This window comes from Anas platyrhynchos, chromosome 6 (genome assembly GCF_047663525.1).
Source record: "Anas platyrhynchos isolate ZD024472 breed Pekin duck chromosome 6, IASCAAS_PekinDuck_T2T, whole genome shotgun sequence".
NCBI lineage: Eukaryota > Metazoa > Chordata > Aves > Anseriformes > Anatidae > Anas > Anas platyrhynchos.
Window position 1 is genome coordinate 3,744,852 of NC_092592.1, and position 237,044 is coordinate 3,981,895.

Consider the following 237,044-nt stretch of genomic DNA (forward strand, 5'->3'; position numbering starts at 1 on the left):
CCCAGCAAAGGACACGCTCCTCACGCCGTAGAGGAAGGCCTCCCACAGCCAGCAGCAGGGCAAGATGGCAGGCCGTGGAGAAGAGCAGCCCAGCACTGGCACTCGCTACCTGCGCTACCACAGCTCTAAAGGGCTGTGGTATAGTCCTGCCTGGTGACAAAGAAGGCACCACGTAAGAAGCGGAGGTTCTGTCCTGGTCTCTTGCCACCAGATACTATTCTGCCCAAGTGAGAGCGTGGCTTGTCTTCCCAAGGAGCACGGGACATCTCCTGACAGTTTTCTAGCCATCGCTCGGGGCTGGAGACCCACACCGGGCCTTAGAGCGCCCCCCGGACCTTTCCAAACCAGCACGGTCGCCTCCATATCTTGCCGGGTGACAGCTTGAACCACGCGGTGCCACTCAGCGGCTGCTGCCTCGGTCCCGTGCTCTGGCACACCGGCCCATCAGAAAAGTTGCCTTTCCAGCCCCTGGCCACGTTAGGACAGCAACCTTCCTCTTCTTGGTCTGTGCTCCACCAGTGACCGAGAGTACGTATGTCAGGGCACGTCTCTGCTGTCCTCCTTTGTCTGCCCTTTCATCAGGGAGCGGGATGGCGTTTCAAGGCGTCACCAAGTGGTCGGGCAAGATGCCAATGGCCGTGACAACCCTGCAAGGAAGGCTATGTTTCTGCAAGTACAAGGACGTGGGGTCGTGACCAGAGTCACTTACACACCGGAAGCCTTGTCCCCAGTATGCCGGATACCAGCGTGTGGATGACTCACACCGAGGTTCACCTGAGGTTTCTTACAATGCCTCAGCACTTTCTGGTGACTCACAGGTAAGCGCAACGCGGTCTGCTGATGCCACCTTGCAATTAAAGGGCACTGCATGTGCCTCGCTGTCCCTTAGCAAGAGAAAACAAGCCAGAGCCTCTGGGTCAGTGACCGGAAAAACAACCCACCAGGGAACGGTGCCAAGATGACTGTGGCTTGGCAAGACAGTGCTGAAGCCAGCAGATTCTCCTGGTTACGGCTCACTTTCGGGCATGACTCAGCAGCCTCCTTCATCACTCTCCAGGGCCCCGTGCAGCTCTGGCCTCTCCTCAGCTGTGGAATCAGTACGGCTAGTCGGGTAAGGCACGTGCTGCGCCCTTCCCCAAGAAAACACTCTGACCTTCCGTGGCTGAAGGCAACAGCTGAACTGCCCTTTGCATGGCACCAAAGTGCATGCGTCACTGAGGCCGGAGGGGAGCAGAGACTTGCCACGGGGAGGCCTGACCCACTGCAGCAACTGGCCTCAGGGTCCCTCGCCCTGCACACACACAAGGGTTTCTATCCAGATTGCAGGGGACCTTGTCTGACCACCGCCTTCCGCCCACCCCAGCGCATCTGAGCCTCCTCCAGGCTCTGTCCTGCAGAGGCAGTCCTCCTGCAGGGCACCTGTCCTGCAGGGCAGTCCTCCTGCAGAGGCTTGCCTGTGCTCTGAGCTCCTCCATAGGCTGCGGGCACCGCTGTTGCTCAGGCTCGGCCTCCGCCTGTCAAATGGAAACGCTCGAGACGTCCCTTCATCAGTGCTCCTAAAAAAAAGTCCTAAGTGGTGGCCATGATCCCCAGCAAGGGGAGGATGTGCGCAACCCCTGCTCGTGGCCTGAGCCTTCTGCACGTCTTCACCAGCACCTGCAATGAGCCCTCAAATGGAGAATTGGTCTGAGGCAGAAACAGATCTGCCGTCAAGCAACTCTCTTCCGCCTTACGTGGCACAACAAGACAGCCCAACATTTCAGGGGAAGGAGGAATGTCTTTCATCTGCCAGCAGAGCTTTGAAAGTCCAAATTACCCTTTCTGCCTGGGCTTCACGATCATGCCATTTCAGCTGCCTCGAGGCGCTGGGCTGCAGTATAAGAAGGTGCCAGCTCCCAGCTGCTCTATCCTCTGCTTGGGCCTTGCTCTCCTCTGTGAAATCGGTAAGTCTCAGTTCAGTTCCCTTTGCCTCTTGTCTCCTCACTGCTCAGAGTGGATTTTGTGGAGAGGGCTGCACTAGTTTTTCCTCCCTCGTCCTCCACAAATGGCCCGGAACTGACAACCACGCCTGACTTCTTTTCTGGGAGGGAACGTGGGAAGGCGTAGCTTCTTTCACCTGAAACGGGGCTTGGGTGGCCTTCTTTGTCAGCCGTAGCTCTTTTCAAGGCTCCGGGGCTATTGCCGACACTCTCTAAACAATGACTGGGCTTCTTCCTCCACCATCCGTGGGGAAGCAGTGCCCTTGTTTCATTTTTAGCATGATGAGGAGTTTCCAAAGTAGACCTAGACCAAACCCCTGCCCCCCCTCGGCACCCCAGACGTATGGCAGTATGGCGGCTAATGTCCTCAGGAGCCCCATTGCCTTTTACTCAGAGCTGTCCCCCGCTGAAAGAAGTGGGAGAGAGGAGTTTACCTGACTAGACCAGGGCGCTTGCGAGGGGGAGGAGACCTATTCGTCAGAGCAAACAAACTGAGGTCCAGATGCTGGAAGAGTAAATTGCCTTCTGCTGGGAACAGCGGCTGATGAGCAAGACCTTCACAGTGGGGTGGCGAGAGGGAGCCTCTTGGTCTGCAGTAGAAAATCTTGCCCTGTCTGAGGCACTAGCAGCGAGGCTAAACTCAACCGATGAGAAACAATTTGCATCCAGGTCCTCCTACCTCCTCGGGAGCTGGTGAACTGAGGACTCGCGTTTTCCTGGCAAATTTTCCAGTGCAGCCTTCGAGGCGGAGCAGAACCCTTGTTGTAGGTCGCGAAGGAAACAGCCTTGCAGGCTGGAGATGTACCCTTGGAAACGGAGCAAGCGGAGGCCAGAGAGGGCCTCCACTGGGCACGTTGGGGAGAGGTGAGACAGGCTGGACAGGAGCTTGAGTTGCACAGGGGGAGCCTCCCCCTCTGTGATCACCCGTAAACTACCAACAGCTACACACCGCATGCCCACCCAAATACCCACAAACACCCCCTCTGGTGCCACGGCAGGGCCTTCAACAACTGGGTCGTGCTACCACAGTGTCTTGTGCTGCACAACTACTGCATTGTGCTGCACTGTGCTGTTCTGCCCAAACACAGTGTGGCGCCATGGCGGACCCTCTTGCCAGACATAGCTTGCCGGAACGAGGCCCCTCGCCTAGGTCCTTCTCTCCGCTGAGCTCCCAGCTCACGAGAGGTGCTAAGCTGGGAGCTGGGGGAGACGGAAAGGCTGCGACAGCTCACACCTTCTGCTCCCTCCGTCTTGCAGGGTCAGCTCCCTCCTCTGCCAGACATGTCGTGCTACAGCCCGTGCCTGCCAGCCGCCTGCGGCCCAGCTCCTCTTGCAAACAGCTGCAACGAACCGTGTGTCCTCCGGTGTGCTGACTCCAGCGTTGCGATTCAGCCCTCGCCAGTCCTGGTGACGCTGCCGGGCCCAATCCTCAGCTCCTTCCCTCAGAGCACAGCCGTGGGATCCACAGCATCGGCTGCCGTGGGGAGCTCGCTCAGCGCTGGCAGCGTGCCCATCGGTGCCGGGGGCTCCCTGGGCCTGGGGGGCTTTGGGTGGTCAGGGCTGGGCCGCGGGCTCTGCGGTCCTCTAGGACGGGGCAATCTCTTCTGCTAAAGCGCGTCCATCACCTGCCTGTGGGCGAGCGCCACAAGCTTCCAAGGGAGCCCTGGAGCCAGCCCTGAGAGCACGGCCGTGGTCTGCAGAGGAGCCAAGCTTCCACCTCCGTGCCTGGAGGCGGGTGCCTGTGCCAGCCTCCTCCTTCTCCTCATCCGCCTGCCCTCTTTCCCACCTTTACTCCCCTTTGCCTTGAAGGGCAATTGAAAAAGAAGCATCCCAGGCGTGGGGGTGTGCCTTCAGATGGGAGCCCTTCTCTGAGCTTTCCACATCGTGGCAAATGCATTTCTTGGTCTTTCAATGGTCTTCTTCTCTGCCTTTTTCCCATTAAAGGACGCTGTAGATTAGAGTTGGTGAACTGTCCACTTGCCTTGTCGTCCCTCCCAGCTGAGCTTCCCGGACAGACAAGGTGGTGCAACAGATAAGGTGGGCACGGGGAGCATCCATGCCCAAAGCCTGCTCCGAGCATTAGGGCCATTCTCTGAGCTTTGCTGAACATCCAAAGTACATTGCTTGAGCTCTCCTCTTTCGCATTTGCCTTTGATTTTCTCATTAAAGACATGGAGCATCGCCCTTGGAGTCTTGTTTCATTCTCCCCTCTTCTCAAATCCCGGGCAGCTGAGTAGGCAAGCGAGTTCGTTCCTTTCCAAAACCCCATGCTTGTCTGCAGTCTGCAGGGTTGGAAAGAGCCTTGTCTTTCATCCCTCGCATAATACATGCGAGGACATAAGGTCATCTGTGGGCTGAGAGCTTGTTTGGACAGAGTATCATTACTCATTGGCATGCCTCAAAAGCTGCAAAGCAAAGTAGGAAGGAAGCCCACGTTTTCTGTTGAATGTCCCTGGGCTGCACTGCCTACAGCAGGGGCTCAACAGATTGCTGGATCAGTGAGGGCTGACACTGGCCCTGGCTACTTTGCAAGGAAACGCCCTGCAAAGAAGCCAGAACGTCAAGCCAAAGTATCTTGCACAGCCTGTAGAAAGTCAGCTTTCCTACGCCTTTTCCACACGGGGCAACGCCAGTCTTGCAACGGGTCCAGAAAGCCAAGGGGCAAGACAGAGGCAACCCTCAGGGCTCCATTGCTGGAGGCAGGAAGAGACTGCGTGCCTTTACCCTCTCCCCACAAACGGGACAGTGTAACAAGGGATGTAGTCAGCACGCCTAATGAAGGAGGTTTTGAAGGGAGCGAGTTCATCCTTGTGGGGGAACCCCAGTAATGTCCTGATCCAGCTCGGACGTACATTTGGTTTGACGAGGAATACACACAGAGCAGCTTATCCTCGCTGTCTCTCTCTCTCTCTTTCCTATCTTCCTAGCTATCAATCAATCTAACTATCTAGCTATCTACTTATATCTATCATGTGCCTTCTTAATCACAGGAGACTTGCTAGTGGTGATTGCTGTTGATCTGTAATAAACACAGGGTTTTAGAAAATAGAGCCTGCGTGTCCTTGTGTCCTTGTCCCGCATCCTTCAAACCCACCATTGCCATCTCTATACACCCATGGGCCGTGTTGTGGACTAAGTGCTGGAGGTGACTTGTTGAGGCCAAACGTTTGTCCACTTCTTAAGAGGAGGTTCAGCGTTGAGGAAACTTCCAACGTGAGATGCGGCGGATATGCGAGGAATCTGTTCCAGGATGGTCCCCTTGCCAACATAGGCTGCAGCCTTAGGTACTGGCAACGCCACGGGAGCTTGGTGTGCTGACTGTAAGAGGTATAGCGCGGAGGCTGGTGCGGAGTGAAGGCTCCGCAGACAGGCTCTATGCTGTCACTGCAGGGAGAGGGAATCGGATGGTACTATGGAACTGACAGATTGCATGGCCAGCCCTGAGTCTAACTGCCAAATCACGTCCTCTGGGTGAACTTTGCTCCTTATAATCTCATCATAATGCCAAAACACACCTCCATCCCAATGGCTACCCGCCTGCCAGGGTGTGACCACCCTTCACTGAGCATGCATTCTGAATTCCTCTCAGCCTATACCTGTAAACAAAAAGCGAGAAAAATTTATGCCAATCACAGCGAAGACACGTATGACTAGAGTCACTCAGGCTCCACCTAGAAGTAAAAAAATAGTCTAAAAATGGCTCAAGAGAAGGAAAATGGAGGGGAAGTCACGGTCACAGACAAGTTGGAAGGGCATCGCTTACTTCTGGGATCCGTCGAGAGGCTGAACCTGTCCCTCCCTCCCCCTCCCCCTCCACCAGGGACGCCTATTGGGTGAGATTCCACCTCTTGGTTATACCGAGTGCTTCCCCGGCAATCCTAACATTCTCTATAGCGTTCTTTCATAAGTCAGCACGTGTGTCGTATTCGGGTTGCGTTTGTCATATTCTTGGCATTTGCACGTGCTTTTGCGGACAGTGTAGATATCACCGGCAATCCAAAAGAACCTGTACTCCTGTTGCTTCAATAAACTACACCAGTCGTTTACTGGGCTGAAAGCGTATTTTGCTATTTGTGCATCCCTGATCGGGGTAATTTCATAGACCGAATGGAACTGGACTTACAGTGCCAAATCGGGCATCACTCGGAATCTAAGCCCAGCCACCCCAAGCCCCTCTGATTTCTGAGTACAAGCTGAAACGCAAGCCGGGTAGGTCCTGCCAAACTTCCTTACACTTTAACGCAACACGCGTAAATTCTCCTGTTGCATCGTGACAGCACCCACGACCTCACCCAGCCGGGCAGACAGAGCCTGGGCTTGCAAAGCCCATCAAAGCAAAGCCTGCTTCACGATTTCCCGATTGCTCAGGCCCCTTTTTTGAATGACCCTGCATTGGCTCAAGTCTTTGCAAGAACACCAGACTCGCAGAGGGCTTGGGAGGGGCCTCTGCAGCTCACCTGCTCCAAACCCCGGCTCAAGCAAGGCTGCCTAGAGACGGGTGGACACACTGGGCACCACCGGAAAGGGCCTGGCTTCGTCTTCTTTGGACCCTCTCTTTGCAGATTTATATATAGCGAGGAGATTCCCCTCCGCCCCCTCCCCCGAGCCCGCTCTTCTCCAGGACGAACAGTCCCAGCTCTCTGTCTCTCCTCGTAGCAGAGATGCTCCAGTCCTGCACCCAGGAGTGGCTCGGCTGCCGCTCACTGGTCTCTCTCCGCTCTGTCCATGCCTCTGCTGCACTGGGGAGCCTCCAACTGGACCCAGTCCTCCAGCTGTGGCCTCACCACAGCTGAGCTGAGGGGAACAATCACAGCAAGCTGCTGGCAGCGCTGCTCCTAATTCGGCCCAGGGAAAAGCCACTGCCAGGGAAAACTGAGGCTAAAACTTGTCGGAGTACCTCAGCCTTCTCCACGTCGATTGTCACTAGTTCTCCTGCCTTGTTCATCAGGACAGTTGCGTTTCGTGGAATCCTCCTCTTCAGAACAACAAGGGCTTCCTCTGCAGAAGCCCTTCCTCTTGCCTAATTCAGCTCCACCTCTGCTTTGGAGACCATTGCTGTTCCAGCCCCTTGTCTGCAGAGCTCCTTTCCAGCTGGGCACTCCCGGCATGGCATGGTGCCTCTGCTTCTTCCTCCCCAGGGGCACGACTTCAAACTTCGCCTTGTTGAACCCCATCAGGTGCCATCAGGCCATTTCTCCTGCCTGTCCACGTTGCTCTGGCAGGCAGCATGACCCTCTGCTGCATCAGACACTCCTCCCAGTTCGGGATCATCAGCAGACTTGCCGAGGGTACACTCTGCCCCAGGGTCTGGGTCGTTCATGAAGACAAAGAGAGGATTAGACCCAGTGTTGACCCCTGGGCTTCACCACCACTTCCTGCCGTAACACTGGGGTAACTCCTCCCCTGGTGATGGACTTTGCCTCTCCTGTTGTCGGACCTCATGTGGTGCCTCTCAGACCAGGTCTCCAGCCTCTCCAGGTCCCTCGCAAAGGCAGCGCAACCGTCTTGTCCCTCCGCTTTTGGTACCAGCTGCACGCTTGATGAATGAGGGTGCACTCCGTCCCAGCAAAGGACACGCTCCTCACGCCGTAGAGGAAGGCCTGCCACACCCCTCCCACAGCCAGCAGCAGGGCAAGATGGCAGGCCGTGGAGAAGAGCAGCCCAGCACTGGCACTCGCTACCTGCGCTACCACAGCTCTAAAGGGCTGTGGTATAGTCCTGCCTGGTGACAAAGAAGGCACCACGTAAGAAGCGGAGGTTCTGTCCTGGTCTCTTGCCACCAGATACTATTCTGCCCAAGTGAGAGCGTGGCTTGTCTTCCCAAGGAGCACGGGACATCTCCTGACAGTTTTCTAGCCATCGCTCGGGGCTGGAGACCCACACCGGGCCTTAGAGCGCCCCCCGGACCTTTCCAAACCAGCACGGTCGCCTCCATATCTTGCCGGGTGACAGCTTGAACCACGCGGTGCCACTCAGCGGCTGCTGCCTCGGTCCCGTGCTCTGGCACACCGGCCCATCAGAAAAGTTGCCTTTCCAGCCCCTGGCCACGTTAGGACAGCAACCTTCCTCTTCTTGGTCTGTGCTCCACCAGTGACCGAGAGTACATATGTCAGGGCACGTCTCTGCTGTCCTCCTTTGTCTGCCCTTTCATCAGGGAGCGGGATGGCGTTTCAAGGCGTCACCAAGTGGTCGGGCAAGATGCCAATGGCCGTGACAACCCTGCAAGGAAGGCTATGTTTCTGCAAGTACAAGGACGTGGGGTCGTGACCAGAGTCACTTACACACCGGAAGCCTTGTCCCCAGTATGCCGGATACCAGCGTGTGGATGACTCACACCGAGGTTCACCTGAGGTTTCTTACAATGCCTCAGCACTTTCTGGTGACTCACAGGTAAGCGCAACGCGGTCTGCTGATGCCACCTTGCAATTAAAGGGCACTGCATGTGCCTCGCTGTCCCTTAGCAAGAGAAAACAAGCCAGAGCCTCTGGGTCAGTGACCGGAAAAACAACCCACCAGGGAACGGTGCCAAGATGACTGTGGCTTGGCAAGACAGTGCTGAAGCCAGCAGATTCTCCTGGTTACGGCTCACTTTCGGGCATGACTCAGCAGCCTCCTTCATCACTCTCCAGGGCCCCGTGCAGCTCTGGCCTCTCCTCAGCTGTGGAATCAGTACGGCTAGTCGGGTAAGGCACGTGCTGCGCCCTTCCCCAAGAAAACACTCTGACCTTCCGTGGCTGAAGGCAACAGCTGAACTGCCCTTTGCATGGCACCAAAGTGCATGCGTCACTGAGGCCGGAGGGGAGCAGAGACTTGCCACGGGGAGGCCTGACCCACTGCAGCAACTGGCCTCAGGGTCCCTCGCCCTGCACACACACAAGGGTTTCTATCCAGATTGCAGGGGACCTTGTCTGACCACCGCCTTCCGCCCACCCCAGCGCATCTGAGCCTCCTCCAGGCTCTGTCCTGCAGAGGCAGTCCTCCTGCAGGGCACCTGTCCTGCAGGGCAGTCCTCCTGCAGAGGCTTGCCTGTGCTCTGAGCTCCTCCATAGGCTGCGGGCACCGCTGTTGCTCAGGCTCGGCCTCCGCCTGTCAAATGGAAACGCTCGAGACGTCCCTTCATCAGTGCTCCTAAAAAAACGTCCTAAGTGGTGGCCATGATCCCCAGCAAGGGGAGGATGTGCGCAACCCCTGCTCGTGGCCTGAGCCTTCTGCACGTCTTCACCAGCACCTGCAATGAGCCCTCAAATGGAGAATTGGTCTGAGGCAGAAACAGATCTGCCGTCAAGCAACTCTCTTCCGCCTTACGTGGCACAACAAGACAGCCCAACATTTCAGGGGAAGGAGGAATGTCTTTCATCTGCCAGCAGAGCTTTGAAAGTCCAAATTACCCTTTCTGCCTGGGCTTCACGATCATGCCATTTCAGCTGCCTCGAGGCGCTGGGCTGCAGTATAAGAAGGTGCCAGCTCCCAGCTGCTCTATCCTCTGCTTGGGCCTTGCTCTCCTCTGTGAAATCGGTAAGTCTCAGTTCAGTTCCCTTTGCCTCTTGTCTCCTCACTGCTCAGAGTGGATTTTGTGGAGAGGGCTGCACTAGTTTTTCCTCCCTCGTCCTCCACAAATGGCCCGGAACTGACAACCACGCCTGACTTCTCTTCTGGGAGGGAACGTGGGAAGGCGTAGCTTCTTTCACCTGAAACGGGGCTTGGGTGGCCTTCTTTGTCAGCCGTAGCTCTTTTCAAGGCTCCGGGGCTATTGCCGACACTCTCTAAACAATGACCGGGCTTCTTCCTCCACCATCCGTGGGGAAGCAGTGCCCTTGTTTCATTTTTAGCATGATGAGGAGTTTCCAAAGTAGACCTAGACCAAACCCCTGCCCCCCCTCGGCACCCCAGACGTATGGCAGTATGGCGGCTAATGTCCTCAGGAGCCCCATTGTCTTTTACTCAGAGCTGTCCCCCGCTGAAAGAAGTGGGAGAGAGGAGTTTACCTGACTAGACCAGGGCGCTTGCGAGGGGGAGGAGACCTATTCGTCAGAGCAAACAAACTGAGGTCCAGATGCTGGAAGAGTAAATTGCCTTCTGCTGGGAACAGCGGCTGATGAGCAAGACCTTCACAGCGGGGTGGCGAGAGGGAGCCTCTTGGTCTGCAGTAGAAAATCTTGCCCTGTCTGAGGCACTAGCAGCGAGGCTAAACTCAACCGATGAGAAACAATTTGCATCCAGGTCCTCCTACCTCCTCGGGAGCTGGTGAACTGAGGACTCGCGTTTTCCTGGCAAATTTTCCAGTGCAGCCTTCGAGGCGGAGCAGAACCCTTGTTGTAGGTCGCGAAGGAAACAGCCTTGCAGGCTGGAGATGTACCCTTGGAAATGGAGCAAGCGGAGGCCAGAGAGGGCCTCCACTGGGCACGTTGGGGAGAGGTGAGACAGGCTGGACAGGAGCTTGAGTTGCACAGGGGGAGCCTCCCCCTCTGTGATCACCCGTAAACTACCAACAGCTACACACCGCATGCCCACCCAAATACCCACAAACACCCCCTCTGGTGCCACGGCAGGGCCTTCAACAACTGGGTCGTGCTACCACAGTGTCTTGTGCTGCACAACTACTGCATTGTGCTGCACTGTGCTGTTCTGCCCAAACACAGCGTGGCGCCATGGCGGACCCTCTTGCCAGACATAGCTTGCCGGAACGAGGCCCCTCGCCTAGGTCCTTCTCTCCGCTGAGCTCCCAGCTCACGAGAGGTGCTAAGCTGGGAGCTGGGGGAGACGGAAAGGCTGCGACAGCTCACGCCTTCTGCTCCCTCCCGCCTCCGTCTTGCAGGGTCAGCTCCCTCCTCTGCCAGACATGTCGTGCTACAGCCCGTGCCTGCCAGCCGCCTGCGGCCCAGCTCCTCTTGCAAACAGCTGCAACGAACCGTGTGTCCTCCGGTGTGCTGACTCCAGCGTTGCGATTCAGCCCTCGCCAGTCCTGGTGACGCTGCCGGGCCCAATCCTCAGCTCCTTCCCTCAGAGCACAGCCGTGGGATCCACAGCATCGGCTGCCGTGGGGAGCTCGCTCAGCGCTGGCAGCGTGCCCATCGGTGCCGGGGGCTCCCTGGGCCTGGGGGGCTTTGGGTGGTCAGGGCTGGGCCGCGGGCTCTGCGGTCCTCTAGGACGGGGCAATCTCTTCTGCTAAAGCGCGTCCATCACCTGCCTGTGGGCGAGCGCCACAAGCTTCCAAGGGAGCCCTGGAGCCAGCCCTGAGAGCACGGCCGTGGTCTGCAGAGGAGCCAAGCTTCCACCTCCGTGCCTGGAGGCGGGTGCCTGTGCCAGCCTCCTCCTTCTCCTCATCCGCCTGCCCTCTTTCCCACCTTTACTCCCCTTTGCCTTGAAGGGCAATTGAAAAAGAAGCATCCCAGGCGTGGGGGTGTGCCTTCAGATGGGAGCCCTTCTCTGAGCTTTCCACATCGTGGCAAATGCATTTCTTGGTCTTTCAATGGTCTTCTTCTCTGCCTTTTTCCCATTAAAGGACGCTGTAGATTAGAGTTGGTGAACTTGCCTTGTCGTCCCTCCCAGCTGAGCTTCCCGGACAGACAAGGTGGTGCAACAGATAAGGTGGGCACGGGGAGCATCCATGCCCAAAGCCTGCTCCGAGCATTAGGGCCATTCTCTGAGCTTTGCTGAACATCCAAAGTACATTGCTTGAGCTCTCCTCTTTCGCATTTGCCTTTGATTTTCTCATTAAAGACATGGAGCATCGCCCTTGGAGTCTTGTTTCATTCTCCCCTCTTCTCAAATCCCGGGCAGCTGAGTAGGCAAGCGAGTTCGTTCCTTTCCAAAACCCCATGCTTGTCTGCAGTCTGCAGGGTTGGAAAGAGCCTTGTCTTTCATCCCTCGCATAATACATGCGAGGACATAAGGTCATCTGTGGGCTGAGAGCTTGTTTGGACAGAGTATCATTACTCATTGGCATGCCTCAAAAGCTGCAAAGCAAAGTAGGAAGGAAGCCCACGTTTTCTGTTGAATGTCCCTGGGCTGCACTGCCTACAGCAGGGGCTCAACAGATTGCTGGATCAGTGAGGGCTGACACTGGCCCTGGCTACTTTGCAAGGAAACGCCCTGCAAAGAAGCCAGAACGTCAAGCCAAAGTATCTTGCACAGCCTGTAGAAAGTCAGCTTTCCTACGCCTTTTCCACACGGGGCAACGCCAGTCTTGCAACGGGTCCAGAAAGCCAAGGGGCAAGACAGAGGCAACCCTCAGGGCTCCATTGCTGGAGGCAGGAAGAGACTGCGTGCCTTTACCCTCTCCCCACAAACGGGACAGTGTAACAAGGGATGTAGTCAGCACGCCTAATGAAGGAGGTTTTGAAGGGAGCGAGTTCATCCTTGTGGGGGAACCCCAGTAATGTCCTGATCCAGCTCGGACGTACATTTGGTTTGACGAGGAATACACACAGAGCAGCTTATCCTCGCTGTCTCTCTCTCTCTCTTTCCTATCTTCCTAGCTATCAATCAATCTAACTATCTAGCTATCTACTTATATCTATCATGTGCCTTCTTAATCACAGGAGACTTGCTAGTGGTGATTGCTGTTGATCTGTAATAAACACAGGGTTTTAGAAAATAGAGCCTGCGTGTCCTTGTGTCCTTGTCCCGCATCCTTCAAACCCACCATTGCCATCTCTATACACCCATGGGCCGTGTTGTGGACTAAGTGCTGGAGGTGACTTGTTGAGGCCAAACGTTTGTCCACTTCTTAAGAGGAGGTTCAGCGTTGAGGAAACTTCCAACGTGAGATGCGGCGGATATGCGAGGAATCTGTTCCAGGATGGTCCCCTTGCCAACATAGGCTGCAGCCTTAGGTACTGGCAACGCCACGGGAGCTTGGTGTGCTGACTGTAAGAGGTATAGCGCGGAGGCTGGTGCGGAGTGAAGGCTCCGCAGACAGGCTCTATGCTGTCACTGCAGGGAGAGGGAATCGGATGGTACTATGGAACTGACAGATTGCATGGCCAGCCCTGAGTCTAACTGCCAAATCACGTCCTCTGGGTGAACTTTGCTCCTTATAATCTCATCATAATGCCAAAACACACCTCCATCCCAATGGCTACCCGCCTGCCAGGGTGTGACCACCCTTCACTGAGCATGCATTCTGAATTCCTCTCAGCCTATACCTGTAAACAAAAAGCGAGAAAAATTTATGCCAATCACAGCGAAGACACGTATGACTAGAGTCACTCAGGCTCCACCTAGAAGTAAAAAAATAGTCTAAAAATGGCTCAAGAGAAGGAAAATGGAGGGGAAGTCACGGTCACAGACAAGTTGGAAGGGCATCGCTTACTTCTGGGATCCGTCGAGAGGCTGAACCTGTCCCTCCCTCCCCCTCCCCCTCCACCAGGGACGCCTATTGGGTGAGATTCCACCTCTTGGTTATACCGAGTGCTTCCCCGGCAATCCTAACATTCTCTATAGCGTTCTTTCATAAGTCAGCACGTGTGTCGTATTCGGGTTGCGTTTGTCATATTCTTGGCATTTGCACGTGCTTTTGCGGACAGTGTAGATATCACCGGCAATCCAAAAGAACCTGTACTCCTGTTGCTTCAATAAACTACACCAGTCGTTTACTGGGCTGAAAGCGTATTTTGCTATTTGTGCATCCCTGATCGGGGTAATTTCATAGACCGAATGGAACTGGACTTACAGTGCCAAATCGGGCATCACTCGAAATCTAAGCCCAGCCACCCCAAGCCCCTCTGATTTCTGAGTACAAGCTGAAACGCAAGCCGGGTAGGTCCTGCCAAACTTCCTTACACTTTAACGCAACACGCGTAAATACTCCTGTTGCATCGTGACAGCACCCACGACCTCACCCAGCCGGGCAGACAGAGCCTGGGCTTGCAAAGCCCATCAAAGCAAAGCCTGCTTCACGATTTCCCGATTGCTCAGGCCCCTTTTTTGAATGACCCTGCATTGGCTCAAGTCTTTGCAAGAACACCAGACTCGCAGAGGGCTTGGGAGGGGCCTCTGCAGCTCACCTGCTCCAAACCCCGGCTCAAGCAAGGCTGCCTAGAGACGGGTGGACACACTGGGCACCACCGGAAAGGGCCTGGCTTCGTCTTCTTTGGACCCTCTCTTTGCAGATTTATATATAGCGAGGAGATTCCCCTCCGCCCCCTCCCCCGAGCCCGCTCTTCTCCAGGACGAACAGTCCCAGCTCTCTGTCTCTCCTCGTAGCAGAGATGCTCCAGTCCTGCACCCAGGAGTGGCTCGGCTGCCGCTCACTGGTCTCTCTCCGCTCTGTCCATGCCTCTGCTGCACTGGGGAGCCTCCAACTGGACCCAGTCCTCCAGCTGTGGCCTCACCACAGCTGAGCTGAGGGGAACAATCACAGCAAGCTGCTGGCAGCGCTGCTCCTAATTCGGCCCAGGGAAAAGCCACTGCCAGGGAAAACTGAGGCTAAAACTTGTCGGAGTACCTCAGCCTTCTCCACGTCGATTGTCACTAGTTCTCCTGCCTTGTCCCAATCAGGACAGTTGCGTTTCGTGGAATCCTCCTCTTCAGAACAACAAGGGCTTCCTCTGCAGAAGCCCTTCCTCTTGCCTAATTCAGCTCCACCTCTGCTTTGGAGACCATTGCTGTTCCAGCCCCTTGTCTGCAGAGCTCCTTTCCAGCTGGGCACTCCCGGCATGGCATGGTGCCTCTGCTTCTTCCTCCCCAGGGGCACGACTTCAAACTTCGCCTTGTTGAACCCCATCAGGTGCCGTCAGGCCATTTCTCCTGCCTGTCCACGTTGCTCTGGCAGGCAGCATGACCCTCTGCTGCATCAGACACTCCTCCCAGTTCGGGATCATCAGCAGACTTGCCGAGGGTACACTCTGCCCCAGGGTCTGGGTCGTTCATGAAGACAAAGAGAGGATTAGACCCAGTGTTGACCCCTGGGCTTCACCACCACTTCCTGGCGTAACACTGGGGTAACTCCTCCCCTGGTGATGGACTTTGCCTCTCCTGTTGTCGGACCTCATGTGGTGCCTCTCAGACCAGGTCTCCAGCCTCTCCAGGTCCCTCGCAAAGGCAGCGCAACCGTCTTGTCCCTCCGCTTTTGGTACCAGCTGCACGCTTGATGAATGAGGGTGCACTCCGTCCCAGCAAAGGACACGCTCCTCACGCCGTAGAGGAAGGCCTGCCACAGCCAGCAGCAGGGCAAGATGGCAGGCCGTGGAGAAGAGCAGCCCAGCACTGGCACTCGCTACCTGCGCTACCACAGCTCTAAAGGGCTGTGGTATAGTCCTGCCTGGTGACAAAGAAGGCACCACGTAAGAAGCGGAGGTTCTGTCCTGGTCTCTTGCCACCAGATACTATTCTGCCCAAGTGAGAGCGTGGCTTGTCTTCCCAAGGAGCACGGGACATCTCCTGACAGTTTTCTAGCCATCGCTCGGGGCTGGAGACCCACACCGGGCCTTAGAGCGCCCCCCGGACCTTTCCAAACCAGCACGGTCGCCTCCATATCTTGCCGGGTGACAGCTTGAACCACGCGGTGCCACTCAGCGGCTGCTGCCTCGGTCCCGTGCTCTGGCACACCGGCCCATCAGAAAAGTTGCCTTTCCAGCCCCTGGCCACGTTAGGACAGCAACCTTCCTCTTCTTGGTCTGTGCTCCACCAGTGACCGAGAGTACGTATGTCAGGGCACGTCTCTGCTGTCCTCCTTTGTCTGCCCTTTCATCAGGGAGCGGGATGGCGTTTCAAGGCGTCACCAAGTGGTCGGGCAAGATGCCAATGGCCGTGACAACCCTGCAAGGAAGGCTATGTTTCTGCAAGTACAAGGACGTGGGGTCGTGACCAGAGTCACTTACACACCGGAAGCCTTGTCCCCAGTATGCCGGATACCAGCGTGTGGATGACTCACACCGAGGTTCACCTGAGGTTTCTTACAATGCCTCAGCACTTTCTGGTGACTCACAGGTAAGCGCAACGCGGTCTGCTGATGCCACCTTGCAATTAAAGGGCACTGCATGTGCCTCGCTGTCCCTTAGCAAGAGAAAACAAGCCAGAGCCTCTGGGTCAGTGACCGGAAAAACAACCCACCAGGGAACGGTGCCAAGATGACTGTGGCTTGGCAAGACAGTGCTGAAGCCAGCAGATTCTCCTGGTTACGGCTCACTTTCGGGCATGACTCAGCAGCCTCCTTCATCACTCTCCAGGGCCCCGTGCAGCTCTGGCCTCTCCTCAGCTGTGGAATCAGTACGGCTAGTCGGGTAAGGCACGTGCTGCGCCCTTCCCCAAGAAAACACTCTGACCTTCCGTGGCTGAAGGCAACAGCTGAACTGCCCTTTGCATGGCACCAAAGTGCATGCGTCACTGAGGCCGGAGGGGAGCAGAGACTTGCCACGGGGAGGCCTGACCCACTGCAGCAACTGGCCTCAGGGTCCCTCGCCCTGCACACACACAAGGGTTTCTATCCAGATTGCAGGGGACCTTGTCTGACCACCGCCTTCCGCCCACCCCAGCGCATCTGAGCCTCCTCCAGGCTCTGTCCTGCAGGGCAGTCCTCCTGCAGAGGCTTGCCTGTGCTCTGAGCTCCTCCATAGGCTGCGGGCACCGCTGTTGCTCAGGCTCGGCCTCCGCCTGTCAAATGGAAACGCTCGAGACGTCCCTTCATCAGTGCTCCTAAAAAAAAGTCCTAAGTGGTGGCCATGATCCCCAGCAAGGGGAGGATGTGCGCAACCCCTGCTCGTGGCCTGAGCCTTCTGCACGTCTTCACCAGCACCTGCAATGAGCCCTCAAATGGAGAATTGGTCTGAGGCAGAAACAGATCTGCCGTCAAGCAACTCTCTTCCGCCTTACGTGGCACAACAAGACAGCCCAACATTTCAGGGGAAGGAGGAATGTCTTTCATCTGCCAGCAGAGCTTTGAAAGTCCAAATTACCCTTTCTGCCTGGGCTTCACGATCATGCCATTTCAGCTGCCTCGAGGCGCTGGGCTGCAGTATAAGAAGGTGCCAGCTCCCAGCTGCTCTATCCTCTGCTTGGGCCTTGCTCTCCTCTGTGAAATCGGTAAGTCTCAGTTCAGTTCCCTTTGCCTCTTGTCTCCTCACTGCTCAGAGTGGATTTTGTGGAGAGGGCTGCACTAGTTTTTCCTCCCTCGTCCTCCACAAATGGCCCGGAACTGACAACCACGCCTGACTTCTCTTCTGGGAGGGAACGTGGGAAGGCGTAGCTTCTTTCACCTGAAACGGGGCTTGGGTGGCCTTCTTTGTCAGCCGTAGCTCTTTTCAAGGCTCCGGGGCTATTGCCGACACTCTCTAAACAATGACCGGGCTTCTTCCTCCACCATCCGTGGGGAAGCAGTGCCCTTGTTTCATTTTTAGCATGATGAGGAGTTTCCAAAGTAGACCTAGACCAAACCCCTGCCCCCCCTCGGCACCCCAGACGTATGGCAGTATGGCGGCTAATGTCCTCAGGAGCCCCATTGTCTTTTACTCAGAGCTGTCCCCCGCTGAAAGAAGTGGGAGAGAGGAGTTTACCTGACTAGACCAGGGCGCTTGCGAGGGGGAGGAGACCTATTCGTCAGAGCAAACAAACTGAGGTCCAGATGCTGGAAGAGTAAATTGCCTTCTGCTGGGAACAGCGGCTGATGAGCAAGACCTTCACAGCGGGGTGGCGAGAGGGAGCCTCTTGGTCTGCAGTAGAAAATCTTGCCCTGTCTGAGGCACTAGCAGCGAGGCTAAACTCAACCGATGAGAAACAATTTGCATCCAGGTCCTCCTACCTCCTCGGGAGCTGGTGAACTGAGGACTCGCGTTTTCCTGGCAAATTTTCCAGTGCAGCCTTCGAGGCGGAGCAGAACCCTTGTTGTAGGTCGCGAAGGAAACAGCCTTGCAGGCTGGAGATGTACCCTTGGAAACGGAGCAAGCAGAGGCCAGAGAGGGCCTCCACTGGGCACGTTGGGGAGAGGTGAGACAGGCTGGACAGGAGCTGGAGTTGCACAGGGGGAGCCTCCCCCTCTGTGATCACCCGTAAACTACCAACAGCTACACACCGCATGCCCACCCAAATACCCACAAACACCCCCTCTGGTGCCACGGCAGGGCCTTCAACAACTGGGTCGTGCTACCACAGTGTCTTGTGCTGCACAACTACTGCATTGTGCTGCACTGTGCTGTTCTGCCCAAACACAGCGTGGCGCCATGGCGGACCCTCTTGCCAGACATAGCTTGCCGGAACGAGGCCCCTCGCCTAGGTCCTTCTCTCCGCTGAGCTCCCAGCTCACGAGAGGTGCTAAGCTGGGAGCTGGGGGAGACGGAAAGGCTGCGACAGCTCACGCCTTCTGCTCCCTCCCGCCTCCGTCTTGCAGGGTCAGCTCCCTCCTCCGCCAGACATGTCGTGCTACAGCCCGTGCCTGCCAGCCGCCTGCGGCCCAGCTCCTCTTGCAAACAGCTGCAACGAACCGTGTGTCCTCCGGTGTGCTGACTCCAGCGTTGCGATTCAGCCCTCGCCAGTCCTGGTGACGCTGCCGGGCCCAATCCTCAGCTCCTTCCCTCAGAGCACAGCCGTGGGATCCACAGCATCGGCTGCTGTGGGGAGCTCGCTCAGCGCTGGCAGCGTGCCCATCGGTGCCGGGGGCTCCCTGGGCCTGGGGGGCTTTGGGTGGTCAGGGCTGGGCCGCGGGCTCTGCGGTCCTCTAGGACGGGGCAATCTCTTCTGCTAAAGCGCGTCCATCACCTGCCTGTGGGCGAGCGCCACAAGCTTCCAAGGGAGCCCTGGAGCCAGCCCTGAGAGCACGGCCGTGGTCTGCAGAGGAGCCAAGCTTCCACCTCCGTGCCTGGAGGCGGGTGCCTGTGCCAGCCTCCTCCTTCTCCTCATCCGCCTGCCCTCTTTCCCACCTTTACTCCCCTTTGCCTTGAAGGGCAATTGAAAAAGAAGCATCCCGGGCGTGGGGGTGTGCCTTCAGATGGGAGCCCTTCTCTGAGCTTTCCACATCGTGGCAAATGCATTTCTTGGTCTTTCAATGGTCTTCTTCTCTGCCTTTTTCCCATTAAAGGACGCTGTAGATTAGAGTTGGTGAACTGTCCACTTGCCTTGTCGTCCCTCCCGGCTGAGCTTCCCGGACAGACAAGGTGGTGCAACAGATAAGGTGGGCACGGGGAGCATCCATGCCCAAAGCCTGCTCCGAGCATTAGGGCCATTCTCTGAGCTTTGCTGAACATCCAAAGTACATTGCTTGAGCTCTCATCTTTTGCATTTGCCTTTGATTTTCTCATTAAAGACATGGAGCATCGCCCTTGGAGTCTTGTTTCATTCTCCCCTCTTCTCAAATCCCGGGCAGCTGAGTAGGCAAGCGAGTTCGTTCCTTTCCAAAACCCCATGCTTGTCTGCAGTCTGCAGGGTTGGAAAGAGCCTTGTCTTTCATCCCTCGCATAATACATGCGAGGACATAAGGTCATCTGTGGGCTGAGAGCTTGTTTGGACAGAGTATCATTACTCATTGGCATGCCTCAAAAGCTGCAAAGCAAAGTAGGAAGGAAGCCCACGTTTTCTGTTGAATGTCCCTGGGCTGCACTGCCTACAGCAGGGGCTCAACAGATTGCTGGATCAGTGAGGGCTGACACTGGCCCTGGCTACTTTGCAAGGAAACGCCCTGCAAAGAAGCCAGAACGTCAAGCCAAAGTATCTTGCACAGCCTGTAGAAAGTCAGCTTTCCTACGCCTTTTCCACACGGGGCAACGCCAGTCTTGCAACGGGTCCAGAAAGCCAAGGGGCAAGACAGAGGCAACCCTCAGGGCTCCATTGCTGGAGGCAGGAAGAGACTGCGTGCCTTTACCCTCTCCCCACAAACGGGACAGTGTAACAAGGGATGTAGTCAGCACGCCTAATGAAGGAGGTTTTGAAGGGAGCGAGTTCATCCTTGTGGGGGAACCCCAGTAATGTCCTGATCCAGCTCGGACGTACATTTGGTTTGACGAGGAATACACACAGAGCAGCTTATCCTCGCTGTCTCTCTCTCTCTCTTTCCTATCTTCCTAGCTATCAATCAATCTAACTATCTAGCTATCTACTTATATCTATCATGTGCCTTCTTAATCACAGGAGACTTGCTAGTGGTGATTGCTGTTGATCTGTAATAAACACAGGGTTTTAGAAAATAGAGCCTGCGTGTCCTTGTGTCCTTGTCCCGCATCCTTCAAACCCACCATTGCCATCTCTATACACCCATGGGCCGTGTTGTGGACTAAGTGCTGGAGGTGACTTGTTGAGGCCAAACGTTTGTCCACTTCTTAAGAGGAGGTTCAGCGTTGAGGAAACTTCCAACGTGAGATGCGGCGGATATGCGAGGAATCTGTTCCAGGATGGTCCCCTTGCCAACATAGGCTGCAGCCTTAGGTACTGGCAACGCCACGGGAGCTTGGTGTGCTGACTGTAAGAGGTATAGCGCGGAGGCTGGTGCGGAGTGAAGGCTCCGCAGACAGGCTCTATGCTGTCACTGCAGGGAGAGGGAATCGGGTGGTACTATGGAACTGACAGATTGCATGGCCAGCCCTGAGTCTAACTGCCAAATCACGTCCTCTGGGTGAACTTTGCTCCTTATAATCTCATCATAATGCCAAAACACACCTCCATCCCAATGGCTACCCGCCTGCCAGGGTGTGACCACCCTTCATTGAGCATGCATTCTGAATTCCTCTCAGCCTATACCTGTAAACAAAAAGCGAGAAAAATTTATGCCAATCACAGCGAAGACACGTATGACTAGAGTCACTCAGGCTCCACCTAGAAGTAAGAAAATAGTCTAAAACTGGCTCAAGAGAAGGAAAATGGAGGGGAAGTCACGGTCACAGACAAGTTGGAAGGGCATCGCTTACTTCTGGGATCCGTCGAGAGGCTGAACCTGTCCCTCCCTCCCCCTCCCCCTCCACCAGGGACGCCTATTGGGTGAGATTCCACCTCTTGGTTATACCGAGTGCTTCCCCGGCAATCCTAACATTCTCTATAGCGTTCTTTCATAAGTCAGCACGTGTGTCGTATTCGGGTTGCGTTTGTCATATTCTTGGCATTTGCACGTGCTTTTGCGGACAGTGTAGATATCACCGGCAATCCAAAAGAACCTGTACTCCTGTTGCTTCAATAAACTACACCAGTCGTTTACTGGGCTGAAAGCGTATTTTGCTATTTGTGCATCCCTGATCGGGGTAATTTCATAGACCGAATGGAACTGGACTTACAGTGCCAAATCGGGCATCACTCGGAATCTAAGCCCAGCCACCCCAAGCCCCTCTGATTTCTGAGTACAAGCTGAAACGCAAGCCGGGTAGGTCCTGCCAAACTTCCTTACACTTTAACGCAACACGCGTAAATACTCCTGTTGCATCGTGACAGCACCCACGACCTCACCCAGCCGGGCAGACAGAGCCTGGGCTTGCAAAGCCCATCAAAGCAAAGCCTGCTTCACGATTTCCCGATTGCTCAGGCCCCTTTTTTGAATGACCCTGCATTGGCTCAAGTCTTTGCAAGAACACCAGACTCGCAGAGGGCTTGGGAGGGGCCTCTGCAGCTCACCTGCTCCAAACCCCGGCTCAAGCAAGGCTGCCTAGAGACGGGTGGACACACTGGGCACCACCGGAAAGGGTCTGGCTTCGTCTTCTTTGGACCCTCTCTTTGCAGATTTATATATAGCGAGGAGATTCCCCTCCGCCCCCTCCCCCGAGCCCGCTCTTCTCCAGGACGAACAGTCCCAGCTCTCTGTCTCTCCTCGTAGCAGAGATGCTCCAGTCCTGCACCCAGGAGTGGCTCGGCTGCCGCTCACTGGTCTCTCTCCGCTCTGTCCATGCCTCTGCTGCACTGGGGAGCCTCCAACTGGACCCAGTCCTCCAGCTGTGGCCTCACCACAGCTGAGCTGAGGGGAACAATCACAGCAAGCTGCTGGCAGCGCTGCTCCTAATTCGGCCCAGGGAAAAGCCACTGCCAGGGAAAACTGAGGCTAAAACTTGTCGGAGTACCTCAGCCTTCTCCACGTCGATTGTCACTAGTTCTCCTGCCTTGTCCCAATCAGGACAGTTGCGTTTCGTGGAATCCTCCTCTTCAGAACAACAAGGGCTTCCTCTGCAGAAGCCCTTCCTCTTGCCTAATTCAGCTCCACCTCTGCTTTGGAGACCATTGCTGTTCCAGCCCCTTGTCTGCAGAGCTCCTTTCCAGCTGGGCACTCCCGGCATGGCATGGTGCCTCTGCTTCTTCCTCCCCAGGGGCACGACTTCAAACTTCGCCTTGTTGAACCCCATCAGGTGCCGTCAGGCCATTTCTCCTGCCTGTCCACGTTGCTCTGGCAGGCAGCATGACCCTCTGCTGCATCAGACACTCCTCCCAGTTCGGGATCATCAGCAGACTTGCCGAGGGTACACTCTGCCCCAGGGTCTGGGTCGTTCATGAAGACAAAGAGAGGATTAGACCCAGTGTTGACCCCTGGGCTTCACCACCACTTCCTGGCGTAACACTGGGGTAACTCCTCCCCTGGTGATGGACTTTGCCTCTCCTGTTGTCGGACCTCATGTGGTGCCTCTCAGACCAGGTCTCCAGCCTCTCCAGGTCCCTCGCAAAGGCAGCGCAACCGTCTTGTCCCTCCGCTTTTGGTACCAGCTGCACGCTTGATGAATGAGGGTGCACTCCGTCCCAGCAAAGGACACGCTCCTCACGCCGTAGAGGAAGGCCTGCCACAGCCAGCAGCAGGGCAAGATGGCAGGCCGTGGAGAAGAGCAGCCCAGCACTGGCACTCGCTACCTGCGCTACCACAGCTCTAAAGGGCTGTGGTATAGTCCTGCCTGGTGACAAAGAAGGCACCACGTAAGAAGCGGAGGTTCTGTCCTGGTCTCTTGCCACCAGATACTATTCTGCCCAAGCGAGAGCGTGGCTTGTCTTCCCAAGGAGCACGGGACATCTCCTGACAGTTTTCTAGCCATCGCTCGGGGCTGGAGACCCACACCGGGCCTTAGAGCGCCCCCCGGACCTTTCCAAACCAGCACGGTCGCCTCCATATCTTGCCGGGTGACAGCTTGAACCACGCGGTGCCACTCAGCGGCTGCTGCCTCGGTCCCGTGCTCTGGCACACCGGCCCATCAGAAAAGTTGCCTTTCCAGCCCCTGGCCACGTTAGGACAGCAACCTTCCTCTTCTTGGTCTGTGCTCCACCAGTGACCGAGAGTACGTATGTCAGGGCACGTCTCTGCTGTCCTCCTTTGTCTGCCCTTTCATCAGGGAGCGGGATGGCGTTTCAAGGCGTCACCAAGTGGTCGGGCAAGATGCCAATGGCCGTGACAACCCTGCAAGGAAGGCTATGTTTCTGCAAGTACAAGGACGTGGGGTCGTGACCAGAGTCACTTACACACCGGAAGCCTTGTCCCCAGTATGCCGGATACCAGCGTGTGGATGACTCACACCGAGGTTCACCTGAGGTTTCTTACAATGCCTCAGCACTTTCTGGTGACTCACAGGTAAGCGCAACGCGGTCTGCTGATGCCACCTTGCAATTAAAGGGCACTGCATGTGCCTCGCTGTCCCTTAGCAAGAGAAAACAAGCCAGAGCCTCTGGGTCAGTGACCGGAAAAACAACCCACCAGGGAACGGTGCCAAGATGACTGTGGCTTGGCAAGACAGTGCTGAAGCCAGCAGATTCTCCTGGTTACGGCTCACTTTCGGGTATGACTCAGCAGCCTCCTTCATCACTCTCCAGGGCCCCGTGCAGCTCTGGCCTCTCCTCAGCTGTGGAATCAGTACGGCTAGTCGGGTAAGGCACGTGCTGCGCCCTTCCCCAAGAAAACACTCTGACCTTCCGTGGCTGAAGGCAACAGCTGAACTGCCCTTTGCATGGCACCAAAGTGCATGCGTCACTGAGGCCGGAGGGGAGCAGAGACTTGCCACGGGGAGGCCTGACCCACTGCAGCAACTGGCCTCAGGGTCCCTCGCCCTGCACACACACAAGGGTTTCTATCCAGATTGCAGGGGACCTTGTCTGACCACCGCCTTCCGCCCACCCCAGCGCATCTGAGCCTCCTCCAGGCTCTGTCCTGCAGGGCAGTCCTCCTGCAGAGGCTTGCCTGTGCTCTGAGCTCCTCCATAGGCTGCGGGCACCGCTGTTGCTCAGGCTCGGCCTCCGCCTGTCAAATGGAAACGCTCGAGACATCCCTTCATCAGTGCTCCTAAAAAAAAGTCCTAAGTGGTGGCCATGATCCCCAGCAAGGGGAGGATGTGCGCAACCCCTGCTCGTGGCCTGAGCCTTCTGCACGTCTTCACCAGCACCTGCAATGAGCCCTCAAATGGAGAATTGGTCTGAGGCAGAAACAGATCTGCCGTCAAGCAACTCTCTTCCGCCTTACGTGGCACAACAAGACAGCCCAACATTTCAGGGGAAGGAGGAATGTCTTTCATCTGCCAGCAGAGCTTTGAAAGTCCAAATTACCCTTTCTGCCTGGGCTTCACGATCATGCCATTTCAGCTGCCTCGAGGCGCTGGGCTGCAGTATAAGAAGGTGCCAGCTCCCAGCTGCTCTATCCTCTGCTTGGGCCTTGCTCTCCTCTGTGAAATCGGTAAGTCTCAGTTCAGTTCCCTTTGCCTCTTGTCTCCTCACTGCTCAGAGTGGATTTTGTGGAGAGGGCTGCACTAGTTTTTCCTCCCTCGTCCTCCACAAATGGCCCGGAACTGACAACCACGCCTGACTTCTCTTCTGGGAGGGAACGTGGGAAGGCGTAGCTTCTTTCACCTGAAACGGGGCTTGGGTGGCCTTCTTTGTCAGCCGTAGCTCTTTTCAAGGCTCCGGGGCTATTGCCGCCACTCTCTAAACAATGACCGGGCTTCTTCCTCCACCATCCGTGGGGAAGCAGTGCCCTTGTTTCATTTTTAGCATGATGAGGAGTTTCCAAAGTAGACCTAGACCAAACCCCTGCCCCCCCTCGGCACCCCAGACGTATGGCAGTATGGCGGCTAATGTCCTCAGGAGCCCCATTGTCTTTTACTCAGAGCTGTCCCCCGCTGAAAGAAGTGGGAGAGAGGAGTTTACCTGACTAGACCAGGGCGCTTGCGAGGGGGAGGAGACCTATTCGTCAGAGCAAACAAACTGAGGTCCAGATGCTGGAAGAGTAAATTGCCTTCTGCTGGGAACAGCGGCTGATGAGCAAGACCTTCACAGCGGGGTGGCGAGAGGGAGCCTCTTGGTCTGCAGTAGAAAATCTTGCCCTGTCTGAGGCACTAGCAGCGAGGCTAAACTCAACCGATGAGAAACAATTTGCATCCAGGTCCTCCTACCTCCTCGGGAGCTGGTGAACTGAGGACTCGCGTTTTCCTGGCAAATTTTCCAGTGCAGCCTTCGAGGCGGAGCAGAACCCTTGTTGTAGGTCGCGAAGGAAACAGCCTTGCAGGCTGGAGATGTACCCTTGGAAACGGAGCAAGCGGAGGCCAGAGAGGGCCTCCACTGGGCACGTTGGGGAGAGGTGAGACAGGCTGGACAGGAGCTGGAGTTGCACAGGGGGAGCCTCCCCCTCTGTGATCACCCGTAAACTACCAACAGCTACACACCGCATGCCCACCCAAATACCCACAAACACCCCCTCTGGTGCCACGGCAGGGCCTTCAACAACTGGGTCGTGCTACCACAGTGTCTTGTGCTGCACAACTACTGCATTGTGCTGCACTGTGCTGTTCTGCCCAAACACAGCGTGGCGCCATGGCGGACCCTCTTGCCAGACATAGCTTGCCGGAACGAGGCCCCTCGCCTAGGTCCTTCTCTCCGCTGAGCTCCCAGCTCACGAGAGGTGCTAAGCTGGGAGCTGGGGGAGACGGAAAGGCTGCGACAGCTCACGCCTTCTGCTCCCTCCCGCCTCCGTCTTGCAGGGTCAGCTCCCTCCTCCGCCAGACATGTCGTGCTACAGCCCGTGCCTGCCAGCCGCCTGCGGCCCAGCTCCTCTTGCAAACAGCTGCAACGAACCGTGTGTCCTCCGGTGTGCTGACTCCAGCGTTGCGATTCAGCCCTCGCCAGTCCTGGTGACGCTGCCGGGCCCAATCCTCAGCTCCTTCCCTCAGAGCACAGCCGTGGGATCCACAGCATCGGCTGCCGTGGGGAGCTCGCTCAGCGCTGGCAGCGTGCCCATCGGTGCCGGGGGCTCCCTGGGCCTGGGGGGCTTTGGGTGGTCAGGGCTGGGCCGCGGGCTCTGCGGTCCTCTAGGACGGGGCAATCTCTTCTGCTAAAGCGCGTCCATCACCTGCCTGTGGGCGAGCGCCACAAGCTTCCAAGGGAGCCCTGGAGCCAGCCCTGAGAGCACGGCCGTGGTCTGCAGAGGAGCCAAGCTTCCACCTCCGTGCCTGGAGGCGGGTGCCTGTGCCAGCCTCCTCCTTCTCCTCATCCGCCTGCCCTCTTTCCCACCTTTACTCCCCTTTGCCTTGAAGGGCAATTGAAAAAGAAGCATCCCGGGCGTGGGGGTGTGCCTTCAGATGGGAGCCCTTCTCTGAGCTTTCCACATCGTGGCAAATGCATTTCTTGGTCTTTCAATGGTCTTCTTCTCTGCCTTTTTCCCATTAAAGGACGCTGTAGATTAGAGTTGGTGAACTGTCCACTTGCCTTGTCGTCCCTCCCGGCTGAGCTTCCCGGACAGACAAGGTGGTGCAACAGATAAGGTGGGCACGGGGAGCATCCATGCCCAAAGCCTGCTCCGAGCATTAGGGCCATTCTCTGAGCTTTGCTGAACATCCAAAGTACATTGCTTGAGCTCTCATCTTTTGCATTTGCCTTTGATTTTCTCATTAAAGACATGGAGCATCGCCCTTGGAGTCTTGTTTCATTCTCCCCTCTTCTCAAATCCCGGGCAGCTGAGTAGGCAAGCGAGTTCGTTCCTTTCCAAAACCCCATGCTTGTCTGCAGTCTGCAGGGTTGGAAAGAGCCTTGTCTTTCATCCCTCGCATAATACATGCGAGGACATAAGGTCATCTGTGGGCTGAGAGCTTGTTTGGACAGAGTATCATTACTCATTGGCATGCCTCAAAAGCTGCAAAGCAAAGTAGGAAGGAAGCCCACGTTTTCTGTTGAATGTCCCTGGGCTGCACTGCCTACAGCAGGGGCTCAACAGATTGCTGGATCAGTGAGGGCTGACACTGGCCCTGGCTACTTTGCAAGGAAACGCCCTGCAAAGAAGCCAGAACGTCAAGCCAAAGTATCTTGCACAGCCTGTAGAAAGTCAGCTTTCCTACGCCTTTTCCACACGGGGCAACGCCAGTCTTGCAACGGGTCCAGAAAGCCAAGGGGCAAGACAGAGGCAACCCTCAGGGCTCCATTGCTGGAGGCAGGAAGAGACTGCGTGCCTTTACCCTCTCCCCACAAACGGGACAGTGTAACAAGGGATGTAGTCAGCACGCCTAATGAAGGAGGTTTTGAAGGGAGCGAGTTCATCCTTGTGGGGGAACCCCAGTAATGTCCTGATCCAGCTCGGACGTACATTTGGTTTGACGAGGAATACACACAGAGCAGCTTATCCTCGCTGTCTCTCTCTCTCTCTTTCCTATCTTCCTAGCTATCAATCAATCTAACTATCTAGCTATCTACTTATATCTATCATGTGCCTTCTTAATCACAGGAGACTTGCTAGTGGTGATTGCTGTTGATCTGTAATAAACACAGGGTTTTAGAAAATAGAGCCTGCGTGTCCTTGTGTCCTTGTCCCGCATCCTTCAAACCCACCATTGCCATCTCTATACACCCATGGGCCGTGTTGTGGACTAAGTGCTGGAGGTGACTTGTTGAGGCCAAACGTTTGTCCACTTCTTAAGAGGAGGTTCAGCGTTGAGGAAACTTCCAACGTGAGATGCGGCGGATATGCGAGGAATCTGTTCCAGGATGGTCCCCTTGCCAACATAGCCTGCAGCCTTAGGTACTGGCAACGCCACGGGAGCTTGGTGTGCTGACTGTAAGAGGTATAGCGCGGAGGCTGGTGCGGAGTGAAGGCTCCGCAGACAGGCTCTATGCTGTCACTGCAGGGAGAGGGAATCGGGTGGTACTATGGAACTGACAGATTGCATGGCCAGCCCTGAGTCTAACTGCCAAATCACGTCCTCTGGGTGAACTTTGCTCCTTATAATCTCATCATAATGCCAAAACACACCTCCATCCCAATGGCTACCCGCCTGCCAGGGTGTGACCACCCTTCATTGAGCATGCATTCTGAATTCCTCTCAGCCTATACCTGTAAACAAAAAGCGAGAAAAATTTATGCCAATCACAGCGAAGACACGTATGACTAGAGTCACTCAGGCTCCACCTAGAAGTAAGAAAATAGTCTAAAACTGGCTCAAGAGAAGGAAAATGGAGGGGAAGTCACGGTCACAGACAAGTTGGAAGGGCATCGCTTACTTCTGGGATCCGTCGAGAGGCTGAACCTGTCCCTCCCTCCCCCTCCCCCTCCACCAGGGACGCCTATTGGGTGAGATTCCACCTCTTGGTTATACCGAGTGCTTCCCCGGCAATCCTAACATTCTCTATAGCGTTCTTTCATAAGTCAGCACGTGTGTCGTATTCGGGTTGCGTTTGTCATATTCTTGGCATTTGCACGTGCTTTTGCGGACAGTGTAGATATCACCGGCAATCCAAAAGAACCTGTACTCCTGTTGCTTCAATAAACTACACCAGTCGTTTACTGGGCTGAAAGCGTATTTTGCTATTTGTGCATCCCTGATCGGGGTAATTTCATAGACCGAATGGAACTGGACTTACAGTGCCAAATCGGGCATCACTCGGAATCTAAGCCCAGCCACCCCAAGCCCCTCTGATTTCTGAGTACAAGCTGAAACGCAAGCCGGGTAGGTCCTGCCAAACTTCCTTACACTTTAACGCAACACGCGTAAATTCTCCTGTTGCATCGTGACAGCACCCACGACCTCACCCAGCCGGGCAGACAGAGCCTGGGCTTGCAAAGCCCATCAAAGCAAAGCCTGCTTCACGATTTCCCGATTGCTCAGGCCCCTTTTTTGAATGACCCTGCATTGGCTCAAGTCTTTGCAAGAACACCAGACTCGCAGAGGGCTTGGGAGGGGCCTCTGCAGCTCACCTGCTCCAAACCCCGGCTCAAGCAAGGCTGCCTAGAGACGGGTGGACACACTGGGCACCACCGGAAAGGGCCTGGCTTCGTCTTCTTTGGACCCTCTCTTTGCAGATTTATATATAGCGAGGAGATTCCCCTCCGCCCCCTCCCCCGAGCCCGCTCTTCTCCAGGACGAACAGTCCCAGCTCTCTGTCTCTCCTCGTAGCAGAGATGCTCCAGTCCTGCACCCAGGAGTGGCTCGGCTGCCGCTCACTGGTCTCTCTCCGCTCTGTCCATGCCTCTGCTGCACTGGGGAGCCTCCAACTGGACCCAGTCCTCCAGCTGTGGCCTCACCACAGCTGAGCTGAGGGGAACAATCACAGCAAGCTGCTGGCAGCGCTGCTCCTAATTCGGCCCAGGGAAAAGCCACTGCCAGGGAAAACTGAGGCTAAAACTTGTCGGAGTACCTCAGCCTTCTCCACGTCGATTGTCACTAGTTCTCCTGCCTTGTCCCAATCAGGACAGTTGCGTTTCGTGGAATCCTCCTCTTCAGAACAACAAGGGCTTCCTCTGCAGAAGCCCTTCCTCTTGCCTAATTCAGCTCCACCTCTGCTTTGGAGACCATTGCTGTTCCAGCCCCTTGTCTGCAGAGCTCCTTTCCAGCTGGGCACTCCCGGCATGGCATGGTGCCTCTGCTTCTTCCTCCCCAGGGGCACGACTTCAAACTTCGCCTTGTTGAACCCCATCAGGTGCCGTCAGGCCATTTCTCCTGCCTGTCCACGTTGCTCTGGCAGGCAGCATGACCCTCTGCTGCATCAGACACTCCTCCCAGTTCGGGATCATCAGCAGACTTGCCGAGGGTACACTCTGCCCCAGGGTCTGGGTCGTTCATGAAGACAAAGAGAGGATTAGACCCAGTGTTGACCCCTGGGCTTCACCACCACTTCCTGGCGTAACACTGGGGTAACTCCTCCCCTGGTGATGGACTTTGCCTCTCCTGTTGTCGGACCTCATGTGGTGCCTCTCAGACCAGGTCTCCAGCCTCTCCAGGTCCCTCGCAAAGGCAGCGCAACCGTCTTGTCCCTCCGCTTTTGGTACCAGCTGCACGCTTGATGAATGAGGGTGCACTCCGTCCCAGCAAAGGACACGCTCCTCACGCCGTAGAGGAAGGCCTGCCACAGCCAGCAGCAGGGCAAGATGGCAGGCCGTGGAGAAGAGCAGCCCAGCACTGGCACTCGCTACCTGCGCTACCACAGCTCTAAAGGGCTGTGGTATAGTCCTGCCTGGTGACAAAGAAGGCACCACGTAAGAAGCGGAGGTTCTGTCCTGGTCTCTTGCCACCAGATACTATTCTGCCCAAGTGAGAGCGTGGCTTGTCTTCCCAAGGAGCACGGGACATCTCCTGACAGTTTTCTAGCCATCGCTCGGGGCTGGAGACCCACACCGGGCCTTAGAGCGCCCCCCGGACCTTTCCAAACCAGCACGGTCGCCTCCATATCTTGCCGGGTGACAGCTTGAACCACGCGGTGCCACTCAGCGGCTGCTGCCTCGGTCCCGTGCTCTGGCACACCGGCCCATCAGAAAAGTTGCCTTTCCAGCCCCTGGCCACGTTAGGACAGCAACCTTCCTCTTCTTGGTCTGTGCTCCACCAGTGACCGAGAGTACGTATGTCAGGGCACGTCTCTGCTGTCCTCCTTTGTCTGCCCTTTCATCAGGGAGCGGGATGGCGTTTCAAGGCGTCACCAAGTGGTCGGGCAAGATGCCAATGGCCGTGACAACCCTGCAAGGAAGGCTATGTTTCTGCAAGTACAAGGACGTGGGGTCGTGACCAGAGTCACTTACACACCGGAAGCCTTGTCCCCAGTATGCCGGATACCAGCGTGTGGATGACTCACACCGAGGTTCACCTGAGGTTTCTTACAATGCCTCAGCACTTTCTGGTGACTCACAGGTAAGCGCAACGCGGTCTGCTGATGCCACCTTGCAATTAAAGGGCACTGCATGTGCCTCGCTGTCCCTTAGCAAGAGAAAACAAGCCAGAGCCTCTGGGTCAGTGACCGGAAAAACAACCCACCAGGGAACGGTGCCAAGATGACTGTGGCTTGGCAAGACAGTGCTGAAGCCAGCAGATTCTCCTGGTTACGGCTCACTTTCGGGCATGACTCAGCAGCCTCCTTCATCACTCTCCAGGGCCCCGTGCAGCTCTGGCCTCTCCTCAGCTGTGGAATCAGTACGGCTAGTCGGGTAAGGCACGTGCTGCGCCCTTCCCCAAGAAAACACTCTGACCTTCCGTGGCTGAAGGCAACAGCTGAACTGCCCTTTGCATGGCACCAAAGTGCATGCGTCACTGAGGCCGGAGGGGAGCAGAGACTTGCCACGGGGAGGCCTGACCCACTGCAGCAACTGGCCTCAGGGTCCCTCGCCCTGCACACACACAAGGGTTTCTATCCAGATTGCAGGGGACCTTGTCTGACCACCGCCTTCCGCCCACCCCAGCGCATCTGAGCCTCCTCCAGGCTCTGTCCTGCAGGGCAGTCCTCCTGCAGAGGCTTGCCTGTGCTCTGAGCTCCTCCATAGGCTGCGGGCACCGCTGTTGCTCAGGCTCGGCCTCCGCCTGTCAAATGGAAACGCTCGAGACATCCCTTCATCAGTGCTCCTAAAAAAAAGTCCTAAGTGGTGGCCATGATCCCCAGCAAGGGGAGGATGTGCGCAACCCCTGCTCGTGGCCTGAGCCTTCTGCACGTCTTCACCAGCACCTGCAATGAGCCCTCAAATGGAGAATTGGTCTGAGGCAGAAACAGATCTGCCGTCAAGCAACTCTCTTCCGCCTTACGTGGCACAACAAGACAGCCCAACATTTCAGGGGAAGGAGGAATGTCTTTCATCTGCCAGCAGAGCTTTGAAAGTCCAAATTACCCTTTCTGCCTGGGCTTCACGATCATGCCATTTCAGCTGCCTCGAGGCGCTGGGCTGCAGTATAAGAAGGTGCCAGCTCCCAGCTGCTCTATCCTCTGCTTGGGCCTTGCTCTCCTCTGTGAAATCGGTAAGTCTCAGTTCAGTTCCCTTTGCCTCTTGTCTCCTCACTGCTCAGAGTGGATTTTGTGGAGAGGGCTGCACTAGTTTTTCCTCCCTCGTCCTCCACAAATGGCCCGGAACTGACAACCACGCCTGACTTCTCTTCTGGGAGGGAACGTGGGAAGGCGTAGCTTCTTTCACCTGAAACGGGGCTTGGGTGGCCTTCTTTGTCAGCCGTAGCTCTTTTCAAGGCTCCGGGGCTATTGCCGCCACTCTCTAAACAATGACCGGGCTTCTTCCTCCACCATCCGTGGGGAAGCAGTGCCCTTGTTTCATTTTTAGCATGATGAGGAGTTTCCAAAGTAGACCTAGACCAAACCCCTGCCCCCCCTCGGCACCCCAGACGTATGGCAGTATGGTGGCTAATGTCCTCAGGAGCCCCATTGTCTTTTACTCAGAGCTGTCCCCCGCTGAAAGAAGTGGGAGAGAGGAGTTTACCTGACTAGACCAGGGCGCTTGCGAGGGGGAGGAGACCTATTCGTCAGAGCAAACAAACTGAGGTCCAGATGCTGGAAGAGTAAATTGCCTTCTGCTGGGAACAGCGGCTGATGAGCAAGACCTTCACAGCGGGGTGGCGAGAGGGAGCCTCTTGGTCTGCAGTAGAAAATCTTGCCCTGTCTGAGGCACTAGCAGCGAGGCTAAACTCAACCGATGAGAAACAATTTGCATCCAGGTCCTCCTACCTCCTCGGGAGCTGGTGAACTGAGGACTCGCGTTTTCCTGGCAAATTTTCCAGTGCAGCCTTCGAGGCGGAGCAGAACCCTTGTTGTAGGTCGCGAAGGAAACAGCCTTGCAGGCTGGAGATGTACCCTTGGAAACGGAGCAAGCGGAGGCCAGAGAGGGCCTCCACTGGGCACGTTGGGGAGAGGTGAGACAGGCTGGACAGGAGCTGGAGTTGCACAGGGGGAGCCTCCCCCTCTGTGATCACCCGTAAACTACCAACAGCTACACACCGCATGCCCACCCAAATACCCACAAACACCCCCTCTGGTGCCACGGCAGGGCCTTCAACAACTGGGTCGTGCTACCACAGTGTCTTGTGCTGCACAACTACTGCATTGTGCTGCACTGTGCTGTTCTGCCCAAACACAGCGTGGCGCCATGGCGGACCCTCTTGCCAGACATAGCTTGCCGGAACGAGGCCCCTCGCCTAGGTCCTTCTCTCCGCTGAGCTCCCAGCTCACGAGAGGTGCTAAGCTGGGAGCTGGGGGAGACGGAAAGGCTGCGACAGCTCACGCCTTCTGCTCCCTCCCGCCTCCGTCTTGCAGGGTCAGCTCCCTCCTCCGCCAGACATGTCGTGCTACAGCCCGTGCCTGCCAGCCGCCTGCGGCCCAGCTCCTCTTGCAAACAGCTGCAACGAACCGTGTGTCCTCCGGTGTGCTGACTCCAGCGTTGCGATTCAGCCCTCGCCAGTCCTGGTGACGCTGCCGGGCCCAATCCTCAGCTCCTTCCCTCAGAGCACAGCCGTGGGATCCACAGCATCGGCTGCCGTGGGGAGCTCGCTCAGCGCTGGCAGCGTGCCCATCGGTGCCGGGGGCTCCCTGGGCCTGGGGGGCTTTGGGTGGTCAGGGCTGGGCCGCGGGCTCTGCGGTCCTCTAGGACGGGGCAATCTCTTCTGCTAAAGCGCGTCCATCACCTGCCTGTGGGCGAGCGCCACAAGCTTCCAAGGGAGCCCTGGAGCCAGCCCTGAGAGCACGGCCGTGGTCTGCAGAGGAGCCAAGCTTCCACCTCCGTGCCTGGAGGCGGGTGCCTGTGCCAGCCTCCTCCTTCTCCTCATCCGCCTGCCCTCTTTCCCACCTTTACTCCCCTTTGCCTTGAAGGGCAATTGAAAAAGAAGCATCCCGGGCGTGGGGGTGTGCCTTCAGATGGGAGCCCTTCTCTGAGCTTTCCACATCGTGGCAAATGCATTTCTTGGTCTTTCAATGGTCTTCTTCTCTGCCTTTTTCCCATTAAAGGACGCTGTAGATTAGAGTTGGTGAACTGTCCACTTGCCTTGTCGTCCCTCCCGGCTGAGCTTCCCGGACAGACAAGGTGGTGCAACAGATAAGGTGGGCACGGGGAGCATCCATGCCCAAAGCCTGCTCCGAGCATTAGGGCCATTCTCTGAGCTTTGCTGAACATCCAAAGTACATTGCTTGAGCTCTCATCTTTTGCATTTGCCTTTGATTTTCTCATTAAAGACATGGAGCATCGCCCTTGGAGTCTTGTTTCATTCTCCCCTCTTCTCAAATCCCGGGCAGCTGAGTAGGCAAGCGAGTTCGTTCCTTTCCAAAACCCCATGCTTGTCTGCAGTCTGCAGGGTTGGAAAGAGCCTTGTCTTTCATCCCTCGCATAATACATGCGAGGACATAAGGTCATCTGTGGGCTGAGAGCTTGTTTGGACAGAGTATCATTACTCATTGGCATGCCTCAAAAGCTGCAAAGCAAAGTAGGAAGGAAGCCCACGTTTTCTGTTGAATGTCCCTGGGCTGCACTGCCTACAGCAGGGGCTCAACAGATTGCTGGATCAGTGAGGGCTGACACTGGCCCTGGCTACTTTGCAAGGAAACGCCCTGCAAAGAAGCCAGAACGTCAAGCCAAAGTATCTTGCACAGCCTGTAGAAAGTCAGCTTTCCTACGCCTTTTCCACACGGGGCAACGCCAGTCTTGCAACGGGTCCAGAAAGCCAAGGGGCAAGACAGAGGCAACCCTCAGGGCTCCATTGCTGGAGGCAGGAAGAGACTGCGTGCCTTTACCCTCTCCCCACAAACGGGACAGTGTAACAAGGGATGTAGTCAGCACGCCTAATGAAGGAGGTTTTGAAGGGAGAGAGTTCATCCTTGTGGGGGAACCCCAGTAATGTCCTGATCCAGCTCGGACGTACATTTGGTTTGACGAGGAATACACACAGAGCAGCTTATCCTCGCTGTCTCTCTCTCTCTCTTTCCTATCTTCCTAGCTATCAATCAATCTAACTATCTAGCTATCTACTTATATCTATCATGTGCCTTCTTAATCACAGGAGACTTGCTAGTGGTGATTGCTGTTGATCTGTAATAAACACAGGGTTTTAGAAAATAGAGCCTGCGTGTCCTTGTGTCCTTGTCCCGCATCCTTCAAACCCACCATTGCCATCTCTATACACCCATGGGCCGTGTTGTGGACTAAGTGCTGGAGGTGACTTGTTGAGGCCAAACGTTTGTCCACTTCTTAAGAGGAGGTTCAGCGTTGAGGAAACTTCCAACGTGAGATGCGGCGGATATGCGAGGAATCTGTTCCAGGATGGTCCCCTTGCCAACATAGGCTGCAGCCTTAGGTACTGGCAACGCCACGGGAGCTTGGTGTGCTGACTGTAAGAGGTATAGCGCGGAGGCTGGTGCGGAGTGAAGGCTCCGCAGACAGGCTCTATGCTGTCACTGCAGGGAGAGGGAATCAGATGGTACTATGGAACTGACAGATTGCATGGCCAGCCCTGAGTCTAACTGCCAAATCACGTCCTCTGGGTGAACTTTGCTCCTTATAATCTCATCATAATGCCAAAACACACCTCCATCCCAATGGCTACCCGCCTGCCAGGGTGTGACCACCCTTCACTGAGCATGCATTCTGAATTCCTCTCAGCCTATACCTGTAAACAAAAAGCGAGAAAAATTTATGCCAATCACAGCGAAGACACGTATGACTAGAGTCACTCAGGCTCCACCTAGAAGTAAGAAAATAGTCTAAAAATGGCTCAAGAGAAGGAAAATGGAGGGGAAGTCACGGTCACAGACAAGTTGGAAGGGCATCGCTTACTTCTGGGATCCGTCGAGAGGCTGAACCTGTCCCTCCCTCCCCCTCCCCCTCCACCAGGGACGCCTATTGGGTGAGATTCCACCTCTTGGTTATACCGAGTGCTTCCCCGGCAATCCTAACATTCTCTATAGCGTTCTTTCATAAGTCAGCACGTGTGTCGTATTCGGGTTGCGTTTGTCATATTCTTGGCATTTGCACGTGCTTTTGCGGACAGTGTAGATATCACCGGCAATCCAAAAGAACCTGTACTCCTGTTGCTTCAATAAACTACACCAGTCGTTTACTGGGCTGAAAGCGTATTTTGCTATTTGTGCATCCCTGATCGGGGTAATTTCATAGACCGAATGGAACTGGACTTACAGTGCCAAATCGGGCATCACTCGGAATCTAAGCCCAGCCACCCCAAGCCCCTCTGATTTCTGAGTACAAGCTGAAACGCAAGCCGGGTAGGTCCTGCCAAACTTCCTTACACTTTAACGCAACACGCGTAAATACTCCTGTTGCATCGTGACAGCACCCACGACCTCACCCAGCCGGGCAGACAGAGCCTGGGCTTGCAAAGCCCATCAAAGCAAAGCCTGCTTCACAATTTCCCGATTGCTCAGGCCCCTTTTTTGAATGACCCTGCATTGGCTCAAGTCTTTGCAAGAACACCAGACTCGCAGAGGGCTTGGGAGGGGCCTCTGCAGCTCACCTGCTCCAAACCCCGGCTCAAGCAAGGCTGCCTAGAGACGGGTGGACACACTGGGCACCACCGGAAAGGGCCTGGCTTCGTCTTCTTTGGACCCTCTCTTTGCAGATTTATATATAGCGAGGAGATTCCCCTCCGCCCCCTCCCCCGAGCCCGCTCTTCTCCAGGACGAACAGTCCCAGCTCTCTGTCTCTCCTCGTAGCAGAGATGCTCCAGTCCTGCACCCAGGAGTGGCTCGGCTGCCGCTCACTGGTCTCTCTCCGCTCTGTCCATGCCTCTGCTGCACTGGGGAGCCTCCAACTGGACCCAGTCCTCCAGCTGTGGCCTCACCACAGCTGAGCTGAGGGGAACAATCACAGCAAGCTGCTGGCAGCGCTGCTCCTAATTCGGCCCAGGGAAAAGCCACTGCCAGGGAAAACTGAGGCTAAAACTTGTCGGAGTACCTCAGCCTTCTCCACGTCGATTGTCACTAGTTCTCCTGCCTTGTTCATCAGGACAGTTGCGTTTCGTGGAATCCTCCTCTTCAGAACAACAAGGGCTTCCTCTGCAGAAGCCCTTCCTCTTGCCTAATTCAGCTCCACCTCTGCTTTGGAGACCATTGCTGTTCCAGCCCCTTGTCTGCAGAGCTCCTTTCCAGCTGGGCACTCCCGGCATGGCATGGTGCCTCTGCTTCTTCCTCCCCAGGGGCACGACTTCAAACTTCGCCTTGTTGAACCCCATCAGGTGCCGTCAGGCCATTTCTCCTGCCTGTCCACGTTGCTCTGGCAGGCAGCATGACCCTCTGCTGCATCAGACACTCCTCCCAGTTCGGGATCATCAGCAGACTTGCCGAGGGTACACTCTGCCCCAGGGTCTGGGTCGTTCATGAAGACAAAGAGAGGATTAGACCCAGTGTTGACCCCTGGGCTTCACCACCACTTCCTGCCGTAACACTGGGGTAACTCCTCCCCTGGTGATGGACTTTGCCTCTCCTGTTGTCGGACCTCATGTGGTGCCTCTCAGACCAGGTCTCCAGCCTCTCCAGGTCCCTCGCAAAGGCAGCGCAACCGTCTTGTCCCTCCGCTTTTGGTACCAGCTGCACGCTTGATGAATGAGGGTGCACTCCGTCCCAGCAAAGGACACGCTCCTCACGCCGTAGAGGAAGGCCTGCCACAGCCAGCAGCAGGGCAAGATGGCAGGCCGTGGAGAAGAGCAGCCCAGCACTGGCACTCGCTACCTGCGCTACCACAGCTCTAAAGGGCTGTGGTATAGTCCTGCCTGGTGACAAAGAAGGCACCACGTAAGAAGCGGAGGTTCTGTCCTGGTCTCTTGCCACCAGATACTATTCTGCCCAAGTGAGAGCGTGGCTTGTCTTCCCAAGGAGCACGGGACATCTCCTGACAGTTTTCTAGCCATCGCTCGGGGCTGGAGACCCACACCGGGCCTTAGAGCGCCCCCCGGACCTTTCCAAACCAGCACGGTCGCCTCCATATCTTGCCGGGTGACAGCTTGAACCACGCGGTGCCACTCAGCGGCTGCTGCCTCGGTCCCGTGCTCTGGCACACCGGCCCATCAGAAAAGTTGCCTTTCCAGCCCCTGGCCACGTTAGGACAGCAACCTTCCTCTTCTTGGTCTGTGCTCCACCAGTGACCGAGAGTACATATGTCAGGGCACGTCTCTGCTGTCCTCCTTTGTCTGCCCTTTCATCAGGGAGCGGGATGGCGTTTCAAGGCGTCACCAAGTGGTCGGGCAAGATGCCAATGGCCGTGACAACCCTGCAAGGAAGGCTATGTTTCTGCAAGTACAAGGACGTGGGGTCGTGACCAGAGTCACTTACACACCGGAAGCCTTGTCCCCAGTATGCCGGATACCAGCGTGTGGATGACTCACACCGAGGTTCACCTGAGGTTTCTTACAATGCCTCAGCACTTTCTGGTGACTCACAGGTAAGCGCAACGCGGTCTGCTGATGCCACCTTGCAATTAAAGGGCACTGCATGTGCCTCGCTGTCCCTTAGCAAGAGAAAACAAGCCAGAGCCTCTGGGTCAGTGACCGGAAAAACAACCCACCAGGGAACGGTGCCAAGATGACTGTGGCTTGGCAAGACAGTGCTGAAGCCAGCAGATTCTCCTGGTTACGGCTCACTTTCGGGCATGACTCAGCAGCCTCCTTCATCACTCTCCAGGGCCCCGTGCAGCTCTGGCCTCTCCTCAGCTGTGGAATCAGTATGGCTAGTCGGGTAAGGCACGTGCTGCGCCCTTCCCCAAGAAAACACTCTGACCTTCCGTGGCTGAAGGCAACAGCTGAACTGCCCTTTGCATGGCACCAAAGTGCATGCGTCACTGAGGCCGGAGGGGAGCAGAGACTTGCCACGGGGAGGCCTGACCCACTGCAGCAACTGGCCTCAGGGTCCCTCGCCCTGCACACACACAAGGGTTTCTATCCAGATTGCAGGGGACCTTGTCTGACCACCGCCTTCCGCCCACCCCAGCGCATCTGAGCCTCCTCCAGGCTCTGTCCTGCAGAGGCAGTCCTCCTGCAGGGCACCTGTCCTGCAGGGCAGTCCTCCTGCAGAGGCTTGCCTGTGCTCTGAGCTCCTCCATAGGCTGCGGGCACCGCTGTTGCTCAGGCTCGGCCTCCGCCTGTCAAATGGAAACGCTCGAGACGTCCCTTCATCAGTGCTCCTAAAAAAAAGTCCTAAGTGGTGGCCATGATCCCCAGCAAGGGGAGGATGTGCGCAACCCCTGCTCGTGGCCTGAGCCTTCTGCACGTCTTCACCAGCACCTGCAATGAGCCCTCAAATGGAGAACTGGTCTGAGGCAGAAACAGATCTGCCGTCAAGCAACTCTCTTCCGCCTTACGTGGCACAACAAGACAGCCCAACATTTCAGGGGAAGGAGGAATGTCTTTCATCTGCCAGCAGAGCTTTGAAAGTCCAAATTACCCTTTCTGCCTGGGCTTCACGATCATGCCATTTCAGCTGCCTCGAGGCGCTGGGCTGCAGTATAAGAAGGTGCCAGCTCCCAGCTGCTCTATCCTCTGCTTGGGCCTTGCTCTCCTCTGTGAAATCAGTAAGTCTCAGTTCAGTTCCCTTTGCCTCTTGTCTCCTCACTGCTCAGAGTGGATTTTGTGGAGAGGGCTGCACTAGTTTTTCCTCCCTCGTCCTCCACAAATGGCCCGGAACTGACAACCACGCCTGACTTCTCTTCTGGGAGGGAACGTGGGAAGGCGTAGCTTCTTTCACCTGAAACGGGGCTTGGGTGGCCTTCTTTGTCAGCCGTAGCTCTTTTCAAGGCTCCGGGGCTATTGCCGACACTCTCTAAACAATGACCGGGCTTCTTCCTCCACCATCCGTGGGGAAGCAGTGCCCTTGTTTCATTTTTAGCATGATGAGGTTTTTCCAAAGTTGATCTAGGTCCCTCGCAAAGGCAGCACAACCATCTTGTCTCTCCGCTTTTGGAATTTTGTATAAACACCGTGCTAAGAAGCCAGAACGTCAAGCCAAAGTATCTTGCACAGCCTGTAGAAAGTCAGCTTTCCTACACTTTTTCCACACGGGGCAACGCCTGTCTTGCAACAGGTACAGAAAGCCAAGGGGCAAGACAGAGGCAACCCTCAGGGCTCCATTGCTGGAGGCAGGAAGAGACTTCATGCATTTACCCTCTAAGAAGGTGCCAGCTCCCAGCTGCTCACTGGACATAAGGTCTTCTGTTGGCTGAGAGAGTGTGTTTGCAAAATGTCTGTCATTAGGCTGTGATATAGAAGATAGCACACATTGTATAGACAGCTTGGGTTTTTAAGGCCGTTGAACTGTATCTGTGCCAAAGTGGGCAGCTTTCTGTTACCATGCCTGCATGATCCAGAGGGCTGGAATCAGTCTGTCTTGATGGTCGCAGTCCTAAGTAAACAGCCCTTCTAGGAGTTGTCTGTCGTAGTGCAAGAGAGCCCCACCCCTTCAGCTTGGTCCACTGGGACATGATGCCTAGCCTCTGCACCATTTTGCCCTTCTTAGTGCCTGGCCTTCAAGGCACAGAGACGTCTCAGCTTAGGGGAGCACTTCAGGAGCAGCAGCAGAAGAAGCAGCAAAAGCTTCTATTGTACCTGCATCACAGTGTTGTGCTAAGGGAAAGGGCTGTTCTCACAGGTGTTTTCATGAATCCCAAGATGAGGCAACCTTGGTCTTGCCAAAGTGTATTGCCACACAAGTAGAAAAGTAACTGTGTTTTGTTTTAATTTCAGCAAGCTCTTGGGCTGCAAGCAGAAGATTATTGACTTGCTTCCAAAGATTGAAGTGGCTTTAAATAACATCAAAGAAGCTGATAACTCTGTGATGCAGATGCAGGGCAAAAGACAAAGGGAGATATGGCATTTGCTCAAAATTGCTTGCGTAAGTAGCTTTTGGATTACTTGTTGGCTCTTCCTTCCATTACAGGAACCAGGGAACATCAAATGAAACTGAAGAGACAAGATCAAAATATATATATATATATATATATCCACACAACCGGTACTTTCCTGTAGAGAAGGGAAGTTTGAGATTCTAATAGTTCACACAGATTTAGAAAGGCATTAGACAAATTAACGGAAAAGAAGTCCAGTAAAAGAGTTGTTGGTTCCAGTGAGTCCTCAGATGGCAAACTGCTGGAGGCTGGAGTACAGTACACATGACATGGCACGACATGAGCCTTGTTCTTATGTTCCCTGAGCATGTAGCACCAGAAGGCATATACTGGGATAGGTGAACTCCAGACTGCTCTTATAAACCTATCATTATGATAGTATTGCTGCAAAAGTGAAATAGGTGCTTTCTTGAATAGTATAAGGTGTTGTAAGGATACATTGCTTTTTATGCATCATTTCTAGTGACTGTAGGGCCAAAACAATCTCCTGATTTCCACATGCTAACATTTAAGGTTAGCATAGGAAACATAACCTTTACACACTCAAAATAGTTGCTGATGTGCATGGCTCACAGTTTAGGACATGGCATATCACAGTGGGTGGGCCTCCATATGCCCACCCAGCTGTGCTCTCACTTCCCTTCCAAAGCAGGACAGGGAGAGAAATAAAATGAAGAAACCTGTGGTTGGAGATGAGGACAGAGATTGCTTACTAATTACCATCAGTCATCACAGACTCAGCTTGGAGAAGATTAATTTAATTTTTTGCCAGTTGATAACAGTAGGACAGTGAGAACTGAAGAAAAAAAAAAAAAATAAACACTTTTGCTCACACTCCCTTTCTTTCCACACTCAACTTCAGTCTCTGTTCTTCTGCCTGTTCCTGCCCTGGGCAGCACAAGTGATGGGGAATGGGAGTTGCAGTCAGTCCATAATGCTTCATCTCTGATGTTCCTTCTTCCTCATGCTCTTCCCCTGCTGCAGTGCAGGGTACCTCCTATGGGATGCATTCCTTCCCAAGCTGCTCCTTTGGATGGGACGGAGTCCTTCAGGAAAGGACTGCTCCAGCATAGGTCCCCCACAGGTCGCATCTGCTTCCACAAACCTGCTCCAGGATGGGTTCTTCTCCACAAGCTGCATCTTCCTTCTAGGCACGTCCACCTGCTCCAGCATGGGTTCTTCCATGGGCTGCAGTGGGACAGACAGCATCACAATGGTTCTGTCCACAGGCTGCAGGGGAACTTCTGTGTGGTACCTGGAGCACCTCCTGCCCTCCTTCACTGATCTTGGTGTCTGCACAGTTACTGCCCTCATATTTTCTTACTCACTTTCTCCAGCTGCTGTGCAGCATTTTTTATCCTTTCTTCAATGTGCCCTTTCAGAGACTCAACCAGCATTGCTCACTGGCTCAACTCTGGCCCACAGCGGGTCTCTTTTGGAGCTGGCTCTTCTCTAACACAGGACAGCTCCTGCCCACCCCTGCACCCCCACCTCACTACCCAAACCTTGTCATGTAAACCCAATAGACACCTCCTCCAAATTCCTCATTGTAAAATACATGCCATGCATAGCACAGGTGACTTATGTGCAGTTGGCACCAGCTATTTGCAGAACCATCGTAGAATCATTAAAGTTGGAAAAGATGTCCAAGATCATCAAAAGATGTCCAAGACCATCCCCCTACCACTGCTATCACCCATTAAACCATGTCCCTAAATACCACATCCAGCCTCTCCTTGGGACCCCCAAGGGACAGTGACTCCACCACCTCCCTGAGAAACCCATTCCAATGCCTAATCCCTCTCTCTAAGAAATGTCTCCTAATTCCCAACCTGAACCTCCCCTGGTGAAACTTGAGGCCATTCCCTCTAGTCCTGTCACTAGTTATCTTTGAGAAGAGGCCAACCCCCAGCTCCCCACACCTCTCTTTCAGGTAGCTGGAGAGAGCAATGAGGTCTCCCCTGAGCCTCCTCTTCTCCAGACCAAACACCCCCAGCGCCCTCAGCCGCTCCTCACAGGACTTGTGGACCAGGCCCTTCACCAGCTTTGTAGCCCTTCTCTGGACACGCTCCAGGGCCTCAATGTCCTTGTAATGAGGGGCCCAAAGCTGAACACAGCACTCGAGGTGCTGCCTCACCAGAACAGAGTACAGGAGGACGATCACCTTCCTGGTCCTGCTGGCTGCACTATTCCTGACACAAGCCAGGATGCTGTTGGCCTTCTTGGCCACCTGGGCACACTGCTGGCACACGTTCAGGCGAGCATCGACCAACACCCTCAGGTCCTTTTCCTCTGCACAGCTTTCCAGCCACCCTGCCCCAAGCCTGTAGTGTTGCATGGGGTTGTTGTGACCAAAGTGCAGGACCCAGCATTTAGCCATGTTGAACATCATCCCCTTGGCCTCTGCCCATTGACCCATCCTGTCCAGGCCCCTCTGCATGGCCTTCCTACCCTCTGGCAGACTGACACGTCCCCACAATTTGGCGTCATCTGCAAACTTACTGAGGGAGCACTCAATTTCCCCATCCAAGTCATCAGTAAACATATTAAAGAGTTAGGGCCCCGACACCGACCACTGGAGAACACCACTGGTGACTGGTCACCAGCTGGATTTAACTCTATTCACCACCATTCTCTGGGCCTGCCCATCCAGCCAGTTTTTAAGCCAGCAAAGAGTGTACTTGTTCAAGCCATGGGCTGCCACCTTCTCCAGAAGACTACTGTGTGAGACCATGTCAAAGGCTTTGCTGAAGTCTAGGTAGACTACGTTAACAGGTTTCCCTCATCCACCAGGCAGGTTACCTGGTCATAGAAGGAGATGAGGTTGGTCAGAAGGAGATGAGGTTCGTCAAATGTGGCTTTGCAGTGGGTCTCTGTGAAGCTGCTGTGTGCTGATTCACATGCTTCCCTGCCGCACCAGGGGAAGTCAGTGGGGTTGGGACTTCATCCAGTAAGGGAAGGTCAAGCTCTTCCCTGCCAGGAACTGCAGAGTTACAGCTTCACAGGTCTTGACTCTTATTCTTCTTATTCTGCTTGGGAAGTGGAGAATGCGTGAGAAAGGAGGACCTTGAGGCTTTGGAGAGTGACAAAAGAGGCTGCTGAGTGCTTCCGTGAAAGTCAGACAGAACCAAATGCATTATATTTTTTAAGTTCCTTCAAGCACAGAGACCCCTTAGTCCAACCTACGCATTCATGCAGCATCAGCTTGAGCTGGTGTTCAATACACAGTCCACAGAGTTTGGAGTTTCTCAGATTTGTATACACAACTTCTCTGAGCAATCTGTTGCAGTGTCTGACCAGTCTCACAGTAAGAAAGTGTTTTCTTGTATCGACATTGAATTTCATGTGTCTAAATCACTTGCCGTGGTGATCAACACTTGTGCCTGAACAATCTGCAGCAGAGTGAAGGTTCACACTGTATGGGATGTTTTCCTCTACCAAGGAAAGCCTAGGGTGACAGAACCGCTAACAGCTGGCAGCTCTCATGAGAGCAGCTGATGGGGCTTGGGCAGTGCCAGGAACAACAGTGACCAACCCCCACACTTATAAAAGGAAGCCCTAGAGAGAGCGACGACCAGGGAGGACAATTTATGATGCAGTGTGTGTGGAAGGGCACAGGGTGGACACCTCTTAGAAAGACGGCTATTGTACTGGCAGAGTGGGACACTCAACACATGTTTAACCCAAGAACTGGGGACTGCTCAGTGGTGATTTGCTTTGCTCAAGGGCACTCCTCCAACCTGAGCCTTAAGGCAGAATGTGCAGGACTCATCCAAGAGTAAAGCTCCAGCTGGGGCTCTGCACCATCTACACCAGTGCTGGCTGATGCCTCCACCCAGATGGAGCTGCTGAAGGGAAAGACTGCAGTGCACACCTCAGAGTGGAGATAATGCCTAGATCTTTCTCCTGTGGCAAGGATAGGCAGTAGACCTGCCTGAAAAAATGTGCCCAGGGGGAGGACCCCCTGGATGGCTCAGCTGCAGGAGGCAGTGAGAAGGCTGTGTAACGTCAGGGAGATTCAGGAAGACTTAGCTGGTTCCAAGCGTAGTCTGTAGTGGACCCACAGCCAAACAAACAGAAACTCCCCTACAAGTACACAGAGAAGGGAGGGAGGCCAATAATGCAGAAGAATGGAAGCCTGCAGTGGCAACTGTAGCAGAGCAGTGCTTACACCAAGCCAAGGGCTTTTCAGCTTCTTGCTCTGTCCTGCCAGCAGGCAGGCTACGGGTGCAGTACGAGCTGGGAGGGGACAGACCCAGGACAGCTGACCCAAACTGGCCAAAGGGGTATTCCATACCATCTGGGGTCATGCTGAACAATATATAGGGGTGGCTAGCCGGGGTGGGGGGACTGGCTGCTCGGGGTTAGGCTGGGCATCAGTCAGCAGGTGGTGAGCGATTGCATTGTGCATCACTTGCTTTGTACATATTATTATTATTATTATTGTTATCCTGTCTCAATAAACTGTCTTTATCTCAACTCACAGGCTTCACTTTCCCGTTTCTGTTCCCCATCCCAGAGAGGGAGGTGGGAGGGTGAGCGAACGGCTGTGTGTTTAGCTGCCAACTGGGTTAAACACCAACAATCCTTTATCTTGTTCCCTGTCTCAGCCCAGGCCCTTTTCACAGAATCACAGAATCACAGAATTTCTAGGTTGGAAGAGACCTCAAGATCATCGAGTCCAACCTCTGACCTAACGCTAACAGTCCCCACTAAACCATATCCCTAAGCTCTACATCTAAACGTCTTTTAAAGACTTCCAGGGATGGTGACTCCACCACTTCCCTGGACAGCCTGTTCTAATGTCTAACAACCCTTTCAGTAAAGAAGTTCTTCCTAACACCCAACCTAAAACTCCCCTGGCGCAACTTAAGCCCATTCCCCCTCGTCCTGTCACCAGGCACATGGGAGAACAGGCCAACCCCCACCTCACTACAGCCTCCTTTAAGGTACCTGTAGAGAGCGATAAGGTCGCCCCTGAGCCTCCTTTTCTCCAGGCTGAACAAGCCCAGCTCCCTCAGCCGCTCCTCGTAGGACTTGTTCTCCAGACCCCTCACCAGCTTCGTCGCCCTTCTCTGGACCCGCTCAAGCACCTCGATGTCCTTCTTGTAGCGAGGGGCCCAAAACTGAACACAGTACTCGAGGTGCGGCCTCACCAGAGCCGAGTACAGGGGGACGATCACCTCCCTAGCCCTGCTGGTCACACTGTTTCTGATACAAGCCAGGATGCCGTTGGCCTTGGCCATCTGAGCACACTGCTGGCTCATATTCAGCCGACTGTCCACCATCACTCCCAGGTCCTTCTCTGCCTGGCAGCTCTCCAACCACTCATCTCCCAGCCTGTTGCTCTGCTTGGGGTTATTGCGCCCCAGGTGCAGGACCCGGCACTTGGCCTTGTTGAACTTCATGCAGTTGACCTCAGCCCATCGGTGCAGCCTATCCAGATCCTCCTGCAGAGCTTTCCTACCCTCGAGCAGATGGACACACGCACCTAACTTGGTGTCATCTGCAAACTTACTGAGGGTGCACTCAATGCCCTCATCCAGATCATTGTTGAAGATATTAAAGAGGACCGGCCCCAGCACCGAGCCCTGGGGGACGCCACTAGTGACTGGCCTCCAACTGGACTTGACTCCATTTACCACGACTCTTTGGGCCCGCCTACCCAGCCAGTTTCTAACCCAACGAAGTGTACACCAGTCCAAGCCAAGAGCAGCCAGTTTCTTGAGGAGAATGCTGTGAGAGACGGTGTCAAGAGCCTTGCTGAAGTCAAGGTAGACCACATCCACAGCCTTTCCCTCGTCCACCCAGCGCGTCACTTTGTCATAGAAGGAGATCAGGTTCGTCAAGCAGGACCTGCCTTCCATAAACCCATGCTGACTGGGCCTGATCGCCTGCTTGCCCTGCAAGTGCCGCATGATGACTCTCAAGAGGATCTGCTCCATGAGCTTCCCTGGTACTGAGGTCAAACTGACAAGCCTGTAGTTTCCCGGGTCTGCCCTCCTGCCCTTCTTGTAGATGGGCGTCACATTTGCTAGCCGCCAGTCAGCTGGGACCTCCCCCGATAGCCAGGACTGCTGATAAATGATGGATAGGGGCTTGGCCAGCTCCTCTGCCAGTTCTCTCAGTGCCCTCGGGTGGATCCCATCCAGCCCCATCGACTTTTCTACCGATCTGCCTTCCGACTAGTCGCCTCCAGCACATCCTAGTGCGTGGGACTCCTCTTCCGCAGGGGCAGAGCTTTGTGTTTCCTTTAACTGAACCCCACGAGTTTTCTTTCAGGCTGGTGAGGTTCCTCTGCCTTCTCAGACGCTCCCACCGATTTTGCGTCACTTACGGCTGTGCTGAGGCTGCAGGCAGCCCCCAAGCTGCAGAAGGACCTTCACCAGGCTGGTGAAGAAGATTTCCCCTTCGTAAATCCACGCAAGCGACTCCTACCGCCTATCAGGCGAGTCCCGGAGGCCGCTGCGGGAGACCAGCACAGCCCCGCGCCGCGGACGAGCCCAGCCGCTACTGCCCGGCTGCCGCTGTTTCTCCCGCTTGGTGGCGACAGCGGGGCGCTGTGGGCGGTGCACCCGGAAGGGCGGCCGGGCCGAGCAGCTCCGAGATGGCGGCGCCGCTGCGCGTGTGAGCGGAGCGGGCTCGGGGCGGGGGAGAAGCGGCGGCCGAGGCGCGGCGGGGTCGTGCCGCGGCAACCGCTGAGGTTCTGTCTCCCGCAGGCTGGCGTGCGGCGACGCGGAGGGGCGGCTGGAGGCGCTCTTCGGGCGGGTCCGGGCCATCCAGGACAAGAGCGGCCGCTTCGACGTAAGGGCTGCGGCGGGGCGGGGGTAGCGGTGCCGGGGTGCGGCGCCGCTCTCGGCTCCCGCAGCGGGCTCGGGGCGGAGGCTGTCCCGGAGGTGGCTGGCCGCCCCTCCCTCCCCCCCGGCCTGTGCCGTGCCCGCGGGCAAGGGGGCTGGCGGCGGGGTCTTTGCAGGCCGTCGGCCTTGCTGGCCTTGTGCCGAGGTGCTGGGGGAGCAGAAGGCTGCAGGCTGGGCGTGCGGGCGAGCAACTCTTCCTTTTTTAGGTTTAAATGCAGTAAAGTCTCCCTTATGCCTTTAATTCGTGACATCAAAGAGCAGAGAGGTGTTTCCTTACCAAATGAAATGGTATTGAAGAGATGCGTGTCATGGTGTGGTGAAACATCTTTGTGAGTGTACCTTGCTGTGGTTCTGTAGCAACTCTCACTTTATGCAATGTTTTTAGATGCTTTTGTGTGTTGGGAATTTCTTTGGCTCTCCTTCAGACCCTGAATGGACAGAGTATCGCACAGGGGCCAAGAAAGGTAAGGAAGAAGTTGTTCTGGATGGCATATGCATTAATGTGCTGGGGATTGTCCTATTTAGCAACCCACTTACCTGCTTCATTGTGACAGGTGTTTGAATTCAGTTGTACAGGTTGTAATGTGAGAGTAGTTAAACTCAGCTAAAGTAGGAAAATGTCATGCAGGAGGGAAAGATGGGTTTATTTTAAAATCAAACCCATTCCACTACCAGTTCTGTGCTCAGAAGCACGAGGATGTTATGTCTCCAAGTGGTCCTTTCATGGCTTGGGCATCAAAGGTAGTTTTCTGCCTGTGGGTATGAAAAATGTTGTGTGGGCTTCTCCTCTGCCTCTTTCCACATGGCTCTTACAAGGGAGATGCTCTCTCATGATACACTTCTATGAGTATTTGTTCCTCTTTCCTTTTCAGCATTGCTCTGGCTCTTAACTCTGGCACAAGGAGAGCCAGAAGGGAGCTAGGGTTCTGGCTTTCCTGTTCATCTCTGCTTCTGCAACGCTCACCAGAATTACACCCTGGCTTGTGTGAGCTGTCTGGACGACAGTTGTCCTGTATGCAACTCATAGATAAGGACTTAACATAGGGAGGCTAATCAGTCTCTCATAGCATTTGGTGGTGGGAGCTGGAACATCAAGCACAAGTCGAGCAAGAGCTGTGACAGAGTTGCTATACTGCTGCAGCTCTGTGCTCCAAAGTGGAAAGCTATTGCTGGATTTCATTCAGGGAAAAGTTTAGTATGGCCTGACCACGTGAGATGTTGACAGGCTTACTGCCATGCTGGTCTGGCAGGAAATCTACAGGAGGTGTCTCTGACAGCAGCCATTGCTTTTTCTAACTTTTAGTAGCTTGAGAAAATTGATTTATCCAAACAGCATAAGTACAGTCTTTACTGATCACTTAGCTGTAGAGAATTTAAAACTGGTACTTCACATTGTTTTTATTTTTAACATATATCGACTAGTTCCTGGCCTTGCAAGGGCCATGGTTTGTGCACATGTTGAGAGGGAATCATAGAATTGTTTATGTTGGAAGGGACCTTAAAGATCATCTAATTCCAATCCCCTGCCATGCACAGGAACACCTTCCACCAGCCCAGGCTGCTCAAAGCCCCATCCAGTCTGGCCTTAAGCACTTCCAGGGATGGGGCATCCTGTTCCAGTGCCTCACCTCCCTCAGAGTAAAGAATTTCTACCTTATATAATGTAACAAGTTATTCTGCCAAGTGAATCAAAACTGTGATGTTCTTGTCCTTTTCCCCTAATAAAAATATCAGTGGTTTGCAGGTTTTCAGTAGCCACAGGAATTTAGATCAGGTTAAAGTGAATCACCAGGTGTCCCTGTGTATTTACTTAACATCACCCTAGGGAAAATGTGTGTTCTTAGAGCTGTGGATCATATAGGAGCAGATGATGCTCCTACACAGAACATCATATGCAGATGGCAGAGCTAGTTGTAGTTAAACCAGAGGTTGTTCTCAGCTGGTGAGATAAGCATTTTTTTTTTGAAGCAGCAGGCTTGGGGGCCTTACTTTGAAGGAAAGTTATATACTTGTTCTGGGCTTATTGCTTTTCAGCCCACTTGAAGGAAGGGGTGTCTGGATGGTGAATTGATGGCTGTGATTCCTAGTACACGTGGAGTGAGCTTCTCTTAATATACTTGATTTACACCAGACCAATTGCCTGACCAATTGTCTTTTCTCCCTCAGCTCCAATTCAAACCTTTGTGCTTGGCGCTAATAACCAAGAGACTGTGCGCTATTTTCCAGACTCCAGTGGCTGTGAATTAGCTGAGAACATCACTTATTTAGGTAATATAGTCGAGTGATAATGCTTTCATGAAGTTTTTCTGATTTTCCTGCTTCAAGCCTTCTGACGCTAAGACTGGAGTTGAACTTCACATTAAAAGGCTGATATCTGCTCTGTAAAATGGGAAAAAGCACAGTTTTTTATTGTTTTCTAACACTCTGAATTTTGCTAACCAAAAGAAAGAGTGGTTTAGAGTCTTGTGTGAGAGCAATTTATTCCTGTCCTGTGTCCATCTCTGTGCGGTGAAGGTTTTCTATGTGAAGCATGATTTTGTTGTGTTATAAGACTGTATTGGAGTAGCAGAGGTAAGTATCATCTTTAAAGGTAATGAAGCTGTAGCAAAATGAAAAGCTGATTTCTTTCTAGAATGCTGCCTGACAAAATAGTAACAAATGAAGGCACTTCCAGTTGGCTTTTTTTATTCAGTCTTTATACCAAGCTTTCGATATCAATTGATTTTTGGGAGGTAAGGTAACAGTGAGGAAAGAAGAACTGGGAGTTGTCTAAATGTCGTCTGTACTGTCATCAGGGTTTGTTGCACTCTTTGTTGCCATTGCACTACAGCATGTTTATGAACATAGAAAATAATCTATCCATAAGTAAAGTTTCAGTCAAAGTAAGGCATGACTGCTAAATTTGGTCCTCTGTTTACGACACAGATCAGATTTAAACACTGCAAGTAATCTCTTAAGTGCTTGCCTTTGTATTCGTGCAGGCCGTCGAGGTGTTTTCAGCAGTACCTCTGGACTGCAGATTGCATACCTGAGTGGCACTGAGTCCCAGGATGAGCCAGCTCCTGCCTACAGCTTTAGCTCAAAGGATGTGACAGAATTAAAAACATCTTTGTTATCAACTCCAAACTTCAAGGGTGTGGATATATTGCTGACGTCTCCATGGCCCAGAGATGTGGGGAATTTTGCCAACAGTCCGGTAAGTCTTATGTTTTCTAGTGGAATGAGTTTCTGGATAAATTTAGCAAATGACTGCATTTCTGCTTGTTCTAGCTGTTAGCAGAAGGACGCGTCTCTTTGCTGGAATTTACATAGGTAAGGGCTTTGGGGGTTAATTGCCTTTAGACATGGAAAGAGTTGCCTTTAGGCTTTCTTTCTGTGGAGATTACTAGCATTTGTGTAGAAAAGTTGAGGTCCAATAAGTAAAGCTTACAGCAAGGTGCTGTGCTCAGACTGTGAGGCTGTACGTCCTCACAGTGCTGCTCCCTTGGAATCATTATTTTCTCAGCAAAGTCTTCCTGAGTCCTACAGACTTGACCCCCTTGAGATCCTGGCATTGCAGTTGGAAGGCTCAAGTGGAAATGTTTGGTTTGCCTTGGTTGTGCAAAGGCAAAGCCCACTGCAGGAAAATGACCCCACAAAAAGCCTAGATTGCAGTTTTCTCCATAGCCTACTGTAAGCCTTCAGGCTGCCAGGGTGCTAATGCTGTTTCATCAGATAAAAAAAATCATCCTAATCCTTAGATGTCTTTACTGCTGTCTCTGGAGTGAGTAATCCTTGCTCATTCTGTAACTGGTCATGCTTTACCTTAAACTTAGGTTTCTGTTAATTTTTTATTTTTTTAATTTTTTTTTAATAAACATCACAGTTGTGATAATCATGGAAAGGCTAAGTTATTTCCTTGAATTCTGTTTGTTGTGTTTTTGTTTTTTTTTTCCTTGTACATATATTATTTTCTTTAATAGTCCCTTCATGGCACTGTTCTGTTCTTGTAGCTCTGCACATATAATCTAGTCAACATGAGTCTCTTGAACCCCAAAGCAGTGTTCCAAAGCAGGACTTATCAGTGGGTTTAAGTAAAAGCTGCTTGCTCTGTTTTTACAGGTTACTTCAATCCAGCGTTGAGGGCTGTCTTAAATGAAGGTGATGGAGGAAACTGCTCTGGTTTAAGAGTCATTTCTTCCCTTCAGTTCTTTAATCGTTAGAGGAAACTTGTATCAGGCTTACTCTGTACTTTCTCTGTCCTGGTGCCTCTCTTGCCAGCTGACCTTGTCAAACACAGGCTGCTGCTTAAAACTTGCCTCAGATATAGAGAATATATCTTAAGGATTTTTCCCTTTGGCACTGCAAAAGTCCAGAGCTGTAGAAATGTTACTTGTGAAGAACCAGATCCAACCTTCGCCTTTTGTGGACGTTGCTATGAGGGCTGCAAGTGTTTTCCCAGTATGTCTTTTTCCCTCTCCACCCAGCATTCTTGATGCTCTTGAACTTCAGCTTTACCAAAGTAGCTGTCAGTTTTGTCATTTACATCAAAGTTGAATCCCACTCATTGGGCCATCTCCAAGGGCTTGCTAAAGTTGAGAGTGAAAAATGGACATTGGATGTTCTGGCTTTTATTCAGCAGTGAAGTTAAGGACAGATGGGGAGGTGGATTTGTGAAATTTCAGTGTGTTTTATCTTTCTGTGATAGAAAAATCAGAGTAAACAGTTTTCATTTACTCACAGGTTTTGCTCTGCATTCAACTGGATGCAGTCATTGTGGGGCCATGCCACATGCCGTTAGTCTCTGTTGAATGCTGTGTTCTAACCACCTCCCTTATTACTTGATATAAAGTCATCTTTCTGCACCCTTCAAAACTTTTCAAGTGTTTGTGTTTATTTCCTTAAGTATCAGTCAGTTGTACTAAATGGTCTGATTCTTCCTCTGTCTGAATTTTGAGGGTGTTTAGTTTGTGTACAACTTACAGTTGTAACGTTTGCTTGGCAGAAATGACTTGCCAGTCATAACTAAGATGATCTGAAACCTCCCTGGTGAGGAATGCTACGTATGACAAAACGACGACTTTTTGCTTCTTCTCAGCATCTTCTGACATGCAAAAGGGGGAGATATGATCCTCCCTGTAAAAGCATAAAAACTGTCTTCCCAGGCCCCTCAAAAAGCAAACATCTACAAAACAATGAAACAAATAAAAAAGCCAACCCCACAAGACTAGGTGGTTGGAGAGAATCAAGATGTAGGGATGTTCTACGTTAAAGAAAAAAAAATGTGCCTAGAAATCCACATGAGGATCCTCTGTAGTAGTTCAGCATATTGTTCTGATCTTGGTTTCCTTCAAAATTAATTTCTGAAAACATACTCACTTGGATTAAGAGATGAATACGTTAATAATGATATTAAAATAGGCATCTTACTGAAATGTGTAGTTCATGACCTGAAGATTTCTGTAATAAGTCTCTGAGATTCCCTTGTTCTCTACTTTACTTCTCAATAATGAATTAACTTTTCAGGCTAATAAGGAACAGACAGGACAAAAATAACCTTCACTGAAGATAACAGTTTGAAGTCTGCTCTTTGTTGGTATTTTGGTTTGCTCTGATGTCTTAGGGACGGGAGTGGGATAACATTTTGCTTCCTCAGGAAACTTCAGCATTTTCTTATTCACTTGATTCATGGACTATAGCTCTGACACTCTGGACATGTGCTTAAAACTCATTTTAATGATTTTGATGTGTGTTGGTGTTTGCCAAAACTCATTATATGCTGCACTGGCTTCACGAGACCAAAAGAAGAAAAAAAGGACAAATTTGAATTGGTGAAATGAGTAGATGCAAACCTTGAGCCCACAGAATGGAATAAATGAGTAGGCTTGGGTTGGAGATAAGAGATGAAGCCATTTTTACTTTCCTGCTACAAGGAATAGCAACAGTTGTAGTCATAACCTCTAAGTATCCAGCAAGCATTTTGTTATAAAACAATTGCTTTTCACTGTAACCTGACAGAGTTTTTAAAATAAAACTTGTTTTATATTTTGTAGGGAAAAATAAATACCAAGAAACATGGTTCCACATTAATATCTGATCTAGCTGCAAGTCTCAAACCAAGGTATCACTTTGCTGCACTGGAGAAGGCCTATTATGAAAGACTTCCTTACAGGTTTGTGAGACCCTCTGAAATCTCATTTATTTTGTAATGAGAGTTCAATTTTTGAAGGAAATCTCTTTAGGAGGAAATCTCTAAGGTAATTTTATGAAGTCACGATACCCCTTTAAACCTCTCACTTCTTTCAACGAGTCAAGATTGTTTCTCAGATATCTCTTATGGCTATAATGCCTGCTGCCTCAAAAATTGTGCTATTGTTGATGATGCTGATCCAAGTATGTCACTGTGAATCTGATGCCAATTTAGTTGCCCTGAGTCCTATTTCAAAATTGTTCAGTCTAATTTAGGGGTATATCTCTAAAGTGTATTGTGGAAGAGCTCTCATATGGTTAAGAGTTTGGTGTCTTCAATTGTAACTTCATATACAAAATGTGACTAGTGACATAAAGAAGGTGTCAGAACAACCTACAAATAAAACTAAGGCTGTTTTTGTGAATGCTGCATAATACTCTTGCCACAGCAAAAACACTTCAAAAATGTAGTTGTTCTCAGTCTAGTGAATTGTCCTCTTGGCTCCATGTTTGGTCTGCAGTGAGATGCCATTTTGGTCTGCACAGCTGTTGGTCATTAGATCCCATGAGTCTTTATGTTCTCAAACCTCCTTGTTCTCAGTGAAGGCTTTCACGTGTTTGATGTGGTATCTGAGTGCCTTCATGGAGGATGTGTGATTTTCTCACTGTCCTTTTACGTATGTGCCAATACAATCACATTTTGTTTCCCTACAGAAATCACACAGTGCTACAGGAGACCCCACAGCATGTGAGCAGGTTTATTGCTCTTGCTGATGTTGGCAATACGAGCAAGAAAAAGGTATTGGCACTCTTGAATCTTCTTTTCTCAAGTACAAATAACAGGGCAGTAACCCCAAATTTGTCTAGTTGGAAGACAGTGTAAATCACTTAAAAGCTCTGCTGAAGTGGAGGTGTCTCACTTCAGTAACGTATCATTTGCCTGTCATGTCAGAACAATACCCCTGTCATGTCAGAACAAAACTGGCTGCAAGATGTGTATGATACTCCTTTGTTTCTCTCTACCTGGTCGAGTGGCATTTAGCTGTGAAGACTGCTGCAGAGGAAAATGGTTAGGAAACTGCCATTCCTTTCCCTTCCTCAGCTTCTTTAATTTTCCCTTCCCGTGGGCTGCTTTAGGAAAAAAGCAAAGTTCTATGAGAACCCTTACAAATTGTTTAAAATATCTTTTGGGGTGGGATGGGTGTTTTGTTTGTGGTTGTTTTTTGTTGTTGGTGTTTTTTTTTAATCCGTTTCTCTTCTCCCCTCAAGAAAGTTACAGAATATTGGTATAGAGGGACATCTTGGTAGTTTAGAACTGACCTCTTCAGAGCTACTGTCGTGGCAAAAGCTTCTTGCATTTGAGCAGTCTGTTTTCTTTCCAGTATCTCTACGCATTCAGCATTGTTCCAATGAGCTTGATGGATCCTGCAGAGCTAGTGAAACAGCCACAAGACGTCACAGAAAATCCATACCGACAGTCACGAAAGGAGGCACAGAAGACCACAAAAGCACTTGTGTGTGCAGAGGTACTGCTGCACTCAGCTGCTCTGGTTTCACTCTGTGCTCAGGTGTTCTGTCTTAAATTACTGCTTACTCAAATGATTTCAGACTCCATGTGAGTTTGCTGTGAGTCTAGCCACAAAGAGATAAAGCCATCATTTTAGCACTGGCTGTGAAGTGAAAAGAGATATGAATCATCTGTAGAATTGACCAATTCTGAATGTTGGACATGAGGCTATGCAGGGAAATGTAGCAGTTTGTGGCAGCTCTCCCATAACTCTTTCCCTGATTGAGGTTATGTATCCAGGCTGGCAAAGGCTATTGCATGAGTGGGAGAGTTGAAGCCGTTCTGATCCAGGATATTGAGGTTTTTCTAGATGGCTACACACTTCTTCAGGAAAACAGCAGATCCTTGTATGCACTGTGACTCTGGGATGCAGATACAATGAATGGGTTTTGATTTTCATTTTCTAAACAGGAAGAACCAGCGTGTCAGTTTTTCTTTGATTTGAACAAACATCAAGGAAAGAAACGTCCCTCAGATGGGAAAGAAAGAGGGAACTCGCAACCTAAGCAAGCCAAAACCCCCTGTAAGTCTGGATGCTTTTTTTTTTTTTTTTCCTCCCCTAAACGCTTCTTTGAAGGTATTGGACCATCTGACTCCTCATTTTTCTCAGGCTGTTGGGTTCTCTATGATATCACCTTGCAAATGTACTAGGTAATGTAGGTATACAGAGGAATGAGCAATCCCTTGTTTCCTAAAAAACTGGCAGTAAACAGATCGAAGAAAAGTCAAAAATATAGTTTAAAAGTTAGTTGAACTGTGAGTCTTGGGCTAATGCCGTTTACGCTGTGAACCAGACCGGCATCTCCACTTCACAGCAGGCAGTTCTGCAGACCAGCTTGTTCTGTGGGACATAGCGTGCTCTTGTGCACATTCATATAACTTCCAAAATCTTCCGGAGTTTCATGTTGTGCGAAGGGAGCCTCAATACACTGTTTTGCTTGGAAATGAACCCTTGTCTTGGACCTTTGGTTTCCTGTGGTTCTTGAGAGGGCCCCATCATGTATTGCATTTGCAAAGCTGGTTGTCTGTTCCTGTGCAAAGCTTGTGGTGGAGGGTGTGAATGCAGTGTTTAACCCTAATGAGAGGCCTAGGTTATCAGTGCCGTTAGTTTATGTTAAAGATCAGATCAAGTATTGCGATTCGTGTGTGAATTCAGATGTTCTGAGTGTGATGAACAGGCCAAAACAAGCACGTGTGTTTAACAGCACCTGTCCTTATATCTATACAGTAATTTTAACTCATTTTGATTTGTGTTTGAATTGAGTGGTGCTTTTTTATTAGTGAGCTGTAATCACAAAATTCTTGGACATAGTGCTCTTCCAGTAAATTAGAGCACTTAATGGGAATTAATGTTCTCTGGCCAGATCCTGTTTCCCAGGGCTGTGACCTTTTGACATCTTCAGCACTGCATCAACTGGTAAAGGTGGCTGGAAAATTCAGCTCTGCCAGACCTTGTTCTGACCAATGAGCTTTTATCTAAAACCTGTTATTTTTCCTTTCCCAATAAAGCACAGCCCACAGGGCCTTGCTGGTTCTGCCTTGCCAGCCCAGAAGTGGAGAAGCACTTGGTCGTTAGCATTGGCACGCATGTAAGTACCCGTAGCAGTTTCCGACATGACAGCAGAATCATGCTAATGCGTGGCAATATAAAATACCTGTCTCTAATTTTAAATGTTAAAAAAGAAGAAAACAATCTGTTTGGAACTGACTCCTATTTTTGTTTTAAGTTACTTTGCACACACCCCCCCCCACGGAAGACATAGGTATATATGCAGAAGTCTTTTCAAGTATGAAATGTGGCCATTTTGCTCCATCAGCAGAGCTGAGTTCTTCCTGTAGCAGTCTTCATGATTTGCTTCAGTTACTAAATTCAGAACTTTTCCACTATGAATTCGGTGTAAATTGAGACCTTGCTGACAAGGGGGTGTACTGTCTGGAATTATGCCAAAAGCCCCTGCATTGATTGGTTCCAATATTGTCACATGTAGATTAAGCAGAAGATGAGACGGCTTTTAAGCCAACATTTCAAAGTACATCTTGGAGATTAATTAAGTCACTGGTATATTTACTTGAGCAACTTGTTGACTCAAGTTGTTGCTACTGTATGGAATAATCCACTTCAAACTCCTAGGACACCTTTGTCCATGTTTTAGTTTAAAAGTAGGTATAAATTTTCAAGTGAATTTTCCTGTCATGATGAGAAATTCTAGCAGCAGTGGTAAAGTTCACTCAGCTGTTTTCCTGCAGACCTTGCATTCTCTGGCATTCAGAAGAGTGTTATTTATTTATAAATTCAGCAGTTCATTTTCCTTTCTCATTCTGCTAGTAATTTATTGATTGCTATTCGACAATCCCTAATAAGTGACATGGGGTAAAAGACTACTGTTCCTGAGGTAAAACAGCTAGGCTGGGGGATACCTAGAGCACAGCCGGAGAGCACAAGTAAATTTGCACAGCACACCAGTAAGTGTTGCTTGCAGTGAGTAACTGTTGTGTATTGTGTCACTCTAGTGTTATCTTGCTCTGGCCAAAGGTGGCTTGCTACCTGATCACGTGTTGATTTTGCCTATTGGGCACTGTCAGTCGGTGGTTGACTTGTCTCCAGAGGTGATGGAAGAAGTGACCAAGTACAAATCTGCCCTGAAGGAATTTTTCAGAAGCAAGGGGAAGAGATATGTTTTATTTGAAAGAAACTATAAGAGTCAGCATCTGCAGTTACAGGTATGGTTTTAGTGTAACCTTAAGAGAGTATAACCTTGCGCTTGAATAAATTGAAAGAGAAAGCTCACTTTCAGCTTTCCCTCTTCATTCTGTGCCTTTTCAGAGTACAGGGAGAAGTCATTCTGCCCACAGATAGAGGCAAAATAAAAATAAAACCAGTGAGATGGTTCTGCCACAGCCCTTAAATTCTTCCTGGTACAGCAGCACAGTGTTGACTGTGTTGAATGAATAAGGAATACTTTTCCCTTGGACCTGATTTTAAAAGCCCACATGATTTCCAGACAAGTTACGAGACCTTGCTCTTCCTCTGATAGGCTCCCATGGATACAGAGTCTCTTGGTGCTCACAGTGTAACTGGAGTAGACTGAAAATCTAAGGATATATGCAGAACTCTGGTCATTGTCATACCAACCCTTTGGTTTTATTTTCCATGTATATCAGTCACTGGCTCCTTGTGGTAGCTTCTGGAGTTGGCAGATCTGTTACTGTATCAGAGCGGCCTTGAACTACCACAGAGATCAGAAAGGAGGGAGGCTGTGCTGAGAACTTCTTCAGACTCCTAGTTTTCAGCTTTTTGCTCACCTCCCACAGAAAATCTCTCATAAGTTTAAGTCTGTACAGGGAGGTGCTCACCATTCCTGTTTGATGATGTTGATCAGAACTGAGGAGCATACCAGCTCCAATGATGGATTGATATGCTTTTTTTGCTTTGAGTTGTTTCACTCATCTCTTTGGAAATGTTGTCTCCCCTCTCCAGGTAATTCCTGTCCCATTGGACTGTACTTCCGAAGACATTAAAGAGTCCTTTATTACACAGGCACGGGAGCAACAGATTGATCTATTAGAAATCCCAGAGCACTCGGATATCACGCAAGTATGAGACAAGGTTTCACTTCCACTTTACTTCACCTCTGCCCTGTTGGGGCTTCTGTTTCCCCATGAGATCACTTTGTGGGGTAAGGTTAAGCTGTTGGAGGCAGACCATGGTAGACTCGATTTGGAGCCCTCATGCCAAATGTGTTCTGCTGCAGGTAAAGTTCCTGTAAACAGTGTAAGATGCATTGTTTATCTGAAAATTAAGTGGTTTGTCTGCCTACAGCATTTGTTGACTACCTATGGAGGGCCTAAAGCATGGGTCTTCTTTCCATTTGACACACGTCTGTGCTTCTAGGTTCTTTTAGCACTTCTGTCACAATGCGGAATGCTAAGATGTCCTCTGGTTTCCTCAGCATGGCTTTTGCTAGAGGCAAAACTCAAAATACAGCTAAGACACAAGGGTGATGTACAAACATGATTCAGAGGGCAGGGATTTAAGAAATAGCCCTTGTCATGTTACTTCAGCTCTGTGTAAGGCTTGCTGAGCTTACTCGTCCTGAGATCAACAACCCCTTTTCCAGTGTCAGTGCACATCAGGTAGTTTTAATTTCCAACAGATAAGAATTTTAAATCTTCCTGTTACGGTGAGAGAAGTGAGTCAGCAGGGACTTAGGGTTCTTCTGTGTGTACCAAGTGGTCACAGGGAGTCCATACCTGCAGCAGGAGCCTGAAACAACATCCACTGTGCATGCTGGTTGCTTTCTTAGTCATTACAATTGCTTATAGCCACCCATGCAAGCTTTGAGGCCAGTTTCTCAGCTGAGAAGTACAAATGTACTCTCTTCATGTAATTTTCCTTTCTTCCTCTACAATATGGCATATTAGCATGGGATGGCTTAGCCAGGGAGTTCTGATCATTTGTACCCAAGCTCTGTTATTTAATGACCCTGTAGTGCTATCTGCAGAATTAAACTGCAACAAATATTATAGTAGTGTTCTGTCCAGTGCCCTGTGTGGCAAGGGTAGACTGTGAACCCAGCAGAAACCAATCATAGAATTGTTTAGGTTGGAAAAGAACAAGTCCAACCGTTAGCCTAGCACTGCCAAGTCTGCCACCAAGCCATGTCCCTAAGCACCACATCTACACATCTTTTAAATACCTCCAGGGATGGGGACTTACCTGGGTAGCCTGTCCAAATACTGCTTCACAACCCTTTCAGTGAAGGAATTCTTCCTGATACCCAACCTAAACCTGCTGTGGCACAACTTGAGGCCATTTCCTCTTACCCTCTTGCTGGTTGCTTGGGAGAAGAGATGGACCCCCACCCCACTGCGGCCTTTTTTGGGGTAGTTGTAGAGAGCAGTGAGGTCTCCCCTGAGCCTCCTTTACTCCAGGCTACGAAACCCTAGTTCCCTCTGCCTCTTTTCATAAGACTTTTCAATCCACCACTTTCTTAGATTTGGAAGTTAACTTTTTGAGATCTCCACCGATGCAGTGTGGAAGGCGTGCTGCAGTCTGGGTTTGCTTGTTTTGTTGGGCTCCCGTGTAAAAGTAATGGAGCTGGAGCCTCTTGTGAGGCAATGTCTGCTCTTTAGAGTAGCTACCAGACACGGATAGGCTCTGCATGTGTTTTCAAACTAAAAGGCTTGAGCTTTTGGGTCTGTATAGTCTCGGAGAAGTGCTTGGGGGACACACGAGTTCCCCTGGCACCTAGGGAGGCAAGCGGTGAGGAGTCGGCAGGGAAACCCATCGCAGGGGGCGTTTGGCGATCAGAGCGCAGGCCTCAGCCTCCCTCTTCCCCTCGCCGCAGGTAGCACGGCCGGGCACGCCATACTTCTACGTGGAGCTGGACACGGGCGAGAAGCTCTTCCACAGCATCCGCCGCAGCTTCCCGCTGCAGTTCGGCAGGTGGGCGCCTCCCTCTTCCCTCTCCCCCTTCCCCCGGCCCCTCCGCCGGCCGCTGCCCGGCGCTGAGGCGGCCCCGTTGTGTTCGCAGGGCGGTGCTGGCCAGCCCGGCGCTGCTGGCGCTGCCGGAGCGCGCTGACTGGCGGCGCTGCGCCGCGGGGCGGGCCGAGGAGGCGGCGCAGGCCCGCGCCTTCCGCCGCGACTTCCAGCCCTTCGACTTGGCCCTGCCGGAGTGACGCCGGGGCGCCGGGCGGGGCGGGGGGACGGGCGGGCGGGCGGCGGCGCTGACGCGGCAATAAAGGCGGAGCTGCCCGGGCGCGGAGTCGGCTGCGGCGCCATGGAGCGGGGCGCGGAGCGGGGCCCCCCTAGCAGCGGCCCGGCGCCGCGCGGGCAGGCGGCGGCCAGCTGCGGGCTCTGGGAGATGCGCGACCGCCTGGGCACCGGCGGCTTCGGCAACGTGTGCCTCTACCAGCACCAGGTGGGGCCGGGCGGCGGCGGGCGGGGGGCCGGGGCCGGGGCCGGGGCCGGGAGCGAGCCCGCTGACGGCGCTGCGTCCCGCAGGACACGGGAGCCAAGGTGGCCGTCAAGTCGTGCCGGCTGGAGCTGAGCGTGAAGAACAAGGACCGCTGGTGTCACGAGATCGACATCATGAAGAAGTGAGTGCGGAGCACGGCCCTTGAGTCGCCTCAGCTGCGATTCCCAGCCCCGGGCCGGGGCTTTCCCCGTGGGTGCCGAGGCCTAGGCCGCCTGACCCCATCCTGGGGACGCGGGGGTCGGTGCATCCTGCCAGCAGCCCTTGTCCCACCCAGCTCTCCTGCCGCGCCTCGCTGGCCTGGTGGCCAAGGAGGCCACTGGCAGGCAGCGCTTCAGAGCGCAGCCTGAGCTGGGACTGGGTGGTTGCCGCTCCCGATAACGTTTTCATAGAAACCCGTTAGTTGCCGAGCACAGACACTCAGACACATGTCTGCAGCTGCTCTTGTGTTGGCTTGTAGGGGGGTTGGGATGCGTACAGAAGAGGAATTTGTCCTCAGGTTCTCCCTGATACATTTGTCAGAATCACAGAATGGTTTTGGTTGGAAGGGATCTTAAAGATCATCTAATTCCGTCATTATTCTGAGCAGTAGTGAATTAGAGGTAGCTGGGGGGACCCCTGCTAGAATTCAGTTGCAGAAATGAATCCTGTCTAGTGTACATGTGTTTCACCCACCTGGTTCCATCTCCCCCCGTATAGTTAGACAATATTCTCAAGAAACCCCTGGACCAGAAAGAGGCTGTACCCGTATGCAGAGACACATACAAAATGACTTTTCAGGGAATGTGCAGGAATTAAGAAACCTGGATCTTTACCATCAAAGTCTTATATCTTGGCTTTGAGATATTTCTGCTTATTGCTGGTTTCTGTATTCATAGAGTCACAGAATCATTGAGTGGTTTAGGTTGGAAGGGGCCTTAAAGATCATCTAGTTCCAACCCCCCTGTAGTGGTCAGGAATGACACAAAGTAGAAATTTTATGCAATTGCATACCAACTGGTAGGTGGCACTTCTTAGCAGGGGTATGTTTGGGGAACAGAAATTACACCTGAAACAAAAAACCTGGTTAGCTGGCAATTCTTATTCCCCTTCTTCCAAAAGAGGAGTTGGAGTTTTCATCAAGATCTCCATGTGCCTAGGTTGAACCATCCCAATGTAGTAAAAGCCTGTGAAGTTCCTGAGGAGATGAACTTTCTTGTTAATGGTGTTCCTCGTCTGTCAATGGAGTATTGTTCAGGGGGTGACCTCCGTAAGGTAATGTTTGCTTTGCTTTGCACTGTGTAGCAAAATGAGTGCGATTAATGCTGTGTCCATAGCTGTGGTCATCTGTGAAACCCTGTACGTTCTGTGGCACTTCTCTTTTTAGTACAAGTGCAGGGAAGTAAATGTACAGTGATCATGAGTGGGAAAGTAAGGTTTGCACTACTGAAGCCAGATGAGAGACAGCAATCCCTATTACCTTATCTTGAAGCAGTGTATCCTTTCACAGAACTGCTTCAGCATTAGTGCAGCTTCCTGCAGCCTAGATCCTAGCACCCACTGTGTCTGGCTTTGTTGCTCTGTGTCTGTATTTGTTTAAAATTAATTTGTGTCTCTCTGGTGTTGCATTGCTTAAGGAAGAATTCTTTCGTACCGGGTTGGGGCCACTAGGATTTCAGAGGCTTTAGCAGATTCTTTCTTGCTGAGCTGGGAACTGCCCCCTGTGCAAAGCAGCAGCACTCAAGAGGAAGGCAGCAGCTGCATGGCCAGAGAGGAGCTCATGCTCCATCTCCATTGTAGATAGTTAAGTTCAGGAAGCAGCTGTTTGTGCATGGATGAAGAAGTAAATTTCTGTTGCTTAACATCTGCTTAGAAGTTAGATTATTTAAGCAATCGGGAAACTTTTTCTGTTAAACTTTGGTTTTATTTCTGGAGCTACGTAGCAGACGAACTAGGAAATGTGAGCAGATGTTGAATGCAGTAACTGCGTATCTGTGGCAGCAGTTAATGTGTAACTTATTTAGTCTCATTTTATTTTTTAGTGTTGTTTGAAACTATTGGGACATTAAGAGGCTGAAAGGTTGGCAGTTAAAGGAAGTGGGTGCACACGAAAGTAGCATATTGCAAAGAAAATTCCAAAGAATGGTGACAGTTGGGTGTTGTATTTATGGAAAAGTTTTGGGGACACTTAAAGGTAAATTGGAGCCCAAGAAATTTGAGGTTATATTAGCTCTACCTTCAGTGCAGTATTTAATTTCTAAAGCATAGATGGTGGTACAATTTAAGAAGTAACATGCTTTATTTCACTTGATCATACGTAATGCTTTGTTCCTTAAAAAAATAGCCATGGTTTCTTAGTTCTGATCCTACTCATCATTGAGTCCTTCTCTTCCGGTGCTTGGCATTGTGTTTTGTACAGCTGTTAATTTCTCATTACACATCCATAATCTTTTATAAAGACAGCTTCTGTATATGGGCTATGCACATATTTTTTGTTTGTGCTTTTTTAGGGCTCTGAGCCTGATTTCTGACTTTGCCCCATCCTCCTTTGTTGTTCAGTAGAGCAACACCCAGAGTTCAGGGAGCAGGATGGTGAAGTTTGGTTTCTCTTCCTGTAGAAGTCTGACTGCTGCTTGCGCCTGCGATGTCAGAGGCAGGCAGAAGTACAAGGGTACATTGGGTGGCCGCAGAGCAGAGGGTACCTCAGTCATTTATAAGAGTCCTCAGTGAAAAAAAAAAACAAAAAACAAAAAAAAAAAAAAAAAAAACAAACAAACAAAAAAACAACAAAAAAAAACAGATCACATGCCGATTGATTCAAGGGCGTGTTCACTGTCTGAGATGGTAATTTAGGAGGGGGTGTCCTGCAGCGCTTCTACCACACCTTTCTCTAGAGGAAAAATACTCAGGGCAAGGGAGAGGAGAGATAAAGGAGCGCTTTAGAGTGGGTGCAGAGCTGAGACTCCAAATTGTGGTCCATGATCTGCTTTTTACTTCAGGGTTAACCATGTGGTTGATCTCGGAGTCAGCATGCCTGAGTGCTGAGCAGCTTCTTGCCATTTTGGGAGAGCAGTCAGGAAGGAGACGGTGCTCCAAAACAGGGCTTGGTTAAGTTGCATGCAGCCCTGCCTGAGTCTCTTGCCTTCAGATGGCTTTTATGCTTCTGTGCTATTATTCTAGCAGCCCAACTCTTTTCAACCCTGACTCAGTGCAGTGAATTTTTGTTTGGTTGAACTTGTTTTCTTTCCTCCCATCCCCTCTTTTATTTCACTCTGTTCAACTAGAGTTACATTTGAACTATGGCTGTTTTCTGTGACATGTGGGCAGGGAATGTAAGATGACATTCTAGACTACTAACTGTTGCATTATGAGTATAAACATCTTTCTCTTTACTGTAGCTGCTAAACAAACCAGAAAACTGCTGTGGACTTAAGGAAAGTCAAATACTGTCTCTGCTTAGCGACATTGGTATGTAGTCTACTGTCTTTCTTGTTTGTTTGTTTTTATGTGTTTATTATGTGTAATGGCATTTTGCTTTTTCAGCTGACCCTGAGAAGGGTACTAACAAGATCAGGGAGCAAAAACAAATTGGGCTTTTGTTCCAGAGGATGGACTTTGTGTCCGTCCCTCCTGACCACAGAGATGAGAAACTTGCACTAATGATGTCTGTGGGAAGGGACTGGAAAAAATGTGCAGTGATCATTTGTTGGTAACCATAGCATTAAGGTGGCAGTTCTACTGTTCTGAACATTCAATTCATGGCTCTGCAGATGCCAATCCCCATGTCAGCTGAAGCAACTTGTGCATGCCTAAAAGCAAGAAGCAATCTGAGAAGCACTAAAATTGCAGTGTGGCTTGTCTATGTGGTGTTTGCTTAGTAGCAGGGAAATTGTGTTTGGTGAAGAAAAAAAAAAGCCATTTCAAGTTGGGGGGTATGACACCACTTGAAAAATCACAGGAAACAGTCCAACTCAGAAGTGTTGGAGGTGCGGATCAGGTGCATGAACTCAAAGGCCTCTCCACATTCACAGCCCGTTTAGTAGCATGCTTCTCTCCTTCCAGTGCTCAGAGGACTTGCAGCTGAATTTCCCGAATTGGATGCAACTCCCATCTTCCTTCATCCCTGTTCCTTTTCCACGTGCAGAGTTTTGCTGCCTTTGTATTAAATTCATGCTATAGCTGCTTTTCTGTGTCTGCAGTGGCTTCCAAGGCATTTGAAAATGCCATGGAGAAGAAATGCACAAGTGAAAAGCTGTTAAGTGTGTAAATGAGTGATAAATCAGTGAAGGCTGGAGGCTGGGCTCTGATGGGATGAAGTGTTGAACTGTGGATAAGCCACACGGGTTGAATTTTTCCCTTATAACAACGCCATAATGAATTTACAGGCATGGCTGGTTAGTACTAGGCTTCTGGATTAACACAATTTGCAGTCTGAATACCTTTCGCATAGCAAAATTTAAAGTACCCTATGATGGAGAGAGGAAAATACCTGTCTTGGGTCTTTCACAGGATCTTTTTTTGTTTAGTTGTTTCCACTTGGACATCTCCAAGACTGAAAAATCCTGACATAAAAAAAAAAAATGGATTTTGAAAGTCTTTTTTTGTCTATGGATTTGTCCTGTGGCAGATACTTAGCAGAAAACCTTTTATTTAGCAGCCTCCATTGTTCTTTGGACGGACTTGATTTTTTCCCCTTCTCTCCGGCAGGATTTGTGCTATGTTTCTTTTTTTGCTAGTGTCTGTACAGTCACCTCAAGGCAACTTGCCGCAGGGCAAAATCCTGCCCTTTGCCTGTTCTTGGGCGAGTGCTCCTGTTCCCTCCAGCCTCACGCATAACAATGTGAGGAGTAGGCTCTGGAAACCAGCCTGGCTAAAACCTGATTTATTTTTTTCCAGCTGGATCAGCTCCGGGATCAAGCTGATCACACAGCCCGATAAATGCTTGTGCTGCCATGGAAGTTGTGTCTGGGAAAGGAGAGCTCAGGAACGTGTGTTCATTCTGGGGACAGACCCCATGTAGATCAGCTTAAAGCAACCATGGAATTAACGTTTTTAAGGGTGGGAGTGACAAAAGCGATGCTGCTTCAAGCACACCGGTTCCCCAGCAGGAGAGGGATTCCCTAAGCCAGTGAGTTCAGTGCTGCTGTTACGGATGGGGCTGCTGCTCCATGCAGCCCTAAGCAGAGGCTACCCAGATGTGAGTCCTTAGCTCCAGCTGTGCTTCTGTTTTGCCACAGCTGGACAGTCTCCTCCCTGAAGCAATGATGTGCACTGCACTTCTTCAGGGCGCAGTGTAAGTTTATGAGACACTTTGTAAGCCACTGTTTGGCAGTACTTCGAGGTCAAAAGAAAGCTGGACTTGTTTCATTTACATAATGAATGTCAGTGCTTTCTTACAACAGTATTTTGCATAACGTCTTAAAAGTATAAATAGGCCTTCTCATTATCTTGTCCTTATTTACCAATGTCTTAGAACAGAGGACATGTAGAGAGGTTTCAGACGGTCTGCACGTTTTAGAGACCTTTTTCTTGTCTGTATGTCATGGTTCATGTTGTAACTGTAAAGTTTGAGAATAATTCATCTCTGTTCTCTCTCTCCTTTAAGGCAAGGGATTTGACCTGTGGTTATACCACAAGATCTAAACCCCACAATGGCCTCCATTTTTGCAGAGCAGAGGAACAGGGCTTGTTTAGTCCTGTATCTGTATGCTTAAAGCTTATAAATCTAAGTCAAGTTCTGAGTGATGCTTTTAAGTGAAAATGTGCTGCTGTCAACTCTAAAATCAGAGACATTAGATTTTTATTAACAATGTCTTTAATCAGTGTGGTTTTTTCTCTCTTAAATCACACGTGTCTTTCAGGGTCTGGTATCCAGTATTTGCATGAAAACAAAATTATACACAGAGATTTGAAGCCTGAAAACATTGTTCTACAGGATGAAGGTGGGAAGGTAGGTCATGTGGCCTCTGTCAGCGGTGTTCCAGCTGTCATTTCTAGAAATTGTCAGCATCTTTGTTTTGCCTGAGAGAAATAAAAGAGAGTGGTTAGTTTCTGGCATTGAACTGGGCTGAAAACTCAACTCTGAATTTGTGAAAAGTTTACATCTTCTTGGAGAATCAAATGCTATTCTGCTTATTCTGAAAACCATGTCAAACAACTTCTGCTTCCATTCAAGAACCTTTAATGCAACAGAATATGAAAGATATGAGATTGTAGCTTATGATAACAGTACGTTTGTGGGGTTGACAGTTGCATATACAATCAAACTAGTTAAAATAGACAACCTAGGGGATTTTTTAATAAAAGGGGTTTTCTTTATTGTTACTGTTTTAATAAATAACTTAAAATGCCAGGATAGAAGGCTAGATACAGCCAAGCTATAACTGGCCAAGCTCTATAAATAGAGTCTAAGCTGAGTTAGGTGAATGAGGCCAGCTTACATGGCAAAACAGCAGGCTTTAACACTGTCATATTTCAGAGTTTCACCGTGGACCTTTTCTGGAATTTCTGTTCTCTTTCCACTTTATTAGGTGCATGCTCTGGATGTCACTGAACAGGTTTTGTTTTGTTTGTTGTTTGATGAACTATTTAATCTGCTTTCAGATTGTTCACAAAATAATAGACCTGGGTTATGCAAAGGACCTGGATCAAGGAAGTTTATGCACTTCATTTGTTGGAACATTACAATATTTGGTAAGGTGAGGGAGGCAGGTGGGTGATGTATATAAATAATTTGTTATTACCACATTTTATAGAATCATGGAAGCATGTGTCAGAACCTGCACAGGTCCCTTGTCAGCCTACAGCTGGCACTGGGGCTGGCACCAGTGCCAGCTGTCAGGGCAGCTGTGGCCTGAAAACGCTGCTTTCAAAATGTCTTTTTATGCTGTTTTCTAGGCTCCTGAACTCTTTGAGAATAAATCCTACTCTGTTACTGTTGATTACTGGAGCTTTGGAACAATGGTGTTTGAGTGCATTGCAGGATTTCGACCTTTCTTACATAATCTACAGCCATTCACCTGGTAAGCCATTATCAAGAGGACACAACACCTGTAGTGTGTAGTGAGGGGGCTGTGTGAACCGGAATGACAGATTTATTGTTGGTTGCATGGTGAGGCTGTTGGTCTGTTCAGCTTTGGAGAAATAGGTGTTTCTTCTATGGCATCACTGGTGATTCAATTGGCTATTTATACATACTGTCATAGGTGCTGATTACCTCATGTGATAGCCTCTGGGTATAGCAGTTCCTTCGAAAGGGAAATTTGAATCAAAAAAAATATAAACCAGTCAGTTAGTTAAATGATGGTGCATTGAGGCAGCAGCAGAGTCAGAAAAATTTCAGGTATGGGGAGGAGTCATACAGTCCTATGTTCGCCTAGGCTGTGAGGTTACTTATGTTTTGGCAAGAAATAACGCACACAAGACAACGTGTTCTGTAGTAAACACATAGGATGTGCTTTTAAATAACTTCACAAAAGTGAGGACTAACAGACTTTAACTTGCATGTGGAAGTTTCTTCTTGCTCTGTGATAGCTACAACAAGGGGCAGAGATGCCTATTTATGTATTTCCACTTCTTGCCTTGCAATATCAGTACTGTATGTAAGCCAGGTATTTAAAAGGGTGATTCTGCAACAGAATAAACATTATTATTTTAGTAATTCAGTATTTGTCCCACTTTTTCCAACATACGGAAAACTTGCCCTGGGGTCAGTGAAGGGTTACCTGTTGATCCTTTTGTTTAATGCTCTCCAGATGTCCTTGCAAGCAGATGTGAAAATGTTTCCAGAGGCAGAGATAATTGCAAGGGTTTGTTTCTTCCTCTTGGAGGTAGTTGTTCTAAGTGGATTGTTTGGAAATGTCTTCTTTGCACTGAAAGAACAGTTTATTTTCTAAAGTTGCTATAATTTGGCACTTCCTGATGATGCCAAATTTAACTTGTCCCTTTACAAAAGTAAAACTGTTAGTATATCCACAAATTCTTTTCTAGGCATGAAAAAATCAAGAAGAAGGATCCAAAGCACATATTTGCTTTTGAAGAGATGAACGGGGAAGTTCGCTTTAGTACTCATTTGCCACAGCCTCATAGTGTCTGTGGGTAAGTGTGATGATGTGATTACAAGTGATATTTTTTGGCTTGCCTTTTTAACAGAAGGGTCCGTCTTTCTTCTAAACACTGTTTGAGCCATCGGGCAAGCTACCATTTGCAGTTAAGTAATACAGTATGAGAAACATAAGCCCCGTATTTAATAAGGGAAATAAGGAAGACTAGGGGAACTACAGGCCAGTCAGTCTTATCTCTGTGCCCAGTAATATCATGGAGAAGATCCTCCTGGAAACTCCACCAAGGCACGTGGAAAATCAGGAGGTGATTAGTGACAGTCTACATGACTTCACTAAGGGCAGATTGTGCCTAACAAATCTGGTGGCCTGCTATGATGGGGTGTCCTGGTTTCGGTTAGGATAGAGTTAACTTTTCTCTTAGTAACTGGTATGGTGTTGTGTTTGGGATTTAGGATTAGAATAATGTTGATATCACACTGATGTTTTAATTGTTGCAGAGCAGTGCTTACACTAAGCCAAGGACTTTTCAGGTTCTCGCTCTGTCCTGCAAGTGGGCAGGCTGGGGGTGCAGCAGGAGCTGGGAGGGGACAGACCCAGGACAGCTGACCCGAACTGGCCAAAGGGGTATTCCGCACCATCTGGGGTCATGCTGAACAATTGATATGGGAGGGCTGGCCTCGGTGGGGGGACCGGCTGCTTTGGGGATAGGCTGGGCAACGATCAGCAGGTGGTGAGCAAATGGCTGTGTGGTGCTTAGTTCCTGGCCGTGTTAAACCACAACAGGGGGTTACAACATGGGTGAATTGGGACGTTAGGAAGAAATTCTTCCCTGTGGGGGTGGTGGGACACTGACACAGGCTGCCCAGAGAAGCTGTGGATGCCCCACCCCAGCAGTGCCCAAGGCCAACTTGGATGGGGCTCTGGGCAGCCTGGGCTGGTGGGAGGTGTTCCTGTGCATGGCAGGACTTGGAAATGGATGGGCTTTAAGTTCCCTTCCAACCCACACCGTTCTGTGATTCTATGAATAGCCTATAGCCACAGTGGCTCTTTTTTTGATAGTTTGGGCTCTCCAATGAGAGTGGTGCTATAAATAATATGGTAGCAGTTCACCTTGCAGTGTGAGCTCTGTCACTGCTTTCCACCCATTATCACACGGCCACTGAGTATTATCTACCTGAAAATTTGATGGTATTAAATACCATAAACCAGGTGTTAAGCACTTCTAATATAACTTAGTCACAGGTACTTGAATTAGCTGCTCTGTGAAAGCAAAGGCTTCTAGTACTTGTGATGGGTAAAAACTGCAGCAAGCCCAGCAAAGGGCACAAAGATGGTCAGAGCCTGCCAAGTGTATTAAAAAAGATGTCCCTGAAGCTGTGCTTGTTCAGACCGACAAAGAAGGCAAAGGGGGATCTAATTTTTGTCTCCCACTGTCTAGGGGGACATTACAGAGACAGTGGATTCAGACTCATAACAGGGGGCAAAATGAAAGGACAGAAGGCCACAGTGCAAGTTTAAAAAAAAGGAAGTGAAATTTGACATAAGAAAAAGTTTCCTCATATGTTAGTAATGCATCCATGGGACAGGCCCAGGCAGTGGGAATTCTTCATGCTTATATCCTTGATACAGCCCTGTGCAGCCTGCTGGATCTGTGGCACTGGCCCTGCTGGGAGCAATGCCCAGACTGAGAAACCTCTGGGAGTGCCTCCAACCCAAATAAGGAAGAATAAAGAATTCTAACCAAGTCAGAAGTCAGACTCAGGGTATTTGTCACTTATCTAAAGACACAAGTGCTAAAGTGCCCAGCAGGTGCAGCACAACTCGTTGACCCAGGCAAACTTCGAGGAAAAGTACTGAAGTTGAGAAAGAAATACAGAGTTACATAGTGCTTTGAGCTTTCTGCACTGTGTACTATTCTTTGAGATGTCCTTGTAACCTTACTGCTTTTGTAAGACTCTGATATCCTAAGTGGGTTTAGCGTGGCAGAATATGTCTTCTCTTTCTCATCACTCTTCTGTTTATAAAGTTATTATTGTTTAGTTTAATTGTAGAACCCATGGAAAACTGGTTGCAACTGATGCTGAATTGGGATCCACAACAGAGGGGTGGAGGTTTTGATCCTGAGACCAGTCGTCCAAAATGTTTCGTAGTAATGGATCACATACTCAATCTGAAGGTGAGCGTAGTTTTATTGGGTTTACTGAAAGCAGAGGACAGAAATTGCATTCAGTGGAGCAAGGCTATAATCCTGGCATCATCAAACTTGTGGATCATGAGGAATGTTTTTGTTGATACTGGGAAGTATATATGCAGCATGTCCAGTACATATTTGAAGGTAAAATATCACCAGTTATATTGATCTCTCTAGAAGAATGGCCCTATATTCCTGCCTGTCATCTTAATAAGGACTCAGCAAGCTCAAGTGATGGTTTAATATTTTCTAATGACTGTTATTTTTGAACACTGTTACTGATACTGTGATTTCCAGGCCCATGTACTACTATGTGTAGTAGAGCAAGGATTGTATTCGCTTGACTGTCCCCCTCCAAGTAATTTGTTGGAGCTTTGCTGCAGTGAGATTAGCTGAGGCGAGTGCGTGCAGAAGCCAGAGGACAGTTCGGTCTGATCTGGAAGGATTCCAGAGGAATTGGAGACAGAAGCAAGAAATGTGCCAATAATTGGGACTTGAAAAAATCTGTATATTGTGGTGGGGTTTGGGTCCTGCAGTCTCCACCCAGATACAGTAAAACTAGAGAAAGCAATGTGAAGATACGCAGAGGTGTGTAAATGCTTTTTTTTATATGGAGGAATTAAGAGATGTGAGACTCCCCTTCTTAGGAGCAATGTTGGCTAACATCAAAAACAACAGGATTGAAGATGGCCTTTTTTCTAGCTTGTTGCTATTCTGTTGATGTAATTAAGCTGCAGAATGGCTTACAAAAGCTGTCACTGGGTTTGATGATAGTTTTCTCTGACATTAAAAGTTAAAGGCCCAGGCTTTGAATTTTTTGTTATGGGGCTTTTACTTGATTATTGTGGCCATCAAAACTCAAATTATGCTCTTAGCCTAATTTCCACTTATTGCTACATATTCCCTCTCACGCTTTTGTGTCCTTTGTCTTTGACAGCCAGTGATTTGTAATTAACTTGTACTCTTTTTACAGATAGTACATATCCTAAATATGACCTCTGCCAAGATTGTTTCATTTCTCTTGCATCCCGAGGAAAGCCTTCATTCCCTTCAGACTCGGATTGAGTATGAAACTGGAATAAGTACTGGTAATCAGGAACTGCTCTTGGAAACGGGAATTTGCCTGGACCCCCGGAAGCCTGCTTCCCAATGTGTTATTGATGGCGTAGTAAGAATGATTCTGTTCATTTAATGCCTTTCACATTCTCAGGAAATGTAAAATCTTAGGAAAGATTAATTGCCTTGTTCTCTTCCCACTGGGGAGTTTACTCCTATGCAGCATTATTTTCTTTATTGGGTAATGTAAATTAGGTTCCTGTGGTTATACTCTAAATCTTTATTTAAAGTAACTTGCTAGCAAATGGTCCTGTGTTTCTGTAGGATCCATCAAAATGTGTTTTTTTAAGGTACCAGATCAGTTTCTGTCAACAATAATTAACTCATGTTGTAACCAGGATTTCTCACGTTCATGTTCTTTTTCCTCACCAGAGAGGCTGGGATAGCTATATGGTCTATTTGTTTGATAAAAGCAAAACTGTCTATGATGGACCCTTTGCTTCTCGGAGTCTGTCCGACTGTGTAAATTACATTGGTAAGTAATGCTGGAGGACCCCTTGGACCTGAAAGCATTGCTTCTCACTTAATATGGAGGTAGATTTGTCTTACAGATCTCTGTGTATATCTTGAAGGGCAGCCTCTAGTTCAAAGAGAACTGTTCAAGAACCTGGAGCAGCCTAACAAAGTTTCATCTACGGTGCTGTATTTCCATGTTTTGTAGATTTAACAGGTCAAAGCATTTATTGCCTGACCTACTATACCTCTACAAAAGAAAAAAACAGTGTCAAAGGACGGGAGACATCTGCAAGGATGCTGCGTGTAAAGGAAATGCCTCGTGACACGTACCAGTTACTGTTAAATAGATTTATTTTCTTTGGCCTGATTCTGCAGGATTTCCCTGTCTCCTTTTACTGACACTCAGGTTGATTCTGTGTGTTTGTTTGTTTTCTATATGTTGGACTATTTTAGTCTGGTGAATCCCTTTGTATTGCCCTGTTCTGCTGAATACATGTATCCTGGGGCTAAGGCTTTTTACAGCATGCTCACTGATATACCAGTGTACTGACAGTTCCTCGTCTCTATAGGGGAATCCATGTGAATCCTACATCTTTTCCTTAGGTATCTGCTTCAGGAATCTGGAGGGAAATGTAAAGAAGATTGGAAGTCAATTTCAGATGAAACACGTGTCAGGACAGTGACCAGTGTCAGTTGGTTAAAGAGAGCAACTAAATTTGTTTTGATAGCTTAAGCAAGTACTTCAGGTAACAGAGTTATTGGATAAAACCAGTCATGGGTCCTGCCTTCTGCCGTGTTTCATGTGGTGTTAGTCCATGACTTGTAGTGCCAAAAACCAAAATGCTCAAAGAAATCTTAGCTGTGAGTTTAAACATGAGCTACTGTCTGGCCAGTACCTGGGAACTGTAACATGAAAAGCTTATACATGTATGTGCTTAAGCATCACCATGTAACAAATAAGCAGCTCTTACATGCCTTGATCTCTTAGTTTAGCCACCTAAATCAGGAATTGGGAATGGTGTAAGCACTAGACTCCTTTTCTACAGTTGTTCTTTCATTTATGTACAGTCATGTTTTTCTTGCATTCAGTACAGGATAGTAAAATCCAACTGCCAATTTCTCAGCTGCGCAAGGTATGGGCAGAAGCAGTTCACTACGTGATTGGCCTAAAAGAAGATTATAGCAGGCTTTTCCAGGGCCAGAGAGCTGCCATGTAAGTTGTTATTCCTAATTCTGGAGATACAGTAAGTATTATGTAAGCATGGAGACTGTTTGAATGGAAATGTACATCTCAGGGGACTTTTGATTACCAAAACTTTTACAGCCCTCTGCTCTTCTGTACTTTTACATTATAAAGAGTTTCTGGGCTTGGAAATAGTTCCACTCCTTGAATTTTACTGCATAGTTCCTGATGTTAATAATAATTAAAGAAAGTTGAACATTGAATATAGTCACAGACTTCTAGAATGGCTGAGTTTGGCAGGGACGTCTGGAGGTTATCTGGTCTAACCTCTGCTCAAGCAGCTTTCCCAGGACCACATCCAGACAACCTGGAAAGATCTCCAAGGAGGGAGACCCCACAACCTCTCTGGGCAACCTGTGTCAGTGCCCCGTCACCCACCCAGTAAAAGCTTGTTTCCTGATGTTCAGATGGAACCTCCTGTGTTTTAATTTTTGGCCCATTGCATCTTATCCTGTAACTGGGCACCACTGAAATGAGCCTGGCTCAGTCTATACCCTCTCTTCAGGTATTTGCACATGCTGATCCTCAGTCAGCCTTTTCTGCTCCAGGCTGAACAGTCCCTGCTCTCTCAGTCCATCCTCATAGGAGGGGGACTCCAGTCCCTTAATCATCTTCGTTGGACTCTCTGCAGTAGTTCCACATCTCTCCTGTACTGGGGAGAGCAAACCTGGACCCAACTCCAGGTGTGATCTCACCACAGTTGAGCAGAAGGGAGGGATCACATCACCTCCCTCAGCCTGCTGGCAGTGCTCCTGCCAGCGCAGCCCAGTACAGTTGTTTTGCAGAATCCATGGAACTGGTGACAGAATCCACGGAACTGTTTGCTACATTTTTAGGTTTCATCCTATGACTGAGTGGCAGAATGGGCACTGTTCTGTATCTCAAATGATAAAAAAAAAAAAGGTGACATAAGAAGTAAGGCTAAAAGTGGGATTGCTACCCTGGACTTTCGGAGAGCCAACTTCGACCTCTTCCAGGCCTGCTTGGGAGTATCTCGTGGGCTAGGTTGCTAGAAGGCAAGGGTGCATGTTGAGAGTTGAGCTACATTTAAACAGCATTTCTTCCAAGCTCAGGATCTGTGCATTCCTAAGAGTAGGAAATTGGGGAAGGTGGGCAGGAAACCTGCATGGATGAGCAAAGAGCTCATCGGTAAGATCAAAAGGAAGAGGAAGGTTTATGGAATGTGGAAAAAGGGCCTGTCCTCTTCAGAGGAGTATAGAAGTGTTATCAGGGCCTGCAGGGACATGACAAGGAAGGCTAAAGCCCACCGAGAGATGAGGCTTGCAAAAGAGATAAAAGATAATAAGAAGGCTTTTTTTTTTTTTTTTTTAAGTATGTAAACAGTAAAAGGAAGACTAGGGATAACGTGGGTCCCTTGCTGAATGAGGGGGGTGTCCTGGTAATGAGAGACGCTGAGAAGGCGGAGATACTGAATGCTTTCTTTGCTTCAGGGACTCCCCCCTGGGGACTCCTCAACTGTGGAGGGAGGAGAAAGATTCTTGAAAGTGGAGATCTCCCCCCTTGTTGACAAAGGAGTGGTTGAGGAGCGTCTGAGTGGGCTCAATGCACACAAATCCATGGGTCGCAATGGGATGCATCCACGTGTGCTAAGGGAGTTGGCAGAGGTGACTGCTGAACTGCTCTCTATCATCTTTGAAAGGTCCTGGAGAACAGGAGAGGTGCCTGAAGATCGGAGGATAGCCAATGTCACTCTGGTCTTCAAGAAAGGCAAGAAGGACAATCCAGGAAACTACAGGCCAGTCAGTCTCATCTCTGTCCCTGGAAAGGTATTAGAACAGCTTGTTTTGGATGCCATCTCCAGGCAATTGTAAGAGAAGAAGAAGGTTACGAGGAGTGGTCAGCATGGATTCACCAAGGGGAAGTTGTTGTGCTCGACCAACCTTGTTGCCTTCTATGATGCCATCACCAGCTGGGTAGATGAGGGGAGAGCAGTGGATGTCATCTACCTTGACTAGCAAGGCTTTCAATACTGTCTCCCATGACATCCTGATAGCAAAGCTGAGAAAGTGTGTGATAGAGGAGCAGACAGTAAGGTGGGTTGAGAACTGGCTGACTGGCCGAGCTCACAGGGTGGTGATGAGCAGCGCAGAATCCAGCTGGAGACCTGTGACTAGCAGTGTTCCCCAGGGGTCGGTGCTGGGTCCAATCTTGTTCAACATCTTCATCGCCGACCTTGATGAGGGAGCAGTGTCCGCCCTCAGCAAGTACGTCGATGGCACAAAGCTGGGAGGAGTGGCTGACATGCCAGAAGGCTGTGCTGCAGTTCAGTGAGACCTGGACCGGCTGGAGAGATGGGCAGGAAAAAACCAAATGAGGTCTAAGGTGCAGAGTCCTGCACCTGGGAAGGAACAACCACACGTATCAGTACAGGCAGGGGGACAACCTGCTGGAGAGGAGCTCTGAGGAGAAGGACCTGGGGGTCCTGGTGGATGACAGGTTGACCATGAGCCAGCAGTGTGCCCTCATGGCCAAGAGGGCTAATGGGATCCTGGCGTGCATTAAAAGGAGCAGGTCAAGGGAGGTGATCCTCACCCTCTACTCTGCCCTGGTCAGGCCTTACCTGGAGTACTGTGACCATGTTCTGGGCTCCCTGGTACAAAAAAAACAGGGATCTCCTGGAAAGAGTCCAGCGGAGGGCCACAAAGATGATACAGGGCCTGGAGCATCTTCCCTGTGAGGAAAGGCTGAGAGACCTGGGTCTGTTCAGCCTGGAGAAAAGACTGAGAGGGGATCTCCTCAATGTGTATAAATACCGGAGGTGTGGAAGACAGAGGGATTTGGCCAACCTCTTTTCAGTGGTTTGCAGGGATAGGACAAGGGGCAATGGCCACAAAATGGAATACAAGAAGTTCCACACCAACATGTGAAAGAATTTCTTCACAGTGAGGGTGATGGAGCGCTGGGACAGGCTGCCCAGGGAGGTTGTGGAGTCTCCTTCTCTGGAGATATTCAAGGCCCATCTGGACACCTACCTGGGCAGCCTGCTCTAAGGAACCTGCTTTGGCAGGGGGGTTGGACCTAATGATCTTTCGAGGTCCCTTCCAACCCCTTCAATTCTGTGACATCATTCACACGGAGCCACATGTGCTACAGGAGTCCATATATGCTAAAAGTAGTCCACACTGCAAAGAGTGTTTAATTGGGGGGGGAGGGAGGGAGGAACTGTGGAAGTACTTTCTCTTTTGCTTGCTGAGCACCTGCAGCTTCTGTGGATGTGAGTCTGTGGCCCCACCAAGACTCCCTGTTCCAAAGATCCTAGGCAATTTTTTGTTGTCTTTCCTTCAGGTGATGTGACAGCTTCTTTGGGCTCTGGCTACATAAGTCCACGTACACTTTTCAACTAACATGTGCTGTTCTTGTTTCACTTGTTAGGCTGAGTCTCCTTCGGTATAATGCCAACCTAATCAAAATGAAAAACAATATGGTATCAGCATCTCAGCAACTGAAAGCAAAGCTGGAATTCTTTCGTCAGAGCATTCGCCTCGACCTGGAGAGATACAGTGACCAGATGGCTTATGGCATATGTACGTATTTGTGTAATACTCACCTGAGTTTCTTTCCTGATCCTGTAAAGGATCAGGTTGACTATGAAGGACTATGGGTAGGAGCTAGCTTAAAAGAAAATGAATGCAGGAGCTGCCATTCTGTTCCTCAGCATCTTTATGTCTTTGCTGGGAGTAAATGCAAGAGAAGAGTTTGGCACAAGCAAAGGCAGGAAGATAATAAGTAAAAGATGTTTGTGTACCTTCAGGCACAGTGAAACAAGTAGTTTGTTCCCCACTAATATTAAGCCAAGAAAATAAAGGAACATTGGGCTGCTGTAGCACATGGCTCCCTGTGAATCACAGAATCACAGAATTTCTAGGTTGGAAGAGACCTCAAGATCATCGAGTCCAACCTCTAACCTAATGATGTCACTTTTTTATAATTTAAGATATTTAACAGTGCCCATTCTGCCACATACTCATGTTGTAAGTGTTTGCTGTTTATTTTTTCAAGGTTTTACTGATTTGGAATGGTCAGTGGGCATAAAGTGAAGGGCAGAGTTGTTGCACTTGATATGCAGTAGGAGGGCTACTAACCATCTGTGGCAAAAGAAACCAAGGTGGTAATTGTAACACCTGTTTTGAACAGTGCTGAAAGAGCAATCTTGTGGTGGCTGGAATCAGGAGGTAGCACAAGTCAGGTTGAGAGATTAGGTAAAAAAAAGACCTAACTGCAGTTTTAATGTTGTAGAAATGTTTGGATCTTACAAATATTATTCAGGGGACAGTAGCAATTTATGCATCGTTTGGACATATGGCTAGAAAGTGAAACTTGAGTCAAAAACTATAACTGGACAGAAGGATGATGATGGAAAATAGCAGTACTCACTGAACTGTTTTTGTACAGTCTGTGTTTAATCAAATGTCGCAGTTGTTGAGCTTAAAGACTCAAAGCCATTTTAGACCAGTGCTTGCAAACAGTGAAATCCTATCAAACAGTTTGCTTCAAGTTAAAGTCAGCTTGGAATTTCTGTTACATTGTGGCTTTGCTGGCTCTCTCTGATCTCCGGATTTATGGCTCCTGCTTGGAGATTTGGCCTTATGCTGTTTGTGTTTAAATTCAACTGATAGATGCAAAGTTCAGGTCATGCTTTATTTTTGTTATCTATAGCTTTTTTTAAATTAACAAATCTCTTCTCTTAAGCTTCAGAAAAGATGCTCAAAGCATGGAAGGAGATGGAAGAGAAGGCTTCACAGTGTGCCCAGGTAGGTGATATTAAAGAGACTTTGTTATCTCTCTGTAAAGGATGTGACAGCAACTTCAACTGTCGTGTGTTGCTTTGTCCCTTTAGTCTATTTGATACACTTTATGCTGTGAGAATGAGAAAATCATGGATACAGGTGGGAGCATTGAAAAGAAACAGTCCTCAGTCACAAGGTTGTTTGGGTGTATTGGTTTGAACAAAACAAATGCAAATTTCACCAGACTCAGTTGTCTGTATAGGATGGTGGACCACAGAAATGTTATTTATTGCAGAGAAGAAATAGCGTTGCTATAGCCAAGAGTCTTTGTTGGTTTTGTTACACACACAAGTTTGCATTGCTGAAGCTGAAAATAGTACCAATCCCTTACTAAACAGTGGTTTCAAAATGGCATTACTTCATTGAGGAGTACAGACATACATTTGTTTGGATTTTGCAAGTAAATATGCAAATTAGGTTTTGGTAAAAGAAATTAAATCATAGAATCATAGAATATCCTGAGTTGGAAGGGACCCCTAAGGATCATCAAGTCCAACTCCTGGCACCGCACGGGTCTACTCAGAATTTTAGACCATGTGACTAAGAGCACAGTCCAAACGCTTCTTAAATTCAGACAGGCTTGGTGCAGTGACTATGTCCCTAGGGAGACTGTTCCAGTGCGCAACCACCCTCTCAGTGAAGAACCTCTTCCTGACGTTTAGCCTAAACCTCCCCTGCCTCAGCTTGACACCATTCCCACGGGTCCTATCACTGGTGATTAAGGACAATATGTTGGTGCCTGCCCCTCCACTCCCTCTTGTGAGGAAGCTGTAGACCATGATGAGGTCTCCCCTCAGCCTTCTCTTTTCCAGGCTGAACAGGCCAAGTGACCTCAGCCGCTCCTCATACGTCTTCCCCTCTAGGCTCTCCTCTGGACGCTCTCCAAGAGTTTTACATCCTTTTTGTACTGTGGTGTCCAGAACTGCACACAGTACTTGAGGTGAGGCCACACCAGCGCAGATGCGTTCTTAAGAAATTCAGAGTGGAGCTAGAGCTAGTTCTTACTCAGAATTGTCCTAATGGATAATGGATGTCTTCGTTTGTAGACAGCTGAGCTGATGTAATGGCTTTCTGTTTCTCAGCTAGTTAGTCCTACAAGAAGGTTTAGTTGAAATTTATCTACTACTTAGAATTCTGATCTCCATTTTTGAGGAATGAGCATTTTAATTCTACTTCCACTGAAAGCAGTGAGGAGTCAGACTAATTCTGCTTACAGTTCTGTCCAGACCTTAATAGGGAAAGAGTAAAATTCTAGCTATGAAAATTAGGTTCAGAAGTAGGATGAGTGTAAAAGTTTATTGTCAAAGGCTGTTGCTTCTTCTTTTCTAATGGAAGCTGCAGCTTCCTTCAGGGCATACCCACCTGTTCCTTTGGGCGCTCTCCACGGGCTGCAGCATGGATGCCTGCTCTGACATGCTCCTCCACAGGCTGCGGGGAAACATCTGCTTTCCTATCTGGAGCACCTCCTTCCCTCCTTCACTGGTTTTGGTGTCTGCAGGGTTGCTTCTCTCATACTTTTCTCACTCCTCTCTCACCGTTGTTGCATAGCATTTTTTGCCATTCCTTAAATAGGTTATGACAGCACCACTGATAGCATCTCTGCTTTGTCCAGCAGCAGGTACCTTTTGAAGCCATCTGGAACTGGCTCCGTCCAGGATGGGGGCAACTCCTGGTCTCTTTGCACAGAGGCCACTCCTACAGCCCTGTGCTACAAAAACCTTGTCATGTAAACCCAATACAGTTCCTTCTAGAAAGCAAGAAAGATAGAATGGAAGCTGCTTCTAGCAGAATAATTGAAAGCTGTTGATGGCTGTTTCCAGAAAACCAAGAGCATCAACATCTGTTTGCTTTTCAGAGTATCAGAATTATGTTCTGTCTTCAAGCTGTGTAGTCCAATAAGTAGTCACACCACATAACGTTTATCAGGAATGGAAAATATTTTACCACTTAGTATACAGTGGTATCTTAGACTATCTAGAGAGCACCTTAACTTCTGTGAGACACAGTCTGTGAGCCATCGTGCTCCAGATAGAGACTCTGACAACAGGGTTAACTTCACATTTTTCTCACAGTCTGAGTCTCTTTTGACCATGCGTGACTTCTCCTCTTCTTGGTTTGTTCTTTACTTTCAAGATGTCCTTTTCTGGTCAAGGGGTCACATCCCACTTACACAGACTCATGCCAAGTACTTCTGCAGCTTCAGCACCAAGTACATTCCAGAAAATACTCCTTCTGCAGATCCTACAGCCCCAAGTCAGAAAGAAAAAGCTGAAATACGGCAAAATACTTTATCAGGAAGGCAGTTTCTTTGCCATCCAGTTATATTGTGTGATCAGTGCCCAGTCCATGGTACAAAGATGTTAGCCTGTGTCTTCTCTACCATGCTACCAGAGACCTCTGGTGCGTGTCAGGCACCACTTGGCTAGTCCTCATGCTTAAGAAGTTTCTTGATGGTTGCCTCATCTAAGTCATGTGGGGAGCTTGGTATGAGGTTGGTACCTTGCTCTGAGGAAGGTATGAAATACTAGAAATATATCAGACCAAAATGCAGATTTATTTTACGCCCCCAGCATATGGAGGTGTGAAATAAATGAGAACATCCTTCATTCATTCTGTAAGAGCAGGGGAAAAATTCTCCGTAGCTGGAACATTTGTAGAGCCAGTGTGTGTTTGAAGTGTGCATCTTAAAGCACTGTGATTTATATAGAAGTTATTTTTTCCCATCCAGTGTGATTGTCAGAGATGTGGATGGAGGTGATACCATCACTGAGAAGGTACTAATAATGACCTCAGTTATTACAGCAGCAGCCATGTTGAAGAGCCTTTGTCTGCTGAAGTCTGCCTGTTCCCCAAGTGTGTATTCTGGTAGTTTCTATCTCCTTCAGTTTGATTTGCAGCTATGTTTCCCCATTAGGCTGAAGATATCGGATATCTAGATGAACAGATTATGGCTCTGCACACAGAGATTGTGGAGCTTCAGAAGAGTCCATACGCAAGACGCCAAGGAGAAGTCATGGAGAGTCTGTAAGTCCTTTGCTTGCTGTTTTTGTTGTACATGAATGGATTTTGTGGACTTTGGTGTTTGAGCAATATTTTTTGTCTTTTTTAATGGCTGTTTTGTCAACACTTTGGAAATGCGGTCCTCGCTTTTTTTTTTTTTATGCAAACCGAGTGTACAGAGTAGCTTTGCAGTCAGTTTAAGATCGTTCTGCTGGTAAGAGGGGAAGTCCCACTTTCTGTGATGTATGCTTTGCCTTCATCTTGAAGATAACTGATCAGTTAGCAACATGGCAAGGCAGATTGACACTGATCTGTCAGAAAGCTAGATGTCCAAGAAAGATTAGTCACAGTAGAAGTCACAGGAGCAAGCTTACCTAGCTTATCTAACTTAATTGCAGCCACACAATAACTAGACTTGGGGAAACCTGGAGAACACAGCTGGAGAAAACAGGATGCTTTTCTGTCATTGACTATGAGACTTCATCTAAGAATAGGATGGGCCCAAAATATGAATATCTTGGTCTCAAAAATGCAGAGGATTTCTTTTGGCACTGGGGAAGAGTGAATTTACAATGTTTCGTGAGAAAATTAGGAGTTCATTGTAAAATCATGTTAAATAACTTTAGTATGATTTCAGAGAAAATGAAAAACTCATGAATACTTTAATATTTTGGAACTTGAGTATTTGTTTTTTAAAAAGCATTGAAACATGAAAGAGTGAACAGATACTACTGATGTTAAGAAGTGCTAGGAAGCAATTATAGTTCAAGCTGTTGTTGAGAGCACAGGTGACAGTTATAAGAGGGGTCAAATAACCACCAAGGTTAAATCTGTTAATTTAACCTGTATTGAATATTCTGAGAGGAAACATGCCTGTTCATGGCATGTTCTCCCCTGTCCCTCTGCAGAGCTCGATCAGCTAAAGTTATTTTTTTTCAGGGGAGGAAGCACTGGAAGGGAGAAGCCACCTCTTGCAGCAGTAGCCCATATTCAGATCAGCTTAAACTAATGAATGTGCCTCCTAAAATGTTGTTTTTAGTATTTGGACCATGGAAGACTCCATCAGCTATTTTCAGGGTGCTTAAAGCATGCCCTAAGTTGTGGATTATACTAGTCTAACACTATGAAGATGAAGTTCTGTGCTGCTGTTCTTAATGAGGAGTGGAGCAATTGGGGTCTCATAATCTTTACTTTTTTTTTAGGCTGTAGCAAAGCATAACACAGAGCATCAACTTAAGATTTGATACATCCACAAGATTCCTATGGATCCTGTGCGATGCATCAAACTGGATGTGCACTGGATGCTAACCTCTTTTTCCCTGTGCAACAGGAGAAAAGAGCACCTCTTCCCTATCTTTGCCTTAAGCACGAGTCTCAAGACAGATAACTGTCCAGTATGCTAGAAATTATGTACATGAGAAGAAACTTGTGTGATGGAACCATATTGGGGTGGTCTAGGGGCAATTAAGGAAAGAGGCCTGGTGAGAGCCTAAAGTGCAGTGTCAAAACTGGCTAAACTGATTGTTTGTGACCAACTTCTGATTTAGAAGCGAAGATTTGTTCAAAGGTAGAAGGTTCAGTGTTCGTCTTTTGAAATATTTGAGAGGAAGAACATAGACTTAATGGGAAGAAGAAAAACACTATTGTTCTATTGTTTTTGATATGGCTATCTTTCTGTTTGCAGAATTTCACTGTGAAATTGCCCAGGCAAAGTAAGCAGAACAGGAACAAGAATTTTTCAGGCAGTTGTGCAGAAGTACCTATAGTTGAAAATTAAGTTTCACAATTAAAGATACCACAGAATGAATACACATCTGAGCCACATGAAAATTTGACACTAAAAATAACCTCCAGTTAGTGTGGTTGTCTGAGAAGAAAACACATAATCACAGGAAAAGAGAGACTGCATTTAAGGAAGTCTTGACTTCCATCACAGGAAGACTGTTAACTGTATCCCAAATACCATACTTGTGCACTTGCAACAGAAGGTGGCCTCTCCAATGTATAAGGTTCAGCAAGGCATAACTTTATTATAATGTTATGTTGTTTGCTTTTTTCTTGAGTCATCTCTTTGTTGATACATGTACGAATAATTTTCTTCTTTTCAAAGGGAACAGAGAGCCATAGACCTGTACAAGCAATTAAAAACAAGACCACCAGGTATGGAAGTAGATTGTTCAAAGACTGTTCTGAATTTGTACCTGACCACTAATTTTTGCAAATTTTTCTGAACTCAAATTCTGCAACCCTGAAAATAATGTTTAGAAGGAAAATGATTGTATTAAAGCTAACCAGACTCAAGAGCATACCTCAAGCTGATTTCTTCTTCTTGCTCAGCCTAGAGCACTCCCAAATTCCTGTAGCACTGTTCCTCAGACATGAGTTTGTCCTACAATTTTCAGACTTGGAGCATCAGCCTTGAAGAAGTCTGTCTGCCTCCAGGCATTTTTTTTCCTGTCCCAGTTACAGGGTAGTCCTTTATTCCCCCCAGATTCAGGAAGAGCTCTGTCATCACTCCAGTCAAAGAGCAGTCTTTTCTTCTCCTGCTCCTACCTCTTAATTATACTGGATGGAGCCCCATGTCTGGGTGTTAGGTGTTCTGAACATAGTAGCTCATGAGCAGGAAGAGTCAGTTACTTACGTGTTTGGCAGCCACATGCAGACCTTATTGAAACCAGTATCTGGGCAGCAAGAGTTGCTGGAATTGTATACATATCTGTGGAGAGAAGAGACATTAAGGAAAAGCTGTGCCTAATGAGAGATTTTAGCTAATTTCAGATTTTTTTAATTGTTTGTTTATGTGACTGCACGTATTCAGTGACTTTCCTTGGTGCTGGGCATCTGTATCCACAGTGGCTCCTCACTGAAGAGTATTATACTTATATGGTGATTGATGTCCCTTCCAGATCATGCCTACAGTGACAGCACGGACATGGTGAAGATTATTGTGCAGACAGTTCAGAGTCAAGACCGAGTTCTCAAGGAACTTTTCGGCCATCTCAGGTATTTATGCAGAAAAACAAACAAATGCAACTTTCAGTATTTGTATCTTCGTAGCAGGAAAGGAGAGGAAAACCATGGAGAACAGAACCCAGATGATGTGTTCACAAATGTGAACTTCTCATAGCAGTATTAATTCTGCTCCTTTGTCAGAGTTGAATTTCCACCTAACGCTTTTAAAATACAGATAATGTATGCTACTAGTAGCAAAAGGGAGGAGAACGTAATGGTTTGTACTGTTAGCATCCAAGAGGCTGCTCTAAAATGTGACAAATTCTGCCAGTGCTTAGGTTGGGATTAATTTTTTTAAAAATAAAGAACATTGTAACAGTTGAGAAGATAACATTGATTTGTTCATTAAATTTTCAAACAGATCAACAAAAGAAATAATATGTATATCTCAGTAATCAACAAAACATGACCTAGTTTTACTTTCAGATGTAGCTTATGCCACAAAAAAAAAGTTGCTAGCTAAAGTATGGTCAGCCCACAGAGACCAGCACAGACCAAAGAAAATTAAAACACCACACCGTGGTTGAATTTCTCTGTTGTTCATCGTCATTAGGACCAATTTTTGTATCTCATATAAGAATAGCTTATATTCTGGGTATTGTTGTGTGTTGTCTGCCCACTTTTTTGAGTCTTAACTGGACTTAGCAAAGTCCAGGGGCCTCTCCAGTCTTGTGGCTATTGTACCTGCATCACAGTGTTGTGCTAAGGGAAAGGGCTGTTCTCACAGGTGTTTTCATGAATCCCAAGATGAGGCAACCTTGGTCTTGTCAAAGTGTATTGCCACACAAGTAGAAAAGTAACTGTGTTTTGTTTTAATTTCAGCAAGCTCTTGGGCTGCAAGCAGAAGATTATTGACTTGCTTCCAAAGATTGAAGTGGCTTTAAATAACATCAAAGAAGCTGATAACTCTGTGATGCAGATGCAGGGCAAAAGACAAAGGGAGATATGGCATTTGCTCAAAATTGCTTGCGTAAGTAGCTTTTGGATTACTTGTTGGCTCTTCCTTCCATTACAGGAACCAGGGAACATCAAATGAAACTGAAGAGACAAGATCAAAATATATATATATATATATATCCACACAACCGGTACTTTCCTGTAGAGAAGGAAAGTTTGAGATTCTAATAGTTCACACAGATTTAGAAAGGCATTAGACAAATTAATGGAAAAGAAGTCCAGTAAAAGAGTTGTTGGTTCCAGTGAGTCCTCAGATGGCAAACTGCTGGAGGCTGGAGTACAGTACACATGACATGGCACGACATGAGCCTTGTTCTTATGTTCCCTGAGCATGTAGCACCAGAAGGCATATACTGGGATAGGTGAACTCCAGACTGCTCTTATAAACCTATCATTATGATAGTATTGCTGCAAAAGTGAAATAGGTGCTTTCTTGAATAGTATAAGGTGTTTTAAGGATACATTGCTTTTTATGCATCATTTCTAGTGACTGTAGGGCCAAAACAATCTCCTGATTTCCACATGCTAACATTTAAGGTTAGCATAGGAAACATAACCTTTACACACTCAAAATAGTTGCTGATGTGCATGGCTCACAGTTTAGGACATGGCATATCACAGTGGGTGGGCCTCCATATGCCCACCCAGCTGTGCTCTCACTTCCCTTCCAAAGCAGGACAGGGAGAGAAATAAAATGAAGAAACCTGTGGTTGGAGATGAGGACAGAGATTGCTTACTAATTACCATCAGTCATCACAGACTCAGCTTGGAGAAGATTAATTTAATTTTTTGCCAGTTGATAACAGTAGGACAGTGAGAACTGAAGAAAAAAAAAAAAAAAAAACACTTTTGCTCACACTCCCTTTCTTTCCACACTCAACTTCAGTCTCTGTTCTTCTGCCTGTTCCTGCCCTGGGCAGCACAAGTGATGGGGAATGGGAGTTGCAGTCAGTCCATAATGCTTCATCTCTGATGTTCCTTCTTCCTCATGCTCTTCCCCTGCTGCAGTGCAGGGTACCTCCTATGGGATGCATTCCTTCCCAAGCTGCTCCTTTGGATGGGATGGAGTCCTTCAGGAAAGGACTGCTCCAGCATAGGTCCCCCACAGGTCGCATCTGCTTCCACAAACCTGCTCCAGGATGGGTTCTTCTCCACAAGCTGCATCTTCCTTCTAGGCACGTCCACCTGCTCCAGCATGGGTTCTTCCATGGGATGCAGTGGGACAGACAGCATCACAATGGTTCTGTCCACAGGCTGCAGGGGAACTTCTGTGTGGTACCTGGAGCACCTCCTGCCCTCCTTCACTGATCTTGGTGTCTGCACAGTTACTGCCCTCATATTTTCTTACTCACTTTCTCCAGCTGCTGTGCAGCATTTTTTATCCTTTCTTCAATGTGCCCTTTCAGAGACTCAACCAGCATTGCTCACTGGCTCAACTCTGGCCCACAGCAGGTCTCTTTTGGAGCTGGCTCTTCTCTAACACAGGACAGCTCCTGCCCACCCCTGCACCCCCACCTCACTACCCAAACCTTGTCATGTAAACCCAATAGACACCTCCTCCAAATTCCTCATTGTAAAATACATGCCATGCATAGCACAGGTGACTTATGTGCAGTTGGCACCAGCTATTTGCAGAACCATCGTAGAATCATTAAAGTTGGAAAAGATGTCCAAGATCATCAAAAGATGTCCAAGACCATCCCCCTACCACTGCTATCACCCATTAAACCATGTCCCTAAATACCACATCCAGCCTTTCCTTGGGACCCCCAAGGGACAGTGACTCCACCACCTCCCTGAGAAACCCATTCCAATGCCTAATCCCTCTCTCTAAGAAATGTCTCCTAATTCCCAACCTGAACCTCCCCTGGTGAAACTTGAGGCCATTCCCTCTAGTCCTGTCACTAGTTATCTTTGAGAAGAGGCCAACCCCCAGCTCCCCACACCTCTCTTTCAGGTACCTGGAGAGAGCAATGAGGTCTCCCCTGAGCCTCCTCTTCTCCAGACCAAACACCCCCAGTGCCCTCAGCCGCTCCTCACAGGACTTGTGGACCAGGCCCTTCACCAGCTTTGTAGCCCTTCTCTGGACATGCTCCAGGGCCTCAATGTCCTTGTAATGAGGGGCCCAAAGCTGAACACAGCACTCGAGGTGCTGCCTCACCAGAGCAGAGTACAGGAGGACGATCACCTTCCTGGTCCTGCTGGCTGCACTATTCCTGACACAAGCCAGGATGCTGTTGGCCTTCTTGGCCACCTGGGCACACTGCTGGCACACGTTCAGGCGAGCATCGACCAACACCCTCAGGTCCTTTTCCTCTGCACAGCTTTCCAGCCACCCTGCCCCAAGCCTGTAGTGTTGCATGGGGTTGTTGTGACCAAAGTGCAGGACCCAGCATTTAGCCATGTTGAACATCATCCCCTTGGCCTTTGCCCGTTGACCCATCCTGTCCAGGTCCCTCTGCAGGGCTTTCCTTCTCTCTGGCAGACTGACTCTTCTCCCCAGTTGGGTGTTGTCTGCAAATTTACTGAGGGTTCTGTCAGCTGAATTGCTAGCTGTAGACTTTGCTCAGATTGTATGTATAACAAATGGATTTCATGGGGCCTAAATCACAAGCCTTGCATACAAAGTAAGCCTGACTAAATTCTTCATTTTGTCTATTACAGCAAATCAATTTTTTTTTTCCTAGACTCAGAGCTCTTCTCGATCACTGGTAAGCTCCAGCCTGGAAGGGGCAGCCTCAACTTCTGCAGCCACCTGGCTCCCCCAGAGCTCCTCGGAACATGTACCTCACCCTCTATCATCTATGGCAACTCCCGAAGATGGGTAAGAACTATGGGGAAAGGATGCTGCTGCAGAGAAAGAGCCAGTGTAACTATTGTTTGTGCGTACACTCTGAAATCCTGTCTTCTGCTACTGAAGTGTTCGGGGGGCCATCCTTTCGACATGTCTTTGCTTCCCATGTGGTGGTTTTTGGATAACAGGCAAGGAGTGTTATGGCATACTGTATGGCCACTGAAGGCAATGTTTTTCAGTTCCTGACTGGTATTTTTAAATAACTTCCTTCCAGCTACACCACAATAGTGGCCCAGAGGACCACAGCAAAATTAGACTTTGGCCGGTTTCTTTTCATATCCAAGTTCTGGTAGAAGTCCTAGATAAATCAGATTATATTTAGTGCTTGTTACAGACAGCTTCAGTAATTTTAAAAAGTCTTAATTGTATGAATGGATGTCTGAAGCTGGGGTTATTAGTAAGCAGTCCATCTGGTTCAATATCTGTTTTTTTAATCCTTCTCAAAAAACTTTCAATACCTAGTAATAGTAAGTTACTAATGCTATAAAAATCAGAAGTTAGGTTAACTTTATTCACAGACTTCCACACTCTGGTCCTGTGCAAGTTCTACAAACTACTCTCAGCTAGAGCTTGGAATCTCCATCAGCTAGCACTGTACAATTAATTTATTTCATGTCAGATTACTTAGTCTTGTGGTTGGGTAACTTTCATTATTAAGGTCTATCAGCTAGTCCTAGCTGAAGTAGGAGAGTTGTCAGGAGCTGAGGGGTTTGGATTATGTCTTTTTTTTTTTTTTCCCGCTCTTCTGAATTCAGTAATAGTTTTACTTCCAGTCAGCCTAACAAAAAGAAGACACTCCTCAAAGACTGCTCAGCACTCGATCTGCAGGCATGATGATTTTGTTGACCAGGGCAGGGGTTATAAACGCAAGCATTTAATTTATCAAACCATTTGGCCATCTCTTTGGTTTTGGGTTGTCAGGGAAATATTTAGGTTCTGAAGGTACACGTTTTCTAAGAAGGCTGTTGCTGGAAGTCAGTTTTTTGAAACTTGAGCAACTTTTGCTACTTTGTCTTTTCTGTCTACTGCTGCAGAGTAAATTCCACCTCCAAGGGATGTGCATTGATCACCCTTTAGTGGGTGATCTCCGGCAAAGCTCCTCTTTGAACTATGGCTTTACTGTGAGGCACTGTACAAAGAGTTGAGAGATTTAATTCCAGTCCCTTTGTACTCAGTTTGCTTCCCAGGTTCTGTTAAGGTTGGATTTCAGTGTGGTTTGTGTACTGCCTCTGAAGAGCAAATCCAGGGTCAGGATCTGCACAATGCCACCTCAAGGCACGTTTTGTGCACTACAAGGCAGCTCCTACAATTGCAGAGAACAATTAGTTCTTGTGTCGTTTTTGTTCGTTTGTTTTTTGTTTTCTTCAGTGCAGGGCCTACTGACATCAGTTTTAATTGTCTTTTAAATCTGTCCTCTTGTGCTTTCCCTACAGGGAAGATTTTATTGATGTGATAGAAGAGAATCTGAATTATCTCGACCGCTTCAGCAGTATTTTGCAGGAGGCAAGACAAGAGCAGAGTAACAGCATGATGGTAAGTCTGTCGGTGTATTTCTGAGGACCTGATTTTTAAAAGCCACAAGATCCTCTTGGGGTGTGGATAACTCCTCCTTAAATAGGGTAATTTATAATTATGCAAATTGCTGTGGCTGCCACATGATGTCTTTCACTCCCCTGGACTCTGCTAACATGCTGGTCCTTATGGAAAGTAGTACTTGGAACAGTGTCAGCTGGCTAGACTGCACAGAGTGAGACTCTCCGGCGGGCAGAGTTTGATCAGAATATTGGTTTCATTTTCAACAAGACTGTTGTGGTTCACATCCCTTCACTGGAGTGGGCAGGGCTTTCCAATTCTGAGAGCCCTTTTCTGATTATCAAATGAAGCTCTCCTTGTGGCAGAAGCAGGGCTTAGAGAGTCCTAGGAAGGCTTTTTGTATTAGTCTGTGCTTGAAATACCAAGACATGAAAAAAGTAGATAAAGATCACCCAGAAGTGTTGATGTGATCTGAAACTGTTCCTGAACTACTGGTGAAGGCTGGTAAGTTACTGCTTAAAAGAGCTCAGTTACTGGGAGGATGAAGAGCACCACAGAACACCAGGTTTCTAGAAAAAGTTCTTACCTGTTTTTGGAGGCTGTATCATAGAAACACCTATATAAACACAATGAGAAAAGAACAATTAGGCATGTATATCAACCTTTTTATCAAGGAGAAGTGTCAATACAGCTTCTGTCAGCGTGAGATTGTCTCACAGATTTATTGCAGTCTTCTAAGGAAGTCACTGATCTGTGGAGAAGTAAGATCTGCTGGCATGCTATACCTTGGGTTTTCAAAAAGCTTCTTATAGTGTCTCCTTAGGGCTAACATCTGTTCTCATGGGATAAAAAGTTAAAGCTGTTTACCACTTGTAACTGCCAAAATAGCAAGGAACAGAGGGTTGGAGAAATGAAGATGTTCGAAATGGAGCTCTTGTAAACATTTTAATTCATAAACAGCAGAACATTAAAATGTCTATGAAACATAGTAAACAGCGAAGTGAGTTTGTTGGAGTTACTTAGTTATTCAGGATGAGTTCAGTGAAATGAAAATTCATCAGCAAGTGAAAACTCATTAGTAGGAGGTGCAGACAACTTCGTAATACCAAGGCATTGAGCAATTATGCATGAGGGATGAAATTAGCCACTGAATAATGGAAAGTAGTTATATTAGCAAGAAAACAGCCTTAATTATACATAGCTATTGGTCGTTGAATACTCTGTTCAGCCCTGACAGGGTTGGTATCAATTCTGTAATACAATCTTTCCTGCTGAGTTTCCTTGCTGTTGCTGGAGAGGAGAAAGCAGACCTGTGAGTGCCTACTTATCTGTTGATCTCTGTCCTCTCCAGCCTCTCATTCCAAGGTGCAGCATCTATCTCTGGTATATTTTAACCCAGAAAGATTGTTTGCTTGTGGTGCCATCATGCTCTGCAGATGAGCATATGGATTGTTTATGCATAGAATCATGGAATCATAGAATATCACGAATTGGAAGGGACCCATAAGGATCATAAAGTCAAACTCCTGGTACTGTACAGGTCTGCCCAAAAGTTTAGACCACGTGACTAAGTGCACAGTCCATTGAAGATTGTTTATGATTGGTTTCTTTCCTGCTTTCCTTGCATCATGAAACAGAAGTTAGGCAACAGAAAAGCAGCAGAGCATGAAATTCGTCCTCTTCAATTCACTTGGAAAAACACAGAGGAAAAAAAGAATAGCTATAAGGTTATTTTCTATATTCTTACAGAAGTACAACTTGGAGCCTTTAGTTGTTTTTTTTTTTTTTCTTTTGTGTTCTTGCAGTATCTGTACAGTCACTAGGACCAGCAGCACTAGGTTCTGTTCAGACACACACTGTAATTTCCAAAATCATGTTTTCACAGACTATAATTTCCAAAGTGACTTCACAGTACAGCCTGTGATGTGCCCGAGTGCTGTAATGAGGACAGGGACTTTTGCCCAGGAGGCAAACCAAGCAGTGAAATTGTGAGGAACCCTTCGGTCACCGCCTTGCCCGCAGGCATGGAGCAGCTGCTTCCTTCACCAGCCCTTTCCTTGCTTCTTCTTGCAGGGGTTTGACTGGAGTTGGCTGAAGTAGCGCTGGGCCCCGCCGTGCTGCTGCCTGCAGAGAGGCTGCCGGGCTACGGAGGGGCACAGCAGCCCCCTCGCCTCGCCTTTTGGAACCGCAGCCGAGCCGGTGCCAACGGCTGCAACGGACACACGGCGGCCGTTACCACACGGAGCTGGGCGGCGCCGCACCGAGGGAGCAGCCGCCGCTGCCGGGCTCCGCGCTGAGGGGACGGGCTGGAGCGGCTCGCGCGGGGGCGCCGCGTGTTTTTAACCCGAGCTGATTGTAAATAAACGCTGCCCCCAGGCTCCCTGCAGCCGTCCTGCCGCTCTGCTCGGGCAACCGGGCAGCGGCCCCGCGCCGTGACGCCATCAGCGGGCGCCTCGTCCGCCGCTGGAAGGGGGGGAAGGGGGAGGCGGAGCCTGCGTGCGGGGCGTGGCGGGAGCCGTTGGGCCGCGGGGGCAGCGGGCGCGGCCCGGCCCGGCCTCGCCTTCAGCCGGGGGCGCGGCGTCCAGCGGGCACGGGGCCGCGCCTGCCTCCAGCAGTACGGGGAGCCGGGGGGCGCTTCCCCCTGGGGCGGCTCTGCCGGGTTCAACGGGTGAGAGCCGGTCCCGGGTCAACCCGCTGGGCGGCGGTGAGGTGTGCGGCTCCCCGGGGCGGGGGGCGTCGAAGGAAGGTCGCGATAATTTGAGGGGGGGGTGGGGGGGAGAGAGAGACCGAGGCGGTAACGGCGCTGGGAACGGGGGAGGCCTCCGGGGTGCTGCGGGGGCGCCTCCCGCATCGCCGGCCTAAGCAGGCCTTGTGCTTCCCGTTGCAAAAGGGGCAGCGGGAGGGGAGGCGGGAGCCCGGCCCCGCCGCCCGCTGAGCTGTGCTGTGTTTGTCCCGCAGGTGCTGCAAGGATGAGCATGGCCCAGGCTGGAGCCGTAGTTGCAGCTGCCACGGGAGTTCTCGTCTTTTTCTTGTACGCCTCCATTCACAAGGTTGAGGAGGGGCACCTGGCTGTGTATTACAGGTACTGTTTCCTTCTAGCGCTCTGAAGGTGTCCGTGGCTTTTCATTGCTTTTTTTTTTCCTATTGCTAGGTTTCTTCCTCGGCCCTTGGACCACGTTTGGAGGTGATTGCTCCCCTCTGATTTTTTCCCAGGGTTTTGCTCAGACATTGGCAGGCTGAGTTGTTTCTGCTCTCTTTCACCAACGTGGGTCTAGAAAGCCCATCCGTGTATAGAGCCATTGTGAACTTTGGTCTTTCTGAATCCTGAGCTACTTTTCGTATTTCTTATGAGATGACTTTTCCAGTCATAACTTGGATCTAAAAGCTTAAAGTCAGTGTTCTTGGTCCACCCAGTCCTTTCCTATTTGTAGACCCTCTTTCTCTCATCCTGAGTGCTGTTACCTCTGTCCCAGGCCATCCAGAATATTGACTCAGGTCCGAGTTTCACAGGGGGCTTGCAGCTGCTGCGGATACTCTTTGCAGAGCAAGAGAGATAGTGGTCGTAGTCACTAAATGCCACCAGTTGACCAGATTTTACTTCAAACTTTTTTCTGCCATATTTCTGTTACATCCTTTCTACGCTTCACATTTGCCATCGTGGGCATCCTTTGTGCTGCTTTTTCCTTTTATTACAAGTGCGTTGAAGTAGGATGCTGCAGGAGACATTAATGCACTGAGTGGATTCATTACTTAAGAGTTTTTCTGTGCCTCCTGTCTTTTAACCAACTGACCACGCAGGAGACTGTAGATTTGTTTTGTGCTTTGGGTAAGGGACTGTACCAAATGCCTTGTGGAAATTCAAACTGACAGTATCACACCAACTGGATTTTTCTATGGTTGCCAGTCAACTATTTAGGGAAGAAAAATCTGTATTCTTGAAGCTCTCTGCAATGTTGCCAGTGATGGAGGATTTTAGCAATATCGGCTATCTCTAGAAGTTAATTGCTCACAGGACTGAAGAAAATGATTGTTAAGTGGCAATAGACAAGCATCTGATGCAGAATCAGCTCTTTCATAGGTGAGTTGTGTAGTCAGGGCAGTTCGCTTTATGCTCACCAGCTTGCTGTTTGGTATTGTAGTCTATAAGGTTACAGGCCTGCAGTGACTTCTTCTGAGACACCTTGTGTTGATGCTGCAACTTTGGAGCAGGTGAGTAATGTAATTTGCCCTACCAAAGCTGTGACTCTTGGTGTTTTGAACATTTTCTCTCAGAACCAGCACATAGTATTTTCTGTTTGCTTGAATCTTTTCTCCATTTGCCTTTTTTTTTCTGCATTTCTCTTTCTCTCTCTCTCTAGGGGTGGTGCATTGTTAAGTAGTCCGAGTGGACCAGGCTACCACATCATGCTCCCATTCATTACCACCTTCAAATCTGTGCAGGTTAGTGCCTCCTCATCTTGGAAGAGGGTGTGTGGGAGCAAACATCAGAAGGGATAGTGCTGCATAGGGGTGACTTAGGTAACTGGTGTTTCCAGAGAGGCTCAGTGAGTTGGCAGTTGGAGCAACAGCTCCTCAGAAACCCTTTGTTCCCACCACCTGGGTGCCTTAGTGCATGTGCCTTGCTTGGACAAGACATGTCTTGCTTCAGGAAGACAGTCTGCATTTGTGGCCTGATTGTTTGCCAGGAGAGTTGCAGGAAGTATGAGTAGGGAAATGAGCACAGCTGCATTCTGTCTCCCAAAATGCAGTCAGAACAAAGTCTGTCTTCAGCTCACACCTACAGAAGTCATGAGGGAGGCAGAGGACATGTTTTTTATTCCAGATGCCTATGTAATGGTTGTAAGGGACTGGATACTGTGCAATCTTCCTCGAGAACATGGTGTTTTTCTGAGCACTGGCTGTCTTTTTATTTCAGACCACGTTGCAGACTGATGAAGTGAAAAACGTGCCTTGTGGGACAAGGTACGTTTTTTCTCTGTATTTCTTCTGGTGATGGGCAGATGTGTTCTATTGCGTAGCTTGCGACTGTATATAGTACTGTGACACAGAGGCTGAAAAGTAAAGGCACCTACCCTAAAATTGGTCCCAAACATGAACACATACATTATACGTGGAAATTAAGCAGAGGTATGGGAGACAATGTTCTTGCTTTCACTGGAATCTATGTTCAGAGATCATTTGCATTTCCAGTGATATTCTCTTAACTTGTTATTGTTTTCTTCCTTCAGTTACTCTGTTAACCCGTTGTCATGCCTTGGACTGCCCTGTGTTTTGCAGTATTTCTAATCTGAGGCTTGTGGCCCATACAAGTGTTGACTCCTGCAGTGGGCAAAAGTAAATAATGAATGGGAGAATAGGAAACCTCCCTCCTGATGGGGAGATGGTTCATGTCAAAAACAGTTCAAGAAAATGAGTTTCTTGGGATAGTTGGGGCATTTTTGGAATAAGCATTTCACCTGACATAAAGGAAGAGGGAGGCTAAAGAGACAGCCTATGCATGGGTGGCCCTTGCCTGCTTCATAATTAAGTTGATCCTTTTATAGTTCCAACAAGTAGAGCAAGAACAGAAGTAGAGAGCAAGTTGAGTTGGGTTGCAGGTTCTGGTCTGTTTGTTCATTCTCAAGTTAAAGGGATCACTGAATCTGTTCCTGCAGGATCAATCAAGACCGGTGATTCTTCCTGTGTTTTAACTGTAATGTACTCTTAATATTTCTGTTGTTGTTGTTTTTTGACTGGTTGGTTGTTTAAAAAAAAAAAAAAAAAAAAACTGCCAGTATGACTTGAATAATGACACATAGCAACCCTGCTGAAATTTAAAAGTTGAACACTAGTGACATCCTAAATAAAGCAAAGTTGATTTTGATCTCTTCTTAGAATTATTCCTATAGCAAGTCATGAGACATTGCTTGGGCTTAAATATTAACATTGAATTCTTATGGATTGCTAACAGGTTTAAATTTTAGATCTTAAACTTCTTACAGGAGTGTTTGTAAACAATGCTACTGTTCAGAGCTGCAGACAGGGCTTTGTTGTTAGGTAAAGAATCTTTGGGTGCAAATGAAAAGTAATTGCTGGAAGAGAAGTAAGACTTGTGATTTTTCCATGTCTTAAATGGCGTGGTTAAAAATAAGTTGTCAGAGCAGAGTTTTAAGAATGTGTTTAACGCTAACTTCTTTGGCTTATAAGTATCAATAATATTTCAACTGCTGGACTTTGTAAAACAGTGTCACACCTCTGGGCCAGAGACATTGTCCTGGAAGCCGTCTCAACAGACCTAACAGATTTCTGCTGAAGCTTAACCACGGTAGACATGTAGTCAAAATTAAACTGTACTGCTCTGTCCCTGCTTGAGCAGAGACAGTTGTTCTGCAGTTCTGTCATTTAACAGCTAAACGTTGTAGTTTAATATACCAAGTTCATTAAGCTCCTGCTAAGTTTCAGAGTTGCAGAATTCAGTTGTGCACTACAAGTCATTGTGAGGTTGCAGGTAATAGGCATGCTCAAATACACCAAACAGCAGCTGAAGTAGTTCTTAGTAATTAAATATACCTCAGACCAAAGGTCCCAGTAGATCTGTCCATTTTTAAGATGTTATTACTAGAATGCGTTTCTGTATTTTCTTTTATGCATTTAAATTTTCTGCGTTTGGAATCAAAGTTTGAAGCCACTCTGTGCCAAAGCTTTGAATCTAAATTTCTGTAATAAAACATTTGTTTATAAGTAATGAAGGGATCAAATCTGAAATTTGATCCCTTCCAGGCTCAGAGTTTGTTAAAAGAGTAGACCCTAAACACTTAAAAGTTCTGTAACTGTATTCTGAACTGTCAGACTTCAAAGGCTGGTTTCTCTTCCACCTTATTCATGTCCCCTGTATCCTCATCTACACTGAGAAGATTTCCAGTGGCTGTGTGGGTGCCCATCTCCAATTTTTGCCTTACTTGTCCCATTTGTACTTTACAGTATTAAATGAATATGTTTAATGGAGGTTTTAAAATGTTTTGGCACCAGATGTATGTTTTCCATAGAACAGCTGTCACCCCAGAGACTAAAACCATTTCATTACAGCAGGTAGGATAATGTAATTTCATTACAGAAGGTAGGATATTTATGTGCTCTAAGCTATGAAGAAAATCAATTATGTGATTGCCTCTAGTGTCTGAGACTTCTGACTTTTCCCTGACAAGAAAATGCCTTCTCACTTCCTTGGGAAGTTCAGCAGTTTCCTCAGGGCACATCTCCAAAATAAAGGAGAAATCAGGAGAGCTCAAAAAAGTAGTTGTAGAAGAGCAAGGTATTCCAAATAATTGACTTGAAGAATACGTCACTAAATGTATTATTACTTGTGCAATATAATAAACAGGTTGAGAGTAGTTTAGTCAAATACTACATGAGAGAATTAGGTAAGTGGCATTTTTCTTACAAACTTAAGTGGAAGGACACATGCTAAATATTGTACAGGTTTTACCATGCCAAGAAACAGTAAATAGCCAAGACACTAAGTAGTATTGTTACCCAGGTAACATTAGATGTTTTATTTGTATTAATATTATAGATGTTTTATTTGTAGTATTAGATGTTTATTTGCAAAGGTGTGAGAGTTGTGTTGTGCTTGTGCTGAAGATCGTAGGCAGGAACGCAGAGTGCTAGAGGAATGCTGCTCTAGGATGGATTCCTGTTAGCTAATTGTGTGGAAAAATGTGTTGTACAGATTGCAAGTGGATGTGTTAGGTTTATCAGGTCTAACCTTTAAGCCTTGTTTTTGTATGCTGTCATTACCTAACCTGGTCTGGTCTTGTCTGTGGTCAGCTCTAGCAGTGAGCATTGAAGGTTTGCTTTTTTTATAGCCTCTTTTATGGCAGCATCCTTAGTTCTTCCCTTGAGTTCTCCTGGCCCGGCACAAGCTAAAATCCTGAAATGTATGAGGCTAAATTCTACTGAAATGCCTGCTAGTCTGTCAGTCTCCTGTAGCATCCCCTGTACGTTTTCACCTGTCCCGTAAAGTTAGGGATGGCATTTTTTTATTTTTTTTTTAGCAGTACCCAGAATAAGAGCATCTTGTTTTGTGGCTAGGGCTGACAGGTACTGCTGAAGGTTTGTAGTAGAGACATTGCTACCATGGGTCTCTTTCTAGCAGCGTTCCCTGCATCTTTTCTTGGTTTCATCTCTTAGATGATACAGCAAACGGCCACATGCTTAAACTCCCAGATGCACGTAGCCAATGTGCTGATTCTCCTTTCAGACTTTGTATGGACTTCTTCTTGTTCTTCTCTCCCTGACTAAAGAGCCTGCTCAGTTCAGGGCTGCTCTGTCTGACCAACCTCATGAGCAGCTCTGACATGAGGACCTTGGGCCCTGTGAGTCACCACTACAGAGGCTGCAAATTCCAGTGCGTGAGAGGCTGCAGAAACTATGATGCAGAGTTGTAAGCACCGGAGGTCCCTGCGGGAGCTGTACTGTAAGAGTCACCCTGCCTTGCATCTGGCAAGGAGCATGCTTCTGTGAATTGGGGTGTTTTTTGAGTGGATGTCAGTTGCTGAAATGGGAAGAGTTTTATCCTAGATGATGTTTAAGCTGTAGGTACCAAAGCAGCTGGATTCTCATCCCAAACCAGTGCATGGTGCTTTGCAAGAACAACTGTCCCCAAACTGCCCAGGATGCTATCTCCTGCAGCCCAGTAGATTACCAGTATCCTCTGTACCAGGCTGTTTGCGAGGAGATCTTGTCTGAGGTGCTCATCTTAAGGTCAGTGTGTTACAGTCCAGTTTGGCTCCTGGATCTACATCAGCAAGGTCCAAAAGACCATCCATGCTGCCCAGTGTTAGATGAGATGCTTCAACAGCTGGCTAAATGTAAAACAGTGTTAACTGTTTTGTAGGCTTGCGACCTCAGTGAGGAAGGAGGTGGCCCGCTTATTCAGCGGGCATACTCGCTTATGCCCCCTCTGTTGACCCACACTGGCGGCTGGGATCCTTGGAAGAGTTATAGATAGTGTTGGTTGGGTTGGGGTCAGCAGGCAGTCCTTTCTGACCTGAGGTGCCTTTCTTGCACATGAGGTGATGAGGAATTGCATATGCATGCTGCATAGGAGACAGATTGTATGAGATGTTATCATTTTGCTTCTAATAGCCCCATAAAATTGAAATGCAAAAAGGACCCCAGTATTAAAATGTGCAGCATTGCTCTACTGGGGGATTGGAGTGGATGAAACCCACGCTCTCTGCTATGGTTCCTCACCAGGATGTTTTGAAGATAAGCCAAGATGGTAACTGGATTTCCCTGTCCTTGTGGAAGCATTAAAAGGTGACTGGAGCAAATCATTAGGATGAAAGCAGGTTCAGAAAATCCTGCAGAATGGTGTTGGAAGTCACTTGAAATGAGAAATAGTAATTTTTTTGAGCACGGAGGGACAGAGTGCAGAATGAATGAGATGGAGAAAAATGCACATACCGTGTTGTTATAACTGCTCATATAGCTTGACACATCTGTGAAGGACTTTGAAGGCCTGTCTTAAATAAAAGTAATAATTCTTAAGAGAGCCAGTAGGAATGACCATGGCCTAGAAAGAAATCTTGAGGAAAAAAAAAAAAAGAGAGAGAAATTCTCCTTAGAGTGTTATCTCACCAGGAAATAAGGCTATCTTCAGCTATGAATGTCTATTCTGCTGGCTTTTACCTCTCAGCAGACAAGTGCAGTTCGTCATCATCTTTTTCAGATAGCAGCTTACCGTGAAGCACACTGGTTTGTAGAACAAGCACAGGCTGTGCCTGGCAGACCTCTCCTAAAAGAGCATAGAAATGATTCTCTGTTTCAATCTGCCCACTTGCAATAAGATTTGGCTTAAAACTGGCAAAGTAATTTTTCTGCAGACTTAACTTTTTAAGTGATGGAGGTTAAAAAGTATAAAATAAGAAACCAAGTTTGTTGTGGGGAATACATCTGAGTTAAAACACTAGAGAGTCTTAGTTTGGAGCTGGATGAGATCCACATCTAGAGAGCAGCTGTCTCTTAATGGTTTCTGCTAAAACTTATTCTTTGTGCCCTGCCTTTCAACAGAGGGTAAAACAGAGAGTATCATATTTTTAAAACGTGCTCTTGAGAGAGTTAAGAGCTGTTACAGGTTTGTTTTTTCTACACTGCAGAGTCTGTGCTTTTTACCTGTGTCATAAACAAGGCCTGAATTTAATGGCATTTAATTTCATAAATTAAAGGTAGGGATGAGCTCTAATAGAGGCTAAGGTAGTGAAAGGGAGTGGAAGTACATTGGATGCCTCTTAATGCCTTGGACTGAGAGGCAAGTCTGGAGACCATTAGGGTCAGGAGGTCCATGTGCTGATGATGGTTTATTCCCATCTAGTGCCACGGATTTAAAATAAATGGCTAGTGAGTCTTCCTGGGGGCTGGCTCAGAGCTTTCTCTTCTATTTTGGATTGTCACTGCTGTTGCTCTGGAGTATGAGCAGTAGCTCCAGTAGTCTGTTATCATTTGGAAGTGCTCGTGGGACCAAGCTCTGCCAGCTTTCTCTGGCCCATCTGACAGTGCCTGGTCTCACCAGGAGGGTCATGGGTTCTTTCCTGTCAGCATCTGGAGGTGTTTTTTGTTGTTGTTGTTTTTTTTTTTTTTTTTTTTTTTTTCTGCAGCTGTGTTACTGTTGCAGAGCAGCTGTGGTGTGGCATGGTGACACACAAATGCAAACTAAAATCTCTTACATGCTTTCTTTCTTTCATTTCTGACAGTGGCCTTGTCCAGTTACTGCTGGAGTTAGTGAACTTAAACAAGCGGATTTTCTGTTTAAATGCATTTGCTGTCTAGAAGAGCTGCAATCTGTCTCCAGTTTGTGTAAAACAGGCTGCCCTGCTGCTTGCAGCAGGTATACCTGCTGTCCTTGCTGCCTTCCCTTCATTGTGTTGGACTCCAACTTTCTGATGGTTGCAGCTACATTCCTGTTTGAGGGTATATTCCTTTTGTTGGTTGAGTAGGAGATAAGGTGAAGTGAAAGCTGCCTTGCAGACTTGTTGAAACAGGCTTTTGATTTATGCAGAGAGAGGGACCAGTCTGTGCAAAGCTGGGGCTTGCTTGCTACCATCTGATTGCAAAATGCTCAAGAGGTCAGAATTGTCCTGGGTAAAAATTAACTGCAAGTTTCCAACGGAGTTTGGTAAAAAAAAAAAAAAAGTGAAAAAAGACAACTTTGCTTTAAATGCAAACCAGTGTTAACAATTTAATTAGTAATCCATTAACTCTTCTTTTTCACTTGTAGTGGCGGTGTTATGATCTACATTGACCGAATAGAAGTTGTGAATAAATTGGCACCATATGCAGGTATTTTCCTGTCCTGTTTCAACAAGCAGCACTGTGACTGTTTTCACTCATCCTCTAGCAGCTCTGTCTTGGTTTGCAGCACTGCTTCCTTTTTTTCTGTCTTAGTACCTTTGTGGTTCCTAGTACTTAGTTTCATGTTTGTGTCTGCAAGCTTTTCAAAGAGCCATAGATTTGCAGAGATGACAATAAGTTCTAAGACTGCTTCTCCCTTGAAGTATCTGGGAATGTTAGGCTGCTTGTGGCAAGTGCTAGAGCAATCCTGTTTCTTGGAGCTGAAGAGAAGGGAGACCTGTGAAACTCAGCATACACAGCCAAGCTCCCAGCTGCTTGCCAGCTCAACTGCTGAGACCATTACAAAGGCAAAGCCCATGCAGGAGCCTCTTACCTTATTTCACCAGCTGCCAAACCCAAAGGCCCAGACAGCTTTTCTTCAGCAGCATAGTTTAAAGCAAAACTCTTGTGTTACTGAGGCGTTTTTCATGTTACAGTTGTAGGAATGATGCTTTGTTTTCATTTTTTTCTAGTGTCCTTTCCTATACATGTGGGTTGTGAACGGGCGTCATTTGTTTATGTTGATCATAAAACAGGATAATGTTTGACAAAATATGTTGCTATATTGACTCATCTCTTTGAAGTCATATAACTCCAGCAGTGCTTGTGGAGAGGACCACTGCGGGTTTCTCCTCTGACCTCCCTCCTGCTTGCTGCAGGCATATCATGAACAGCCGGTCTGGGCAGTTGTGACTGTGTCCGACCAAGTCCTGACACATCCAAGGATGGACGTCCCCTAAGTCTCTGGTGACCTACTGCTGTACTAGTTTCCTGATGTCTTGAGCTGTCATTTTGAGGTTCAGGCATTGCAGAAAGCAGTACATGTCAACAGAGTCACTGGATGCGATCGATGCTGGTGGTGAGCTGAGATAATTCTCTTATTTCCTCAGTGTATGATATTGTGAAAAATTACACTGCGGACTACGATAAGACCTTGATCTTCAATAAAATTCATCATGAGCTGAATCAGTTCTGCAGTGCTCATACTCTTCAGGAAGTATACATCGAGCTGTTTGGTAAGTGGATGGCAGCCGGACACACCTACCAAGGTCTGTGTAGTCTCCCTCTTCTGTTGTGGAATATGTTACAACAGTTTCCTGTGAGCAAACAGCCTCTGTACTGAAGTTGTAGTCTAGAAACCATCTCCTTATATATCTGTATGCTACTTCCTTTGTAGCTTTACTCCTTAATGATTTGGATTTCTTTGTCTTACCCCATCTATATGTGGGATTTGATTTGTCCTCTTCCACTTAGGACTGAATTCTGGATATACTAAGTAGCTTCTCTGCTGCTGTGCATGGAGTCATGCTCATTGTCTTCATTATGATGATGCTTCTGTCTTGTTCACTTATATTTTAAGCCTCCATTCTGTTCCTGAATTAACTTCTTTACTTAAAAAGCTTAATTCTGACTGTTGGCAGGGAAGAGCCAGAAGGGACATGCTTGCAGTTCATTGCACTGCTCTAGTTTTTTCACAAGGGGTATCAGTCATTCAGGAATTATCCCATTTAATGGTCTGCTCCTGGGATCCAATGCCCTGACCTTGGCATATGCCTGTGGCTCCAAAGGCATAACAGCATTATGTTCCTTCTTGAGGGAAGGAGGAAGGGAAAACGGATTTATCACTTTGGAAGGTGAAAGGCTGTCAGACTTCGAATGTTAAGAAACAGTAGATCTTTGAATGCTGTACTCAGACTTGCCAAATATCTGTAGTCAGAGAGGAGTTTTCTGATGGTACGTGCAGTTTAATCCCATTGTAACTGTCCAGTTTAGTGGAAAAATCTTTCTGGAGCTTGGAAGTGACAGAAATACATTTTTTTTCAGTGGCAAGTATTGGATCCTGCATGTCCCTCAAGACCAGAGCTTGCTGCTGGCAATGGGACTGGCATGGCTCTGGATAGGGAGGGATGGGCTTCTGCTGTGGGCTCTGGGTATGTTTCCTTTCTGAGACCCCGAAAGCCACTTACCCTCAGCTCAGGTATCATGAATTCATCAGTAGTTTAACTTTTCCAGAGGCACTAGTGTGTGGTTCTTATGGCTCTACTCTTGGGAGTATTTTCCAGGGAGTATAGAAGAGGAAGCAATGTACTCAAAAAGTCTTTTTATCTTGCACCATAGAGATGCCTCTTCAAAGCCAGCTGACTTGTTGCCACACAGAGAAATGATGATAAACGCTGAAATAGAGATAATGTGATGGAGATAATGGAGATAAATGATGGAGAATGGAGATAAGTGGAGAAATGGTGATAAAAGCTAACTGGTCTCTCTCTTGTCCTCCAAACAGATCAGATAGATGAGAATCTGAAGCTGGCCCTGCAGAAAGATCTCAATGTCATGGCACCAGGTCTTACTATCCAGGTAGGTTCCTTGCCTAACAAAACATATTTTTTTCCACCTCTCATTTGCTCATGTTTTACTGTATTGATGAAGTTTCTTGCTTCTGTTTTCCACCTCGTGAAATAGTTGAGCCTGGAGATGTGAGGTTTGTCAGTTGAAGACTCCATGTGACGGTTACCACTTTGAAATGCTATGAATCCTGGTTGATTTTCTGTTTAATGTTAGAAAATCGTCTTTAGTCTTAGTCAGGCTATGGGACCTGCCAGCTTTTTGTCATGTTGAAGTTCAGGGCAACCAACTGGGAAAACCTTAGGCTTGCAAGGGCTAAAATGGAAGTCTCTGGAAACTTCCACTGTGGGGAAGAAAGAAACTAAATCTGTTTCGCTATTCTTATTGCGACATTTAGCTAAGCTGGCTGTGCAGGGACAGAGAGCCTCCCTTTGACAGCATATGAAGTGCTGCAATAAATATTGCTTTCTGCTTTAAGGCTTATTTTTGCCATAGGCTGCTCTGTTGACAAGAGTCAGCCACAAGCAGTATCTTACCAAAAAAGATGAGATAGCTCTGTTCTTCCAAATATCCAATTGTACATTGCTCACAGCATTCCTATGGAAGATTTTCATAAAACAAAATTACCATCATGATTAAAAGCTCAGATCTTTTCTTATTATTTCTTAATAATTCATAGAATCATAGCATGGTTTGGGTTGGAAGGGACCTGAAAGATCATCTCCTTCCAGGCCCCCTTCCATGGGCCCCCTTCCACCAAACCATGCTGCTCAAAGCCCCATCTGGGCTGGCCTTGAGCACTTCCAGGGATGGGGCATGCACAGCTGCTTGGGACAGTCTGTGCCACTGTCTCACCACCCTCATAAGTAGAGAGTTCTTCCTTACATCTAATCTAAATTTGCCATCTTTTAGTTTAAAGCTGTTACTCCTTGTCCTATCACTACATTTCCTGATAAAGGGTCCCTCCTAATTCATTACTGAAAAGGTGGTGTTAGAGGGATTTAACAGCATTTATTTCAAGGTCCTATTAAAACTATTTAATGTAGATGAAACTTTGACGAATCCTCCAAGTTGCTTGATTAAAAAAAACTTTATTTCCTAGTGGAGTGGAATGTTGACCACAGTCTGAAGAGTTGGAATTGCTAGTCAGTCAAGGGAAGTGCTTGTCCTGCTCTGCTTTGCACTGATGCAGCCTCAAGTACTGTGTGCAGTTCTGGGCACCACAGTGCAAAAAGGACATGAAACTGTTGGAGAGTGTCCAGAGGAGGGCTACAAAGATAGTGAAGGGCCTAGAGGGGAAGACGTATGAGGAGCAGCTGAGATCATTTGGCCTGTTTAGCCTGGAGAAGAGGAGGCTGAGGGGAGACCTCATCGTGGCCTACAGCTTCCTAGCGAAGGGGAGTGGGGGGAAAGGCGGCGATCTGTTCTCTTTAGTCACCAGTGATAGGACCTGTGGGAATGGTGTCAAGCTGAGGCAGGGAAGGTTTAGGCTGGATATCAGGAAGAGGTTCTTCACTGAGAGGGTGGTCACACACTGGAACAGTCTCCCCAAGGAAGTTGTCACTGCACCAAGCCTGTTGGAGTTTAAGAAGTGTTTGGACTGTGCTTTTAATCACATGGTCTGAATTTTTGGGTAGACCTGTGTGGTGCCAAGAGTTGGACTCGGTGATCCTTAGGGGTCACTTCCAACTCAGGATATTCTATGATTCTAAGAGAAGTGGAGGCCAGTGGATAGTAAGAAGGTGTCTAGGGACAGTGTCGTAGGGCAGGCTTTTGCACTTTCCTTCAGATAGCAGTACATTCTTGGGCTTTTCCTGTGTCTGGGAACAAACGGGTGCATCTTGGGAAACAAAAATGTGCAACTGGAAACCTGTGCCTGTTTGCAGTCCCATGGCTTGTTCGGGATAGCTCACAAGAGATGAGATACTGTGTAGGTAAAGACTAGGCAAACACTGGGTATGGTGTGGTCCTTTTCTGCTACAGACTTTCACCCTAGCTGGGTGAAGAATGAAGTAGGTAAAGCTGCATGAGGAAAACCGAAGGAAGCATCATTATCACCAGAACTCATGGAGAGCTTTAACCACTGACATATTTTTTGGAAGGGCAGAAAGGGTTGGCTTCAGGCAACACCATATTTTCTGAAGGGTGTTGAATACATATTTTGGCACTGGTGAGCACTGTAGGAGATGCTCTGCTGGACCTTTTAGAAGCAAGATCTGGTTGAGAGGTGAAGTCAGATAGCAGTGTCATCTGTAGCAGATGCTAAGTTCAAGGTTCTTAGAGAAGCAATATGAATAGGAGAATATATATAGGCCTGGACTTCAGGAGAACAGAGTTCACTTCGTTAAGATCTGTTTGGCAGGCTCCCATGAGTAACTTACCGTGGATGGCCAAGGGGAGCAGGAGTCTGCTTCACTGTCAAGGACATCACAAATTGTGTAAAGTCAGTAGGTAAGATAGGAGGCTGGTATGGATGAACACAGTGCTCCCAACTGAGTTGAAAAGTGAAATGCCTACAAAAGGGGATAGGTGAGCTGGGGCTTGGACTTAATGGTGGATGTGCAGGGCAACATAAAGGGCTTCGGAGGTGCATCCAAGCGAGAGGAAGCCTCAAGAAGCCGTAGGCCTACTGTACTGTGGGGCAGAGGATGTGGTGGCTAAGAACATGGAAAAGGCTCATGTACTTGGCACCTTCTTCGCCCATCACTTCTTTCCAGCATGGCCTGCCCTCAGACTGCCCAGGTCCTTAACCTGCTGCCAGTCTGCAGAGGTAGAGCATTGCCTGCAGTAGAGGATGTTTGAGCATAGAAACCACTTAGGCAGATGGGAATACACAAATGGGTGGAACAAGGCGGGTTGCTGCATCCAAGGGGTCCAAGTTGCTGCCTCCTGACATTGTGAAGCTACTCACTTATCTTTGAAAGGTTACAGCCAGCAAGGGAGGTTCCTAATAACTGTGAAAAGGAATCTTTGACCATGTTTGAAAAGCCACACTTCTGGAAACCAGTCTTTGTTTTGGTGCAGGTGGTATTACAGAGGTAGAAGTAATATACCCCTATGTAGCCTGCTGTGGCTGGAAGCATGAGGGAGTTGCTTTGAGGCGAGCTTTCTGCATGCAGAACCTTTCCAGGAACTTGGAGAGGCTTTGTTCCTGCTGGGAGCTTAAAAAAAAATCCTTTCGCTGAAAGGTGTTCTGGTCTGAAGTCCCATAAATCTGCTTGCTTTGCTTGTTTAGCGAAGCAGCAGTTGTTCCTGAGTGTCTTGTGATGCCAGGCTGGCTGCTTCTCTCCAGGCAGGATGCATGTAACAGGGTTGAAGTACCTGTCATACAAATGTTTCCCTTTCTCTTACCACCTGCAAAGACTTGTTTCAGATGTGTCCATGTGATGTTCCCCTCTGTGGAAGTTCAGATCTGTTCTTTGCAGATTTGCTGGCCCCAGAGAGAAGTGAGCAGCAGGTTCGGTGCTAGATGTGCACTGGAGCTAAAACAAGAGGGTTGTGAAGCCATCGTACTGCCATGGACTGTGTCAATCTGCATCTTGCAAAGCTCCCTAATGAACCAGGCAGCGCATGGGCTGTGTTATAAATGAAGTCTCGACTCAATCTGAATTTAGTAATATTTATAAAAGGCAAGTAAACAGCGTTGGGTGCACGGGAATCTGTGCTCTACCAACACACACACACACAAACATAACATTGCTTTTACATACTAAACCCGAGTACACCTATACGTATGTACAATCAGAAAAGGTAACAAACAATCCTTTAAGTCTATTACTATTAATGTCCATGACTCGGGGAGCATAGTTGGCCTGGCTGAAGTGCTCCCATGTCTTCTGTGACTTATAACAGTCTCCATTTTCCATTTCTTCTCTTGATTACAAACACCAGAGAATTCCAGGACTAGTCATGGGAACAATATGTCTCGCTTTAAGTTGTCAAGCAACTCGGCCCTTGGGCCTTATGTATCTTATTCTTCCCAGATTGAGGGAAAACATACCCATCTCCTTTTTGAGGCCAATAGGGCCTGGGTCAAAAGGCACGTCCAGGTCACCAGGAGGCGTAACAACAAAAGCCTTCGATGGCTGTAGCAGCAGAGGTGCCGATGGCATAGCAGTCAGATCAGTGAACGAGCCTGCAGCTCCCTCACTGTCTGGAAAACCCCACGTTTCTGACTGTGGCCCCACGCGGCTCTTTAAGGCCTCAGAGACTGCTCGCCAGGTGCCGAGCAATCCCACCGCAACCTTGTCGTTTTTACTTGTAGAGTCCCACACCTTGACCTTAATTTGGTCCCATATTTCAGGATCATAAACTGATTGTTACCAGGACAGTCTTTGTTTCTAAGGAAGTATAATTCCCCATAATGCACAACTGCTTACCAGCGAGGGGCAGTTTTGTGCATGGCTCTACTTCTCTCAGCTTGAGCTTCTTCCCAGCTCCGGTGCGCCTATTTCCAGTGACTCTCTGTATGAGCTTCTCTGAGCAGTTTGCTGAGTTTGGCCGAACCTATCTTCATGAGGTGATCAATGTGCCTGTTCCTGTCCTGGTCTCTGTTCTGCTAGCCTGTCATTCCTTTTTATCTTGAGGACAGGTTCCCCTCTTATACCCTTCGCCCCATAGCAGTTCTTTTCCAAACAACTTTTCATTGCTCAAACAACTTTGCCCAGTAACAGCAAACACCCAGCAACTTCCATGCTGTAATGGCTGGAGAACAAGCAACCCCGAGACTGCATGGCATCTCCTGAATCACCCTTCTTTGTTCCCTCTATACTCTCTTAACGCTCCTGATGGCCTCATCATTAAGAGTCTGATGTTATCATCAACCACGGGGCTTGCCGACCCCCATGGTCACACTCCCTTCTTTATTAATATCAACCATCTTCTTGACCCGAATTATTACTCCATATATCACAGCTGGGAGGCATCAGCTCTTGGTCTTACCTCTAGATGTTTCCTTCCTGTTTCAGAGGGAGCCCTCTGCAGAGCAGCTCAGCAACTGGCTCTGCCTCTGGCCATGTGGTATCAGTATTGCCATGCAAATTGCTCTTGGTGATCAGCGGTCACATGCAGCAGCTGTGCCCAGTTGCCACATGCCCTGCTGCTCTCCTGTGTCTTCACTGCAATGTCTGTCATTGCATGGTAGCTTCTGCAAGCTTTTCTCCTAGAAAACTCATTACTGAGCTTGTGGCTCTGCCTCTGTTTGCAATTCTTACTCCTGCAATTTAATTTCATTGGGTTGGTGAGCCCCTTTCTTGAGCACTATTTTGGGAACTGTTGTCTGGTGATGCTTGAGGAGTCTTCCCATCTGTGGGATGGAGAGCTGGGCTTCTAGCAAAGTTGGTGAACCTCTTTAGGAGTCTTCCACATTCATTACTTGATCAATTTGGTTTCATTAAAGGTGCAGAGACAGGAAATAAAATGTAAGGTACTTGTCTGAAAGTGGTTGTACTCAACTGTCTTGTACACAAGGACTGGAATCCTCTATGTGTGGTCTTGGGTTAATTTGAAGATGTCCAGTTTTGCAAAGACATTTCATAGCTATGCAGATCTTGTCAAAATGTTTAATCTAAAATGCACCCACTTTTTTTTTTTTTCTCCATAGGCTGTTCGTGTTACGAAACCCAAAATCCCAGAAGCCATCCGAAGAAATTTTGAGCTCATGTGAGTAGCAACACCTAAAACTGTATGAATTGGTTTGGAAGGCTTATGCCTCGTGTTCAGAAGGTGAGAGGTGGACTCTAGCCATGCAGTTGCTTAGTTAGGTACACCTGTGCAGTCTTTTTTCCATTTCCATATCCCTTCCACTCTGAAGCCTTTTAGCCTTTCATGGTTATTAGATGGTTAGTCTGTAGCAAGGCTACATTACTACTCCCTTATGGAGGGGACACTAATCTATAGAGAACCTGTAGAAGATTGATAAACTGAATTCAGGGTTCTGGAGTCCTTATGCTTTGCTTGCAAGCTCCTGTCTGCAAACTTAAAGAATCATAGAAAGATTTTAGTTTGATACAGACCTGTGGAGATCTCCTGTCCAAACCCCTTCCCAAAGCAGGGCCAACACCACAGTTCCTTGGGGCTATGTCCCAGAGCATCAGGGTTGTCTCCAAGGACAGAAACACCCTGCTTGCATGGGAAGGGCTGTCTCCTTGGGGCTGTGTCTGGTGCTACAACTTGTGCTGGTGCCTCCAGTGCTCTCACTGTACCCGTGGGAGCAGGGTTTGGCCACAGTATCTCCAGGACCCCCTTGGGCCAGAGGAGATGCCCTCGGGACCCTGGTGCCTCCTTGCCTGCAGCTGAGCAAGCCCTGCTTCTGCATCCTGGCCACACGTACCCCCTCCCCCCATATACACGTCTTCCACCCACCATCACTAGAACCTCCCTGGGTTTGCTTCTGTTTGTTGATGTCTCCCTTGCAGTGGGGGTCCTCAAACCATATGCAGTGTCCAGATGTGGCCTTGCCAGTGCCAAATAAAGAGGAGGAATAATCCCTTCCATTGATCTGCTGGCAATTCATGTGCTCGTGCAGCTGAAGATAGAGCTAGCCTTCATTGCTGCAAGGGAATGCTACTGACATCTGGTCAACATCTTCCCACCCAGGCATCTATTGCCCTTGTTTGCAGAACTGCTCCCCTGCTCTGTTTTCTTGCAATGTTGTCTTTTGCTGTACAGGGAAGCTGAGAAGACCAAGCTGCTCATTGCGGCCCAGAAGCAGAAGGTAGTAGAGAAGGAGGCAGAGACAGACCGAAAAAAAGCGCTTATTGGTAAGTGAGTAGTCAGTACCAGCAGACTGGGACTAGACAGAGTTTCCATTCCTGCATCCCCTAGGAAGTCGGTACAGGACCTTGTCCTGATGGAAGGTGTGCCAACAGTCAGAGACAGTAGAAAACAGGAGTGTTTATGTTGCTGTATCTACTTCCCACCTCCCTCCCCACAGCAGCAGAGCAACGAGTGCCTCCATCCTACAGCATGGCTGCTGCTGGAGCAAATCAAGAGTTAACAGCTCTGCCAGCAAAACTGATTGGGCTTTAAAATGTCCCCAAGTCAGGGAACATTGACATATTTGTAAAAGGAGGGGGTCAGCCAGTTCAGTACTAGAAGCGTCAGCACTATTGTCCTTCTATAACTGTTTTTTGAGGCATAAACGCACTGAACCTATACAGGACCATAGGACCCAAGCAGAAAGGGAGGCAGCGGAGGGCAAATCACTTGCGTGGCAGCATGTCCCTTACCTGGTCTGGGGTCAGGGTGCTAATGCTCAGGCCTTGAGGAGTGAATATCTGAGATGAGCCTGTTGTGATTGCAGAGGCAGAGAAAGCTGCTCAGGTGGCCAGGATTCACTATCAACAGAAGATTATGGAGAAGGAAACTGAGAAGCGAATTTCTGAGATTGAAGGTAACCGTAGTGCTGGCATGCTGCTGGGAGCATCTTTCAGCCTAAGGGTGGTTGTGGGTTGAGAAGCCTCAAACTGGGCTCGCAAGCAATACTGCCCTACAAAAATAATAAAGGGTGCAGTAGCATGAGATCACCTCTCCAAGAAGCCAGAAGTGGAGGTGCCTAGCAGCAGAGCTGTCGCAGGTACACCTGGGTTAGTTTGTCCCATGCTGGGCACGCTGTACTTGTTCACTTCCTAATGCTTCTTTTCCTGTCCATCCTCTGTTGCTGTGTTAGATGCTGCATTCTTAGCAAGAGAGAAAGCAAAAGCAGATGCAGAGTATTACACTGCTCGGAAGCTGGCTGATTCCAACAAGGTGAGCACTTGAAAGCTGGTCAGAAGAGGACTTGCTTACTCTTTTTCTCTGCACAGACTAGGTTCAGGTGGGCAGCATCGGGAAAAAAAAAAAAAAAAAAAAAAAAAAAAAAAAAAAAAAAAACACTAGATTTAACAGGCCACATTCCATCTAATGATGCCAACCCTAGAAAGTTGTCTCTTACAGTCTCTGGTTTCTTTTTTGTAGCTGAAACTTACCCCAGAGTATCTGGAACTAATGAAGTATCAGGCGATAGCTACAAACAGCAAGCTGTATTTTGGTGACAGCATCCCCAATGTGTTTCTGGATTCCTGTGCCTTTCAGCAAGCTGAACTGAGGACTGCTCAAGAAACCAGCCTTTCTTCACAGGAAGTCCCAGACACCTCTGCAGAAAGCCACCTCAAACCAAAGGAAAGTACTGGCTGACAGAGGTAGAAAGAGACCTGGTATAGCTTGACAGCTTTCCCAGCTGTGAATGGGGATGTTGCCCTGTACTGGTGGGGCATGTGTGGCATATGTGGACATCTTGCATATAGGTGGCAGTTGGGTTGATTTTCTTCTAGCAGCACATTGCAAGTGCTCTGCCTCTTCCGTTTCTTCCCTATTAAATTGGTGCTTCCAAATGAGGGATAATCCTGTACTAACATACCTATACTGGAATATTAAAAGACGGTCACCAGGAAAGCCTTCTGCAGTAGGTGCAATTATTTAGCAAGCATTACCCTTGAGGTAGGATATGTGGCTTTGAGTGCAACATGGCTGCACACTGGTTGTTCCACAGTGCTCTCGCTGAGGCTAAGCAGAGTTTTCCTTCGTCTTGCCAGGGAAGCTTCACTTTGTGGACTCCAAGGCAGATCTATGCTTACGGGACACAACTCTCCTCAAGAACTCTGTAGTTGGCCAGTAGAGGCTGCCTGTTCTTGCTCAGAGCAAGACTCAGCAAGGAGTGGTTTGGTGTGGAATAGTTTATTTGAATAGGATCTGCATAGCCATAATCTTTTCCTTTCCTGTAGGCAGTGGAAAGTGGATAACTCAGAGCAAGCAGTCTCTGATGGGGTTCTGTAACTCCCCTTCTCCAAGCAAGAGTCTCATGTTGGGTGGCCATGACTGACTGCAGTACACTTAATCTGGGTGGCTGGGTCTCACCTTGCTCCCTAAACCAGAATTCAGAGTGTGTGGAACACCTCAGAGCAGCTGGTTGGGAACAGAGGATCCAGAGCTGAGAAATCTTTGTTCAGATTGCAGCTTCCCTCTAGGTCTTTTCACCACAGAAAGGGTGCTGAATTTACGTGGCTTTGCCTGCTGCAAAGCAAAGGAAAAGACTTGATGAGAGATGCAAGAAATTCTTGGGGTGGAGCGCAGGAATCTTGTCATTATCCTGCTCCTCAGATGGACTTCTGTTACAGACCACTGCCAGGCAGATAACCAGGTGCCTGAGGTCAGCAGGCAGCCTGTCCAGCCCAGTGCTGCTTTGCACTCTCCATCCCACTTGTGCAGTTTACCCTGCTCTGCAGCAGATTGATTCCTCAGCTGCAAAGCTGGCAGGGCATTGCCACTCCCCAGAGCAGCATTCATCACTCCAAGAAGCTGGACTGGCCTTGTACATCCTTGACCAGCTGCAGTGGGGAGTCTGTCTCCAGTCCCACAGGCACTGGCTGGGCTTTGCTGCCTCACAGGTTTTTGACTCAGCGATGCTGGTGGGATGACCTCCTGCCTTGGCATGTGTCATGATGTACCCATTTCCCTGCTCCCTGTGTATCAATTCAGGGTGAGAGAAGAGGCATGCAGCAAAGGTGAATTTCCTTGTGGGGGATGAAATCTGTTTGTATAATCTGCTTTCGTCTTCTTCCATGCTCCCCTTTGCCTATGAGGATGTGCTTGTTTCTAGAACCTGTTTCTTCTTGTGTTCTGTGACAGTCTCAGAAGATGATGTCTGGAGAAGTCACTGGCAAGGACCTGAGCCAGAAGGCCATGCCCCTGCTTGCAGTGCTGTCTGCCTCTTAACCCACTGCATGTTCAGAGACCACCTCTCCTCCATGTGCCTTGGATATCTGTACATTCCTGCTTTTCTGTCCCTAGCACTATCTACAGTCTTCTGGCAAGGGAAGGAACTCAGCTTTTGCCCATAAACGTGTCTGCTAATGATCTCCCCAGGTAGTTGTGTGTGTGTGTGTCAGTTCTTCCAGTGCTATTTTGCTTATACTGTTTAGCTTCGTTGGCTGAAAGGATGGTGGTGTCACCCCCTGAGGAAGTTCAGTAACATAGGGTGCCATACCCTTTCTCAGTTCCTGCCCAGCTGCTTCTCACCCATCTCTGGAGTAGAGCAGGGATGTTTTGACCCTTTCTTTCCTCCATCTGCAGACTCCCAATGCCTAGTTACTATTCTGCTTCAGGATGCATGTGCATGGCACATGGGTTGCATGCCTCTGTGCAACTTACAGATGCAGTGCTTGGGGACTGCCAAGCAGAGCTTTTGGAGGGGGAGCTTGTCTCTTTGCTGACAAAGGCTTGAGCGAGCAGTGTCCTCCTGCGGCAGAGCAGGGATGGAAAGGTGCTGATGGCCAGGGATTGCTGAGGGCCCTGAGGACTCCTCATGGAGGTGGGGAAGCAAGAAGGGTGCTGAAATCCCATGGCTGGTGATGGGAGAGGAACAGGCAGGCACAGGGTTAGCCTTTCTAAACCTGTCAGGGCCTGCCCCTGGGGAAGGGTAAAGGCCAGAGGTGGGATGGCAGCATGCTTTGTGTCTGTGGTGTTTGGAGTGGCTCCTGGAAGTACTCTTGGATTTACAAGACCCCCCTTTTCCCTGTGGGAAGTCCTTTGTGGAGCCAGTGGAGACACATCTCAGTTCTTCAGTGTTGCTGGCTTGCGGCAGTCGCTTTGCAGCAGAAACACAGCCTCTCCTCATCAATTTGGTTGGCTTCTGAGATGAATGCTGACTTTCTATGAACAGAAGCCCTTCTTAGAGAGTTTACAGAATTGCCTGTGGTTAGGCATTGCTTAGTGCTGGCATCAGACCCCAGGGGTCATGCCACAGGTGAGCAGACAAAGGTGGGTTATGCTAGCCTGGAGGTTCTGGGGAGTAAGGGCATCAGGGAACCTTGAGCTGACACCAAGGCAGCTTGCAGATCACTACAGCAAGACACCCACACAGGGAGAAGGGTAGCTAGTGCAGGAAGGGTTGAGCCATCTCCTGCCCCTCCAGCCATCCAGGTGTGTGTGTGGGTTTGCCTCCAGTGGCTGTCACTCTGGCTAAATGTTGTCCCCATCTGGCTAGGTGTGCATCTGCCACCTCCACCCTTTGTCTTATGGATGGGTCATCAATGCTCTTGGGGATTGAGATCCTGCAGCAATATCTGCATGATGCTCAGTGCCTTGCACAAAAGCCTCCAGCCCCACTTGATGGAGGAGCCTGAGTGGATGTGCAAAGGGTGAGGTGCCATGGCTGGCAGCTGAATGAGCACCTTGACACCTGAGATGGGCTTTACTTCTCACTCAGCTGGGAGGGCTGAGTGAGAATGTGGATGTAATGGGGAACATGGCTTTGAACTGGTTTTTCTCTGTTCAAAAGGGCCTGCATGCTGTTGTGACTAGAGGGGCTTGCTCCTTGATCAGCACCTTCTTTATAAAAAGCACTATACATATGTTCAAGTTTACATGCACAGTGTTGTGTTCTTTTTATAAAAACAATAAAACTATTTTGTTAGCATTTCTTTGGTGGCTTTGTGTGTCTTAGAGCTGGTGTCGCTTTTTGCTGCTCACACAGCAGTAATGCTGCCTCTCGTGTGTCTCCTGTTGACTGCAACACTGGAAGCCCCTCAAGCATCCCAAGCTCAAAGAACCACAGGATCGTGGAGCTGTGCAGTGAACATGGTATTTACAGCTTGTTCTGTCTCTGCCCTCCACCCCCAGAGCTCGGGGTGGGAGCTGGGCTCCCACACATGCTGCAGCCATGTGATTCACAAGGATCTAGCATGGGACCTTTCCCAGGGACAGAGTCCTTGGGCAGAGATGTAAGGGACCCATAGGCTTTTCTTGTGACCACTGCGCTGATCTAACTGCCTGCAACTGGGAGAAGGCACTTGGCCCCTGCACCTCTGGCACAGGATGCAATTCAGCTCCAGCACTTTGCCCTTGCCCACCTTCTTGCCAAGCACAATTAGCACCAAGCCCTGCAGCCCAGAGCTGTCCTCACATGGCTCTAGTTCGATGTGGTGCATCATGTCTTCCTCCTCCTGCCCCAAAGCTATGATTTGACACCTTAAGCCACCACTGTCTTCAGTCTTTTATTTGTATAAAAGCCCTCAACTTAAATGATGTAAAAAAAAATGGGGAGGATCAACTTCACAACAAATGGCTGAAAATGATTGTGTAATCAAATTAATGGCCACAGTAAAAACACACATGGGAAATCTCATTTCAAGAGATCAGTAGCTTGAGTGGTAACTTCAGAGCTAAAAACCTGCTGGGGAGGGACACCACAGTGAAGCCAAGCCTGGCTCGGACCTGCCAGAGCCCCTCACAAGATGTGTGGTGCGGCTGGCCCTGGCTGAAGTGTCAGGTCTACACAGCATCCTCATCGTGCCACCCCAGGGTGTTTAGGGCCAGGAGCTCCTTGCTGTGGCCTCAACAGGGATGGGATATGAGGAACAGGACACATTCACTACATGTAGGGAGAAGGCAGCAGCACCCAGAGCACATGGCAGGCTGTAACAACCAAGGCTGGCCTCCAAGTCAGAGCTGTCCCATCAGCGGCACCAAGAGGGGCTTGGGGGAGAAAGCAGGCATTGTTTGCGGGAGGGGAGGGTTCTGGGGGGACAGTAGTGTCAGCATTGTCCCTGCTGCTGGTGTCCCTCTGACACTAAGCCCCCAGCTCATGGCTGTCTGGGCAATTCATAAAGCCACGAAGTCTGTTAAGGCACAATTCAAGTATCTGTAAACATGGATGATATCCAGGGAGGTTCAGCAAGCGATTCAAGTACCAGTGACACAAGATGCAGCAGCCTTCAGCCATCCTGCCAAAGTGCCAGCACCCACACCTCCTCTGCCGCAGTGACAGACATGTCCCAGATCACCTTCTGGCTGCTGTCGGCTTCAGGGCCGCTTTGGGGGGGATGTCCAGCTGCAAAAACGAAGGGGATGTTGGTGGGGTGGGGCGTGAGGTCCCCGTGGGGCCTCTTGCTGCTGGTAGGGGACAGAAGTGACACTGGGTGTTGAGGGGCACTGGGCACAGCTCACCTGGGGCAATACCAGGGATGTGCATGGCTGAGACAAGAGGGTCGGAGGCTTAGTGGGAGGCACTGGTGGTGATGGCGATGCTGCTCCTGCCACCACGCCACAGGGCTGGGCAGAGGGGCAAGAGGCAAAAGTGAAGTGGACTCCCTGTAGGTGAGCCTGCACAGCCTTGCTCTCCAGGCACCAGCCCCAGCTCCATCCCAGCACCAGTGCTGTACTGGGGGCACCTACCTCCTTTCTCTTTAGGGCTGGCAGAGGTTTCCTGGGTGGCTTTGGCCTCTCCTGGGGACAGGAGGGGAGAGACTTGAGTCCTTCTGGGTGCTGGGAAGGGACCTGTGTGAGGGACGGCAGCCAGACTTCAGGGCAGAGGAACAGCTGCCCCAGGGAGCGGGGATGGTGCTGTCCATCAGGCAGGGACATCACACCCAGCAGAGGGATGTGGATGAGCTGGCACTCAGGTTCACTGCAGCTCCCACCCCAGGGCTTCATGCTGCACTCCTACCTGCGGGACCGGGCGGCTGGGCACCAGGGGCTGGGTGCTGCGTGGGGCCATGGTGGTGCTGAGCAGCTTGGGGCTGCTGATGTCACGGTGGGACAGCTGGCTGCTGGGGGGCTGCAGCCGGTTCCCCTCCTGAAAGACCGGGTTGGTGAGGCCAGTGGTGGTTCTGCTGGAGGTCCTGTGAGGCAAAGGACTGACAGGCAACAAGGGCTGCTGCAGCCCCTCAGCCCTGAGCTTGTCCTGTATACTTGTAGCTTAACCCTGCTGCAGGCCTTCTTACCCCTTCTGGAAGTACCTCATCCCTCTGCCTCTGAGCAGAACAACACCTCCACCGAGCAGGATGCTGGAGAGTGCCAGCACGGACAGCACAGCAGCCAGGACCATGCTGCTGCTCCCTAACAGAGACACAGTTGACACTGGGACAGGCACCCTGATGCCAGGAATGCCCCATGGGGACAGAGAGGTGGCCAGCATGGCAACAAGACACTGACCTCGTTCCTCACTCCCACCCTGGCACAAGCACAAAGCTCAGAGAGATGATGCTGGCTACGTGCACAAGGTGCCCTACCTGGTGTGAGCTCCAAAACCTTGTGCTGGCAGTATGGTGGTGCCCACCCTGGCTCACAGTGGCACATCCGCTTGTGATTGCACACCTGAAACCAGGGAGGGCAGAGTCAAGGCAAGGAGGCAAAGTGAACGGCAGGGACTACCAGCCAAGCTGCTTGGAGATGGAGAGCCCTGATAGCTGCAGCCACAGGGAGCATGGAAGCACAACCTACCCCATGGCTGTTACACTTTGCTGAGCAGTTCTTCTTGCCATAGACCAGAAGGTTCTGGCAGCGCCCAGCGTAGCAGACCTGGGGGTGGGTGGGAGGCTCTGAGCACAGCCCCATGGCCGGGAGTCACCTCCCACTGCTCCAGCACATCCCCCAGCCACTCACCATCTCCTCCCCACACTTGGTGCCAGTGGGCACCAGCCTGAGGTTAGCCACCATCTCATTGCCATCGTTGCTGTCTAGGGCTGCTTTGCACTTGAATTGGCCAAAGGAGAGAGTGAAGAAGCCGCTCCCAAGGACAGGACTGGTGGTGTCACTCACGCACAGCAGAGTGCCGCACTTCACATCCCTGTCAGCAGAGCAGCTGTGAGCCCTGAGGAGCTTTGCTTGGTCCCCAGGGTCAGAACTGAAAACAGGCTCCCTGCTGCTTACTTGGGGCTGCAGGGCCTCTTCCCAGACTCAGTCAGGCAGTGGAGTTTGAGGTCTTGCCTGCTGTTCTGCTTAAAGCATTCATCAGGAGCTACTCGGGCTGCTGCAGGAGGCACAGAACAGAAGGATCATGTGGAGCCAGAGCCTGCAGCAAGCCAACAGCAGCTGGCAGCAACATGAGGGCAGCTACCACAGGCCATCCCTGACACCAAGGACTGCCTGCCCCACCACCAGCCCTCTCCCAAGGTGGGGGGAGAGGAAGAATGCTACCTGCACCCCAGAGTACACGGCACTGCTCAGCATGTGTGGGGCAGGCCCCGTTGTAGCAGTAGCCATTGCCACTCTGGCAGGGGATGCCGTTTTCCTGGAAGACATCCTCCGGGCACTCGGAGCTGAGGCCAGTGCAGTGCTCTGGAAGGTCACAGTCATTCTTGCTGGCCCGGCACATTGTGCCGGCAGCCTTCACCTGTGCAGAAAGAAGGCTGTCAGGAGCCACACGGGCACCACATCCCATTGCCCTGATCCAGGCCAGAGCCTGTCAGCACCCAAGTCTGCAAAGCATCTCTTTGCACCCCCAGAAAGGGGAATCCAGACACGGTGGCTTGTGCCACAGACAGATCTCTGCCAAAGATGGTACAAAGGTGTTTGATTTTGACTGAGCTACTGCACAGGAAGGGGACATAACCACGAGACCAGTTGTTCCTGTACTTAAGTACTTCCCCCCATGCAACACCTTGTGTTTTGTTTTTAGGTTGGGCTTGCCCCAGGGTCTTCTTACTGTCCTGTCCCTTCATATCAAGGCATTTCTTACACTGCACAGCAGCAGAGGTCCTCCAGGCCCTTTGGCAGCTGTAGGCATGCATTTCCTCTGCCACAAAGCTCGTCAGGAGTTGGAGTTGGGGGGTGGGGGAGAGCGGGCATCATGCCCTAGCCAAACACTAGGCCTCCACCAGGTCTCCATCCCTGCACAGTACCTTGCAGTCCTGGCAGCAGTCACCTTGTGCGCACTCGGCCCCCTCTCTCAGCTGGCAAGTGGTGGCATTGCAGCAGCGATCAAAGCACTCCTGTGAGACACAGCCAAAAATGGCTTGGTTTTGAGACAGCAGAGTCCAAAGTGGCTGGAGGAGGAGAAGCTGCATGGGGCCTGTGTTGGTGGGACCAAGGACCAAGGCTGCATGGGGCCTCTCATTACCACAGGACTGACAAGTCAAGATTTGCTTTAGCTGCAAGCTCCCAAGAGAAAAACACCATTGCCACAAACCCACACTGCAGAGAGAGCAGCAAAAGCCTTCCAAAACAGGAAGGGGCTGAAACTTTTCCAAATGCCCCCTGAAAGATTCTTTCCTTCTTTTGGGGGGGCAGTGTAACCATCATAGGCATAAAATGGCTCCAGGTTGAACCATGGGGCAAAAGCACAGCAACATCCTGGTCCAAAACTCTGCACTGCCTGACTGGGGCCCTGCACTGTGAGCGTGAACTATTCCTGCAGCATCTTTACCCCCATTACCATCATAAAACCAGAAGACTACAATAGATTTTTCATAAGATATGGAGTTTGGAGGAAAACAGACATGACCTGGGCCCCTGGAAAGGTAGCACCCTTCGCAAATCTCCAAGAATGACACAGAGGATCTCTGCGCTCACTGCATGAAGAAGGCAATGGGTTCCTCCCCACTGGTCCCAGCACAGGAGATGTCCCCTGGCAGTTTGTCACAAAACTTCCCACTGTGTTGCACTGGGATGAGGAAGAGCTAAACACGCTTCTTGCGAGGACAATTTGTTCTGATGTCCCCTTTCTTAGGCCATCTCTCCTGAGGACATGCTGGGGGATGTTTCCCTGGGGATGCCTTTTCTAGGAATGCTCCTGCTAAAACCACAGCCAGCTACATGAGGGGTGGGGGGGCACACATCTAAGTTAACAAATGCCTTCCCCAAGCTATTTTTTGGCATGAACATAAGGAGCACAGGGAAGTCAGGAGGTCTTGCAAAGCCCAAAGGCTGGAAAGAAGCTTGCACAACCCTCTCTGAGTCTGAGTGAGGGGGTTTCAGGTCCCAGCTACCCCATTTCTTCCTGAGCACCCAGGCTGTACCTCTGGCCTGCCGCAGTCGCACTGCTCTCCCCGCTCTACAAACCGGTTCCCACACACTGGCTCCCCATACAGCTCATCCGCCTGGGGGACATTCAGCAGGCAGCTGGTCCTGGGGTCCTTGAGGAACTGCCACATGTCCTGCTCACTGCAGCTGCTGAAGAGCCTGGGATAAGTCAAGCTGAAGGGGCACAAAACCAGGCAGTAGTGAGCACAGTGGAGCACCTGCAGTCCTTCCCACCCAGCAAAGGTCAGTTAACAAAGTGGTGAATGTTCTCCCAGACCTGACAGTCTACCAAGATTCACTCCAGCTCTCATCAGATCTAGAAATATTTGTTGCCCAGGGCTACTCTTCACTCTTTCTTCACATTTTCTCCACTCACCTGATCTTCGCTGCCATAACACATCCTCCTTGATCTTTGATTACAGGACAGTGGCAGCCAGCAATATCTTCATCATGAGACATCCCTAGGTTGTGTCCCATCTCGTGAGCCATGGTGGATGCAGCACCGATAGGATCCATGCTGTGGTCCTATGGAACAAGAACTGAAATGTGGTCACAGAATCACAGAATATTAAGGATTGGAAGGGACCTTGAAAGATCATCTAGTCCTGTCCCCCTGCCACAGCAGGAACACCTAAATCATTTCACACAGGAATCCATCCAGGCAGGTTTTGAAAGTCTCCAGAGAAGGAGATTCCACAACCCTCCTGGGCAGCCTGTTCCAGTGCTGTCACCCTCACTGTAAAAAAGTTTCGTCTCATATTTAAGCGGAACCTCCTATGTTCCAGCTTGCATCCATTGCCCCTTGTCCTATCATTGGGTGTCACCGAGAAGAGCCTGACTCCATCCTCCTGACACTCGCCCTTTACATATTTATAAATATAAATGTTAATAAGGTCACCCCTCGGTCTCGTCTTCTCCAAGCTAAAGAGACCCAGCTCCCTCAGCCTTTCCTCGTAAAGGAGATGCTCCACTCCCTTAATCATCCTCGTGGCTCTGCACTGGACTCTCTCAAACAGTTCCCTGTCCTTCCTGAACTGAGGGGCCCAGAACTGGATGCAGTATTCTAGATGTGGTCTCACCAGGGCAGAGCAGAGGGGGAGGGGAACCTCCCTCGACCTACTAACCACACCCCTTCTGATACACCCCAGGATGCCATCAGCCTTCTTGGCCACAAGGGCACACTGCTGGCTCATGGTCATCCGGCTGTCCACCAGGACCCCCAGGTCCCTCTCCCCTTCACTGCTCTTCAGCAGGGCAGTCCCCAACTTTCACTGGCGTCTGGGGTTTTTCTTGCCCAGATGCAGGACTCTACACTTGCCCTCGTTATATTTCATTTTCTCCCCACCCAATTCATCCAGCAGGACGCTGGATGGCAGCACAGCCTTCCAGTGTGTCAGCCACTCCTCCCAGCTTAGTGTCATCAGCAAACTTGCTGCCAGTGCACTCCATTCCCTCATCCAAGTCATCAATGAATATATTAAACAACACTGGTCCCAGGACTGACCCTTGAGGGACTTCACTAGATACAGGACTCCAAATGGGGATGGAGCATCCACTGTTTCTCTAGACAGCCTGTTCCAGTGCCTCACCACCCTCTGAGTAAAGAATTTCTTCCTAATTCCTAATCTAAATCCACCATCTTTTAGATTAAAACCATTGCCCCTTTTCCTATCACCACACACCCTGAAAAAACGTTCCTCCACAGGTTTCCTCTAGTAGCCCTGTAGGTACTGGAAGGCTGCTATAACATCTCCCTACAGCCTTCTCTTCTGTAGACTGAGGTAACTGAAGAAAAAAGCTGAGCCTGGAGTCACAGCCTCTGAAGAACTCCAGACTGGGCTCTGAGGGGTGTAAGTCAGCATAGATAAAGCAGCTACCCTGAAATGCTGCTTTGTATGTCACACATTTGACTGCTTATGTTCCAGTAAAGGATGTCATCCCTGGGGAGAAATGAATAGACGAGAAGCATAAACAAGATGACGAAAGGCCAACTGAAAGTCAAGTCCCAACCATGTGACAGGTGGTGTGAGAAGCCCCATGTCCATACAGCAACTCTGGGATGATTTTTATTGCTCAGGTACCTCAGAGACCTCTGCTGCAGCCCTTGTGGCATGTGCCTAGGCAGTGGGACCCACCTGATTGACACCGCCTGAGTCCCTGGTGCACATCGCAAGCTTCTTTGCCAGCCCTACGGTTGTGTCATAGAAGTCTACACCACTGTGGGAAGGAAAAGTGACCATGGGCATGGAATCTCTGTGCCAGCTCGGAAGCACCCATCCAGCCTGCTTACGTGATCAGCTGGGCATTGTCGTGCTGCTTCCTCTTCAGCAGCTCCGTCTCCCGCCAGCGGAGGAAGTTCTCCAGTGTCACCTCTGCATTACGACTGACGGTGATTTTGTCCCTGTTGCTCCACACCTCCAAGCCAATCAAGGCCACACGCAGGCCCAGAGGCTGGTAAAGCTGCAAAGGAATACAGTGCTTGTACTTTAGCCGAGTAGCAGCAGAGTAACAGTCTCACCTCCCCTGGGAACTTGTTGCCCAGCCAGGCCCCCCCGCCAGCAATACTATATGAGGTATAGCACCTCAAGTCCCCCTCAAAAAATAGCATCAGCTGGGCTAAACTATGTAGACAGGTCCTTCCTTTTCTTGAGGGCATCTGTAGGACATGGTCCCAGAAGAAATTCCCTGCTGTCCCCTCATGTAAAGTACCTAACAGAGAGCTCAGAGGCAGGCTTCACATGCTCCTGAGGACTCCAGGTAGAGATGAGCCTCAATGCCTACTTTGCACACCCTACTGGCCAGCAGAGTTGGTCACCCACCTATCTAATGGTGTGAGGTTGGCTCCAGCTCTACCACAGATCTCTCCCAGCTTTGACTGGGGTGACCGGGGCCCGTGCTAGCACTGCAGGAGTAAGGAAGGTAAGTTGGCACCCTGGGTCTCACCTTGTCAACATGGTTCACAATTTCCTTCATGCGGTTCTGCACCCTGTGCAAGTCCTTGTATTTTCTGAACTAGGGGAAGGACACAGAGAGATTCCCAAGTTGGCTTCCAGTTCCCAGCAGCCATGTAAGACTGAAAGCATGAACTCACCCTCCCTTACCTCTTCATTGTCTACAACCAGGACAAGCTCCACATATCGGGGCCCCTTGCGTAACTGGGCTGATTTCTGGAAGGGAAGACAAAAGTGAGTGCAGAGAAAAGCACAGCTCTCTGGTTTGCTGAGCCCTGTGGGATTTGTTGGAACCTCAGGCATCTTCCAGTGCAAGACTAGAGGTTCTTCTGACTCTGCTTTCTGATGTTATTTGGCCCAGGTGTTTCAGACATCTTCCAACACACAAGGAAAAGCTCCAGCCTGCTACTGCTTTAAGGCAGGCGAGAGGCTCTGTGAGACCCTGTGTGGAACTGTGCCAGGCAAGGAGCAGGGCAAGGGGAGGGAAGCATCTCCATGCAATGCAGCATGGCCCAGCTCTCTCCTGGGCTTCACAGACCCTAGGCTCTCAAAAACTCAGCTATGACAAGGAGAAGCAATGCGATCCTTAACCCAGTGATAGAGCTTCATGGGTGCAGCAATTTTAGGGTCATGGTCATACTCCAGGTGCATACTCCGGGTGGCACCAGCCTCTTGGCATGCGCCGCGCTTTGTCCTGAGGTGGGCAGCTCTGTACACCGCATGCCAGCCAGCCTTGTCCTCCTCTAGAGGCTTCAGCAGGAAGGTGGTCTCATTCACGTGGAAAAAGCCACTGCCAAGAGAGAGGGCAGGCATCAGGCTGGGGCGGTGTCATGCCAGCAGCCTCACAGACACTGTGCAGGATGGACAGAACACACGCCAGCCCTGTGAGCACCTGTGATACAACACACAGCCATACAGGAAAGCATCCACCACTTAACCCACCCTTCTGTGGCTCCCCTAGGTAGTTGGGATGAGTTACAGACCATTCACAGGCTGTGGCAGTCAGGTTCTCCTGGCCACGTGCAGGACATCACAAACAGCAAAAAGCCCTAAGCAGCTCTTGGGCCATATGTTAATCCCTAGCCACTGTGCACAGGAAAAGCCAGGGACTTTGTGCCTCTTCCCTGCAACTATGTCTCATCTTTCTGCGCCTGTATTATCCCATTCTCTGTGTGTATCGTTATGCTGCTTGTCCTGCCTGTGAACACGTCGTCCTCCTGCTACACGAACATATTACATGTCCCATGTATGCACATGCTGTGCTGAGCCAGGGTCCCTACAAACACAACCACTGCTCGCTACTGGAGAGCGAATTTGGTGTGGTAGAGTGGATGGCTCTGGTCCCATTCACAGACCCGGGGAAAGTGCTGCCTGCCCTGACCTCTTGTCCTGCTCAGCTTTCCACTTTCACTTGGTGCCATGAATCACTCCCCCAGAAGTGACACTGTAAAACTCTGCGGCTCTTTTCCCTGCTAGGCGCTGAGCCACAGAGCCATGCACACCCAGAATGTGGGGAAAGATTGTCTTTTGTTTTCCCTTTTCTTCCGTACTGCCCCCAACCAAACTGTGCCCCGGGGAAACCTCAGGTCCTACCTGAGCCCGCCACAGGTGCTGATGCTTGCTGCAGAGTCTGTGTACCCCACAACATGGCCTTGATAAAAGCAGTGATCCTGAAACACAGAAAAGAGGTGCATAACATTGTGTCTTACCAATCTGGCCTTCTGCAATGGCGTGATTACATCAGTGGGCAAGGGAAGACCAACTGATGATGATGCAACTCCATAGGGTTGCAGTCAATGGCTCAATGTCTAAACAGAGACCAGTAGCAAGTGGTGTCCCTCAAGGGTCCATGCCAGGACCAATACTATTTAATATCTTAATCAGTGACATGGACAGTGGGATTGAGTACATCCTCAGCAAGTCTGTGGATGACACCAAGCTGAGTGGTGTGGTTGATATGCTACTGGGAACTGATGTCACCCAGAAGGAATTGGACAAGGCACAAGGATGATCAAGGGGCTGGAGCACCTCTCCTACGAACACAGGCTGAGGGAGTTGGGGTTGTTCTGCCTAAAGAAGAGAAAATTCCAGGAAGACCTTCTAGCATCCTTCCAGTGCCTAAGGCGGGTTGCAGGAAAGTTGGTGTGGGGGGGTACTTTTTACATGTGCCTGTAGCTCTATGACAAGGTGAAATGGTTTTAAACTAGAAGAGGTTAGATTTAGATCACAGAAGAATACAGAAGAATTTTTTTACAGTGTGTGTGAGACACTGGAACAAGCTGACTGGAGAAGCTTGACTGTTGGAAGTGTTCAAAGTCAGGCTGGATGGGACTTTGGGTGACCTGATCTAGTGAAAGCTGTCCCTGCCCATGGCAGGGGCTTGGAGTGGGTCTCAGCTCAGCCTTGGAGGCATCTCAGCCCTCCAGGAAGCATGATAAAGCCTCCGTGTCATTGGTGGTGACCCAAAAACTCCTCTTCCAGGAGGCTGCTGTTACTCCAGACCCATACCTGGACATCTGGCTTCTCTGTGATCTCTGTGCCATCAGCCAAGTAGTGTGTCTCAGTGTAATGCTGTCCCAGCAGCTCCCTGCAGATCAGAAAAGGGAGCAGCACCATGAGAATCATCAGCTTTGGAGAGAGGATGGCTAGAAAGCAAGGCAGAAGGGTTCCATGTTGCTCCAGACCTCTCAAGCCAAATCTAACCCACCTGACCCACAGCACATTTGACACTCCCAAGAGCTCCCGGCTTGGATTTATTTTCCCAGTGTGGGTCTGGGCTGACGGCTTTGGTGGTCAGAGCTGTGATGTTGGGCCCCAGAGAAGTGACATGCGCAGCAGGGTGGTAAGTGAGCCTGCCCAGGGCCTGCCCACCCACACTCACCTGTTCTTCTCTAGGTGCAGAAGGTAGTCCCTGCCTTCAGCTTGGATGCTGTAGAGGACATGGTCCGGGTAGGTGCTCTGCAGGAAACAAGATGATTTGCACAAGTCAACACAAACTGCAGAAAGGATGGCTCCATTGCCCTGATCTTGCACATCCTTCCTGCTGGAAGGCAACTGTGGGATGGGGAGACTTGCTCCTCACTGGCCACATGCAAGCTCACCCTGAAGGCATCCAGCAAAGACGCAAGAAATCAGACAAAAAGAAAGCATGCGGGCAATAATATGAATCCCCAGCACATCCTGAGATAACAAGCAGGTCGCCAGCAATGAAGCTGAGTCAGCAAAGGCTGGTTTTCCGTGTCTGACACATGGCTGCAGATGGCCACATCAGAAACTGAAGTTTCCTGCTCATCAGTCACAAGAGCTCCTTTTCTGGGACTGAGTTCAGAACTTACTCACAGGCTGAACCACAAAGATCCTTGGTGCCCAACTGCTTTCATCAGCAGAGTCTTCCTTATCTCTGCCTGATCTAACACGGATATGATGAATAGAAAATAACCTTATTTGGATTCTTGTCTGCTACTGACGGTAAAGTTCAGTCTCATTGTGTTGGATTCCTCCCCCATCCCTCCTTCCCCCCCAGTGCTGGTGGAAGGGCCCCAAAAGTGTCTCAAGCACGCCCTTTGGTCTCTAGGACCAGGTCAGTGGGGCCAAGCCCCAGAACCCCCATGGAGATGCTGTATATCCACAGAGAGCAGGGCTGCTCCACCTTTATGAGAAGATTTGTTTTCCACTGGCCAAAGATCCCATGTGATCCCCCTCGCTTGGAGGCTGGGACAGAGACCTCCAGAGATACCAGCTCCCTGGGGCTGGTGGGAGAGACATCAAGGGATGTAGGACCTGAGACCTCCTCAGCCACTGCTGCAGCAAGGAGACAGTACCCCGAGGCGCATCCTCAGCTCTTATGGATCCTGGGGTGGAGACTCAAGCAAACTGGAAAGTGAGGGCTCACATTCCTCCTTGATGAGGTGTCTGGCTTCTGCCTGGGTGGATGGTGATGGTACCTATAGTCATCACAGAGTCTGGTCAGGTAGAGGGGTTTTCCTGCTCTCGGTCACCCTCAGTTCCTGCCGCCTGTCTTTCCAGCTTGCATTGCTGCTGGCAGCAATCGGCTGCTGGCCACAAAACACTCTCACAGGTTCCTGGCAAATTCTTCTCTCATGAACAATGTCTCCCATATGACATGTCTGTCCAGCACCCGCAGACAAAGTGGTGCTGTGTTATTGTTGGCAGTTCTGGAGGCTTTAAGAAATTGCAGAACAGCAATTCAGAGGGCAGAGTAGCGGCCGTCTCTTGGAGACAACCACAGAGTGAGGAGATGAAGAAAAAGAAAAAAAAAAAAAAACATGATAAAGATTCCCCACAATTCACCCAGCCACACATCAGAGGCTTGGCTGGCACCATCCGGGAGGACTTGTCCAGCCCAAGTTCCTCAAAGCCCTTCATGCTCCTCCTCCAGGACCCTTTCTTGTGGGGGAGCAGAGAGATGCAAAGAGAGGGGCAAAGATGCCCAGTGGCACAGATGGTGTCTTTAAATAGCAACATTTGTCTCATGGACAAGTTTAGGTTTCTAGAGCAGAGAAAACAGATGCTTTCGGGGAGTGTTTTTGAAGCTGTTTTATCAGAAAGGGTTTGAATCATGGATGAACATGCTGTATGAAGAGTTTACTAGGAAACAAATGTCCTCAACCCTTCCATCACCACAGGTGCTAAAATTGGTGCTTTTCACTCTTAAAACACAAATCCATGTATTCGGCTGGTCTTCACTTCTTTCAAGGCAATGTGGAAAGCCTCTTTAGTTCAAGGCCTTCATCACATGAATGCCTACCTGAGCACTCAAAACTCCTAAGTCAAACCCCATTCCCTCCCTCAGATTACAAGGTTTCTGGAAAAAAAAAAAAAAAAAAAAGAGAGTTTCTTTCATGTGTGTTTCTGAAACTTTCTGATTCTTATTTCCTGGCCCCAAAGGATTAAAACAAAACAAAACAAAAAAACTTAAGCAAACAACCTGCAAACTCCTATTTAAGTAAAGACCAGATGTCACAAGATCAGTGCAAGACTGGAAGGGGCAGCCACACTATATAACATCTCCAAAGAAAGCACTAAACATTGCCCTTCCTGAGAGTCCTTCCTGCTATCAGCCCCTATTTTGACCTGAAACCATCCAGAAAAGCTGTTGTGATCAAATACCTCCACATGGTGGACAGAACATGCAGTATCATTCAACCAGTGCAGACACCTGGCTAAAGAGGTGCAGCTCTGAGCTCTGACCTCTGCTGACCAAAACCCTGCTGGACACCCTGAGAGGCAGTGAAGGTGGCTGTGCAGAGATGGAATTTGGGAGGCGACACTACTTACAGGTGATGCAGAGAGGTCCCTCTTCCCCCGGGGCTCCAGCACCCTGCGTGGCATCACCATCTCATACTGCTCGACATGGGCCAGCTCCTCCTCTGGTCCACTAGAGACGCCTAGAAAATTCAAAGGGGGAAAATTCAAAATTCATCTGTGCTTTGAGCTTGCTACCTTTGCAACCCTCGTTTTTTGATGTCTGAAAGCAGAGGCTCCTCAGCACAGGAGGGAGCCAGCCAGGCCAGCAGTGGAGCAAAGTGCCTGTCTGCAGTGCCTGGAGCCTCACACATGGTGCCCCAGCAGAGCCAGCAGCCTTTGCTGCCTCCCCCTCGGCTGGCTGAGTCACAGTTTCTCCGCCAGCACATCTCTGGCTGCCGATGACAAATCCCCCTTCCCCCCATTCTCACAGGAGTTTCATCCAGGTGCAATTGCATAATGCTGCACAGCCCACATGCAGGGCTGGCAGCATGGCACAGGACAGAGGTCACCGGGAGCACATCTGTGGTGGGGACCAGTGTCAGACGGGGGGCTTCTCTGGCTGTGGGAGACGAGCCAGGCACTTGGGCTCAGTCCCAGTTTGCCATCCCCTGTCCTCAAGTGAGTGTGAGGTGGCGGATGGCACGTGGAGAGGTGATGGAGAGTGGGGTGGTGATGGCGAGTGAGGAGGTGATGGAGAGTGGGGCAGTGCTGGAGTGTGGGGCGGCAGTGGCAGTGATGGCCGCCAGCCTGGCACTGGAGCTCTGCCCCCCGTCTGAAGCAGTCGAAATCTTCCCGACCGAGCCGTCCTGACGAGCCAGCACCCCTCCGCTCAGCAACCCCCGCTGCTGCCCCGCCCCGCGAGCCTCCCCGCGCACCCACCCGCGAGCTCCCCCAGAGCCCTGGGCACCTCCGCCCGTTCTCACCGTGGCCGAGCAGCAGCAGCAGCAGCAGCCCCAGCAGCCGGAGGACGAGCGTCGGGACCATGGCTCGGCACTGCCCGGCCCCAGCCGCTCCGCGCCGCTCCGCTCCGCGCCGGCAGCCCCCGCCCGCCGTGACTCACCCACGGGCGGCAGGACGGGACGGGACGAGGCGAGACGGGCCGCGGATGGGGCCGCCCCCGGCAGGGGGGGGGGTCCGTGGGGCCGGGGCGGGTAGACCACAAGAGGAACGCAGCAGGGCCCCCCCCCTCGCTTCCCATGGCGGGGATTCGCTCCGGACAGCCGTCAGGCTCGGGGGGAGGGATGGTGACGGGGGCAGCCCCGGCTGCAGGCGCTGTAATTGCCCCGTGGCCGTGGAGGAGAACCGCATCTTGGCCCTGGGGAGGGAAGTGCGGCTGGTGTCGCTTGCTTGTGGTCATGGGCTCCTTCGCAAGGGCTCGCATGACCCAAAGCTGCTGGGTTCTGGAGGCCTGCGTCTCCACTGGCCTCCAACTCCTCGCTACAACCTGGGGATGGGTACTGCTTGGAGAGTCCCCCTCCTCTTCTGGGGTCTCCTGGGCTCGGGGACCACATGCTGGTTGTGGCTCTGCTTCATGTCCTCAGGCCAGTGGCTCTGTCCTGTGTCACCACTGCAATTCACTGGGGTTTACTCAGTCTTTTGCCTCTTGGCCAGGGTGTCCTGGGGAGCCTCAGGGACCTTGGTGGCCTGCAGCCGGGTGTTGTCTACCTACTAGAACCCTTTTCCTGCCTATTTTTTCCTTTCATTACTTTCACCCGAACACTCCTAGCCATGTCTGATCATAACAGTATTATTATTTCTATTACAGTTGTACCCACTGCAATGACTGTGCTTGCAAATTGTGCAGAGCTGAGCAGGCCTTGCAAGAACCACAGACCACTGCAGGCAGCCTGGCTCACAGGAGAGATACAGACTGGTCAAGCAACAACAAGCTTCTCCAGACACTGAGACCTGACCCGTGGAATGTGAGGCTGCTGAATTCAGACAGTTGTTCCTTGCGACTCTCCTGGCACAAGAAGGCTATGCAGCCCTTTGTAGAAGGAAGACACACAGATGCCTCCTGCTCTGTGCTAGCAGGAAGATGTCCAACCTGGCCTGCCCTTGAAGAGGGTGTATCTCTGAATACACCCTCTGAATACCTGGGGGGTATAGCCACTTTTGGGTCACAGTTTTGGGGCAGCTGAAGTTACCTGTCAGTGTGTTCTCATGCTGGGGACACTGGAGGAAGCTTGCACGCTCTCCCCATGGCCAATGGCCAGGACAACACCTTATAAGAATATGAGTGTAAACGGCATATGCATGTGAAGCAGGATGCAGAAAAACCTGGAGGGTGTTCACAAGAGAGATGACCAACAACTGGATTTAACCCAGGGAGCTTCAAAGGGCCTTTTGAAGCAAAGCAGCAATCAGCCTGACAGCCTACAAAACTGTGTAAGAAGGGTGCATATAAACAGCAGGAGCTGAAGGCTGCTGGGACACTTTCGGTTTGCCCCACCAGCATCACCACCTCTGCCTAGGACAGTGAGCCATGTGTGTACATGTGCTGGTGTGACCAGGACATCTTGGGGTTACTCACAGATAGGTGCTTAGAAGTTAGTTGTTAACTTTAAAAGTTAACATTTCATAGCTATTTGTTGTACTGTTTAAACTGATCCTGAATGTAAATATCAATGATTGCCCACTACTGTACCTGCTCCCAAACAGGCTTGTGCAATTCTTATGCCTGCACAACCCCACAGATATCAAGTGCTTCTGTGAAGGACTCAAGACAACATGATTTGAGTATCGCATATTTTCTTACCAGCTACAAATCCCACTTCATCAGTTTGAGCAGCTGATCAGCTCCATTTCAGCAGCCACCCAGCTGGGCTGTCTTCACAAAACAATGCTGCATGCAGCTAAGCCAGACCTCTGTGAACTGACCAGGATTTAGTCATGTAAAGACTAATTTGCAATGTCAGTTATTAACTGAAAAATAATCCTGATTTTTATGGTTTTTTTTATTATTTTTTATTTTACAACACACGAATACATCATTTTACAATGCAGTTTAAAAAAAGGGGGACTTAAAAGCCTCAGAAGGCAAAACCCAACACATACAATCCAGAAGATCATATATTCCCCTGTCTCTCTGCTATAACCCTTGTGGTTTGTTTCCAGCTCACAGTGAGTGTAGAGGGCTGGAAACGATTGAGTGTTCTGTTCTCCGCTGGTGCAGAAGAGACAGCAGCTGCAGTGGGCAGTGGCAGGGCTTCACTGGGCAGCTATGGCTGTGTGGGGAAGCAGGGGAGCTGCCTTCTGGCTCCGCTCAGCAGACATGTGCTCCAGACGCTCTGTGTAGAACCCATTGAAGTCCAACCTGAGAGACAAAAGGCAGATAGTTCATCAGCCTCCTTGTTCACCTGCCCCAAACAGTGGCATGCAGCAAGCTGGATATGCTGCCCATGGCCTCTGTGAGCTTACAAGTGCTGCAGCACATTTGTCAGGGTGCTCACAGGCAGCAAGGGGTCCCCAAAACACATTGACTGTTTTACAGGCCATATGAATTTCAGGACGCAGTTTGCTGAAAGGAGGGGGTCTGAACCAAAGCCATGTATATCAGCATCTGCCCTGTGCCACATGTGTGCCGTGATGCACCAGAGACGTGTGCCCTGCTCTGGGGGAATGAGCCACTAAAGCCAACAGGAACAGCTGCCCAGCCACAGCAGGATTCTGTGTGTGCTGAAGCATGCTGCTGGGGGAAGCCCCTCACTACAGACCGAGGACAGATATGGGCATCAGGCACCTGCAAGGACTGTATGAGGAAGTGCTGCATTTTACTGAGTGGCCAAGGAGCAACCCTACATGTCATCAGAGGAAAGCTGGGCTTTAATTCATCCCCACCATTACCCTGACTGCAAAAGCAGTAGCTATGTCCTGAAAATGGGATTTTTTTAGGACTAAATTTAGGACTTGTTAGTGTTAGGTCAGAGGTTGGACTAGGTGATCTTGGAGGTCTCTTCCAACCTAGATGATTCCGTGATTCTGTGAAAAGACATGCAGTACATTCTCCTTCCCAAATTATCTCCTTAAACATTGAACTCCTGTATGAGGAGCATAGCATGAAATCTACCAAATTATCTACTGTAACTACTATGAAATGCAGTTTCCATTACCACCATCTTTTTGTTAAAACAATTATGTTTTAAACAGATTAATGGTTGAAGCAAACAACTGGCTGAAAGCTGCTGAGGCAAAGTCACAAGTATCACTGATACATTTAAATGTATCTATAAAATAGACAATACCAGCACTACCATAAAACTGCGTCCTTAACAATCCAAGTGTCTCATATGCCACAGAAATACCCAGCTCCACTCCTGCTGTGGCCTTCCTTAGGCTGTTCTCTGCACTATGAAGCCATGTAACACACATGGAGCTCTTCAAAACGTATGCGCTAGGAACACCAAGTGATAAGAGTGTGAATCACACAAAAGTTACTCTCTTCATTTCTCAAATAAGTTGTTCCAATACTCAATGAATGGGCATAATATTTGAGTTTCATGTTGCTTAACAACCTTGCATAAATGGCAACAAAGTGTTCCTTGACATTTTTGGAGACTGTGGAAAGCAGCCTAAACAGATGGAATTTACTGGTTGCTTTCTCCTGGTTGAAAAGCTTACATCTCTTTTGTCCTTTAAATAATATAAAAAGGAAATGCAGCACTGAGGCAGTCATATTTACCAAATTTTGATTCAAATCTAAGGGCTTGTAAGGCCAGGACTCATTTACATCCTTTTCCATTTCAACTCTGTTTTTACAATCAAATTATTTTTGATAACTTTCTTAAGAATTTGCCTGGTGCTTCCTCAAACCCAGCTTATACTTCAGTTTCTTGTTCTTTGGCTGGAACTTTTATTTGCTCTATTTTTCCATCACTTCATATGTTCTACTGGTCTTACTCTAAGCTCAGTCATTGCTGTTGCCTCCAAATTTGTGAAGAAAGGTTATTTGATGAATGCTAGCTGCACTTGATGAGTAAAGTTTTCAGAGTATTTGAAATCAGTCACCCATCTGACAGTTCCCTAGGCTGTAATTCTCCTTCTGACTGCTGCAGAGTGCAAGAGAAACTTTGGGCATTTTCTGCAGTTGGCAGCTCCCTGCCAGCACTGTTGTTGATGAAGCCAAGACACCTGAGCATCTTCAGCATACTGAAAATCTGAATTATGTGTGTGCTTCACTGCTTGAAGAAACACCCCTAGATCTGTGTTCTGTTCTCTGATGCTACATATATGACAGTTGATCCTCAGTTACTCAGTAAAAATGTACAGGTTCTATACACTGAATAAATATTATTCAGGATTAACTCAATAAAAGTATTAGAATTATGAATAAAAGGTATCCATTACCTATTTTACATTTTGACAATCATCTTTAACAAATAGTCAATTAAAAAAAGAAAAGACCAGTATTTCTTACAAACTCCTCTTTCTCTCTCTCAAGTATGGTATTTTAGATAGTAACCACCTCCATTCTGCTTCTTGGGTTCCTGTTGCCAAAGAGTCCAGGACTCAATCCAATAATCTCTACAGACTGAATGAGAGCTAAATGTCAAGTCTGGGCATTCACCGTGGGACTTTCACTTTTTAAAACATTATCTAGCAGCCTGTAGAAATAGAAAGACACTCTCTTGTACGGCCTGCTAACACACAGAATTCCAGTTGAGAAAATAGGGACATCTGCTTTGTAATTCAAGTAAATCTGTGTCCAATGTCTTGGTGAGGGCTCACATGATCCTAGATGGTCCAACCTGGGGGACTTAACAACAGTGAAAGTCCTGACAGCATAAAGACCCAGTACCCAATATTTCCTCTGCAACCCTTGAACAGAAATGAGGCATGGAAGTACCTGAGGGCAAAGGCCTCAGACCCTGTTCAGAACAGCCTGTTGCGGCTTAGCTCACCATCCTCAACGCAAACTGATAAGGAAGAGTTCTGTTTTCCCACATTCTGCTGAATCACCATACTTCTCTTTTCTTCAGAAGCAGGAAGTGCTCTTAAAAACAAGTTCTCATTACTTGAAAGAACTGCCTCCACAGCTTCCATGGCTCAGGAGTTAACCTTCTGACACAGCTAACACTCATGTGTGGTCTGTAAAACACAAATAAATCTGGTAGAGGGTGACTCCTGGCCTGGACACCAGCGGCCCACAGTTGAACAGGATGCACCGGTAATCTCCATGGTACAGCATCACCAGGAGATACAGCTTCCATCACCCTGCTGGAAGCATAAACAGGGAGAGGTACTGACAGGACACGAAAAGCCCACCTGATGAACACATGGCTCAGGGGCTGGTGCAAGCACAGAAATCTTGTTTTTTTTGACCATGGGGCGCTTTACTTGGCACCCAGCCTGATGGCTACAGACGGGTCCCTATCTCTAAGGGGAAAAAGGATACTGGGCCAGGAGCTGGCAGGGCTCATTGAGAGGGCTTTAAACTAGGTAAGATGGGGGATGGGGCTGAAACAAGGCTTGTTGGAGCTGTGCCGGGGGAACAATGGCAAGGCCAGGGGATAAGGCAATGGCCCAGCTGAAGTGCATCTACACCAATGCATGCAGCATGGGTAACAAACAGGAGGAGCTGGAAGCCATCGTGCAGCAGGCAGGCTACGACTTGGTTGCCATCACGGAAACGTGGTGGGACCACTCTCATGACTGGAGTGCTGCAATGCCTGGCTATAAGCTCTTCAGAAGAGACAGGCAGCACAGAAGGGGTGGTGGTGTGGCTCTCTATATTAGAGAATATTTCAATGTTGTGGAACTCGAGGCTGGGAATGATAAGGTTGAGTCCCTTTGGGTTAGGATCTGCTGGGACAACAAGGCAAGCATCCTGGTCGGGGTCTATTATAGACCGCCGAACGAGGATGAGGAGACGGATGAGGAGTTCTACAGGCAGCTGACAGAAGTTGCGAAATCGTCGGCACCTGTTCTCGTGGGGGACTTCAACTTCCCTGACATATCCTGGAAGCACAACACAGCCCAGAGAAAGCAGTCTAGGAGGTTTCTGGAGAGCGTGGAAGATAGCTTCCTGACGCAGCTGGTTAGTGAGCCTACCACGGGTGGTGCCCCACTAGACCTTCTCTTCACAAACAGAGAAGGACTGGTGGGAGATGTGGTGGTTGGAAGCTGTCTTGGGCAGAGTGACCACGAAATGGCGGAGTTCTCTACTCTTGTCGAGGCCAGGAAGGGGACCAGCAAAACTGCTGTATTGGACTTCCGGAGGGCTGACTTTGAGCTGCTCAGGTCACTGGTTGGTAGAGTCCCTTGGGAGGCGGTTCTGAAAGGTAGAGGAGTCCAGGAAGGCTGGGTGCTCTTCAAGAAGGAAATCTTAATGGCACCGGAGCGGTCTGTCCCCACGTGCCCAAAGACGAGCTGGCTCAACAGAGAGTTGCACCTTCAGCTTAGGAGAAAAAAAGGGTTTATAACCTTTGGAAAAAAGAGTGGGCCACTGAAGAGGACTATAAGGATGTTACGAGGCTGTGCAGGGACAAAAGATGAGGAAAAGGCGGAGGTGCTTAATGCCTTCTTTGCCTCAGTCTTTAGCAGCAATACCGGTTGTTCTCTGGATACCCAGTACCCTGAGCTGGCGGAAGGCGATGCGGAGCAGAATGTGGCCCTCACTATCCACAAAGAACTGGTTGGTGACCTGCTACGGCACTTGGATGTGCACAAGTCAATGGGGCCAGATGGGATCCACCCGAGGGTAATGAGAGAACTGGCAGAGGAGCTGGCCAAGCCCCTATCCATCATTTATCAGCAGTCCTGGCTATCAGGGGAGGTCCCAGTTGACTGGCGGCTAGCAAATGTGACGCCCATCTACAAGAAGGGCCGGAGGGCAGACCCAGGGAACTACAGGCCTGTCAGTTTGACCTCAGTGCCAGGGAACCTCATGGAGCAGATTATCTTGAGAGTCATCATGCGGCACTTGCAGGGCAAGCAGGCTATCAGGCCCAGTCAGCATGGGTTTATGGAAGGTTGGTCCTGCTTGACGAACCTGATCTCCTTCTATGACAAAGTGACGCGCTGGGTGGACGAGGGAAAGGCTGTGGATGTGGTCTACCTTGACTTCAGCAAGGCTTTTGACACTGTCTCCCACAGCATTCTCCTCAAGAAACTGGCTGCTCTTGGCTTGGACTGGCGCACGCTTCGTTGGGTTAGAAACTGGCTGGATAGGCCGGCCCAAAGAGTCGTGGTGAATGGAGTCAAGTCCAGTTGGAGGCCAGTCACTAGTGGCATCCCCCAGGGCTCGGTGCTGGGGCCGGTCCTCTTTAATATCTTCATCAATGATCTGGACGAGGGCATTGAGTGCACCCTCAGTAAGTTTGCAGATGACACCAAGTTAGGTGCATGTGTCAATCTGCTCGAGGGTAGGAAAGCTCTGCAGGAGGATCTGGATAGGCTGCACTGATGGGCTGAGGTCAACTGCATGAAGTTCAACAAGGCCAAGTGCCGGGTCCTGCACCTGGGGCGCAATAACCCCAAGCAGAGCTACAGGCTGGGAGATGAGTGGTTGGAGAGCTGCCAGGCAGAGAAGGACCTGGGAGTGATGGTGGACAGTCGGCTGAATATGAGCCAGCAGTGTGCTCAGGTGGCCAAGAAGGCCAACGGCATCCTGGCTTGTATCAGAAACAGTGTGACCAGCAGGGCTAGGGAGGTGATTGTCCCCCTGTACTCGGCTCTGGTGAGGCCGCACCTCGAGTACTGTGTTCAGTTTTGGGCCCCTCGCTACAAGAAGGACATCGAGGTGCTTGAGCAAGTCCAGAGAAGGGCGACGAAGCTGGTGAGGGGTCTGGAGAACAAGTCCTACGAGGAGCGGCTGAGGGAGCTGGGCTTGTTCAGCCTGGAGAAGAGGAGGCTCAGGGGCGACCTTATCGCTCTCTACAGATACCTTAAAGGAGGCTGTAGTGAGGTGGGGGTTGGTCTGTTCTCCCCCGTGCCTGGTGACAGGACGAGGGGGAATGGGCTTAAGTTGCGCCAGGGGAGTTTTAGGTTAGATGTTAGGAAGAACTTCTTTACTGAAAGGGTTGTTAGACACTGGAACAGGCTGCCCAGGGAGGTGGTGGAGTCACCATCCCTGGAAGTCTTTAAAAGACGTTTAGATGTAGAGCTTAGGGATATGGTTTAGTGGGGACTGTTAGCGTTAGGTCAGAGGTTGGACTCGATGATCTTGAGGTCTCTTCCAACCTAGAAATTCTGTGATTCTGTGATTCTTATTCTGTGGTCATGCGCATGCCTCAACTGAGCATTTCCAATCTGCAGGCTGACTGGTTTCATGAGTGTTTAACTCTTGAAAAACACAATCCAGCCATAAACATTAAAAGCTGTTATCAAAATAGGCATTTTTGATTAAGCTCTTGCATGGTTTTCTCATTTTGGAATATTTATGCTGCATTCATGAATTAGCTAACATATTAAGAAAAAAATCTGTCTAATCAATGAGATAATCCCCATGAAAACTAGCGTTTGTATTAGATTTACAATATTAATAGAAAAAAAAATCACGTAATCCAAATGATTATTTTTAAAGGTATGGGTTGAAAAGCAAAGCAATGTTTCTTGTGATTTCAGTGTTATCACTAATGGAGATGCACAATTATAAACATCAATCATTTCTGCTGGGCTGAATCTGAATACCACAGAAGGGAAAGTTACTGAGAGGAAACTACTGGCTCACCTGTAGATGATGTTGAGCATGCTGTGCTCACAGTCATTGGTGCTGTAAACACTCAACTTGTCCAACAGGTCCAGCAGATGCATAGAGAAATTAGTATCAAACTTGTTGATTGTTGCTTCGAAGCCAGATGTCAGGTGGAAGTTGTCAGCGTGCTCTGCTAAAAGCTACCAAAACAAAGGATGAGTAGTCTCACATTTGCTGATTCACACTTGCTAAGGAGATGAAACCATTCCCTCCATTTTTCTAACCTGTTCAAAAATATTGCCATAAAACTTAACAGTCACTCAGGCACTGAAAGAAGATCTCCAAAGCAGTTGCAAGATCCTGGGTAATTAAAAACCTTGTCCTGCCTATCAGGGAGAACATCAGAGTAGATCCCAGTACAGTAAACCTCAAATACATGCTGTTGCTTATTTTCAGGCAGTAGGAAAAGTCAGTAAGAAGAAAGGGGAGTGTTACCTAAGCCAGGCTGCAACCTCTGGAGTGCTCTCATTGCCTTGCAGTGTGATGGACTCTAGTGCCTCTGTGCTAGAGAGGGGCTTTCAGCAGGACAGTAGGCAGTCTGCTAACAGCAGAGCATGCCAAACAAATGGCTTAGTAAGCGTACCTCTAGACATGGAATACAAACAACACAAACAGGAATAACAGACAAGAATACGGACAACACAAACACCCCAGATATGAAAGGCTGTCACACTCACAGCTTTTTGGCTTATCTGTCATGAAATGCAAGTCTGGAAATAGGAAAGTTCTTTAGCTGCAGAAAGCCTGCATGTATCCACTGCACATCTGAAAACACAGCTAAGAACTTAAAAACAAGTGCAGTGAATTCTGTGGGAGACAAGGTCTTCAAAGCAGACTTTGAGAGCACCATCAGTGCTCCATGTGCCCTCAAAAATGCCCACAATTCTGCGAAGATTCTGCTTTTGGGACCAGTGGTGCTCTGGAAACCAAATGGTCTATCTGCAGGAGGCACAAAAGACACCCTGACCAAGCTGCAGCCCCAGGCAGCATTGATAGAGGCTGAGCTATTCCCCCAGCGCCCCACCTTGTTAGTCAGCTTCTTCTTTGTGGACTCTTCAGCACGCTCCTCCTCTGTTGGTGGGCCCAGCATTGTGCCATGTTCTAAGGTGAGCCGGTCCATCTCATCATCCAGCTTCATGCTCTGGGTGAACCTCTTGGAAGGACATAGGTTTGGAGAAACAGTGAGCTCCCATTTTTTCCACTTTGCAAACCATGAGGTTGATTCAATCCTGCTAGCCCTGATGCTAGCTAATCCCAGCGGAAGCTAACTCTCTGAGATTACAAAGTTAATACACAAAACTGACTTAACCCGATGGAAGGTGTTTTTTTTGTTTTGTTTTAAGGCTCCCTGACATGCTGGCTAGAATCTGCCTAAGGAGAACAGTCTTCACAGGTCCTTACAACAGTGTGTTGAAAACTAGAGAGCATCTTAAAAACTGCAGAACTTACACCTCTAATTCTGCTGCAGAAATGGATGAAGAGAGGTAATGAGGTTCATATGAACCTGATCTCAGTACTACAATAGAAGAGCAAAAAGGCAATTTTGCAGAGGGAGAAGCTATAGAAACCACTTGGAGGAAAAGTCTGAGCCATCAAAGCTTATAAAGCCTGTTGGTGGGGGAAAGAGAGGCTCTTCCATATGTACCAATGACAAGAGGGGTAAGAGTTGAAAGAAGGGACTGTCAGGGCTGCCTGGCACCCAAAGCAACTGGTGGTAAAAATGGGGAGGCTGTACATACCTGCATACAGTTTGTGAACATGACACAGACAGACATCAGCTTGGAGAAGATCTTCAGCAGCTCTGGATTGGTTAGCATGCAGTCCTTCAGGCAGTTATCCAGGAAGCTCGTATGATGGCTCAAGACATCATCAATATTAGAAGCCTATTACAGGACAGAACATTAGTGAAACAAACCAGGACAGCTGTGCTGCACTGGACCAAAGCTCTACGCTGGCATCCTGCTTCTGACAATGACCTCTGAGACATGCTCTAGGGCATGTTGAGCTACTTCTCGTGTACCTCAATGAATCAATTGACGATACCTAGACCTGCTTGTGATCTTTGCACCCACCATCCTTCTTCCTTTTCCACAGGTTTCTTTTCTCTGTGTAAAGTGATGTTCAGTAGAACACCACCTTTCCATAGGAGGATGAAGAGTATGAGAGCTGGGAATAGACAGGAGGATGCACGAGAGGAAAGGGATACATGACTAACAAAGCAGAAAGGTTATGCAGAACAGCAGCAGAGTTTGTAGTGTGATAAGAACAACAGTTCATCAAACAAAGCGTCTTCAATAAAATACTGAACAGTGGCCTACAGTAACTGAAATTAAGCAGTTTTTCCCTACATTAAATTTGGTAACTTAAGAATTTTGTTTGTACTTCCCTCAAGCATGCACACTCACCAGTTTCAAGTTCTTCTCAAGAATGTGCCATGTTGGCTCCATCACTTCGAACATCATGTAATACTGGATATTCTGTACAAAATTCAGCATCCGCTGCCGCAGTGTGAAAGCACCAGCGAACCTAGGGAAAAAAAATCACACCCACACAACTTAGAACTAGCAAATGCCATGGAGAGCTATCACTAAGCTTGCACAACCAAGCGAAGCAGAGAGCTAACTATTTCTGTCCTAGCAAATTCACTGCTGCAGTGTGACAGTGATTATAAAGTTAATGGAAAACATCTCTGATTATTTTCCACTTATTTAAACGTCTTTCCCTTAATTTTGAATCTGGACAGTTAATTTGAATATTTGTTCATACTCAGCCATAAATGGACAGTATTAAAGCCATTTTACTGGTGTAGCTATCTAGTGAGGCATGCAGGGTAAAATATAACAAGATAAATGGCTCATGTTTCTTTCTAGCCTATAAATGCTTGCTTGTTAAATGAATACTTAAAAATATTAAATTTAATCAAATCACCTGCCACCAGTGGCATTTAATGCAATTTCACCTTTGCAGGCTATGGCAGAATGGCATGATTATATACAGGTTCTTTCAGTGTTAATTTACACAGACACTGTGATGCCAAACTAAGAACTGACTTCAGTAAAGTGGGACAGGCCACCAGAGAGGTGAGGGATACCCACCCTAGGAGTTTTCAGCCACAATGACCTGTCCACTGCTGGTGACAGTCACGTTGTAAACAGGGCGTTGCACTAGAGACCACCACAGGTCTCTTCCACTAACCTCCTCTACAATTACTGAGGAACCAGAGCTACAGTCATGTTGGCTGAGGTCAGGTCCAAGGCAGCAGAGGTCACCTTGTGACAAGGAAGTGCCACTGGCAAGGCAGAAGGGATTGCCTTGCAGTGCTGGCACCTCTCTCGTGCTCCAAACAGGCATCCCCTGCACTTGGTGTGCAGCTCCAAAGACTAAAATCTACCCTTACAGATGGAACAATGATTTGAATGATTTTCTAGGAAAACACCACACCAATTTTACCTTATTCACTTGGTATGACACCAAAATCCCAAACATTTGCCAAGCTATGTGAAGGTCACGAGTCCTTGCATAGTGGCCTTGCTAGGAGCGAAGAAGAAGCTGCTTTTAAACTAGTGGGGCCTTAACTAATTAACTAAATTTAGCTGATGCTAAAGTAGCGAGCAAGACAATGTCCACAAACGTACTCTGCTGTAAGTGCTTGGTATATAATGAGCCAACCCTAAAGATCATTGGCTTCCTTTCCTAAACTTCTTGTCAACAAAGAGGAACAAGTCAAGCAGCACAAAGATTATTGAGCAGACACTTTCAACTGAAACCTAAAATGTTATATTCTGACCTCTCTTAGCCTGTCAGAAATTTGTAATGATCTGTTTCCTGTCAAAATGATCTGATTCATGTCATGACATACCTGACTAACATGGAAACAAGGAAAACCAAAGCTTCACAACTGACCCAGCAGGAAAAAAGGCCATACCACTTAGCTGAATGTAGGGAGAACTGCTTGGCTGTCTTATTGCTGATCCAAACGTTGCACAATTGTCTTTCTACATGTTTGCAATAGAACATGTGTCTGAAAAGCATCTGGTATCTTGTCAGAGCTTTCCTGGAAAGAAAGGAGAAAAACATTCAGATTAAGCCCTTTTCTGATTGACAGACTAAGTAAGCTAGGAAGGCTGAAGCTGCTCAAAGGAACACAATATGTTCCTTACGCCTTCAGATACACACAGATCTGCACTGAAATAATTCAAATCAAAGTAAAAAATTACATTTGCAATCATCCCAAAGAATTCCTCTCCAAGGAGACCCTCCTCCATACTTCCTGCCACAAGGTACTTCACCAGACTCCTTTTCCAGTTCCATTGAGCCACCTGGAGAAAGGTCACTCATATACCTACTGGTATGGAGGGCTGAAAGACTGTAGTTTTATATCTGGTACGTTAAGACTGCAATAACTGCCAAAACAATTCACCAGGATTCTCCAAAAAGATGATGAAAAACTGTAACCAAGCTACAGGCAGCAATACTGTGCCAGCAATGCACTGCTAGAAACAGATGGGGATGCTTATTTATAGTATCTGGGACTGGATTCAGGTTTGCATTCAGACACTTCTGTGTAGGTGTCTACAGAGGTCCAGTCGACACAGTTTGTGAAACTGCATCATGTAGTATTTTCACTCCATAGTTACCATCGAAGTTAATATGCTTGATTTGAGAGAAAGAGACATAATTTCTAAAGCATCATGTCATTAGGAGAGTCCCGCTGTGTCAACTGATTTTTTTAAAGGAGAAATGAGGGGATAAGCTAATTACTGGCATTTAGCAATCAACATCTGTCACCCTTTTCACATAACACTGCCTGTCCCATTTGCCCTGCCTCACAGTAGCATGTCTGCCAGTGTTCCTCCAGGAGAACACGAGACACATTGCAGAAAAAAATTAACCATTTGGTTCCTCCTAATTCCATTAAATGCAAAATGGCTTATACAGTAATTCTAGCAACAGACTGTATCCTTCTAGTTTGTAACCAGGGCTACCAGAAAGGACTTTTTTTTCTGCCCTTCTACACCTAAGAAATGTTTGACTGGAAACATGGAAACCTTCTAGCGAGAGTTCACTTTCAAATGAAGATCTTCTCAGGGAGATTCTTCAAAAAGCCGTGGACAAATGAACACCGGGAAACTGGTCACAAGATGACCATGGACCAGGCTGAGATTCCATTTAACATGGAACCTTGACTTTCCAAGTATGTCTTTGGCATAGTCTGTTGGGGCTGTACTGTCACACGATATTCCATAGTCTATAAGTGGAGCTCAGAAACCCCACAGCATTTTCTACTGGTTGATTTTTAACATAACTTTAAAGACATTGACTTTGCAGTATTTTGCTGTTTGCAAATGTGTTTTAACCCCATACAGAAATTTCTGCCTTTTTTCCTCCAGTGGATGTATACTTTACCTGTTTATAATAAGGGACAGAGGCCATTTAACGATGTAGTCAAAAGAAAATGCTTCCAGACCGCTGAGAGTGAGCTCTGTGGGATCTGCACTAATAATGGCCTTTTCCTGTTTTGTTTCTATGGCCAACACCCTCAAGAGCTGCGTAATGAGGTCATGGGGCATTAAATCAATCTATAAAGAAGGAACGGGAAAAAAGTGAAGTCAATAGGGTACTCACAACTATTGCGTAGCAAGAGCTATGTGGCAGAACAACTGCATTTTATCCAAGTTGCTCTCAAGTCATCAGATCAACCTAGAATACAATGGTGAATGGTCTGATCTGGACAGTGCTACAGCAGACAGCAGAGTGTCACTGTAGTGTTTGACCATCACCATATAACATGCTACTATGCCAATAGTTCTACCTTGCCCTCAGCCTCTATCAGGTCAATTCAGATTCCACATTCCCCAAGTGCAGCTTCTGTGCCAACTCATATTCTGTAAAATACTACAGCAGAAGCTCTTGACTTTCACCTGAGACGTAGTAATCATTATATGTCAGGACATCTAATTAGATATTTCCTTGGACTGCAGAGCGGGCATCCAAGCTGAAAACAAGCATGAGACATATGCTACTGCTCCCATCTCATCTTGATGCCACCAAAAGCACCTTCTCTGTGTTCGGACATCAGCCAAGAAAATGTGCCCCCTTGCACAGGACAAGTGTTTCCCATTGCTAATGTGGATGAAATAGGAATGAACTCAGAGAAGGTCTGCAGAAATATAGGCATTAATTCCGTTTTCATTGACTGCACTTTCAGCAGCTTCTTACAGGCATGCTGATTTTTCCAATAGCAGGCCTTCTGCTCAGATTCAGTTATCTTCTGCTTACGTACATTCTTACCTTTAAATCATCCTTGAAAGGATCTGTGTTGGCTGTGCTCATTCGCAAGGCTAATTCAAGCAAAGCTTCTAACCTAGTAGTTATGATGTCATCTACAGGCTTCTTAAGCTCCTCTTCTGTGAGATCCATAAAGTGAACAAAAAAGTCCCCTTGATCCATTAGGAAATAGTGTTTTATAGATCTGCTCAGGAAAATGAGGATAACTGATTAAATTTTTAAAAAACAAACTTTTTTACTTGTTTGCAGAATGCACTGATATAAATAACCCATTTGAAAGCTAGTCTTTTATTCACGTTCCCCTCCATCCCATCACCACAGTCAGCATGCTTTTGTGCACTCATATCAGGGTTGCTGCTGTTCTTTTCTTCCTGTAAAAATGCACAGTAAGAAAAAAGGTATGCACTACACTGCTAGGCAGTGTAGGATCATATTGCTGCTCTCCTGAAAAACAACCCAGCCTCCACAGAGTCCAGATCCATCCAAGAGGCAGTTGCTAACTCAGGGTAGAATCCTGAACTCTCCTAAGTATCTGTGCTGACTTTTGAAGTATTCCATGTACTTGTATCGACTTCTGCTACAGTATGATGCATTAACTTCAATTATTACATGGCACAAGGGAGAATCAACTGCAGTGGGCCAGGAGCCCAGAAACACCTCACAGGAGAGCTGGAGGATGATATTAGCATCTGGCCAAAGATCACACATGATCACTGCCATTTTCAGAGTGAAAATGGGACTAGCACAGTCTTAAAATACTGTGGTTACACACAGGGTGTGGGGGTGTGTGTCAGTATTGGGCTAGACAAAGCCAATGCCACCCTGACCTAGTTTTGGTGGTAGCCTTCAAGGTGGAAGTTGGACTAGAGACCCGTAGAAGTCTCTCGCACCCAACATTTCTGTGATTTTACGCCATTTTTTATTATTTGGGGGGAAAAAAAATCTTATTTTTTTTAAGGTCAACATTTCTAACAGGAACAGAGCTAATACAATAGTAATATGTTGGGAATTGGCATACAGGGCCTGGACATGAGTCTGTGGAACAATTGTTCGATCTGAGCTTGCCTTAAGCAACCAGAAGTAGGCCTTAGAAAATCTCATGGCCTGCTGTAGCTGAGCAAACCAAGCTACCAGGGTAACTGTGAGAAGCTCCCACGGCAATGACTCTCACATCGCCCAATTAAGGAACTCAGAAAAATATTGTTACCAGCAGCTGGCCTTAAGGACTAGGTCTACGTGACCGCTAATCACAAGGGGGGTTGTTTTCCTGACTGCTAATCACAAGGGGGGTTCTTTTCTTGCAGGTGGGGTTGTTGTCTTATAGTTGTTTGTCTGAGTGTTTTTGACCAATAATCTTGTGTGAAGCACTGTCCGCCCCTGTAAAGTTCACTATAAAAGTTAGGCTATTCAGGCAATAAAATGGAGCAGCATGATCTGACTCAACTGGTGTCTGTCGTGCTTTCAGCCGTGCTTCCTGCAACAGTAATATTCCAAGAAAAGAGAACTAACTTTAAAACCTTATTTTCATTATCAGAAACAATCTAATTAACATACATTTAAGAAAATAAACCAAACCTCAGGTGAGCCACCAGCTCTTTCTCCTCCATTAGGAAATCCAGAAGAACTTTGCTAGCATAGTTGTATGCTTTTTCTATTTGTTCCACATACGCTCGCTCTTTTAAAGTATAGATGACCTCTTTAGCCACAGGGCAGGTAACATCACGTCCACATTCTCGCACAACATTCAAGTATTTCCCTGGAATAAAACAGAAAGAATTACCGATATTCACAACATTGTATGTGCCTCCAAGACAGAAGCTTCCAAATCACTATCATGAAGCAGAAGATACATTGTGAAATGTTTATATTAAGTTCTACAGAAAGCTGGAAAGGATTTAAATGCCTTTCAAAAGATGATACAGAAATTAAATTAGGCTACTAATACCACATTTAAGGTGATTCAGAAAAGTTTTTAGTTTTCCAAAAAAAAAAAAAAAAAAAAAAAAAAAAAAGGTGTTTTGGTAAAACACCTTTGCAGACAGCCATAAACTGAAAATCTGGTGCTGTACTTCAGATATAGCTTTTGAGGAGTTTGTACTTATGGCAGGGAACAATGGTAACCATTGGGTGGCAGGCTTCCTTCAAGTGCCCAAACTAAGACTGTATGTCCAAACCTCAGCCATGTAGCTAGCTGCTAGAAAACTGTACCCACATAACAGAGGAGTAAGACAGAAAGCTCCTCTTCCTGCTGTACTCCTTCAAACATTTTTTTATTTACATGATTTGGAGTTCCTTTTAATTTCCTCTTTTCCTCTGAGAAGTTGCGCTGGATAACCCCATGAACTGGCAAAATGTGATGACATTTATTTCATCTTTATGTAAAGAATGGCAATGGTCATCTTAGATTTCACTTATATCAGAAACATATCTTTACCGACCTGTGCTTAGTATTTTGTCAGCCATTTTCTGTAAGAACGATGGAATCTGTTGCTGTACAACAGTATATCTTTGATCCCAATACTTGTCATTATAGTCTTCCTGAATCTTCTCCTTCTGCAACTTGTGTTCTTCCACCATGAACTCACTGAACATTTAAAGGAGATGTTTAGAAGCAGGAAGTGGTACAATGAGGATTACTTTTTTTGAGCTGTAAACTGGTAATATAATCTATCAGAAACAAGATCTCATGAAGATAAATTCAAACTGAGAACTGAAATTAGTCTGTATTTGTAGTAAGAGAAGCATTTTGTGGAGTGTTTGCATTAATCTGCAATCAATTATCACAGATAAAGAATTTTACAGGGCTCAGAAACCAAGCCTAAATGTTATTTGGCTGTTAGTGTACAGGTGAGGAAGCTGGCCTTTGCTTTCTCACTATCAGGAAGGCTTTTTTTTTTTTAATCTATTTTAGTTTCTCCCCCATTAGGATTCTGAAAATGTGTGAAGAAATGAAAACACTTCCGTATGCAACAGGAGTGTTGCATTAACTATTAAGAACAGAAAAATGCTTTAAATGATTCTACAAGTCAATAAACTTTAGAGAGTGTCGTTAACTCATATCAGGTGATCATATTAGTGGACTACATTAACACAGATTCAGTGAGCTATCACACTTGCGCTTTATGAGAACAGGGTTCAGCCCTGTCCTGAAGGGGATGCGGATGTGGACGGAGAACAATTTCAGTGGGACAAGCATGGTAAGGTGGAATTTGACTGGATTTTGAACTATCGTGCTATAAAACAAGTGAGCATGCCCCTGATTGCTTAACTATTGAATCAAATAGGAAATGTAGTTAAACACACTCCAGTAGCTCCCCTTCCAGGCAATGTTGCCTTGTGTACCTACTGCTGCTCAGTTTGGGCACTTAGGCTATGCAGACTCTATAGAACAGAGGGACAAGTACACTAGAAAATGTAAAAACCAAAGACCGAAACAGTATTTCTTAACTTTTTGATTTCATTTTCATTCCTTAGCTGTTCTTTACCTGTATGGATCATTAATGATGCCTCGATATATCCACTTTTCCAGAATTTCAAAATAAGGCACACTGGCTGCCTTGGTTAAATACAGACACAGTTCCTGGGCCTGGCTGTCTCCCGTGTAGTTGAAAGTCTTATCATGGAGTAAGCTCAGGGTTGATCCTCCCATACACTCACCTTTATCCACAGAAGTAGCTAAAATTAAAAAATATAGGTGTGTAAGACACAAGGCTCTTTATTTAAATACACAAATTATCTGCACAAGCTATGCTGACAAACTTAATGACTTTATTAGTTGATTAGCTGACATCAACAGTTCTCCTAGTCAGCAGTAGACTCCTCCTGTACATCTGTGAAGATGTAAGGTTATTCCACCATGCAGCCAAAAGCCTATAGCCTGAAACACACTGAAATAAAATCCCAAGTGATCCACCTTACAAACAAGTAATAATGAAAAGCAGCTCTCCAAACAAGGACAACTGAACTCAGGCAGACACAAAGCATCTGATGGCTCAAAGTCCGAAAGGCTTCTGTGCTGAAGCATATACAGAGATCTTTTTTCCAGACACTAATGAAAGAATCCTACACTTCAGTGACTTGCTTGTCAAACCTCTAATCTCAAAAGTACATCCATTCTCCAACATAACACTGAGCTAGTCGCACATGCAGCTTGAAACACCTGATTTTGGGTAAGCTGATGGTAAAATTTATACTTTGCTCAGCAAAAGGGATGTAAGGGACAGAGGAAGTGGAATACAGTACTGTCATGAATTTTGGATTGAAGTAAACCTTAATGTAGATGGCTAACTGTTGTGTTCCAGAAACCTAAAAATTTCAGGAAACATGAATACCAGGAAGGATGATCCAACTTCGGATTCTATGTAAAACAGATTTTTATGTCCAGATAAATCCTCTGGGCTTAGTAGACAGAAATATGAAAGTATTCTCATTCCAGATAGTTTAATTTAATCAAAATTATTGAGGAAACTATACAATGAAGTAAGAAATTGAAGGTATTAAAATGCTATTAATGAAAGTGCTGCAATTCTTTCCTGTAGGAAGGATTATCTGCCTGGCAGTATTCCTGTGAGATGTGCAAGCAATATATGTTCTCAAATCGGTTGCAACTGTGCCTCATCACTCAGCATGTGAGTGTAATTCTGAGGTATCCAGAGAGGGCCTGTTCTGCCTTTCCACCATACATGGTGCAGGAGATGGCCACTGCTGATGCAGCGCCACTGCTGATGCAGCGCCTCTTGACATAATGATACATGCCACCTCTGTATTGTTACTATGTACAGTTCTCAGAAGCCACTGTCATGCATCTGTCAAAACAATTACTGTATTTTTTGAAACTTACCAAGTGAAGCAAGAATCTCTAGAGTCCTCATTGTGGGCTGGATATAAAACCAGAGTTTCTGCAGTGACAGAAGTCCCTGTCTCTGAAGATGTTCCAGCTGTGTAATTAGTATCATGTATTCCTTGATCAGAGTACGCATAGCAGCAGCCAGAGCATGATTTACCTGTCCATACTCAAAGGAAGACTTCTCCTCTATAAACCTGCAAAATGCAAAATGGAAACTCCTGGGTAGACAAGGCAATTTCCATCATTTTCAAGCACTTTAACTTCAGAAGGTTATACAAACATGAACAGACCATGTGTTGCAAAGCATACCAGTCTTCAGATGGAGTTTCATGTTTCACATTTGCTCTGTGTCCCCCTCTTTACTTCTCATCACCAAGTTTCTTAGTACAGAGAGCTATGGGAAAATGTTTCCTCTCAAACTGCAGGGGATCTAGAATTTAGAGTAAAACCACTATAAAAAGTGAGAGCCACCATTTTCAAGGTGATTGCCTTTATATAAGAAACAGATTAGAAGACAGGAAAAGATCTCGAAAGGAAGCAGTATCATGGACCCAGACACTGGGGAAAACATTGTTGCTAGCTTCTGACTCTCCATGCCACAGCAGGGATTCATCTCATCAGACATAGACAGCTTCATATATATTAGTGTGGTGGTTTTACTCAGGTGGGCAGCCAAACTCCACCACAACTGCTCTCTCACCTCCTGTCCTCAAGCAGAAGAGGGAAGAAGAAAGTATACTGGAAAGAAAAAACAAAACAAAACAAAACAAAACTCACAGGCTGAGGTAAAGAAGATTTAATTAAAGGGAAAAGGAAGACGGGAAAAAAAAAAAAAAAGAACAAAAAACAGCAAGCTGCGCAGAAGCACGCAGAGAGAAAAGAAATTACTCACTACTTCCCATCAACGAGCAATGTTCAGCCACGTCCTGAGAAGCAGGACCTCAGTCAGTGTAGCGGTTGTTTGGGAGGACTGATATTTTCATAACGAGAGCACCCCTTCCTCCCTTCCTCTTTCCCACCTTTTTTTGCTGAGTGTGACACCATATGGTATGGAATATCCCTTCAGCTGGTTTAGGTCAGCTGCCCTACTATGTCCTCTCCCCACCTCTTGCCAACCCAGAGCCTGCTGGCTCCTGGGGGGGGGGGGGGGGGTTGGAGGGAGTCCTGATGTGGTGCCAGTATTGCTCAGCAATAGACAAAACGCTGGTGTGATCCCAGTGCTGTTCTACCTACATGTGCCGAGCACAGCACTGTGTGGGCTGCTTCAGAGAATGTTAACTCCATCCCAGCCAGACCCAGCACAGTTAGTGGACAAAGAGAGATGCTTCCAAATACAAGTCACATTGAGGAGTTGGGTAAAAGAGACTAGATAAATCGTTTCCTTAAAACATTTCTTTCTCTTTTCTGATCTTTTAGGGACATCAAATCAAACACAGACATCCACACTACAAACGTCTGCTGTCAGTGAGCTGTACCTTATCCTAAAGCCTTTCAACATTACTTAAGGTAGCTACCAGAAACTAAGCAGCAGTAGGCTGTGTCTCCTGCTCAGCAGCGGACACAAAGGTTGTCTTAGTCCTGGATGCCCAGAGGAGATCAAAAGACAGGAAACAAAGAGAAATCCATAGCAAAGCAGGAAGAGACAAGCCATAATAAAAAAACACAACCCATTTTGCCTTTGTCTGAACGCAACAAGACAGTGTTTGGATACAGCAAAGGTGTGGTAAATGTAAAAGTGAACACACAGCACAGAGGAAAAAGTCAGAAAAAAAGAAATGCAGTCAAAACCATTTCAAATAAGGTGTCGTTCTTATTTCATACCCCCAAAGGTTTCAATTTAGCTTGGAAGTCACAGTCTGCAAAATGACAGACTATATTCTACATCTTGATGCTCAAAGGAGAACATCCTCCTTTGAGAGGAAATGTCAGTTCTGTACCTGGTGACAGCAGAGTAACTTGCTGCTACAGGAAGAATCCTGGTCACCAGCTCTTTGATGGACAAGTCCAAGTTTGGATCAACTGAAAATGTTCGGTTCTGCCTGCCTACAAGAGGCTGTGCTGTGACATATCTTCCATCCACGCCAATCAAAACATATAGCAAGTCCTCCACAATCACAGATTCCTGAGAGGCTAATGGCAAAGTACCTGTTTTCAAAGGGAAGACAAAAAAGCACACAATCAGAACATGCCATTGTACTACTTCATCATTCGTATCATTTTGATTGAAAACCTGAAGCTTAAAAGAAGACATAGTACCATACAAAGAGAACAAAGATCAGCCAAAGCTGAACCAAGATACAAAGAAATACAACAGAATTAGGGTCAGCTCCAAAATCTTCTACCTTGCTTTCTGGGAAAAAAGAGTCCTTTGGCCATTTATACTCAAAGTAAACCAGGCACACAGGGCTATACATCTGACATCTGTGACCACAAAAACATCACTTGCACTGCCGATCCTTTCACTGAAATACGCTCAGTTATACTGGATCTGAGGAGTTCTAGTTGACAGTCATTTGACAGTCACTCACCAGTGGTTACTGGGCACTACACAATTAGTTAATCCCTGGAAAAAAAACATTTAACTGAAGATATGACAGAGTCTCGGTCATGTATGATTCAAAAGACTCAAATAAAAGCATGTAAAATGTATGCATCAGGCACGCTTAAAACTCCCATGCAGCTAAAAGAACCATTTGACAACAGGGAAACACTCAGCCCTGCTATCCAAATCAACATCTCAGAGAAAGAAGATCTGTGTGCAAGCAAAACCATATTGGCCTTTTTCAAACTTTGACAAAATAAATGGTTCTGAGCTTGCTAGGAACATACCCTTAAAGAACGTCCCAAGAGGACACAGCAGAAACACAATGGTAGATTTATTTATGTGTCATTATTTAGGGGCACCTCCAGGAATGAGCCTAATGTTGTCATGTTCCACACAGTCCAAATTCACATCAGAAAGAAACTACAGGTTTCTTACAGGAGTTCTATACACAACTCTGCTTAAAGCTATAACACAATAGGGTAAGATTGGTCCCTTGCAGCTCTGGCTAGAAACGAGAGCAAATCGGGAAGTATTTTATAGTCTTACTGGAGAGGAGATTGAGCTGGATGGATTAATGACGGCTCCTTTGACAGGTACAACTACAAATACAGCTGAGAAGAGAGATATGATTCTCCTACAGTAGTATTTTATGGAAGCTATGACTCGAGAAAAAGGACTGGGAAAACACAAAACAGATTACATTGTGTGGTTTAACAATGGGGATGGAATTCAGCACAGGAGAAGCACTGAAGAAAGTAAGTTTGTTGGTGGTGGTGGTGGTGGTTTTGTTGTTTTTTGTTTGTTTGCTTTTGTTTTGTTCTGTTTTTTTGGAACCCTGGTCTTCATCTGCAGAGTCCAAGGAGCCATGTTTTGCTTTTAGGCCACTTTCATCCAGAGCGTGATGAAATCTGAATTTCATCATGGCACTTCTGAATGGAACATAACATGTTAAGGTAACTTTCCCTGTGTATCACATACCTATAGGTACCGTTGTGTCAGTGCTTAAACTGGTGCCAATTAAGAAGTCGCCAATAAGTGCAGGTCTCTCATATACCCAGGATGGAAATACTGGAACAGGCTGACCTGAATTCTTCTTGTTTTGCTTATCTCGGAGCACTTTTCGTGTAAGCTCAAGAGGCTGTTGGGAAAAGAGAGAGGGAGAAAGAGATCTTCAGAAGTGCAAGAAATTTTGAATTTTAAGCAGAAATTGACTGAAGCTGCTACCTTGAGAACAGAAAATAGAATAACTGATGTTACAGTAGCACAGTGCATGATTTGGTCTGTTAGTACCATCTAGTCTTGGTCTCAGTGCTGCAGAGATGATTTTTTTATACAGTTGGCATTCTTTTTATTGGAGAATACATCAAATAATGCCTTGCTGTATGCCTCCCCACCAGCCTCGGTGCTATGGCACAGATATGGGAGCAGAATGGGGACCTGCACAAGCACCAGGAATCTTATTAGTTTGCAAAGTGCATCACATAAAAGCCAGCGAACTACTTGGAGAAGCTGTAAGCAGTAACATCTTATTCAAGGAGCACTTGCAGACAGGTAAATGAACACTTCTGAACTCAGTTTCTGCAGAGTGCCCAGTGAGCAGCTGTATTAGAAATGCAATCCCAATAATCCACCAGTGGAAAATAATGCTGTTTTTACTCTGAATCAGTCAGTGAAGGAATTGAGCTCTTAAAATGTCAAAAGTTTTCATCCCCAGCTCTGGATATCTGTCAGTAAAATAAATGGAGCAAAAGATTAATTCTCAGCTATAGGGGCCTGCACGACATGTAACCTACATGAACATTCACACCCACAAGTGCACAAATGTGGGGGACATGCTTATAAAAGCTATTTCTTAAGCTCTACAAACACTTATGTGAAATGGGATATGTACAGGGTCATTTTACTTTCTTCTCATAGAAGGTCTCAAAGGTCTCAGAGGAATGTGTGAAGGAAGCAAGCAAACATGAGCTTTGCATCTTAAAGGACAGTGTTTTCATGCATGAATTCATTCACCCTGGGGCTGACCCCAACCATTCCTCACATCCTAAGAGCTGCTCAGTGTGAGGTCTTAAAATCCTCCAAACAAGAATCAGCCACGGTACTGCTCCCAGAGACAACACCAGTTCTGCTGGTGTTTGCTGCAACCTCAGTGCTGGCATAACCCTGGTGCAAGGTCCTCAGACCCAAGAGGCACCAGATTCATGGCCTTGCAGAACACCCTATCTGCCTGGGAGCCTCTCTGTAGTGACAGCTGTGCCTCTGGATTTCTCTGCCGTCTCTACAACAGCTCACAAAGCGCCTCTGAACAGAAGTGATCTTCTCCAGCAAGCTTCAACTCAGAGGTACTGGATTTAGGGGAAAAAAAAAACGCGTTTGATTCCTGGATTGAGCTGGAATTCTGGAACACCAAGAAGAAAGACAGATGAGGTCCAAACATTCCCACAAATATTCTCAGGATAGTAAGATTTGACAGGAGACCTTTTTTCCCCACAGAGGAGCAGCAGCCATAGGCTAGGCCAGCAGGGAGATGCAGGATCTCTCTCCTGGAGGGACAAAACAACAGCCACCCTCAGTGCAGGTGACAGTTCTGTGAGAGTGCGACTGAGATATTTCCGCTACGTGAGTTGATACAGTTACAATGACCCAATGACCCTGAGCATCAGACTTTTTATGAGAGTTTCAGCTCTGTAAGCCTGAAGAAAGCGTAAATGGAGCAGCAGGGAGGCATAAATCCTTTCAACTGGCTTACATTGCCATTTCAATTCCTTTGGTTGTAGAGTCATATCTGTGCCTCAAAGGAAAAGCATGCATGGGAAACCAACTTGTAATTCAACTATACATTCTAGGGAACGCTGCTTACTCTTCTCTCCTCTTATAGCAAGTCCACACATAAATCCTATTAAAAACATACGTTATCTTACTAGAAATTTGTCTTTCCTTCATGATCTAAATCAACCACTTGACTCAAAACATCTGTGGATTTGGATGAGTCAAGCAAACAGTCTGTGGAGACATGCGTTTCACAAATATCTGTGGAACAAGACCAGCTTCATCACTGCCTGACAGAAGATGGGGGGTTTGCACTCCCCATCATCACATGCACTCAAAGCCCTTAAAGCTGAGAAACCCTGTAGGCATCCCTAAACATGGAGAGTTCCCCTACAGAGTGAGCACCTGAGTATTCACACCCCATCAATATGAACAGACAACACACACAATACAGACACGGCAATGCCTCCACAGACCTCAGGCAAAGAGCTGCTGTGGCACAGACTGAAAAGACTCTGGCATGTGTTTTCTGAGTGTTCACAGGCAGGTCTACATCTCAGAAACATTCAGAGCCTAGAGGTTTGTCCCTTGACAGATTTTATTGAATAGTCAGCCAAAAGGCAAAACAGAAACAAAACCAAAACTCTGAGGAGAACAGGAATCACAAAATTTTAAATGGAAGAATTTGCACATATTGTCCAGTTACTCGCTATGGACCTCTGAGCCCCCACTCTTCTCCTTCTCCCCATATATCATCTTTGCTTCTGTCCAAATAACTGTTCATACTGTTGCTCCTGTGCCTTCTGCAGCCAAAATGCCTAAGCATAGCTAGGAAATGGATATTTATATAACTGATTATAGGAAAAATGATATTTGGATTTAAGTAATAATCATCCCTTTGAACTTTCTGGCCTACTGATAATGAAACATTTGCCTATCTGTTTTCTAAGCCTTACAATACTAAAGTTTACTTTTACAGTTGTTTCATTTGTTTGTCTGTTTTTACCCTTTTTCCTCTTTGACTGGGATTATTACAGGAAGACTCATTCAAATAGCTCAGCAGAAAGAATGGCTGTGCCCACTTGTGGAATGATTATGTGAGGCATTGCACCCACATATCTGGGAGAGCAGAATTTTCAGCAAGGATGGGACAAGTCATAAAGGCTGCTGGGCTCCTGAGTAAGCACTACTACAGGCAGAAAAGGAAATGCCTGCACAGGTTAAAGAGGTAGTTTGAAATGGGAAAGTGAAATTATATTGATCCCAGCCACTAAGGACTGCTGTGGCCTAAAATCAACTCACCTTTACTGACTTAAATAGAACAGGCTACTTTTATGAAGAACAGCACAAAGCTTTAATATAATTTGACTAACAAATCTTGAGAGAGAAATTATATTATCTGCATGGATAGGAACATTTTTAATTCCACTAGACAATAAAAGTTAAGAAAGAGCACAGCTACATGCAAACAGTAGGGAAAGATCTTGTGCCGAAGGCTAGGGAAGAGACTACGCTAGTACCTGCTGTACATTGGAGTTGGCTGTGACACTGCCTAGCTGCTTGCGTAGCTCCTCAAGCTCCTGTAGAGATATCTTGGAAGTAGATGAGGAAATGGAAAAATTCGTGCTGCCACTGGCTACTGCATTTGCTGCAAGTTCCGCTCTTTCTTTAGCATTTTGTTGCAAATACTGGAGTGTCTGTACATACACAAAAAAAAAAAAGGAGAGATTTTGTGAATATTGGTCAACATGTAATAAAGCAAAAAACATCTGACCATAAGATGGTTACGCTGCATCAGACCACAGGTCTTCACATCCCAGTATCATGTCTTAAAGTGGCCTATGTCAAGAGGAGCGCAATTCTCAGGAGTGCTTTAATGTAAATGCTAGAACTGGTTATATTTAACAGAAAATGCTAGAACTGGTTGTGTTCTGTTGATTTCAATGCATTTCACCTAACATTATCATCAGAAAGTGTGTGCACTTAAGACCACTGCATTGCTACTACTTCTGAGTACTTATAGCAAACTCAGTTCTAATACAGAAACAAACCTCTTTATCTTCTGTGAGCTTTGACAGCAGATATACTAAAGAATCTAGATGTCTTGTATTTTTAGACTTCAGCTCATCATACTTCTTTAAAAAATCTTCAGGTGTTCGAGAAAATTCTGCTATTTTAACCTGTAAAACACCAAGTTAATATTAAATGTTTAACAGACATTATCATCACAGCATTCAAGGGAGGAGCATTATGCAAGGATGGAGACAAGGTGTAGGCTAGTGCTGGCTCCAAAGTACTTCAGGGAATAGGCTTTGGACTGAATTATACAGCATTGGCTTCCTACTAATAATTACAACAGAGGTGTGGGAGGGTCCTAGAACTACAGGTGATGGCCATGGTACTGCAGGAGTGAAAAGATTATGGAAAGCACAAGATCTGTAGCAGAATTGACTTTGCACATGCACAGTCTGAAGCAATAGTTTCGTATCAGCAGGCACTTGGCACCAATGAAGCCCCATCTGGATACCGGGTCCTCTTTGGGGGCTTCACTAACAACAGAGATATGAACAAAAAGAATTGAACCCAGAGCATGGGCAAAGCATGTTGCCCATTGCTCACAGAGGAGCTGCAGACTTTGCCATGAGAGGAACAGCAAAAGCACAGGAGGCGCTGACACAAACAGCACCAAAGAAAGCCCAAGCTGTCCCTGGGGTCCTTTACTGAGAGAGCAATGCTGCCCTGGGATGGGGCCTAGGGAAACGGAGGAATCTCTTGAAGGTATTCAAAATACAGCTAAGCAATCTGCTGTGGCTGAGATGTTGGCCCTGCTATGAACAAAGGGTTGGACTACGGATCTCCAGCAGTGCTGCTTCCTCCTTTAACCTTCCTACATTTCAGTGAATTATAGCTGTAACATAAATGATGAGTACGTCTGGAGTACAATGGCCATGGAAGTATGCCTGGTCATGAGACTGTCAGGCTTTAAATCCCTGATACCATGGGTGGGTACTCAGAAAGAAAGTCAGATATTGTTCAGACAATCCCATTTCATAGGATTACTATTTTTCATTTGTTTTATTTCTTCAGAGAACAACCCCTCTAATTACAATTTGAAACAACCATCACAGGCACAAAATAAGCTCCATTTAATTTTTCTCCCAGTTTTAACAAACCTCATGTTCTTTCACCAGTTCCTCCAAGATGCAAGGATTTTATTTTTTTTATCTTTTCCTGATGAGATCTTTTCTACTCTAAGTTGAAAATCAAGACTCCAGATGAGGTTATACACAAAGAAAACACACTGAAGAGAGTTTATGCCTAGTTTCTCCGTAGGATGCCTTGTCTTCATGGAGCCAGCAGCTTATAGAATCATAGAATCATTGAGGCTGGAAAAGACCTCCAAAATCATCTGGTCCAACCATCCCCCTACCACCACTATTACCCATTAAACCATGTCCCTGGGCACCATGTACAACCTTTCCTTAAAGGCTGCCAGGGATGGTGACTCCACCACCTCCCTGGGAAACCCATTCCAATGCCTAATCCCTCTCTCTAAGAAATGTCTCCTAATTCCCAACCTGAACCTCCCCTGGTGAAACTTGAGGCCATTCCCTCTAGTCCTATCACTAGTTACCTGTGAGAAGAGGCCGACCCCCAGCTCCCCACACCTCTCTTTCAGGTAGCTGGAGAGAGCAATGAGGTCTCCCCTGAGCCTCCTCTTCTCCAGACCAAACACCCCCAGCGCCCTCAGCCGCTCCTCACAGGACTTGTGGACCAGGCCCTTCACCAGCTTTGTAGCCCTTCTCTGGACATGCTCCAGGGCCTCAATGTCCTTGTAATGAGGGGCCCAAAGCTGAACACAGCACTCGAGGTGCGGCCTCACCACAGCAGAGTACAGGAGGACGATCACCTTCCTGGTCCTGCTGGCTGCACTATTCCTGACACAACCAGGATGCTGTTGGCCTTCTTGGCCACCTGGGCACACTGCTGGCACACGTTCAGGCGAGCATCGACCAACACCCTCAGGTCCTTTTCCTCTGCACAGCTTTCCAGCCACCCTGCCCCAAGCCTGTAGTGTTGCATGGGGTTGTTGTGGCCAAAGTGCAGGAACCAGCACTGAGCCATGTTGAACATCATCCCCTTGGCCTCTGCCCATCGACCCATCCTGTCCAGGCCCCTCTGCAGGGCCTTCCTACCCTCTGGAAGGGCCGACTCTTCTCCACAATTTGGTGTCATCTGCAAACTTACTGAGGGTGCACTCAATTTCCCCATCTAAGTCATCAGTAAACATATTAAAGAGTAAGGGCCCTGACACGGACCACTGGAGAACACTACTGGTGACCGGTCACCAGCTGGACTTCACTCCATTCACCAACACTCTGTGGGCCCAGCCACGTAGCCAGTTTTTAGCCCAGCAAAGAATGTACTTGTCCAAGCTGTGGACTGCCAGCTTCTCCAGCAGAATACTGTGGGAGACCGTGTCGCTTTTGGCAGCAATTGCAAAGGAAGAACAATGCTTCAGTAGGTCTGCCCGTAAGACTTTAAACACATCTCAGCCGTGACTATAGCACAGCATTTACCTTAGCACTGTGTGCAGAGACAGTGGTGGTAACATACGGCGTGCGGTTCTTCTGCAGAAGATCGATGTACACTTCGGCTCCTTCCCCTCCATGGACATGCAGCAGGCTGAGCAGCTCATTAACATCGTGGTGGATGCGGAACTCGCTCATATTTCTGCCCGAGGTTACAAACCGTATGGAGCACAGAAAGAAAGGCAGTGAGGTATTATTTTGCTTCATAAAAATGTAAACCAAGTGAGGTATTATTTTGCTTCATGAAAACGTAAACCAACATTTCCTAACTTTATTATGAGCCCACAGGGTACATTTAATTGGGATAAAAAAAATATGCGTAAGGGGAGAAAGCAAGCAAAACTGCAACTCTGCATCTGGCCTGGTTTACCTCTGCTCACTTCAGGTGAGGGTGAACCAGCAGAGGACTTTTCATCATGGAAGTGCCATGAGCTGCCAAGTTACTGTCTCTTTACGAGAAGAGCTGGCGTGCTGAGCAACACACTGCAGGCACAGCCGAAACTGTCTATGCCCCCATTGCTTCTGGGGTTACTCAACGGCAGCTCTTCCACGCTGAAGGGTCTTTACATTCCGCTGCCCTTTATTAGGAACGGATGAACACAAAATTAACTGTTCGAGTCTGCAGCTAGGAAGGCCACAAGTGAAAGAGCAGGACAGAACCAGCAGTGAGGGGTTCGCCACCGCAAGCCTTAGACGTGCTGAGCAGCGAGCACACGGACGCGCTTTGGGCTTGCCGAAAAATAAAAGAGGGAAAAATGAAAAGAGGAAAAGAAGAAAGGAAAAACAAAAACAAAAAAAAAAAAAAGGAAAAATAAAAAAGGGAAAAAAAAAAATAAAAAAGGGAAAAAAAAAGAAAAATAAAAAAGGAAAAAAAAAAAAGAAAAATAAAAAAGGAAAAAAAAAAAGAAAAATAAAAAAGGAAAAAAAAATAAAAATGAAAAGAGAAAAGGAAAAAGAACCGTTTGGAGCGGCTGCCTGAAGGCCCCTGCGTGAAGCTCCGCCCGGCGAGGAACCAGCGAGCGGTGGATCCCCGCCCCGGGGCCAGCCCCAAGCGGCGGCCCCGCTCCCTCCCGGCCCCGCTCCCTCCCGCCCCGCCGTGCCCCGTCCTCACCCCGCGGCTCCGAGCGGCTCCCGCTCCCGCTCCCCAGCCCGAGCCCGAGCCCGCCGCGGGCCCCCGCCCGGAAGCCTCCGCCGCCTCCCCACGGAAGCGCTGCCGGCGCCTGCGCGCTGCCCGGCCGGCCCCCATGGCGCTGCTCGGCCGCCCGCGGGAGCGGCCCCCGCCGCCCTGCCGGGCTCCGCCGCGGCCGCCCTTCTCCTTCGCCCCGCGCCGCCTGCGCCTGGGCCCGCAGCACCCGCTGCTGGAGGTGAGGCGGAGCGGGGCGGGGGCAGGGGGGAGCGGCGCGGCCGCGGGCAGCCCCCAGCTCGCCTCTCCTCTTGCAGGGCGGCGACGTGCAGAGGCACCTGTACCTGCGGGACGCCCTGACGGACCGGGCCGAGGAGGCAGAGAGACCCAGGTGCGGTGCTGGGGTTGCGGCAGCCGACAGGGGACCCCAGCGAGCGGCGCCGCCACGATCCTAACTCCGTCGCGTCCTTCGGCTGCTTTTCGGATTGTTCGCGAAGAAGTCATCGCGTACCCCGAGCTGGCAGGGGCCCGCAAGGAGCACCGAGCCCAGCTCCTGGCTCCACGCAGCACCACCCAAACCCCAAATCCTGTGTCTGAGAGCTCCTTGACCTCCGGCAGCTCGGTGCTGTGTGCCCAGTCCCCGGGCAGCCTGTCCCAGTGCCCAACCACCTCTGGGTGCAGAACCCTTCCCTAACCCCCAGCCTGACCCTCCCCTGTCCCAGCTCCATGCCGTGCCCTCGGGTCCTGTCGCTGTCCCCAGAGAGCAGAGCTCAGCGCCTGCCCCTCCGCTCCCCGTGAGGGAGCTGCAGGCCACAATTCTTCCTCTCCCCTTCCTTCTTAAAAAGGCCACAGTTAAATAAAATCTTCTAAAGAGATGCACACACCTTATGTTAAGGCACTAATTTATATGTTGAGTATGGCTGTAACATACTGTTGATGTCCTAATTTCCTCATAGGGTGTCTGAATTCTGTTGTCACATCTCTGGGTGCTCCCAGGTCTTTGACACCCTGGAGGGCTACGAGCACCACTACAACACACTGCACAGGAACGTCTGCTCCTTCTGCAAGCGCTCCTTTCCTTCAGGGCATCTCTTGGATATCCACATCTTGGAGTGGCATGACTCACTTTTCCAGATAATGGCTGAGAAACAGAACATGGTGAGTCTTCCATTGGATGAGTCCCGTGGAAGTGGCAGTTGCCCTGTGTGTGGCAGGTTGCTGGCAAGGCAGTGAGACTGAGAAAGCCACATTTTCTTTAACTTCTAGTTTTGCTCCATTCAGACATTATGAAGGAGGAGGGGAACCCACCAAAATGATCCTGCATCCCCCATAGGTTGCCTTTGCCAATGATGTCTTTTTTTCCTGTCTTTCAGTACAAGTGCTTGGTAGAAGGCTGTACAGAGAAATTCAAGAGCAGCAAAGACAGAAAGGATCACTTGGTCACCATTCACCTTTATCCTGCTGACTTCCGATTTGGTAGACCAAAGAAAGTGAAAAGGTAACTGCTGAATTGCAATATCACAACGGGCTTTCCCACATAGAGGTAGTGTTGTGCTTCTCTGCTGGTTTGCTCCCTTTCCAGAGTAAGCAAGTTAGACTCAGAAATTAAGTTTTTTTGCCTTATCTTAACGTTAAAGTGTGTCTTAGTTCTCTCATGCTTTCTTGAGTTTAAATGCAAAGTCCAATGTCTCTCTGTGTCACCTTTTGCATGTTTACCGCCTTATCTGCAACTCTTTGTGATATTCCACTCCCAAGAAGTGTGAGTAGAGCACAAGGAGCCTTTGTAAATATAGTGGATGGTTTTCCCAGCTGGCTTCTCATTTTGAGCGAGCGCTGCACTTACTACAGGGATTAATACAGGGACTGATACTGCTTAAAACCATCATCAGTGACCCGGATGATGGGATGAAGAGAAAATTCCTTTCCTTTCTGCCATGGGGGTGCAGCCATGTGATGGGTGCCCAAAGGGACAGGGAGCCTGGGTCTATGGAGTCTTTCAACACTTGCTTGGGTGATGTGCTCCAGTCATACAGTAGATCCTGTTTGAGGCAGAGGATTGGACTAAAGGCCTTCAGAGGTCCTGTCCAACGTCAGTTGGGAATCAAGCCTGTGAATAAGTTATGCTTTCTGGATAGAAGAATAAAACTTAGGGACTAAGCTGTATGCTATAATGCAGCAGTGCTAAATACTTCTGCTTAGCTCTCAAGCAGCTTTATGGCCTCTGTGGGTGTTTTGTGCAGCCAAATGTCTTTCATGCAATAACTCAAAGAAGTCTGACTTGACCTGCTTTATAACTTCATAGTGAAATACCTTTTGTTTCCTTTGCTCTGGGCTCACATGGCATCTGCTGAGAAAGGATACAAAATGTTGTCTCTGCAGTGGCACCAAGCACATGAGCTGTCCCATGCAGCAGGGTGCAAGTGTGCCAATGGATGTCAGCATGGAGACTTCGGAGCAGTTCCAAGTGGACCCCATGGAAGTAGGGCCCAGTGAGAGAATGGAGATCCCTCAGCCTGCAGCCAGCCCCAGCCCCACAGTGCCAGAGAAACGACTCTATAAATCCAGGTCTGTACCACTTGCCTTCACAGGCAAAAATTTCCAGGGTTGGGACCGTACCATCTTAATTTCATACTGCAACACAGCTCAGGGTGTCTCTGTATCGACGATAAAAGAGGTAATGTTTCTATTTATTTTTAAAAGCCCCTTTTAAAAAAGAGAAAAGCATAAGGAATAAAAAGTGTGTGTATGCTGTGAAAGCCTTGTTAGCAAGTTGTTTCTGTTACTCTGCCAGCTGGTGATTTCTTCCCAGAGTACTGCAGAGTGGCATGGGTCTGAAGGTAATTCTGTTGCAGTCTAAGCCCTAAAGTATTCAAACAAGTTTCTGTCCTGCTTTGTAGCGCTTTCCCATCCTAGCTGACTCTGGGCCAAGCTGGTGTGTTTGGCTGTAGCTTTCTGGGCTCGTGGGACAAGGTATAAATAAAGTAGGTGAACACCCTCCTTACCTTTTCCAAGGCCAGATCAGCATTGCTGTATTTTCTGGTTATTTTAGATAAAAGCATTACAGAAAATTGAATCTGAACAGCCTAATACTGCCTTGACTTTTGAAATCATCTTTATCACTTACTGTAAAATCTACACACAGTGGCAGCATGTGATGTGATCCAAAGGTCACAGAAGCAGCACTGCTCTTCCCAGCACCTGGATTACTGACGTATTAGTGACAGTGTTAATGGTCAGTATAGTTCAAGTATCCTTGAGCTATCTCAGCACCCATAGTTCCAGGTTTTCCTTATACTATTCCAGCTAGTGAAGGGATACCTTGTTCTGAGTTTGCTGCATCTGAGACAGGCTCGCAGTCTGGAAGAAGCGTGGTGTGCCCACAACTGTGCCAGAGTGCCACACAGGGACCTCAGCTCCCTCACGCTTTCATGGGCATTTGCACTTCACTTTGTCTGTAAAATTATGCTGTTTCGCAACTCTAAGTTGTGAAACCATGTCTGAAAGTGCTGACCAATATGCTACGGCCTACTGGGTCTGATTTTGACAGTAGCATGTAATGGTCTATGTGACAGAAAACGGTTGCTTTACATGTACACAGGGGTAAGGTGATGCTAAGTGACTGACAGAGTGACATTTTAAACTGGACTGCTTTTTCAGGAGTAGCAGGTTATAAGCAAGGAAGAAAAGCTATCTTGAATTTGACATGATGCTCCTGGTCATAAGAGACTTTGCTGAAAGGCCTCACTTTTCCTGTTGCTTCTGCTTTTCGCAATCGTACACCTCCACAAAAACAAACACTCTAACTGCCCAGTGGCGTATTACATTTTGTAACAGCTTGTAACTGCTTGTGAAGAGAGAGGAGAGCCCTCCAGCACATGAATGAAATGTGCAGAATAAATGGAAAAGAAGACAGTATTTCCCCTATGTTTTGCTTTGTTGTCTGTGATACCTTGCTCTTCCCATCCTGTGTGCTGGAAATCATGCAAGACAAAAAACATCCCAGTGAGCCTGTGTGGGAGGTGGGGTGTTAAGGGATGGGCATGGGTGCTGGGAAATGGACTGGCTATAAGCATACTGAGAGCTTGTCCAGGCGAATCAGTGTGCAGCCAGACCTTTGCAATAGAAACCTGTGTCCTACAGAGCTCCTGCAGTGCTTACTCTGCTGGCAAAAGCTGAAATAAGTGTCTGTTTCTGCAAGACTTCCTAACACAGGCTGCAACTGAGCCCTGTGCTTCAAGTCTTACTCTGTGCAGCAGTCAGTTCTGCACTGGTATCAAATAAAGATCACTTAACTCATTTAACTCCAGCCTTGCATTCCTGGGCTAAGCCAGCTTCTCATTTTAAAGCATGACTGTTCCTGATAATTGAATGGTCACAGCAGGACCTCTGCTGATACATGAAGAGCGAAGATCTCACAAATGCGTGTTAACAGATGTCTCTCTTTCCAGGGTCCCATCCACAATTTGCTTTGGGCAAGGTGCCACCAGGGGATTCAAAGGCCCAAGGAAGAAAGTCTGAAGCACTAGAGATAATCACAAGATGAAAATGTACCATCTGCCACCACCAGCAAACATTATCGGTGGTGCCGTGGCCATGCAGGAATATTTGCAGTCACATGCAAGGATCCACTCCCTTACAGGAAAGTGGAAAGAAGACAACAGGGGTTGTGCGGTTTGGGATGCATAAGTATCTCGGGAGGTACTTTGCTACGGTCCCTTTGTGTCTGCATACCTCATCCCTTGGAGCAGAGCCATGTTTATATTCATCCTCCATGAGCCACAAAGCTCTCTTCTCTGATACCCCCAAAACCAAGCTACAGATAAATTTGTCTGCCTCTGTGCTGCCGAGTTGTTGTGTCTCGTCATCAGCAGGACTCCTCTGGGTAGTAGCAACTTTCTAGACATACCTTGCCTGATCTTGGTAAATGATTTTCTGAACTCCAGACAGACACAAGAATTGCACAGATTTAATCACTGCCAAAAATGCAGCAGGGGTAACACAGAGAAACATCCACTGTATGCCATCTTCTAGGAAGCCCTTCATCCTCCCAAGCCCATCAGCTGGCCTGCTGGATGAGTATCACACTTCCCTACCAGCCCCTGCAGAACTGTGTTTGTATGGAGCAGTGTCTGAGAAGGGCTGTTGTTGGAGTGGCTTAGGGCTGCGCTGCTCCTGAGTGAAACCATGCATGCAGAAAAAAACATTATATTTGCCATACCTGTATCTTTGCAATCTTGCCTTAAGTGTACTGAGCAGAGTATGTCTGAAAGCCCCTAGATAACAAGGCACAACACTTTCACAGTCTAGCTTACTTTTCGTCTGATGTTTTCTAGCAGCATTATTGAAAGATGATGGTGCAAACAGCCCTTCTGACAGCATATGGACATGGGGTGGGGTGGACTTCAGTTTCTTGTCACCAGTTGTTAGCAAAAAGTTCCAGCCTGCAGCAGTGGTGCAATGTGGAGGTGAGAGTAAAGGTGCTGTCTTGCAATGCAGGTGGAGCCAGAAAGGCAGAAGGAACCTTTGGCCTTTGCCCCAAATAACTCCAAAATCAATTGATGATGGAGATGATTTTTCCATCCATAAAGAAAAAAAATAATCACAGGAGGTTGCTGGTATGGCATTTATCCAAGAAGCTTAGGATCTGTAATTGCTTTTTTCCCTTTCTGCTCTCTAGAAGAAACAAAGGGCAAAAAAAAAGGCTTTGGAAATGCCTTGCAAATAGGAGCAGAGAGCAATTTTTAAAGGGACATAAGTGATTTCCTTGTGAGTTTTAAAATGTTTCATTATGATTAAAACAGCTGGTTTGTCCAGCTTTAATCCTTGCTCCTCAGCTACAGCGGTCCCTGGCCAACAAACCAACCGGAGCTGAGTAAAGTGGAGGGAAATGTGGAAAGGGAGGGCAGGGACAGAGTGAAGGCTGTACAGAGGGAAGCACACGTGCTGGTAGGGACAAGTGGGGTGGAGGATATTACATAAGGAGGGATGTCACCCCACATCTGGTGCCTGCCACCACCCACAACTTCAGCAGTGCAGCAAGCGCCATGCGCTGCCCTGGGACCTCCAGCAGCAGAGGCAGGCCATCAAAAAAAGCACGTCCCAAAGCAGGAAGCCCCTAATGAGATATTTCCATGCTGAGATAACTGAAAATGTTAAGTCTCTGAACCTGCAGGCTCAGGTGCGCTGAGGTATGAAGATCACACGGGAGAAACCAAGTCTGCTGCTCAGTGCTCCCCCTTGTATGTTTAGCTCTGAAGCTTCCACCTGGAAACATCTTCATTTTTCCCAGACTCTAAGCGTCTGAGTGTCCACCCTTGGTCTTAAAAAAGAAGTAAAAATCATAATCACAGACTCTGGGCTCACTGCTGCTTCTTTTTTGGGGAGATCAGCTTTTTGCAGAGTCCATGGGCCAGCCTTTCCTGGGTGGCTGGTGCCATTGAGAAAACTTTATTTCAAGCAAGGAAGTGAAGGGCATGTGGTGTGACCCCCACTTAGCTTTGGCATCCCTGGCATGTCTCTGGTGGCACATAACCCTGTGGCTGGTGGCTCTTGGAGCTTGCTCCTCCCTGGCAGTGCTGCTGCTGGGGATGCCAGGCCTGCAGGGCTGTCTCCAGTCACTGGAGCTATCAGTGGACTTAGGATGTGGGTGGGCACCACCCTGAGGTCTTGCAGCCTTCAATGACGGAGATCTTTCCAGCTCCCCCTACTTTGCCAGCCCGGGAACCCTGTGCTGCAGAAGACAGGACTCTTGAGGCCCCAGCTGCAGTTCAGGAGCAGCCAGCACAGGAAGGATCTGTCAGAGAGGGTCCAGAGGAAGCCACGAGGATGATCAAGAGGCTGGAACACCTCTTCTTGTGAAGACAGGCTGAGGGAGCTGGGATTGTTCAGCCTGGAGTAGAAAAAGCTCCAGAGAGACCTGATAGCAGCTTTCCAGTGCCTAAAGGGGGCTACAGGAAAGCTGGAGAGGGGCTCTTTGTCAGGGGATGTAGTGATAGCACAAGGGGGAATGGCTTTAAACTAAGCATAGGTTTAATAGGAAGAAATTCTTCACTGTGAGGGTGGCAAGACACTGTCCCAGGCTGCCCAGAGAAGCTGTGGATGCTCTATCCCAGCAGTGCCCAAGGCCAGGTTGGATGGGGCTTTGGGCAACCTTGGTCTAATACGAGGTGCCCCTGTCCGTGGCATGGGTTGGAACAGGATAGGCTTTAAGGTCCCTTCCAACCCAAACCATTCTGTGATTTTGTTCTATGAATCTTGGAGGTGCTGTCTCTGGCTCCAGCACTGCAAGAAGAAGAGGTGGTTGAGCAGCTTTGGCTTGCTGCAGAGGTTTTATGCCCCAGAAAAGGAAAACAAAACAAAAACCCAACAAAGGAAAAGGCAGCCAGCTCTAGGCTGTTTCTCCTCACAGTTATTCTGCCTCATTCAGAAGCTGTACCTGAGGGTCAGAGCAGAGGACAAGCCCCAGACTCACCATTTCCACCCAATGCACTGAAATGACAGGATTGCCTGCTGCTCACCTGCTACTTGCCTACTGCTGGCACCCACCAGCACCATCCTGCTGCAACGGGTGGGAGGTGGCACCAAAATCCCATTGGGATTCAGGCACAAGGTGAGCAGAAAGCTTTGTCAGGTGTAGAAGATGCTGCTAAGGAAATCATAGAATCATAGAATATCCTGAGTTGGAAGGGACCCTTAAGGATCATCAAGTCCAACTCTTGGCACCACACAGGTCTACCCAAAAGTTCAGACCATGTGACTAAGTACACAGTCCAATCTCTTCTTAAATTCAGTCAGGCTCAGTGCAGTGACCACTTCCCTGGGGAGCCTGTTCCAGTGTGCAACCACTCTCTCTGTGAAGAAACCCCTCCTGATGTCCAGCCTAAACTTCCCCTGCCTCAGCTTAACCCCGTTCCCACGGGTCCTGTCGCTGCTGTTAATGGAGAAAAGGTCTCCTGCCTCTCGACACCCCCTTACGAGGAAGTTGTAGACTGCGATGAGGTCTCCCCTCAGCCTCCTCTTCTCCAGGCTGAACAGGCCCAGTGCCCTCAGCCGTTCCTCGTACGTCTTCCCCTCCAGGCCTTTCACCATCTTCGTAGCCCTCCTCTGGACACTCTCCAACAGTTTCATGTCCTTTTTAATGCCCACACTCTCACAGCCTCATGCACTGCTCCAGGCCCCAGCAGCTGCTAGCTCAACCATTACAGTGGCAGCAGTCCTGGTAGTGCTATAGCCACTGAAGCCACGCGCAGCACTTGGAATAACACGGTCAAAATGCAGCGTGTCCACCATCACCTCCCTGGGGCTTTGGGTGCGAGCCACATTACACAGGCCCACACGGACGGACCATCTCAGTGTCCTGCTGGCGGCCAATTCCTTTCTTAAAACACCGACGACCCCCTTCTGTACTGCTCACCCACCTGCGTACACAGCCCAGTAGTGCACAGCAGGGTGCAGCTGCAGTTGTGCATGGCAGGGTGGAGGTGCAGCAGTGCAGGGCAGGGTGCACTGGCACTGCTTCCCCACAGAGCAGCAGGCGACACGTGGCTGCACCGCACCTGAGGATAAAGTGCAGGGCAAAGGCCAGGCGTGGGCAGAGGCAGCCATGGCTCTGTGCAGCACGGCCGTCCTGCTGGGCACCGCTCTCCTCCTGCTGGCCCATGGGGGCACCCAGGTGAGCTTGAGCCTCTGTGGCGCAAGGAACCCTGATGCGAGGAGCCACTGCCCTCATGCATGCCCCCCTCTCTCCTGCAGGTTCTCGGTGGCCCCGTTGGGGAGGATGCAGACATGGAGCTGGATGAGGTGAAGGAAATGTAAGAAATATCATGGCACCGCTGTTCAGGGGGGTGGTGGAGGATCTGGCTGGGAAAAGCAGCAAGGCAAAACAACACCCCCAAGCATAAGACACCTCAGGGGGAATGCATTGCTCTTGCTACATGTGATTTACCTGCCCTGCTGTTCTACATGCTGCCTCTGCTCTCCCTTCCAGCCTCCTGGGTCGAAGAGCGGTGGAGCCACCAGAGCAAGGTGAATGGGCCAAGGATGCTGGAGCAAGTAACATGGTCTGCCCTGGCAGCGCCCAGGCCCTCTGCCACCGCCTTGGCCACTTACAACCTCTGTTCCCCCCTGCAGGGTCACCCCAAGTCCAGGTGGGACCGGAGGAGGACCGCGACTACCTCTACCACTCCGCAGTGGAGGCCGAGGCCGAGGAGCCTGCTGACCTCGGGAAACCCCTGGTTCTGTCCATGGAGGTGCAGAATGGCCCTGAGAAGGACCGCGACCACCTCTACCATGGCTGAGTAGAACTGTGGCCCTGCCTGGGCTGCAGATGAGAGGCTCTGCCCTCCCCAGCCCCCCCCCCAGTAAAACCTCTCCGCACTCCTTATCCTGGTTTTCTCCTTGTTTCTGCCAGGAGCACAGTTCTACAGTTCTGTACTATCTGGGGGTGTTTAAGGAAAGGTTGGATGTGGTACTTAGGGACATGTGGCTTTAGTGGGTAATATTGGTGGTAGCGGGACAGCTGGATCAGATGATTGTGGAGGTCTTTTCCAACCGTAATGATCCTCTGATTCTGTACCACAGCGCAGCCCCAAAATTCTCAGCTTTGGGGAACTTCGACAGGCTGGGGGGGGGGGGCTCAGCCCATCACCCCGGTGCAGTGTGGGGATCTCAGCAAACCCCAACACTTCCCAGCTTGGGCGGGCCCCTGCGGGGCTACCAGCAAGGACACCAATGCTGTGGCAGCACCAGGAAAGCCTTTTAATAGTGATGTTGAACTCCCTGACAGGGATCGCCTTGCCCAGCACAGAGGTAATTGGGGTGATGTGGTGCTGGGGGTGGGGTGTACACCCAGCTGAGGCACACAGGTGACAAATGGCAGCCGACACCTGTGCCATCGCAGCTCAGCTGTCAGTGAAGTTTGCTTTGCGCTTTTCCACAAACGCCGTCATCCCTTCCTTGCGGTCATCCTGGTGGAAGAGTAGAGGCTGGAGTGGGGGAGGCCGTGGGCCTGCTCCACCCGCGCAATGCACCCAGGGCTGGCCCTACACTCACGGTGGCAAAGGTGGCATAGAAGAGACGCTTCTCTGTCCTGTTCCCTTCCGCCAGTGTTGTCTCGAAGGCTGGGACAGGGGGAGAAGATGGGGACACTGTGCAGCCAGCACCTCCCACGGTGCTCCCTACCCCTAAAAACCCATACCAGCATTGACAGATTCCTTTGCCATAGCCACCACCAGCTTGGAGTTGCTGGCGATCTTCTCAGCACAGCTGATGGCCGCGTCCAGCAGCTTGTCCACGGGGAAGACCTTGCTGACGAGACCTAGGGGACAAGCAGGGAGCTGGCAGCAGGGTTGGGGGGGGTGTTGCCGTGATGCTGGCCTCGCTCACATCCCTACCTGCTGCCTTGGCCTCCGCTGCTGAGATCCGCTCCCCAGTGAGCACCATCTCCATGGCCAGCGACTTCCCCACCGCTCTGGTTAGCCTCTGCGTCCCACCAGCACCTGGGGAAGGGGTGATGGGCACAGCGGGAGGGGACCGCCAGCTGTCCCTGCCCTGCTGAGGGAGCTGCGCCACCCACACTCACCTGGGATTGTCCCCAGCAGGATTTCAGGCTGCCCGAACTGTGCCGTCTCCCCAGCGTAGATGATGTCGCACATCATGGCCAGCTCACACCCGCCACCCAGCTGGCCACACAGCGGGGTTAGCACGGGCGTGGGGCACGCGGCACAGGGCACGCAGGGACACGGGGACACTCACGGCATAGCCGTTGACAGCAGCGATGGTGGGTTTCCGGACGGTGGCCACCCGGTCCCAGCCAGCCAGGAAGGCGCCGCCGTAGCACTGCTGGAAGCTTTTGCCCTGCATCTCCTTGATGTCCGCGCCGGCTGCAATGGGAGCAGGGGTGCTCGCGGCACGGGGACCCCACGGCAGGCAGGGCGGGGAGGCGGGCGGCCGCGGTGCTACCTGCGAAGGCCTTGTCGCTGCCGGTGATGACGATGGCGCCCACCTGCGCGTCGGCCTCGAAGGCGTCGAGCGCCCGCCGCAGCTCCGCCATCAGCCCCTCGCAGAGGGCGTTCAGCGCCTGCGGCCGCTGCAGCCGGATCAGGCCCACGCTGCCCTTGCTCCCCGCCTTCTGCACCTGCAGGAACTGGAAGGGGGGCCCTGCCCGCGGCCCGGCAGCCGGTCACGCCGCCGCCAGCGGCACCCCCCGCTCCCCCCCGCTCCCCCCGCCGCCATTTCAGGGCGCCCTTCGCCGGGCGCGGCGCCCTCTGCCCCGAGGGGCGCTCCCGCCGCCCGGAGCCCCGCTCACCGGCGCTGCTGCAGCCCCGCGCTGCCAGCAGGACGGGGACGGGGACGCGCAGGCGGCGGCAGGAGGCTGCGGGGCGCAGGAGCGCGCGCACGGCGGCGGCCATGGCTGCGGAGCGCGGGGGCGCGGCCACGCTCCCCGCCCCCGCGGAGCGCCCATTGGCCGGCGCGGCCCCGCCCCGCGCCGCGCCGCGCGTGGGCGCGCACCGGCCCCGCGCGGCCCCGCTCCCTCCCGCGGCACGGACCGGAGGGGAACCGGCGGCGGGCCCTGTCCCGGTGAGCGCGCGGCCGAGGCGCGGGAGGGAAGGAGCGGGGAGCGCGCGAGCGCGGGCGCGATTTGGGCACGGGCACGCGGCCGGCGCGGCGCTGCCCACGGGCTCCTCTCGGTGCTGAGCGCGAACCCGCGGGCGGGCGCGCCGGAGGGGCACGGGAGCACACGAGGCTGTGCCACATGTGTGTGAGCCCGTGCGTGCACGCGCACGCACGTGCAAGGCTCATGCGCGCGCACCCCGCGAGCGTCGCATGAGCGAGGGCAGGCGTGCAGCCCCGGCACGCTCCGCAGGCGCTCGCATGCCCGCCACGCACCCATGCGGCACAGGTCGTGCGGGATGAGGCGGCGCCTGGCGTGGTGCTGGTCGCTGATGCTGCTCACCGCCACCTTCTGCGATGTGGCCGCCGGCAAGGGCGGGCGAGGGGGTGCGCGGGGCTCCGCGCGGGGCAGGGCGAGGGGGGCTGCCCGCAGCCGGCCCAGGGCCCTGCCCCGCTACGGTGGGGCCCTGCGCGTGGCGGCGGCGGCGGCTGCTGGCGGGGCGGCAGCAGGGGCTGCGCTGCAGCAAGGCCGGCTGGGCGGTGGGCCTGATGACGGCATCGAGTATCGCGAGGGCAATGCGACAGCCGGCGCGTGGACCTCGGTGGCCCCCGGCTGGGTGGCCTGGGGTCAGGTTGGCTCCTGGCTCTGCCCGCTCGCTGCCCTCCTGCACCGCTTGGTGGCCTGATCCTGCTCATCCCCCAGCGAGGACCAGACGTGCCCCCCGCTGTGGGCCTGGACCCCACAGAGCCCCGGGCTCATGGCCTGCCTGCGCCAATGTTAAGCCCCACCACCTCAGACGCCCCTGTCTGTACCACACCTTCGCACGTGGGATTCTCGATGGTTTGACAGTGACAACGCAGCAATAAAGCCAGGCAGAAAGTACACGCGACTGGCTGCAGCCCAGGCACCGAATACGGGATGGGTGGCACAAGCTGAGTGCCCTGGGGCAGCTGAAGCCCCTGTTCCAGGGCCGCAGTGGTTTCATCTGGGGCTGGAGGTTGTGACTGCAGTGTTTGGTTTCTGCTCGAGGCACCCACTTCCCCCAGTCCTTGCAGGGTGGCCACAGCCGTCACTGAGGCACCTCATCCCCCATAGCAACGCTACAGGGCAAGGCCCATGGCACAGCCAACCCCCTCGCCCCCCAGACACATGAATTCCAGCAAGGCACAGATCACCAAGAGCCACTTTAATCATCCCCCCATGCTACCAGGGCCTGCTTCCCTGCTGCTGCTGAGATCTTTGCACCCCTTGGTGAGCCCACGCTGACCCCATCCCTCAGTCCAGTGTCACCCTGCCCAGGCGTCCGGCACGGAAGGCACGCAGGAACTCGTAAGCAGCAGCTGAGTAGTTGAGCATCGTCACGTTGACATTCCCTGGAGAAGGAGGCAGCTAATGTGAAAGAAGGTGCCAGAGGCTGGTGCAAGCACTCAGCAGAGTCCACAGCCCTACAACCCCCCAAAACCCAAGGACACACAAGACTCCCGAGACCACAGAATGCCCCACACTCCTCACCTGTTCCTGTGAGCACCTTTACCTTCTGCGTCTTGCCCAGGATGAGCGCCACATGCTTCAGCACATGCCCAATGTCGTCACTGGCCTCAGGCAGCCCATAGTGCTGCACGTACCTGCCAGAAGGACGTGGCTGCCACCTAGCCCAGGTGGTGCCTCCAGCTTCTCCCTGTCTCCACACCATGCTCACCCAAATTGCTGCTGCCTGTTCAGTGTATATAGCAGGTAGTCAGCCATGATGTCCTCCCCGACCAGGTGGTCACGGATAGCTCCTGGAAGAGAGGGCAAGTCCCGGCACCTTCAGCCTGCCTCAGCTCTGCGCTACGGCAGCCCCACTCCCAGCCCTGTCACCTCTCCCTGCACCCATGCATCACCTGTGGACACTAGGCCAGACACAAAGCCCTCAAGTGTTGGCTGCGGACAGTGGCGCTGCTCTGCCCAGTGGCCAGCGCCAGCTCAGGCCCTGAATGCATCTTACCACACAGTGCCAGCTTCATGCCCGTCTCCACGTCCCCCAGCTTCGGGGGCAGCACTCCAGGAGTGTCCACCAGGTACATAAGGGGCGTCTCACAGACCTGCAGTGGGACAGCGGGGCTGTTATACAGGCAGGGACATGTGGTCCAGTAATTAGCAACACAGGCTCAGGCAGGGGTGGTGACACCACTAACAAGCTGAGCTCTTCATTGGAGTCTTGATGCAAAGTAACGGGGTACCTTGACAGGCTTCTGAGGACATGCAAGCTCTCAGGCCCTTCTCCAAGGCCAGCACCCACCCAGCTGGCAGGGAGAAAAGGAACAGTACCTGAATTCTGGTCAGCACTGCCTTGGTGACACCCGGCTCACCACCGACTGCGGTGGCTTTTCCTTTGGGGAAAGGAGAGAGTGAGGGAAACAAGTGACGTGCCTCGGCACGGCTATGCCAGTGGCTCCTTCCTGCGCCAGAGAAATACCCTTTCTGAGGTGCAGCCTCCGCAGTGAGTTGATGAGTGATGACTTGCCCACGTTGGGCACACCGATCACCATGATGTTGTACTCAGCATTCTGGAAGCAAGGGGGATACGTGCAGGAAGAAGCTGGTTACCAGCCAGCTACACCTCAGCAGCCACACAGAAGCAGCCCAGTGTTTGCCAGCACTTCCAGGCATGCAGCACCCTCTCCTCAGCGGGAGAGGGAGGTGCCTGCAGCCCTGGTTCCCTGGTCACCCGCTTGCTGGTGGGGCACAGAGACCGCAGGCCCAGAGTGACACTGCACACATGCTTGCAGTCTCGTCTCTTCTCACCTCGGCCCTGTCGTAGCGGGGACTGCTGCTGATGAGCTTGGCAACCAGGGGGACAATCTGCAGGGAAGCAGGGAGAAGGGCTCTCACTTGGGGCCAAGGAGAGGATGGGGCACCTTGGCCAACTGGAGCCAGCCTTGGAGATGTGGAATACCGTGGCCCAGTGATGCTGGTCACCAGGCATGCTACTACGTGTCACCTCCCCACAGCATGGCACAGCGGGGAGCCACACTGGGATTGCTGTCCCATTACCTTCTTGACATTGCTGTCCCGCTGGCAATCAGCAAAGACAACATGCGGACATCCCTGCTGCTTCAGCTGCTCCAGGACTTTCTGTGGAAGCAGAGGCACTTCTGGCACTGTCCTGAAGTGGCCCCACAGGACCCCGGCCAGCTCCAGCACCCCTCGTGCTCACCGGCTGCTGGCGAGGGTCGGCCAGGTCCATCTTGTTCAGAACCAGGACGTGTGGGCGGATGCCCAGTGCCTCCTGCAGCATGGGGTTACGGCCTGACAGCGGGATGTGCTCGCTGCTAAGGTGAACAACCGTGTGCTGGCAGCGGGGGCAGATACTGGGGAAAACAGAAGGGCTGGGGGGGGGGGGGGGGGGGTCTGGGGGCTAATTTAGGGGTTACAGGGCTTGTACGGGGGGGGGGGGGGGGGTTAAGGGACTTGGGCCAGGGCACCAGGAGGCAATGGGACACGATGCTGGTGTCAACGCGGGGCGAGGTGCCGGGAGGGTGGCGTGGCGGAGGATATGCGAGCGTCGTGCACCTCGACCAGGCAGTCTGCGCGCCTCAGGGAGCCCCGCATCTGCCGCAGCCCTGGAAAGCAGCGCCGGGTGCTGAGCGGCGGGGCGCCCGCCGAGGGGCTCGCCCGCCGCCGGGCCCTCACCTTTGGCCATGTGCCCGGGGAACCAGGAGGCCACGTCGCGACCGCCGAAGTCGAAACGAGCCCGGAAGGTGCCGGGCCCCCAGCCAGGCCCGCCCGCGGCGGCGGCGGCAGCGGCGGCCGCTCGCAGCGCTCCCGCCCGCCCCGTCATGGCGGCGCCGGCGGCAGCGGGCGCGCAAGGGAGGAGCGGGCGGCGGGGGGCGGGATCGCGACCGGGGCTGGGCCTCTCCTCTCCCCGCCCCGCGCCGTTCCCAGAGCCATGGCGACACCGCGCGCTGCAGCGCCTGCGGCGGGGGGCGAAGCCTCGGCGGCGGGGCCGGGAGGGGCCCGAGGGGCGCCCCCCGCGGTCCCCGCCGCCCCCCAGCCGCCCGCCGCCGCCCCCCAGCCTCCCGCCACCGCCCCCCAGCCGCCCGCCCCGCAGCCCGGCCCGGCCCCGGCGACGGCGACGGCCCCGCTGGACGACGTTCGCTTCATGATCGCCAGCACCAACTGGTACTAGCGGCGCTGCGGGCCCCGCGGGCCGCCCTCCCCCCCCCCCGGCGGCGCCGGGTTTAATAAAGGAGGCTCGGATGGCTGCGGCAAGGCGGGTTTATTGCGGCTCGGCGGCTCGCGGGAGCCGGTTGAGGCGCTCGGCCTCCCGCCAGCCCGACAGCAGCGCCCCGTGCGTGGTGGAGTAGAAGGTGCGGTGGGTGGCCTCGCCGGCGAAGAGGAGCTGCAGCGGCTGCGGGGAGGTGGGCGGTGGGAGGTGAGCTCCCGGGGGGGGGGGGGGGGGCTGCGCTGAAACAGCTCCCCCAGGACCCAAAGGCCTCCCGTCCCCGGGGTCCGGCGTGGTGGGGGGGGGCTGTGCGGAGAGCAAGAGGCGGGCACCACGGTGGCAAAGGCCCAGGAGGAATCCTGCGTGGCCTGAGGGTGCTGGGGAGCGGGCGGGGGGGAGCTGCACATCCCCAAAGTGTATGGGAGTGTATGGGAATGGGGTGCCCCCCTCATCCCTGAAGCTTGGCGGGAGGACTCTAGCGTCGTAGACTCCTGAACAGAGCAGAAGGCATCTCCCTGTCCTTCTTGGGGTACCCTGTTCCCACCTGTGGCCACCCATCCCCGCGCATCTGCCCAGTCAGAAGAACAGCACCAGGGCGGCTGTCCCATGGGTCCCATCCACCTGCCATTTCCCAGCATAATTACCCTGGGGTCTGACGCGTCCTCAGGCAGAGGCTGGGCCAGCGCATCAATGTCATCCCCTGAACTGCCAACAGCCACGTAGCTGTAGGAGCCCCGGGTGTAGGGTGCACTGTGCCACTGGGACCGGAGAATGCTCCGGGGAGCAGGCAGGCTTGGGTTCCCTACACACACGGGGACAAAGCTGAGACCTGTCCTCCCATCACCACTCTGGGTGTTGGGAGAGTCCCCCAGCTTTCTGCCTAAGCAGCCTGGGAGCTCTTGCATGGAGATTTAGGGGATCTTCCATCTCTGAAGGCAGTCACCCTTGCCCCACTGGGCAGCAGTGGGTAGGGGAGCAGGTACCTGTCAGCGTGCGGAGAATGCTGGTCATGGTGCGGAGAACCTCTGCATCACTTAGCGTCTCCATGTACTCCGCCTCCTTCCCAGCAATGAAGCCACAGAGGACGTGCCCAAGCCTGGGGGAGGGAGAGGAGGGCACCCGTCAGGATGGAAGGCGATGGGGCTGGTTCCGCGCAGGCAAGAGCCCTCTCTGCCCTGGGAACACCACCATTCCCACTGTGCTGCAGCCAGAGGTGACAGCAGCTCTGTGAAGGCTTGACGCCACAGACAGGACCAAGATGCTCATTCACGTTGTGCTGAAGGTGCCCAAACACAGCACTGCCTGCCAGCACCGCAGAGATGCCACAGCGTGGGGCTGAAGCGCCTAGCCACATACTGCTCTGGTGGCTGGAGGACCACAAAGCCGATGAGCTTCTTGAACCAGCTGGCTTCCAGGTCAGTGCTGGGCTCTGCAAGGGGTGACTCGTCCTCCCACACCACTTCCAAGAGCTGCTGCTCGGGCTCCCAGAAGGGTTGCTCAAACTCCAGGAAGATCTTATTGTTGGTGCCGAAGCCCAGGCGGTGAATGGCCTCGGCTTTCCACGTGGGCAGGGGGGGCTGGAAAAAGTCGTGATGGTGTTCTTTGAGGAAACCTACAGAGAAAAGATCAGGCAGCTCCTTCCACTGCAATCCAGGTGCTCACTGAGCCTGGGGTGGCAGTGGGGCTCAGCAGGGTGATGCAGCATCCAGGGAAGGGGATAGGGCCGCAGTACTTGGGTTTGGGATACTTTATCCTCATGGTCCATGGGAAGGGGAGGCTGGGAAGGGGCTCAGGCCAATCCTGCCCATATTCAGCCTTGCCAGCCAGAAGCAGCGCACAGGAACATCTCCTCCTGGTGTGGGGCAGGGACTGGGTGCCAAGGGATGGGCAGGGCAGGGAATTGGTGGTCTCACCCAGTGGGACGGTGATGATGACGTGGTCAGCAAGAAAGGAGTCACCGTCCTCACACTCCACCCGGACAGGGAACTTCCTCGCCACATCCCCCTTCTCAAAGAAGGACCCCTGCCACTGGATGGTTTTCACTGGCTTGTTGAGCAGGACGGTGCCCTCAGGCAGAGCTGCGAGCATGCGGTCGGGCAGGCTGCTGTAGCCGCTGTGGGAGAGGATGACAGCCGGGATGCCTGCCTGCCCCACTTGGTCACCCTGTGTGGGACCCCAGCAGGAGCTCCCCTCTGCTCCCTGCCCTACACTTACCCTGGGAAGGTGCAGTCAAGGCCGGGTAGCGAGGTGTACTCCCCAAAGGACCCCAGGGCCACCAGGTCCATGCTGTGGGTGCCGCTGATGCAGCACTCCAGCTTGAGACAGGTGCTGAGGATGGCCAGCCGGAGCCTCTTGCTGTCCTCATTCTCATCCCAGGTGGGGGCCAGCCGGGCGAGCTCTGCCCGCAGGTACTGCCCCACGCCGGCAGCAGGCAGCTCCTTGGCGTGGAGGAAGGCCTGGGCCGAGCCCAGCAGCTCAGAGAAGAGGGCGCGGGTGCTGCTCACCAGCTCGGGGCTCAGCACCTTCCCCGAGCTGCCGTAGGTGACACAGGGCAGCAGCGGGTGCCCCCCGGCCTCCACCCGCTGGTTCTCCTCCTCGGCAGCGCCGGGCCCCAGCAGGCCGTAGCAGGAGGCCAGGCGAAAGACGGGGTTCCCCTCCGAGGGCCCGTGGATCCAGTGCGCGCCCAGCTCCGCCAGCCCCGAGGCTGCAGGAGGGGGACGGGCTCACCGCGGGGCTCCCGAGCTCGGAGCCCCCCCCCACCCCTCCACCCCGCTCCCTACCGAAAGGGCGGCTCCAGATGCGGCCCCCGGCGCGGCTCCCCGCCTCCAGCAGCCGCACAGCGCCGGGGCCCTGCAGCCGCTGCGCCGCCCCCAGCGCCGCCAGCCCCGCGCCCACCACCAGCACCCGGCGCCCGCCGCCGGCCTCCATGGGGCCCGCGCCGCTTCCGGGGCCACCCCGGATCTGCGTGGCCGTGGGGAGCTGAGGCAGCGCCACAGCCCCGGCTCGTGTTCGTTTATTTATTGATATTTATTTTGTTCTTCTGTATGTGCGGGTATGGGTTTTGCAGCACGCAGCAGGGTGGGGCCGTGCAGAGCAGGAGCAGGCGGCTTGGCGGTGGCACCGCTGTCAGCTGGCCCCATGTTCCCCGCAGCCACCCCGAGCCCCCTGTGTTGGCTGAGGAAGGCTTGGCTCCATCCATCTCCTCTCTGCCACAGACAGGGGCTGCTCCCGGCCCCCAGCCTCCCCGTGTCCAGATGCAACTGGCCTGCTGAGCCAGGTCCTGCTCTACCGGGACCTCTCCATCAAGGCCAGGATGTGGCTGTAGAGGCGCGCGGGGGCATCCAAACCCCAGATGAAGTCCCAGTGGTTCCAGTCAGCAATGTGCACGTAGGAGACGACGTGGGCAATGCGGGGCAGCAGCAGGTGCACGTCCCTCCAGTCGGCTGCCCAGTCCTCACCTCCTGACCACACTGCAGTGGGCACGGTCATCTTCTCCAGCTGGTAGGAGGGAGGTGTCTCCTGGAGAGACACAGACACGTCTGAGAACCCCCACAAGCTAACCCAGCCCTGCAACACCTGGGACAGACTCGGTGTGAAGCTGGCAGTGGTTTTGGATGGGGACATCCTGGGGGATGAACGCAGGGGGGCTTCCCCGGCCCCCGCCCCTGCCACCTGTCCACCTCCCTCCTCCCGACACCAGCGCTGCAGCCTCCTCCTACCTGGTGGTATATGGCTTGGTTTTCACTACCATAGTCAAAGGCTTTGAAGTCTCCTGAGGTCATCACCTGGGAGGAGAGGACCAAACTGCAGTGAGATGCGCAGTGGGGCCCCTGAGTGCAGCTGCAAAAGTCCTGCATCTCAAAGCCTCCTTGAGGGACTCCTTTGCAAGAGGGTGCTTGGTGTTTCACAGTGGGGTAGCATCCCCACAGAGCCGGACCTTCTTCTTGTACAGGGGTGGTGATTTGACCTCCTGTGTCCAAGTTCACAAAGCAATGGGTTGCACATGATTTGGTGCTACCCTTGCACCTGTGTGACCCTTCTCGCCAGCAGTGTTTTGTGTGCAGGGTGCTGCGAGAGAACTTTGTGTTGGTGACTTTACTTTCACACACTCAGTGTCCTTCTGCTCTCTTTCAGAGAACCTACCTGGGCCCAGTGTATCATGTTTTTGACAGATGTCCTGTCAGGATAGTGGGCTGTGTATACATCCAGCCGGGTCTACAGGGAAAAACATTCAAGATATCATTCCTTGCAAATAGTTAGGAACAAAGACAACAGTTGCCAGACAATGCGTTTTCCAAAACAGCCACTGCTGAGTTGTGCTGCCTATAGACTTGGTTCAGGTTCAGAAATGTAATTTCCATTAAAAATCAATTGCTCTGGCACGGCTGTGGTGCTTCCTTGCACTGCCAGGAGGTGCGGCATGTCTCCTGGGGACAAGCAGTGCAAGTGCAGAAAGCTTGTGGACTTCTCCTTTTGGGGTGGCAGCAAGAGGGGTACAGAGGCACACATACCATGTTGAGGTTCTTCTCATTGTAGCCTCCCAGCAGGAACAACAGGGTGGCACAGGGCTTGTGCAAGACTGGGTGCCTGCACAGATCAGGAAGAAATCTCCAGAGCTTCCTCATTCGCAGTGAGGCATCCGTTTGGCCCACCAAGAGCTGGGGAAACAAAGGGCAAAGATAACTGCTTGCATTTCTCTTTCTGCACCCACCCCTCAGCCTGTCTCCCGCAACCCAGCTGGCCAGAGCCCTGCAGTGTCCCCACGAGCTGTCCTGTGAGGGGATGTGCTGCACAGGGTGCCTGTGAGAGCAAAACCTGCTTCCCCCTACCCTCCACCCTGCTGGGATGTGTGCAGGTCACTGAACATTGTGTTGCCTGTGTGCTGGTGGAAGGCACGCTGGGGAAGTCGATGTTCTTGCCTCTTCTCTTTCACTCCACCTCTCTGGTGGGTTGAAAGCACTGGATTTGTTTCTCACTGTCACTAAAATTGAGCTCAGGGGAGTAGAGTAGGGACCAATCTCATACCTGAAATATCTTGAATTGTCTGTCAAGCAGGAATGACATTTTCATGATTGGACTTTTGGCGTGCGTAATTATCACTGCAGGAGCCAGGGCAAAAAACATTTTGATTTTCTGAGCCAGTTCTGGCATGGATGAAAATGCTATGAATGCTGAGAAAACAGAAAAACACTATGAGACTTGTTGGTCTTTGTTCTCTCTTATGTCCTCTCATACATGTGGTGGCCTAGGTGGTAAAAAAAACAACAACAATGCGTGTTTCATCAGAAAGCACAAACTGTGACCTCCATGCAAAATGCCTCTGTGTTTGGTGTGGAACATTGCAATTCGATTTTCTGGGCTGAAATTTGATTTTCAGGAGCTTACTGAGGTCACCAAGAAATTTTCCTACTGCTCTGGAGCATGCTGGTCCTTGCAGTTCTCTTTTATAGAAAGCACTGCTGCTGAGGGATTCCTCACTGCAAGAGACCTTCTGGACATTGCCTTCGTGTGCCTGCTCAGCTGTCCACAAAGATGGGACCTCTCTAGAATTTCTGCTCACATATAGAAAAATTATTGTTTTCAAGGTGGTACGGGCCATGCCTTCCCTGCTGTGAAGAGAAAGGTGATGTCCAACCCTTTCTAACACACCAATAGTGGCACCCTGAGAGTAGCCCACGTAATATATCTGCTTCTGGCCGGTCTTCCGCAGAACAAAGTTGATCATTGCTGGGAGGTCATACATAGCCATTTCATGGAAACTGCAATACAGGAATAGCATGTCAGTTACAAGGTACATATACAGAAGGCTTTGATATCTGAGGGTAATTTTCCAGTAGAAAATTCTCATGGCCAAGAAGAGCTCTGTGGTGGGTGGAACTACATGAGGTCCAAAGGCATCTCTCCTGCCATGGCCTCATCGTTCCTTGAAGAGGCTTAGTCCTCCCATAACTGTAGTTGGGAAACTGTGCAGACCCCAGCCAGCAGTGCAACACAGCATTTCAGGTGCAACACATGACAGCTCTGCAGACCCACAACTGTCTCTGCAGGTCAGGGTGCCAGCACCTGCTCTGCTTCTCAAGAATTCCTGCCCATGTGTCTTTTAGAGTGATATGGTGAAATGCAGACCTACATTATTAGCTTGTCTACTGCAAGCTGATGTCTCCACAGGGTGGAGACCTACAGAGGCTGCAGCACCCCACTGCCTGGAGATGCTGGCACCATATCACAAGCTGGGTTTGCACAGGTATCTCCAGCCTTCCTGCCTCCAGCTTCCACTGGGAGGTCTGGGGGAGGCCATGTCTGGGACTATATGCTCTGACTTGCCTGCATGGAGGCACCCACCTCTGCCCAGAGGTTAGTGACAGATGGGAAAGTTTGCCAGCTTTTGTAATCCACTCCAGCCTACCTGAAATCCCAGAATTCAACCTGATCAATGGAAAGATGCTGGTGTCTCTGGGACCAGCGTGTTCCCCGACTGTTTCCCAGCCAGACGTCATAGCCAGAGTCCGCTAGTATGAAGCCAAGGCTGTTGTTAGACAGATTTTCAACCCAGTTGCTGCCTTCACCAAGTAGCCCATGCTGAAGAAACACAACTGGTTTGGGGCCTGGATTTGAAAGAGAAACAGCATGTTTCATTGAAACAGAATCCCCCTACTTAACCCAAATTCAGGCTAAGAAAGCCTCCATGTTGCATGGTCAGACAACATGCAATGCATGTTGTTATGACGTCTTGAGAAGACGAAGCCTGGAGTAAGACATCAGATCAGGGACATTAGGAAATCTCTGCTGTAGTTGTCTCGTGGCTATTATCCTGGTTGTCTCAGGCTGGAGAGCTGCTGTTGTCTCTCCCAAGTCCTTCTGGTCCAACATGCCCATCCCCTCAGTGCCGTGGCCACGGGCAGCTCACAGCAACCATGTAAAAGCTCAGGCCTACAGGCCTGTCCCCAGGATAGTACAGATTCCAAAGTCATGGATTTAGGAGGAAAAAGTAAAACTAAATTATCCCAAGATATGTCTGCACCCTCTGAGCCTTGAAGCCAAGTTGCTGCTTGATAAAAAAGGTTTCCATGCTGCACCCATTTGCTGGCTGGCAAAACCTCGGCTGCAAATTGGAGAAGTGCCATGGATTTAGTATTTTAGCTTTAACAGCATATACTCCCTTAGCTGGATAAATTTCATCCCTTCACACAGATCTCAGGTAGCTGATCAGTGGGTTATGCCTTTTTTTTTGCTAGCTTCCTTGCCAAACAGAACCATACCTCCATTTCCAGGCTTTTCTCTCCCATGAGGAATTCTGTTCAGGATGACATAGTAACCATCACGAGTCAGGACTTCATACTCCTCGCTGGGGTACCCTTTGTAGCAGATCATTTGGCTCTGAGAAAACAAAAAACAAGGTGGAAAACCCAATCAAATGTTTGAAAATACCAAATGCTGATGTCTGCAAGGGATGAGGAGGCACGGGCAGTGTCTGAGCAGGAGTGGGGCTGCTCAGGGTCAGGAGGCAGCAGGGCCCAGCTGCAACATGCAGCACGTGTCTTTGGATTCCTCCAAAAGTGAGGGCTGAAAGCAAAAGGGCTTACTGGCTACTGATACTAGCAGCAAAACATGTCATGTCACGCTCTGAGCCAGCTGGCGGGGCAGATAAGATCGTGGGCATATCCATCCTGCAGAGCTGGGCTGACTGGAAGTGCCTCTTGTGGCAACAGGACAAGCTCCGTAGGATTTTTCACAGGACTCATGTGGCTCTGCCAAAGCTTTATCTATGCTGAAAATTCAACAGATTGGGACATTTCAGTCCAGTGAAATCAAGCCTACAGATTGCCACGCTTGCATTTTCACATGGTTGCTGGAAGAGGCTGATTTCAGCAATTTCATTGCCAAACTCCTGAGTCCATCTAAAGGTGCAGCCTCCTGGATCTGCAGTGCTGGCCCAGCTGGGAGTGGGGCCAGCAGGGGTCTGGATGCAAAGCCCTGCCCTGGTGCCTCCAGCCCCAGACTGGTGTGCTGGTGAGCCTGTGCCTGGTGCAGCACCACCGTCACTGGCTCCGTTTTAGGCTCACTTGTGGGGCTTTTAATTCCTGGCTGAGCTCCAGCCTCATTAAGGGGAATGGGAGAATGCCAAGCTGTTTGAACAAGGAGAAGAGGAGTGTGCAAAACTTTCTACCCTCAAGGAAGAAATCTGATCCAATCCACATTGTGATTACTGCCTCCTCTAACTGACCTGCTTATAATTGCACTCAATGCTGGGAGGAAAAAGATTCATTCAGGAAGCAGGGCTTGTTAATGGTGTTTTTGAGGCAGCATAATACTACTCAGCTGTACAAACCCAGCACACACAGCTACACAAGCCCTCTCCACACACACCCTCCATCCCTCTGCAATCCTCTTTCCCCTAGCTACATATCTGCAAACCTTCAGACAGAGAGGAAATTCAGGCTTCTCCTGAACTTACAATATTCATGATTGTCTCAGGATTTGCACCCTTTGTGTGCTCCATGACATCTTCTGAGTTGGCAACTGCTTGTGTCAAAAACAAAGTTGCAATGAACAACCACATCTTGCACCTGTGTAAAATATTATTATTATATTATTGTTATTCATTAATAACTGTATATCTGTAGATCACAAATGACAGGCTGTGCTGGGGAAGAAAAGGGGATTCCCATCTCCATGTTTCATTTAGATTCCCTGCAGGGCTCTCCATGCTTCTCCACACAGGCTGGATCGGGAACTGGGCAAGACCCATTTGAAGTTTTAATCATAAAAAGATGATGTAATGCAAGTACTAGGGTGATGGAAAATACCATTGGGCCAATTGTCACATGGAGGGAATTAATCCTAAATAAGAATTTGAACTACGAAAGAAACACATATCTATACTTTTGCTGTGTCTTTACTGCTTAGCTTTTGCACACGGAAGCCACCAAGGGTCCCATGAACTGAAACTACTAGAGACTTGTGGAAAGACTATTCATTAAATAAGTGTTGCCTGAAAAAAAAAAAAAAAAAAAAAAAAAAAAAAAAAAAGGAAGGTTTTTGATCACCTTAGAATCTCTTGCCCTGAACAAAGATATATTCGTAACACAGTTAATATTATATGTGATTTCTAATGCTTCACCAGTCTATTAAAAGTTTGAGTGTAACTTCTACTTAGTCACATGAGCTGCAAGTCTGTTTTTGCAAATCACCAGCCATCTGTTTTCTCTCTACCTTCCTTCATCCTCCTCCCAGTGGGTCTCCCACACCATGAGACATATCTGCCCTCTGAAATATTCCCAGTGTTCACAATAACTCTCTCTATGTTAATACCTAGAGATAAGTTACTGAGAAAAAAAACAAAACAAAAAACAAAACAAAACAAAACAAAACAAAAAACAAACAAACAAAAAAAAAAAAAAAAAAACAAAAAAAAAATTCAACGCTTTTTCACCCTTAGGATAGCTCCAACACAAATCTGAATTACAGTAAAATACATTACCAGGCAGAGCCCACTGTCGTATCTGATCAGGCTGGTGGTGGGAATGGTGGCAGCTCTATCAACACCAGCATTAAAAGGAGCGTGTTGTGTCAGAGCCCTGCTACGTTGGCACCACGCTGGACCACATCATGTGTCCTCCAATTAAGGGATGTGAGCATGGGTCATATCTTTGATAACTTCCTCCACTTGGTCTTGTGGTCATAACTCTCAGGCTTGCAACGGATTACGTTTTCAGAAGCAGCTGAGGTGACGCAGTAAGGAATTTCAGCTATGGAATTTCATCTTAAGCTGATGATAGCCACAGTAAAAAACATCCAAATATTTCATTTCGAAAAGGTCATTTCCTAACTCCCGTGTGCCCATGGGAATGCCTCTTAGAAGGTATTGTGGAGAAAGGAGAAGACTCAGGCTGCTCTCACTACCTGTGCACACAGACCCCATGAAATGATGTGGACAAACAGCAGCTGTGTCTGTCTCTCTACCAGATTCATGAGGCCACACAAGCACGCTGACCTCTCCATCCTCGCACGTGAGTGTCAGGCCAGACTTCATTGGCTGTGTGGGTGGAAAACACTAGGCCATTACACTATCCTTCATAAGTGTCAGCGGCCCAGGCAGCCTCTACATACCTCTTAGGCCCAAGCAGTATTGTATTTGCAGCTGGCAACTTGCAAAACCTCTGCAATGTTCTCTGGGAAAGCACCAACCTTAGCATCTTGCCAATGGACTGCAGAGAGAAGGAGAGCTTGTGCAATGCCTTTGTTTGGCTGAAGCGATGTGTATTACACAGAGCAAAGATGCTCTTTCTCCACCTGCAGCCCATGATGCTACAACCTGTGCTTTTCTGTAGGTGCTCTGTAGCCACCCAAAAGTCCAAGCCTTTGTCTTGCTACCAGATGCTCTGCTTACATGTATATTTCCTGGATAAGGATTAGGTTGACTTCTAATATTCATACCAGCCATAGCCCAGGAGCAGTCTGTGAGTTGTGAAACACACTCAGCTGACACACTTCTTTAAAACACGCACAGGTTACTCCATCCACAAGACTAATTTTTTATCAGTGCTCAACACTGACTGAAAGGAGCTATGTGGGGGGGTACAACTTTCCCACAACAGGTGTGCGAAAGCCTTTGCTGTTTCATTACCTCACTTCTGTCCATATTTGTGCCTCTTAAGTGTCTTCCCCCTCTTGTGAACACCAAAGTCTCACTATATAAGATAAACTTCACAAGTCGTGTAGAGGACAATTCCAGCATCCATCCTAAGAGTGTTTAAACAATGCCCCGTGGATGGAGAAACCAGCACCCGGCCTGTGTTGCTCTATACTACCCTCTGGTTTCCTTCAACGGCATCAAGACAGACTTCACCTTTTACTTGTACAGTCAGCTGCTTCATCCACTGTCATGTCTGTTGCTTTCTGCCTCCACTAGGTGCTTTCTGCCTCCACTATGTGCTTTCTGCCTCCGCTAGGTACTAGCTATGTGGTGGAGGTACTAGATACTAGCAGTAGTGACTAGTAGAGGTTGAAAAGTTGGCAGGGAATTCTCCAGTGTCCTCTGGCCAAGAGACAAGGCTGCCAGAGTGGTGTATCCATACTGTGGCTGGTGTAGCATTTAGCACTGGTACTTACCATATCTATGGTAGGAAAGAGAGAAGTTGCAAACAAAAAGCAGCTAGCTTTTTACTGAGAAATTCTTGTTTAGCTTAGTCAAAGGAAGAAATGAGGACCTTAGAGGTTTCTGAGGTTAGGGGACCAGAGCTGAACATTTTGACAGGTAGGTGCAAGTTTGGGTAAAAAGAACAACACTGTCATGACACTGCTGTGCATGTACATTTGACAGAACTGTGAATCGTCACTGATATGAACCTACGGTGCCAGGGCCTCATAATACCTGGTAGGGTGCATAAGCAAATATTGGGTAGACTATCATGGGCATCTTAAGATTAAACACATAATCACACTCATGGAATATTTGTACAGTACTGTTGTAGGATCTAACTTAAGAAAACTCAAGAGCATTTAGAAACTGAAAGACATTTTACTTGACTTTCTAAGCAAGTAAACCATACCAATGAACACACACACACACTCTCAGCAGGGCCAAAATGTGTGTGTCCAAGCGGTCTGGCCAAGTTCACCAGAGGGTGACATGGAAGGCAAAGGTTGCCACTGTTGAGTTGTCAGTATGCCTTCTGGGTTCCTCTTGAGCACCCAGGCCAACTCCTTCCAGGACAGGCCTCTAAGATCTTTTAGAAGACAAAAGTTGTGGTGTGATGTTTTGGCTCTGCATCTTATTTACTTAAGGCTTCATAAGTGTTAGGCAATGATGGGCATCTTTCATTTTCTTGTTTGGGATTATAACCTGTCATCCTCTTGGGATAACAGGAAGAGAAACAGCCCATAAGATGTACTGTATCTCCTCTGCTGTTGTTCTGTTGTCAGGCGCGTGTCTTCTGCCAGTGAGTCACCTTCTCTGTGGCACATCAGGGTGCAAGCAACACATTCCTCAGTGCTTACGAGAGTGATTGGTGTTAATCATGTCCTCGGCAATCAATGCACACCAGATCAATGCATACCATTCTTCTAACTGTTGTTTTGTCAATTCTCCTGGTGCTTTCACACATGTAACAGCTTCCAGGTAGTATGTCCAATGTGCTGGTTGTTACCTTCTACCTGCTAATGCTTACCAATCATGAGGGTAGACAAATCACAAGTAGGGAGATGCTTAACTAGCCGTTGTCTGGTCTTGGCATCCTGAGCTGGGAAGGACAGTATCATCCTGATTTTAGGAATGACAGACTCTTCTGTAATCCCAGCCAGATAAATATAATTCCGTCACAATAAACTTAAACAACCTTGCTCGAGTGAAAAATCTGATAAGGAAAGTGCTGCTTATCTAGTTGTACATCTTCTAGTTTAAAGCCCCTCCATGAGGCTGGTATATCACCAGTATCTCTGATTAAACAGTTAATAGGGACTTTACCCATGTTAGAGTTGCACAGTCAAGCTTGATGAAACAATGAATTATTTTCACAACACCTTGCTATAGTTGTTCATGCAATCATTTTATACACAGTAGTGAAATTGAATCAACAAGAGCTTACATGTTTCTTAAGGTTTATTGCAAAATAACTGTAATATGGTGACCAGTGATTTCTCTCACCTCTCTTCCTGTTTCTTTGCTCAGGTGAATCCAGAAGAATCCTGAACTTCTTGTACTTTTCTGATCTCTCTTAACTGTACGCTTGATTTTAAAGCATGTCTAACATTGAAATAGTTTGGTTTGTTTATGAACAGACTTGGGCAACTTCAGAAAACTTAATAAATTAATATTAATAATTCAAAATATTATTAAAATATTAACTTTTCAAATTCGGCATTTTCGTGCTCTTGGGCCTGTTTTTCAATGTATTGCAGAAAGTCTGACTTAGGGTCAAGGCAATCAGAGACCTTCAGGAAGCAGTAACAAGACCCACACAACAGAGTCCAGGGTGAGTTGCGGCAGTCAGGAACAGAGACCTACTCAGGCTAATGAAGAGTACTGGAATTAGTTATATCTCATAATTATTTTGGCTAAACGTAACTTTCCATGGCTTCATCCTGTTCCCATCTGCCTAATGTACCAATGCACAAAAATACAAGTCTCCAGGACCAATAACCCATTCTTTCTTCTAAGCGTTCATCTAGCAATCTTGAAAGAGGTTTCAGAAATAACTTTGTAAATAACACAGAAATTGCTGATAGTTACTAAACCAAGAAATCTACGTGTCCTCAAATGAGAAAAACTCTGAATCTACTCAGCAATGCCAGTGACTGCGGGAGATGTTTTTCAGGCTTGCTGTTAAGGATCAGAGAAACATGAAAAGGCAGTGCACCATATGACACGGCTTGATGAAACCCTGTCCTAGTTTAATCTCCGTACAATTCAGTTTCTAAATAGCACCGTAGGCCAGTAAATTGCTTAAAGCAAATACTAAAACAATCCTAGGATTACTTACAAAAGCACATCTTCATTTTAGGCATGTGCCTCTGCATAATCCTCAAGCAGGAATGACTCCGTAGCAGACGCACTCACCACCTCCCTGATGTGGACACAGCCCTGTGAGCTGACCATATGCTCCACACAAAGGCACATGAGCCTGCTGCTTCTTTTACATTGGCTGTGACGATAATAGAAAATTACAGGTCAGCAAATATGATGTGATTACTGTGTTTTGAATGGGATGTTTTAAGCCCTTCCTGCTTGGCACACTGTGCACAAGCAGATCATGAGTTGCTTTTCCTGAGAAAATCTGGAAGAAAGCTAAGTGGTTAAATGAGCAATACCCTCCAGATATGCAGGTGTATGGCTGAGGTTTTTTTCCTTTGCTCACCCCTGGAGAATAGAAAGGGAGCATTACTGTGCCATGAATACACTTGCTGGGATGGTGAAGACCTCATGCCAGGCTGTGAAGTCTGAGTGAAAGACTGAGCTGGTTTGGACCCTGACCCATGGGCTGCTGTCTGGGGCTAATCTTGCACCTATGTCATCACTGTGGACTTGCCTGATGAGTCTTAGTTGCACTTGGCCACCATCCTGCTCTGCTCCCTTGCTGGATGGAGGTTCTGGGACAGGGGCTGGTTGGGGAAACCTGGCTCTGCTGCCCAAAATATCCCCCTCATCTTTCTGCTGACCAGCTCCCAGGGAGCTGCCAGCCCTCACAATGCCTAGACATCCTTGTTCTGCCAAGAGAAAGCTCAAGCTGTAAAAACAACAGGCTTCAGATGGGCAAGGACTCCAGTCCCTCCAAGATCAGCACAGCTTCCCAGTTAACTCAGTCCATTTATTGATCAAGGCAATCTGAGATGACAGAACATCACAATATTTATGCTTACAAGCACCTTGATTTTTTACTGTTCTCTTTCCTTCCAAAATGCACTAGTTCAACTACTGCTGAAACCTTAACACGTGGTAGTTGACAAGTACCAGTTCCATAGGGAGCAAGGCACTTCTAAAACCTGGTTTGGAAAGAACTTCATCAAAACACTCCATTGTGGGAATGAATTAAATAAATTCAATACAAGCATTGCTTCAGACAATTACAGAAGTGGCAGAAACATTCTAAACTGACTAGAAAGAGAATGCTGCAATTCTTATGAACCTTCAGAGTGAATAAATTAGTACTTTTTAACTAAAAATAATTAAGTTCTTACAAGCTGTTCAGAAGTCTGTTTGGGAAAAGTCTTGCCAAGCTTTGTATGTTTATTTACAAGGATAGAAGAGTCTTGCATTTGCATGGAGATCCACTGCAGTGCTGGAGGAATGCTGCTCTAGGACAGAGCCCTGCAGTAAATAACTACTCACACAGAAAAAGATGTCATTATAAATACAACAAGTGATTAGCTATCACTGGAGCTCCTTCCAGTACCTAAAGGGCACCTACATGAAAGCTGGAGAGGGATACTTTGTCGAGAAGTAATGGTATTAAACTAAATGAGAGTTGATTTAGATTAGATGGTATTAAACTAAAAGAGAGTTGATTTAGATTAGATACAAGGAAGAAATTCATTACTGTGAGGGTGGTGGGCACTGGAAGAAGCTACCCAGAAAAGCTGTGGATGCCCCATCCCTGGAAGTGTTGAAAGCCAGTTTGGATTGGGCTTTGGGCAACCTGGTCTAGTGGGAGGTATGATTACCTTGCCCAGTCCTGTTTTGTTCTAGCCTTAAGGATGGGGAGTGAATGTTTTTACAGTTGGTCTCCTTTGATCATTTCCGTAGACTCAGACAGAGCCTGCTACTGTTGTCCTGCAGGGATGTGCACAAGTGTCAGCAGCCACATCCCACCACCTCTAGACTCTTGGATGGAAGCATGTTGCTAGCACCCACAGCTTACCTTTGGGGAGGGCATTCCCACCCCTCCTCAACTTCCATCCTGCCCTCTGCCACCCACCTCTTCTCTCAGGGTGCGTGGATGCTAGGGGCATCGTGGGCAGCGGGCACCTGCCAGTGTTGCAAGCTACACAAAGTTGTCCCTGAGCAGGGGGAGGACTGGACAAGCTGAAGTCCCTTGCTTGCATACAACAAGAGGTCTGTGCTCCTCCAGAGGTTTAAGGCAGTACAACCACACAGAGCCCAGTGGACCCTTTTTGCTTTATTATTATTTTTCATACATCTTTGTGGGAAAAGTGCCTTATCCTTTGCCCTGCTTGCTTGTAGACATATTTTAAGAATATCATTGCACAAACAGGCAAATTCACCATTCCTCCCCTAATCAATACTGTATTATGAAGGGTAATCCAGAGGCTAAGAACAGAGTTAGACTCCCGACTCTTCTTCTCTCTCACACATAAAGAAAACCAAAACATTTTCTGAGACTCAGCAAAAAGTGACTTTTCCTGCTGGGTTTGTACCTTGGGACTATTACATGAAATGGTGCAAAATGGTCTTTCTCGGTACAGTTTATTGAAAACCCTGTTGTGTATATCAAGTTTGGTGTCACCTGAATCAGCAGTACTAGCTCTTTTTATTACTAGCAGAAAGTTTTTAGCTCCTTCCGACTGTAAAGCAATGAACTGTGTGGTCCCATCTGAGCACTCTTGAAACACCAGCATGCACAACAGAGCCGAGCTGCTATCCTGTTGTTCGCAGCTGGGAACCCAGCCACAGAGAGGCCAGAGCCTACAGCAGCAGCCAAGAGCCAAGCTCCACAGAAATTGCTTGCTGCTGGAAACTCATGTGGGTGAGGCATCTGAGAGACTCAGAGTCGAAAGTCCATGCCTAACTTCTGCGAGGACCTCCATCTACTTAACCTAAATCCCATGTGATTCTCTGATCGTGGGATTGGCCTATTTTCCTCACTTGCCAGAGTAATGATAATCCCACAACAAGTGCAGCAGTTTAATGAACCTTTTCCCCCTCTTTTTTTTCCTTATTTTTTTTTTCTTCAAATAAAAGAAGCCCCCAAAGACAAAGGAAAAATGAACAATTACTGCCACTTTTCCAACTCTAGGCATTCTTTTTCATCAGTTCAAGAATTTCTTTGTATACGTGTTCATATGCTTGCATACCCCAAAGGAAATCAAAGTGGACAAATTCGGGAATATATTTCTTGTACACCATGTTGGTTATACGAGGCAGTGTTATATTTACATCTTCAGGGGCTGAAATCCAGTCCTTGCCACCGTACCATGCAGCAAGTGGTGCTTTCATATTTTCCAGTTCATAGAAAGGAGGTGTGCTCTGGAAGATAAATAATATTACTTGAGAAAGAAAAGCCTGTGAAGTCACAGACAATTTGAAGATACAAAGTGTTCTTGATTGCTGCTTGGAATTTCTTGCCTATCTGGAGAAATGGCCCAGAAAATATCACTGCAGATCTCGACTATGTCTTGGACTCCCACGCATTTCACCAGACAGACGAAAAATCACCAATGAATGACATCACACAACTCTTCTTTATAAGACAGGTAGAATCCCATATGACAAGGTAAATTCCATAAATCCCATAACATTCAGTCTTGGTCACAGCAATATTTTCATTTCACAGCAATATTTTCATTTCACAGCAATATTTTCCTTCCTTCCTTCCTTCCTTCCTTCCTTCCTTCCTTCCTTCCTTCCTTCCTTTCTTTCTTTCTTTCTTTCTTTCTTTCTTTCTTTCTTTCTTTCTTTCTTTCTTTCTTTCTTTCTTTCTTTCTTTCTTTCCTATTGACAAATGAGAATGAATTTCTCTTACCTGGTTATAATGAAGCACATTGTCGCTGCCATAATCATAAGATTTGAATTCCCCTGTTTGATAGAGCTAGAAGAGGAGAGCTATGTTTATTTTCCATGCATTGCATGAGACCATGAGAAAGATAAAAGCAGGTGAGGAAGGGTGGATAGATGATTTAACCCTGCATAGCTTCAAATATCAGTGAGAAGATATTTTTGACGGCATAGTCTATTAATAGCACTAAAGATAGACAAATCAAGCATGCTGATGCCCTAGAAATTGCGTATTTCGTTTCTAAATGGTAATAAACTGATCGAAACTGAACAGAAATGCTTTAGGAAGGTTTTGCATTGAAGCACTGCATGTGCCATCATTTCAAATGTCAGCAGGGAACCAGAGTTCACATTCCTCTGGGATGGAAGCATGAGCTGTGTCCCAGTTTGTATTTTCCTGTCATGCTTCTGCTCTCACACAAGATGCTTTGTTTTCACTTAATTGGTCTGACCAACACTTGATAACAACAGGAATCAACAGTTGCAGAAGGAGGACATTCCACCAGCTCTGTGCAATAAGCCGTCTGCTCCTTGGAGGAGGTTCAGCAGCTGGCAACCAGTGCTGGGGCTTGCTGCCAGCCATCAGAGGGAACAACTGCATGGTTGTGGTTGCCAGGAGACCCCACTGCTCCCTCCTGCCACCAGGGCTCAAGGATGCTGCTGGTTGTGTGTGATATTGTCATTCACAAGGAGAGCTCGACTCCTAGGAAGATTTCAGCATGGCCTGTAAGTTCCCTTGGCATTGCTCATGGTTTTCCTCTCTCCTCTCTTGGGTGACTGGTAAGCTGCAGAGCATAGATGCCTGGAGGCTGAAGCCCCAGAAACACACAGTGCACCTAACACACATCCAAGAGCTATCATCAAAAAAAGGCACATGTCATTAACTCTGGGCAAGTTTCCTTTGTCTGTCATGGTCCATGGCTACAACAGAAGTTGTGCATGTTTTCAATGATTAATTGTTTTGGACACTGGATCTATTGACCCTCATCTATTAGCCTTTACTCTAATATCTCTTGTTATGATTTATTACCAGTTTTTCCTTCCTTCTCCATCTCCTAGCAGCTCTAAAGTCTTCTAGTCATCTTTTGTTGAAAGTTGCGGCCAAAAGAACTGCATCTGCACAACTATTTCATGCCAAATTTCCCCCTTCTCTCATAGAGCTCTGCAGGGAAAGTAATGGAGGATTATACCTAAGTAATGAAAAGAGGTCCTTGGCAGCTTAGAGAGAAGAATATGGTTCCTGGTTGCATGCTACCTTATTCTATAGCAGGAAATATTACCTGGCGCCAATGTAACATGTTTTTTACGGATGTTGAATCAGGGTAGCGAGACAAGTAGACATCTATGCGGCTCTGGAAGAAACCATGGAGATATTTATTCTCTGCACTGGGGGAAATCCCATTAGAAATAAATTTAATCCTGTTCAGTAGCAATACAATGTCTTTGACTCACATGGGCTAGCTGGGGCTCTCATTTGCACAAACTGCTTTATCTTATCTCTTTGAAGTCAAGACTCAGCCCCATGTCATACAAACCAACACTGCAGGCAGACAGCGGCATGAAGGGTGCTGTACAGATCCCTTCGGTAAGCCTGGCAGTTTTCATGGGATGCTGGGTCAGATTACGAGTCTATGCAGTTTTCAAAGTAAAACTGTATCTTGTGCTCAGGACCCTGTTGCAAAGACAATGTGCAACACATCACAGTAGTTCTACACATTATTTCTAAAGCATTCCCTCCTTGGAAAATTAAGGAATAACACCATCAATTTCTTTGAGAAATAGTGGCCTAGCTCTGACTCTATCCATGACCAACCTAGGTACCTCCATTGACCTGTCACTGATTTTACTTGCAGGAGACAATTGTGACAGGATCTGGCTCTGAGGAAATGGCCCTTCCCCACATGAAGCTGTGAGGGGTCTCCATCCTCAGGGACAGCCCCAGCTCACCTGGACACAGCAACAAGCAACCTGGGTTGCTGCAGTGCTGGCCCTGTTGGGCGCAGATTTGTCGGTGAATGAAAGATGCAAAAGGCAGGTGAAGGCAGCTAGCTGACGGTGCTGCTTTACTTGGCTGTGAGGCACTACATGTATCAAGTCTTGGAGTATTTTAGGTGACTTAAGAGTCACAGGGTCCCAGAACATTTCACACAATCTCTGCGCTGGGGGGTCTGCTGTGCAGGTGGCCAGCTCCACTGCCTGCCCCACTTCAGACAGCCAGTGAAAACAGGATACTGTGCTTTCCTTGACATTGTTTGCACAGTCAAATCAGGCTTAAACAGTCAGAAACTGGATTACTTAACAAGTAATCAGTAGCATACATACCACATTTAAGCTGTCGGTAAACCCACCAGGCAAGTAAAGGACCAAAGAGCAAAAGCTTTTAAAGAATGTGTAGCCGCACAGACGGGAAGTCACTTGCTGCAAAATCTCGCCCTTATCGAAGACCAGTATGTGTCCTAAAATGAACTACAAAATGCAGAAGCATCAGTCAGCATGGTTCACAATGCTTCAGCAGCACGCAGAGGAGAGCTCACAAAGCCAGAACAACCCTCAGGAGATGTTGGCTACCAAAGATGGGGACCAGGGCTCTTACATTGTGTGGCTGATGCTGCACTCTGTGTGGCCATGTAGGTCAGGAAAATGGGGAGCAAGGCTCTGTCTACTGGGACATCTACAACCACCTGAACTTGCTGTGCATCTGCCCTGGATTGGCAGCTGCAAGCACGCTGTACCACTAGGATGTGACATGGAGGTGGCTGTCAGCAGTGAATCCCTACACCCCCAAGCCTGCTGTGTGAGCTTGGCAGGAGGTGAGTCAGCAGCTCCATCCCTGCCCTTTGGAAGGGCTCACACTCCTATTTCTTTTCCAGATGTTCCACCAGCAATCTGCTCACCCCTGGAAGTTGCTGTCTGCATTCCCACAACTTTGCTGTGCTTTGTAATTCGACCTTTTCCAAAAAGATCAGGGCCCTGGAAGAGCCAGGATCTTTCCTAGAAGAAGTTTCTTCTAGAAGGAAGGACTCAGAAACAATATCTAGAAATAACTCTTATCTGGTTAGGACTGGACAGCATGATGCTTTACATGGTTTAATGCTCCCCAGGTTCAATACTACAATTACAAATGTACCCTGCTAAACGCAAAAGGCACACAGAGAGCAGGGAAATGAAAGCGACTTTCACCTTCCCCTCTCAATTCATGTGTTTCAGGGCAAACATTCCTTTTGGTAGGACCTTTCTCAAGTGCTAAATCAAGGACTGACCAACAGGAAAACCAGGGGAGTGTGTGGCGAGAACCTACCTTAACCAGACTCTCAGGAAGGTCAAACACTCTGACCAAGGGTGACTTCATGTTTGAGCTCGTGGTGATAGGAGCCAATGCGAAAAACATCTTGATTTTGCGATCCAGCTCAGGAATGGAAGAAAATGCGATGAAACCTGTGGGAGTGAGAAGGAATCAGACCCTGCCCTGCTATTTATGTGTGAGTTTTGGCTCCCTGATGCATGTGTCCATTGGAAGAGTCCCTAGAAAGTGCTCTAACATGCAAGAACAAGTGCATGTTGGTGACCTGACCTGGACCTTTTGCTGCTGATGCATTTCAGCTCCTAGCTTGAATGTAGAGTCCAGCTGCAGCTCCCACAAGCCCTTCTTCAGGCTCTGGCAACAGCAGGACTAATCAAAAACCAATGCTGCAACAGTTTTTGGACCACCACTGCTCAAATATAATATAAACCTATACACAAATATAATATAAACTTATACACGAGGTGCACAGCCAACCTAATCCTGATGCCGTCATAAGTACCTGTGGTGGTGCCTTGAGAGTAAGCCACATAGTATAACTGCTCCTGTCCAGTTTTCCGCAAAATGTAGTTGATTGTTGCTGGAAGGTCATACATGGCCATTTCATGAAAGCTGCAACAGAGATGGGAATGTAACTAAACTATTAGCATGATGAGAGTAATAGGCATGCCATGACAAGTTTTTCCATGTAGTATTCCCACCAGCACATACGCAGGATCTGTGCTGCCACCTCTGAGTGGCAAAGTTTATTTGCTATTTGTCCCCATAAAAGATTACTACATTTGCTCTGGAATGTGCCATCTGCTCCTATCACCTGGAGGAGCCCCAGCTGCGTGAACACTTTTGAGAATTGATTTGTTTGCAGCAAAGGCTAAATTAGGGAAAGACTATTTGGGTAGGGCTATTTTTGCTAGGTCTCTAGCAGATATGGGCACCCCGGTCATGTCTTGGTGGTGAAAGTAAACTTTATGCCCAAGGGCAGCTTATGCAATTGCGCTGGTGGAGCCACTTCTCCAGTCTAAGGAAACTGCAGGGCCAGGGCTAGGAGCCCAACACAGTACCTTACTCTTCTGAAAACACTCCTGGGCAGATCTAATGGCATTTCTGTAGCTTCATTGAAAATACCTGTAAGCTGAGTATTTCTCGTTGTGATATTCAAACTCTTTGTGTTTGCGTGACCAGCTGTTCCCCCTGCTGTTTCCTATCCAGACATCATAGCCAGCATCTGCGAGGATGAAGCCCAGGCTGCTGTTGGGCAGGTTAGTAACCCAGTTACTGCCCTCCAACACCAGGCCATGCTGCAGGAGCACTGCAGGCTTTGGAGCTGAAGAAAGAAGAAAAGGGTCATTTTCTCCAACATAACTTTCTATTCACACTTCCGATACTGCTTTGTCAGCGTCCCACTGCAGAATTGACTACAGTGTAGGGAGAATAATTTGCCTGTGACCTTCAGCCTCTTTGGCGATGTGTTTTTGGTGAACGTGTCAGCTCTTTGGTAATCCCAGGCCAGAGAAAACTGATAAAATGAAGCTGAAAAAAAAAAAGGTGGGACTCCACACTGAATGCAGCATGGTAAATTACACCCCCAGGAAGAAGGAAACCATGCCCCATGTCTGTCTGGACACTGAATGTGCCCATTGTATGGAGACCACCCTCCTGCTTGTGCCTTTTGTTTGGTTCAGTGTAGTCTAGGCTTTGTGTCTATCTCTCACAGCACAGCCCCATCACAAGAGACACAGGTACTTGAGGTGGCCAGAAGCATCTCCTCCACCCATTTCTGCCCACTTCAATCTATATGGGCAAATTCCAGCACCCCAGGAAAAAAATATATATATGTGTTTTTTTGACACAGCACCAAAAAGCCTGAACTGCCATAGGAAGAGAGTAGAAGAGAGCATAGAAAGATTCGATTTGGAAAGGACTGCTCCAATTCCCTGGTCAAAGCAGGTCCAAATTCACAGCCACAATAGGTCATCATAGGGATATATGAATTCAAACAGGAGGTCTACCACAGGCTGCAGCATGAAATGGTTCATATAAAAGTCCTTTCTCCTCTCCTCTCCTCTCCTCTCCTCTCCTCTCCTCTCCTCTCCTCTCCTCTCCTCTCCTCTCCTCTCCTCTCCTCTCCTCTCCTCTCCTCTCCTCTCCTCTCCTCTCCTCTCCTCTCCTCTCCTCTCCTCTCCTCTCCTCTCCTCTCCTCTCCTCTCCTCTCCTCTCCTCTCCTCTCCTCTCCTCTCCTCTCCTCTCCTCTCCTCTCCTCTCCTCTCCTCTCCTCTCCTCTCCTCTCCTCTCCTCTCCTCTCCTCTCCTCTCCTCTCCTCTCTTCTCCTCTCCTCTCCTCTCCTTTTTCTTTGTCTTCTCTTTGTTATGTTATTTTCCAGACCCTCACTGTAAGATGACAAAGTAACCCTACACTCACTTACACTGACTTACACTCATCTGCCATGTTCATATGTCAGTCCTCCCATTTCCCAGGAGATTGACACCCTGCCCAGAGTGGGGCATCATCCTTTCCCTTTGAAACAATAGCTCAAGTCAGGAGCAGAAAGCAGTCAAAATGGAGAGATGGCATTGGAGTGGACACATGGTTTGTTTTTGGTAATAAATGGCTCTACAAAGAATACCTTTACCAGGTTCATGGGTCCATATTCCAGCTTCCCTTGTACTTTAGTTCATGGGTTTGTCTGGCTTTGGACTGGAGTAAAGTCTGGGGACAGATTTCTTTGCCTCATTCATTTTTCTTATCTTTCCCCTCCTCTTTTGGGTAGATCCTCCTGGAACAACAGGGTTGGCACGGTGGGCACCTGCATTTCTTCTGCTCCCAAGACTAATTCGACAGGGAAGGATGCCTATCTGAGGACCCACCCATGTTGAGGCAGACATTCCCATACCTTCCTCCAGCCCAGCAAAGTTTTCGGGGCCCCAGGACCCAGAAGACCTTCTTGTGGCACTTACAGACACAAAACATGCTGGAACCTTGTGTCTCTGCATCATGGGAGGTGCTTGAACTCCCCGAGTTGTCTCTACCATGAGGAATCCTCTGTATGGTGAGGTAATAACCATCATCTGTCACAATTTCATGCTCTTCATAGGGGTACCCGTGGTAGCGAACGATTTCACCCTGCAGGACAGGAGGGATGACATGGGGCAGGGCTGAAGGGAAGTGGGGATTCTCCATACTGGAAAGATGCCACACCAAGCTCCGGCCACCCTGTCCCAGATCTGGTTACTCCTGCTGTCAGCAGGAGGGTGGTATAGGGACCTCCCTAGGTCCCCTCACCAATGCTGTGGAGATACCATGACTTCAGCTAACAGTTTTGGCAGGTATGAGTTTCTCTCACTCAGGTCTAGTAAAGAAAGGCCCAGGGCTGATTTTTATTTTGCAATCAATGGCTATGAAGAGCTAGGCAGCAATGAGAGTTAAGCTCCAAGCCTGAGACAGCTGCCTGGATCAAACCAGTTGACCCAGACCAGACTGCCCATAAATGTCAGCTGTAAATCTGTGTGTATATATACGCAGGTAGACAAAAAGTCTAATAATCCTCTGGCACCAAACTCTGGTAAAAATACACATGCAGAGACCATGGGTCCTATCTAGACTGTGACAGTATATACCTTACATATCCAAGATTTGAGCTGGCACATCAGGAAAAGAGCAGAGAGAAGGCAGGACTTACAACATCCATGAACACCTCGGGGCTTGCATTGCACTTTTCAGTGCTGCAGATCAAACAAGCAATGGTGAAGAACAGCCACATCATGGTTCTCTGCAAAACAGTGTCAATATAATGAGAGTAAGAGACATTGATCTTGCTGGCACAGGAGACAGGAATGGCATTTGACATGTGCTATACTTTTATTAGTAGATTAATCTGACCACCCAACAGGTGAAACAATTTTAAAGTTGAAATCATCCAATTTGTTTTAAGAAATGCTCATTTTGCTTATCTTGTACAATGTCAGGGTCCAAACTCCATCACATTTTAATCACAAGTTCTCCGTCAGAGCCTTGTATTTTGAAAAAGTATTTACATGCACATACACGTATACATCTGTACCCACCTAAGCATTCCTGGTCTTTGAGGAGAGGATTACAGACTATTCATTTTAAATGATGTTTCAGATAGTCAGAATAATAGATTATTTGTTTAAACTAGCCGAACTAGTCAGAAGTAAATCACTCGGTTTTAAATTTTAGGCTAATCAAGGTTTTGTTTATAACACTTTTGGTTGGGCTCTCTTTATGGCTGGAGGTAAGACTGTAGAAACCTTAGGACACTTTGGATTTGTTTGCAAACCAACATGATGTACTGTCCCAGGAGACCTGCTCTTCTCCCTGACAGCACAAATGCTGTACCAAGACTTCACGCATTTTAAGGAGCCCACATGGGGGTCCCACTGCTCCTTCATGTGCGTGCCTTGCACAGCACAGGCATCGAGTCTGCATGGTCAGTGCCGGAAAGGACCTCAGATCATGCTGTGGTCACACTGAGGCCGCATGGAGACCAGCTGACAGCCCAGTCAAAGGCCCACTGCAATCCACCCCACTGCCTCCCTGCAAAATATCTTGCTGGCCAAGGAAAGGAGGAGAGCGAGCAGGTTTCCATCATCTCTAACTGGCTTTCCTTGCTGCAGGAGGTGGTTGCACAGTGGGGAAGAAGGCCACCTACTCCCTTTGCTGTCTCTGGAGCAGATGTGGGCAGGATCACACCAGCACTGCTGCACTGGTGGAGGGGGCATTTGGAGGTCTTTTGCCCATGTCCTACTCACAGCAGGGCTATCACCAGCACTGGGTCCTGGTGGTTGTGGCATGGCCCAGCCAACGGAGACCCCCCACCTCCCCAGGAACCTCCCTGCTCTCGGGGAGAAGGGTTCCCTGCACCTGGGGTTGCCAGGCATCTCATTGCCTGTGGCAGCTGGGGTCAGCCACAGGCAGCTGCAGGGCCTTTCTCACCATGCTCATAAGGAAGGCAGGGCCACCAGGACCAGCAGGCAGAGGAGGGAGGCTCAGCAGGGCAGTGGCTGTGTGTGCTCCTGATGGCTCCACTCCCCAAGATGCCTGGGTCTGTCTTGTTGCTTTGTATTGAAAAGCAAAGCAAGGGGAGACAGAAAGAGGCAGAAAGCATTTTTCACGGTGCAACGTCACGGGAATAGCATGTAATTTCAAGGGAAGAGCCTAGCTCAGGATGGACCTTTCCTTGCAACAGCCAACCAGGAAAAATATCCTCTTTGTGATTGGTAGCTCAGCAGCAGAGAGAAACCTCTTGCACCAGCAGCACGTTCCTGACTTCTGAGCATCCCCACCATCCCTCCCTTGAGCAGAAAACAACTGTTCTGTTGTCCCCCCCATCCGCGGGACCCTTCAGCTCACTGCACCTCTCTCCTGACGCCCACACGGATGCAGTTCAAGCGCAGAAGGAGAAAGGGTTACCCGTCAGCTTGTCTGCCGCAGCAGGGCAGGTGCCTTTCTCCCAGGATCTGCTGAGCAGGAGGGAGCGGAGCGTGCTTTCTGTGCTGCACTCTCCCCACACACACCGGGCTGTTATCCCTCTCCTCCGTGCACCTGGCAGTGACGCAAGTTGCCACTCCCCCTAATCCCTTCTCCCACTAATGTGCAACTTACCCGAGGACTGGAATCGCTCCAAAAGGAGACACCCTTCCTACCCAGGCTCATGTCAGAGTATTACCCAGAAGAGGAGAGAGACATGGCGAATCGGACATTCCCACCTAATGCAGTGCAGTGTGATCTGACATTGTCCATGGCCTCCATGGGGCCAGTGTGCTGCTGCCAGACCGCTCCCTGCCTGTAACGGGGTGGAAGGGGCTGGGGATGAAGCTGCCTTGCACTCCCACGGGAGCAGTTTCATCAGGAGGACATGCCCTTTCTCATATAGCACGCGGGATGCCTGCTGGGAGCACTGCATGAGGTGACTTTCTCTGCTGGGTGTCCGTGCATGGCCACCCCCACCTGCGTGGTTACCTCCATGTGTTGGCGTGCACTTAACGTGGCCCCTGCTAGGTGATGTGAGCCTGCCCACTGTGCCTCCTGTGGGCTGTACTGCTTCGCAGCTGGCAGTGTCCTCAGTCCACTGCTGCCAGGGAGGCTCTGCAGAGCTGGCGAAGGCTGGCATGGGCTGTGGGTGGATTTTTGGCAGCACTGCTTTCCAAACCAACGCTCCACCCCTCGCCAAACTGCCTACGCACTTGCATATTGCAACGACCCAGCTTAAGAGGGAGCAGTGTGATCTGGGGTCTGGCTCCTGTTGTCCTTCCTGACGTTAATACCTGCTAGATTTGGTCAAGCAGAGCTTGTTAAAATACAAACAGGAGCTCTTTGGGAAGCCTAGACAAGCCCACCTCAATCCAAAGCTGTAATGACTGGTTTTCACTAATGACTAGCTTAAGGCAGGGCCAAAAGCTCTCCCAGCTGCACCTCTCACGAGCAGTGACTCAGCACAGAGCCTGATTTTTCCCCTGCAGGGAGCGGAGGAAAGGCAGAAAAGCAGGATCAAGTATGTTGACAACAAACCACTCCTCCTGCCCCCCAGCGTATATTAACACCGAGGAAACTCACCTTTCTTTGGGGGAGAGGCCTTCAGAGAGTTTCCTGATCTAGCCATGGCTACTCCTGGTCCCATGCACCAAGTCTAGGTCTGTGTTACTTCCCATACTACTTTCCGTATTACTTGAGCCTGATGGAAAGAGAGCAGAACAGGAGCTAAACCTTCACCAAGTTGTTCCCAGTGATCTCAGCCCTCAGCGCACTCTTGTGTGGGATGGGGACTTTCCAGAGAGGTCCCAGCACATCTGCTGAGGCTTGCTACCCTACCAGGATGGAGTAGTGTCCCCTGGGTCCCTTCTGCACGAGTCCCAGCCCATATCTCACTACTGCCATCTCTGCAGCCCAATAAATATTCCCTCCCTCTCCTCAAGCACTGATAAAATCAGTCTGGAAGGCCTCCAGAATGACCTCAATCAGCCCTGAATTATTGCATAGGCTATTAAGGTGTGAACAAGCCAGTAAAATCAGCCCCATTCAGATCTCCTGAAGCACTGACACTTGCACCTCCTGAAGCACTGACACAAGCACCTTGACCTGACATGCTTGTAGATATTTGGATTACTGCCCTTTCTCCTGAAAATGTTACTTTATTTTTCCTACTGGCTGCATTTGTTACTGGAGAAATAATACATTTCTCTCATCTGTCCAAAGAAAGTAGAACAGCAATTAAAAAAAAATAAAAAAATCCATCTACAAAATTAAAATAAAAATAAAGAATTCTGAACTGAAAAGCCAGGCTTACCTCATAGGTTTTAAAAATTATTTTATTTTCCTCTTGCAACAACAAAATCCCAGCAAAGGGAAGAGAGAAGAGGATATTACTTGAAAGCAACCACAAATCGAACTGTTGGACTGCTTTATCATTTGTGCTGCTGGTAGGTATCAAATCCCAGCAGGACTAGTGTAAGTTGGCCTGAGTAATGGTAGCAAATTTCCAACACATGCAGGTTTTGTCTGCCCATAGAGCTGGGGAATACGACTTCTGTCTGGCTGAAAACCAGTGAACCAGAGCAAGAGTCACTGAACTAGTAGGAGAAAGTTCCTCTACCTCGTGGGCACTTGGGGTTCAAGGAATCATCTGAAGCTGTTTCTGATTGCAGTGGTAGCCTCAGGAAAACATGGAAGTTTTCAACTTGTTTGGGTTCTAAATTGGAATTTTTCAGAGATTTTAAAATATATGTATTCTGAAATGTCTTAAATTTTCTTGAGATTTTTTTTTTCCAAACTTCTGAATGTTTTTGTTGTTATTTGAAACTGTTCTTTGAACACAGTATTTTGAAACACATATGACCTTTCAGGAAACACCAAAGCCAAATTCTCTTTGTTTAGACAAAAGCCAAGTCACATCTATTCGACAGCAATCCTTACAAAGCCTCCTGCTCCTGAAGGGGCTTTCTGCAAAGAAAGCCACAACGGGAGCTGGTGCCAGGGCAAGAGAGTTAGGGGAGAGAAGGTCACCAAGCACCCTCCCTACTCATGGACTGCCAACACCCACCATGCAAGCTGCCACCCACCAGTTGTGCTGCCAAGAGGTGCTCCCAGAAATACTCTTGGGTGGGTGCACAGCCTTGGTGGCACGGGGACCAAAGCTGCTTTGCCCCAGTGGCTCCACAGGCCCCAGTCTCCTTGGGCAGCGTTGAGAGCAGACCTCCTCCATAACAGGAGGCCTCCTGCCCAAAGCCTCTTTAAACACTCTTTCCTAAACTGCTTCATGCTATTTGCTCTTTAGCTGTCTGCTCTCTGGTCACATACGCACACAAGTCTTGGCCTGTGTGCTCTCCACGGGATAGTGATCTCCTAAGGATAAGAGAAATCCTGAGCAGCAGAGGGTGCTGTGAAAGCATTTGTGAGGGAGGTGATCAACATGGACTATCTGGATCCACGTGGTGTTGCGGAGGCCAGGCCTGGCTCAGAGAGGACATTTGGTGGTTCCCCACAGCCCTGAGGAGACGTGAGGGGTGACTGGGTGCTGCTTGCCCATGGCCACACGGGGCAGAAATTCTGCAGGGATGGAGCCTTCTCTGCCAGGAGGATGGGACAGGCCACTCTTGGTCCAACCCTGCACTTTGGTCACAACCCCATGCAACACTACAGGCTTGGGGCAGGGTGACTGGAAAGCTGTGCAGAGGAAAAGGACCTGAGGGTGTTGGTCGATGCTCGCCTGAACGTGTGCCAGCAGTGTGCCCAGGTGGCCAAGAAGGCCAATGGCATCCTGGTTGTGTCAGGAATAGTGCAGCCAGCAGGACCAGGGAGGTGATTGTCCTCCTGTACTCTGCTCTGGTGAGGCCACACCTTGAGTACTCTGCTCAGTTTTGGGCCCCTCACTACGAGAAGGATGTTGAGGCCCTGGAACGTGTCTGGAGAAGGGCTATGAAGCTGATGAACACAAGTCCTGTGAGGAGTGGCTGAGGGAGCTGGGGGTGTTTGGTCTGGAGAAGAGGAGGCTCAGGGGAGACCTCATTGCTCTCTCCAGCTACCTGAAAGAGAGGTGTGGGGAGCTGGGGGTTGGCCTCTTCTCAAAGATAACTAGTGACAGGGCTAGAGGGAATGGCCTCAAGTTTCACCAGGGGAGGTTCAGGTTGGGAATTAGGAGACATTTCTTAGAGAGAGGGATTAGGCATTGGAACGGGTTTCCCAGAGAGGTGGTGGTCACTGTCCCTGGGGGTGTTTAAGAAAAGGTTGGACCAGATGATCTTGGAGATCATTTTTTTTTAATGATTCTGTGATTCTGTGATTCTCTGATTATTAACCGTAATGCCACCAGCTACATTTGTGCTGCTTCAGCTGGGTGGGTAGTATGCATTCACTGTGCTCATCACAATGTAGTTATGTTCTGCTGTTTTTTCAATAGCACTGAGCAGCAGTGGATGGGGAGGAGCATGGAGGCCTGTGCCCCAGCCTGCAGTCTGATGAGTTTGGGTATCACTTGGAAGCTCAGTAGAGGTGCAGCAGAGGTTTCTGTGGCAAGCAAGATCTTTATCTGCAAGGATATAGAGCCTGCCTAGCAGCCCTTATCTGTGCTAGACTTTCTGTTGCACAAAGATCTGCTGCTGCAAGACACTTTCTATTTTCTAAGATGAAGATGAGGGCTTGAAGCTGGAAAGTGAGATGTACTCTTTCAGTGACAGCAGCACAAAACACCATCACCATGTGCTGGAAGACTCTGCAAAGTCTTCATTTATGCTTCAGGCCCTCAGCAACGTGCTGCAGCTGTGAAGTTGGCCCTGGTGTGAGATGGGGTCAGTCCACAGACCTCTGGAGTCTGCTGCTACCCAGCACTGCCACTATGCCTTGGTTGACTCTGCATTTCTTCTCTTTGCAGCTGTGGAGGAGTGAGAGGGGAAGAAAGAAGCCCCTCTGTAGTTCCCTCCTTGTTTTCTTGCTGGTTATGTAGCTTATTTTTGCTCCTTTTGAAGAACATCAGGAGAGGCTTTTCTGTACTGTTGAGTTTAATTTAACAAAAAGCTCGAGTTCAGGCTTTTTCTGGTTTGTTAGCAGCAGAGTGTGAAGTCCGCTACTGGAAACAAACAAAAAACAACAAACAAACAAACAAACAAAAAACAGAGCACCTCTGTGTCTGGATTGCTGTCCTCCTTTGTCACCAGAGAAATAAGCAAGGTTTTGTGCATTTCCATTGCTATATGGCAAACCCCCATCATCCACTCCCTCTGAAGCTATTTTGTAAAGCATTGCAGAATGGCAGCTGGGCAGAAACATGGCATTAACTTTAAGGACTGACTGATGCTTGGCTGCGGACTGGTGGAGCAACTTCCTGAGTGTCCTTAGGTCCCTCCATATTTTTCAGCACTTTCTTGGTGAGGGAAAGCACACCTTGACTTTGGCTTTGCTTTTGTTGATTAATGGCCATGCACATGCTGTTTGTCTGCTCACCATCCTCTGAGCCAAAAGCTAGTCTTATTCTCCAATGATGTTCATAGTCTGCATCCTTTTATAGCTTGGTTTCACTATAAAACACAGGTCTGTCTTTATGTGAGGGGCAGCTCAAGGAGAAAGGGTTTCTGGACCCAGGCTGCTGGAGAACAAAAGGGTCAATCCTGTTCCTGAGATCTGTGGGGACCACAGTCCCGCAAGCAACACATTGCGGGGCCACAGCAGTGTTGCCCCTGCTTATACAAAACATGTCCTCTCTCTTCGGGGAGCAGCAAGGCCGGGGGAAGCCTCATCCACACCTGGGAGCCACCAAGCCTGTCCATAGGATAAGGCTGGATTAGTATCACACCCTCGAGCCATGGTGGTGGGGAAGGCTGCCGTGGCACATCTGCTGGTGGAGGTTGTCTCCAATGCTGGAGGTGCTGGGGAGATGGTTCTGTGCTGGAACAAGGCTGGGAGCTGGGTTTGACTGAGTGCTTTGGTCTTTGAACAGCAATCAAATGCAAAAGCCGTTTTTAGCCCGTTGGTAAGTAGCAGGCAAGGTAATTCCTAGGTTTGGGCTCTTCTCATTGCTTCTGACATCTGCCTGAGAGGGAGCTGTGCTCCTGCTGATGGTCCTCAGGTGTTGTTCTTCATACCCCAGACACAGTCCTGCATCTCAGAACCATTCCAGTGGTCTAAACCCTATTCGTATGCAGCGGGGATGAGTTTTTGTTTGTTTGTTTGTTTGTTTGTTTGTTTTTGTTTGTTTGTTTGTTTGTTTGTTTTCCAGCAGAAAACAGCATGAAGTGCCATGCACAGCTGCCTTCTCACAATCTGTTGGGTGGCACACAGATTGAAGCACTGTTAATGAACCCTAGGTAAAGGGACTCCAAACACAATTTTGCTACAGGGTTCACAGCCTCCTGGAAGAGCAAGCCATGGATGGATGGCTTGAAAAGGAGACAAAGTGCTTGTTGGTCACGTGCCAACAGCCTCGGGGTCCCCAGGGAGCAAGGGAGGGCTGTGAAGGGCTCTGGAGGCAGGGGGAGAGATCCATGGGCATCACGAGAGGGCTGGTCTCATCATGGTCTTGGCTGTGCCATGGCCATGGTCTGAGCTGCCCAGGGACCAGCAACTGGGGCAGCTTTCTGGGGCCTCAAGTTCCCAGGGTTCCCAGAGGCCCTTCTCAATGACCAAGCTGCCAAGAGCAGCTGGTTTCTGTAGGTGAAAGCTACTGGTTGTTCCTTGCCAGCATCTCACTTGAACGCTTAACTGATGATCCATCTAATATGTCAAGCTACTGTGACCTCCTCTTTCTTGGATGACACTCTTGTTCCTTGAACAAAATCAGGAAGCAGCCTGTGGACCTGGTGCTACAGCATCTTACTGGGATAGATAGGTTGTGATGGTCCCTTGCTGGACCAGTGGGTTGATGAAATGGGCCTCCCTGCCCTGTGCAGGAGACTTCTGGAGACATCTGAAGGTTTGGCTTTGGGCTGAAGTGCAGCCAGTGTCACCTGCTCTAGCTGTAGAAAGGCTGTGTTATAGGAGCAGTGCTGGAGGCAAAAATGCCCAGAGGTCTCTGCATTACTGCTGGGTCTCTGTGTGCTGTGATGAGCTCTTGAAAAGCTTCATCATGCATAATGAAGCATGGTCCATGCACAGAAGACATGAGATTCTGGAATGATGCCTTCAGTGATGTCAAAATTGGGTCTCAGCAGACATAGACACCTGAATGTAGCTGCTGGGCAGATGTGAAGCAGTGAGGTCTTTTGAACTACCTAAAACACCACTGGACGTTGGAGGGTTTGCAGAGCCACATGCAGACACACCCAGCATTACTCATGTTACATGAAGGAAGTCATGCCTGCAATTTATGGAGTAAGGAGATAAAACTTTCTGTTGTCTCAGCACCCAAGTACTTCAAACTTCATGGTTGCAATTGGGGCACTACATGAGGCCTTGTAGCTGCAGAAGAGCTCAGGAGAAGAGGCATATATGACACCCAAGAAGTTCACAGGTAATGCATCCACTTTGACCTCTAAGCCCTTCCCTCCTTTGTGTCACTTCATCAGGCTGCCCAGAGATAAAGCAGCATCCCTGGTTCTGTCCCTCTGGATGATGCCTGGATGGGGAACGGTGAGTCTAGAGGACAGCCAGACATTTCTGCTGAGCAGGAGGAGCTCGGGGAGTTCTGGTGCTCAGATACATGCTTTGCTTCATGTAGGGAGCTGCTGCAGGACTCTGCTTCATGGAGCTGAGTGTCTCAGTGCAGCAGTCCTGGCTGCCCAGTACTGTCCCCACTTTGCAAAGCTCCTGACCCTGTGGGGTTAGTCCCACCAAAGCCTCCGCTCAGGAAGCTTCCTCACCAACAGTCTTCTGTGGTCCAGCTTTGAGTGTGTCGATCATGAGGTGCGACATTTCTCCTGCTTCTCTTTGCTCTTCCTGATACAGACGTGGGTTAAGATAGACAGACCCTAGGAGGTCTCTGGTCTCTACCTAGTCTCAAAGCAGGGCAATTTTCCAGCCAGACCAGGCTGTTCAGTACTTTGTCCTGCCTAGTTCAGAGCATCTCCACAGATGGACATCTCACCAACACTCTGGGCACCTGTTCTATTGCTTAATTACACTTACAAGATTTTTTTTCCTAGACATCTGCTGCATTGCTAGACCTTTCACCATCGAAGCAGCTAGACCTTTCACCAACTGTTGATCTTACTCTGCAGGTCACTGAACAAGAGATGGTTTATTATGTTGGCCTTTCTTGGGACAACACTTTAGGAGTGTTGAGACAGGAAATACCATTCATGTAACACTGTAGGGCCATTAGAAGTCATTAGAATGTCTGCTCCATACATAAGCAGCTTGCCCCAAATGGGAAGCTGTTACGAAAGTTTCCTCTTCTTGACAACCAGTAATATTTTGCGTGTCTTCTGCTCTAGCAATTGCATGCCAGTGGCTTTCCCTGCCACTTCTTAACCTTTTACTTGTATTTATGTTTTCTTGGATACCTGTGGTTAAGGCTGTCAGTGCAAGGTAACATCATATTGCATAAAAGGAGCCTTGGATCATCAAGTTGATAATGAAATACCTACTTAATTCCATTGTACTTCTCAGCATAGTTTTCACTCTTTTCTTGTATGTGTTTGTAGGTGCTTAAGTTCCAGCAAATATTTTATACTTCTTATACTTCTTTGGGTTTCATTGCATTTTCTTCAGTACCCCCAGGTGATTCAAAAACAAAACAAAACAACAAACAAACAAAACAAAGAACAACAAGACAAAATTAAAAAAAAAAAATACACAAAACCCAACTATTTTTGCACTCTATCCTCTCTATGTTCTTCGAAACACTACATCTTCTCTGATACATGCTATATCCACCAAAAGCATTGCAGATACTCTGTTTTCCACAACATGCTCTGGTTTGCACAAGCCACTGTAGAAGAGTTTGCAGGTAAATGAACTCTGCCCTTTGGATTGCTTGGATTGTGCTGTCAGCCCTGGATGTGAGTCCTGACATTTGTGCTCAGTGAAATGCCATGTGAGTGGTTTTAGCTTCCCACTGAGTTACCAAATCAGCCCTCTTCCTCCAGGACCTCAGCTGGGTGTGGGGAAAAGGACCTGTCATTAAACAAATCTCTTACAAAGTGCCACATCCTGCTTTTGCATATGTGTTTCAATTTAGGAAAACAAACAAAAAATAATCCCATTGGTGAAAACCACAATAAACATAGGTACATCCAAAACAAAGGTATTTCATGCTGACAGAGAAAAATATGCTAAGAAAAAGTGTTATCACTGGTGATACCATCCCAAAAAAGTTAGGAGCACTTTGTGCTTTGATCTGTCTTCATCTGTGCTAGATGATCACTACCTGAACTCCTTCAATGCTCAAAGTGTCCTTCCAGACCTGTGGATCAGCTTGGTCCATGAAAAACTTGGGAAGGAGATCTCTGTGGTCTGCAATCATGTCCTCAGAGCAAGCTGGAGCAAGAGCTAAACTTGCTGTTCGGATAGCATTGAACAAACATATCAATCATCAAGGTGAAGATCCTCCCGCTCTATGCAAACGGGTTGCTCAGTTTCCCAGGGAGGATGGGAGGGGGAGGAGGGGGAAGGGGTTGTGCTGGCACCCAGTTTCAACAAGGAATAAGCTTCCATGGAGTGGAAACTCCAGTCAAAACCAAGCTGCCATTGTATGTGTGGTACAGCGACATCTTCAGCCAGGACAGGTTGTGGTGTCTATGCTTGTACTTCAAGGTTTCTCCCATATCTTTGCTACCCAACCAGCTATTAGTGACTTGGAGATCTCTCATCAGCCTTCACTGAGATACCTGTGTCCTGACCAAGCCTTTCCAGCACTCCTGTGTTGAGGACTGAGGACAACATAGTTCCATTGCCTCTGCCCTCCTGGCTCTGCACCTCAGCACCTGCCCTGTGCACAAAAGCTTTTTCCTACCACTTCTAAGACTTGCTCTACACCCTATGAAGAGGGGGAAGCTGTTATGGTCTTTCTGGGGCTGTGCTCTCCAGGATAGTCTCAGCCTTGTGGATTGCCAGGACAGTCCCCTGCCATATCCTTCATCTAAAATCTCTGTTCTTAGCAGCTCCTAGTCTCTCATGTGGCATGCATCAGGGCTTCAAGCTGTGGGGAAGAGCAAGCTGCTCAGGCAAACTTGCAGGCAGTGGTTTGCAATAGATCTATCACTTCTTGTCTGGCCACAGAAGTCCAGTTTGCTTTCCAAAGCAATGGCCTTGAATAACCTCCTGATACAAATTTTGCCATTTAACTCTCATGAGTCAGAATTCAGAGAAAAGCTTGTGTAGGACAGGAAAGATGAAATGGGAAAAGAGCAGGGTAACTGGGACAAATCAAAGCCTTCATAAGCCCAGGACTGTATCTCTGAGCCAGTACACAAAACATGCTCATCTTTTTGCAGTGAACAAAGCAGAATATGAAAGGGACCTTCCCTGGTCAGAAGGGTTTGGCCCTGGAAATAATGCAGCCTGACTTGGGTATCAAATGGCCGTGCTGTGAAATGAGCAGGTTCAAATTTAGTCCCAGATCGAGCTTTCTTCAAACCCAGATGAGACATTGCAACACAAGCTCTAGACTTGAAGCTCACTGTAAAGGACCTGACCTTCTGGTTGTTCTGTGGAGACACAACATTGGCCAAACACAGCTGTTGCTTGTTCAGACCAAGTTGGAGTCCCCAGTCAGGCTGGTGGTTCCTAGAACTTGCACAAGCTGCAGGCAGGAGGAACCCTTCTCACTTAATGTCTTTGCTGCCATTAAAGACACAACAAAAAAAAACAGTTCAAAAAACAGGGCACATCAGTATGTCCAGGGCAGACATGTCTCCAGCAGGGGCTGGCAGTGGCTGGCAGTAAATGCCCAGGCAGGGTAGTGGCACCGAGGGAAGGCTTTCAAACATCACAGAGACTATTTTCAGCTCTTGTTTGACTTCACATAAAATGAAATGAAAATTCAAATCTGACAGTAACTGGATTTTGCCATGCCAAATGGGTGGGTTGTCTACCAGCCTTAGCCAAAGCAGTTCCCAGAAGAAGACCCATGGTGGTCTCTCCATCTCTGATTCAGAAATAAAGCTGCAGAGGCTGGTGGACAAAGCAGAATGCAACCCTGTTCCCAGCTCAGAGAGCAGAAATGTTCATGCTGGGCAGCTGCTTCTACACCAGGGAAAGGTCTAAAGGAGGTCTGTACAGAAGAGGGGGTCCCAACCTCACAGCAAGCTCTTGCAGATCTATTGAATGAAGCAAGGAAAGGAGGCTCTGGGCCATGAACCTCTGGAGCTCCCACTCTGACTGTCCTGCTTTCCCCAGCTGTTGGAAAGTGGAAGATGTCCAGTATATCAATTATGAGAAAGATGGAAGAAATACGCCAAGGTGGGACCCCTGTGCTGCAATCTTAGTGAGCACTGCATGAGAGAAAGACAGTGTAGTCCAGGAACCGTTAATGCACTAATTGCTGGCTCAGGGATGACTATCAGTCTGGTTATGCTTGTTTTCCTCCACCTGTTTTTTGCCTGGATGCTGCTCTGCAGTCACACAGGTCCACCTCAGCCAGAGCCATGGCTTCAGTGACAGTCCTGCTGCAAGTGGGAGGCTAGGCTGTAGACCCCAGAGTTTCTGTCCTGCCACCATTACTCTCCTGGCAGGAGGAGTGGTGGTAAGGTTGGGAGACATGTGGTTGTAGGGGCCTGTGAATGCAGAGCTATCACAGAAGGTTGATGGTTGCACCAGCCCACATGAGATTTGCTTTGCAATCTGGATTTCCAAGAATAAAAGTCAGACTGTCAGTGCTGTGTGAAGCTGGTATTCCTCCTTCCCTTGGTGAGCCTCTGTCTCTTCCCTTTTAACCCAGGCATGGTTGAGTCACCTTCTCTAGGTAATGTGGTTGTCCCTGTGCCTGCTGAGGGCATGCAGAGCTGACATGCATTGCTAGTGGGTACCTGCAACAGGAAAGACAAGTACAAGCAGCTGGTGACCTCTTCCAACCTCAGAGCACATTCATTGCCCTTTGGATTACAGATGAGGTGGCTGGAATATCCATGAGGAGGTATGCCAAAAATGCAATTCGCAATTGCAGGGTGCCACAAGGCCTAGGTGTTCCTGATGATGTGATTGTTGCCCAACAGCTCGTTATCTGCCTTCAAGATGTGGTGCTTTGCTACTGCTCCCTGAGGTTTAGGACACTTGTGTCTGACTCACAGGGCTGGAGAGGAAGAGAGGGTGGTGTATTTGGAACAAGATTGGTCTTTCAGGTGCTTGATGGACAAGTCCCAGCCTCTCTGTTCCTCTTTATAAGCCAAGATGACCAGTTGTCTTGGTGCCGCTGTCCCTCCCGACTGCACAGACGAGCCTGGAGCAGAAGGTCAGGTTGATCTGTAACATCTACTCTCCTTCTAGCCCAGGCTATTGCTGGAAGAAATGTTCCTGACTGAATCATAAGGCTTTGTTTATAGCTCTGGTTGTTCATTTCTGCTTCTAGAGACACACATGGCTTTTTGGTGAGCATAACAGTTAAAGTTTCCTTTGTAGAGTCTGCTTTGCCATTCTGCACCTGAAGTCTTTGGGTTTTGTGAGCATGAGCTTTGGTGCTTCCCAGTGAGCTTAGGAGCAATGCAAGTCCTCATGGACTCATGGTCAGACTATTGGGCTCTTGTCAAGTGTGTTGTTGTGCTCTGGTAGGTACTTTGACTTGGTGATGGGGGGCAAATGCTGACAGGACCCACAGATGAGTTGATGGATTCATAACACCCAGGGTCTGAGCCTGGGGGTGCTATCATGTGATGTGGCAGCTCCAAATGAGATGAAGTCCTCTTGCTAGGACTCTTGTTCTGGGGTAGGAGCAGAGGATGCTCTGCTGCAGGCTGGCTCTGGACTGTGCTGAGTAGCTAGGGAATTTTCCAGAGTCATGGATGCAACTTGGATAACTTGTGCACTCCCAGGGCTTGGGTGCAGGAGGTGGAGACTGTCATTTTGTTTGGTCTGTATGTTATCTTCCCCTATTAATGCTAGCTGAATGTCACAGGTATGTGACTAATCCCTTTCCTTCCTCCTTTGCCACAAAAGCTTTACTCTCTTGAGGTACCAGGACAAGTTGCCTCAATAAATGGCTGAGTGCTAGTGATCTCACAGACGTGTGGGCTTTGTGGCAGAGCCCATTCCAGGTCTGAGCTATTGAGGTATGCCACCGTAATACCTGGATGACATTGGCTTGGGCAGCAGAGCCTTCAGTTATGGTGGTGTCTTCCAAGATATATGGGAAATTTTAGTGCTTCTTACTGCTGCCAGAGCCCACTGCTCAGGAGCTGGGCAAGGGGGTGGTAGGTATTCCTACCAATAGGAATAGTAGGGAGGAAATCCTCATCACAAAATGTTCAGGGTTGTAAGCTGGCCATGAGCCACAGAAACCATAGCCCTGTGGTTTGTCCAGGCCAGCCTTGAAAACCAAGGTGTAGAACCTTCCTCTTCTGCTTCCCTGCGTCTCAGGGCAGCCCCCACCTCTCACTTCCTTGTGTCCAGTCTGAAACTCCCTAGGGGCTGTCTGCTCTTTTTGCTCCTCTTTACATCATCTACCTCTTTTCTGGCCAAACTCAAACCAGTTGGCCAAAAGCAGTACTGTGCTCACAGGTCTTCTGTACCAGAAAGGGACTACTTCTGATGAATAAAGAAAAGCATGTTATCGTGGCACAGCATTTCTGAAGCAGCTTTGTTGGTCTTTGAGAGTTTTTTTTCCATCTCAATGTCAATGACTACAGAGAGAACATCATTGTTTAAAGCTATGACAAGGGATGTCGCAGTACATCAAACTCACCGGACAGGGGATAGGCACTCCTTCTTACTCACTGCCAAACTGGGTCACATTTTATTTTTATATATATACACCACAAAATACTGGAATACAAACAATGCTGCCCACCTCACCTGTTTGCTATGTGGCACGTGCAGCAGGAAAATGCAATTGGTGTGAGAACTCATGGTGAGTTTTGTGACAGGACAATAGCGGTGAGAAGCATATTGTTATGACTGGCTTAGGGAGGATGTCTGGCATCTGCTAATTCCTACGCAGGCCAAGCTCCTCGGTCCCTTGTAATCCATGCTGCTTGTTGAGGTGGTTATTTCAGTAATATGAGTTGTCTCTGATGCCCTCAGGCATGGACTGCAATGTCTTTCCTGACTCAGTGTAGACCTGGGCCAGGTGAGAACAAGGCCACTGTAATCCATCCCTCCATTCTCCTCTCCCTCCCATTCTTCCTTCAGTCCTGTTCTGAAATCGTTTGGGCTGCTGTAGGAGCATCTGGAGATGAGCTATCAACCACAGTGGTGGTTGCTTTTTTTTTTTTTTGCCTTTTTTTTTTTTTTTCCCACTAAAAAGATTGTGAGGCGTTAGATCAGGCTGCCTGTGGAAGTGGTTGAGTTCCCATCCCTGGAAGTCTTCAAAAATGTGTGGGTGTGGTGCTTAGTTACATGGTTTAACAGTGGACTTGGCAGTGCTAGGTTAAAGGTTGTGCTAGATGACCTAAGAGGTCTTTTCCAACATAAATAATTCTATGATATAAGGCAGAGAAAGGACAGAGAAGCTAGGGTCAGCACGAGTTGCTTCGGGAGGGTGGGGGGGGCAGGCTTCTGACTGCAGGGTGGGGTGGGAAGCATTAGGACATGCCGAGAAGCAATGCTGACATAGCAAGACACCACAGGACGGTGTGGGTTAGTGCCTCCAGCTCCTGGCCTGCTCACACCAGCCCTATTATCCCCCAGAGTGGCGAGATGTGGTTGCTGCTGCTGGTGGCCCTGGGCCTGGCCCAGGGGCTGCATGGTGCCGCCCTGCATGGACGAGTGAGCCGCAACAACCCCGAGCAATTCATGAACATCGTAAGTGCTGCAGGGCAGAGTCCTCCCCAGAGAACCTGCCAGCCTCTCCCCATTCCTTGCCCGCTGTCAGCACCCAGGGGACAGTGGTGGGGAGGGCACAGGAACCAAGTTTTCCCCATTTTTCTATTGTTGTCACTCACTTCATGCTCTCAGCCTGAAACTGGCCACTCTGGCCTTCCTCTGGTGTAGACGGGCCTCCAGGTCTTGCATGTGCATGTGAAGGTGACACCAGACAGCATGGTGTCTCTGGGTCAGGCTCAGGGCAGATGCAGCATGTCTGGATGACCTAATGGACACCAGCAGGTCACCTTTCCCATTGGCCTTCTGTCCCTGCAGAGCCAGAAGATCCGTTTCCAGGGGTACCCCAGTGAGGAGTATGATGTGCTGACTGACGATGGCTATTTCCTCAGTGTGAACCGAATTCCACACGGCAAAGGAGATGCTGGGGACTCAGGTGGGCTCAGTTTCATCAAGTGTGGAGTGGAATTATGACCCTGCTCAGAGGCAGGGCAGTGTCCAAGAAGAAATCAGTGCAAGCACCCACACCTTTAGAGATGGTTTTGGCAGCTAAGAGCAAAAAGAAGTTTTTGGTGAGTGCTGGTGGGGACGAAGCAGCTGTGAGCTGTCCCTGGTGACACAAAGGACACATGTTTTGCTTGTGGCAGAGCTGCATTGGATGGGACATGGCCGAATGAGCCCCACCACTAGCAGAAGGAGGGACCTGGTGTCTCCTTCCTTGGAGCAAACCCATGGCCCTGGGTCAAGGTTTCCTTGCAGTTCAGGGACAGGGATTGCAAAATGTTTCAGAGTGAAAAATCACCAGCAAATTATGGGGGAAGGGAATACTTAATATACAGCTTGCAGAAAATAATGCTCACTGAAGTGTGTAAAAACTTTTCCTTTCCATTTGGGAAGGGGTTTTCTTGTGTGAAGTATCCAGTTTCTTCTCCTTCAGGATCCAGGCCACCTGTGCTGATAGTGCATGGGTTCAGTTTAGATGGTGGCGACTGGGTGGACAATCTCCCCAACAGCAGCCTGGGCTTCATCCTAGCAGACGCAGGTTATGATGTATGGATTGGAAACTGCCGGGGGAACAGCTGGTCTCAGCGGCACCTGAACCTCTCTGTCCAGCAGGAGGAGTTTTGGGACTTCAGGTGAGGAGGACCACAAGGACAAAGCCAGGATGTGGGGCTGTCAGCACCACCCACCCTACATCCATGGGAGGCTGCAGACAGCCAGTGGATGGTAAATAGGCATCCCCTCCAGCTTCTCCCCTTGCTTCCCAGTTTCCACGAGATGGCCATGTACGATGTACCAGCCATGGTGTCCTTCATTCTGCAGCACACTGCGCAGGAGAAGCTGTACTACGTTGGCCACGCTCAGGGCAACTCTCTGGGTGAGTGGTGAGGAGGAGCCAGCTACACATGGGAGCTGTGTTGGCCCACGGCATACCCAGGTTGAAGGCAACCTTTGGGTCTATGCTGGGCTCATTGCTGTCCTCGGGGGGAGCTTTAGATCAGGCAGATCAGGTCTTTTCTGCCACTGCACATTCGCACCAGGCTCTGGCTGGTGGGGATGTCCAGGGTTCTGCCACCCCTCAAGACTCTCCATGCCTTCAAAACTAAACTAAAGCTTTAAACTAAAAGAGGGTAGGTTTAAATTAGACATTAGGAAGAAATTATTTACTCTGAGGGTGGTGAGGCACTGACACAGGCTGCCCAAAGAAGCTGTGAATGGCCCAACCCTGGAAATGCTCAAGACCAGGCTGGATGGGGCTTTGGGCAGCCAGGGCAGGTGGGAGGTGTCCCTGTGCATGGCAGGGGGCTGGAACCAGATGATCTGTAAAGCCCCTTCCAACCTAAACCATTCTGCAATTTTATGATTCTATGATTCAAGAGGTTTAACTTCAGCCACAGCTGAGAAGAGCCAAGGTGAACTTACCCAAACCTCTTAGTGAAGGAGAAACACTAATGGCAAGCTACCACCAGCAAAGAACTTTTTACATTTTATGCCTTACCCTTGCTTCAGATATGCTCCTCTTTCCCTTCCCTCAAAGCAGAAGTTCACTTTTCCAGAGGAAGAGATCTTTCCCCACCCAGCCCAGCTCTGAGCTGCTAGTCAAACCAAGGAGCCACCACCTCCTTCTATAAGCTTATTTTCTAGAAAAAAACAAAACAAAACAAAACAAACAAACAAAAACACATTCAGTCACACATCAGAGATTTCCTTAGTCAGACTGGGCATTGGGCCATATGCTACATCAGTGTTGTTGCTGTTGGGGTTATTGTGAACGCTTGCTGTTTTTCAGGTTTCATAGCATTTTCAAGCATGCCACAGCTGGCTCAGAAAATCAAAGTGTTCTTTGCCTTGGCTCCTCTTTACACCTTTCATCATGCTAAAGGTCCTGTGTTAAAGATAGCATTTTTACCAGACATAGTGCTGAAGGTATGCAAATATATATATATATTTTTGTGTGTGTGTTATTACCCTGTCTACTCCCAATGAATTAATGAAATTCAAGAACTTTCAGCAAGGCAAGTCACATTCTCTGTGTTGCAGTGGCTCTCCAGCCATTGTGCACTGCGCCCATGCCTGCACCAGATCTTGAAGAGGTGCGTGAAGAGATCAGAGAGAAGATCCCAGAAAGCAGGGATGTCCCTCTCTTTCCAGTTTAGGATGGCCACATTTCACTCTAAAACATCATTACCTGTCCATCATTACTGTTTTTTAAACAGAGGTGACAGACCAGTTACATGAGTCTGGCTATCCCAGGCAGACCACAGCTAGGCTGAGCTTTTGAAGTTGGTACATCTAAAGCAGTACACCAAGACAATGGGGACAACAGCATGGAGTGGAAAGGACAGTGATGTGTTTATGCTGCTCTGAGACCCAGATGTGACTGTGCGTCAACTGTATTCAGGAGTTACTTGTCAGTGCTGACTGGGGACAGGCAGTTCCTGTGAAGAGGGGTACACGACACACAGTGACCTGTTTCTTTGTGCTCTTGCAGACAATATTTGGAACAAAACAACTGACCCTGGTGGGAAGGGAGGAAAGAGCCATACTTGCCAAGACATGCAGCAACATGCTAACAGCTGAAGTTTGTGAAAATGAGATCTTCCTTATTGGTGGATACAATAAGAAGAACTTGAACACGGTAGGTATATTATCTCTTCCAGGTCACAGTGACCCACACTTATAATTTCCAGTTTCCCTGAGCTTTCCTAGACGTGTGGAAATACCTAATGAGCTACAAAAAAATAAGGCTTCTTCATGCCTGGAGAGTGCTGGCAGGTACTTCTTCCCCAGCCTGCTCTGGGTACAAGTGTTTTACCTGGATGCTGTGGAGTAGATATGCTCTGCATGGGAAAGTGGAGAGATGGTGGCATGGGAAGGTAGTATCAATTACTCACCAATCAAAATGTCTCTCCTTATGTAAGATGAACCTATGTTTGAATGCATGATCTACAGAGTTAGCAATACAAGAATAAGGAATAAGTATAAAACCCCCCAAAATTAAGGTGTAAAACTCACTGTTCAAGGCAGTGGGTATTTGGGGGTTTCTTTCAGTGGCATTCCCTGGGCTGCGATGTTAAACCTAAGAAATGCTGCTGTGGGTAAGAATCAGTAGTAGACTTGTCTGCAAATGCAAGGCAAATGCCTTATTTTCTGCTGACCTATGACTGTGTGACAAGTTTGAAGAAAAAAAACCTACTGTACCAGTTGCATTTCCATTTTAAAGAAATGGTTAAATGGTCTACCTTTAAAAGCTACTCAGCTCTGAATGGAATAAAGCTGCTTTTGCATATAAAAAATTACATTGCAGTTATAAAACAGAATGATTTTTTTTTTTTTTTGCCTAGACAGATTTTCATCATTCTCAAATCACTTAGAAAAAACTTTCTTTCTCCTGCAGAGCCGACTGGATGTATACCTAGCCCATTTTCCAGACTATACATCAGTAAAAACTCTTCTCCACTGGGGACAGGTAGGGACTCTGACTTTATGATGACTACAACCTATGGTTTTTAATCTTTGAATATGATATTTTACAATGACCCTTCATTCACCCTGGAGACAGATAAAGAGGTAGAGTTGGACAAAGCCAATAAAAGATATTTTGAAATTACTACACTGAAGTGTCCCAAAAGTCACAGATGCTAGCTGCTGCTTCAGGCTGGCGAAGGCAGGGCCACACAGATATCTGCTCCAGTAAGCACCCTGTGGATGTTCTCTTTGCTTCAGTGTTTGGGGTGAGCACTAGCAAGTGCAAACCTGGACACCAGAGCTGTGCTGGGCAACCTCACCTGGCCGCTGCAGCTGTCCTTTCTTTCTGGTGGCGCTGATCCAGGGCACCTGTTACTTGCATGGAGTTGACTCTTTGCTCTTGCTTTTTAGACTGCCAAAACCGGGGACTTCAAGCAGTTTGACTACAGGGAAAAGAATCAGGAGAAGTACAACCAGGTCAGTGGCATTTGCAGGAGGAGGAGTTTAGCATGAGGCTGGCTGACTGGGATGAGGGTTGCATCCTCCAGTGGCTGGTGTGTCCAGAGTACACCAGGACCCCATCTAATGGCATTATTAGGGTCAGAGCTGTGAATAACTGGAGTGTTTCCCCCCAGACCACCCCACCCTTCTACAGGATAGAAGACATGACAGTGCCAACCGCTCTGTGGAGTGGTGGTGAGGACTGGGTGAATCCACCTGTAGAGACCCAGCGCTTGCTCCCCCGCATCACCAACATCATTCATCATGAGCATTTTACTGACTGGAACCACTTTGACCACCACTGGGGCCAGGATGCACCACAGCGCATGTACAGGCAGATTGTTGCTCTGATGGAGAAAAATCCATGAACGTTCTACGTGCTGCCCTGGGATGGAGAACCCATTTGTTCCCACAAGCTCAGGGGCATGAGTTTTATGTGAAGTCTACCACTCTCTTCTTCCCTTCTTAAAAATGTCTCCTGTCACCCTATTCCACACAGATTTAATGGACTAAATATAATTGTCTAATTTCTGCCTGTTTTCTGTGACTAGAGACTAAAATAAACTCTCATATCACAGCCTAACTCCAACTTTTTGCCTGGTGGGCATTCCCAGGTTTTGTCCAGAGAAGGGCGACGAAGCTGGTGAGGGGTCTGGAGAACAAGTCTTACGAGGAGCGGCTGAGGGAGCTGAGATTGTTCAGCCTGGAGGAGGCTCAGGGACAACCTTATCGCTCTCTATAGGTACCTTAAAGGAGGCTGTAGCGAGGCGGGGGTTGGTCTATTCTCCCACGTGTCTGGTGACAGGAAGAGGGAGAATGGGCTAAAGATGTGCCAGGGGAGGTTTAGGTTGGATGTTAGGAGAAACTTCTCTACCGTAAGGGTTGCTAGGCATTGGAATGGGCTGCCCAGGGAAGTGGTGGAGTCACCATCCCTGGAAGTCTTTAAAAGACGTTTGGATGTAGAGCTTAGGGATATGGTTTAGTGGAGGACTTGTTAGTGTTAGGTCAGAGTTTGGACTAGGTGATCTTGGCGGTCTCTTCCAGCCTAGATGATTCTGTATTTGTACCCCCCTGCTGGGCTGAGGTGTGCAGAAGACCCTAGTTGCTTTTTTTATTTTCCCTTTTCCTGGCTCAAGACATTGACCTTCTGGGGACATACTGGAATCTGGCTGGCCCCAGACTTCCTGTCAACACATCTTCTCCCTTGGCTGCATTTTCCATACAATGATCTGGAGACCTTGGGGAACACACAACACTGATAAACAACCCTCCTCTTGCCAATGGGGATTGTCTTCAGCCACAAAATCAACAGTCCTTTGACATTTGTAATGCATTGCCATTATACGCAGTTTGATGAAAAGACATTTTGGTTTGAAATTCTACTCCAGGAATTGAGCATGTATTTTGGAGTATGGGCTTATGTGAAAGAAGGGTGGCAAGTGACCTTGTCTATTGCTCTGGACAGACTGATGTGAGTTAGCACTGATTAAAGGAGAGGAATGTTTTTCCTGGAAGGAAGTGGAAGAAAACCAGAGAGGTAGATAGGCACCACAAGCCCTAGGAGGCCGAATTTAATATGGCATGGAGTGTTGTCCAAGAATATCATTATTTGCTTAACATGTATGTTGGAAATCTGTCTCCCTCTTTCTCTCTCCCTCCTTCTCTCTCCCTCTCTCCATCCATCCATCCATCCATCCATCCATCCATCCATCCATCCATCCATCCATCCATCCATCCATCCATCCATCCATCCATCCATCCATTCTATAGATCTATGTATCTATTTATCCATCCTAACCTCCTGTGCTGTGTGATACTCAGCCATGAAGTATATCTAAGATAAAGCTGTGTGGGAGGAGCACTGTGAAATGAAGGCAGGGGTTGGAAAGAGAAATTATTTTCACAGAGGAAGAACCTGTGCATGATAGATTCCCCAGATATTTTATACAACATTGCTCTTGCTGGGCACTGTTTTTGCCCCAGGTTTTGCTGTGGGGCTGTCATGGTTCCACTCGAGTGGGCAGCTGAGCTCCACCACAGCCGCTCTCTCACTCTGCATTCTCAAAGAGAAATGGGGAGAAAATATGTGAAAAGGGCTCAAAGGTTGAGTTAAGGACCAGAAGATCACGCAGTAATTATTGTAACGGGCAAAACAGACTCAGCATAAGGAGATAGTAAGATTTATTGCCTATTACTAACAAGCTAGAGAAGTGAGAAACAAAGGAAAGAAACTAAAAGCACCTTCCCCCCCCCATCCACCCTCTTCCACCTCCTCCCCCCAAGCAGCGCAGGGGAAACGGGGGAATGGGGGTTATGGTCAGTCTACAGCACTTCTTCTCTGCCGCTCCTTGTTGGTCACTCTCGTCCCCTGTGCTGTGGGGTCCCACCCACGGGATGCAGTCCTTGATGAACTGATCCGGCGTGGGCTTCCCACAGGCAGCAGCTCTTCCAGAACTGCTCCAGATATGGGTCTGTACCATGAGGTCCATCCCTCAGGAGCAAACTGCTCCAACCTGGGTCCCCCACGGGCAACAGCTCCTGCCAGGTCACCTGCTCCTGTGTGGTCTCCTCTCCACGGGCTACAGGTCTGGCCCGGAATCTGCTCCGGCAGGGGTCTTCCACAGGCAGCAGCCTCCATCGGTGCAGGGCCACCTGCTCCACCGTGGTCTCCTCCACGGGCTGCAGCGTGGAACCCTGCCCCACCGTGGTACTCCATGGGCTGCAGGGGGACATCCTGCTTCACCATGGGCCTCACCACAGGCCGCAGGGGACTTCTGCTCCGGCGCCTGGAGCACCTCTCCCCCTCCTTCTGCACTGACCTTGGTGCCTGCAAGGCTGTTCCTCCCTCCTCTCACTCTCCCAGCTGCTGTGTGGCACAGCTTTTTTTTCCCTGTCTTAAATATACTCTCACGGAGGCACAAAACAACATCACTTATTGGGTCAGCTCTGGAAAACAATGGGGCCCTTACCAAACATGGGGCAGCTTCTAGATCCTTCTCACAGAAACCACCCTTATGGCCCCCTGCTACCAAAACCTTGCCACGTAAACCCACTACAGGGACCAGGGTCATTCTCCTCTCTGGTTGGCAGCCCCATAGTACTGAGAGGGAAGGACTTGCACTTTCATGGGGTTCAAGGCAAGGGATCACCCAAATCATAGGTGGTTTCTGTACAACATTCTCAGACTGGCTGCCTGTCCTCCTGACACTGCACACTGTGTGCCTGTGTGGAGATGGGAGAAAGTTCCCCTCTGATGCACCCTGGGATCTTGGATCCCCAACCCCCACTTTTTGGTCCCTACAAAGTCTCCTTGCACCCCTCTCTTGCTCCCCCACATTGGGTGGCATTTTCTGTGATTGCTGGCTGTGTCCTTCCTTTAGGCATCCTGAGCTGCGGCAGTTCGGCACCGCTTGGCTCTGAGGACAGCCTGCCTCCCCAGGGATGTGCCCCCCAGTTTTGCAGCTCTCTGCTGTCACGTCCCACCTGTGGGGAGGTGGGGAGAGTGACTCAGATTTGCAAATTAACTCAGTGCAGACTAAGGTGAGATAACATTCAAGGTATGTGCATAGATATTAACTGTAATAGGAACACGGAGAATATTCTGTCAATGTGTCAATGATGGCACTATCACAGTTATATCCACCTGAGCTATGCACCTTTATGGGAAATTGAGGTAGGCCTAGGGTTGCTTGGCAGCTTTGATGGAAGGAGAAAGAGATAAAAAAGGAAAGAACGAGATCCTAGATCCAGTGTTGGACCTCCATATGGTGGTAGTTGGTCTAGAGTGAGTCCCACTACAGATAAGTACATGCCCCTGTTTATTGGCCCCAGCTCTGGCAGTGGTTGGGACAAAGCACTTTTCCACACCTTTGCGGCAAATCAAGGGGAATGACACCAGGCCCTTCCCCATGATGTCTGTCTCTTGGGGTGATGGCCACCTGGGCTCAGAGCACAGCTGCTTCCGGGTCATTGCCTATACCTTCCCATGTCCCCATGGCCAGGGCAGCTCCAACACCATCGTGGCAAGGCTGTTTTTGTTTCTCAGAGGGGGCACATGCTTTGCAGGACTCAGAAAGGGTCATGAGGCTTCAGGCTGACTCAGCCAGGAGTGTGCATGCACCTGGGTGCAGAACTGCATGGTTTGCATGTGAGCCACTGAACCCAGATGAGGAGTGAAGGCACGGCCTGAGCTCATGCTGTAGGTAAATAGCCTAGAAATGCCCTGTGTGTTTCACACTGCAGTCCCTAAACTCACACCACGAGCAGGGACGGGCCAGCAGCGTGTGCATACCAGTGTGCAGCTGGTGTTGCAGGGCATGGGACCTCTACACCAACTCTTGTCAGTCTGCAAGATCACACACCAACCGTGGTGTCCACTAGGCAGAAAGCTCCCTCCAAAGACTGCGGCGACCCAGATGGAGGACCTGCCCAGAGACGTGGCTGTTCAGGCCTCTGGCTGCAGGGATTGCCTGAGCCTGCTGCTGCCAGGGGAGGGCAGAGGGGAGACCACCTGTTCTCAGGGAGAAGGTCTGCTCGCCATGGTGGCTAAGCTCAAGGCAGAGGTGGAGAGACTGAGGAGCATCAGGGCATGTGAGCAGGAGATTGACTGATGGAGTAACTCCCTGGTGTGCCAGAGGGAAGGGCGCTGGGGGGATGCCCCCCAGAGGGTGGTGGATCCCCTGCACTGTCGCTGTCAGGCAGAGGGAAGGGACCAAAAAGATAAGAAAGGTTGGAAGCCAGTCCCACTTTGACATTACAGGCAACTCCCCTCCCTACCTACCTTGCTTCCCCAGGTTCCCCTCAGTAATAGCTTTGAGGCCCTGGATCTTGAAGGAGAGTTAGGTGAGGATGCGGTGGAAGGCCTGCCTATGAGGTCACATCAGAAGAGGCAAATGACACCACACCTCAGGACTGCATCCAAAAAGAAAGAAGGGTAATTGTAGTAGGAGATTCCCTTCTGAGAGGGCCCAGAGTTCACCCTCATTGAAGGGAAGTCTGTAGTCTGTCTAGAGCCTGGATCAGGGGTATCACCAGGACACTCCCCAACCTGGTGCGCTCCACTACTGATCTTCCAGATAGGTGGGGAGGAAGCTGCATCCCATAGTCTGAGGGGAATGAAGAAAGACTTCAAGGCCTTAGGACTGTTGGTGAAAGAGTCTGGAGCACGAGTCATTTTCTCTTCCCTCCTTCCATTCTGGGGTGATGACATGGCACAGAATAGAAGGATCTGGTCTGTAAATGATTTGGCATGTGACTGGTGCACAGGCAGGTCTTTAGGTTCTTTCATAATGTCTGTTTTTTTGACACCAGTCCTGACGGTAGTACGCAAGAAAGTTTTATCTCACAGGGGCAAAAGGGTTCTGGGACAGGAATTAGCATGGCTCAATTGGAAAGCTTTAGACTAGATCCGAAGGGGAATGGGGTTGCAGCCAGGCTTGCACCACTGGGGCAGTGCCCTAGCAGTGATTTAGACTGGGAGACCTCCCACCCCTCTAGGGTGAAATCAGTGTGCTCAGCTTTCTCCCTGAAGTGCCTGTACACCAACACGCGTAGCATGGGGAATCAGCAGGAGGAGTTAGAAATCTGTGTTCGGTCAGGAAACCATGATCTGGTGGCCATTACAGAGACACGATGGGACAGCTCATATGACTGGAATGTGGTTATGGATGGGTATGTCTTGCTCAGGAAAGACAGGCCAGCAAGGCAAGGTGGTGGAGTTGCTCTTTCACGTGAAAGGGCAACTACATTGTATTGAGTACTGTGCAGGGGTGGATGAGGAGTGAATTTAGAGTCTGTGGATGAGAATTAAGAGGCAGGCTGGCATGGGGGATACTGTTGTGTCTGTTACAGGCCACCAGATCAAGATGAGGAAGTTGATGAAGCCTTCTACAGGCAGCTGATAGCAGCCTTGTGAACACAGGCCCTAGTTATTGTGGGGGATTTTAACTACCTTGACATTTGCTGGAAGGCCTACTCAGCCAGCCGTCTGCAGTCCAGGAGGTTCCTTCAGTGTATTGATGATAACTTCCTGATGCAAATGGTGGACATGCCAACTAGGAGAGGAGTGCTGCTGGATCATGAAGTTCATGCATGAAGTTCAACAAGGCCAAGTGCCGGGTCCTGCACCTGGGGCGCAATAACCCCAAGCAGAGCTACAGGCTGGGAGATGAGTGGTTGGAGAGCTGCCAGGCAGAGAAGGACCTGGGAGTGATGGTGGACAGTCGGCTGAATATGAGCCAGCAGTGTGCTCAGGTGGCCAAGAAGGCCAACGGCATCCTGGCTTGTATCAGAAACACTGTGACCAGCAGGGCTAGGGAGGTGATCGTCCCCCTGTACTCGGCTCTGGTGAGGCCGCACCTCGAGTACTGTGTTCAGTTTTGGGCCCCTCGCTACAAGAAGGACATCGAGGTGCTTGAGCGGATCCAGAGAAGGGCGACGAAGCTGGTGAGGGGCCTGGAGAACAAGTCCTACGAGGAGCGGCTGAGGGAGCTGGGCATGTTCAGCATGGAGAAAAGGAGGCTCAGGGGAGACCTTATTGCTCTTTACAGATACCTTAAAGGAGGCTGTAGTGAGGTGGGGGTTGGTCTGTTCTCCCCCGTGCCTGGTGACAGGACGAGGGGGAATAGGCTTAAGTTGCACCAGGGGAGTTTTAGGTTGGATGTTAGGAAGGACTTCTTTACTGAAAGGGTTGTTAGACACTGGAACAGGCTGCCCAGGGAGGTGGTGGAGTCACCATCCCTGGAAGTCTTTAAAAGACGTTTAGATGTAGAGCTTAGGGATATGGTTTAGTGGGGACTGTTAGCGTTAGGATAGAGGTTGGACTCGATGATCTTGAGGTCTCTTCCAACCTAGAAATTCTGTGAATCTGTGAATCTGTGAATCATGGCTTCACCAAAGGGAAGTCGTGCTTGACCAAACTGATAGCCTTTTATGAGGATATAACTGGGTGGATAGATGATGGAAAGTCAGTGGACGTGGTGTATCTTGATTTCAGTAAAGCCTTTGACACCATCTCCCACAGTATCCTTGCAGTTAAACTGAGAAAGCATGGTCTGGATGACAGGGTGGCGAGGGGACTGTAAACTAGCTGGAGGGAAGAAGCCAGAGGGTTGTTGTTAATGGGACGGAGTTGGAGTCCTGTATCTAGTGGAGTCCCTCAAGGGTCAGTCCTGGGACCAGTGTTGTTTAATATATTCATTGATGACTTGGATGAGGGAATGGAGTGCACTGGCAGCAAGTTTGCTGATGACACTAAACTGGGAGGAATGGCTGACACACTGGAAGGCTGTGCTGCCATCCAGCGTCCTGCTGGATGAATTGGGTGGGGAGAAAATGAAATATAACGAGGGCGAGTGTACAGTCCTGCATCTGGGCAAGAAAAACCCCAGACGCCAGTGAAATCTGGGGACTGCCCTGCTGAAGAGCAGTGAAGGGGAGAGGGACCTGGGGGTCCTGGTGGACAGCCGGATGACCATGAGCCAGCAGTGTGCCCTTGTGGCCAAGAAGGCTGATGGCATCCTGGGGTGTATCAGAAGGGGTGTGGTTAATAGGTCGAGGGAGGTTCCCCTCCCCCTCTACTCTGCCCTGGTGAGACCACATCTAGAATACTGCATCCAGTTCTGGGCCCCTCAGTTCAGGAAGGACAGGGAACTGTTTGAGAGAGTCCAGTGCAGAGCCACGAGGATGATTAAGGGAGTGGAGCATCTCCTTTACGAGGAAAGGCTGAGGGAGCTGGGTCTCTTTAGCTTGGAGAAGACGAGACTGAGGGGTGACCTTATTAACATTTATATTTATAAATATGTAAAGGGTAAATGTCAGGAGGATGGAGTCAGGCTCTTCTCGGTGACACTCAATGATAGGACAAGGGGCAATGGATGCAAGCTGGAACATAGGAGGTTCCACTTAAATATGAGACGAAACTTTTTTAGAGTAAGGGTGACAGCACTGGAACAGGCTGCCCAGGAGGGTTGTGGAATCTCCTTCTCTGGAGACTTTCAAAACCTGCCTGGATGGATTCCTGTGTGAGATGATTTAGGTGTTCCTGCTCTGGCAGGGGGACTGGACTAAATGATCTTTCAAGGTCCCTTCCAATCCCTAATATTCTGTGATTCTACAGTATGTAACAGGTTTGATTGGGCAGGTCCAGCTCAGTTGGCAGATCCCCTAGTGCTGACTAACCAAGTGGCCTTTGCCAAATGTCTATCCCAATTTTCCAGTGTCCCAGCACCCATTGCTTTCAGTGTAGTCTTTAACAATCCATTGTATTGCTCAACTTTCCCGGAGGCTGGTGCATGATAGGGGTGTTATACACCCACTCAATACCATGCTTTTTGGCCCAAGTGTCTATAAGGTTGTTTCAGAAATGAGACCCGTTGTCTGACTCAATTCTTTGTGGGGTGCCATGTCGCCATAGGACTTGCTTTTCAAGGCCCAGGATAGTGTTCAAGGAGGTGGTATGGGGCACAGGATATGTTTCCAGCCATCCAGTGGTTGCTTCCACCATTGTAAATACGTGGTGCTTGCCGTTGCAAGTTTGAGGGAGTGTGATGTAATCAATCTGCCAGGCCTCTCCGTATTTATATTTCAGCCATTGTCCTCCATACCAAAGAGGCTTTAACTGCTTGTCTTGCTTGATTGCAACATGTTTCACAGTCATGAATAACCTGTGCAATAGTGTCCATGCTCAGGTCCACGCCTTGATCATGAGCCCATCTGTATGTTGCATCCCTGCCTTGATGGCCTGAGGTGTCAAGGGCCCATCGGGCTATAAATAATTCACCTTCATGTTAAGGTCCACCTGAGCCACTTCAATCTTAGCAGCCTGATCCACCTGCTGGTTGTTCTGGTGTTCTTCAGTAGCCCAATTCTTGGGCACATGAGCATCTACATGGCATACCTTTACAACCAGGTTCTCAACCCAGGCAGCAATATCTTGCCACAATGCAGCAGCCCAGATGGGTTTCCCTCTGCGCTGCCAGTTGTTTTGCTTCCATTGCTGTAACCACCCCCACAGGGCATTTGCTACCATCCATGAATCAGTATAGAGATAGAGAACTGGCCACTTTTCTCATTCAGCAATATCTAAAGCCAGCTGGATGGCTTTAATTTCCCCCTGCCCCCTCCTAGCCCCTCCTGCACCCCCAGCTTGCTCACTTGCAGGACAGAGCAAGAACTTGAAAAGTCCTTGGCTTGGTGTAAGCACTGCTCTGCAACAATTAAAACATCAGTGTGATATCAACATTATTCTCATCCTAAATCCAAAGCACAGCACCATACCAGCTACTAGGAGGAAAAATAACTCTATTCTAGCTGCAACCAGGACAAAGAACATATTGATTTTCTTAGCCAGCTGTGCTATAAAATGCTATAAACCTGGAAACAAATAAACAAAGCAAACAAACAAACCCAAGAGATTGCCCATGTTTTACAATCAACTGCCACATTGGCCTGAGCACATGAATCCATGTTCTGACCCAAATCACCCAGAGAGCTGCCCTGAACATGGCCAAAGTAGTTCAGCTTCTCTTGCCTAGTATGCTGCAGAATGAAGGTCACTGTAGCCTGTGTCCACAAGGACAGAGCCCAGGCTGGTACTGGGGAATACTGGGGAAATGGGAAAACCAATTGCTACTATCTAAAATGAAACCATGCTGGAGCAATGCAGATAACGGTAACATTGGTCCTGAAATGGGGAAAAAAAATGTTTGATGAGAATGCCTGGAATTGGGAAGGGAGCTGTTGTCATGTCCAGCCCATGGGAATATGGTACTTTCATATACCAAATGGAAACTTTTCTGCATGAGAGTAAGTAGATTCCCCTGCAGTTTCTTCTTCTGATGGCACTTTTTCTCCTCTGCTCTGAAACATTTTGCAGTCCCTGTGCCTAAGATGTAAGGAAACCTTGACCCAGGGCCATGTGTTTGCCTGAGGGAAAGAGCCACCAGGGCCCTCCTTCCGCCAGTGCTGGGGCCCATTGTGCCATGTTGTTCCATCCTGGGCAGCTCAGCCTCTGGCAAAGCATGGTGCTGTGTCCCTCATGTCCTAGGGACAGCTCAAGGTGTGAGAAACACACTGTAGCCAATAACTTAGGCTCAGGTGAGGATCTCAGTGAAGTAGTAATTTATTCGCGATTGCAATGGCAAGCGCCCCACAAGCAGGAGCACACCTACCAGTCACACAGCACAGTTTATATACTTTATTTCTTGATGTCTGGGACCCTCCCCTGTTTCCCCATTGACTGGGTAATCCAGGTTCACAACCTATCCAATGCTTCGCAGACAGTGCATGGCCTTCAGTTGCTGGCCTGTTAAATTTCAAACTTTTTTGACTTTTTTTACAGTTTAAAGTGGTAATGTTTCTTCACTTATCTGACTTGACACCATGATTTTCGCCTAATTGTTCTAAGGAGTCTGGTTGTCTGCATTTGACAAGTTCACCTGCTAAGGTTTCTTATCACTGCAAGCATATTTCAATACCATACTCCTTACCTTTAAACAATGTAACTCTGCAAAAACAACATTTTTATTCCCACAAAGGAAAGATAAGTGCCTGTGTGGAACAATTTTCCTCCCATGGGTTTCATGGGGAGTATTCCCACATCCCTCTCTAGCAGCAGCTGTTCCACAAGCCTGGAGCTATTCCACCACAGGAGGTTTCACCTTTGTATCACATGAGCAAACAGGATAGCCAGGAAATGGGTGGTCTTTCTCAAGATAACTAACTCAAAGCAAATCTTTGAAGAGGTCAAAGTAATAGGAGATAGTGCTCACCAGAGCCTGCTCACTGCTCCCAGTAAAGTCCAAAACCAGGTGAACTTCTGCTGAAAAGATGTGCAAGAGGAGCTAGGTGGGGTTAAGCCTTTCATCACCTCATAAATCCACCTTGCTATCATTCTCCAATCAAACTATTTCTTGACAAGCTTTTCTTGCTTATCCTGTTTAGTTTCTCAGCGTCTAAGCAAACAAACAAAAAATCAAGACAAGAATAAATTCCAGCAACTCAATTTACCCAGGAGAGGTTAACTAGCTCATTGCTCTTTCCCCAGCATGAAATTATACCCAACAATTATCATTTTTTTCAAATGTGCAACATTAAAGAGGGAAGAAATTTGTAGCATGGTGAACTGAGGGGTTAGATGACAAAGAGCTTTGGGCATGAGTACACCACAAGGTTCATGAGCAGATGTCGTGGATGACCCTTATGAACTCTGATGATGAACTTTGATCAATTACAAATACTCGTAAGAGCTGCTTAGATGAATGCTCCAAAGCATGGTTCCTTTCTTTATCCCTCCCTAAATGTTTCCAAGGAAAATTCATTACATCTATGTGCAACAAAATGCATAAAGGAAATGCTGCCTTAATTACTATGTGTGTTAAATCGAGGGTGGTGAGGCCCTGGCACAGGCTGCCCAGAGAAGCTGTGGATGCCCCATCCCTGGCAGTGCCCAAGGGCAGGCTGAAGGGGGCTGGAGGCAGCCTGGGCTGGTGGGAGGTGTCCCTGCCCATGGCAGGGGGCTGGAACCAGATGAGCTTTAAGGTCCTTTCCAACCCAAACATTTCTGCGATTCTATGACACATAAACTGGCAACTAGAACTTGCCCAGGACACTTTTTCTGAGACCAGATGATTTGCCTATGCACCCATGTCTCTAAAGTGTTTGATGTTAAAAGAAGTAATATAAAAGCATTGTCCATAAAGTTCAAGATTTCCAGGCCATCCCAAGAAGGTTAATTTTACAGATGAAGAGAAATACATGGGTCTGACGCTGCCCTCTGGTTTATGGCCATTTCTGGGTCCCGCACTGTGCTCCGGGCTATGGGCACGCCTCTGCTCCCCGCGGCTGTCTGCCTGATGCTCCCGCCTTCGCTCCATGTCACCGTTGCTCCTAGGGTAAGGCCCAGGCCCCCTGTTGCTGGCTGTGTGAGGGGCCGGCCTGCTCCCCGCATTGTTGCGGTGCCAATGGTACTGCCTGTGTGTGTCTGTGGGCTGAGCGCCAGAGGTCCCTCGGGCACTGGTGTCTCTTTTGCCGCCAGCGCTCTCCTTCCACCCACAACACATCTCCTTCTGCTCAGGTGCATTCCTTCTTGGTTCTTCACCGCACTGCATGGCTGTCCTCGCACACAAGGCCTGATGCTCGCCTTGCTCTTCTGGTCTCCTTCCTGCCGCCCCAGCTGGCAGTCAGAGGGCCCAGATGCTCAGCGAGTGCTGGGCCAGCTGCAGGGGGCCTGTTTTACAGGGCCCGCAGCAAAGTGGTGGCCACGGTGGCCTCAGCAAGCCTCTGCGATGGAGTGGCCCATGCGTGGCCAAAGGCGGCTGTGCTGGGAGCGGCCTGAAAGATGCCCTCCTGTGGACAAGGAGGAGGGCTGGGGGGCTGAGGGCCCCTTTTCTGGGGCTGGCTCCCTGGGGCCATTTGGCTTGCCAGAGAGAAAGGCTGCCCCTCGGCCACAGGGACTGCCCTGCACCTCCCATCCTGTGCCCTGGGTTTATTTTTAACACTGGTTTTTGGTAATTTCATTCTATTCTTTATGGAAAAGAACAGAAACAAGGTGCATTTTCACCCCCAATTCCTGTGTGTGATTTGTTCTCTGAGTGAAGAATTTCTTCCTCACGTCATATCTAATCTAAATCTCCCCTCCATTTGTTCAAAGCCATTATTCCCGGTTCGATGGCTACACTCCCTGACAGAGTCCCTCTCCAGCTTTCTTCTAGGCCACTTTTATGGATAAGGTTGGGCGGCAAAAATGCAGGACCTAGCAAATTGCAGCCTTATCTACCTGATTCCACATGACATACAATCTGAGTTATGTGGGATATACCAGTCAGAACTTTTAAACTGTTTGCAGAAGCCTGCTTTAGCTTGACTGTTTTCAAATAAAGCCTGCCATTACTTAACCAGACACAGAAAGCTTTAAAACAATTGTCATTATTGATAGGAAATATTGATCCCAATCTTCATACAATTAGAAAATAGTAAAGGAATATATAAAGAAGAATAGCATTTGCTTATTTTGTTCCTTTGGTTACTTTTTGCAACTATTTTTAATGCTAAATATTTGGTACAAATTTCTTTCATTTCCTTGTGTTTCTTCTAAACACAAGGAAACTTCTCCAAACTTTCTGAAGTTGAGAAAATAGCCTACGTGTGCTCAAGCAAACAAACAAGAAACAAAAACATATCAGCACTACTGTGCTCAACAGTAAATTCATGCCTAGCGATAGTTCCAGGCAAGTCAGCCATATCCAAAGGAATGTATTTAATAAAACCTAATTGCTATTAAAAACAAAACAAAACAAAACAAAACAAAACAAAACAAAACATAGTTCAACAGGAGATCATGGAAAATCAAAGCAACACTATAAAGAACCAATTGTATTCCATAATTATCATAGATTCAGAAGATAAAATAATATTTGTAGCCCAAAGGAACTGCACTGTGTAGGTAAAATAACATATTACTATTACTTTTACTCTCAAGTTCTCTCCCTTCACAGTTTAGTAGTAAGTAGCTTTGAAACATTTAAAGGAGGCTGTAGAGAGATGAGCATTGGTCTATTCTCCCACGTGCCCAGTGATAGGATGGGGGGGGAATGGGCTAAAGTTGCTCCAGGGGAGGTTTAGTTTGGATATTAGGAAAAACTTCTTTACTGAAAGGGTTGTTAGTCATTGGAATGGACTGCCCAGGGAAGTGGTTGAGTCACCATCCCTGTAGAGCTTAGTGATATGATTTAGTGGAGGACTTGTTAGTGTTAGGTCAGAGGTTGGACTAGGTGATTTGGAAGTCTCTTCCAACCTAGACAATTCTGTGATTTTGTGAGATACTGTGAAATACTGTTGTGTCCAGTATGATCCCTTTGTCTGGATGGCAATGCCTCCATTTTTCTCCAACATCAGAAAGAAACTGAACATCTCACAACACTCTTGACTTTTTGTCTCCCCTGTCAGTTCTCTGGCTTCCACCTATTTTTCCTTCTGGCTGTTCCATTCCTACTATGATCATTCCAGTGCATAAAAGGAAGAGTCAGCACAAGACCACTTTTTTTCACTTTAATTTCTGTTTAGGATCTTCTATGACAAAAGCCCTCTGGCTAAAATACATGGTTAATGGAAGGAATTTTTAGTTATGAAAGTATGTGCCTCTGTCACCTTTTCCATGAAACTCTTTAATAGGAGTAGGTAGTATAGGGTATAACCTGGCTAGCATTTGAGCAGCATCAGTTTACTCATGTAAGATGCCACACCATGTCCTAACTGTGTGCGCATGTCTCAGGTCAGAGCTGGTCACTCTCAGGAGGCCGAAGGGAAAAGTGAGCAAACAATTGGCATCTTCATGTGCATTATAAAGGATATGGGAAAACTTTTGTGGGGTGGGTAGCTGGAGAGAAAAGAGGGATATTTAAACCACGATCCTCTCCATCCCTTTCCAAGCCAATGACTATTCAGAAGAAAGCAGCTTTTAAGGATGCAGCTTGCAGAAGAAGACCAATGAAAGGCGTCATGGCACTGTGAGGCATCTGCCTTTCCCATCATGGCTGCACCCATATTAGAGAGATGCTGTTGTTGAGCTTCAGGAAGGTTCACTCCTTTGTTTCGTGCTGGTATTTTCCAGCTGGCATGAGGGAGAAGCTACTGCTTCTGCTCCTGGAGGAGATGGGAATCAGTAGATCAGGTTGATTGCCTGAACCATGGTCTTAAAGGTCTTTTCCAACCCAGATGATTCCGTGATTCTAAGAGGACAACCTAGGCAGGGTTTGGGGACGTGACATTGTGTTTAACATGGAATCAGCCCACTACTTTTGCTAAACCTTTGCTGGAGACATTGCAGGGTGAAAGAGGTGATAGTTCTTGTTGGGTAGGCCCAAGGTGGGTGTCTCTGTGGTTGGGTTAATCCCTCTAGGATGACCGATGGAGAAACAAGTGACAAACACTAACAAAGGGACCCAAAGTCACCAGGCAGCTCCAGGCACTGGAAAGCAGCCCCAGGCACCCATCTGCTTGTCCATGGGCCCTGTAAGGGACAGCAGATGAGGCTGGGCAGCCTTTGGGATCTGCAGCCCAGCACCAGGCTGGGGCAGCTGAGGCTCTGTGGCTGAGCCAAACCTGTCCAATGG

General features: G+C 49.1%; 12 protein-coding genes and 1 non-coding gene across 42 annotated transcripts; 6 read left to right on the plus strand and 7 right to left on the minus strand.

Annotated features, from left to right (window-relative positions):
• The first annotated feature begins 47,405 nt into the window (after positions 1-47,405).
• Positions 47,406-61,222, plus strand: CWF19L1 (CWF19 like cell cycle control factor 1). Of its 2 annotated transcripts, XM_038181307.2 has the most exons (14): positions 47,406-47,538; positions 47,631-47,715; positions 48,154-48,232; positions 49,935-50,036; positions 50,750-50,964; positions 53,801-53,919; positions 54,651-54,735; positions 55,319-55,462; positions 55,915-56,026; positions 57,013-57,092; positions 58,015-58,224; positions 58,982-59,098; positions 60,852-60,949; positions 61,038-61,222. In XM_038181307.2, the coding sequence occupies exons 1-14, from the start codon at positions 47,519-47,521 to the stop codon at positions 61,180-61,182; spliced, it is 1,611 nt and encodes a 536-aa protein (XP_038037235.1). In that variant the 5' UTR covers positions 47,406-47,518; the 3' UTR covers positions 61,183-61,222. The 2 variants fall into 2 exon arrangements, with proteins under 2 accessions (XP_038037235.1, XP_038037237.1); XM_038181309.2 differs by lacking the exon at positions 61,038-61,222 and having other exon boundaries at positions 58,982-59,110; positions 60,852-60,883.
• On the plus strand, positions 58,675-58,817 carry LOC119717418 (small nucleolar RNA SNORA12). Its single transcript, XR_005266911.1, has one exon. It is a non-coding gene; the product is annotated as a small nucleolar RNA SNORA12 (small nucleolar RNA).
• On the plus strand, positions 61,221-93,068 carry CHUK (component of inhibitor of nuclear factor kappa B kinase complex). The gene is made up of 21 exons (XM_038181306.2): positions 61,221-61,424; positions 61,508-61,602; positions 62,618-62,732; positions 64,856-64,925; positions 67,319-67,407; positions 68,061-68,150; positions 68,355-68,479; positions 69,447-69,554; positions 71,561-71,696; positions 72,685-72,879; positions 73,200-73,302; positions 74,373-74,496; positions 77,920-78,071; positions 79,237-79,298; positions 82,249-82,358; positions 84,445-84,494; positions 85,241-85,337; positions 86,169-86,316; positions 88,991-89,127; positions 90,591-90,690; positions 92,764-93,068. Exons 1-21 carry the CDS (start codon positions 61,284-61,286, stop codon positions 92,788-92,790), a joined length of 2,274 nt encoding a protein of 757 aa, XP_038037234.1. The 5' UTR covers positions 61,221-61,283; the 3' UTR covers positions 92,791-93,068.
• A 285-nt stretch (positions 93,069-93,353) lies between these two features.
• ERLIN1 (ER lipid raft associated 1) lies at positions 93,354-115,861 on the plus strand. Of its 2 annotated transcripts, none has more exons than XM_072040268.1 (12): positions 93,354-93,399; positions 93,649-93,772; positions 95,049-95,130; positions 95,606-95,652; positions 101,948-102,009; positions 102,951-103,076; positions 104,345-104,418; positions 110,009-110,067; positions 111,076-111,167; positions 111,710-111,799; positions 112,076-112,155; positions 112,363-115,861. In XM_072040268.1, exons 2-12 carry the CDS (start codon positions 93,660-93,662, stop codon positions 112,579-112,581), a joined length of 1,044 nt encoding a protein of 347 aa, XP_071896369.1. In that variant the 5' UTR covers positions 93,354-93,399; positions 93,649-93,659; the 3' UTR covers positions 112,582-115,861. The 2 variants fall into 2 exon arrangements, with proteins under 2 accessions (XP_071896369.1, XP_038037239.1); XM_038181311.2 differs by lacking the exon at positions 93,354-93,399 and adding an exon at positions 94,830-94,899.
• Positions 115,862-116,425: 564 nt separating this feature from the next.
• On the minus strand, positions 116,426-130,524 carry ADAM8 (ADAM metallopeptidase domain 8). 17 transcript variants are annotated; one of them, XM_072040248.1, is made up of 23 exons: positions 130,328-130,519; positions 129,435-129,544; positions 127,018-127,094; positions 126,645-126,723; positions 125,730-125,806; positions 124,728-124,926; positions 124,287-124,352; positions 124,129-124,197; positions 123,476-123,645; positions 123,321-123,402; positions 121,562-121,710; positions 121,182-121,359; positions 120,066-120,209; positions 119,362-119,557; positions 119,095-119,194; positions 118,828-119,011; positions 118,666-118,743; positions 118,455-118,539; positions 118,167-118,281; positions 117,890-118,064; positions 117,619-117,720; positions 117,391-117,495; positions 116,426-117,274 (listed from the first exon to the last, which is right to left on the minus strand). In XM_072040248.1, the coding sequence occupies exons 1-23, from the start codon at positions 130,386-130,388 to the stop codon at positions 117,224-117,226; spliced, it is 2,652 nt and encodes an 883-aa protein (XP_071896349.1). In that variant the 5' UTR covers positions 130,389-130,519; the 3' UTR covers positions 116,426-117,223. The 17 variants fall into 17 exon arrangements, 14 of the variants coding, with proteins under 14 accessions (XP_071896349.1, XP_071896350.1, XP_071896352.1 ...); XM_072040249.1 differs by having other exon boundaries at positions 117,619-117,669; positions 117,890-118,079; XM_072040251.1 differs by having other exon boundaries at positions 120,066-120,155; positions 130,328-130,517.
• A 1,819-nt stretch (positions 130,525-132,343) lies between these two features.
• On the minus strand, positions 132,344-161,377 carry TUBGCP2 (tubulin gamma complex component 2). 5 transcript variants are annotated; one of them, XR_011810408.1, is made up of 19 exons: positions 161,250-161,377; positions 160,127-160,280; positions 157,598-157,726; positions 157,067-157,243; positions 153,756-153,915; positions 152,170-152,377; positions 150,227-150,426; positions 148,872-149,061; positions 147,825-147,970; positions 146,962-147,142; positions 145,390-145,570; positions 144,505-144,677; positions 142,958-143,152; positions 141,504-141,624; positions 140,838-140,981; positions 140,123-140,251; positions 139,075-139,238; positions 136,455-136,800; positions 132,344-132,720 (listed from the first exon to the last, which is right to left on the minus strand). XR_011810408.1 is itself a non-coding variant. In XM_038181304.2 (18 exons), the coding sequence occupies exons 2-18, from the start codon at positions 160,274-160,276 to the stop codon at positions 132,615-132,617; spliced, it is 2,688 nt and encodes an 895-aa protein (XP_038037232.1). In that variant the 5' UTR covers positions 160,277-160,280; positions 161,250-161,377; the 3' UTR covers positions 132,344-132,614. The 5 variants fall into 5 exon arrangements, 4 of the variants coding, with proteins under 4 accessions (XP_038037232.1, XP_038037230.1, XP_038037231.1 ...); XM_038181304.2 differs by lacking the exon at positions 136,455-136,800 and having other exon boundaries at positions 143,024-143,152; XM_038181302.2 differs by lacking the exon at positions 136,455-136,800.
• On the plus strand, positions 161,324-167,612 carry ZNF511 (zinc finger protein 511). The gene is made up of 6 exons (XM_027460589.3): positions 161,324-161,502; positions 161,579-161,652; positions 162,218-162,419; positions 162,635-162,759; positions 163,641-163,826; positions 165,710-167,612. The coding sequence occupies exons 1-6, from the start codon at positions 161,383-161,385 to the stop codon at positions 165,777-165,779; spliced, it is 777 nt and encodes a 258-aa protein (XP_027316390.3). The 5' UTR covers positions 161,324-161,382; the 3' UTR covers positions 165,780-167,612.
• Positions 167,613-170,994: 3,382 nt separating this feature from the next.
• ECHS1 (enoyl-CoA hydratase, short chain 1) lies at positions 170,995-172,701 on the minus strand. The gene is made up of 8 exons (XM_027460594.3): positions 172,567-172,701; positions 172,221-172,418; positions 172,014-172,141; positions 171,841-171,940; positions 171,653-171,757; positions 171,457-171,576; positions 171,312-171,379; positions 170,995-171,226 (listed from the first exon to the last, which is right to left on the minus strand). Exons 1-8 carry the CDS (start codon positions 172,667-172,669, stop codon positions 171,161-171,163), a joined length of 888 nt encoding a protein of 295 aa, XP_027316395.1. The 5' UTR covers positions 172,670-172,701; the 3' UTR covers positions 170,995-171,160.
• Positions 172,668-222,511, plus strand: LOC101797420 (lipase member M). Of its 4 annotated transcripts, XM_038180975.2 has the most exons (12): positions 197,522-197,788; positions 198,820-198,869; positions 200,378-200,661; positions 217,333-217,446; positions 217,783-217,900; positions 218,402-218,600; positions 218,733-218,842; positions 219,755-219,891; positions 220,457-220,603; positions 221,363-221,434; positions 221,845-221,910; positions 222,069-222,511. In XM_038180975.2, exons 3-12 carry the CDS (start codon positions 200,638-200,640, stop codon positions 222,300-222,302), a joined length of 1,221 nt encoding a protein of 406 aa, XP_038036903.2. In that variant the 5' UTR covers positions 197,522-197,788; positions 198,820-198,869; positions 200,378-200,637; the 3' UTR covers positions 222,303-222,511. The 4 variants fall into 4 exon arrangements, with proteins under 4 accessions (XP_071896361.1, XP_038036903.2, XP_071896363.1 ...); XM_072040260.1 differs by lacking the exons at positions 197,522-197,788; positions 198,820-198,869; positions 200,378-200,661 and adding an exon at positions 172,668-172,838; XM_072040262.1 differs by lacking the exons at positions 197,522-197,788; positions 198,820-198,869; positions 200,378-200,661 and adding an exon at positions 214,787-214,942.
• On the minus strand, positions 174,044-176,735 carry MTG1 (mitochondrial ribosome associated GTPase 1). Of its 3 annotated transcripts, none has more exons than XM_072040264.1 (11): positions 176,548-176,735; positions 176,411-176,477; positions 176,072-176,174; positions 175,909-175,989; positions 175,660-175,716; positions 175,331-175,421; positions 175,183-175,244; positions 174,860-174,956; positions 174,572-174,653; positions 174,385-174,497; positions 174,044-174,261 (listed from the first exon to the last, which is right to left on the minus strand). In XM_072040264.1, exons 1-11 carry the CDS (start codon positions 176,693-176,695, stop codon positions 174,059-174,061), a joined length of 1,104 nt encoding a protein of 367 aa, XP_071896365.1. In that variant the 5' UTR covers positions 176,696-176,735; the 3' UTR covers positions 174,044-174,058. The 3 variants fall into 3 exon arrangements, with proteins under 3 accessions (XP_071896365.1, XP_071896366.1, XP_071896364.1); XM_072040265.1 differs by having other exon boundaries at positions 174,044-174,245; positions 176,548-176,731; XM_072040263.1 differs by having other exon boundaries at positions 174,044-174,497.
• PAOX (polyamine oxidase) lies at positions 177,115-180,007 on the minus strand. The gene is made up of 7 exons (XM_038180974.2): positions 179,860-180,007; positions 179,294-179,783; positions 178,993-179,192; positions 178,436-178,691; positions 178,063-178,175; positions 177,724-177,881; positions 177,115-177,265 (listed from the first exon to the last, which is right to left on the minus strand). Exons 1-7 carry the CDS (start codon positions 180,005-180,007, stop codon positions 177,134-177,136), a joined length of 1,497 nt encoding a protein of 498 aa, XP_038036902.2. The 3' UTR covers positions 177,115-177,133.
• On the minus strand, positions 180,365-186,648 carry LOC101801843 (lipase member M). Its single transcript, XM_021270767.4, has 10 exons — positions 186,561-186,648; positions 185,535-185,646; positions 184,339-184,456; positions 183,486-183,684; positions 182,729-182,838; positions 182,105-182,250; positions 181,591-181,737; positions 181,223-181,294; positions 180,799-180,864; positions 180,365-180,598 (listed from the first exon to the last, which is right to left on the minus strand). The coding sequence occupies exons 2-10, from the start codon at positions 185,637-185,639 to the stop codon at positions 180,365-180,367; spliced, it is 1,197 nt and encodes a 398-aa protein (XP_021126442.4). The 5' UTR covers positions 185,640-185,646; positions 186,561-186,648.
• Positions 192,696-204,322, minus strand: LOC101796874 (lysosomal acid lipase/cholesteryl ester hydrolase). Of its 3 annotated transcripts, none has more exons than XM_072040267.1 (10): positions 204,184-204,322; positions 201,287-201,376; positions 200,565-200,730; positions 198,736-198,934; positions 198,113-198,222; positions 197,608-197,744; positions 196,632-196,775; positions 195,590-195,661; positions 194,278-194,343; positions 192,696-193,781 (listed from the first exon to the last, which is right to left on the minus strand). In XM_072040267.1, exons 2-10 carry the CDS (start codon positions 201,368-201,370, stop codon positions 193,548-193,550), a joined length of 1,212 nt encoding a protein of 403 aa, XP_071896368.1. In that variant the 5' UTR covers positions 201,371-201,376; positions 204,184-204,322; the 3' UTR covers positions 192,696-193,547. The 3 variants fall into 3 exon arrangements, with proteins under 3 accessions (XP_071896368.1, XP_005017354.4, XP_071896367.1); XM_005017297.6 differs by lacking the exon at positions 204,184-204,322 and adding an exon at positions 203,041-203,170; XM_072040266.1 differs by lacking the exon at positions 204,184-204,322 and adding an exon at positions 202,986-203,125.
• Positions 222,512-237,044: the final 14,533 nt, after the last annotated feature.

Coding starts and splice junctions, on each gene's coding strand:
- CWF19L1 (XM_038181307.2), top strand. CDS start 47,519: ATGGCGGCGCCGCTGCGCGT. Junction 57,093..58,014: donor TCGTTAGCATTGGCACGCAT/GTAAGTACCCGT, acceptor GTGTCACTCTAG/TGTTATCTTGCTCTGGCCAA. Junction 59,099..60,851: donor AGCACTCGGATATCACGCAA/GTATGAGACAAG, acceptor CCCTCGCCGCAG/GTAGCACGGCCGGGCACGCC.
- LOC101797420 (XM_072040260.1), top strand. CDS start 172,668: ATGGCTGCGGAGCGCGGGGGCGCGGCCACGCTCCCCGCCCCCGCGGAG. Junction 217,447..217,782: donor CCGAGCAATTCATGAACATC/GTAAGTGCTGCA, acceptor CTGTCCCTGCAG/AGCCAGAAGATCCGTTTCCA. Junction 220,604..221,362: donor ATAAGAAGAACTTGAACACG/GTAGGTATATTA, acceptor TTTCTCCTGCAG/AGCCGACTGGATGTATACCT.
- ZNF511 (XM_027460589.3), top strand. CDS start 161,383: ATGGCGCTGCTCGGCCGCCCGCGGGAGCGGCCCCCGCCGCCCTGCCGG. Junction 161,653..162,217: donor GAGGAGGCAGAGAGACCCAG/GTGCGGTGCTGG, acceptor ATTTCCTCATAG/GGTGTCTGAATTCTGTTGTC. Junction 163,827..165,709: donor AAACGACTCTATAAATCCAG/GTCTGTACCACT, acceptor CTCTCTTTCCAG/GGTCCCATCCACAATTTGCT.
- PAOX (XM_038180974.2), bottom strand. CDS start 180,007: ATGGAGGCCGGCGGCGGGCGCCGGGTGCTGGTGGTGGGCGCGGGGCTG. Junction 178,176..178,435: donor GTCCTCCAGCCACCAGAGCA/GTATGTGGCTAG, acceptor TCCCTCCCCCAG/GCTTGGGCACGTCCTCTGTG. Junction 177,882..178,062: donor CATTCTCCGCACGCTGACAG/GTACCTGCTCCC, acceptor CCGTGTGTGTAG/GGAACCCAAGCCTGCCTGCT.
- TUBGCP2 (XM_038181302.2), bottom strand. CDS start 160,276: ATGAGCGAGTTCCGCATCCACCACGATGTTAATGAGCTGCTCAGCCTG. Junction 152,378..153,755: donor TGACACAACGGTACCTATAG/GTATGTGATACA, acceptor CTTTGAAAACAG/GTACTTTGCCATTAGCCTCT. Junction 143,153..144,504: donor CTGTCCCTTATTATAAACAG/GTAAAGTATACA, acceptor CTTTCTTTCCAG/GAAAGCTCTGACAAGATACC.
- ADAM8 (XM_072040247.1), bottom strand. CDS start 130,388: ATGGTCCCGACGCTCGTCCTCCGGCTGCTGGGGCTGCTGCTGCTGCTG. Junction 124,353..124,727: donor CCATGAAGCTCTATCACTGG/GTTAAGGATCGC, acceptor CTTCCCTTCCAG/AAATCAGCCCAGTTACGCAA. Junction 118,080..118,166: donor ATGAGGTACTTCCAGAAGGG/GTAAGAAGGCCT, acceptor GTTGCCTGTCAG/TCCTTTGCCTCACAGGACCT.
- CHUK (XM_038181306.2), top strand. CDS start 61,284: ATGGAGCGGGGCGCGGAGCGGGGCCCCCCTAGCAGCGGCCCGGCGCCG. Junction 72,880..73,199: donor AATGTGTTATTGATGGCGTA/GTAAGAATGATT, acceptor TTTCCTCACCAG/AGAGGCTGGGATAGCTATAT. Junction 74,497..77,919: donor CAGGGCCAGAGAGCTGCCAT/GTAAGTTGTTAT, acceptor TTCACTTGTTAG/GCTGAGTCTCCTTCGGTATA.
- ECHS1 (XM_027460594.3), bottom strand. CDS start 172,669: ATGGCCGCCGCCGTGCGCGCGCTCCTGCGCCCCGCAGCCTCCTGCCGC. Junction 171,941..172,013: donor CTGCTGTCAACGGCTATGCC/GTGAGTGTCCCC, acceptor CTGTGTGGCCAG/CTGGGTGGCGGGTGTGAGCT. Junction 171,227..171,311: donor TCTATGCCACCTTTGCCACC/GTGAGTGTAGGG, acceptor CTCTTCCACCAG/GATGACCGCAAGGAAGGGAT.
- LOC101801843 (XM_021270767.4), bottom strand. CDS start 185,639: ATGTGGTTGTTCATTGCAACTTTGTTTTTGACACAAGCAGTTGCCAAC. Junction 183,685..184,338: donor AGAAAAGCCTGGAAATGGAG/GTATGGTTCTGT, acceptor TTTCAAATCCAG/GCCCCAAACCAGTTGTGTTT. Junction 182,251..182,728: donor CTCTCAGGGTGCCACTATTG/GTGTGTTAGAAA, acceptor CTGTTTTCTCAG/CATTCATAGCATTTTCATCC.
- ERLIN1 (XM_072040268.1), top strand. CDS start 93,660: ATGAGCATGGCCCAGGCTGGAGCCGTAGTTGCAGCTGCCACGGGAGTT. Junction 104,419..110,008: donor CACCAGGTCTTACTATCCAG/GTAGGTTCCTTG, acceptor TTTTCTCCATAG/GCTGTTCGTGTTACGAAACC. Junction 111,168..111,709: donor CCGAAAAAAAGCGCTTATTG/GTAAGTGAGTAG, acceptor TTGTGATTGCAG/AGGCAGAGAAAGCTGCTCAG.
- MTG1 (XM_072040263.1), bottom strand. CDS start 176,695: ATGACGGGGCGGGCGGGAGCGCTGCGAGCGGCCGCCGCTGCCGCCGCC. Junction 175,245..175,330: donor GAGGCTGCACCTCAGAAAGG/GTATTTCTCTGG, acceptor CTTTCCCCAAAG/GAAAAGCCACCGCAGTCGGT. Junction 174,654..174,859: donor CATGAAGCTGGCACTGTGTG/GTAAGATGCATT, acceptor CCTCTCTTCCAG/GAGCTATCCGTGACCACCTG.
- LOC101796874 (XM_072040267.1), bottom strand. CDS start 201,370: ATGATGTGGCTGTTCTTCACCATTGCTTGTTTGATCTGCAGCACTGAA. Junction 196,776..197,607: donor TTCCTGAGAGTCTGGTTAAG/GTAGGTTCTCGC, acceptor TGCATTTTGTAG/TTCATTTTAGGACACATACT. Junction 194,344..195,589: donor ACATGTTACATTGGCGCCAG/GTAATATTTCCT, acceptor CTCCTCTTCTAG/CTCTATCAAACAGGGGAATT.